The sequence below is a fragment of the Bemisia tabaci genome, chromosome 7, assembly GCF_918797505.1.
Source record: "Bemisia tabaci chromosome 7, PGI_BMITA_v3".
Taxonomy (NCBI): Eukaryota; Metazoa; Arthropoda; class Insecta; order Hemiptera; family Aleyrodidae; genus Bemisia; species Bemisia tabaci.
Window position 1 is genome coordinate 41,979,471 of NC_092799.1, and position 288,358 is coordinate 42,267,828.

The window sequence follows — 288,358 nt, forward strand, 5'->3', positions numbered from 1 at the left end:
TCCGGGGTTTGCCCTATGTCAAAATACGTGTAAATACGGTCTTTTTATAAATTCGCCAAAAATCTTTTTTTTTTTTTTTTTGTCCGGGCTTGATTTCTTTGCGTCGATGAAAATTTCAGGATGCGATTAATAATCTTACAAGTTTGAAAGCTCTCCATCATAATTTCTGAGTGAATAAGGGAGTTAAAATAGAGCTTTCCTCGTATCTCCTACCGCCGTCGGGAGCCGCGCGGTCCATCGGATCCATGAAAATGTGAAGTGTCATTTGAGAGGCAGAAAATATTTTTCATTCGATTTGCGATTGATTCATTTACCGTGCAATTATTTTCAAAATTTGATTTTCTCGCTGATATTAGTGAGAAAAATCCTCAAACACTCGACAACACGGCGACCTTACAGTCGGTGGCACGAGTCAAGGAATGTCCAGCGTGTGATATGAAGCATTAAGTAAGTGTCCCGTCCACGTCGGGGCCGGCATGGTTCAAATGCTGTCACCGGTCACGGCGTCACCCATCGAATCGCCTCGTGTCCTTTTAGCTTCTGGCTTCATGCCGCGGGCGCCGTCAAGTGTGACTGCCTACTGCACTGGATTTGAAGACAGGAGTAAGCGGGCACTCCGGGATAAGGTCGATAGGATGTGCTGATGACCGGGATACGGGTCCCGGAAAGTAGGGTTCGTCTCTCGGTATTCGTCCCGAGCGTTTTGGTTCTGTTCACTCAATCGGATCCAACAGGACACGATATCCAAGAACAGCGTGACCACTGGAATCCTGCTTATATTGTCCTCGCACGTGCACGCTCGAGACGACGTTATTTTATGGGCGATTCCTGCGGGCTGATTGTTGAAATGTATAGACAAAGCTATGGACAAAAAAGGCATAAAAAGTATGAAGCGATCCTACTGGTTAAAATGGGTGGTTCTCATAGACTAGGGGGTAAATGATGGACTAACTATCGGGTCTCTCGTGAGTTGCCGTTAGTTAGTCTATTACCTACGTCCTTTGTCCATTGCAACCACCTGCTTCCACCAATAGGAACTCTCCATATCCTTTTTATCTTCTTTGTCTATTGCTTTGTCTATCAATTTCAATAGTCAGCCCGCTGCGGGCGGTTGTTGAAATTTATAGACAAAGCGATAGACGAAGAAGACATAAAGCTAATTTTATTTAAAGTTCCGAACCTCTTTGGTAAGATCCGTCCCAGTTAGTCTCATCAATCACCAACACCAGTGAACACCGTTGTTACCAGATTCGACCAATCAGATCCGTTGGTTTTCGATAGGTCGAACCTTTTATAGAACCCCCTCACGAGGTGCTACCAAAATCACGCACCACCGTCGCGATTCGTTAGTCACCGAATCGGAAGTTCCGAACTCAAATAGAATGACAGCTCGGAGGCTCAGGCACAAAAGTGGTACCGAACCTCTGATAAAATCTGCTTATAGGGAGTATGGAGCGATCCTATTGGTTGCGATGGGTGGTTCTTGCAGACTAAGAGAGAAAATTTTGGACTAACGATAGGGTCTCTCGTGGGTTGCTGTTAGTTTGTCTACTACATACATTTCCTTCCATTGTAACCACCCGCTTACAGTCATCTTCGTCTACAGCTTTTTCGATCATGTCTATCAATATCAACACTGGAAAAAATAACACATTGGATCTGGAGTCCAGACTCTTGAAAACATTGACAAGAAAAATACTCTTGATTCAATCAAAATTTATTTTGCTTGAATTTTGCTTGAATCAAAACGAAATTCGCTTAAATTTAGAGGCTTGGTTCTTGATTTAAGCTAAATTCTGATTGAATCAAGAGTACTTTTTCTTGTCGATGTTTCTAAGAGTCTGGACTCTAGATCCAATGTGTTTTTTTTCCAGTGAACAATCTTAAGAGGCCAGAAAGGAAAGAGAGAAGTAAGAGAGTATAAGGCCTTGTCTCCACAGGACGTTTCATGGGATTTGCCCCAAGTTCGAATTGCAAGAATGAGACTTTTGGGGATTTTCCCGGTTAAACAGAACAACAAAATTGCTTCTTCCTTTCTCTGAGTAGCTCTTAAGACTTTACAAGGACTCTACATGGTACTGTGATTATAAAGCTCGGACTGGCCATAGGGCCAATCCGCCATTGGCAGATGCGCCCCCTTGGAGCGCCGAAGATGCGCCCCTCTGACAGATAGCAGAATATGAAGAGAGAAAAAATTACGACCAGAAAAATGTGCGCAAAATTTCTTAAATGAACGGAAAAAAGAGAGAGTAAGGAGTAAGAAATGGTGCTCGCACTCATGATAATGGACAACGGAGGTTCGGGGACTACTTTCTGAAGCGGGAACACTTTTCTGTGAAATTTTCACCTTTTTGCTGACATACAGGCACTTTGTCATGCCCCTCCTTCACGCCCCATGTGTAACTCCCTTAGAAGCGATGTTCGGTTCAACTTGTAGGCATGCACCTTTTATAGAGCCCTATAAAGATACCTTCAAACGTATTTTTTCCTTTTCAAAAGGACTATTGATTTGGACATACCATAGTATATTTCGAGCAAACTCAACCTTAATTTATATCAAATTTTAAAGATAGGAGACATCTAAACAGGATACTTCTATTCGCGTAAGATGGATATCCACAATGCATATGAACAATTTAAAGCGCACTGGCGTGAGTTAAGAGGCGTGAACTCGCAATGCTCTGCTCTATGTTGCTGGTGAGATTTGAGAGAGAAGTTATTAAACGAGGCTGGATTACGTCTTCCCCATCTTCGGCTGTGTTGCTCACGTAGCCCTTGAAGCACCATTACAAACGAGACAAACAAAACCAACTTCATATGGATTTAGAGCGTGGGAAAGGGTACACGTTGACGACGGCGCAGAGATACAACTATTCGTACTCGATGGATGTCCATGTTGCGTCTGCAAAATTGAAGGCGCGATGGCGCGAGGCGAGGACTCGTATTATTTACTCGTATTATTATATTTATTCTTCGCTGCGAATGAAAAGTCACTCAGATTTGGACGGAAAGTTAAAGAACGGATCTCGATTTCGTGTTTCCTATCTTCGCCTGAGCTCCTCACGTATCCCTTGAAGCCGTGAAGCGCCACTGCAAAGCAGAACCGACACAATATGTCAATAGAGCAGGGAAACAAAAGCGCGATGCTTACGGCGCAGAGATACAACTATTCGTACTCGATGGATGTCCATGTTGCGTCTGCAAAATTGAAGGCGCGATGGCGCGAGGCGAGGACTCTCAATGCTCCGCTATACGCTGTCAATGAGGTGTCGATCAGATTCGGGAGAAAAGTTATAAAAGAGACCAGAATATGCCTTTCCCGTTTCGGCTGTGTTGATGCTCGATTCTTTATTTTTTTCACGTTCATTTCTAATTTTTTTTAAATGATGGATTTTCAGACCCGCATTTAAAGCTCGTGTAAACAGCAGCTGTGTTTTGGTTCCTTTAGAAATCATGGTGCTTGGATGCATCTAGTAGCTTTGATTCCTTCTTTTTTTTTATTTCAGAAATCTATTGGTTACCTCAATACGTTCAATTTTGCATACAAGTATTTTGTATTGGCTGCAACTGCAAATGCTGGTTTTTTCATTCGCTTTTACAGCGTCCATTCAAATATAATATGATGCTCTATCAGTTTGTCCATATGCACTTGAACCACTAACTCAAATTGTCATTCGCAATTCACTTGTCATTCGGCATGACACGACAACTTAGTTGTGGAAAATGTAAAAAACCGAGGAAACTCACCACCTGAATCTCTGAGGCAGATGGTCGTTTAGCAAAACGAAGAAGCGAAGAATTGAAAGGTGTGGTTGACAAATCTTTTACAAACCGCACTCAATAAGCATTAAGAATAAAGCCAGCAAACCTTCAGCTCCCCCGCCCCCAACAAAACCATATTAAAATTACAACTGCAAAATTCAATGTCGTTCAATGTTGCTCCCTCGTTTTTCCATTTGACTATGTTCTTAGCTTTTCGTGAGATAGAAATCTCACCCGATTACATTGCTTAGATTGTTAGTACGGTGCACTATCTAAGATTATATTGTCTATGTTTACGAGTAGGGTATATGTGAAACTGTTCGCCAAAATAAAGAGGAAAGAACACTCTTTTGAGAAAAAAGGTGGAAACATTCTAGTGAGCATATGATAGGAAAAATCTGAAATTCATTCCTAACTGCAGAATCTGCGCTTCCCGCTTCCAAAAGTAGAGTACATGCAAAGATAATTTTTCTCACAAACGGGCCCTTTGAGTTTTACTCCGGCCAGAGTCAAATCATGTCAGCAGTTGGAACTGGAAAATAGGATTAGAAAAAGAAAATATATTCTCGTTTATTGCCTCAACCCTTAAAGTGGTGGGCGACGTTTTATTATTCTCCGAATGGTTAAGGAGCTATTCAAGCTCAATAATTATTGCGCACCAAAATTCAAACCTTCACGCCTCATTGCAGCATATCCCCTCTCGACCCTTTTCTCAATAGTTTAAGGCGCAGACTTCAATGCCATAAATTTTCGCTTATCGCGTGAGAGGACACATTGTTTTTGCCCCGTCACTATCATCCGAAAATAGGTCACATTCAGCAGAGAAAAAGGGGAGCAAAATAACAATAAATTCACACAAGATTTCCACGCTTTGAAATTTCCATTTTGTAAACAGGATCATTAATATATTCCTCAAACATGGAATCAACAATGTATGAGAATGTTTCGGCGTCAAGATAATTCGAAAGAAAAAGCGATAAATCGGGGTCATTTTTCGTAAGTATAATTTGAATTCTCATTGTCAAGTATTCCTCCAAAAACTTCATCAGGATGTGAAAGTATGAACAATGATGTCTCAACAAATAAGAGAATTTACGGTAAAATTAGTTTTCAAAATTTATAATCTTTTTCATATCCACAAAAATTAGATTCTATTAAGTCCACAATAACTTTCTACCTCTGTAAAAGTAAAAAATATCACTAAAGTCTAAGATCTAATGGGTAATGGAAATTGACTTTGTCAACCAATGAAGAAGTTAATTTTCCTTGATCAAAAAGCAAACTTCATTGAATGATAATAATAAAAATAAATACTTCCAATTGACAAAAAAACTTATTTTTCTCCTTATATTGAATACATAGCCGAGCGAAACTTATTATTTTCACGCTCAATGACGAATTTTTTAATTTTTTTAATAAAGCATGTTTTTTAACCTTTTTTGACAGTATGGAGGCTAAGATCTGTTTCCGAAAAATGGCTTCATAATCACGATAAGCCTGAGTTTCACTTTTAACTTGACAATTTGCGTGAAAAATATTAGCATTTCGTGATTCCTACTCCAAAAAGTATACTACAGCAAGAAGCTAAATTAATAAAAATTAGCCAGCCCCCGGAAATCGCCAGGGAGAGTAGCCACTGATCATTGGCGCTCGCTTCCAATCAGAAAACTGGAAACTCATGACCGCGGTCATTATCAGTTTGCCCTTGACTAGGGTGACTCGTCTCTACTGATTATATCTCTACTGATTATGTCTCTATATACCGTTCGATACTTTCTGAAACAGGAAATGGAAAAACAGAATGCAGAGTTGGAAGTGAATTTTATACTTTTGACATAATGTTCTCATCGTGATTTTTTAGTCTTTTTCTACATGAAAGAACTCCTCTTTACGATGTAGGTAAAGTCTGCAACACGAGGAGGCACGGCGATCATGCGCACTATTATTTCGCCTTCAATTTTCAAGGTAGGCCAGAAGACATCCTCCCTGCTCGATAGGAATCCACTCAAGAGTTTCTACCTTGTGTTGTCTACAATACTTGAAGCTCAGGAAGCTCGCAAACTGCGAAGTTAGGGGATTGAATTTCTAATGATCCCGGTGTGTTCATTTTTTTAAGTCACTTTCGATGAAGGGTAACTTTTCTTATCACTCTAGCTAAAGGAAGTACCTACAGGAAGAGCACGGAGTTTTCGGTAATTTGGAGGTTAGGTCATTGAGCTTTTAGGGCCCAAAAAGGCAGCCAACCTATGAATTAAAATGATCCAGAGTGACTTAATATTACAGTTTTTACGACCCGTCGTTTGTAAAGCAAGTATTTTACATAGCTTTTTCATAAATTTACTAATTGTTGCAGAAGAATGCTCATTTATGAACATTCTTAGCCATTTCAGTATGATATTGGAATCTGAAGATTGGCAGTGACATTTTTTGTGTTAGAGGGTTGGCTGGCTTTTTGGGCCCTGATAGCTCCACATTACGACATGTTTGTATACCGTATCCTCCCCATTGAGGCACTCTAACTAAAGGTTAAGCTCTCAGTTTTGGGTTTATTCAGCTCTTCCAATAAAAAAAAACTGAGGGACTTGGAGGACAAGGCGCTTAAGTGCAGTTTTCGCTATTTCAAGAGATACGTGTTTGAAGTATTGAAATAACATGGATCTCTATGGCGGAAAGAAAGTTTAAACTGACTTTCAGATGCTTAAAAATTGGAATTTGGGAGCGAATTTTTCACAAAATATGCACTAAGACTAGTTTTACTCGAAATTATGAAAATCAGAAATTTTTGAAAACTGCACTCATGCACCTTGTCCTCCAAGCCCATCAACTGAATTAGTGAGTTCAAAAACACACCAACTCTAAAAAAAAAAATTGTTCAGGAAACACCTAAAACTGCGCATGCAGCAGGCGAAGAAGTTAGTTTTAGAAAAACCTTTTTGGTGCCAAAGGACAAGTACTTAGAGACTTTGTAAAGCACCAAGTTGAAATCGTTACACCATGTTTGATGACAGAGAATTAAGCGTTTAAAAATTTCCGAGTTGGTGTGTTTTCGTTCTCGCCGACTTTCATATACTGATTTCTCATAGTCTGCCCGGAAAAATTTATATTTTTCGACCTGAATAACGCTTGAATATTTACATAACTTGTTGGTACAGGGTATACTGGACCGAAAAAAGAAAAACGCAAAATCGGATGGTCACCCGTTTCCCTTGAGATGGCCAAAAATTGGTATTTCCAATGAAATACTTCGATTTTCCCCTTTTCCCGTCGCTGTTTCGAGCACTTCTGATTGCAATTTCGAAATTTCCTTTTGCGTGCGGATGCTTCTATCCATGAGTGTTACGAAACCGTAAAAAAGTGAAAATCGAAAAAAACCCGAGTTGGTGTGTTTTCGAACTCACTGATTCAACTATCCATGCTTAGTGTTTTTAAGTCGAAGTTTCACTCCGACGCCGATCCATTTCTATGCAAGCAATCGAAGTCTCAACCTCCAGCCGGCGACGCAACAATGTAGGGACACATTAAAACGACGCCGGCTCGTCGCTCAACTATCAAACCTATTGTCTCCACTTAAAGCCCGGCGTCCACGGCGTCGCTTCGGGAAAAAGAGTGGACTCAATTAGAATGCCTCGTTACAATTGGAAAAGCCGCGGGGGGACCGAGCACCGCGGCGGCGGCGGCACTAAAAGGCCGGCAAAAGGGAGACCTACTCAGCATTTGGCGCATGTTTTTATTATGCGGTGCCGATTCCCGCTCAAAGGGGAGAGCGACGCAGATTGAAACGGCTCGCGCGAGCCGCCGCGCCGGCCTCCGCAAAGACACAACAAAGAAATACATACATATAAATACCTACACGTATGAGTACGGGGTCTCATACACCGGCTAAGAGAGACTATAACCTACCTGCGGATGGGTTACATCTTAATTCCCAGCTGTCCATTAAGGGAAACACGGGTTTGTGCTTAGGAAGTGGCGCCTTGCATAGTGCCCGCTCCGCGCGTACGAACTGGATACGTGGAGGAGCGGAGTGTCCCCGCTCGCAATATAACCTTAATCAAGGCCTTGTAAACTGGTCAAGTGGTCACCAGAGATATATGGACCGTGTTTAATGTTTATTACCCTCTTCGCTCCGCGCAGCCCCTCGGCCGGGGCATCTCCAACTGAAGCTCTCTCATCGATCGCCTTAATTTGCCATCGAGATCCTCCCCCCCCCCCCCCCCCCTCGGCGGGGTTTATCATGCCCCCAGATTTTATTGACCGGAACTCCTCGATTAGTGCCCGAACGCAGCGGGGACTGGTAACAATTAGGGTTTCGCTCCTCGTCAGTCTATCGGTTTATCTAACTAATGAAATGCGAGATCGCTCGCCTCTGGATCGGATTAGATCCTGTGAATGAATGGGCGATGGGCCCTCGTTACCGTGCGTAAACTATGATACCGATATGACTCACGGTTGACGAGTGAGTGTGGTTGCCTATGTTGCAGGCGGCATCCAGATGCAGAGTGACTTGGAGGGGGATCTCTCTGCATAGGATGCCTGTATGGAGAGAGGGTGTGAACCAGGGTGGCAAAATTTCTTGAAAAATAAAATCCTGAAATGCCACGTGAAATATTTCATGGAATTTCAGGAATTTACGGAAGATATTGAAAAATACCGGTTTCCTTTCATTTTTCGTAAAATGTAAAAAATGTGAGTTTCGTTATTTTTGTATCCTTGAGTGCGGGTTGCATACTCTAGCCCCTGAAAAATATGAAATATTTCACAGGCTCGTGAAATTTCATGAGATATTTTACTGGAATTTCCAATATTTCATTTCTTTCTTGGGATACATGCCACCCGGGTGTGGACACTGGGTCACTGGGGATCTCATTGAGACTTTTGGGATTTAACAAAAAACATTGCGATAGCTCTAGGTGAGAGTGAGTGAGAGAACATTGTTGCCAGCCTATGATGTTTATCGTATTCTCCACCTGGTTTCAAATTTACTATAAAGGGAGTTCAAGTTGAAAAAGTTTTTTAAAGGAATTGAACGAATTGGTCTCAAAACCAAGCGAATAAGCCTAACTGTGATTTAAGTATACTCCACGGAAATAAAAGCGGGTAAAACCTCACCACATGCACTTTTGAATCATCTATATGCAATGTCCGCAATTTTTATTCTTTTTTAATCATAAGATCTTCACGAAACTGTTGGTGGCTGTGTTGAGCAGAAATGGATCATTCAGAGGCCACTCTCTCCGTATGAAGATACTCTGATACTGTGTTTACAATTACCCAACAAAGGAACATTGCCTCAACTTTGCTTCAAAATATACCACAAGTCCTGGCAGTATTGATAGAGGCTGTTGTAATGGCGTCAAGGAACATTTAAGAAATATTATTAACCAAATAACAAAGTTGACGCCTTTTCTTGGCCTGCATTTTCACTGCGTTTAAATCACTTGCATGGATTTTTATTCGGTTAATATTGCTTCCAATGCTGTCAGGCTATATTCTATCAGATCCTTTGAAAATGTAGCCTGGCAATATTGAAAGAAGATATTGTATCACTGTGTGCTATGAATATCCTACCAATCAGTTAACAACATTATTTATTAATTTAATCGTTGCTTATTGAGCGATATATGAGGACTTATATGTAACGATAGCGGATGTGAAAAATGAACTTTTCGAAACACATTTAAGAAACTGATTTGGCATCGAGAAAATTTTGAGAAAATACCTGAGATGTGATCTTCGAGATCTGTACATTATGCCAGAGCCAAACATATTAAATTTTTGTGTGAACAAAACAGTTTTTTAAGCGTATTTCAAAAATGTAATTTTTCACATCCGCCATTGTTACATATAAGGCCTCATATGTGTTGTGTGTTCTTCGAGTGATAACAATTCGCGCTCTCCAGTATGTTTGTTGCCTATGCGGTGAAATTGAAGGCGAGATTTAAGCGGACGATATCTATAATACCCAAAGAATCACACATGGACAATTGATCATGCAAAGCATGCAGAGATATAATGTGACTTTATTTTAGATTTCCTTGCTCCTCAGTAAATTTTATACTTGTCGCTACTCTTCGTGTTTTCTTTTCTGTTTTACCTCTTCTTTTTTCTTTCCTTTCATTTCAGCGCCCTTCTTATAATAGCGCTGGGCACATCCGCTCCTCATACGCCACATTTAGTCCGGCTCTAGTTACATCGTTACGTATTTATGTTGAAAGTATAATTAAGACACTCGGAGAAAATTTTTTAAAAAATTCAATGGACACAGTAAAAATTTTGGAAGTCAGTGGTGAAAATTGAAAAATAGAGTATCAATGAAAGAGATTTTACAGAGTTTTAGTGTATTTAAAAAAAAGGGATTTCATTGGCACATACATCTTGTTTCCAAGCCTTTTTCTCATAATTTTTTTTTCTATAGCTAAGAATTCGACGTTGCGGAAAGTATCCGTAAAATAAAGAAAATTACTGAGCGATAATTTCATTGCGTTAATTGGCATACATTATAGTTAAACTCGGTCCAGACGAGTATTCTCTTTTTGTATTATAGCTATCAATACAAACTGATGACAGGACAGCTGAAAACGGCATCGCCAATATTTCCACTTCCCACTGGTTATTTAGCGTTAATGATGTAGACTAATTGAGAAACGGAGAAAATAAAAAAAAAGAACACATTTATTTACAAAACAGTGACTATCTTTATTTCCTTAGTAGATGCATCCTTGAGAGAAAATAGAAACGAAACCTGAAAAATATCTTATGCTAAAACTTAAGTAAGGACTCTCATCAGTATTCACAAAAGAAAAAAGAATAAATTCTTAAGTACCTAAAGTTAGTTTTCATTCTGACTATGAGACACTCATCATGACTGTTATCAAGTCTTATTGCTATGATAATGCTATCAATATTGATTCTTGGATACTTACAATAATTGAAACAAAAGAAAATAATACGTAAGTACAAAGGCACCAATAAGAGATTTGTACAGTACCACGAGGGCAGTTAAATTAAATTTAAAAAAAGTGTAATACTTCATTTGACTAAAACTCTTGCCTTTTAGTATATCATAAATTACAATCCAATAAAACTTCCTCTTCAGAAAATAAAACAAGCTCATACATAAAATAAAACATCAATCCGATTTAAAAGTATTAAGAACACAAAAAGTGCCAGTCCATATAAATTCAAGTGATTGAGGACGGATATGAAACAAATCGTCTGCTCATTTTAATCCAGGTATATAAACTGAAAGTGTTTTAGTCAGTGATTTTTAAACATTGAAAAATAATTCATGAATGAAATCAATACCATAAAAAAGGAAAAATATTAAGTACACTAGATTACTCGTCAAGAAATCAGGTAACCCTTACCAACCTTACTAGCTAGAAGGTTTTGATGGCTACATACTTCGGACTGAAAGTACGTATACGAGTGACAATTAAAATAATAATTACGGGAAAAAATGAAAAAAAAAAAACCTGTAGAGGCAAAGATAGGTAACAACTAAAACAATGGGTATTACCTAAAAATAGGACGAAATGAAAAGCTCCCTTCGAAAAGAGAAAATTAGAAGAAAGCGTTGGCTGGATATCAGTTGCCCCGATCATGACTTGCCGCGGTGGAGGTGATTACACTGGTCAAGAGATCAGGTCGGGATCCGATTGGCTCAAGAGGAGGAACACTGGAAGGTGAAAAAAGAACATTCTTATAACATTTATAAAATTGTAAGTTACATAGGAGAAAAACAGTTGACATAGTAAAAGTATCTGGAGGTAAAACGGAGTGAAAGGAGGCAGTAGCAAAATCAGAGGCATTGGAGATTGTGCAAAAAATACGTAACGCACAGGAGAGGAAAGTTTGAACTTACATCACAGGAGAGCGTTACATGGAGAGGGGTAAAAAAGCTGCGTTAAGTAACGCCAGACATTTCATTTTTTTTTTTACTTCTTTCTCGGAAGAGATTTTTCCTCTTTAAAGATATTTTTTTAAAATATTTAATATTGATGTTTCTTTAATTTTCAGTTTTGTCTTATTAGGTATGGTTATTTTTTTTTAAATTAAATGATTCAAAAAAATTTTAGACCAGTTATATTGCCTTTATTTTGTTTTTTTCGTAAATAAATTTCGTCATTTTTTTTAAGCATTAAAAAATGAACGAAACACTGAGGTTAGTTACAAGGAAAGCGTTGCGTATTGATTTTTGGGGAGAAGAGGGAGTTCAGACTTACGTTTTTTTAGATTAAGAAAGGGTTTCAAAAAATCAATTGTTTTGCGTCATGTATTTTACGCAAGGCCCCCTTAAAATATGAGGCTGAAAGAGGATTGGTGGGGAGGGGGGCGGGCGAGGGCGGGTGTAATACTTGTACTATATAAAAAGTAGTACTATATATAAAGTACTATAAAAAAAGGCACCGTAAAAAAATAACGGAGATTGAAATTTGAAAAAGAATTATGCGTGAACACGAACAATATAATTTATTTGGATTAGTATTAGGCATTCTCCCCGAAACAACGATTGAGTCGTTATGCGTAGTAACGTTGTATACGCTGTGGAATGCTGCTTAGGTCGAGCAATTTTGTGCTGAATCTCCAACTAAAAGATGTGAAGGTCTACTAGGATTTGTATTCAAAAACCTAACGTATTTGTACTCATTTCCCCATAAAGATCATTTCCATGTGCATTTATTCATCTTGCTTCAAAGTTGCACAATTGTATCAGCGCTACAAATCTAGTATGTCCTTCTTACAAAGAATGTCCAAATTATTTCCGAAACTGCGCGTTGTTACAGAACTAAAACTGTAACAAGTCCAAGGAAACGTAAGTATAATTCACGTGAATGTGTTGAAAACAATTGATGAATCCTTGATGTCGAAGGAAAGAGAGGAAGCGCTTTCCTAGCATTATTGTAGATTGTGTGGTGTAGCGTGCTGTTTGCAGGCGCAGTGAGCGGGGAACAAATGCGTTCTGAGTAGAAAGGCGAAGGAGACACTCTCCAATTCGAAATTCGAAATTTGGACTGCTTTTCTTCCATTTAACTCCATTATATTTATCAAGTGTCAATTAAGTAGCCTGTCTCATCAAGAGTCGATAGATATAGGTTATTTTACATGCTTCGAAAATGGACGAAATCCTAACTTTCAAATATGGCCATTTTGTACCAAAGAGACTCTTTGTGGCGCTCAGGACGGAAAATTTTCCGTTGTATTTACGCCTGAATGCGGAAAATCTCTGCTATTTGACTCCTAAGGCGACTTGCCCTCGTAAAATAGACCTTGAAAATGATTTCAAGTTCTTTTTAATTTTATTGTTTTCAAAACGTTTTGGTTTCCTTCGTGGCCTTGAGTTTGACAGCGATCAAAGATATATTTTTGGAAATTTTCAGCGAATGAATTATTTCTAAACTGAAATATACGTCAATATTTTACTGAATAAAAGTACATCAATGCATTAGCAGGTATTGAAGAAAGATGGAGTCTGTTTTTTTTAAGTAAAAAAAGAATGTGGTGCGACATTTTACACAAAGGCGCTTGCTCTCGAGCTACAGCCCTGTAAAATGTGTAAAAAAGTGTGATCGATTTTTTTTTCTATTTCGTTATCTTTGTGGCAAAACAAGCATAATTTTTTAAAAAAATACATGTTTTATCCGGGGCAATTTGGCAACTCTCGAATGTTCATACGGCGTTTTTCTCAGCATGGCAGTATATTACAGATGCGTTCCTTTTCCGTAAATCTTCATATGATTATCGACTACTATCAACTTACTACAGGGTGACGATACTGTTCACCTCCTCAAACTTAAGTGATTTTGGAAAACACGTTACGCAAAGAAGGATCTTAATTTATTAAGAAAAATTTGACTGTTAAAGTAGGGTTATGCGTTCTGAATCATTCTGTTTGGAAAGAGCTTCATTAAAGAAAATGTCATAACTTACTTGGCTATCTGGCGATTACTTAGCATGTTTGGAGGGAGAAGCAAGGGAGCTTGCGGCAGGTAGTGTTCGTTCCCAGCATCAATGTAATGTTGCTTACAGTCTGGACTGTACATTCCTAGTTTTTCTGCAACACATTCGAAAAAATAGTGTGAGCATCACATGTTCACTGTGGCAGAAACTTCAGTGCATACATAAACCTCCATAGACATAGCATGTCGAGGTAACGACCGATCGAAAAAAAACTGAGCAGAACAAGGTTGCAAACTGCGAGTTACGAGCATTGGCAGATCCAGCAAACTGGCAACATTGTTTTTCCTCTACTTAAACCTATGGAAATGTATCGATTTTTGAAGGGGCCAGGTGCTTTCGTCAAAAATAGATTATTAACATAGTTTTGAATGGCCTGTGTTGCCAAATTGTTGAATCCACCCGTAGTTACGAGCCTGTGGTAAATCAGAAAGTAAATTCGATAAAGTCGAAATAAGAAACTTAAAAGTCACAAACAATTGAATTGAAGATACGAAAGCGTTTTGGCGTGCTCACCCCCTTCCTGAGAGCGATTCCGATCTCGCCCGAGGAGAGGGACAAGCACCCTGAAACGCATCGAGAATTTAATCAGATTTTTGTGATTTTTGATTTTATTATTTCGACGTTACCCAATTTACGTTGTGTTCGACCTCCCTATGACTCAATACGTTGCAAATTCGACCGAATGAGTTCGATATGCGACATGATTTGCAAGAACTGGATATTATAAAGGAGGAAACACCAATCAAACCTCTAGCGCAGAAAAAGTAGCTCATTTAATCGCCGCGGGTGAAGTGGCAAGTGTCTGGTCATTCAAAACGCCTTCACCTCAAAGCATATGCAACACGGACATCCATGGAGCCCGAATAGTTGCATCCGGAGGTTAAACTGAACTTGTATAGGCTCGTCGCATTTGACACTAACCAACAACTGGCATGTTTCTCTTACAACGGAATTTAATTCCAGCACTGCCTATTGTGCCGAAGAGGTAAACTATTACTGTTTTTTTCCTGAAATTGAGGAGGGTTCCGGAAAAAAGGCCCATGGGCGTATGGGCCCTTTTTCCGGAGAACGCGTTAATGGATAGCCCGTACCCTAAACTATATGTGCCTGAAGTTTCGTATCGATTCGCCAATTTTTAAAGCCACACGACCATTTTTCCGGACGCGGGATTTCCACTGAATACCTCTATGAGCGGGGTATCGTCGTGTTTAGAAGATGACGCGAGACCCGAGCGCGCGCGCCGCACACTGTGGTATTTGACCGAAAAACCTGGCCAAAACCTCAATTTTAAATTTTTTTTTTTTTGGAAAACCAATGTGATATTCGAAATCTACACCGTTTTTTACCCCAGTAGCCATGTATGTGCCATTTTTCGAGTGGCTCAATTTCCCGCGAAGAGACCACGAAGTTACCTATTTCTCAGCGATTTTTTTTATATGTTTCGACGCGCTACTCGTCGATCAGTTTACTTCAACTGTGCGACCATGGGAGGGAAGTTCGGCGATATGCAACACATTCTTAAGGGTATATTCTACACAACTAACCACAGTATTTTCGAAATTTCCTTTTTTAGTGATTTTCACAGGAGGTTGAAAAGTGATGTAAAAGTAAACGTTTTTTTCGAATTTCACAGTCCGATTAAAAATTTCTCTCAACTACTCTCAAGCGGTTTCAGGCGGAATGTTATAGTCCGAAGTGGGTATTTTCAGGATTCAGGGTCGACAGACTGAGGAAAACTGAGGAAATTGAAATTTTTGACTTCAAACATGGACTTTTGAGCGATTTTCACAAAAATGAACGGGAAAAATTATGTCGATATGACGACTGAAATTGTATTTTTCCAACAGCTCTGACCCATTTAGTACCAATTGGGTGATATTTGGTCACCCAACCTGTTTTTTTGGCCCCTACGCCCTCGAAAGAGGGATTAAAAAAAATAATTTGAAAGCGGATGGGAGGGTCACTTTAAAGTCTTGCAAATGTGCTTAATCCGTTATCTAACAATATCTTCGTGCATTATCCTTGAGTATAGACATATTTATGCCATGATTTACTTTGACAGACAAATTTGAGTCCATGCGGCCCCGGGGATGGGGCCTTAAAAGTGGCCCTCTGGCACCATAAAATTACGCTGTGAGGCACACTTGAAGCCTCGTAAAAGTGAGATATGTGGTTTTCTTACAAATTTCTTAGTGAAGTGCCTCACTTTGAGATGTGGGACCATGGGTTAGGAAGGAACCCATCAAAATGAATCTTTTTCACAGGTGCTTTCTGTCCTTACAATGGTTCTTATTATGATAAAACTCATTTTCATCTTATAATTTATCCTCAAATCATCATATGGAGGTCCCGGCACTTTCATATTAGGACTAATTTTGATTCAAAACTGTCAAAAATCTAATATCTAGAATGATTCATATTAATTGTTTTGAGAAATGTACAATTACTCCTCAATGTGAGAGATCGGCTGTTTGGTCAAAAATTTTGAAGTGACTTACGCTGTTTTTAAAAAAAACCATTAATGAGGTAATAGAAAGTCCTTATTTCAAAAAGTAGACCATAGGTGAAGGAGAAACTCGTCTAAATGCACCGCTTTAGTTAGATACTTTGCGTCCTTTTAAAGGCTTTTTGGAGGGCTTCTTGCACCCTCTTTAAACTCTCCGCAAATTGTCGTATGATGTCTTAAGTGGTTAAATTGTGCATATTATCACTTAAGAAGAAGTACTGATTGTAAAATATTTTTAAAACTCGGCGATATCTGGTGATAAATAGTTTTGGCCAGCTTTTCAGGTCCAATACCACAGTGTGCGCCGGCCAGCAGATGGCGATCCGACTGATAACAGCCCCTCTTTGTACATCAAATGCACTGATCACTAGCTGCAATCAGTAAATGCAGTCTGCAACTTTCAGCGGCCATTTTGAGAAGTTCCTCTTAGTTTTCAGACCACCAAAGATGTCATTTAGAAGAGATAAAAACTTTTTCTTTTTGTTTCAATTGTTTTTTTGACAATTTCAGTCACAAGAACCGATTACCATCAGTATGGATCTCCGGAAAAAGGGCCCATAAACGAATATTTTTAAAAATTCCTCTCGCAGTCCAATTATGATTAGCAACTTTTGCCAATCTTTTCATTCTGGGATGTATGAATCCTTGTATGAACCATTCATTTTGAATATTGACGTCTCTTCGCGATCAAAACACAGTAATGAAAACTTAAATGACGTTTTTCTCACAACGCGATTTTTCGGTATGGGCCCTTTTTTCGGAACCCTCCTCAATTGTCAATTTTCGGAATAATGCTTTGCTTTTTTAGATATGTAACAAAGTTGCCGTCCTAAAATGTGAGCTGCGAGCTCCTTCCTTCTCTAATCTGAGAATGCTGAATCCGTGGCCATTTTCCGCTGCATTTCATTTTAAGGTGACATACGTACAGTTTGTGTCAAAAAAAAAAAAAAAAAAAAAAAAAAATATAATTTTTCGAATGCGATGAAACAAGAACCGCACTAATGTAGGGCATAAGTCGGAATTTTACGAACTCACCATGGATTCCTAGTTTGTGATCGTGTTTGCCAGGACCTCCTGGAGACATGCTGCCGCCATGATTTTTCGGTTTCCTCTTCCTTGTTTGGATACCGTCCTTTTTCATGGTCAGTGGTCTATTTATCTGCAATTTGGAGAAAAAAAATGAAAATTAAGTAACCCTCAATGACAAGAAAGATTTTTTTGAAAGTGAATATGCAGAAAAATTTCAAAGAAAACAATCAAATAATTTTGAGATGTCCGGAAACATAGCGTCTAAATGTCAAAGGCGTTTGTGATATTCTACCTGATGAGCGAGAGGGAACATAAAAAATTCGGGAAAATTCCTGATAAGTAAGTGCACTGTAAACTCTCTAAAAAAGCAATTGTTAAACATTGAGGCCTCGGTACGCAGGATTGACGACAAAGGGACCTTTGGGTATCAATGGCAGTGGTGACATGAGAGGCCACCTCTTAATGGCACACTCCCTTATTTTCTTGGCTAAAAGAATCGAACCCCCACCCCCCCCCCCGACAAATATTTGAAAAGCTGGGTGCAGAAAGGGAAGTGTCTTGCAGTGTCTCAAAATCTCCGCTAACGTTTCATCCATTTTCATTAAAGTAATTGTAGGTAATTTGCTGTAACTTTTACTGAATATTCTTTAAGATCTTACAGAGCTGAAAACGTAAAATTTCAGAATATTTGCACAATAGTTTCCTTACTAAAATTAGAAATTAGCACTGGAGATTCTGAAACAGCGCAACTAAGAAATGCCCTTTTTGCACCAAACGCTTCATTTGTGTTTCTCTGCCCATTGACGTCACTGTGTGACACATGAAACTCATGTGAATATAGCCTCGGCTTCCAGTTTCGGATCTCATAGGCTTGACGGGGTAGCGGTAGCTATCGCTCCTTGCCCTTATCGTCGCCCTTATGACGTATGAACGGCTCTTGATTTCGCATGAGCCATAGGGAGAAAGGATTCATAAGTGGATCGCATTTAGCAATAAGGAGCCACCGCAATCACAGCGTTTTCAAAATCGTGTAGCTTCTTCATGGGCGTAGCTAGGGGGGTCCTGGGGGGCTGCCCCCCCAGAAATCTCGTGCCCCCCCCCCCCCAGAAAAACGGGATCCTCCATTCCTCACCCTCCCCCCGCTCTCTTCACCACGAGAAGTTGTCCCATGGCCCTCCCAGAAAAATTTCCTAGCTACGCCCCTGAACTTCTTCTTTTCTTTTAGAAATACTCAAAATATGTACAATGTTGAGATTTACGCAATTATTTTCCTTAAAAATTAACAATTTCTTGGTGGGAAGCAAAACTAAAGGCAAGTCTGGGAGAATTTTTAGATAATTACGAAGCAGCAACATTTTTACGACTCTGTAATCACGCTGGTTCCTTTTTACTAAATGCAGTCCAAGTTGAAACAGGGTTCACGTGGAAATCGAGGTACGCTCTCACGTCAGAGGAGTGACGCATTGCGTAACTACGAGTACCTAGAGCACGAACTGTTTTTAATTCAATTAATCGGCCAAATGTCTTGAGACCCAGTGTTGGGTGAAAAACTACCACCAACTGCGTATCCTCACGAGTATGGGTTTTTTTTCTGCCCGTCAACGCAATCACGCACTTATTCATCAACGTCATGAAACGACGGCCGTGTGACATGACATTCTTTGACAGTCATAGAACATCAATTTTTTTAAAATCTGTTAATAAGCTATTTTACCTTAGGACTTGGCGTTGAGTGAAATAACCACCTATGACACAATTTTTAAACCAACAATACTTGTTTAGTGGAAACTGAAATATTTTCCAAAACTGCACGGTGAGTTTAAAAAATATCAATTACATACGAAAACATATTTTCGCAGTTTTTCATCTGTGCGAACTCAGCGACGCATCTAATGATTTATACCTTATGCGATTTTCTCAAGACCGATTTTTCAGCAATGGGTGATTATTCCAGCATTGCCCTGAATGCTGTTCAAGCTCATCTTAACTTTTCGTAGGATATAGTCAGATACCTATGCGCGGACGGTCAAGTTATATTTTTTCCCCTATCTCTAGATCACGGATAAATGTCTACTTCGATTGAAAAATTTAAAATACTACGATAATATCGATATTAAAGTGCAAAATCCCGTATCATTGTTTGCGATATGGCAGACTTCCGATCATTTTTTGCGTTTTCTTTCGAAAACTACAGGGAAGGTAATTTCTTGATAACTCCTTGACTTTCCTACTCGGTTACCAAAATATCCTATATTTTCAAGTTATATTATTGTCTTCACTCTCTTCCAAAAATGAAAAAAGTAGAGGAGATTTTGAAACACCGCGATGGATATACGTGGTTTCGCGCTTTTGCCATCGATTTTTATCGAACTTTAAAAGCTGCTGGGAAGAAATCATTCTGTAATAAATCATGAGTTTCCATACGCGACAAAATTCTCCAGGCTATTTTCTCTAAATTTCAGGTTTGTTAATGTAAAAACTAGGCAAGGATGCAAATTTTTCCTGCGTTTTCGAAATTTATCAAGAATCAGCGACTTCTATAATTGAGTTTGCAGAATTAGGTTGTTGTAAGAAGCTCGAGATAGAGCATATTGCGTACCCTATGAAGACACGTTTCGTGAGCGATGACCTAAAGTTTAAAACAATTTTGAGACACGATCGAAATTAGAGGTTTTTTATTTCTTGTCCTCATAAAATATGCATTTTTCAACACAACTCAATGCATTTTTTCTCCTCTCCCTTTTTTCGGATACAATAAAGAAATGACATCGGATTATTATTGACAGAGGCCACCACGGTTAGCATGATCGCACTTCGTAATATTCCGCTGAAATGGCAACTCGGGAAGAAGAAGATAAAAAAAATAAAAACTAAGTAAAATAAAAACTGAAAAAATTGTAGTACGTTTATGGAAAATTTTGAATTTCTTTTTCAGCACTCTTCAAGTTGAAGCAAGTTCAGTCCGAGGACGAATTGAAATCTTTCGGCACGTGCAGAGATAACGTCATTCTGAATAATTTTTACGCTCCCACGAATGGCTTCTGTTGTAGCGCACGAAAAAACTCAGTATTAGCTGCCTCCAATACCAGGCGTCACTGTAGTCTCAACAAGTGGGCTGTTTTTGCTGTTTCTGTCTAAGTTTTTTTTGCGCCTCCTTTTTTTCTCCTTTTTCTCTGGTGACTGCAACACTGTGACAGCATGCTTGGGAAAAATTTGCTTGTGACTACGGATATTAAAAAAAATCAAAGGGGCAGATAACTCTGAGTCTCTCTCCAAATTTAATTGAACTTCCCTATTTGTGACCAAAATTCATGAAAGATTTCCTCTAAAAACTAAAAAAAAAGAAAGAAAATTAAGAGCGTTTCTCCTAAAAAATTTGACTTTATGCCCGCTTATACACGATTAGCACGCAAATTTAGAAAAAATCCAACAGTCTTCAATATTTTCCCGTTATCATAAATTTTCACCGTTTGGCCAAAATATCACAAGTGCCATGCGACGTTCAACAGTTTCCGCCACCATTTTATTTTTTTACAGAGAAATCGTTCAGCGCAGCTGTCCGAAAATTTCACTGAACTTTCTTACGGCTGCCGATAAAATTCAGCGAAATTTTCAAGCAGATTCAATCAACAATTTCTCTATAAAAAAAATAAATAAAGAGCCGGCGGAACTTTTGAAACGTCGCATGGCGCTTGTGATACTTTATGAAAAGTATGGAGGAGGGGGTAAAAAAGGATGAAATCACCCCAGTGAAGGCAATGAAAAACTTACGTTATGCAGCTTGAAGTAAAGACCGCATGCATTGCAAACAGGTTCTCCATTGTTGTTCCTTCGCCATAGAGTGGTTGTAGTCGTGCTACAGTTAGCGCATGAAACTCCAGACCGTCTGTTACCCGTTTGCTGAAACATAAAATTATGTTTAGTTAAAGTTGTTGATACCGTTTTGAAAAAAGCAGGGGCAAAGGGTGGAAAAGGCAAGCAGGCCCGGGAAAGAAACACTGAAAAAAATTCTCTTGGCTCCAGGGCTCATACTCTTAAAAATTTTAGGAGGCAAAAATTTCTTGATTTAATCGGATTTTTACTTGAATCAAAAGGCTTAAATTAAGAAGCTTGGCTCTCGATTCAGGCAAAAATTCGATTGAATCAAGAATATTTTTTCTTGACAAATTTTTTAAAAACTCTTGATAGATTCAAGAGTTTTTTTCCTCCAGTGAATAGAAGAGAACCAATCGTAATCTTGATAAGAGATATATCTTGATTTCGGTGTCCCTAAGTCCTAAATACATCCTTTTTAACTGAAAAGCTCTGTTTTCGCCTCTACCTTCACATCCCTGCACCCGCTCTGTCTGCACCTCCAAAATGGAGGCTCAAAATGAGTGAGTGGTTTCATAAAATTTTTGCGATGTAAATAGTCAGCAATCGATACATAGCTACATTTTGAGCTTGAAATCATGGAAACAAAGAGAGTTAGTCCAGGTGCCTGGTAGCTAAAAATGAGGCTACCTGGAATTTTGGGTACACAGCGATTTTTTGGCTTACTTTATGTATCACGCCGCATTTGAAGGCGTTTTCAAAACAGCCAAGTTCCGATACCCGGATTATCGTTTTGCATCGTTCATATTCTTTTGTTATATTCCGTAAGACTTGTTTATTTTTAATCCTCTTATAAAAACTACTCATTTGCTGAATACACTTCTGGCTGGAGCGCATTTTAGCTATGCATTCACGACTACTAAAATGTCAAAGGAAATCGACAAGACTAGCGTGTATGAAGGCTATTTCAACTGTAATCTGCCGTCGCATTCCTAAAGCGCAATGATACAACTATTTGAACTCTCCGGAATACGTGAGGTATCACATCGCATTTGAAGGCGTTTTCAAAACTGCCAAGTTCCGATACCCGGATTATCGTTTTGCATAGTTCATATTCTTTTGTTACGTTCCGTACCACTTGTTTATTTTTAATCCTCGTATAAGGCTTTCACGGTAAGGCTGCCGCACGTAACCATGTTGTCGATACAATAACTTTTTGAATCGTTAACCGTGGAATAATTATTATATATATCCAGGCGCCTGGTAGCTAAAAATGAGGCTACCTGGAATTTTGGGTACAAAGCTATTTTTTTGGCTTGCTTTTTGTTTTTTGGGTCGCTGAATCCGAATCTGAAGTTTCCTACCACGTATCTGGTGAGCATTTTCCGCCATATAGAAAAAATGGCCTAAAAAGGCCTTTTTTGCGCTTTTTTTGATATATCGGCTACGCATGAGAAAAGATCCGGATTTAGTTAATGTTTTGAATAGCTGACATAATTTGGAAGAAAATGGTGTGTACACATGCTAGGTTTGCTCAAAAATTAAGGAAGATACAGCATCGTGGAACATCGCGCCCATTCACGTTTTCGCGGCGCACCCGCCAACGCGCGATCCGGTCAGCCAAGTTCCGAAGCGTTCCAAAGTTCCGAGATCCGAGGTTCCTCAATTTTTGAGCAAACCTAGCATATTCATATACCATTTACTTCCAAATTTTGTCAGCTATTCAAAACATTAACTAAATCCGGGACTTTATCTCATGCGTAGCCGCTATATAAAAAAAAGCAGCAAAAAAGCAATTTTTTCAAAATGGCGGAAAATGCTCACCAGATACGCGGTAGGAAACTTCAGATTCGGATTCAGCGACCGAAAAAACAATAAGTGAGCCAAAAAAATCGCTGTGTACCCAAAATTCCAGGTAGACTCTGCAGGCGCCTGGACTAAGTAAGTAAGGGTCAATTTTGATTTCAAAATGCATCTATAGTGCCAGTATTTGCAATTATGGGTAAAACAATGGTAAAAATGCCACGAAACCAACAGAATCTTCCAAATGTAATGGTCCTAAATCTTTTATACGAACTGATCAGGGTCGAATTGATCAGCAATATACCTGTTTGACAAATTCTAATTTAAAACATTTGTCCCGGTTTTAACATCAAAGAAAATTCGCCTAAACAAGAGGAAACAAGTTGATTTATAGCGAGTAGTGTCCATTTCACTGGAGATTAAGTCGCAAGTTGCCTGATATTGAAAAATACGTAAATTGCTTGACTTAAGTTCATTGCAAATATATCGATTTCGCCAGAAAGCCTGGCAATGGTGTAAATCAACTTAACGCAGCTTCAGTTGGCTAGAGTAGCAATGTTGCAGAGTTCCGATAAGCAAGTGATGAATGACTTTCGGTCTGCGACAGGTTAAAAGCACATACTTGCGTTGAATAGTATCTTATTTCAGCGGTTTGGTCTCTTCAAGTCGCATCGTCGTCGTCCTTGGCAAGGCTAAGAATTTGAGTTCATTTCGAGAGGGGATGTAGATTTCGATTACATATGATCACACACAATACTCCTCCAGGCTGAGGAGGAATGCCATGTGAACGTGCAAATTTTATCAGATTTATGCTGAATTTGTATGACAGAGTTCATAAAAAAAAAGAAAAAATGTCTCCGATATGTACTTGAAAATTTATGGAAGACTTTCTCGAAATATTTCGCAGAATTACATTGACACTTTTGTCAAAAAACTGAAAGTATTGTATTTTTAACTTGCCTCAAGAACAAATATTTTATTGGTTGGGACCAATCGGGGAGGTGGGGGAGGGTCACACCTCTCCTCTTCCCTCTCTCCTCCTCACAAATCTTTGAGAAGGGGGCGGGAGGGCAGTAGTAAGGTCGCCCCTAACTTACAGAATATGGGCGCAAAGACCTCACAAGAGGTGAAAAACTATTTCCCTGCCGCTTGGGACTGGGACTTAGGTTTTTTCTACCTCCTTTACCCTTCGAAATGGCTGAATCCACATCTGTCTTGAACTTACCTAAGTACTTTAAGCTGAACTTTTGGTGATCATTCTCCTGTCAGAAAATTGGACTAATACAAACAGCAGCTCAACCTCCTTCGGGAGTCGTTTTCTCTCCCCCCCCCCCCTCCCATTGGAAAAAAGTTCACACCCCACTTTTTTGATCGTAGCTACGGCTTATTTTGGAGCCTAATTTTTCATCAATGTCAAATCTGGACCTGAGTAAAAACTGGTAAAGTAGTTTATACAGCTCTGACCTAACCAAAATATACCGATTTTAACATTTTACACGGGTCCATATGATCTCGTAAAGGTCGATGACTCACAGCTCAGGAAACAATATCCTCGGATAAAGAAGACTCACGATCAACATCGGTTTTATCGAGATTGCCGCGTCGCACAGTGGATCGAGTCAGTAGGAGAGGTCGGACAAAATTTAAACGCTGATAACTCCGTTCATACGAAACTTCGAGGTTCTGAAAGTGGCTCCATTAGTTTCCTCGTAAAAGTTTCTGCCATAAACCCCCCCCTCAAATTTAAAAAGTGACAAAATAAATATCAAAATTTACAGTTGTAGTGAAAAATTTCATGTCCGACGTCTCCTATTGACTCGATCCACTGTGCGCCGCCGGCCGCCGCACGGTTACATGCATTGATAACGAGATAAAACATCATGATCGTGTGCATCAACTGGCTCTCCGAGCTTCAATGCAAAAATAGCAATCCCGAGTGTCGAATTCTTTTATTTTCAGATGCGTAAAACAAATTAAAAAATATTACACGTTTAATAAATAAATTAAAAAAAAAAACTGGTGGTTGGTTTTAAGTGTAAAAATCAAGCATGGACGTGTACTTGTGACGTGGTAATAATACGCGTCTTTTCAACTTGCACTTGTACACATTCAATCGAAATCAGTCTAGGCATATTAGACGTTGCCTCATTTCTTTTCATGCTCTATTTTTTGACTGAAATTTGATCATCAACCTGACTTGAAATTTTATGAGTAAATTGGAGAGGGGAAAAGCGGTTCATTGATTCCAATTAAATCTGTTTTATTACGTTGCGTATTGATAATTGTGAACATTTTTATTAGTTGATATGATTTCTCTGAACCTAGGAGCTCCCTTCCTCCTCTCCTCAAAACTGAAAGTATTACTCCTGTATTGATAGCTGACATCTAATAGTCCTGTTCATCATTCATAAAAAAATCCTAAGATAATTAATAATATTAATGTATAAATTATTAAAAATATATTTATCATGTTAAACAATTTAAAACAAAATAAAAATGGGAGGATGAGTATTACTTCCACATCAAAAATTAGAAAAACAATTGAAACAAAGTAAAAATGCAAAGAAAATGGATGACGTTTCTCATTTTAAAAAAGATCCCAAGTAGCGGTGATCGCGATAAGTTGCGATTTGATCGGAGAATTTATGGCGACTTTATCGATGTCGATTTATCGCAATATTATCGGATAGAAAATTGCGATAAATTGCGATTTCATAGCATAACTTTGCAATAAAATCGCAATTATATCGACAGAGATTTATCGAAATATCGAGGAATCCCTAAGAAAATGTGAACCGAATCGCCATTGATGTTGCAAAATCAAAAAATTCACACACACATAAATTAACTAACAATGAGTTCTCTGAAAATGGAAAAATTTAATTCATAGCAAAGACTTACTGAAGAGGAACTTTTTTTCTTGGATTTTTTGGCGGGCTTGAGGTCAATGACCAGACCCTCTGATGACCCTGCTGAGGATGACGAGGTGCGAGGTTTCTCGTCAGATGCTGTACTGCTCACTTGGGGATTATTCTCGGGGGCCTCAGACTGCCAAGGGGCCGTCGTGGAATGCACCGGTTGCACAGGCGGGAGGTACGAATTCTGCCTCCCTTCGCGAAAGCACATTTGACACGGTGGGTGATTCGGGTAACTATCAACGAACGCCATATCACGCGGAGGAAGCGCGTTGTAACCATACTCATACGACGACGAATAGTACTGATACTGTTGCACCGGCCCGGGAGTCATAGCCTGATTACAGTCGCCCATCTCCTGCGGTTCTGATTTGATCCAGTGCACGTTGAAGTTGTAGGAAGACTCAGGGTCCGACGCGAAGGGAGACGATACCGCCGTCGAGCTATCAAAGTGATACATCGCGGAAACACGCTATCTGACGATACTGGCACTGATTGGGACGATGGCAACCGATAATGACTCTCAACGATTACTGAGTAACTATCACAGATGATTCTCGATTAGATTTATGAGATCAATTATAACGGGATGAATTTCGATTAGATAATTAATCACAAATTAATACAATAGCCGCGAACCGGAAATTAAAATGTTTTTCCGCGTGCAAAGTTAAAGGCCTCCAACGCGATTGGGATGTGCGGGCCGTGCCACCAAGGATTGAGCGGGTCAAGGGGCAACTGATTCGAACACGTGGTGTTTTGAATCTGCCGAGAGGATCGACCCCTCCTTTCCCCTCTCCGCGCGCCGCGGTCAAGGACATGGGTGCACTTGCTACCAGACAGCGCGACGTCAACGCTAGTTCACACACATAGACACATACCCATGCGAGGTTTCGATCTGATAAAGATCGAACTGGATGGCTCATGGTTCATGCTCATGTTCCTGTCCTCCCAGGCTCTCAGCCTTGAATCCTTGATACACTCTCTTCCTTCTCTTATTGGTTTTATCGAAGCACTTCTTAAGGTGCAAGTGCAATTTTCCGGATGCTTAAAACTCATTTCTTGTCACGAGAAATAACTGGTAAAATACCTATAAGTTTGGCGTCAGCAGTAACGTCAAGTCTTCTGCATGTTTTTAAAAACTGCGAATTTCGATGCACTGGAAAAAAATGTGCTTGGCTCAAGCACGATGATTTGGACTGCATTTTGCAATTAGGAACTATAAATTCTGGCCCTGTTTAAAAACAACGTTTGTGCCATTAGTTTCCCTATGCACATAAGTGTTTTTTCAGATGAGCCAGAATTTATAGTTCCAAATTGCAAAATGCAGTCCATTTATGATTCTTATATTTGCCGCTAAGAATTTTTTTTATCATGGTATAAGCTGAATTTTTCTTGATACATGCAAAATAATGCTTGGATTAAGCAAAAAAGCAGTTTATATTAAGCAGAAAAATTCTTGATTTAAGAAAAAATACTTCTTGGCAGCAAATTCAAGATTCTTTTTTTTTTTTTCAGAGTGGGATAAATCGCTGAAGTTGCGGGGGGGGGGGGGGAGCCGCACCACGAGGTTCGTTCCAAAAGAACAAACTCAAGAAGACATTCAACGGAAATGTTCATAAAATTTTCTTTTCCTTACATAGAACTATTCAAGAAAAATTCAATATCTATCCTTTTCCTGTTGATATTTTGCGCATTTTAAGTAAAACTGAGTAGGTAAACTGCATAAGTAGATTTTTATCACGATTAATGATGGAGATTTCGGTATAGAAAAAATAGCAAGAAAAATTGAGAGAGAGCAAAATGTCTAGGAATGTTAAGAAATACGTTTGAAAGTTTACCTGCGCAATTTTTTTCTGACTTGTTCTAATTGGAGGTCGATTCACGCCATTTATTCTATTGTACAGACCGCATGCATTACACAGATGATGCCCCGTGCCGTCTCTCCGCCACAGAGGAGTGGTACTTGCTGCACAGTTTACACATTCCTTGATGTTATCCATTCCAAACATTCCATCTGAAACAAATATTTAGACCATAGAAACGGTAGTCCGGAGATAAGGGAGGGGAAGGGTAGGGCAGCATCAATAAAACGACACATCACCAGTGAATCGCGGAACGCCCTCTTCCCCCAATATCCCTGTTGAAATACTAAAGTCTGCAAATAGGTACCCAAAAATTACCCTGTCAAATTAGCTGCCTCGGAAATTTTATGGATTTTGGGGGTGTTTTTGGAATCCCGATTTTCATAAGTCTTCCCGCTATTAAGTCTCCTGATTTGTCGTTACAAGCTAAAAAATCTTCAATTTTTAGCACAAAGTTTTACCAAAAAATCCCTCCATACGTCATGAATGGGCCTCAATTGTTAGTTGTACCACATCTATGTATTCTATGGAAAGAAGTTGATTTTTGCTCAAAATATTTTGGCATACCTTTTGCATTTGAATTTATTTATTCGTTTTCTAAATTGGCTTCTGCAAATTAAGTCTCAGTTAAGTTTAACTCGCTTACCCAGCACTTTTATTTTTAATTCCACCGAAAGGTCTTACATGTACCTATACAACGAAAAGTTTCAGCACAATGATTTTTAGCTCACTCATTTGATTTTTTCCTTATTGCCCTAAATATTCTAGTATTTTTTTGATAGCAGGATAGGAGATTAAATTTTAGAAATTGGCCACCCATGTCGGGCAGGTATGCTTTGATGGGGCATGGCGGGTTTTAAAAAGTCATAGCTTGGAGAAAAACGAAACGGGCATTCTTAGACATATTTGTAATTTATTCAACGAGCAGAACGCAGTTTTTCTGCAGCTGCTGGCAGTGCTGGCGCCTGCGGTAAGCTTTCGCTGACTGATAAAACCAGACGTATTATAATTATTTTTCAAGTTCTGAGCAATTTCAATTTCGAGTGAGTATCGATATCCGCTTGCCATAATGCTGAGGGTTGCAGACCGGGCTCTGGCGCCAGGAAGTATGCATCGGTTAGCCGACTGTGTTCGGAAAGTAAAAACAACGCATGCATGAATAGGGGGGGGGGGGGGTATTTGGAGGGTCCCTACCGTTTTGCGTTTGCCGAGACGATCTAATTACCGATGTCGTATACTAAATGTGTTGGTCCGGCGATTTCGTGCATTGATCTGACGTGATAGCAAAAATAGTTACCTAAATATGATTTTCTTTTTCTTTTTTTGGTGCAGATTTTCAATTTGCTGCTGTTCGGTGATCTGCTAGGATGTTTGACAGATCCTGTACGCATTAGACTGACATAAAAATGTCTTTGGGCATAAGTTAGTGAACCTCGGTCTGCTCCTGTTCTTTCTAAATTTTGTAGTTTCCGCGAAAAAAGAACGTATCTCTATTCCAAGGATGCAGGATTGACTCAAACTAGCTAATCCTCTATAATAATACGAGCGTGCAATGTCTGTCTTTAATTTTGCTGGATGGTGTGTATAATTAGAAAAAAAAATTAGGAATATTTTTAGTAAGAAACACGCAATAGTATCCTGGGGTAAAAATTCAATTTGCGACTGGAAATTTTGCTACGTTAAAATTTAGTTTCCTTCTCTCGTCTGAGGAAGGGTGATTAATTACTCGTTCTCTAAACGCCGTATAATTTCCGGAGAAATATCTTACTCTAAGCTATCTTCCAGTGTCACTCCTGAGCATGAATTTGTGCACTGCGAAGACCTTTTTTTGAATTACAGCCCTGTGAATTATAACAACTGAAAATTTACCTACAGTGTAATATCAGTTACGCTACAATTCACAGCAAAGGGCTACTATTTCTAGCGAAATAATAAAAGCACCTATCTGCATGGGAAAAATCAAAGTGAAAGAAGGAACGTGAGGAGACGTGGGAGCAGAATAGAAAGAAGCAGACTAGTTGACCGAAGTAGACTTCTTTTTTGAGGAAAACTCTAATTTAACCCGTACCCTGTCGCAAAAGCCGTGGGCAGATCTCAGATTGTGCCTGCGAAATCTAGCGTATGCAACCCGGCTCACCACGGAGTTAAAATAGTTGCATGTTGGGTTCGAACCTAACTTCGAATATTTTTCCATTGTTTTACGCTTCGCTCATTAATTAAATGCCGAGTAAATCTTTCAGAGGGCATCTTGGTTGGTTTATGTCGCGTTATTTTGTTTGTAATGCTTTTTCGAGGAGCTCAGCTTCGTCGCAATATTGCCGCTCTGAACTAGAGGGTTGTAGCAATCCATGCAACGTTTTTATGCCTTGAAAATTAATGATATTTTTGTTTCTTATTTATAACTTTTTTTTTTAGGTAAGACTAGAGGAATAATGTTTTTTTGAATAATGTAATGCCGTTTTTTTTTCAAAATAAATTTCTATCATGAGAAATTATATAAAAATAGATTCAAAAATGAAAAAAACTAACCGCCAAGAGACGTTATCAGGCCCATTTTAAACACATGCATTAAAAAAGATTAGATCATTTTGTCATATTTCCTCCAATAATTGTTCAATTTATGGACCAAGGCTATTCTTGTGTTCAATTTACCCAATTAGTCATTCCACTCAAACACGGAATTCATCAAATTTTAGACATTGCAAATCGGACCGCGTTTAGCAGAAAGGAACCGAGCCACATCAGTTATTTCCTACTTTAACTGGGCAATTTCATTTCTTACAAGAGAACGTTCGTGCGAATTCCTTTAAAAATTTAAAGGAATCTGCCTCGTACTGTACAGAAAACTCACTGAAATTTGCACAAAAATCCGCACAACATGTAAAAAATTAAATTGCCCAGTTAAATATGCCAATAGCTGATGTGGTTTGGTTCATTTCTGCTTAACGCGGTCCAATGGAGATGTTGCGTGTGCATGTGTGAGGGATTTGCGATTTGACTGTTGATTCTCATGTAAAAGTTCGCGAGAAACACGATGGTGCCACTGGTTTTCTCTGAAATCAACTCCCAAGCTCAAAAAAAGCTCTTAAAGTGAGGCCAAAATGGAGGGGATATCCCGCCCTACCCTGAGAGTCCATCTCTACATCAAGACAGACTCTCCATGCAAAGATAGGGAGCAAATACATTGACAGGGCTGCCACTTCATTTGGGGACTCCAAAACTGAAAACACGGCATCACTGCAAATGTATTTGCTCCCTATCTTTGCATGAAGAGTTTGTTTTGATGTAGAGGTGGACTCTCAGGATAGCGTGGGATATCCCCTCCATTTTGGCCTCAAGTTGAGAGCTTTTTTTGAGCTCGGGAGATGATTTCAGAGAAAACCAGTGGCACCATCATGTTTCTCGCGAACTTTTACATAAGAATTAACAGTCAAATCGCAAATTCCTCACACATGCAACATCTCCATTAACTATCCGTTTGACATGGAGTTCTACTCACTCGGGTCATATTCGCCGATCCAGTTGGACGAGGAATTGTGTCCGAAGACGGCGTAGGGGGTCCCGTTGGCGGAGATGTGGATGCTGTTCCCGTTGTTGGGGACCATGGCCTCGATGGACATGACGGGGAGGTTCCCGGCGATGGAGACCGGGAACCCGGAGGAGGACTGCGCCCCTCCCGCGGTGACGTAATCGATGACGCCCGGCGACTCGGCGGATTCGTGTCCATTCACGCTGTTGGCGCCGCTGTTGTTGTGGTGGTTGTTGTTGCTCCCGCTGCTCGTGTTGTTCGAGCTGTTGTTGTTCCAGTACGAGTCATGGTTCATGTTTTCGTTGCTGTTCCCCGAGGATTTCGTGATGAAGTTCGTCCCCGTGGGGCTGTATAAGGTGACCTGCCCGCCAAAAAGAAATTTTCACTGTTAAACGTCATCAAAATTTTCTTGTAGGGGAGTGTCCTACAAGGAGAAAAAAACCTCATGCGTGGGACCCGAAGTTTAGGTCAATGGATCTCTGAAGTTTTCAGATTGAGCATCTGAACACCTTAGGTCTGGCTGTCGAGGTTTGGATCAGATATCTGAAACTTCAGTTCTTACATCTGAAGTAATTCAAATGTGAGAACCGACGTTTTTCGGTTGTGAGAACCGAAGTTACTTAGTTACGAAGTTACGCTACTTTGAACGAGGACCATCTCAACTGCTGAGAGATTGAACTCTCCAGGTTGATAGGTCTTACGCTGCGCTGCGCTGACGCGCGCAAACATCGAATTCATCCGGGTAATATGTGTACGCTAGCTATCTTTCTGCAGGCGCTTTTAAAAGCTGTGTTGTGAGACTAGAGACGCTTCGCCACACTTCTTCATCAGAACCAGTCTGCCTCAGCGCCCGCCATGACTTCTTGGGGGGGGGGGGGGACTAAATATTGAACGCTTTTCTTTACGCTTCGCTAAGTTTGTTAAGAAAAATCATTGATCGTAATATTACTTTCATCCCTTGATTTTAACTCATTTCTTGAAGCAAATGTATTATTTTTTAGGTATGATGTTTAGTTCAGTTTAATACACGTGAATAGTATTTGACTTCAAAACTTACCAAATTTTCAAAAGTTTTAAGAGGCACTGCTGCTGTTTTCATTATTTACTGATCAAATGCAAGAAAACTACTTTAACAGTGATACAAGAGAATATTTTATATTCATCGACACTTGGCTGGTTTGAATCACTCAGACCGACAGTTTCGCAGAAATTTAAAAAAAGGAATAATGCACTTTGCTTTGACGGAGTGATGCATCTCTACAATCTGATTTATTTTCTAACTAAACATTAAAAACACAACCTATTTCGATCGAATCCAAGTTTGTAATACCCCTCAAACCTTTGAGGGTTACCCATAAAACACCAACAAATAACGACACATGTATGAAAACTCAAGGTCTGAAATACGTTTTGGACCTATTTTTGGGAATTTCTCAAAATTCACATTTTATTGCAAACAAAAAAGCAGCCTACTTTTACGAAATAGAACTTAATAAAAAAACGCTTACTACAACTGAAAATAAATCGACACCTTAAACTTAAAACTTTAGTAAGATAGAACGTAACCGTTTTTATTGACCCTGTGCTATACTAACGTTTTATTCCCTCAAAAAGAATTTCACAATACAATTTACAGCAAGCTACATTTTCAAACTGTGTATACTGAACATTTTCCAGCCGACGAAAAACTAACTAAACTTGGGGAAAATAAGCTAGACCGACGCAGAACAGCGTTCTGTTGAACTTGAATTGAGGTTAACGGAACAATCTTATCTATGCAGACAATATGCAGCCTTGAAACACCCGACTCGCCAGTTATTTGAAAGGGTTTATTTCAAAATTTTCCTCTTATCGAAATTTATGCAGAAAATTAATTCACTTAAGCTTTTCTCGGTGCATTGAAGACAGTGGCGTGGCGTGAATGATCGATTATCGATATCTCGCCATTTGAAGCTATGATAAAGAATCGATTACCAAGGTGTTCGCTGCAAACACCTTGATAATCGATCTTTTTTCATAGGTTTGAGTGGCGTATCAATCGATACATCGCAAAGCACGCCATGCCACTGATTGAAGACTAAATGTATGAGTGCGTATATACAAGAAAAACTGAAATGAATTTTTCATACAGGAACTATCCGTGCATTATGATCCCTATTTCTGTAGATGGTCAAGCATAATTCTCCCTTCCTTCCTTCATCCCTTAAATTCTTTATGTTAGAGCCGAAGACGGTCCTCTCAAGTTCGTAGCATTGTTTCTTCCATCTAAATGTACGCAAAACAATCGATTTTCGGTGAGACTCCTACGATCGATATTTATCATGGATTCATACTGAAGAAAACAGAGTTACCAGCTTGGAAGAGTCATCACTATAAGGGTAGAATTTTTAAGTCTCCTAGTCAAGACGTAAACATTTATCATTTATTTTTAATGTATGAGGAATCCTGCAATGCGTCTCTAGTAACTACGTTTAGTGGCAACGTTAAATTAACAATCTGCATCAGTTCAAACATTATAACTTCATCATTAAGGTGCATAATGTATTAAAAGTGGTCCATTTAACAGCTGAACTGCAAGGTATTTTTAAGAGCAAATCTATTTGACGCGCACACGCGTGCTTCCATAAGAATTTTTAATATAAAATTAATTCAAAAGTTATTGATTCTTTATGATGGATCGAAAAAATTGTCATATTTTGGCTGTCCTTTGTCGGTCTCGCTTATTGACACCAACAGTTACACCTGGTAATTAAAAAAGTAGGTATCTAATCCGTTTTTCAATCAATTGAAAATCAACAATACTTAAAATACTACGCTAAAATTATGACGAGAGTGCAATAATTCCTATTCACCTGAGGCAGGTACCATGGCGGAAACAGGGAAAACATCCGGGCAGCAGCATGAAAACATAGACTGAAAACTTTGAGCGATTGAGAAAAACCGAGTTTTCATTATCGAATCCGGCATTGCACTAACTTTCTAAACAACTAAAAATGATATCATCGTCTCGGTTTTTTTTGTGACAAGAAACCGTCTGATGCCTATTTTCAGCAGACACGCGCGCGTTGATACGGACCGGTGCAGTATTTCCGAACAATGAAAAATTTTCCTCTTCGTTGCCACTTTCGAGAGAAATGAAAACATTTACAGAATTCCATTTTCTCGATCTCCTCTTTTACATTGAAGATATACTCACTCTGAGACAACGAGGTTCGAAACTCTCATTTTGTGGCTTGCACACAGAAAAAGAAATTCTCGGCGTTTTTACTAAGGTCCGTAGGTACCTTTACCATCTCACTTTTTTACCAATTATTGGTATTTTTACCAAGACAGACTGGTAAGCTTACCTAAAAACCGGTATTTTTACTGTTTTTTTTCAGGTAAGAATACCACTTTTATCGGCAATCAATTCCCGGTAACTTTGCCATTTTATCTCGGTAATACTACCACAGTCGATAAAAAATATTGACTTTTTACCAAGGTCCAGTAAAATTACCGAGCAAGTTCAGTAATTTTACCAAGATTTCTCGGTAAAATTATCAATTCCATTACTGGTAATTTTACCAAAAAAAAAAACTGGGATCAAATAGGACCCTGAATTCTTGGTAATTTTACCCTTTTCTTAGTAAATAAACCGAGATTTTTCTTTAAGTGCAAATTAAAGAGGAGGTATGAGAGCCTCGTCTTGATCCTCATTTACCAAATATGTTAAGGCCAGGATTAAATTTTAATTATTAATATTCCTCTGGAAAATATTTCAAAAAAGATGCGCAAAACCTGCCTTCAATAATTTATCTATTCAGTTTCTTAAATTTCAACAAACAAAGAAAGCACTTAATAAACTTAACTTTAAAAGCGAGAATCAACAGAGTTATGTTAGATTATTGGTTTTTATTACGTTGTTTGTGCTTTATGTGACATCATGACGAGTTTTGTGTGAGTTTTGGGGCCGAGATGATACGTCTGTTTCAAATTATATCTATGCCATAGTGTAACATTTTGAGAGGGAGGGGAAGCCCAAAAATACTCAAATTTTTTGCGCAAATTGTAAGGTTAGGATTGAATTTCAGACTTTTCTACTGCCTTATAGTGATTTTTAGGTCATTTTCTGGCGAAAACCACTCCTCTTTGTCACGAAAAAAGTAGAGTCTTTAGTCACACAATGCTCATAGTCTCCTTGGTCCCACCATGACCACAGTTACGATGTTGCCTTTTTGGTACCAAGTATATCTGTCCCGGGGAAAATGCTGTATTGTAACCGGGACTGAAATCCTTGTTCCCACAAAAGTAAAATTGTAGTTACGACTAGAAAAGCATCTAGGTGGGACTTGAAATTTGCTATAAATATTGTAAAAACAACGAGTTTGCTCCCTCCATATCGTTCCAGAAAAGTTTGCAACAGACCCGCCGGATGAGTGATCGTCGTTTTCCAGACAAAGGAACGTCACTCCATTTCAAGGTTGAAAAATTGACTTCCTCACGATTCAAGCCTTTACAAACATGTACCGTCACAATTTTCGTCCAAAATGTGTTCAATTTTTGCATGAGATTAGAGGCAAAACCAGTGGATTTTACAGTTAGATTTGCCGAAGATTCTTCAAGAAAAAATGCAATATGCGTGGGGAAATTTGACAACATTAAATTGTAGTGGCATTTTTTCGTGGACGCACGGTGGATCGTGTCAATAGGAGAAGTCGGACATGATTCAGAAACTTTAAAAGCTTATAACTCTGTTTTTACAAAACTTTGAGGTTTTAAAAGTGGCTCTATTGGTTTTTTCGTAAAATTGTCTTCTCGAAGCACCCCTTAAAATTTATAATATGACGAAAAAAACCTCAAAATTTGCAGTTTTAGTCAAAAATTTCATGTCCACCTCTCTAATTGACTCAATCCACCGTGCGACGTAATGAGCCTCGCTATCCCGAAGGATTCCTTACCTGAGAATTGACCTCATCAAAGTTCTGGAGGTACCGCGAGTTATTGACACTGATGATATTGTGCTCCGGATTGCTGATCTTCATCGAGTAGATGGCCGAGGAGTTGTCGTTATGCTCGTTGCCGTGCATGTTGACGTTCTTGCCCTCCCCGGGGTACCCAATATTGTGTATGGAGTGATGATGGTGGTTGTGGTTATGGTGGTGGTAGAAATGGGACGGTGACGACGTGTAAGTAACATTCTGATTCTCGTAGTTCGTGTACTCCATACTGTTGGTCGACTCCAACACGGCGTAATTCGAGTTGTTGTCGCCCAGCTTGACCTGTCGCTCCATGAGGTGTTGCGTCTGTTGCTGCTCGTCCGTTTTCGAGGACGTGGTCGGTGTTGATGCCGCCGTAGTGTGGATGTTGATCCGCTCCGGGTTGGACCTGAGTGAAGAAATAACTTAATCAGCCAAAAATTATAATAAAGTAACAACTTAATTCGGGTGGGAAAAAAGTCGCTTGGATCTAGAGTCCAGACCCTTAGAAACATTGACAAGGAAAAAAACTCTTGATTCAATCGGACTTTTTGCTTGAATCAAAAGGAAATCCGAATAAATCAAGAGGCTCGGCTCTTCGATTCAAGGAAAAATCGGATTGAATTAAGACTTTTTTTTTCTTATCAACGTTACTAAGATTCTGGACTCTAGTTTCAAGCAACTTTTTTTCCCAGTGAAGTCTGCAAATGGGGAACAAATCAAAAGAGAAACCCGGAACGTTTCGAAATAGTTACAATTCCATTACCAACCGGAGATAAAAATCAAATAAAAATGAGTCGTCGATTCGCTGTTCTTGCGAGACCGAGACTGATTACAAGGTAAAAAGACCCGCTCAGTGCAGCAAAATCAAAGCACGTAGAAAAAAAGATCACTAAGGTTGGAAATTTAATCACCAGCTCCCTCTGGACGGAAAAACTGGCGATAAGTGGCATAGGGATCATCAACATCGGTAATTACAAAGTGTGTCTCTGCGCTTCAAAATGTCGACCATTTCAAGGAGAGGACGCGGGAAATAACGTTTTTCGGAGGCTAAAATTTCAGCCCCCTCGAGGTCGAAACGATGCGCATCCTGTGTATATCTGTGCATTCTGGTGGTGCTGTAAGGCAGTTTTCTCCCCTTTCCCGTATCGATGCTGAGAGAACCTCTTTTTAAGTACCTAAAATGTCTGTCTACCTCCGTACCCGATTTCACAGTTCTGACACTGTACATAGTAGACAACGCCAGCCATAGAGTCACTCTTTCTTTTTAAATAAGCTAAAAGTAACAAGATCTGTTCAAACCGCAAATTTTTACTTTCAATATTAACCGAGGTAGTACCCTTTGAAAAGCCGGGTTTTTGACGTTGTCCACCGTGGAAGTGACACCCTTGGTTTCTTCCACCTAGCTTTCATCAGTCGGTGTGACGAACATAAGCACTGGTTATTCAACGTGAAACCCAGTTGAAAGCAAGGTGGAAGAAACCAAGGGTGTCACTACCGCGGTGGATGACGTCAAAACCCCAACTTATCAAAGGGCGATATCTCGGTTAATATTGAACTTAGAAAGCTGCGGTTTGGACTGACCTTAATATTTTTAGCTAATCTACAAGAATCGTGCATCAAAACACGATTCTGTGATCGACGCAACTAACCCATCCCATCCCATCCCACCTATAATAGTTACCCGACCTATGTCGTCAATTCTTTCGTTCACGATAACTATCGTTAGATTTACGTTAGCCTATTCAAATTTTGTAATTTTGTCCATTTTGGTCTTATAAAGAACTGTATAGATTTTTGGTTAAATCGCACTTACCGTTTACTTATGAACGGTAATTAACGTAAGTACCCTACTTACGCTGTTTTCCATTAATCTGTTTTTATGAAAGTTCCATTCCTTGGTTTCTTTGGTAAACTTGCTTTGTTTGCTATCAGCTGATGTTTTTTTTTTTTTTTTTTTTTTTTTTTTTTTTTTTTTTTTTTTAAATAATCATTGCTAGGTTAGTTCTAATTTTTTGCCAGCATTTATTCTACCTCCCCCTCCCAGCTCATTTTACTAGCTCCATCACCCACTCCCTTCAACTCATTTTTCTATCGATTTTATCATTTTTTTTTTTTTTTTTTTATGGCATGCTTTGCTCCCCTACCACCAGTTTTTCGGGGTTATAGATATTTTAGCGGCCTCTAGACCCGTGACTCCAGTCACGGGCATTTCGCTATTTGGACATTAAGAGCTGAGATCATAAGGATCACCTGAGGATGCTGGCCGCAGTCGAGAAGTCCGTCGTCGCGTGTATCTCCTCTCCGTTGAGCGGCGAGTACAGGATCTGGTTTTTGAAGTCCGAGTACTGTTCGTGTTGATGGCTGTGCTGTTGCGATGGTTGGTGACTGTGTTGCTGCTCGTGGAACTCTCCCTGCTCGGTCGGCCTGATTTTCGCCGTGGGGGTGAATTTGATGGGGTAGTTAGTGTACTGCTCCCCCGATTCACCCTCCATTTGGTGACTGGGCTCGCCGATGAACTTCTCTTCTTCCTGCGTCTCTGTCGTGGGTTCTTTATAGTTTTCCACGGTGTCTTCTTTCATCTCGCTGTTTCCCATATTTTCATCGTAGTCGTTGAACTTTGCGTCTCCGTCTGGATCTCCGTTGGGACCTTTGCCAGTTGAGGATGACTCGTCCTTTAGGTAGTAGGTTTGCTCGTCGCTTTTCGTCGTTTCCATCATCTCTCCTTTGCTTTCCTTCCCGTTTTCCACCATGTTTGAATAGACCGAGAGATTTTTCGCGGCTGTCTGATCGCTGTTTATGTCCTTCTCCGGAGGAATACCGAGCGGAGAGTCGCAGCTTTCCTCGTCGTTGTCTGGCTCGCATCTGTAAAATGAATATGGATGTAAAATTTAGATTGCCTCTTAAAGTGAACGCAATCTTGCGTATCATTTTTCTTGAATGGGGAGTACCTACATTCTGTGATTAAATTCGGCGATTTTGTTTAGGTGCACTTTCTGCGAGGGCTGTTTGGAGTTAGGAATAAGGATGCCCTGCACACGACGTCTCGAAGTTCTTCCAATGAGATTTCGTTATTAAGACTTATTTTCCTAATTTGGATGGCTTAAGGTTTGGTTTAAATAACTTTTAACGTTTTTGAGCCTTTTTGTTTCTACCGCAGACCCTGAACGACAACTCAAATTCAAGGAAAATAAAGTTTAAAATGTTCATCACCATTTTTTACCGTCAGAACTCATTAGACCCCATTATTTCCATGATAAATTGAAAGAACATCTCCGTCAAAAGTTGAGTTCCCCATAGATTCACCACTTTTTGTAATGGTCTATGGTAAAGAGAAAATTAATAGTTTCATCATAAATAAACACATTTAAGTTTCAAAATATTGAAACCCAGGAAAGTGATATTAGACTCGGTATACAGATGCTCCTCTCGGGAAGTTATTTTTGTAAAAAAATTGCATTATATCTACTCATTTCCTATCTCACCTTTCAATTAATTCATTTTCATCGCACTGATTGGTTGGAGATCCCTCTGCCGATGCACTGTAGGAGTCAATTTTGGATCCAGCCGTTTTGATCGTGATCAGACCTGACGTTGTGATGGTCCTGATTATTTGAGACGGGCTAGGCCTGATTACGCTTTGATTGCTTGGGCTCATTTTAGGTCTTGTCGGTGATTCCATTTCATGCAAACACCTACGACAAATGAAGTTGTTGATTAACTGTTGGGCTTTGGAAAACGTTCAAAATATATTCAGATGCTCATGCTGAATCATTTCTTAAAAGCAGAGCAGTAAGTTGGGTCCTCAAGTGGATCTCATTTCTCCTCAGCATGATAAATATCGGAAAAACCAATGACCAAAACTTAAAATTTACATTGTTCGATCGGGAAATTTCTCGCCATCTTGGAAATCACTGTTTCGCCCTAACATTCGCCACAACTCTTTACCACTCCAGAATCCTGGTGGTAAGTTGAATGCAAAAGGCAAGTAAGTCAACGCATTGGAGAACCTCAACAAGCACTGGGAAAAAAAAAAAAAAAATGGATCTAGAGTCCAGACTCTTGAAAACATTTACAAAAAAACACTCTTGATTCAATCAGATTTTTGCTTAGATCAAAAGGAAATCTGCTCAAATTAAGAGGCTTGGTTCTTGATTTAAGCAAAAATCCGATTGAATCAAGAGTATTTTTTCTTGTCGATGTTTTTAATAGTCTGGACTCTAGATCCAATGTGTTTTTTTCCCAGTGAGGAGCTACGATGAGACAAAAAGTGAGTTCAGTTCAGGGTGCGGGGGAGGTGGGTAAACTTAAACGCAGGCGTGCGACATGCAACTTTTGCGGAGGGATACTGTAACGGTCCAGTAAAGCTAATAAACTCGAGTCACTTTCACAAACCGGGCCCGGGATGGATGTCAACAGAGAATTAGTAGAGCACGAGAGTAAAAGTGGCAGGAACATACAGTCGCATCGGAAGTGATCTGGAGTGCCCGAAATTGGGGCAAACCGACACAGGAAAGACTCGGTCGAGGCGCACTACAAAGCGCGGGCGGACACGACCGGCTGGGACGCCGGGTCCACGGACCCATAGGTTCGATTGACCGAGTTGACACAGTTGTCACTTTCGGTCCAAAATGCGTTATGATGAACTTCGACCGGTTCCCAAAGACGCTGATAGCAGGCGCCTGCATTGCCTCTTGCCTCTTTGATTCTGGAATACTGCCGTGCTAAGGAAAAACGCCGTATGAACCTTCGTGCGTTGCCAAATATCCTTTGATAAAACACGAATTTCCTGGTAAACATATGAATATTTTCCTTCTAATTTCTCAGATAATTTGGTTCGCAATTTCACCTGAAGTTCCTGAAAATTTCAAGGAAAAATATTCTTAACTTTCCTCAAAAATAAACATATTATCGAAGGAAATTTGGCAACTCTCGAATGTTCATACGGCGTTTTTCCTTAGCAAGGCAGAATAGTAAAGAGTGACAGTCATCGGGGCGAAACAGTCATTTCCAAGATAGCGAGAAATTCCCCGATCGAACAATGACAATTTTAAGTTTTGGTCATAGGGTTTTTTCTGGCGATTTATCATGCCAATTATCATAATTTTTGGCGGATACTAGCGAGTGAGAACCAGGCAGGGTCGCAATTTTTCATGAAAAATAAAATTTTGAAAATTCAGAAAAAAAGGAAGATATTGAGCAATTGTTTTGGAATTAAATGCAAAATTTAATGAGACGCAAATGTGTGTCTTTTAGGGTTTGTTGCATGCCCAGCCCCTGAAAATATTTTTCAAATTCGTCACACTTTTCACAAATTTTTGAAATTTCATGAAATATTTAACGGAAATTTCCAATCTTTCAAATTTTTCATTTCACTTGTGCGACCCTGGACTTCTAGAGATTTGAGCCTGCTCTCTTTAAATTTTTAAACTGACCCTGGAAGAGGCCCTTTGAGGGTGCGGACCATATTCTGAGGGCTGTGTCGCTTAGCGGCCAGGGGGCGTATCCCTTGATACGCACATGTACATTAATGGACGAAATCTAATGCCCGAAACGCGTTGAGCGGCCACCGGTCACGCACGAGAAAAATTCGACCATTTGACAACACCGCGGTCGAGACAGACGAAGATACAATTTGATAAAATCGAAAGGATACTGGTTGAAAGGAAACGCTAAAAAGAAGCGGAACCGATCAGTTGGCTCTTAGATCTTACGCTCTGAGGCGGCGGCGGCGGTGAGCCGTGCGCGTGCGGTGTCCGCGCGAAAAGAACAAACACAACCGCGCACTTCCTGTTAAACACGGAGAAGACGTCACAAAAATTGAGGTCACCTAAATACACTGCTACAACCGCATCGGCATCATCGGCTCAATATTGCCCCGATTTATTGACGAGGAGACTTCAAGACTCCAAGACTCTAGCAGTCCCGGGCATTAGTCATCCGAGTAATCAGCGTTGCCAATTTTGAGGCGAATGGCAACTCTAAATTCTATGTAGCGTCTTCGAGAGCGCTCTGCAGGCTGGTTGTTGAAATTTGTAGACAAAGCGATAGACGAAGAAGACAAACAGGATATATACAAAAAAAAAAAAAAAAAAAAAAAAAACTCCGGCCCTGGAAATCGTATTTACGGGCTATATATGTGAACATACGGTCCGCGTTCCGGGCTCTGAGGCTGAAAGTTCCGGGCGTAGCACCCGGAGCAATCTACGCTACGGCTCCAGCACTCGGAAGTTCCAGCCTCTAAGCCCGGAACGGATGGTAGGTCTATAAAGCCCGTAAATTTTTTTTTAAGTGCGGAGGGATCTTATTGGTGGAAGCGGGTGGTTGCAATAGACAAAAGAGGTAGGCAATAGACTTACTAAGGACAACCCACGAGAGACCCTTTAGTTAGTCCATATCACTCTCTCCCATAGTCCACCCGTTTCAATCAAGTGGATCGCTACACACTATACTTATGTCCTCTTTGTATATCGCTTTGTCTATGGCTTTATCTATGGCTTTGTCTGTCAATATCAGCCCTCCGTCAAAACGTCACTCCTCTAACGTAAGGGTATATTTCAATTTCCTCGTGAGCCCTCTGTTACAGATCGACGGTAAAATTCACAAACCACGTATCTCGTTTGTGGTGTTTAAACATTTCCGCTCCTGTTTTATTTTTTTAAAGGAGCAATAGTCAACATCACGCCTTGAAATTTGTTCAAAATTTGCCTTGCACAGAGGAGAAAAATCACGGAGGTTTTTAAGAGTGTACGTTGGGTAGTTCTCCATTTAAAAAATCGAGTAGGACAAGAAGTCTGCAAAGTCGCAAGCCAAGATACGTGGTTTGGTAGTTTCACCATCGATATGGATCAACGCTTCATGGGGCCCATGCGGAATCGTTTGCGGCTATTTTTTTAAGGTAAAGACGATGAACACTTGTCCAAATCGCAACAAAAGGTTTTAATTTTCGGAGAAAATTTCTAGATTGAGCATTTTAATTTTCGCCTCCTCTGACTTTACCATTATTTCGTCAATTTTACTTCGTAATTTTTCATGAACAGAATATTTGCGCGACGGCTAGTGCATATGTTTGATTCAACACAAAATGAGGTTTTCCCACATTTAGCTCGTCAAAACGGCACGGCTAAATGGATACAAATCAATGTGTTTCTAGGTCAAGAAACTGCCTGCTCATTGAATTTGAAGGCGTTTACTCAAGAGCGGTGACAGTATGCTTTCGTTTTTAAGTGTTGATTTTCGGACAGGATGATTTCATTGAAAGGTCAAATTTCACCACTTTTGATCAGCTCAAGGATTGTCGAAGAGCAGTGAAAGGACAGAAATGGACGTCATTACTGAGGGAAGAGCAGTGAGTCCACTTTGTCTTTGGACACCATCATAAAATGAACTTTGATCTCCAGTCAACTAGTGAAACTCCACGGCAAAAGACTGGAATAGAAAAGAGTATTGTCTTGGGCTAATCTTTTGCATTCTATTTCAATATTATACACGGATTGAAAGCTGATTTTCTTGTTAAATTCCCTAGTTTATATTTTTTATGAGTATATGAATCGAAATATTGCGGACTCTATTGACCCTGATCATGACGGCGCAACTCAACGAAACTGAGATTTGACAGCGGAGAGTAGTAGAGAGCAGCGGAAAAAGTCTGTTAATTTCGTTTCTTAAGTTAATCGATTATCGATATTCTTACATTTTAAGCTATGGTTAAAGATTGACAATAATGGTGCTCGTTGCGATCACCCTGTTAATCTAAACTTTTCCATAGGTTTAAAATGATAGATCAATTGATATATCGCAAAGCCCGCCACGCCACTGGTCGTAACGTTTTCCGTCGGTGTCAAACTCCACGGAATGACGCTCTTAAGGTTCCGTACCTTAAAAAGTTGAAGTTGCTGAATCATACGAGAGGTCGCTATGACGGAAAAATAAAGGAATCACTTCAGAGACTTTAACGCATGGGCAAAAAAGTAGGCGTACCGGCGAATGCGAATTTGCTTGACGCATGGAGACCTTATTATTTAAAAATTTGATAATGCTGAATTACACCAGAGATTTTCAGATCTTCAGTGGCACACATATGTTCTTTAAATGCAACTTCGATAGGCGAAAAACGCGAAGTGTTTATGAGTAAGACTAGTTTGAGCTGCGAATGTGGCAAAGTTGAGGGTGGAGAATGCCAGTGACAAGGGTGTGAATGATCGACTATCATATTTCCCGTTTGAAGCTATGGTGAAGTAATCTTCTATTTTTGAGGAACTCGTTGTAAACATCCTAGTTTTCGATCCTATTCCATAGGTTTAAACGGCAGATCAATCGATATATCGCAAAGCACGCCACGCCACTGGAGTATGATTGATGAAGTTCTAAGACGATCCTGCAACTCTACGCTGGGGGACTTTATTGTTGAAAGAGTACCTTATTCAAAGTTAGTTAAAAAAAAAATAAATAAATAATTAATAAAAAACACACATACGGAAAAAATGTGCATCTCTGTATCATCATACTCAAAGAAAATTTTGATCTCGATCGCAAGGATTGACACGCAATGGCCCTTGCGCAGAAAAGAATACGAGGACAGACTTATACATAATTTTATGTCATTTGTAAAGGTCAAGAATAGTGTAGGAGGGTATGTTGTTAAACGATCCAAAGTAAGTAAAAAGCATTCAGCGTTTTTAGCCTTTTTCAGGCAATCCTAAGAGGTCGAACAGTTGCAATAAGGCACTGATGAGGTCAGTTTCTATCATAGTTTCCCTCGTTTCAGGCGTTGTAAAGCTACGTGTTCAGCAGCAGCGCATTGATGCAACTATTCGACCTCTTAGGATGTGCGTGTTGCATACATTGGATCATTGAAGGCGCTGTGCTCTTGATCGATTTTTCAGCATCTGTGCGTGAGACGTATTAGGCATTACTGTTGGAACTTTTTTAATTCTAGGTTAATGGAAGAGTGAGAGCAGGGAACAAACGCACCACAGCTCACACTAATCTAAAACCATCTTTATCGTCGAAATATCTCGTAATTTTCCTTACTGCGTCGTGCTTCAATCAGTTCTTCCTCAACGTGAGCCAGATCAGGAATCGAGGAATATAAATGCAAAATGAAGGTAAAATTCCGAAAATATGTACTGTAGAGTCAAGTATCCGCGGTTGATCGGAGGTTCTTCTTGACTTGTTTTGAAGATTGAAGTAAGATAAGAAAAAAATGGGAAAAAACTGAGACATCGCACTGAAAAAAATGTTTCTTGTGATATTATTTTGACTTAAGCGTCGTTTTTCGTCAAAAAAATTTGATTATTTTAGTTAACATCTATCAACATATTGACTCGTACTTAAAGCGTAAAATTAAAGACAGTATATAATTTCTATGCGTATCTTGAAACGTTCCGCAGTATAGTAAGTATAGTAGTAGTATAGTTCCAGCGAAGTAAAATTTCCCTCCATACTTGCCGAGCATGGACTTTGTGGACTACGAGAGTTGTGAAAGACGCGACAGGGTTGTGTCAAGGTGCAGAAAGGGAAGGTTGTTGGGATGCGGTCGAAGTTTGCCCTCTCTATTACAGCGAACATAAGCGAAATGATGCGGTGCGGCGGAGGATCAGACGCAGCAACAACCAGTGGACTTTCATTCCATATTTACAATGCACACAGTTATACTGCAGTCATTGTTTTCAAAGGAAAATAACGGGGAGTATGATCAACTAAAAGATGATTTCACCTAACGGCCTAGCGCGGCACCTATTGTTTGAACCTCAGACCTTTCATCCTATCGATTTTGAAACTAGGAAAAACCACGTATTTCTGTTAGCGAAGGTGCAGATTGCTTAAAATCTGATTGTATTGAAGGCTGACTAATCATCGTTTACGAATTTGTGTGTTATTTTTTCCGAAATTTCAAATCTAAATTCGTCAAAATGTTTGCAAAGGGAGAAAAAGACATAAAAGACTTTGAAGAGGATATTTTGAAACAGAATGACCGGAGAACATAAGACATGATGCAAGCAATTTCGAGTTCCGAGTGAAGTTTTTAAACCAAAATGTCCTCTCTGTAGCAAATGGGATCTCAATTAAGTATATAAAATATCGGAGCGGCTTAACATTCTCGAATTAGGAGGTGAGGAAGTGAATTTTAGAAAAACTACGTGTGTGCATTCATTGTGATCCGAACTATTTAATATCCGGTTAAACTCATTCTATTGGATTCATACTGAAATCTAAAATTTGACCCTTTAATCGGTCATTCTATTTATAAAAATCTTAAAATAATTTCAAAATTGTATTTTGATGTCATATTGAAATTATTTTGAAATTACTGACAGTGTCTGGAGCACTGAGTAGCATTTTTAAAGAGTTTAATTGGGAATATTTTTTAGATTCGTCGATAGGCGCAACGGAACGTATTTATGCTAAAAGAAACAATGAGCGGAGGGTAGCGTGCAGCATATATGTAGTTCCTTTTAGCATAAATAAGTTCCTTTTATCCTGAAAAAATTTGAAGTTCTCCAAAAAATATTCGGTACCTCCAATCGTACTTAGGCCTTGTTTTTTTCGTTAAGTTTCAAGAAGAAAGAAAATTCCAACCTGTATTTTCTTCTAAGAAAGTTTGATTCTAAGCGCTATTCAACTGTATTTTTGGCTCCCTCAAAAATTGTGCGAAGACTCTAAAGCAAAAGTACAAACTTTTTGCTTTTCGGTTATGTTTTGGCTGGAAAACAAGCTAAGCTTTGCTGTCTTGATGTATTCACAGAATATTCATTACAGCCAAACGCAGGGTCATGAATTTTTTCGAAGAATGATGCTGAATTGCTTTTGCTAATTTTCTATCCAAGAAATGGAGTTCCATTGGAGATGCCATTTTAATGGCCCAAATTAAAAATTATAAGTAAACGGAATCGAGAAATTAGTGTATTGGCTTTTGTGGCATGCACAGCGTTTTTACATGGTTTGTCATTTGAATTGTGTAAAATCAGCCGTATGTTTTCAAGCAAATTTGGTCCAAGTTTAGCAAGAAAAGAAACCAGCCCATATTTTACCCGCCTAATAAAATTGAGTTTCAAAGAGGTATTTTTTTGGAGGTATCTTAAAACTTTCGTTTGTATTGAAAGAGGCGCCAAATGGACACTCTGTCCACTCCAATAATTGACGTTTGAAAAACTAATTTTCTCTGAGACCGGGAACGAATAAAAGTTCGAACTTTTCTTTCGGAATTCAACCGGTGCGAAAGTTGATCCACTTGATAATCCAACATTTTTTCACTCACACAGGGACCATAAAATGTCTATGAACGACACAGGGCACATTCAAGCAACATTCCAAAATAACACTGAGAGTTAAATAAAGAACTCACAACAGTTTTTGAGGCAATCTAGGACTTGGACATCAATAAATTCTCATTCATTTAACGGACAAAATGCCGGATAGTGCTACTTGGTTTTAAGGGACAAAATGAAAGACATTAGTGAGAAGAAAACTAGTTTGGAAACTGAAATATTATTGTCGGAATATAATATCTTTATCTTCTATAGCAAAAGTTTGCCGCAAAAAATTCTATGCTTTTGTAGTTTTCTGTATGTATTTAAACTTGGCACTTACTGGAAAAAAACTAAATTTCCTCCAGGGAAAGGTCAGAGAAGCTCTGCGATTAATTTCTACGCAAACTTAGCGATGAATAGGATCCCAGTTTTAGCTCACGTCGGGACAAAGTTGCAAGAATGTCATATTATTGTTCAAAATAAAGAAGAGACAAGCCCCAAAGTTGTGTGCGTTTGTGAGATGTTATGAAATACGAAACTCTTAAAAATGAATTTAGTTGCCTTGAACTATATCTGCAAGTGTAAATTTTAATTTTGAATTTCAATCACTATAAATCTTCACAAATTGAAGCAATATGTAATTCAATTTTAAGATTAACCAGTAAAAACTTAGGGTGACTAGAAAAGCGCAATACGACTTTTGATAAAATTTCAAAATTTCAAAAAAATTGATCACACAATGAACAAAGTAGAAAAATCAAGAAACTCAGTTATATTTAAATATTCAAAACCCAAATTTTAACACGCTCACGTTTCACATAATTTTGATTCTTTGATCACGGCAACACAGATATCACAATCGCAACTCCACGGTTTCTATTATTTTATTTTCCAATTATAAATGGGAGGGTTGAACATTTCGTTTGATATCACGAAAATTGCGTTTTTTGGTCGCGGTCAGAATAGTATGACACAATACGTTGTAACACATTGTAAATCGATGATTCGTAATACCATATCCCAGGAAATCATTCGTGAGACATAAATAAGTGCCTAAATTATTATTTTTTAGTTCAACGAGTGGACGCGGGCTCAAGGAACAGTTCAAATTCATAAATAATGTTCATATCTTAGATTCCAAACGTAGATAAGAATATTTTAGGCATCAATAATCACTACTGAGCGGCTGCTCAGATCACTAAATTAATCGTTAAGTCTTAATCATCTGTTTAAATTTAACTACCTAATAAAATCAATCGAATAGGATCAAACCGGCTTAAAGCCAACAGAAAAGCCTTCTTTAAACTTTTGAACTTTTGCATACGAGATGAAATAATTTTTTTCTTTCACGACAAGGCACACTCTTTGTAATACTAAATCGTTGCAACTTGTCTACATGAAGTGGGCACTATAAGTTACGTATAGTTTTCATAACGCCTCAAACATAGCCCATATAATATTTGCGGGCCGAAACTGAGGAAGATCGTTTCGTTTTTAGAGGCAATGTTAAAATGCTTAGCTTATCGACTGCGTTGATGACAAGATAAAGGAACATTATCCTTCCCGCGTCCTTAAGGGTGGAGAAGTAGTAGAATTGAGCAAAATAATAATTAAGGTCAAGAATCTGGAGCCGCGCTATCTGCCTCCGCTTCCCTATCTAACTCAAAAACTTGAATTAAATTCAATTAGTTATGTCGTTAAGTTGTTGCACATTTTATCTGTAAAGATATCACAATGGTACTCACGATTCACATCAGCGAAGCTACTCTCCGATAGCCTCGAAAGTCAATTCCAATGGGACGCGCACGAAATGAATTTAAAGTCACAACACAATTATAAAATCCCAAAATTCACAAAAATGGTCAAACATAAAATTTGTTTTTAATCTTTTCTAAAATCGGACACAACAGGATAAGATACTCCCGTAAAATTATCAGGCATCGAGATAAGTGAGTTACCTCCAACGCTTGACTAACAGGACGGTTATCTCTTAAGAAAACGGAAAGAAGAAGAAAAAATCATCTCGACAAGAAATCCAGCTCATCCAGCCTGGAAACTTACCTGTAAAACCGCTCTCGTCCCTGATTGGTCGCTCGCTGAGTCAACAAGCTCTCATTGGTGGGTTCAAAGTCAATATGCGCTCGTTTCACCGCTTCTGAAGAGAGTCAAGCGTGAGCGCTTGCGACCGACTCCCACTCACAGTGCTCTGGCGTCTAGATTTACTGTTATTTTTGAATGAACATATTGAATCACCTAGCATTCAATGAAAAAAAAAGTGAAGTTGATTTAACATTCTGGATGTAAAAAAAGTGTGCGAGAACTTACAAAATGCTGAATGAACAGCTACCTCAGTTATTTTAGCAATGTCAAGATGAAAAACTAATTACTGTAGTGGGTAATTTAGCATTTTGTGAACTATCGCACACTTTTTTTACTTTCGCACCAGAATGTTAGATTAACTTCACTTAATTTTCGGCGAATTGAATTAAATTAAACGTGCCGTAATTTCATGTGTCATGAAATTATTGTACGATGGAGAAAAAACAACTATAGTTCGTTAGCATCACTGGCGAGAATGTCACAAAGTAAAGATCCACCATGCTTATTTATAACTTTGTCTTTTTTTGTAAAATAAAATGAAGAGTAGTAGACCGATAAATAATAGGAAAAAATTTTAGCGTACCCCAAAATCGTTTGACGTGCATAAGGAGACCATAGAAATGGTTTTCTGTGCCAATTTTGAATGAAATCGAACAGATAGATTCTGAGATATCGCTGTACACAGATTTGGGGGACAGCTGACGGACGGACACACATTTTTTCAAGTATGGTTATTTTGACTCCTGGGACCTTAAAACGTCTAGAAATGATGAAATTTCAACTTTTTTTTCTTTCTTGGAGGATGACAATACTTCCTCTCTACCCTATGGGAGCGAGAAAGTAAAAACATTTATATAGCCTTCAAATTGTGATTAGAAAATGCTGATCATTCACTGACGCAATAGTTGGGTAAATTTTTCACAAAATTTTTAGATTTTAATACACTAAGGACAGAATACTGATCACAGAATTGTTCTGATTCAGCAGGAATGGGAATAACAGTGACATTTTAAGAGAGAATAGATAAACCAACACAACGCAACGAAATGAAATGAAGCGAAAATTTTAAAAAAATCTATTTGCAATATTTTAGGGCAGTTCGTTTTACTGTAAAATCGTTGACTTTGGGAAAGTTTGGCTTACAAGTAGGTTTGTCTAACTACTTTTAAACGTATTTTTCCTCTTCTTCCAATTGACTGTGAGGCTCTTGCATGCGGAAGAAAGATTTGAGGCTGCAACCGAATACAAATTCCATACCAATTTGTTTTCTTGTTTTTCCGGTTTTTCTTGAGTGATAGCTCCTTTGCAAGAAAACACAAAAATTATATAAAGATAAAACAAATACTACATGTATTAACTGTCAAGTACTGTAAGTACTGTCAGTACTTATATTACTGTAAGTAGAACTGTCAGTTAGCGATAGTTAGGAACTAAACTGAGGCTCCTATTTCTGGATGTCTAAAAAATCGGACGACTCTATCAACTCCACGAACGGCATTCAAGAGACCAGGATAATTTTGACCACATTTTGCAATGAGGAACCACTATTTCTGGCTCATTGTAGAAACAACATTTTATGCCATTGGTTTCCTAGGCAGGAAGGTACTTTTAGAGCCAAAGATTGTGGTTCCTTATTGCAAAATGCAATCCATTTGTAAGAGGATTACTTTTTTCATTTTCTGCAGATTGATTGTTGCATAGAGAGCAGGTTTAACTACATAGGTAATTATCTCAATTACCATTAAAATACTTTATAAATTTATACTATTACTAATACTGCCGTGCTAAGGAAGAACGCCGTATGAACATTTGAGAGTTACCAAATTTCCTTCGATAAAATGTTAATTTTTGAGGAAAATTATGGATATTTTTCCTTGAAATTTTCAGAAACTCTAGATGAAATTGCAAACAAAATTGTCTAAAAATTGGACGGAAAATATTTATACGATTACTGGGAAATTCGTGTTTTATGAAAGGAAATTTGGCAACGCCTGAAGGCTCATACGGCGCTTTTCCTTAGCACGGTAGAACAGCAACTATCATCTAATCTTTAAAAATGGTGGTAGCTGAAATTGGATAAATTATGCCTTCAAGATAAAACATTAAGAACTTAAAGGAGAAGAGGTTATGAAAATAAGTTTACTTATTCTTTCTGCTTCTATCTACACCAAGTCCACAGAAGGCAAAGGTAAGAAAAATTAAAAGTATGTATAGAGAGAAAGAAATGAACTATTCTAATGAAGTGCCTATATTTCGAGTACTTTAAAAGCTGTCAATGATAATGCTCATTTCAGAAGAGTCTTTTGCCCGTGTGTGTTGAGTGGGTGTTTACTTTTGAAAAAGTATTCTGCACTCGGTTTTTAGATTCAAAAGAAAAATTTCCACGAGTGAGAGGTGACAGAGAGGAAAGCAGAAAAAATCTGTTCCAATGCCTCTTCACAGGGTAATTAAGTATGACAAAGTGGTTTATCGTTACAAACTGCTCTGTCATTTTTGAAGAAGCTTATGATTATTTTTAGCACAAGCTGCTGTAACCGATTGAACTCTCCTCACCCACAACGATGCATTGTGTCTCATTTGTCAATTTGGTTGCATGAAGCAAATCAGTCATGTCTACATCGGTTGTTAGGAACAACGACTTAAGTGCACTTATGCACTATGCACTATGTGCACTATTATTTATGACTTTAGGACTCTCAACAAATGTCAGGGTAGGAAGTGTAAATTAGAAGGAGGCGGAGAAAAAAAGGAGGAAGATCACAGTGGAAGAGATTGATGTTAAAAAAGAGAAACAAGAGACTGACGTGCAATAAGGACACGAGGAGGAAGAAAGAGAGGAAAAAAAAGAACGAAGAAAAAAGAGAAAAGGAAAAGGAAGGAGAAGCAGAGAGGAGCGATGAGATGATTCTAAAGAAGAATTCGGGAGGAAGCAGAGGAGAAAGAATGAGAGGGAAAGGGAGGGAAGTGTGAAGAAGGAAAGAAGATGGAAGGGACAAAAATAGTAGGATACAAATAAGAAAACAAGGAGAGAGACGAACGGCAGGTCGAGAGGAATACTTTTTGCTCCTTATTTTTCCCTTCGTGTTATTCTTATTATTCTTTATCTTACATTTATTTTCTCTATTTCTTCTTCATACAATCCCCTTCTTCTTCGCGTTTCATTCTCTTTCAAATTCTTCTTATTAACCCCCCTCTCCAACTCTCCTTCTTCCATTCTTATCACATCTCTCCCTTTTCTTTCTATCTCCCCTCCCTCCTTCTTTCTTAATTCTGTCTCTTCCTCTTATTCAGATCCCCTTTTTTATTCTTCTTCGTCTTCGAATTTTCTATCTGAAATGTGTTTGGAGTATGGAGTCATATACATTATTGCACGTAAGTATTTTTCCATGACAGATTCCTGTGGCGGGTAGGGGTAGGTGTCGTATACTGCCGTTCTAAGGAAAAACGCCGTATGAACAATCGAGAGTTGCCAAATTTCCTTTACTAAAATGTTTGTTTTTGAGTATTTATGCATTTTTTTGCCTGAAACTTTCAGGAAATTCGGGTCGAATTGCGAACAAAATTATCTGGAAACTCGGAAGAAAAATATTCATATTTTTACCGAGAAAGTAGTATTTTATCAAAGGAAATTTGGCAACGCCTGAAGGTTCATACACTGAAAAAAAATTCACGGCGTTTTTACCAAGGTCCGTCGGTACCTTTACCATCTCACTTTTTTTACCAATTATTGGTAATTTTACCAAGACAGACTGGTAAGCTTACCTAAAAACCGGTATTTTTACTGTTTTTTCAGGTAAGAATACCACTTTTATTGGTAATCAATTCCCGGTAGCTTTGCTATTTTATCTCGGTAATTCTACCACAGTCGATAAAAAATATTGGCGTTTTTACCAAGGTCCAGTAAAATTACCGAGAAAGTTCAATAATTTTATCGAGATTTGTCGGTAAAATTACCAATTCCATGGATGGTAATTTTACCGAAAAAAAAACTGGGATCAAATAGAACCCTGAATTCTTGGTAATTTTACCCTTTTCTTAGTAAATACACCGAGATTTTTTTCTCAGTGTACGGCGTTTTTCCTTAGCACGGCAGTATAGAGCCCTATAACGCGCCGTAAAATCGACCCATACATACAAGTATTTTTAAATGGTTTGTAAAACTCTCCTCTCAGCGGTGCTACTGACTGCTCACTGTTGAGTTTTCTGGCACCATGCTCCTCTTTTCTTGAAATATTGAAAAGAGAGGAGTTTGTTTCAACGGCTTATGAAAAGAGGAGAAGAGAACCACTCAGCAAAGCAGCGTGACGCGTCTGAATAAAATGTACCAGTACAGTATTTGAATATTCTACAGTCACCTGGGTCTGGTCTAAATCATGAATTAATCGAGTGTTGAATGGGTGGAGTCAGTGAAGTCAAGCACGATAGCCAGACGAGCTCTTCTAACCGTATTCTGAAATGTTTTCTGCGGCCAATTGCTCGCTATCTAATTTAATGGATTATAATCTCCTCATTGAGCGCTTTTCATATTTGGGCGGAGTCAAAAATTTTTTCGTCACTTTTTAATGGAAGACCACATGTCTATTGCCACTTGAGCCCTAGAAAACTAGGAGGTATATGGACAAAAGGACTTATCCCTAAAATAATGTAGTCACACCCTCAAACCAGACTATGTTGACGATTAGGATTGCGTTTGACTATCGTCTGACAAATTTAAATATTTTAGACCCGACTTGAAGAGGTCATTGTCATAGGTCCCGATGAAAGAAGGCCTCTTCACTCAAAGAAAAAAGAGGGTGAAAAGAAGATGAGGAAGAGGAAACAAAGAAAAAGAAGAAGAAGATTGTGGAAGAGAAGAGAAGATAAGATGAGCGGTGAAAAACAACTGGATGAAGGAGATCGAAGTCTTAAGTACATAGGACGTTGTTTTTTAAAAAAGGATATTTAAAATTTTAAATGATCCATTTACAGGGCATGAAATTTCTGACTTATCAGGAAAAATGTACGTCCTATCTTGACACGAACATAAATTCGCTCAAACTCATTCTGCATGTGGAACACTCTATGTAGGAAGAGTTTTCCGTCGAAATGTAGCAATCCATTGTTTTGACTGAACTTAACGAAAATTTATCCTTATACTGAGAATATAGCCTCTGTGATCAAAACCTTTTTTTTTTTTTTGGAGAGAAGGTTGTCGTTTTTTTCTTTTTGTGTTTCTTGGGGGGGGGGGGTATTTTTTGTTTTTATTTTTACGAGTGAAAATACGTTTTATAAAAGGTGTTAATTTTATTAATCTACTTATTTTTTTAACCATCTTATCAATTTTCTTCTCTTTTCATTTTATTTACATTTTTACTTTTCTTACTTATTCCTTGTTTACCTTGTAGAACAAAAATACACCTTGACAGAGGAAGGTGGCAGCAATAATTAATAAACCATGGCTAGGGCAACATTAAATGATAAGATTTTCGGTAGAAGAGGTGGGGCATAGAACGGAGAGCGGTGGCAGTTACCAATCAAAGAATGAATGATTAACGGTTTACTCTCAGAGAGGAGGAGAGGTCATGGTTATCAAAGTAGGAAAACAAACCACCGTTATCGAGATAACTAGTTAGTTCAAAAATAATCTAAATTGTTGTGAACCCACCCGGTGGCCAAAGCGGAAATAACTTCGCTGAGCCGGTAGTGAAAACGAGCAGAAAAATAGGATAAAAAGCTTGAAAGAGAACGCGGTTGAGGTTATGTTATTATCTCGCGAGCGCCGTATATACAATGATAAAACTGCCCTGTATCTCCACACTGTGGTATTTATCATTACAAGGTTTATATAAGATATCGCATATCTGTTACACTATTTTTTGAGATATTGAAATGCCTGTGAGCCTAGTTTTTCTCAAAGTTCCGCTCAGTTCCGACCGTTTTATGCCTCACAGTGTGTCTCAGCTCCCCGGAAAAATCTAGTGTGAAAAGGTGGATTTCGGATTGGAAGTTCGATTAATTCGCGTCAATTATGGAGGCTATCGTGAGTTTGTGAAGTGATTATTGGTGATTTTAACGTCTCAGTAACACCTCGATATTCGGTGTCCAGATTTTTTTCATATCAATCGAGTTAACTATGAGCATTTTTCGAGGGTGAAAATTTTTCATCAAGTTTCCATCGATTTGCGGACGTTTTCAGAAGAGATTGTTTACGCCATTTCATAAAACATCGTTTTCTCTAAAACAATCAGGTATGGAAGTACGAGACTGACCTCTATATTTGGATATGCTGAGAAATAAATATGGAAAAATAAATCATTTAAAAGAAAATTTAACAGACCTTGTGCATTCGTTTTCTCTTTCCCTTTTATTTTTGTGCAGTTACAGTATGCTGATATTAAAAATTAAAAATATTTTAAAAAAAAAAACGCAATACACCAAGAACTCGCGAGGCAAAAGGCAAAAAAAAGGATGAAGTCACTTTAAGGAACAAAACAGGGGCGTAATTTTCTTCAGTTATAGAAGGCAAGGGAGGGAAAGTCTTCAAGGAACCGCGAAAAGGGAAAAAGAGGCTCATGAAATTATGAAGAGTGGTAGAAAACAAGAGCTTGCGTAAAGAAAATTACTCATCCTATGATTGATAGAAACTTTTTGAAATATTAAATTATACAATAAAACAAAGTTGAATGTGCATTCATGTTCTACAGGCAATATATTTTTGCTATAATATGGACATGCCATTACTGATTACTCCTCCTTACTGAACCGTACCGTGATCAAGTTCGATTTTTTTATTTATTTGATTAGGTCCTATTTTCAAAGGCCGTGCTTAAGTTTTGCACCTTGTGATTTTAATTTGCATGCTTTTAAGTTCTGCTTGAAGCTCTATTCATGAAAGTAGGGTTCAAAGTAATTTTGACTGAGCTGGTAATAAAATTGTCCCTGAGTATGGGCGTGGAGTGTTTGCCATGCATTACGTAATGAGACGTCTGTGCTTCGATGGATTTCATTTGACTCGTCTTTTGAGTGTTTTTCTGCCTTGGCACCGGGAATAATTCAGTCAAGTGTTTTTGACGCAGCCATATTGCTCTTGTGCATTCACTTTAGAATGTCCTAACGACCCCAACGTTCTTCGGGACGAAGTGTATAGAAGAAAGAGAGAGAATTAAACAAAGGAAATGAGAAATTTATCAAACAATTCTGCGTCGAATAATTAAACATGACCTCAAAGAAAGGTTTTTTATGGAACTGTTTAAAAATGTCATAAGACGGATAATTCAACAGCATAGCATCATCGAATCATTCATTACATACACTATTAAAACTGATCAATTTGAGTATAAGCTTAGAGTTAGATAGTTTGATAGTTGATAGTTTTAGCCTTACACTAGTTATTAGGCTAGTTTCTGTGTTTTCCCCCTTGTATCCTATTCAGGATGAAATGCAAAGATTTCAAGTGTCACGACTATGGGTCATTATGAGATTTGAAAATGTAGTTTAACATTTTGTCCAAAATTGCTTAAACGCTTGGAGCTCCACTGCTACAGCCTCTCACAGATTGAGTAAGATTCGTTGTATAATATTTTTTTAATTTTTAGAGAAATTGAATCAACTAATTTTTCGATCGAGAATCGAACAAATCATCGACATTAATTTCTGTCAAATAAATACGCCAAACTGCCTTTCCCTCTCTCCCTCCCCCAAAAACATATAATAAATAATTGTTTGGGCTCGATTAGGTAAATAACCAAAAGTTCAAAATACCCCTAAAAATCAGTTATCATGCATGTCAATCCATGAACGTGGCCACAATGTTATTAAAACGATTCATGTCCCTAAAATTTGAAGCTTGCAGCTGCGAGGGTGAGCTTTTTTTTTTTTTTTGAAGAAGAAGATAACTTCATTCTGCACACCTGTCATTCACAAACTCATAGAATTATCCACGAGACCTGCCGCGTTTGATCCTGAATCACTCCAAGGAGCCTCTCTTTGAATTATTAAACAAGAACCTTGAAAAGGAGCCTCAATTTCATGAAGCGCTGCAAAGAGTGAAAGTACTGACGCGTCAGTGACAAATGCGGGTGTAACAGATAGGAAGATCGAGGAAGCTGAGTGCAAACAAAGGAAGGAGCTCGTCTATTTCCTCTCCAATTCTAACAATTACGTCGACAAGCTCCGAGTCCAGTTTCCTTTCGTTATCCAGACACTAACACCACTGTGCCGCACGTAAATGTGTGAGTGTGACTCACATAATGTGACTGCAGTCATGACTCATGTTTATTTTGGTCGTTTGTGCGCCAAAAATGAATCGTTTTAGAATTCGATGAATTGAAGGGATTCCTCGAAATATTCGCAATTATTCGGATGTGGTTCAACAATGGAGAGCATGGCCGGTGGGTTGAATATTAAATCGTTATTTAAAGCGATCTTGCTCGATACATCTTTATCTTAGCAATGCAATTTATCGATAGAGATCATTCAATAATGATTCAAGCATCCAGGTGTCGGAGCCTTTACTTAGATAAAAGATCCTAATTTTGGTAAATCATTTCAGTCGAAATACTGTGACTTATGACGGTGGCCAGAGTCGGACTGGCTCGCATCCGAAGGCGTAGACCCTTGGCTGGTCAAAGGAGCGTAATGTGATATGTCCTGATGGGGCATCCCCTACGTGGAGAGGGGTTCAGAAAATTTTGGCAAAGCAGCACAAGTTTACGCTTTTTTCAGGTTCACAGTTTATAAATCGCACAGAGCAAAAATTGTAAAATTGAATGTATTGAAGTGACCCTTCAGACTTCTGAAATTAAAGAAAACATAAAAAATTAAAGCTGCTAGTCGCATCATAGCACCATTATTTCCATAACAACCGCGCCAGTGCTGCGGTTTACACGAGCTTAAGACGTGGGTCTGCAAATTCATCTTAAAAAAGAATCAGACAAGATCCTGAAAAAAGAAGAAAGAACGAGTATCAACACAGCCGAAGACAAGAAAGACGTATTCGGGCCTCTCTTTTAACTTTTCCCCAAATCTGAGCGGCACCTCGTTGCAGTGAGAGCTCACGCTTCGCGTCATCGCGCCTTCATTTTTACAGATGCAGCACGGACGTCCATCAAGTACGAATAGTTGTATCTCTGCGCCGTCGTAAACGCGCATCCTTTTCCTCCTATTATTTCCATATTGTGTTTGTTTTCGTTTGTCTTATTCGTAATGGTGCTTCAAGCACTACGTGAATAACACAGCTAAAGGTAGGAAAGATGTGTTCGGGCCTCTTTTTTAACTTTTCTCCCGAATCTGAGCGACATCTCATTGGCAGCATACAGCAGAGCATTGAGAACTCACGCTTCGCGTCATCGCGCCTTCAATTTTTCAGATGCAGCACGGACGTCCATCAAGTACGAATAGTTGTATCTCTGCGCCGTCGTTAACGCGCATCCTTTCCCTCCCTCTATTTCCATTTTGTATTTGTTTCCATTTTTCTTATTTGTATCGTTGTTTTTAACTAGAGCAGAGCATTGCGAGTTCACGATTCACTCCATCGCGTCTTAGATTTTTCATATACAATTTGGACATCCATCTTGCGAGAATAGTTGTATCGCGTTTACACTTTAGATGTCTCTCATTTTTAAATTTCGAAATAAATTAAGGTTAAGCTTGCCCGAGGTATACTATGATATGTCCAAATCAATAGTCATTTTGAAAAGGAAGAAATATGTTTAATGGTCTCTCAAGAGATCTATAAAGGGTGCGTATGTCTAAAAATCGAACCGACTATCGCTTCTACGGGAGTTACAGATAGCGAATAAAGGAGGGGGATGATAAAGCGCCTGTATGTGAACAAAAAGGTGTTTAGCTTGGAGACATCGGGGCACGAAGAAAGTGTCCTAACTTATGCACTCTTGTTTTCCACCTAATACTCAAATATTATGATTTGCGACTGGCTACCACATCGGATAACCACCGAAGCTTTCCAGGTTCTATTCTTGTGGCTGCCGCGTAATTTATGAGAAGGTCGCAGATTTTCAACGAAAAGATTTGGTTATTTCAAGATTTGGTCTATTTGACACAGGAAAACTAACAAAAAAAAGTAACCAACAGCTTATGTTACTCCGTGTTTTACTTCCCATACTAACACAACATTTTGGTTCCTTCTTCTAACTGAGTAGAATTGACTCCTTTGTTTACGTTTTGGGAATTTTTGGCTTTGTTTTCCCCGCAAAATTGTGCGGACAGAGCAATATTCAACCTGTTACCTATTTAGCAGATATAGACTAGTACATCGATTATCCACAGACCATGCACAATGATCAGCAAGAAGGGAACGATGTACAGATAGGAGAAGAGGTGGAGGAAGATATGCTGAAAGAGACCAGAGATAGACCCCCCTTCTCCTAATTTTAATGAAAACCCCATGAAAGATTGTACAGCATGGAGAAGTAGAGAGCTTACCCATTGAGGGCCTCCTATGACTGTAAACTTCCAATATTGATTCGCAACGTTGCAAAATTGTGCATGTGACTCCTTGTCTCTAGTCGCTCCGAACATAATTTTACACTCGAAGAACGATTTGGCTCCAGCGCAGTTGTCGCGTCGTTTCATTTCCATCAAAGTGATTTTTAATTGGGCTTGCCTCTGCGATACGCGGCCGTGCTGAGGAAAAACGTCATATGACCATTTCGACGTTGCCAAATGTCTTCTGGTCTAGGGTTGATTTTCTCGAAAAATTCTGTGCATTTTCCTCAGAATTTTTGCAGGATTGCGTTAAGAACTTCGTGGAAAATCCATCGGAAAATTTTTGAGGGCAATATTGGCGCATATTTTTTAGAACCAAAATTTTTTTTAACGGAAACTTTGGCAACGTTTGAATGTTCATATGACGTTCTTCCGGAGCACGGGAGCAGTGGCGTGGCGTGAATGATCGATTATCGATATTTCCCCATTTGAATCCGTGGTAAAGAATCGATTATTAAGGTGTTCGCTGCGAACACCCCGTGTATCGATCCTTTTCCACAGGTTTAAATGGCATAACAATCGATAAATCGCAATTCACGCCACGCCACTGCCCGGGGGTGCGGGACGGAAAACTGCGGCACGGTTCGTCCGCCGTGCGGTGCGCGGTGCGGTGCAGTTTCACAATTTTTATTTGAACCGCGCTAACACCTGTGAAGTGGTTATGTTAACATAGTTATCAAGCGCACCGTATCCTGTCTCCTCTCATCATGACTGATAAGAGCTCCTCTTTATCAGTTTGTTTGACTTCCCTTTCGGATCGAGAGGAGGCAATTTCGAGGCGGGATATTGAGTAAATGACAGAGTGCCCCCTCTTTGCCCCCTCCTCCTCCGCCATGCACAGCTGTGAGTCAACCCCCTCTCTCCTACGAATTTCCTGCGTATACTGTACTCTACATCGGCGCGATGATATACCCGTGTGAATGACAGCACGAGCTTTGATGACGCTTTCGGTTGAAAATCGGATCAAAGCCGCACGATGAATTGGACCGCGTTTAACAGAAAGGAACCAAGCCACATCGAGATCGAACCGAGAAAAAGAGCTTTAAAGTTTGGCTCCTGCATAAGACTCAATGTAGAAACTTCAAGTCATTCTACAAATTGCTCAACAAAACTTGATTTGGCGATGACAGTAGAGCAGGTTGAAGCCCTCTAGTCAGAGCGGCAATGTTGCTGCAGGAGCCCCAAAAAGCTTACAATAGAAACGCGACATAAACCAAATAAGATGCTTGAAGATTTACTTGGCATTTGATAATGAGCGAGTTGCTCAACAAAAATTGATTTTGCGATAGATAGTAGAGCAGGGGTTGAGTTCAAAACCACTCATATTTCAATTTTTTCGAAAATGCGGGTTGGTTCTTTTCTGCTTGACTCAGTCCAATTATGCATTCGATTGTCGGTTCACGAAATATAGAATTTATGTGAAATAAAAAGCAAGGAAAAAATCAAATCAATCGCAGACATGTAGGTTAAATGAATCAGTGAGAACGAAAACCCACCAACTCGGAAAAATGAAAGTAATCAAGACACAAAAAACTGTAGAGTAGATGAAGAAATTAATCTGAGGGAAAGGTTTTTGGTGCCGTAATACAAGCAATTAAGGACATTTCAAAGGTCCAAGTTGGAACAAATGCGCTAACTTCAATGACCTTTATAAAAATTGACCGTCTCCAATGAAAATTGATCATTTTCGAGTTACCGAGTTGATGTCTTTTCGATCTTACTGATTCAAATATAGAGTGTACAGTGCGGATTGATTTTTTGGGCCAAAATGAGAATTTTTCTGTGAGAAACGTTTTCCTCTGAGCCACTATAAACAGAAATAAGGCTCTTAGAGTTTTAGTATGTTACAACGAAAGTTATCAAAACTACAACATTTGCATTGCGGGATTGTTGTATGTGTTTTACCAAGCTCTGATAAAAAAAGGGTTCGTGCATTGGAGGAAATGTGGAGTTTGTTGGGAATCTCAAATTTTGAAAATGCATGTTTTCCAATCCAAACAATTCGATTGTTATTTATTTTATTCATTCTTCTGTTTATGTTACGAAACTTTGAAGTCCATCCTCTTTCAAACAGCTCAAAAGATATCTTATACTTTTTGGCAAGAAAGTCTTATTTCCACGAAAAATTGAAGCCACATATTTCGTTGGCACACCGTGCATGTCAAGCACATTCATTTGTCAAACACTTCATTTTATGTTGAACTTAAAAAAACAAATTCTATCCGATGATGATGCAAACCTCCTGCTTAACTTTATAGTTTAATGAATCATGCAAAATAAATGCTAACGAACGCCGAAAATTTGTAGGTGTTTTTTCTATCCGTGCGTTAAAGTCTCTGAAGATTTTCAATGACATGCAGACAGCTCGACTAAATTTTGCAATGAGGAACTGCTACATCATGCTAATCTATCAAAGCGCGTATCTACGTAGGGAATCCAATGGCAAACACGTTGATTCTAAAATGAGCCATGATAGTTCCTTATTGAAAAATGCAGCCCAGAGTGGTGTTAAAACGGTAATTTTACGAGATGGTTTTCGTGATCAAAGTTAGATCAGTGTTTGCTGAAATTTGACGAATTCATTGTACATGTGGTGAAATTATATGTATGCAAAAAAACATAGGCACTGAATTAATCTCGTAGTGGAGAAGGTGGCAAGTGATGATGCTATGGTAAATAAAGCGAATGGTATTCAGTGTTGGTAATGAGGAAAGGAATCATAGGTACATGAAAAAAAAATTCTATCGTGCGTACGTAATACTTTTTAGATGAAAAATCTTTTAGCTGACACTGTAAAAACTAAATCGTGGTGTTTTGTGAGGAATACTTTTGAGAAAAGCTAGCAAATGTCAGAATAAGAGCTATTTTGACTATCATTAAAAATCAATTGGAAATAAGCGTCCATAAATATGCATCTTTAAAGTTTGCGGACAAAAACTGACTGATGACATTTCGCCAAAGGGACAAAAGAATCAGAAGTTTGTTTTTTCCATTCCCATTTCCCTTACTAAGCTAACTGTTTGACTCTTACATTTCCTGCGACAGGAATATCGCAAACCCTCCAGTCCTATTTGAAAATTTACAATACCAAGCGGTTTTTTTACAAACGATCAAAAAGGCGCCAGAATCCCTCGTGAGTGTCCGTGCCACTTTTGAATGATGCCGCATACTGCCGCACCAAGGAAGCAGACTGTCATAAGAACATTCAAGAGTTGCCAAATTTCCCTTCATAAAATATGTATTTTTCATGACATTCATGCACATTTTTCCTTGAAATTTTCAGATATTTTAGGTTAAATTGCGTACAAAATTGTCTGAAAATTTTGGAAGAGATTATTCACAAATTTCCCAGTAATTCCGGTTTTTATCAAAGGAAATTTGGCAACGTCTGAAGGCTCATACGGTCTTCTTCTTTAGCACGGCAGCATACTGACGTGCTGAGGAAGAACGCCGTATGAGCCTTCAGACATTGCCAAATTTCCTTTGATAGAAAAAGAATTGTCTGGGACAATTGTGGATATTTTCTTCAAAAATTGTCAGACAATTTTGTACGCAATATAATCTAAAATATCTGAGAATTTCAAGAAAAAATATGCACGAATGTCATAAGAAATACATATTTTATCAAGGGAAATTTGACAACTCTCGAATGTTCATACTGCGTTTTTTCCTAGCACGGCAGCATAGCAAGTCTAATTATTTTATCATACGCGCAGATCTCCCAGATATTGTGGAGATAAAAAGCGGTGATCTTGGGTTGTTTGCTTGTTGATTTTCGAGGCCTTTTTTATTTAATCGTTTTATTGCCTCTGACGCCTTTAGCGAGGCCCCACACGTGCGCGGGCGCACGTGTCTGGGGGCAAAGTCTGTTATTCTGGTCATCCTTCGGCGCGGATTAAAGGCCCACGTCTTTTGTCTCGTAATCGAACCGTGCAAAGTGAGTCAACCTTTCTACACGGAAGCAGGCCCGAACAATGAAGAGTACGGATCGATTACTATCGATATTTCCCCATTTAAAGTTGTGTTAAAGAATCGATTATCAAACTATTCGTTGCAAACGCCCTGTTCATCGATACTTTTCCATAAGTTTAAATGGCAAACCAATTGTCGATGTATCACAAAGCAGCCGAGCCGACAATCTTTCTGTCTCATCTCAGTGTGGGTATATCACCAAAAACTTCGGTCCTCCTTTTAATGGAGATGTTGCATGTGTGCGGAATTTGCGATTTGACTGTAGATGCATACGTAAAAGTTCGCGAGAAATACGATGGTGCCACTGGTTTTCTCTGAAATCAACTCCCAAGCTCAAAAAAAGCTCTCAAGTTGAGGCCAAAATGGAGGGGATATCCCACCCTACCCTGAGAGTCCACGTCTACATCAAGACAAACTCTCCATGCAAAGATAAGGAGGAAATACATTGACAGGGCTGCCACTTTATTTGAGGACTCTAAAACTGAAAACGCGGCAACCCTGCTAATTTATTTGCTCCCTATCTTTGCATGGAGAGTTTGTCTTGATGTAAACGTGGACTCTCACGGTAGGGTGGGATATCCCCTCCATTTTGGCCTCAACTTGAGAGCTTTTTTTGAGCTTGGGTTGATTTCAGAAAAAACCAGTGGCACCATCGTGCTTCTCACGAACTTTTACATAAAAATCATCAGTCAAATCGCAAATTCCTCACACATGCAACATCTCCATTCTGTGAATCACATTATACAAAATAACTGATTATATTTAGGAGGAAAAAATCTGCATGTGTCTTCGTTCTTACCGATTTGAGGCGTTGGGCGCAGGAATTGGATGTATTTCTATCAAACGGAACTATGTGCATAATAACTTGAGCCCTGTTATGCATATATTCTTATGGGTCGCAGGGCTCATAACTGGATGTTTATAAATCCGTTTGGCAGAAATACGTCCAATTGAGGGCACCCCTTGCTTGCGGTGGTTCAGAATCTTCACTCCTTCATCCTCTCTTTAGAGAGGAAACTGCCCGGTAAGTTAGTTAAAGTTTTTGATTTCGAGCATTACAAAATCACATAGAATATTGAGTAAAGGTTTAGACAAAGTACATACATTTGCTTTGATTAAATTAGATGAAACGTTAGTGAAGATTCTGAGGCACTGTAACGGAGGAGCGCCCTTTCTATAACCAGCGCTTTAATTTTGTCCGGTGATTATGTATGACTTGGTGACTCGATGCCTTGTAATTCCTTGAGAATATACCTTAAAATGTAAACAATTTCCTCGCGATTCAAATATTTTGAATGCTGTTCCTTTATTGGTGCTTTTTTCCCCCTTCAAGTTTTTCCTTTTTTAAATAAATAAAATAAGAGAGAGGGTTAGGCAACGATGTAGTTCTGATGTAGTTCAACTGGTTCTAGTAAAATCTTTCCAACTCTGTGTCTGTCTAGTTAAACAAATCCAACGTTTCCAGTTTGGTCCATTTAAGTAAACACTTGACATGATCATGGAACCCCTATATAAATTATGGTAAAACCGACTTTTGATGGCACCGATCATATCATTACTTTATTTTAACCAACATCGCCTTCATTTCAACCGGATCGGGTCGCACTAAAACCGGAAATGAATCCATTTTCTGGGCTTTTTTGTGTCAGTAATATTTTTATGGAGTCCATGGAAGTGGGGGAAAGCACAGGTTTAGGATTTTGGTAATCTCAAAACCATTCACCGCAACTCTTTAATGATTACACCTACCTTAGAGAATATTATTGAACCACAACAATTAAAAGCCGGATTAAAGACCTCAGCATTTCAGCACAGACCAAATTATATTGTCATTTTTCATATGCCATTGGATTGATTTAAATCAACCCATTTTTCAGTGCGAGGATGATTTTTAACATCATTGTGTAAGGCTCACAACGATTTAAAAAGAGGAGACAGCAAAAAAAGGAAGTCTGATTAATACTTAACGCAACTACACAAGTTTTATTTCAGATCCATTATAATAAAATAAAATAAAATAAAATGCAACTAAAATTGAAGTGAGAAAAAACGTCCATCACATAATGAGTAAATACTCGAAAAAATTAAAGTAAAATTAACAGATATTAAGTTGCTGCGAATGCAGCTACAATAAATGAAAGTCCTCCTGAAAAATGAAGCCTTGAAAAAGAACTTAATGAGATGTCATACATTGCGAAGTGTTCAAAAGGTTTTTTTAACTTTCGATATTTTAGGAATAGGTAAAAATACCTATTTTATTTACTAGTCAGTTCGATTGAAATCCAATTAAATCACACATAGTGTCAACTTCATGCTGATAGTTTGAGTGAAGGTAAGTATACGAAAATAAGAAAAAAATTGTGATGACGGCATAAAATACAAAAGTAGTGTTAAATTATAAAATGTGAATTTTTTTTCACTTCGAATGACATTAGTTAAAATTTGATTTCACATGAAACCAGTTTTTAGATTATCCTGTGGTAAAAATTTATAGCAAAACGCTTGCTGTGATTTGTACTTCACGCAAACGGTAAGAAGAATATGTAGGTCAATAGAGAGAGAAAATAAAGTTACTTGACAAAAAATAATTGCTGGTTATTTTCTATCTGTTTTTTTTTTTCAGAAATTTAGAAGATGATCGATTATGAACTAACTTAGAGAGCTGACAAAAATAGTAGAAAATGAATGATGAATAATGAAACGTGGAATTCTAAAAAAAAAAAGAAATAATAAAAATAATAATTTTTTATAAAGGGAGTCAAAGATAGACAAATGCAACAAGAGGCTTTATCAACCAAAAACAATAAAAACATAACCAATCCTCTAATTTAACAGTCATATAATTAAAAAGGGGGTGTATTGATTCAAGATAGAAAATCACTTTGTGAGTTTCAATGTTAACTCCAGTTTTCTAATAAGGCACCGAAATTGAGTCAAGGCAGAGGATGTGATGTTGCTCACATTTATGTGATGCTGCTTATATTTGTAACTACTGATTCCATCGGGACGAGAGAAGGCGCCCGCACTCTCAGAAAATAATTGAAATCTCATATCATTTACATGCCAAAAAAAAAAAAAAAAAAAAAAAAAAAAAAAAAAAAAAAACCCGATGATAAATAAATAATATAAATGATAAAAAGAATTACAGTACCGATATTCATATATATGCACTTGTATAGTCTAAGTAAAAAAAATACAGTCAGTGCAGTCAGTACGCAAATATGAACCCCCATTTTTTATGCTTGGCTTTTCAGGACATTGCCTGTTTCTATTGTATTTTATTATTTTAAAAAAATAACTAATCATGGTTACCTGAATTACGAAATTAGAAGCTTTTAATCGGAACATAACATAAGAATAAACTTATTACTTATAATTAAAATAATTGATTCAATGATTTTTGATTCAACTCTTCTGTTTTCTTTTATCACAAAAAAGCTTTCCTACATACAGTTCATAGAGTTCTCTTCTGTGTCTGAATTACTGATTTAATAGTCCAACATTATCATTGCCAACTTGTTCACAGTATTTCATCTTTCTCACGCCTTAAAAAAGAAGATGCATATGAAAGCAGCTGAAATTAGTGAAGGTGACACATTTTGCTGTTTACTTATTAAATAATGAATTGTTTATACAATTGCATCTTTGGTTTATGACTGTATGACTTTTGTTGCTAATATTTAAAATTAATATTGTAGCAACAAAAATAAAATAAAATAAAATAAAATGATAGGCGATGAGCTCATTATCATCTACATCTGAAAAAAATGATATTTACATATATACATATTGCGATACAAACATGAGATGTTTTGAACCTTGCTTAGGGCAAAAGGTGTTTTAAAAAGTGATGTGGAGAAAGCAAATTTCTTGTTTGAATTGCTTGAAAGTTTAAGATTTTTGAAGAACTGTTTACATACATATTTTTGCATTCTAACAGTCCAGGAAGTGAATATACTTACAGTTCTATATTTACATTATGTACAGGGTTTTCAAACTTAAACTGACTTATGAACGTATCAAATGAGAGATAGGTAAAAAAGAAACACTTACACATTAAAATAATAACTGTATAAGTAGATGAGATTCTTTCTTCAGGAAAATGTAATTAGTCATTTATAACTAAAATTTAAAACCTGCAAATAATCACATTTTCATTACTGACGGACTAAGATACATTTAAAATATTAAGGTAAAAAAAAAACCTAAGGCTTCAAGTGAAATGCATCTTTTCTCGAGACAGTTAAATACTGAAAATTCTCAGTACTTTCTTGAAAAAATTTCAATTTGCAGTTTTAGTTGGGAATTTCTGCACGGCGCCATAATAAATAGACGCGATTAGAGAATTACAGCTCTAGACTCTCTTGCTTGCATGATCTCTCGCCTGAATGAACATTGAAAAATGAAATAAATTATTTTCACGCCCATATCCAATGTTTGGAAATAACTTGAAGTAGGTGGTATGCACACGAATAAGTACTACACTTGAGTAATGTAGACATGAAACAAAAGAATGATTGATACTGTTGCAGACTGAATTGAAGACCTCTAAATCATCCCTTGAACTAAAAATTTCAGAGAGACGGGGGAAAGAGGGAGGATCCTTCACCAGAAAAAATATCTAACAATCAGCAGAACAAATGGAATGTTGTTGAAGCGGAGTGTTAACTCGAAGAAAAAATAAATGGGAAAAACCTAAAGGAAAATAATATTACAAATCACTATGAACCTAACTGAGAAAAAGGAGTGAAAAAATTGCATAATCTCTCTCACTCTCACATTGATGTGGTGTTGTCAATATGTAAGGCATAATGCAAAATGATAAGTGCCTGTAGTGAAATATACATAACCCGAAAGATTGAAGGGCAATCAGTTGTTATACATTATTACTTGCCTCATGGTGAAATATTGACCAATACTCAGCATATCACTGATGAGCTTGCAAATCATTTCTGTTCTGTTAGCAATAATGATCACTACTCTGAAGATTTCCTCAACTAAAAAAGGTACGTATAAAAATACAACTATATAAATATATACATCACCAAAAAGTCTAAAATCAACAAAAGTATTGGTTATAAGGATGTTAAATCTTCCCCGAAAACATACTTGGGTTTTTTTGCTTGTTTCAATCTGACATGCAAAGTAAATCAGGTAAAAACAACTATGATGTAAGTAGCTGTATTCAATGCGTTTTTTTACAATCAAGGATAATTTCCCGAGGATTGGTTGGGCCGATCCCTGTCATGATCATAATTTTCGACAATTACACCCTTTCATTTGATATGAAGATACTTGGCTAGGTACTGAGTACCTACAAAATTTTTCATCCATAAGCCAATATGGATAACTTAGAGACTTAAATCCCTGATTGATTAGTAACAAATTAAGAACATGTCCTTCTTAATCAACAAATGCTCTTTTTGCCTTATCATCATTTGAAAAGAGAAACAATACAAACAGAGGGGAATTAATTTCCGTAATGCTACAAGACACGATGCAAATTAATATGCTGAGCAGAGCTACACTTACTACATCTCAAGAAGTATTTAATTTAGAAGTGAAAACATCGAATTATTTACAGGCGAGGCAACAAGGTTAAATCTGACCCTGAACCCGGGTAAACATTATTGTGAGGCGTTCCTTGGTTGAGATTATGAGCCAAAATGTTCGAGGCTCCTCTGTTATCATTGTTATAATCGTCTGTAAAGCAAAAAAATATCGTTATTGGCATATGAGAGAGGACGGAAAAGATAGCTTGATTGAAATGAACGCAGAAATTTTTCTGATTGTCTTCTTGCTTGAGAATAATTTATTAGTCATCAAAATATGGTGACCTCTTGCACTGTCTCGCCATGGGAGAACACAGTGTCGACGAAAAAATGACTTCTAGCGGGCTGATTGTTGAAATTGGTAGACAGAGCTTTAGACAAAGAAGACAAAAGAGATATGGAGGGATCCTATTGGTGGAAGCGAGTGGTTACAATGAACAAAGGAGGTACGCAATAGACTAACGAGACACCCCATAGTTTGTCTTCTTTGTCTATCGGTTTGTCTATCAATTCGACGATTAGCCTGCTGAGCAAAATTGCTGCTGTTTCGATTGCTTTTTTTAACTAAAATGACGTCAAGTTTTGAGCACTTACGCTTTCGAGTAACTCGTTTATTTCGTAAAAACGACGCATTATTCTGTTATGGCTAAAGTAGTTAGATTACCTACGTCGAATTTGGAAGGAAACTCGATTTCGAAAATTTGAGCGATGGTGTCTTTTTAGGGACAGGATAAATCATGATCGGCTTATTCAAAAGAAGTAGAGTAGCAATGAGTGCAAACGCAGTTCAAAATGCAATTAAATATTAACAAACACATCAGATTTCACAAAATACGATCAATTTGACAACTCATAAATTGGTAAACACACGCTGAGCGCATGCAAAGTTCGGAGGTTTTTCCGAGTATTGCACTTTTCTGAAAGTACAATAAAAACTTCATAATGATATTTCTTCACAATTTTCTTCATCGAGCAAAAAGAAACTATTCAAAACTTTGCGTGGACATATTCACTGATTCTCCTTCTTATAAATTAGGAGCGACTGCAAAATCGCAGTATTACAAGCCACAAGCTAATGTTCTTTCCTATTAATTAATACAACGAATCAATACTTACTAAAAATCTCTAGTTTGTAATTTCTGGCGGCTTTGACTACTGCCTCAGTTTTGATACCACCCTTTGGCTTCCGCTTCCGTGTCTGTCAAAAAAAAAAAAAAAAAAAATTAAAATCCTTTCTTAAGAAACAATGTAAAGAAAGTCATACCTCAATATATGTATAAATGAGTAGGGTTGCAAATTTAACCGTGAACCCGTGACAGTTTGTCAAAACTGGTTCGTACCTATGCAATTTTGTCCAATTCCACCTTTATACAGGGTGGCCCAGACCTACCGTACCAGGCCTTTTTTTCGGTTAATTTGGGTCGCACGAAGTCCAGGATCGCGAGGATGAATAGGGAATCGACCCCAAGGAATCCGAATTTCATGGTCCCAGAGCCCCCCTGGCGCCCCTTGGGGAGTAAAAGGGGGGTCCGTACTTCAAAAGTCAGGGTTTATATCAAAACTTTGAAATTATCTCATTGGAATCAGAACGTACGGAAATTTTTAACTTGAATCGACACCAAGAAATCCAAAATCGGCCCACCCGTGTCCAAAATACCGACCCCTAAAGGCGGGGGACAGAGCCCCCTTTCAAAAAAATTCAAATTCCTTAAACTGACGTGGAGACTCGGAAAAATGTGTATTCATGGGTAATCGACCCCAAGGAATCCGAATTTGAGGGTCCCCTTGTCCACAGAGACTTTTCTGATGGGGCACAGGGGTAACCTCCACACCGGTTAAATTTGAAAGTTCAGAGTCCCCTGAATTGTGGTCATAATAATGTGTATCGCATGTGCATGTGTCGCAGGCAAATATCCCAATAATGCGCATCAGCATAATGCAATTTTTATGGGTTATGGTCTTCAAAAGTATGAGTTCGGCTTGTAGCGCCTTCATTTTTCGTGATACTCCACGCTTTGTCACGATGCTTGTTTAGTTGCCTGTCCGATCTCAACCCGACTAATGTCACGGAGTTCACTGCACGCTCTCCTGAGTGTGCATATTTTTGCCATGTTTTTAAGGATGGAAAAGTGTCTATTCACATGCATAATAGGCAACATAATCAGCACCCTAATCTTATTATTTTATTTATGAATAGGTAATATGATTTTCTATATTTATTCACCACTGGCTTGCAAATTGCCGGCGATTGCTAATTGCCTGCAACACATGCATACATCATACCGACGGTGAAACTACCAAACCACGTATCTCGGTTTGCGACGTCGCAGACTTCCTGTCATACTTCATTTTTTAAATGAAAAACTACTTAACATCCAGTCTTGAAAATTTCTGTGATTTTTCCTCTTTGTGCGGAGAAAATTCCGTGAAAATTTCAAGGAATGATATTGATGTAAAAAAAATAAAATGTGAGCGTAGATTTTTAAACACTGCAAACGAGATACGTGGTTTGGTAGTTTCACCGTCGATACGTGCTTTTGGTTGAAAAATCCGCGATTTAGCGTTACGTAATTTTTGAGCGGGCCCTTGTGGCAAAAATTACTCGTCTAATTTTTCTTGCCTTGTGGTTAAGGCTCCAAAGGCGTGCTTACAATTTGTAGCCTTTAAATTCTATTGTGAATCTTATTTCTCGCCCTTAAATCAAAATATCTGAAAGTGATATCATGATACAATATTTCAACCCTTGCGTGGTTCTAACTGTATCACACGAAAAAAAAGTAGTTAGCGTTGAGAACTAATTTGGTAAGTTCTCGCCAAGTAGAATCAAAATTAGGCTTCAGAACTAATTTATTGTACTGAAGCACCAATCAATTCGCTTCATACGCTGACTTCACTTTACTAGAGCGCGAACCAGAATTGGAAAACAGCACTAGCTGTAAAATTAGCGCTGTGGTAAGACAAATTCACCTTCGGGTCAAACTAATTCGCCCTCAACGCTAACTGCCACATTGTCCGTTACATTTATTTAGTTTCAAAAAAGTGGCGTCGGTACAACAGCCTCAATCGCGTCAGCTCGTGAAAATCAATTAAAATGTGAAATTTCGGGCTCGTTTGACAATGTAAATACTCCCGGTATGATTTATAGTGTCCTCTCTTTCTTGAAAACGTTCGAAAGCAACATAAATAAACCTGTTAAGGTTAGAAATCGTCTGTTCGATTCAAAACGTAAACAAGCATGATATTCGTTGGAGTCGTCAATCTTCTGTATTAAATTGCGATTAAAGCGTTCCGCGTTCAGTTTATATTTTACGAAAACCTGTGAACTTACTGCTTACTTCTATAGTTCGTGTTCTCCCGTAATTTCAAAAGGCCAGGTTGGCCTAGTGGTTAGCGCGTCTGACTCTAGGTCAATAGGTCCCGGGTTCGAATCCCGGTGGTGGCGACAAATTTTCATGGAACTGACGAGTGGATCTGTAAGCAGAATTCGCTCGGCCTTAATCCGTGAAAATTTGTAAGCCCGAGCATGGATGTCTACCAAATTCCCTGATGTCTTCGGACAGTAAATAGTGCCTATAGATGGCTGTAGATTCCTAAAGGAATAGAAGCCACTAAACTCTCAATAAAAAAAAAAAAAAAAAAAAAAAAAAAAAAAAAGTTTTGAGGTTAGGTTGACCCAACCCTACCGAATGCGAATTAGAGTAGCGGAATTAGTTTCCAGCACTAATAGTGGTTAGTGTACAGAAACCAAAAATCATGTGTGTCCAAATCACACAACTTGAGTTAGTGTATAGAAACAATTTTTAGTCATCTGACGCTAACTCATTTTTTTCAGTGCACCATCGAAATTTTTGTCTCGCGAAAAGAGAAAGAAAATAAAGGACCCATGTATTTGTTTCTCCTTGTTGACTTGAAATTTTTGGACCCCGATTAGCGTAGGAATTAAGAGCTGTGAAGTTCGAAATGTCCCAGGTGAACTCTCTGCGTTAAGAGAAAAAGAAAAAGAAATCGGCTTTTTTATGCATATTAGTGAGAGTAGCAAGCATGTCCATTAACAAGTAGGTGCGCACTTTTGAAATATAGTGGATTTTAAGGGATTTTCATCTCTTGTTAACGGAATATACGTATTCACCGTAAAAATGTCTTCATTTAGCATGAGTTAACAGAACTTTTTCTTCATTCACCGTAAGTTGACGAGTTTTTTTGGAGCAGCACGGAATATTCGCTCGGTAAATATACGGTACTTTAAGGTAACCATACTGCATATCTGTATATTATATGTATATCTCTGCGCTTTCTCTAAAAATTTTAAGGATGGAAAAAGATGCGATGAAAATACCTGAATGTTATCTTTTTTCATAGTTGGCGGTCTGTTTTGATTGTGCAACTTATAGTATAGTCCACACGCGTTACACACGGGCTCCCCACTTGCATTCCTTCTCCATAATGAAGTATTTGTGGTCCGGCAGTTGGAGCAAATCAGACCGCTACGCTTCGAAACAGCCTGCGAATTGTTTAAAAATTACATGAGCAATCGTGAGAAATAGATGTTATGTTACGCTGATTAAAATTGAAAATCATCACAAAAAAACTCATGTTTTGGCTACTTTTTGGTAGATTTTCGCACTGGGAAAAAAAACACATTGGATCTACAGTCCAGACTCTTAAAAACATCGACCAGAAAAAATACTCTTGATTCAATCAGATTTAAATCAAGAACCAAGCCTCCTAATTTGAGCGGATTTCGTTTGATTTAAGCTTAAATCTGGTTGAATCATGAGTCCTTTTTCTTGTGAATGTTTTCAAGAGTCTGGACTCTAGATTCAATGTGTTTTTTTCCAGTGCGAGCATGACAATTCTTTAGTTTTATGTTTAAGGTCAAACATTTTTAAGTCAAGTGTGTGATGGTCATGTTTAACTGATCGTGCGTTTAAGAATTGGATAGCATTTAGCAAAAAGGAACCAGCGCGATTACAGTATTTTCAAAATCATGCAATTTCTTCTTTCCTCCTAAAATACTTAATATAAGCACAGTATTCAAGTTTAAAAAATTATTTTCCTTTAAAATGAACAATTTTTTGACGGGAAGAAACACCTATTTGGTATTCTAGTTGATTTTTTAGATACTTTTTAAGAATCAACCTTTTTACAACACTGTGTGCACGCTGGTCCCTTTTCACCAATTTTTTGCCTTATATATTGCACTTTATACTATTTGCTATGTGCCTCTAATACGAGTTGAAATTAAGATTATGAAGAACTTGAAGTAAGATTAAAATTTATTAAGACTTCAAACCGGTGCACGTGCCAATTATAATGAAGCAAAAAATAAAACTACTGACAAAAACATTGCAGTCGCAAATGTCACGAATAATTATTCGTGATGAAACATGCAAGGATAATTTTAAAATAGACGACTGTAACAGTTCATGGAAAAATGCACTTTATTTCAATGCACGAGGAAAAATCTCTTGAGAGCACAAGTTTTATCAAGCTGGGTCGAAAGGTCGGAATCTGAGTTTTCAGCGAAAAACAATTTCAGATTCCAAAGAGTAAGCTGCAAGTAGTTTTACATCTTAATCTGAAAAATTGATAGTCCCAAAATGAAAGATTGAAAATTTAAATCTTTTTTCCTCTGATGCATTTGTTTATAAACAATTTTGTCTTAAATCCCGCGACGATGCATGTTATAAACAATTTTGTCTTAAATCCCGCGAACGGCCACAAATCGTCGGTCCCCTCACAAAAGAACGTAACCGCATTTCAATGTTGCCAAATTTCCACTCGCAAACTGCATTTTGACTAGGAAAAGCTTGGAAATGTCACTGATTTTTCTTCTGCTCTTATGTAAAAATCACAGAAATTTTGATTAAAAATTGGTCAGGTACATTCCTGTAAAAATTGAATTGTTTAAGTCAACATTGCAACGTTGGAAAGGAGTTACGTTCCTTCATTCGGGAGACGATGAAATGAACTGCATTTTGCAATATGGAACTATAAATTCTAGCCCGGTTTAAAAACAACGTATGTGCCATTAGTTTCCCTATGCACATAAGTGTTTTTCCAGAAGAGCCAGAATTTATAGTTCCAAATTGCAAAATGCAGTCCAAATGGACCGAGTGTACCAGAGAAGAATCAACCCACATTGAGTTGAAACTGAGAAAAAGAGGTTGGAAGTTGTATTCCTGCATAAAGCTCAATGTAGAAAGTTAACTTTAACCCCTCTTTTCATAAACTAATTTCTTTCTTTCGACTCTCAGATTTTGCCGAGAGAAAATAAACGACAAAAACATTTTTAACTCAATTTTTTTCGAAAATAAGGGTATAGGTTTCTCTCTGATAAACTCGGTCCAAATATGAGTGCACATGCAAGTGATAAACGATACAAGGAAGCAGACGAAAGACAAAAAATGAAAGGATGATGGAAAATAGGGAAATACGTACATTATTGCGGCGCTGGCCCTTCTCTTCAGTACTCGGTATCCTTTGATGGTAAATCGAATGCAAAGGTGCATGAGTCATATACACCGAGCCCTTGTAATAATCCTCACTTCCCGCTAAGTTTGGAGAAGAGGCCACTGCAACATAAAAGGTTACGGCATTCGTCACAAGTCTTTTTCTCCCTCCTTTCGGACATTTTTAGCTACCGTACCACCCGTCAACTTCTTCCTTTCGCGCGACTTTTCCACTCGACGCGGCGACCTTTTTTCACATCATTTTTGCAAACGGCTAGGGATTCGTGGAGGATTTCATACAAAGGCTCTATGTATTTCACTCGGCTCAACAACCCACCCAAGTGTTACCAACTTTCAAAATCATCGGCGGATCCAGCAAATTGGCAACCTTGTTTTTCCTCCATTTAAGCCTATGGAAATGTATCGATTCTTGGAGGGGCCAGGTGCCCCGAAAAGAATCGATTATTTACCATAGGCTTAAATGGAGGAAATCAGGTGTTGGCAAATCGCTGGATCTGCCTCTGTTCAAAATGGACGTTTGGAGACTCACTCTCATTACTCATTTCTCTTCTTTTTTTTTCAATTCCAAAGTTCAGAACACAAACTCACCGCGTTCAATCTATTCTATTTTTCTAAGAATTTATTGTGGAAAATAACGGTTCATCGGTAAAGCAAGCCACAACTAAACGGTCACCTTCCTCGATTTAGGTTTTGATAGGTAACTCGGCTAATTATGTTTTCTTCCACCGATCGAATTTCCACCGCAGGACGAAAGTTTGTCCAGAGGAGAGGGGATGGAAAGATTTTTCACTTTTGAATCAGCATTTGACTGAAATTTTACAGTTGTGATTTTTTTTTTTCATCGCAAAAAGACAACATTTGATCCGTTTTATAGGCAAGAATTTCGTATGAAATGGGAAAAGGAGGGGTCTTAGATCAAATATTTCTCATTGGAGAGGGAATCTCGGAAAATTAAAGAATAAATAATGAAAATCGCATTAATTTTCCTTTTTTTAAGAGAAAATGGAGTTTTTGATGATCAGTATCAGTGTGGGCTTTGTGAGTTTGGACTCGTTTGAAAAGTCGATAAAGCGTAGAACAATTTTTTTTTTTTTTTTTTTTTTTTTTTTTTTTTTTTTTTTTTTTTTTTTGTGCCGCTATTGAAACGTAAAAATACGTACTGAGCCACGTCGCAGGAGAAACGAGCGTTGAGGACATCACTTCTTGGACATGCTTTACCGACAAATTTTCCTTTCGTGCACACACAAAACTTCTCGGAGAGCGGGCATGACGGAATGCAACACGATTGGTAACACTGGGTGAGTCAGGACACAAAAAATACACGGTCACATTCAACACTTTGTTTCGTCTAAGGGAGGGCTTCAGCGTCTTTCGAGATCAGGAAAACAGCTTTTGCGATAAACTCATCGGCTGTGGGTCATTTATCTTTTATAAATACTAGGTACCTTTAAAAAATTTACCGAGATTGGTGGTAAAATTATTGGTTAGGGTATGGGTTAAAAATAATTCCCTGGGTTTTTCTTTTCTCAGTGAGCCTCTCATGTATCTCAGAGTTCTGGACTGACGATGTAACTATGATTAATAAGGTTATTTTTATCAATTGACTAGGTAGAACAAATGCCATTTGTATTCTTCTTAAAGTGGTAAACTTGTTTTCAAAGATTAGCAAAATGTAAATTTTTATTTTAGGATAAGTGCCAAATAAAGCACTTCATTTCCTCAGGATGGGTATATTAAATTCAGGGGAGGAAATAAAAAATCTTAGTACCGAGCTGATTTAAAATTGCGTCGCATGGTTCTGAATAATTTAAAAAACCATTGCTTGCTTTTTTCCCGATCACGAATTAAATGCTGAAGAGGAACCGAACTTGAATCCCAAAAATTCCATGTCAAAATCATGCTGTATGTACAACCACAGGGGACGACACGAGACATAGAATCAGTTTTTGAGCTCTTAGAATTACTCGGGCAAACTTCATAAAATCTCCGCTCAAGTTTTATTGAACACTTTTCTCATATTTCATCTCACTTCCTTGGGTTAAGATATCAAATGTGCCGTTCCTTTTTTGTGGAGATCATTTTTCGTGGACTACAAGGAACTTACCTCACGTACTGTGCCTCCCGCCCCCTATACTTTTAGCCTTTGCAAAATAGAAGTAAAAAGATGTGCGCCACAGGGTTGGAAAAAAGTCAAAACAACAAAAGAGAGATAGTTGACTGGTTCAAAGATGTCCACTTACCTTCTTGCACACATAAATCACTTTACATTGAAATATTTTTTCCCAGCTTGAAATATCCTATTTGTTAGGAAGAACTCTGGTTAAATTATTTTCTTCAAACAGAGCATTTTCTGTGAATGCTCATTTTGTAAGAAAAGAGGAAACGGTTGCGTTATTTTTCTAAATTTTACATGCTATAAAAAGGTTAAGTCTCATGATCAATGTCCGAGACTCATTAGCGGATCCAGCAAATCAGCAACATTGTTTTTCCAGCATTTAAACCTATGGAAATGTATCGATTGTTGTAGGGGCCAGTTGCTCTGACAAGAATCGATTATTTGACATAGGTTTAAATTGAGTAATCCGATGTTGCCAAATTGCTGAATGCGCCGTTGCCGAGACTCTGAGGATAAAATTGGTCATATTTAAGGGTGGAAGTCAAAAGCTTTTACAACTCACAACACTCGCAACTCTCTTCCTCCACCCCTTTCACTGAGGGTATTTTATAAATTGTACCCTAGGTTTTGGATGACATACCCGAGACTTTGAGTTAGACTAAGCATGATATATTGATAAGATTCAATTTTGATGTAGGTATCATTATTGCTGGGAAAAAAATTTCCAAGTGAAGGGATCATTCAACAAACAATTCCATCAGAGAAAACAGTAATCGGCGGGCAAATCAATCAATCGATGAAAAAATGTACTAACCAGCCTTCGTGGCTGTTTCACGAGGGGCCTGTTAATTCCGTTCATTTTGTTGTACAGGCCGCAGGCGTTGCATAGGTAGTGGCCAGTGCCGTCCCTCCGCCATAAAGGGGTTGAGATTGCACCGCAATTCACGCATTCTCTACCCTCGAAGTAATACGAAACTTCATCTACTGAAATTATAACAATTCCGTCACTGATAAGAGAGGAATCAACAAGAAGGAAAATATTGCAAGGTGCTCATAGAGAGGAGAAAAATTGTAAAATTATACTACCCTGAACAACGAATTTGTTGCATACTTTTATAAGACCGAAATGAGGAATAGTTTCCTTAGGAAAATAACTAAAAGATTACAATAGCTGCTTCAAAAAGGTCCATGATTTTTTTTATGTATTAAAAAAGGTTGAAAGTACGAAGCAAATGATTCTTCAAAAAGAAAATATTTGATTGACCAGAAGATGAAATAACTAAGTTTACCCTCGGCGAGGGCAAGGGGTAGCACCGCTACTCCATCAGGAGCAGATATCTGTTGGAAATATTTGGTAACATATTATAGTTTTTCGACTAAATTTTAAGAATGTAGGAGAAAATTACAAATCCAATGATACAGAGGAGCTTATGGGCAGCGCATTTCTCAACTTTAACGTTTCAAAATTTTTACACGCGTGTGCGTTATTCTTAAAAAAAAAAATCGTCAACATTTGCTGCTTGAATTTTGTACAGGATGACCATGGGCCGCAAAAAGAGAAAAGGTAAAAGAAAAAAAAAAACAGAGAAAATTCCAAGCCAAGATTGTGATTAATTTTATTTCCGGAAACACACAAAATGCGCGGAAATGTTGGAACGTTGAAATCGAGTTAGGTGGTTTCGAACTTCAGCTCGTGATACGCAATCATTATTAGCGCTTGCAGTTGGAGTCATACTAAAGTAATAAAGAGGAGTCATAAAATTGAGGAAGCATGAATGTGAACACACATGCATAATAAGATTTTGTGTCATAAATTTGACAGGTTCTCGTTACGGCGGTGATTACGATCGATCGATCAGAAAGTTTATCGCTCCGTTCCAAGCGCTCGACCGATCAACGATAGCTTAAAGTTCCATTTGGCGCGTCGCGGGAAAAAGCATGTCCCCACAACGCGACGTGACGCAGAAAACGCGGCAAGTGTGTCGGGTAGAGACGAAGTGGGGCTCGGGGAGGGGGGGCACCCCAGAGAATAGAGGATACAGGGGGGCAGTGCGAGGGAGAGGGCATACACTAAAAAGTTGGCAGAACCGAGATAAGAAGCCTCAAACTAACGGAAAAGGAAATAGATGGTTGTAGTTGTTATCAGTGGACACGGTATATACGAATTGCGCGCGCTCTCTCTAGACCCGAACAATACTTTTTAATAATAATACCCCCATGGCCGCTGGCCATTGTTGTCGAATCGAACTGGTTTTCGATGTATGTGGGTAAAATTTACAATGTATCGATGGTTTTGAAACGGAATCCGGCATCGTTGTTGGTGACGATGCAACGGAGCGCGACGCTCAGGTATACATAAAATAGGAGACTTAAAATTCTGTTTTGCAATGCATGGATTTCCGGGAAAAATTCAGGTAATTATGCGTCAAGACTACTTTAAATAATTTCTAGGAGCTGTGCCTACGGTACACATGCGTAGTTTCAGCGCGGGCATGATGGGCCGTCAACTTAAACTTGTATCATTTAAACTCGCTAAAATGCACATTGCGCGTTAAAAAGATGAAAAAACACATTTCAGTTTAAATTTCATCTTTTTATACATATATCCAACGAAATCTCCAATTGAAGTGGCGTTCAGTGTGGATAAGCGCTAGAGAAGGGACTTAACAGAGATTTGAAGATCGGCATACGTTCTCTTCATTTTATTTTTGGAAATGCACACTTATCTCGATATGAATAAAAAAAGGCACCGGAGTTGAAAGATAGTTGCTAATTTTTAGGTCGGTAAGAATTAAGAGTGATAAAACTTTGATGCGAGAGAGGGCGCGCTTTTGATTAAGGTATATTTTGATCGGTATCCTTACATTTCAGAGAATGCAACTATTGAAGCTTGCAGGATATTGTCTGGCCTACCTTGCAAAATGAAGGCAAATGCTTTTCTCACAGCTTCTTACGGCATGCCCTTACATTTTTCCCTTTCTGCCAGAGCTTTTATCCGTCTCTGATAATGACTTCTGAAAGAGCTCATTGGTCACATCAGGATAATTTTCTGTTCATACTCTAGTATATACTATTGCTCTAGACCAGAGCAAAGCTATAAGTGTGCATGCGCCTTTCCGAGAGAAAAGAGGAGAAACTGAATAAAAACAAATCATCTTTATTGCTCGTAGTTTCAACGTTCACTTGATTGCTCGCACTAAACGTGGTCTCAATAAAATGATATTATACAATTACGAACGGTCGATGAACAGATGATTGGTCATTATTTAAAATCGATTGAGAAAAAAAGGCAACGAAAAATTTGGGAAGGAAAGTTAATTTCTCATCAATGACACTAAAAAATCAAATCCAGAGGGGCATAAGGCTTACATAAAAACTAAAGAACTGAGAGCAAAAGTACAGGAACGATAATGAGACAAAGATGAAAGGAAGAAATGATATTGACGAATTGAGTGTAAACAGTGAGTTGGGGATTGACTGTTCAAACGGAGGACAGATCATTTTGTGTTGCCAAGTGGAGAGCCTTCCTCGTAACATGTTGAAGTTAGCTACAGGCTTCTCAAACACTATTGAATGATAAAATTAGTTCGGAGTACACACGATAATTAGTTGACTTGGCAAAAAATGTAAGCATGATAAGTATATCAAGTGATCGCTATAATTTCGGAGACTAGATTAAGTTGCTCCTACATTTCGATCGTCATGCAATTTGTGCTAGTAGCGCAAATCGAGCCTCTTTGCTCCACGGTCACACAGCTTCCATATGAGCTATTTGTATTATTTGTAGGAAAACCAAGGACTGAACGAAAACTGAAGGAATATTTAACTAAATGGCGTCTTAGTTTGTTATATTAGAGGCTCACAATTGTCGGATTGAGATGCACTTCTCAGGCTCTTGCTAGCTTTCAAATGAGCTTAAAAACTCAATCTTTGCTCGGGGAGTGTTTTTTGCCTAAATTCGCTTTTTGAACTGACTTGAAAAAATGAAACCACTAGCAATTTGTCCCTCGGCGGTGCGATGTATTTTCCCATGGACGATGACATTTTCTTTGTGGACGAGATTTGAAGGGGAAAAAAAAAAAAAAAAAAAAAACTGACAACGTAGTGTCTGGGATTGGACTTGGGACTTTATCAACTCGATCTGACACAGCTTATCAGACTAATTAGTTGAATAAGTAAATAGTTATGAATCTCGAGGGTTATTTGACCAGGGCTAAGCAGGACGGTGGCGGAAGGATAGTGGGGTGGGGGGGGGGGGGGCGGCAGCGATGAGTGGTGAGGGAGGCAACAGGAGTCGACACAAAACTGGTTCCCGAGACCGCCGCCGCCGTTGAAGATACGAGTGCGAAGTGCAAAGATTATAGGTCACACTTCTTTCACTCCAATTCGATGTGGCTGGATTTAGGTTTAGGTCCCCTCCTTTTCATCTCCTTGCTCGAGGCACCATCAAGAAACGATTTCTGAGTCGAGAGGTCAAATCCAACAGCGGTGATAGTGAAGGTAAAGGAAAATACAAGAAGAGTGGTCTTAAGCAGAGGTGTCGAATTTGAGAGCAATCAGTCAACCAATCTGTGGCGGGAGTAAGAAAACATCAAAATATCGAGCACATTTTGCTACTTGCTGAAATACCTTAAAAACCCTCTTTGTCTATTGCTCTGTCTATCAATTTCAATAATCAGCCCACTGGCAAGGAATTTCGCGGCTACGAAGTGTGATAACCAAGGAGGAACCGGGTGGCGCAGAAAGGTAGAAATCAGTGGCGAGGTGTAAATGATCGATTTTCGATATTTTCCCATTTAAAGCTGAGGTAAAAGATCGTTCGATCGTAAGGATTAAGACGTTCGTTGCGACCACTTTGTTAGTCGATCCTTCTCCATAGGTTTAATAGGCAGATAAATCGATATATCGCAAAGCAGACCACATCACTGGAAGAAATTGACGGTCGGGGGAGGACTTCGACCAGCACACTAACGAACAGCGCATACAGTGAAGAAAGATGGCGCTGATTATGATTCAACAGTGGCAACTCGCGTGTATGGCTGATTATCCATCGTCGATATTTAATGAACCCTTTCTCGCTCCGCAAGAGCTCCATAAAACTGTTCTGCCATAACCTACGGTAAATACGTTTTACGGTCTCCCCGAGCGAGTTCGGACCAATTTTCAGAGTTGCATTTTCATTAATGAACCCCTCGTAATTGCGCGGTCACCCCCCCCCCTTTCTTGGGCACTTACTCCCGAGTTCAGAGGGGTCACTGTCCCCTCTCGATACTGGAGGCCGTTCAACCGCTCTCGGTGGTACCGGTGAAATGGATTGCATTTTGCAATAAGGAACCACCACCTCTGGCTCTTCTGTAAAAGCACCTTTCTGCATAGAGAAACCAATGGTTTATATGTTGTTTCTAAAGTGAGCCACAAATAGTGGTTTCTCATTGCAAAATGTGGTCCAAATAGTAGTGAAGTGCAGTGACGAGTCCGTCGCAAGGTCTGTAGCGATTTTCGCAAGTTGGCAACACTAAGTTACACGTGGCAACACTGTTTAGGGTGAAAAATACCCTGGATATTAAGGGTGGTTTTGCGCTTAACTGGTTCAGCGATTCCCACTAACAGAAAAATTCATACTTTGTAAAACGCTTTTAAATTTTCTGTTCAGATTTTTAATGCCTTCAAGAACTCATCCATTTCAAGAAATCGAAACACAAGTGAACGCATTTCTGCCGAACGGAACTAAGTGCATTATGGCGTGAGCCCTATTGTGCATATATTCTTGTGGGTCTTGGGGCTCATGTCTGAATGTACATAGTTCCGTTTGGCAAAAAATCGTTAAATTTTCAAGTGCCGGCGACCGAACGAACCGAATTCCTTTGATCTTTCGCACTGAGGTCCCGAATGCCCTTGGACCGGACAGCACGATGAGCAATGATGCAGAGGGATGGACTAATGCACATCATCCGAAGACAAATTTACGGGACTGGAGTGTTGCGAGGAGTCGGTGCCACGCAGTCTGACCTGCCCCGTCGAAATTGGAATTCCATCCCGAGAGGTGTCGGAGGATTTCGGAACGTTTTTTCGGGTGTGCTTCTTTTTGACAAATTATCACCACGCCCCCGCGTTGTTTCGACCGAGCACTCAGCCGCCTTTGAGGGTTGTTATAAATGAATATTTAGACCAGACCAGAGCACCTAACCGCCGTGCTAAGGAAGAACACCGCATGAACATTTAAGAGTTTCCAAATTTCCCTTGATTAAAATATGTATTTTGACAACATTCATACATATTTTTTCTTTAAGTTTTCAAATATTTTAGATTGAATTGCGTACACAATTGTATGAAAATTTGTGGGGGAAAATATTCACCATTTTTCTAATAAATATGGTTTTTATCTAAGGAAACTTGGCAACGTCTGAAGGCTCATACGGCGTTCTTCCTTAGCACGCCAGTAAAACCGAACGAATCACGGCCCGCCTTCTCACGCTCCCTTCACTTCTGCGCCTCCTGTTGAAGATTGATGGTTTATTTATTTTTTACACATGTTTTGCGCGTGTCTTTTAAGTGACGTTGGTGACATTTTGCTCATATTTCTGAGGATAGCATCCCTTCTTGTATTTGAGCCAAATACTGAAACTGAAGGTGCAGCAACGGAACAAAACAGCGAATCTATCTTGAGAAAAAACTATTATCAAAATTATCAGATTAGTGATACTTCGTACAGTCTCTTAATTAGTATTAGCCATAAGTCATAACCAATAATGGTGGTATTTCACCGTTGAGTAATAAGTTTACTACTACGTTGGTAATTTCACCACCATACGCTAGAAAAAGTATCACTTAATGGTGGGAAGTACCCATTTTTATTCGTCGTGGCCTCCATTCGTTTTAGGAGTTCATTGGAAGCATTGCTAATTAAGTAATTTTAACAATAGTTTCGTTTCAGTGCATAATCTTTGCTATTGGCGCGTATACGTAGTATACCGCCTTTGCGATCGTTTCGAACCTTGCTCGATACAATAACCGAGTCCCTTAGTTCCTTACCGAAAAGTGACTACCGCGAACTTCTGAGATTTTCCAAAGCGTGTAAAAAGTTTATTTATCCGTCAATAATTATGATTTAAAGTTGTTTCTCATTCTGGGGCTCTCTAGTTTATGTGCAGTGAATACCAAGAGTCTACGTTACTTGGTTTTCTTAAAAAAAGCCTAAGAGTACGACGCGCTGATTTAAAATATGCATATATAAGCAGAATCAAGCGAATTGATTCGAGGATGGCTGAGCAGGTCGGCACTCTCGGAATGAGAATTTAACTCCTCCGCTTTGTTCAGAACGTTGCTTTGACAGATCTCCAAACCTCTGTTATACTTTTCAAAAGTTGGTACCCGTGCTCTGATAGTGCTGTTCATCTGACAACAATGTCAGTGTCAGCTGATAATAATATTTTTATCATATGAGGTTAATAAAAAGTTTTCAGTCAGTCTTTGACATCCTGAATAATTGTCTTGGTATTTATTTACTAATTTTACAGAATTATATTTTATTTCTTATTAAAACTAAGAAATACAGTGCAATCTGTGTAAGTGCAATCTGTGATGAGCCTCGAGACTCATTAGACCATTAGCTAAACGTGGCTCATACAGGAATCCACTTACCCCTCTCTTCCCCACGCTCCTGATCACTGCGTCGGCGTCTCGACGAACAATAGCTAATGACGGTCGCCAAGCTAGGCCGGGATCCTCAGCTCCTCGCCCAATTACTTACGCTTCATTAACCATTTCACCGTCACGCTAGGATTCGCCCAATTTTCGAAAAAATTATTTCGCGAGTTTTTAGCAATTTTTTCCTTACTCTCCGTTGAAACACGAATTAAAAGAGGTCTCATTCATAAAAATCGGCCAAATAGAAGAGAAGTTACAGTATTCGAAATCCGAAGAAATCAACAAAACTTCTCCAAACAAAAAATAAAATGAAGGGGAAAAAAAAGAAATGTATAAATTACAATTTAATATGATTGACCTCAGAATGTGACAAGCAATTCAATTATAAAAAGGAGAAAAAATTGAGTGAAATTACAAAAAATTAGCCTCTTGCAAGGGGCTTCCTTGTATGAGTTTTGACCTGAAGACAAGTAAATCCCGTTACATTATTAAAACGAAATTGACTCCATAGTTTAATGCCTTAGTTTCTTGAATACGATTATTTTAAGCTCTCGAAAATTTATACCAGCAATTTTACCCATGGGGTGATTTCCTGAGAGCTGATAATATCACGAATTTCTCATAGAGCCCTTCAAAAATGGCTTGCTTTTTGGGCAGCCGATTCGGCCATCAAACCGGGGTTTAAATGGAAGCTGATAATAACACAAAGCTCTGAGAAAAATTTTGAGATGAGTATAGGAACGGTTTGTAAATTACGAGGAGAGGCGGGCATTCTGTTCAGCATATCGATACATAAGTATTTTCACACGTAGAATTTAATTTTCACGTCAGGGAGTCGACATATTTTGATTTTTTCGATTTTATACGGAAAATGTATGGTTTTTCGGGATTGAAATTACTTACAATTGTTTCATGAAAAATGAATGCACCCAAAATGACTATAGCATTTTGACTTTCACATACGTGCACTCACTAAATCGATTGGTAAATTCAAAGAGTGGGTACATCGACCTGATATATCAAGTTTCTGCAATTTTTCACGGCAAATCGGTAGATTTTCGGGATGTGGATTGCTTACTTTCAATTCATGAATGAATAAAGCATGGACATGGTTAAGCTTCTTTGCATGAAAAGACGTTTAAAATAAAAAAATCAAGACATATTTAATACAATTGCATTTATATCGAGTATAAATCTCTTTTCAATAATATAACGGGATTTATAATACCGGTGATTTGGGTATTTTAGCCCAAAAATACCTTTAAATCGACTTTATCTTCTAGGAGTTCGACAGAATTTTTCCTTTCTTCGCTTAAATTTTTCCGTAGCACTTTTCTTCAAGAATCTGATAAGATTTTGCTTGAGGCAGATCAAAAAACTTAAATTTGTTCGAATAGCTTTCTAGATTTACAATACACGGTCTCGTCAAGGTGCCTCGTTGACCTTGCACTGTTGGATCGTTAATTCTCTTGTTGTGCTGCTTGCCTTTTTTGAAATCTCTGTAAACGAAAACTAAAGGGGTTGATATGTGCGAGTTAATGACGCGCCTTATCAACACATTGTGTTGGAGTTCACTGCTTGTTATATATCTAATTCCCAAAGTGTTCATTTTTAGTCGTACAGTAGACTCTGGATTATCCGGATTAATTGGTGCCGGGCCCGATCCGGATGAAAAATAAATCTGGATAATAATAGTAAACACAAACACCACCAACCAACACCACAGTATTCTTATTATGTATGCATCATGTACATACCAACACGAATTTAAAAGGTTAACGTCAAACTGAACGACTCAATGGTGATTGTGAATGGTAGCTGACAACGATGAATTACAATACGACGATTAAAGCGCGCAATGCGTGAAGTGAAGTATTCATGCAGTCTTGTAGCCGCTAATGTGCGTTCTAGGCTAACTAACCGACTGCACTGCGTTTGGCGTAATGCGAGAAGTATTTATGCAACGTAGTAGGCGCTAGTGCGTTCCACGCCGACCTCACTGTTTGGTGCAATGCGTGAAGTATTCCTTCAGACTTGCAGGCGCCAATATGCCTTGCGACCGCTTCTCCGCGGATCCGCTCACTTATCGGAATGCGTACGTAGTTACATGGTTGCAAAATCGATCCGGATAATCCAGAGTCCGGATAATACGAAGCCGGATAATCCAGAGTCTACTGTAATTGTATCTAAAGATCCATTCGGCCGCATTTCATGTATTTTCGAAAATCGGTGGATGAAAACTGCTTGAAGAGCTCGCCTTTCATCAAATCCGCATTATGAAATAAATTATTTACTGCCGGGAAATAGTGATGATTCCTTCGTTTAAATCAATTATAAATATCGATTCTACAATCTAAGAACCGATTGTTGCATCTAAATGTGGGAAAAACAGTGCTGCCAGCTTGCAAGATCAGTCGCTATTTCGTGGCTAAAAACTTAGCTAGTAGTTATTTTCTATAGATAGCTCATCTAGAGACTATTACATGCTGATACAGAAAAATGCGCCCGGACCGATTTCTTGACACATCCATTATAAAAAACTAACAATTTGGGAATTTGAAAGCTTAAAACTGGAGCTGTGAATAGCTGCCATAGGGACTTTAGAGCCTCAAGACGTGTAATATACGTCCAAAACCTTTATGAGGTGAGAAGATACAATGTAACTTCTACTTCACAGAGGCGTAAAAAACGAGGGAATTTTAAGCGCGCAAACTGTGCACCGGCGATTATCCACTCTACCAAACGTGCTTCTTACAACTTCTCATTTGGTGTTACGAGTACTACTTCACGCGGGCGTGCCAGATTCACTCTCAGAAAACATAACAAAATTCTGAATCCCTAATGATGATCGCAGATGACTGAAAAGTATAGCGATCGTCTAGAAGTAAATCTCTTTACACTATTCGCTAAATTACACGGATGAATATGGACTAATGGAATAATATTCGAAGTTATTTTCTCGAATATATATCGACGGTGAAAGTCGGCAATCACATAACTCGGTTTGCGACGTCGCAGACTTCCTGTCATACTTTATTTTTTAAATGGAAAACTACTCAACGGCAATTCTTTAAAACTGTCATGATTTTTCTTCTCAATGCGAGGAAAATTCTGCAAAAACTTCAAGAAATAATATCAATTTGTTCTCCTTTGAGAAAATGACGTAGAGGCGGAGATTTTCAGACACCGAAAACGAGTTGTGTGATTGCCGACTTTCACCGTCGATATGTGCTCTGAGTAAAAATTCACTCGATTTGTTTGGTCCATCCGCACACAAAAAGTTCAACAACTCGAGTCGAGAATTTCGGCAGCCGGGACCGCAAATCTTGGCTTCGACTGCCGGACTTTTCGGATTGCGGATATTGCTTCAACATTTTTTACCGCGTAAATTGATATCATCTGAATTTAAAACTAAAACTACACTGATAAGTTTCTACCATTTAAGCCGTGGTGCAGTGTGTCCACAAAAGCCGCACCATTTGTTGATCCATGTACCCGCACTTTTGATTCTGGGAACCGTATACCCTCGGTTCATCCAACAGTTGGATAGTTCGACAGTTTGACGGTTTGATTTGGTTTGAAAGTTTAGTTACATGCACCAAAATTGAGAAGATACGGTCGATATAACACATAGTTTAAGGTTCATACGACAGTACCTTTACTTCAGCGCGCTGAAGTAATAATAATTGCATCTGTTTGTTTTTTTCGATCGGAAGGAGGAAAAAAGTCCTATGGTTCAGGAGTTTTCCACGAGTCATCGAGAACCTCACGTGCGGTGCGGTTACTACAACGATGGCTAATTTACTATGTTTGGTAATTTTGTAGTTCCCACGGTAGAAATCTTACAAAAAACGGTACCTTCTGTCACGAGGGGAAAAAACGGAGACAGAAATGAATGAGATGATGGCACAATGAAGTGTCTGTATTTTCTGCCCCTTTAAATCAGGCAACAGCGCTAACATAGCAAGACTCGGAGCATGTTGACAAAATAACGCTGTACGAGAGGAGAGTTTTTACGCACTTGAGGTCGTTCGGTGTTGGTGTGAGTCGGCCAATCGGCCAATCGACCGCGCGTGATTTCTTCGGTAAACACGGAATCAGTCTCTCTCATTTTCAACGCGGAACCTAGTGAATTTTTCTCAAAATTTCCCGGTATCAAGGCCGCGTGGCGGACTGCCTCACTGACCCAATTAGACGAGGTCACCTCAAGAAAATGTGCCTATCCAGCAATTTCGCAACACCGGATTCCCGCCATTTAAACCTATGGAAATGTATCGATTTTTGGAAGGACCAGGTGCTCCGACAAGAATCGATTATTTAGCATACGTTTAAATGGAGGGAATTCGGTGTTTCCAAATTGCTGGATCCGCCTCTGCTGGCAAAAGCTGTCGTGTTACCGACAGTGGAGACTCTTGAAAGTTGGCAACACTGTTTCCCTCCATTTAAATGCATGTAAAACAATCGATTCTTGGTGTGGCAGCTTGCCTCACCTAAAATCGATATTTTTAACGAATTTAAATGGGGAAAAAACATGGTTGCCTACTTTCAGAATCACCACTTGTTACCGAAGAGATCGGTGACGACAAAATTGTCTTACTTGAGTTTTCTTCAAAATTTTACGACTTCAATTTGAATGAGCTGCCTGATTCAGTTATAAAAATGTATATCTATGAATATCTAGGTGCGTCTGACCTTTTAATATTCATAAACTGAGAGTTAAATGAGACAAACTCCCAAAAAATCACCAAATATGACGAATCAAAAAAATTATCTGCTCGTGACACTGTAGGAGTAGCGATGCTGACCATGAATATATTAAATGATTTAACTTATTTATTCTTTATACTGTTTATAGAACCAGCAAAATCAAAACCTAGCTTTATCAAAGTAAACTTACACCTCTTAATATAGAAACATTTTAAGAGACACAAACAAATGTAATGAAGATAAGTAACTTAAAAAAAAAAAAACAACATTTACACTGAAAACTGAGAAGTACAAATTGAAAAAATACCAACGTTTAACATGAACTTAATTTTGCACACCATGGTTTTTTTCAATGATGACCGCAAGGAACTATTTTTCGCCAACAGCGTTTCAAAAATCAAAAGGCATGATTCTAGAATATAAGAAACCCCAACAAAGAGATACGAATTTTAACAAAAGGAGTGAATGTATATATACATGATAAATCAATCATTTAAAAAAACAACTCAACACTTTCACTCTAGAATTTTTTTACCAAACAAATCTGGAGTGAAAGTGGTGAGTTTTTTAAAATGATTGATTTATCACTCAACGAACCGAAGTCACTGGTAAAAAAAAAAAAACCTCTTTGATCAAGAGTGCAGTTTCCTGTCGCCGGATTTAAGAGTCTGCACTCTTGTTTCAATGCAAAATCCGCTTGAAACAAGAGTTCAAGACTCTTAAATCCGGTGACAAGAAACTGCACTCTTAAGTCAATGCAATGCGGCATTGGTTCAAGAGGTTTTTTTTTTTTTTTTTTACCAGTGATGAATTTTTGAAAAACTTGTATCTCCCACCAATCTCATAAAGCGTTTGGGATTTTTTTGGGACTCAATTTTCAGTGCAAATCAAGAATTGGTATCAAATGGAGGAAAATACTCACTCGCAGATAAAGAGGCAGCTGCACTAGGGTAAGGAACTATTGATTGATGTGATGATCTGCCTCTCGAAGGCCCGGAGGAATTTGGGAGACTACTGATCGTCGAGTATGGCAGTGATTCTGGGTTATGCGATGACCCGTACGTTGCATTGGTTACTACAAAAAGAGAAAAATTAAGGATTAAATACCATCATTGTCAGGTTTTTTAAATTATTGTATCGAAAAATTTATAAAATGGAGATAACCTGAGCAAAACTGAGGGAAATTACGGTTTCCAAAACGTATCTTCCCTTTTAAATATACAGATTTAAGTTTTTTCTCATTGGAAATACGTTTGATCCACATTGGTGGAACTTTCTGATCAGTGGCGAGGCGTAAATGATCTATTATCGATATCTCCCCGAATCTGTAGTAAATAATCGGTTAGTAAGGTGTTCGTTGCGAACACCCTGTTAATCGATCCTTTTTTCATAGGTTTAAATGACAGATTAATCGATTTATCGCAAAGTACGCACCGCCACTGCTTCTGATTTGTAAAGAGGTGACAATCATTAATTTGTTACATGATGCATCAAAAATCGAATGGCAGGTGAAGATTTCATAACAAAATTGATATTTTACACTAAACAATTCTATAAATGGATAGAGATTGAATCTGGGGAAGGGCCGCAAGAAACGTAAGACAAAAATTAACCAAAAAATTGGGACCGACGTTTCATTCTATGTGCAGATAAAATTAAATCGAAATTAAGCTATTATAATGTAAATAGGATTTGCCGGGCTTCTTGGTCCCGATAGCTTCAGTTAATGTTTCCAGAATTGTTAGTTACAACGTTCCTGTGGCTCTTAACTACATAATTGATACTCACATGAGGCTTGCGAAAAAATTTGAGATTGACTAGAGGAGCGACTTCTTTGAGGAGTGGAGGTGATTGAAGAGTAGCCTGAATCGGATGGATTCGAGCTGGACACTCCATAAGAAGAAGGATTAACTAAGTTTGGATTGTTCGTCATAGTCTGAAAAATTGCATTGACGGCTTCATTTGACGTGTTCAAGTATGACAGTGTTGAGGAGTTCGGAGATAGCGAATAACCTGTGAAGAGAGGAACATCATTTAGTTAAAGTTCAAGCATGCCATCGAGACTTCATGGGCTATTCATCGGTCATATTTTGTGCCTTGCAAAATAGCCTACTTACACGTGCTATTTCGATAATAATCATTGATGACAGATAAACAATGCATTTTGCTCGCCTAAAGTTCTCAATTTTTCAATATTTAGGACGTAAAAATGACTAAACCACGATTTTTGGATCAATATTACTAATGAATCTATTTTTTATCCATTTTAGGAGCCCATGCGCTCTTTTAAGCGCTGAAATCATTAAATCACCCTTAAATTGATCCAAAATTCCATGAGAACTGATTGATAAATACTTCATTGGAAGCACCATCTTATAAAAAATTAGAAAAATATTATGAATTCAAGCTCAGAGAAAAAAAAACCAACTAGTGATTGCCCCAAGCACTCGCCAAAATGTCTGATAATTTGACCATTCGTCTTGTTTCAAGAGATCCTCGTGTTTAGCACCTTTGGTAGTTTTTATCTTAGTATTATATGATACCCTAAAATATAAAATCATATCATATCATATCATATCAGAGTAACACGTAACGCGTACCGATTGAGCCGCTAAGCGCCTCAGGGGGTTGAGCTGCGAAGGTGTCAGGGGGCGGACCCCCTTGCAGTATTTCAAATCACAATAGTGACGCGTAATGCACAACGCCTCAGGCGTGAAGCACTCGGAGCACCTGGTTTAATAGAATTCATCAAAATTCAGAAACTTGCAAATCCTCCGTCACGAGGATTCTAATAAGGGAGGGTTTATACTTGTTTCTAGATGGATCGGTTCCAGTCTTAATGGTTTTGAAGCCTGCATAGTAAGGAAACGAGACTCAGGGCGCGTGCTCTACTCGATGTTATGGGGGTGCAAATGTAAGCGTTAAGTGGAGCGTTACCTTGAGTGGGCCACATGTTAACGCCCGGGATGGAGTGGATGTTGGGCGTCTCGCTCGTTCCGGTCGGGCTCGAGGACGAAAAGTACGGCGCCGTAAAAAGCCCCGCTGCCCCCGCTGTCCGATGGTACAACGGGCTGAAACAAATAGAAAAATCAAATTGAAAATTCTGATGTAAGCTTCGAAAAATTTTGAAAGTTTGGAATCCAAGGTGGAGTATTCTTAAGGAAAAAGCACAATTTAGGGGCCTGGAGGACAAGACTCACAAGTGCAGTATTTGAAAAAAGAAAATTATTGATGATTTTGAGTGAAATTAGTCTTAATGCATATTCTGTGAAAAATCCGCTTCCAAATTCCAACTTTTAACCGTTAGCAAGTCAGTTTGAAATTTCTTTCTGCCATAAGGCTCCATTGATTTCGAAACTTCAAACACATATTTCTCGACATAGCAAAAACTGCACCTATTTTCCTTGTCCTCCCAAGTCCCTTAATTTGTGGGGGTAAAAATATTGGTTCCCCCGAGTCAAAAGGTAACTCTAACTATAGTTTAGCCTTCTCGAGATATCAGAGGAAAACCGCGCGTCGGCCCCTTCGATTCCAATGTAAATCGCAATTTTTGAAACCCCGTGCCTCATAGCCGGCGTAGGATAAGGCAACCAAATTTCACACACACGCGGAACCGTTACCGGAGATTTCGAAGACGTCACAGACTCGATTTTTCCAAAAATGTGAGTAAGGTACCTTTTAGCTCTGGGATACCGATATGAATTTGGATTGTTGGCGTCGAATAATCAAACTTCGAAATATTTGGCAGGAAAATCTGCCCAAGGATGAGGCCTTTTAGTTGGTAACTTCATCAAGTACAAAAACACAGGTCTCACGTTGATCATAAGAATAATAAATAGCAATCAAGCACAGATTGAAAAGAATGACGAAACGAGCCAAGATTTGTTTGGCATTTCAGTGTGCTGAGCTTCCCTAAACGTTCAAGTGGACCTCGCCTGATGTTTTCCGAGTCAGCACTTTCCAGTTTCCGCACAGCATGGTCGATTTGCTTCACTAAATTATGACGCGGTGTTGTCTTTCGGAGAGTAAGTTGTCCTGACGAGCTTAGGAGGAGAATAGTCACTGCAAGACGATTCCTATCAAGTTCGTCGATAATGGAAAATAAACCAAACATAATAGAAGCAACTGCTGGAAATGATGAATGCAAGCCAGCGCCACAATCGATTCTCCGAAGATGAATAGCGAAATAAAATCTCTACATGATAATTTTTCACTGAACCCTTAATCACAGCAAAGAGTAAACAATTGAGAAAATTAAAGGGTTATTACTTCTTGAATCCTCAAGTTAATGATTTGTTAATCCTCTTTGCAGGCTATTTTCAAAAACTGATACGTCAAGTGCGTTACCAAAGAACGTGGACACAGCATAATTGGATTTACATCTCCATTTATTGAACGGCGGACGAACGAGTTCCCGCGCAAGAAGTGTAGGTACCGGTGTACCTTCACCTTATGTCTAAAAACATGCACTGCACGTTTGAAATACGCTATGCTGAAGTGTTGCCAAAGAGAGTGAAAAATACTAAATTTTTGGGGTGGAGTCTCTTTTAAAAAATTGCAATCTTTTTTGTCGTAGTCATACAACCGGGAAATGAAATTGAACTCCTTCGTCTTTACAACAGAATGCCAAAATCTGAATGCAACTATTCGAACTTGGATGATGTCCTCATTGCATACCCATAAATCGAAGGCGCATCAGTTCATCACACTCACTCAGCCAGCGATAGTAACCTACGAAATTCTACCAATCTAATTTGAAAAAACTGAATGACTCCAGTTCAACAGCAAAATTCGTTCTTTTTGTGAATTTCGAGAGTTCTTGGAGAACACAAGGAGGTGTGCCAAAATAATTAAAGTCGATATCAACAAAACAGCAGTAAGTCTCCATAGAGAACTGTACTTAGGCTCGTCCCTTGTATATTTCTCCGTGTATTTTTTTTCGATGTCGAATCTCTTTGTTTGCAATTTGTTGGAAAAGTAACGAAGCAAGGATGCAAAATATTGCAGATACGGTTGTATTGCCTGAAATTAAATGTATGAGTCGTTTTTTACAGTCAACACTAGACAAACGTATCTGGGATCCGGAGTCCAGACTCTTAAAGAATTTGATAAGTAAAAATATTCTCGATTTATTCGGATTTTTGTTTAGAGGTCTGATCTCCAAACTTTCCAAAAACAAAATATATAAATTGGGACTTCAACTGTTCCTGCACTCCTAAAAACATTGTACAATGTAGATTTGTTCTCTGAAATCGGTAACTGACTCATGCAGCAAAAAGTTACATCGAAAGGAAATCCGCTTGAATTAGGAGAGGCTTGGCTCTCGATGCAAGCAAAACTCCGACTGAATCAAGAGCATTTTGTCCTTGCCAATTTTCTTAAGAGTCTTGACTCTGGATCCAAGAGACTTATTTTCCAGTGAAGTGTACAATTAATCATCCATTCTTAATTACTAGACGATTGACAATAGTTTTATGGAGGTTAAATGAAAAAATTACAGAAACACACGGTAACACAGAATCATAAGACAGGAAGTGTAAAAAGTCTCACAAATGAAATATATCGACAGCATCGCTCATTGTAGTAGTCGGGGACTCGCTCTGCGTTTTCTTCGACATTTTTGCTTTCCGGCGGAAACGAACTGCGGTGTATCTGCGACCCTGCGAACTGAGAGGAGCTGCGATCTGCAGATCAGCTGGAATCGATAGGGAAATGCGCTCTGATCGGTCGATTTAAAAGCATTGTTAGTGCTCGTTGTGCATTTTTGAGGAAAATTTGAAACTTCTGGAAATGCGCCCCCGGGATCCGTTAAAATTGATTCCGTATAGAAATTGTATAGATCACGACACTTCAATCACGTGCTCTTACTGAGTGTCACCCAAAAATGCAAAGCTGAAATGTGTTTGGGAAATAGGTTAGTTAGTTTATAATTATGGCTGACAAATAATTACGTCCTTTAAAAATGTATGCGACGCGCTCAAATTCTGGCCTATGGAAAACAACATAGCTTTGACAGTTTCTCGGGCACAAATTTAATTAATAGCAATTTGTACAGCGATGAGTTAAAGTGGTGCGGCTGAGGAGAGAAAAATCATATTTTTGAGAATTATTATATTTTTAAAGACCCTGCCCTCCCTGTCCTCTTACAGAGTAAAAGTATTTTTGTAAAATCAGATCGCAAATGTACTCAATGGTTAATAAAAACCAAAATTTAAGAGAATTTGTTCAGCGAAGAACATCATGCTCAACTTTTTATGCAAATGTTTCAATACAATATAATATAATATAATGAGTTAGAAACAGTGTTGATTTCCACGCTTGACTTTTGCCTCACCTAAGTATATTTATCAAATAGGAATTGCTAGGTCTCAAAAATATTTTATCCTTGGACTTGGAGAAAACTTGCTTTTCCTGTCATTCCAAAGACATTTATCAAAGCTTTTAGTTGAAAGGCATTAACTGAGGGATTTCACTCGCGTCAAAAATGGTTCTTTGAGAGAGCTCTTTCAATTTTCTCAGAAACCAACGGATTTCTTTTAAAGGAGAAACGAGCAGTTACATAACAAATTGTTTGATCTTGTAGCATGGATGAATTTTCCCTCCTCGTTGAGGGGGAAGGCAATAACAAAACAACTTGGGGGGAAAAGCTTGAGTAAACGAATGATGGCAAACACTTTCATTTGATAAAGCCTTTCCGTCTAAACGCGGATTTAGTGACAATACATTGATTGATTAAACATTTTATGGAAATTTTTAAACTTTAGCAAAATATTTACTCTCCTCGACCTCCGCGACGCTTTCATATAAAATTGCATGCGAAATATTCTTCATCATTGTTTAATACGACTGATAAGATAATTTGAGATATTCTAAACATAAATGAACTGGAGGAAAATGTAGAAAAATACCATGACAAATTATGAATGTATTGAAATTTTCATTTTCATGCGGGGGGTATTTTTTCCTCTGTTTACCTCTTGCCTGACGCTACAGATAACTTTATCTCTGGGATGAATTGAATGAATTAAGGCTGAAATGCGATTCAGCACTATTTTTTCTCCATTCAAGTCCATTAAAAATATCGATTTTACGTGAGGCAGGGTGCCGAACCAAGAATCGATTCTTCTGCATAAGATTAAGTGGGGGAAAAAACAGAGTTGCCAACTTTCAAAAGTCGCCACTGCACGCATATGGTTCTTCTTAATTTATTTCGCATGTTCATAACTCCTTTCAGCATATGCCCAATTTTTACAGGACCATCCGCCTAAGAGGCAAGGATAAGAAAGAATATGAATCCTCGCATAAAAAATTGCTACAAGTCAAGGGAGAATTGAGACTCTACAAATAATTATTAAATCGCATTTTGCATGTAAGTAAATTGATAAAAATTATCTTCTTGTCTCTTTATAGGAGTTCTCCTGCAATGTATAGTGATAATATTTTAAACTTTGATTTGTATAATTTAAGTAAAATAATGATGAAAAAACCAGAGGGAAATTACACATTCCACTTAGATCGCAAAGATATACCTATCTCCTAGAGTGTTTCAACTGGAAGCTATCCTCAGGCCTGATTAGGTTCTCAACGGACGTAATACTTGATAATCAAAGATTTGACAGCCATAATTATAAACAAACTGCCGGAGCGAATTTCCAGCGTCGGCGAAACCACAACGCAAGCAAGCTTGAAAAGCGAAACTAGAATCAGGATCACACACGCGGTCTGCTTGTTCCTGCTCAAGAGTGGAGAGACACCCCGGGCGACTAAAAAAATGGCAAAAAAGAAGAAAACGGTGAGGAGATACACTTCACTGAGGCAGCGCATTAACACGACGAGGACTGATGGTGGATTGAAAATCAAATCAAAGCGCGATTTGCGAAAACGGAGCGCGATAAGTGAGGATTCGCGAGGAACGTGAGCTATCGGAGTGGATCCGCGGAGCTGATGGCGATTGGAAAATCCGCGGAAAACTGAGGAGCCAGCGGGTTCTGAGCTCGGTCCACGGCTGACGCTGACCTTCCGCAGTCGGCCGAGACCTCAAAACATAGTTATTGGTCTCGAAATGTGGAGTAGTTTGGGCTTTTTTCGGGTAAATATTTTGATTTGAGGCGTGAGTCCGAGGCGTCGCCGCCGGTCGAATTCGATCCCACGACGAGGAAGCGCCGCGACGCGCGTGCGAGCGCCGGTTCCTTCCGCTTTATCGTTTTTGCCGGGAGCGCCGGTTTCCATGTGCGCGAACAGCTGGTTTTCCGGCGCAAGTGGGTCAGTTGGACTGCATTTTGCAATTTGGAACTATAAATTCTGGCTCATCTGAAAAAACACTTATGTGCACTGGGAAACTAATGGCACATACGTTGTTTTTAAACCGGTCTGGACTTTATAGTTTCAAATTGCAAAATGTAGTCCAGTTGGACCGCGCTTAGCAGAAAGGAGCCAAGCCACACTAGCTATCGCCAAATACAGCTGGAAAATTTAATTTTTTACGATGAAATGTTGAAAAAATGAAAGAAAATGAAATGAGGATTCCTCTGAGCATTTTAGGGAATGTGCTTCGTACTATGCAGAAAATCCACTGATATTTGCAAGGAAATCCGCACAACTGGTTTCGTGTAAAACAATTAAATTTCCACATTAAATTGGGATTTAGTTGATGTGGCTTGGTTCCTTTCTGCCTAATGCGGTCCAGTTGTAGTGTCATAGAATCGGCCGGCGACGACTTAATCTTCAAAATGAAGAAAAACCATTGAGGGCTGTATTCGTCGTCATTCCTTAAACAATTGCATTCACTGGTATAAGAGTCTCTTGGATTTAGAGTCCAGGCTTTAAAAAATTTGGCAATACAAATAGGCTGCATTCGACCAGATTCTTGTTTTAATTAAAAGGAAATACACTTAAAGTAAGAGACTTGGCTGTCGATTCAAGCAAAAATCTGATTGAACCAAGGGTACTTTTTCTTGTCAATTTTTTTAGAGCCTGGACTCTGAATCTAAGGGACTTTTCTTCCAGTGTTCCTTTGGAGGCCCTATATGTATGGTTTATTATGTAATTAAGGGAGATTTTTAATATAGCACCATAAAGTAGACAATTTCAAAGAATTTCGATTGAAATTCGACAAAATAACTTCGAACTACATCCTTGTAGGACATAACAAGGCATTTCCACTGCAAAATAAAATAAAATAAGCGAAAAAGAAAATGATTTTGACAAAATTTTAGATACAGCTGAACGTCGCGTCGTTCTACCTTAACATTTTCAAAATTTGCAAAGTTTTTCCTTTTAAACGTTTAACTTATTGTACAGGCAAATAGATGCAATCCGTGTAATGCAGTTCCTTGCAAACCTCTTCAACAAAACAGAACGGAAATACGTTACGAAGCGTTGCGTTACGGAGCGGAACGATATCATGATATTATAGTCCAAGATGTGTACATGCACTAAAACAAGGTGTCTTCACATTGACCATTATTATAAATTTATACATGCCGTCCTTTCTAGTCTAAAAAAATTTAGAGGAACCACGTGGAGAAATGTCATCCACCCACCTTCATACATTTTATTACATACTTTTTTATTAGATTCTTTCAAATCCTATCCCAACCCTCTTATCAAAAGACCGCTCCTAACTCCTGGATTATCCGAAATTCCATGGCCTCTGTTTTTCGGTAATTTTGATGGATAAATATCTCCGCTCCTATTCTTGAAAGAGCCAGCGATTTTTGGCCGGAAAAAACCAATAAGATTCATAACGCTGAGTGGGCAATTCGCCGAACCAGTCGAGCGATCCAAGTATTCGGAAGAGCGCGGGAGTGAAAAATAATAAAAACGAATTTTGTAAACAGAATAGACGTGAGTACGTGAGACAAGTTCAATTCGAGCAGCGGTTCTTCTAAGTGTTTCAAGGTCGTTTCAGCTGGCCTCATTCTGATTCATCTCTTCAGTTTAGCTGCCAAATATTGCGTCAAAAATGACGGACACAGTGATGCACTGATTTAATGACTCGATTAGAGAATTTGAAAATCACCCGGTGCACTCAGTGCAGTTATTTTAGAGGCGGATCCAGCCAATTGGCAACGCCGGATTCCCTCCATTTGAACTTATGTTAAATAATCGATTCTTGTCGGAGCACCTGGCTCCTCCAAGAATCGATACATTTCCATAGGTTTATATGGAGCAAAATAAGGTTGCCAATTTGCTGGATCCGCCGATGATTAATCTAAACCAGAAAGGCTGCAGTTGCTCATTATTTATTTCTCAAAAGTTCGGTATGAAGAGGAGAGAAAGAAAGAAAGAAACTAAGTTCTTGCGATGTAGAGGGTAAAAGTACCATTAGTAATGATAACAGCACCTCCGAAAGAAAAAAAAGACCCAAGATATGCAATTTTTAGGTTCAGAGAGAATTGAAAATAGCTCATTCAATAAAATAGTATAATCAGTTTTCTAAGCTCGAGGTGAACTTTTGTTCTGAAGATTAAATGCAGTGCGGTACAAATTACACTACATGTTTACAAAATTGCGCAATTCAATAGTTCTCCAAAAAGCCAATTATTTCAAGCACCATTCCTACTTTAGGTATACTTAAAAACATTTTCCTGAAAATCAGAAATAATCCTTCAAACGTCTTTTTCATGCAATCGGTGAGATTTTTATGCGGCAAAGGCCAAGGGCACACGTTTTTCCGTATTGCATATACAACATGTACTTAACATTTGAACTACATTAAGCTATAAGAGACGACTGATTTTAGAAACAGCATATAAGCCATGGATTTTCATATACAGTTGGAGTTTTTATGGATCAGCCAGAAATAGTAGCTCCTCCTTGCAAACAGTAAGGTCCACGTGATGAACTTGATCATCTGAATTCACTGAAAATTAGCACCACACGACCAGTTCCCTCAGCTGAGTGTCTCCCTTTAATTGACTGTGACTTTTATTTTACCAGGTTTTGTCATTAGCCATAGCTCTAATTCTCTCCCAGCCCATATAAATGTGGCAGAGTAAATTTTGGCCAGCCGAATGGAAGTGGACTTGTACTTGACCAGCAAGTTGTCGCCAACGAAGAAAATCAGCCAGCATGACGTCGTGTGCCGCTACAGGGACAACGTCTAAGAATGAACTTCCGGGGGTTGAGCCACGCGCTAAGAGGTACAGACGCGTGCTGAGGACAAGACAGCTGCAGACGGGGCGATCATGGGTTACCGACCGGTGACCGGGCCGGTAAAAGGGTTGCCGGGTGACAGGCATTACAGTTGACGGACCGCGAAGTGATGATGTTCATTGGTGAAGCCGGAAAATTCCGCAATGGATTCTTAGCATGAGTTCATTTCATGAAGTAACTACAAAAATTTGATATAATTCAACGTGGAACGAATCACCCTGTATCAAGCGCGATCCCTTTGAAAATTTGGACTGTACTGCCTTACTGCGGAAGAATGCCGTATGAACATTCGAGAGTTGCCTTTGCTTCGATAAAATGTTCATTTTTGCGGAACGTTATGAATATTCTTTCTTTAAATTTTGAGGAACTTCAAGTGAAATTGCGAACAAAATTGTCTGAGAATTTCGAAAGAAAATATTCAAAAGTTTATCAGAAAATTCGCGTAGGAAATTTGACAACGCCTGAAGGTTTATACAGCGTTTTTCCTTAGCACAGCAGTATACTCCTACTACACGCTGGTGACTTGATGTTCTTTTGGCCGACGAGAAGATTTCCTTGTTTTCTTTCTAAAGTAAATCAGAAATCTGCTTAATATGAACAGTTTCATTCATGACTATAGGGGGCCTCCGCCCCTGACCGTTTCACGGTCCAACCCCATGAAGTGCTCCGCGCCTCAGGCGTTAAGCCGTACGTGCTACTCTTATGGTTTTGAGTGGGACAAGCCCATGAGAGATGAGGAAGATAAGATACAAGAGAAAATCTTCTTGACGTCCAATTAAAATCAAAACTTGATGTAAAAAAATTAATGATCGTAAGTCATTTTTTTGAAAGCTTTAACGCATTCTTTGAGCTAACATGACATATGACATACTCAAAGATATGAGAAGAGAGAGGATTACTGCCGTGCTAAGGAAGAGCGCCGTATGAACATTCGAGAGTTGCCACATTTCCTTCAATAAAATGTTTATTTTTTACTAAAGATATGAATATTTTTCATTGAAATTTTCAGGAACTTTGGGTAAAATTGCGAACAAAATTATCCGAGGAGTTGTAAGGAAAATATTCATAAATTTATCGGGAAAATCGTGTTTTGTCAAAGGAAATTTGGCAACGCCTTAAGGTTCATACGGTGTTTTTCCTTAGCACGGCAGATTAAGAGAGGTATAAACGTACGTTTTAAATCTGTTCATGCTGAAAATAGTGCTGCGAGGAGGAGAATCCGCAGGTGATATGATTTTTTTTTTTTTTAAAAAAAAAAAAAAAAAAACTCAGCAACACAACAAACGGTACAATTCACGCACTAATAATAAACATAAAGAATATTCGAAAACTGATAAACAAAACAATGTTTAGTAAAACTTGGCGCACACTATCGCAGGTTCAAATGTATTCGATAAGGTTAACGGTTAGGAATCGAGAAAATATTACGACAGACAAAACCGCTGCGCTCGAAATCAGATGCGATCAGATCAGCGCGACTCAGAAAAAGTGAATGGAGAGAAATGGATCGGAAAAAATTTTCCCCGATCGCTTACGATTAGATGAGAGAGATGGACTTCGTCGAACCAAGGAGAGAGAGAGAGAATGCATATTGGCAGATGGATTTTTTGCTCGGCTATGCGAATATTTTCGCGCTTATCAATCAAAATACTGTGACTTCATTAACCGGTGTGTGGGCGCTATTCGCTACCGTAGACGGTTTCAAGCAGTGTTGCCTAGTAATATTGATTAGACATGTTAACTCCCTGATTGGAGGACCAAAAAATCGAAGATTTTTTGCAAAAAGGCTCCTTAGTGCCGAGGACACTTCCTAAGTTTCCGCAGAGAGACTTGTGAATATTTTTTTCCAATTTTCAGAGAATTTTAGACTTAATTTGATCTGAATATTATTTGATACTTTCGAGGAAAAATATTCATAACTTTCCTTAAAAAAAGAGTTTAACAAGGGTTGTCAGTTTCTAAGGTTTTTTTTCTTAGCTCCGCAGCACCAGCCTCCGACTCCGGCCATATCTGCTGAAGTAGTAACGATAAACGCCGATGGATAAAAACTTTTAGATGTGAAAAAAAAAATAAAAAAAAAAAAATAAATAAATGGTAATTTGGTTTTTATACCATCCCTTTTGTGACCAAATTAACCACCCTGAGTATAACTAGATTGCGTATACATTTGTCATTACGTCATATCCTCAGCTAATCTTAGCGAATCTTAGTGAGAGAGAAACGAACACTGCCCAAATTAAAAGTTCTCTTCTTTCTTATTAGTCGAACAAAAATGGAAAATTGGAGTCGGACCTGTTCTGACAGATATAAATTTTGTGGGTTTTAGGTCTAGAAATGCGCCGTAGGATAGTAAACCAATTCATCAGTGCGTGAGGCTAACAATAAGATACAATAAGTAAATTGATAAGGTTCACAAACCTCAGTGTAAATAGATGCACAATCGGAGTAATTGAGCTGCAACCGGTTATCGCCAATCTGGCTCATAAACACCAGTGGCGTGGCGTGAATAATCGATAATCGATATCTCGCCATTTGAAGCTATGGCAAAGAATCGATTACTAAGGTGTTCGCTGCGAACACCCTGATAATCGATCTTTTTTCATAGGTTTAAATGGCACAACAATCGATATATCGCAATTAACGCCAAGCCACTGATAAACACCCGAGAGGATAACGTATCGCGTTTTACTACACGCTGCGCTGTGCCATTCGTAACGTTGTTTATATCGATGGTGATAGTGAACACTTGCGATTATCGGGATCCCCCGACTTATCAGCAACGCGCTTTCATCCAGGGAACTTAATCTATTTAAGCGCCGTTTAATGGTTTAATTTGACGAGCTTTTTATCTTGTCACTCGAACGCGAACCGACTGACCGTATCCTCTCGCTGTGCGAAATCTGGCGCCCATCCTTTCGATTTCCACGCTTAATTCTTCCTGGACAAGTGGCGCCAGGGGACTTTCCTCTATTCCTATAGCTTCCAATAGCAGTTAACTGAGTTGGCATACATTTTTCTACCAAATTATTCAGAATTATAATAATAGGAGGGCAATTTGAAGCAAATTGCATGAACTGACCAAATAGTTCTTGGAAGGCTAAACAGTTAAATTAACGTTTATAAATACATGGGATTGCGCTGCGCTGCGTTACAAGAGGAAAAGGGAAGTCAGTGCCCGCGTTACGTAACTAAAAATTAGATCTCTATTGATAAAAAAAAAAAACACATAACATTCAGAATGCATCCTCATTCTCCGACGTCATTGTCAAACCAGCAGTAAAAAACTCTAAATTTTACATGATGTATATTCTTCTAGTCTTTGGCTCAGAAACTCAGAGTGAACCCGGTTTATTTTCGCAAAAAAGAGGGGTATTTGTGAGGACCGTTTCGGGCCCACATTCGCTGAATGAAGAATTTACACGCAAATTTTCTCTCGCTTCATCTGAGAGTGCTTAAAGAGCTGATTTTGAAGTATTTTCTATAATTTTTTTCTTATATGCTAGATAGTATAGAAATAGTTTGGAAAGTGAGAGAAAAAAAATAAATTGAATTTAGAGTCCAGACTCTTAAAAACATCGACAAGAAAAAATACTCTTGATTCAATCAGATTTAAGCTTAAATCAAAAGCCAAGCCTCTTAATTTGAGCGGATTTCCTTTTGATTTAAGCTTAAATCTGATTGAATCAAGAGTATTTTTTCTTGTCAATGTTTTCAAGAGTCAGAACTCTAGATCCAATGTGTTTTTTTTTTTTTTTTTTTTTCCAGTGGGTACTGTGGCGGTTAGGCGTCGCAAAGCGCCAGAGAGCGCTGTAAAACGACTCTTATGTATGTATTCGATACTGCGAAAAAAGCCGTCGGCGAAGACTTGCAGCTCGATTGTTGATCGATATCGAATGACCTAGATCGATAAAAAGCATTGCTAAGATAAAGATTTATCGATAAACATCATTCGATAACGATTCAAGAATCGACTCGCTGACATTTGAGGACGATATCTCTGGGTATCCCTACGTTTCGAGCCCTCGACGCGGTCCCAAAGCTCATCTAACAATCGCAGTGGTGTCCGATTCTCTTATTCCCAGTTCTTGATGATAAATAAGACAGTCGACTGGAGAGAATAAGTTGATCCGCATGGAGAAAATAAGTTGATCCACACCGATGCCGGATTGTGACGTTCGTGCCAACATCATACTAATCGAATTTCTTGGGGATCTGACCGACTTGTCAAAGGGGCACTCGCCTCTGGCCGAAAAATGCGCGGCGGGCTGGCGGGAGCGTGCGTGAGTGAGTTTGCAGCGTGGGAAATATGCGAGCAGGATTTTATTCCTATGAATTGCCGGGTCGAGTCGCGTTTATGGTGGTTGAGGCTCCGTCCGTCTCCGCGCTAACCCCTTCACGGTCCACGACAATTGCGGCCGCAGGAAGTCGCAATGGTGTTGATTTATGGTCCTGGAATTTGGATGGTGATCGGAAGGACTGTGACGAGAATTCGAGCTCGTATCGCAGTGCTGCCGTGCTAAGGAAGAACGCCGTATGAACATTCGAGAGTTGCTAAATTTCCCCGAATAAAACATTTATTTTCGAGGAAAGTTATGTATATTATTCCTTGACATTTTCAGACGTTTTAGATAAAACTACGAACAAAATCCTCTTAGAAATTGGAGAAAAAATATTCACAAATTTTTCCGAAAACTCGTGGTTTGTAGCAGGAAATTTGGCAACGTTTGAAGGCTCATACGGCGTTCTTCCTTAGCACGGCAGAGTGGCTATGCCTCGGAGATTTTGGTCTGTGATCATAACACTTGTTCGCTTTATGGTTTCCAGGCTCGGACTTAGCAGATGTGGGAGAGCAGTAGGGATTCTTGAAAGTTGGCAACAATGTTTTCCGCCCATTTAAATGATGTAAAATGATCGATTCTTGATGAACTTGGGAACTCCCAGGAGGTCTGGACCCCCCCATAGCCTCGTTAATTGTGCCTTTTTTTACTTTTGGAGGGCAGACATAAAATATTATCAGGGACGTAAACAAAATAATGTAAATGGACCCCCCTCCCCATTAAAGAATTCCTAGCTACGCCATTGACGACATTGCAAACCTCCGCTCATGTCTTATTTTTTTTGAATAAACCTAACAGGTGCTCTGAAATCGGGTAATTTTCCTGATTCACTCAGAAATTATACTTACAATTAGTGGAGTTTCCTTAAAACCTACACGTTGCAATGGACGTACACATTTTTGGACTTTAGTTATTGATATTGCGGTAGGTCACGTGAGAAGAACGAAAACTCACGTAATATCGCACATTCGTGAGGTCACTGAAAAAAAATTTTCTTGAGGTATCATTTGACTTAAAGCGTTGTTTCTTGTCGACAAAATTTTTTTTAGTTCCAAACGTTGTTTTGCTATCCTTTTTTTAAACTTGAACTTAACGACAGCAAAATGATGATTTTTCAACTCAAAAAAAAAACAAATGATTGGAGTTGAATCGCGCGGATTTAACTTACAGAAAACATTGTCGACAAGAAACGACACTTTAAGTCAAAATAATATCTCAAGAATTTTTTTTTTTTTTCAGTGTGCAAATTCACGATGAGCTTCAAAAGAACGGCCACCCATGAAAAAAGTAAGTAGCTAACGCGCATCCTCCCCTCGTAGTAGCGAAAACGAGAGCTCAGTATTTCTTTCGCCTCCTCATAATTTTTGAGGAAATTAGAACGAATTCCACTGATTGTGAGTTGAGGACAAAAAGGAACCAAATACGCGTTGCATTGCTGCGAAGATGGTGCAAACCCTCTCTCCCTCGACAGAAAGCTGAAAGCTGAGCATTAACGACGTTACAAGTTGGCAACACTGTTTTTCCTCCACTTAAATCAATTGAAAAAAATATCGATTTTAGGTGTGCCTCACCATGAATCGATTTTTTAATATACATTTAAATACGGGAAAAACAGTGTGGTCAACTTTCAAGAATGGCAACTGAATCTGAGCCAATGTCTACTTTTCAGTGGAAAGAAAGGTCTAAAAAAGTTATAGGATATGTTCATTACTTTTCCTTCCGTGTCTTCTCTTTTTTCCTGTTTTAGACTTCCCGGCACAGATATCCTTACTTCTCAGAAACATTGTTCAATGTGATAATACGCCAACACATCCTGTGTCTCAGTTATCACCGCATCCGAGATCATCATTTTGCACGCATAATGGATTTTAAAGTTTAACTTTAGAAGTACAAAAAACTATTCAAATACGTTAATACTTATTGAGCTAAGCCCAAAACGCGTGTCTAAATAGTTGTATACAACATAGTAACCACCCCTGTTATCATTATCTAAACTCGAGCACCTCAACTTTTAGATTCATCGCGCGAAAGGTATCTAAAATGAAAAAAGCAGAAAAAAAGGAAAAGAGGATTATATGGACCGCGATTAGCAGAAGGGAATCAAGCCACATCAGCTATTGCCAACTTTAACCAAAACAAGAGAACATTTGAGCGGATTTTTTTGAAAATTTTAAGGAATTTGCTCCGTGCCGTGCAGAAAATTCACTAACATTTGCACCAAAAAAAAAAAAAAAAAAAAAAAAAACAAAAAAAAATTGGACAACCGTTTTTATGTAAAAAATTAAATTTTCCGATTAAGTTTGGCAATAACTGATGTGGCTTGGTTCCTTTGTGCTTAACGCGGTCCATATCAAGTAACGATAATGATAAAGTACTCACTTGTTGACTGAAGACTCCGAGGAATGGTGGATCACAGGCAGATTAGGAGGTGGGTACATGTTGAGTTGACTATTGAACATCCCTTGCTGGGGCTGATCGCTCTCCTCCTGACTGGACAGGTTGAGCATGTGATTACTATCGCTGATCGGGGAGGGGGTGGAGTGGTGCTGCAGTTGCTGATGACGCAAGTGGTGGACATTGTTCTGATTACTGAAGAGCTCCCGATTATTGCCGTGCAGCTCGTTATCAGGCTCCTGGCCGGAGATGCTGATTATGTTCTCGTTGTTGGGCGAGGGCGTGGACTGGTGCTGCTGATGCTGGTACTGGTGTTGGGGGGGCTCCTCCCCGCCGGCCCCCCCACCTCCACCCCCGAAACTGGGGTGAAGGGTCGCCGCGAGGTGCGAGAACTCCGAGTGCTGATAACCGCTCATGTCGATGTGCGAGGGGGGATTGGAGTGATACTCGTGTTCAGAGCTGTTACTCGAGAGGTTCTGCTCCACGTGCTCCGGCTGGTTGCTCTGGTGGTACTCGGACTCGTAGTTGATGAGGTTGTTCTCCGACCCTGAGGTCTCGTTCATCCCTTCTTCGTTCTCGCGGGACATGATGAGTTCCTCCTTGAGATGGGGGTGGGGTGGGGTGCTCGAAGTTCATCATGATCTTGTCGTCCTGGGGCGCCGGCTCGGAGACATGGTTGCTGCAGATGACCGTGGTGCTTTGGATCCCGCACGTCACGACCGGGACGCGCGTGACGACCGACACGACGCCGCTGCACTCTATGGGCGGCTCCATGTAGTTATCGTAGTAGCACTCCACGCTTTCCTTCTTCACGCTCGGGGCGTCCTGGCCGCTCTTCGGGTCCTGGCTTTCCTCGCCCCTCATTGGCTCGCAGCCGACCCCCACTCCCGGCTCCGGCTCCTGCTGGTGATGGCTGTTCTTCAGCATGATTTCCTTCGTGTACTCGTCGATGGCCTTCGATTCCATGTCCTCCACGTCGGCTTCCTCTCTGCTTTTCCTCGAGTCCTCGGTTTCCACCTCGGCCTCCTCCCCTTCGCCCCGGTCCGGGCTGTCCGCGGAAAGCTTCCGGCGGCCCTTGTCGTGCATGTCCTCGCTTTCCTCATCGTCGTTGTTGTTGTTGTTGGCGATGTTGTTGTTTATTGTCATCAACTTCCTTTTCTTCCCCTTCCGCTTCCATTTGGAGTTGTTGTCCCGCCGGTTCCGTTCCTCCTCGTTCCCGCTTTCGTACTCGGCCGGATCGACTGCTGGAACAGAAAAAAGACCACGGGAAACTTGAGTCGCGAAGTTTAGCCAGTTGTAAAATTGAGGTGATAAAAGTTTTGGATGACAATGACAAAGATTTCGTGAAATTTTACCACTGCGTATTGATGCACCCGATCAAATTTCATGAGCTACAAGAACTTCTAATGAGAACAGTCTTTGCTTCGATAATTTTTTCTCTTTTATTTCTAAGTTAAACACAAACAGGTCACCATCTTAAAAATCAGTAAGATACTTTCAGGTGACTACTTTCTGTGAAAATTCTTCGGAAATATAGTCTCCCCAGAAAAAATGTTGGTTAAAATGTATTGGCTCGAGAGATGTAATTATGTGTGATCAGTGGAAAGAAAGCAAGGCAAAACCAAATCAGTTCAACTTCAATATGCCAAAGTGCCTTGTGCTCGGAATTAATGCATTTAGAAAATAAAAGTAAAATGAAAAAATACAGAAATTCCTCCGATACAATTTTTTGCTTTCACTGCTCTTTTTGCCTCTTTTTCCTTCTATGGACTAGAAAATAGACGTGGGCAGCTAGTAACAGAGACCCGAAAATATTCACAAGCAGTAATAAATATCCGTGATAAGGAGAGGACGAGTATTCTTAATTCGGCCGATAGAAGTTTCAAATATTAGAAAAGTTATAACATTGGAACAACTACCTTCTCTAAAAGAGGTACTTGAGAACACGATTATCACAAGCCTCTAATTCAAGCTTCAAAGATTTGTAGCGGCAAACTACGTTTTTGGTAAAGTAGTCTCTGGTAGTGGATCTTGTTTTACGCAACATAATTTGGCGGGAAAGCCGGAGACTAGAGGAAGTCGATTTTCTGTCTAGCAGGAAAACACTGCGCTTTTAGGTGCAAAAAACGAAAAAAGAAAAAAAATGATATTTTATAAGAATTGGTCATAGCGCGTCACGACGCGGCAAGGAGAGGGGAGAGGGGACATCGCGTCGCGAAGCGGTTGCGGCGCTGCGGAGCGCGGACCGCCGCGAAGGGAAGGGGTGAAGGGGGTCAAAAGAGGAGGGAGAAACCGGGCGCGCGTATCCAGGACGGAGCCGAACGTGATTGGTGCGGGATGGGAGGCACCCTGTTTTACTCCTCCTTCCCATTCTCAGAACCCACCCACTTTTGTTCCCGTTCTGGAATCCAGGCAAGTGGGTACTCAATCAACATTCAAGAGGCTCCCCCGCTAACCAGGCGGCTTCTACCGGCTATTCTCGCCAGTGGCGATTCGTGAAATTTGGCAACATTGTTTTCCTCTGTTCATGTATGTAAAACAATCGATTCTTGGCCAGCTAAAATCAAAATTTTTAACGGGTTTAAAGTGAGAAAAAACCGAGTTGCCAACTTTCAGGGATCACCGTCTCAAGTTTACAACACTTGACATCAGTGGCGTGGCGTGAATTGCGATATATCGATTAATATGCCATTTAAACCTATGGAAAAGGATCGATAAACAGGGTGTTCGCAGCGAACACCTTAGTAATCGATTCTTTACCATAGGTTTAAATGGCATGACAATCGATACATCGCAATTCACGCCACGCCACTGCTGGGCATTGGTAATAGGTGTGAGTAATACGATCGATATCTCTATCAAGGAGGTAGTTTCATAAGTTCGGAATGGGAGGTTCGTTTAATTAAATGTATACATAAAATAATAAATTCTGTAGCCTCACCTAGAATCGATATTTGTGATTAATTCAAAGGAGAACAACTACTATAGTGTTGCTAATTTTCGAAAGTCGCCACTGCAAACTCTACAGACTTGTATCAGACGAGAACGTATGGCCACTTCGCCGTGCTTAGGAATAATATTGCATGAATATTTGGAGATGTCCCCAAATTTCTCCGCAAAAATCATTCACTTTTGTAGAATAGCTTGCCCTGGATTTTTTAGATATCCAAGATTAAACTGTGAATATAAGTATCTGAAAAATTGGTATGAAAATATATTCCGTATTCCAGTATCTCTGAAAAGTAGAAGTATTGCTAGCTTAATTTTCTCTACTATACGAAATTTTTCCATTAAGAGTCTACATTTTACGAGATATGTATACATGGTCATTTTTGGTCTCTCCTCGGGTCTAATGCAGACTTTAACATGGATAACCTACTTGGGTGAAAAATACGGATTTATCGGCATTCGATCTTCAACCCCCAAAATTCGCATTTTTCGCCAAAATTGGCCCGGGCCCATACTTAGGACATTATCAGATCCAAAAGAAGCCGAAAGTGACCAAATCATATTGCACTGAAAAAAAAGTAGCTTGGATCAAGCATGATGATTCTTGAATTTGCCGCCAAGAATTTATTTTATCTTGCTTTAAGCTGACTTTTTCTTGATACAAGAAAAATAATGTCCGGGTTAAGCAAAAAAGTAGCTTATATTAACCAGAAAAATTCTTGATTTAAGAAGAAATACTTCTTGGCGACAAATTTAAGATTTTTTTTTCAGTGTGCATTCCGTAAAAATATAGACTTCCCATGAGCGAAAAATCGTAGAGTGGAGAAAATTCAACGTGGGGTCGAAAACGGCCCTTTATCAATACCCCTCCTTTGTATTTCTCAAGGAAATTTAGCGATGTCTGTAAGCTCACAATGAGATGTTACTAAGCACTCATTCTTTCGATTTCATACGCAAAATCAATGTGGCCAAGGTGGGAAGCCCTCGTCGAAACTCCCAGTCATAACTACTAAAAGGAGGGGGGGAGGAAACCATGTAAATGTAGCTTGAAAAAGAGAAACCGTGGAAATTATCACGAAGCGCATGGAAACGACCGTTGGATGAGGGCCGCAGGAGGAGGGGGGAGGCATTAAGTAGGGACATTCGTCGCCCTCCTGACACAAAGGCGTAACTACACTTTGCTATGAACCCAGTCATCCATAAAGCTCAATGCTTTCCCGGGCTTTTCTCAATGTGCAGTTATGCCTTTTTGTCAGCCAAGCAACGAATTATAGGCAACGAAGCGTTTCGGTTCAAACTTGAAGACGCAGTAATAGAACGTGCATAATATATAGCTGAACTGTTGTCAAACCATGTGTGAAGTTCTGTTCCAAACCAAAATTATTGAGGAAATGTGGGAGAAAATGACGGTATATATTATGAACAGAGACTTTTTTCAAATGATGAATTAAGTGGTAGAAATCAATGGACGTATCAAACGTTTCCAGAACTAAGGAACGTAACTCCATTACAAGGTTGCAAAATTGACTAAAAAAATTCAATTTTTTAAGTATCTTGTAACTGTGCAATTTGTGTCCAACTTTTTGGTGGTTTTTGCATGAGATTTGAAGAAAAATCCGTGAGATTTTCCGGTGGAGATTCCCAAGATTCTTCCGGTAAAAATGCAATTTAAGCAAGAAAACTTGGCAACATTGAAATTTAGTTATTTTCTTTCGTGAGGGAAACAATGACATGATCAAGTAAAACGAAATTAGCTGAATTTGAAAGCTTCAACAATTTCAATCTCGTTTTAATTTTTCACTTTCAAAAGAAAACTTCTCGACATTAGCTCATATTATTTAGGAGGAGGTTTCTTGCATTGAGCTGAGACAGTTGAAAGTACGAAAATTCTAAGCCAATAAGCCATAGAATTGATTAGTCATGATCAGCTGATTAAAAATAATGTATGGGATAGCAATTTTGCAGCGTTTCGTTCTTGTTTTATTATTGAATGCGTTCTAAGCATGGGCGAAGAGTCAAAGTACACCCGGCAGATAAACAGACGTGTACTGTGCATTTTCTGCAAAACAACGCTAACTAACACGCATGCATACAGAATTTTCTTCCTGCACGGCGCCTGTTACCATTGTAAAACAGCTATTTTTAAAACGGGAAAGTATTAGAAACGAGTTCGAGGAGGTGCCTGGACTGATAAAAAGGGTATGCGAGTGCATCGAGTATGTCAGTGTTGATACGAAAATAACTCCATAGATGAAACGAAAGTTAGTAGCAACATACTAGTCCGCACCAGATGTAATTAACGTAGTAAATTCTTCATCAGGATCATTATTTTAATTGCATATCTAGTGTTCAATGAAACAACCCAGTTCTTAGTTATTCAACTTTGAATAAACGGAATTTTTGAGACGACAGAAGAATCATTTTTAACAAGAGAATATTTTCAATAACCCCTACAGCGATAGTCATATGATTTTTTATATGCATAGGAAATTCTCCAAGAAGCTTGAAGTTTGAAGATCAGCTAAGGACCAAGACCTTCAGATGTGTTACAAGTAGAATGGAGGAGGCAAATATACGTGCTTTGCTGTAGGTTTGTAGTATCTTGCTAAAATGAAGGCGATTTTTCACGTATTCGTTCTCGGCCTAATCAACTTCAGAAGTTCATTTAACCGTAAGGCGTGACGTCTCTAGCCGGCCCAAACGTCCAAGTTTCCTTGCTCTCGTCCCTACTAACGCCTTACAGATTTTCTGAAGATCGATTTAATCGATAGATTTCAGATTTGTGATTGAAGGCAAAAGAAATGATTTCCTGAAATCTTGCGAATTTTGATATCAACGTTAATTAGAATAAAATGTGTGTTTCATAGTTAAGTTTTTACTTTGATTTGAGGAACGTTCCAACGCATAGTTCGAAAAACTACCAAATAACACAGATAATTTAAAAAATATTCAGATGCTTAGTTTTTACTTTTTACATAAAAACCGACGTGAATATAAATATAAGCCGTAATTAAATACAAGCCGACGTATAAGACTTTAAACATTGTTTGGTTTCAACTGCCCATTCAAAATCATTGAACGATCGCCCCTTTAAAGCTGCTTGAGGAAGGAAAAATAATAAAGTAATAAGTGAGGAATTGAACGATGAAACGTTCAAACAGAAAGAGCTACTGGCTTCACTTTACACGGAAAGGAAGTACTACCCATGTAACGTCACTCCTTTCACGTATGCTGCGGCACTGCCAAGCTTCTGGGTGTCTGAACCAGCACGAAAAAACGCCTTCATTTTCAAGAGATACCAGCAGCTTACCGCAGAGCACGAATAGTTGCCTATTCGATTATCGTACCAACATATCAATGCTCAATGAATTTAGAGACACGTCGACGGTGTAAGTCGGCGATCACATAACTCGGTTTGCGACGTCGCAGACTTAATGTCATACTTTATTTTTTAAACGGAAAACTTCTCAACGACAATTCTTTAAAACTGCCTTGATTTTTCTTCTCTGTGCGAAGAAACTTCAGCATGAACTTCGAGGAATCATGTGTATTTGTTCTCCTTTAAGAAAATAACATAGAGGCGGAGATTTTCAGACACCTCAAACGAGATATGCGATTGCAAACTTACGTCGTCGATATGAAAAATTTAAGGCGCGATGGCGTGGGTTATGAGGCGTAAGCTCGCAATGCTCTGCTCTATGTTGCTATTGAGATTCGAGAGAAAAGTTATTAAACGAGGCTGGATTGCGTCTTCCCCATCTTCGGCTGTGTTGCTCACGTAGCCTTTGAAGCACCATTCCAAACGAGACAAACAGAACTAACTTCATACTTCATATGGATTTAGAGCGAGGGAAAGGATGCGTGTTGACGACGGCGCAGAGATACAACTATTCGTACTCGATGGATGTCCATGTTGCGTCTGCAAAATTGAAGGCGCGATAGCGCGAGGCGTGGACTCGTAATACTCCGCTCTTCGCTGCGAATGAGATGTCACTCAAATTCGGGCGAGGAATTGAAGAACGGGACTCGATTACGTGTCTCCTATCTTCGCCTGAGTTCCTCACGTATCCCTTGAAGCGCCACTACAAAACAGAACTGACACAATGTGTAAATAGAGCAGGGAAACGGAAGCGCGATTCTTACGGCGCAGAGATACAACTATTCGTACTCGATGGACATCCGTGCTGCATCTGAAAAATTGAAGGCGCGATGACGCTCGGCGTGAATTTTCAATGCTCCGCTATACGCTGTCAATGAGGTGTCGCTCAGATTCGGGAGAGAAGTTAAAAAGAGGCCCAAATACGTCTCTCCTGTCTCGGCTGTGTTGACGTGACAGTCGTAAATATTCATGAAGAAACAACAAAAAATACTAACGGAACTGTTGTCATGACTATAATCAGTCATTCTATGAAAATATGAAATTGTATCATCGGCTTCGAGTATCAGACGGGTTAGAACTATAATTTTTATAATGGAAGATAGTATGTGCTAACTCGTTAGGAACCCCGTTGCGATCCGCAATGTTTGATGTTTTGGATCTCGCATACACTGAGAATGGGTGGTCGGTACTTCACAAAATCTAGTTACGACCTTCTTTAAAAATAAATTTAAAAAGGCAGTTTAAAAGAAGGCCTGAAAAATGTCGATCTGAGTTAATTCAACGTCGCAATGAAAAAAAAACGGACAGTTCGGCAGTATCATTGTTTTAAATGTAAGTTCCAATGATTTAAAGTAAAAAGATGGTTACTTTAATTCGAATTCAGGTTCATTCTGTGTTAACGATGTTGACTTTATCGAACCAAATAACTTACCGACGTCGCATAGATTGTATTCAATAACGATTTTTATACCAGTGCGAGGTACGTGATTTTGCATACTTTCATCATCGATTTCTATGAATGAATGCACTGAATTGCATGTGTGCTATATACTTCAACTTTTCCGCTCGAAATGCTTAAAAATCCCTATCTCCAGCCCTACTCCTATAGTCTCTCTTCTTTTATTTTTCTTCTGAAAAATGCGTTTTCCCTGTAACTAGGTATTGTAGAAATTTCTATGGCGTGTTACATTTCTAACAGAAGAGAAAATAGAATTTTAAATTATGAATCGTGAGCTTAAACTTTTGTTCTGGCAACGTGGAGCAGCGCTTATTATTCGCTGGAGGCTTTGTCCACCTCATTCTCGCCAGTTGAAACTGCGGGCTAATTAATGCTCCGTAACACACACACACCGTCTCATTACCGACTCGAAAATACGCTCCACACACGTGCACACACGTTCATCATCAATGAAATCGAAAATTGTTGAATAACGAGCTCACACGAAAGGGCCAACGTCGAGTCTCACATCTCAAGCTGGCTAATTTTTGGAAACCATCGAAAGTCCATTCACATCTTTGCCTGCGTTTTGCGATAGGAAAAGATAATACCGATTAGAAAATTTTTCTCTGGTTTCGACATCATTATGATTCTATATATGGCGTTTGACCGATACCTAAAAAATGTCAAAATGTTCGAATATTTTCAAGAATATCCCGCTAAAGATGTAAAGTGGCTAATTTGGATGCTTGTATTAATTACCTTGACTGCGATTTTTATTAAATTGGATAGCATAAAAACATTGATTATGCCATTTTCAGCCTTCATTTTCACATCTTTGAATCAGAGGGTTTTTAAACGAACCAACTTTGCAATTTTAAATGATTTATCTCTTTTTTCCCCTTATGAATGCTTTGTTTGAAGCACTCAATCATCACAAATCCATGTATAATTGGATTTCCGTTGAATTCAAACGCTTTTTTCCAGGTTAACATTTAATTTTTCCAGAATCGGGTTGTTTATGCGCTTATTGTACAAATTTTATACCACTCTTATAGCGCTTTTGTACGCTCTGTGACACCCAACCGCCACTGATAGCGATCCTGCCTGAGTTAAAATTTTATACTTAATCATAATATGGTCAAAATTTAGAATCCTTTTCTGTCATTACGCACGGTATTGACTCAGGAAGAGGACAGAAAAAGAAAAAAAAGGAGGAAGGAAGTAAGACTGTTCGATTGCGGATGGACTAAAATGGATTTGTGACACCTGATTTCCTTTTCAAGCACTTGTCTACACCAGGAGCGAGGCGTGAATGATCGATTATCGATACTTCCCCATTTGTAGCTATGGCAAAGAATCGATTATTCAGGAACAACCTGTGCATCGATCCTTCTCCATAGGTTTAAATGGAAGAACAATCGATACATCGCAAAGGACGCCACGCCACCGGTAAAGGCTGCACACGCACGAGCCTAGTGCGCAGATGCGCTCTGAATCTATATTGTGAGTCAATAAAAACGTAAATGACCTGTTAAAAAACTAAATATTGATGAATAACCAAACAGCCTGAAGACAGTGTTTGTTAGACACCCTTAGGACTAATTCGTGATATCTACGTCGCCAGATCGTTATGCAGAGCCCATTATTTTTGGGTCGGAATTGGACGTATTTCTGCCAAACAGAACTATGTCCATTATGGCGTGAGCCCTGGGACCCATGACACTATATGCATAACAGGGCTCACGCCATGATGCATATAGCTCCGTTCGGCAGAAATACATCCAATTTTACAACGTATGATGTTTTAAGACGATCGGCGATGGCTCAGAACTGACAACGGGGGGTATCCGTTAGCGTCCTAACTAAACATTCGCTCGCTTGGCGTTGATTCAGACGTACAAATCCTTTTTCGACGCAACCCTCATCATCTTTGGCGCCTCGTATTTGGATCGCTCCTAGATTTCCTTCCTAACTGACACGCGAGTCGTATCACTGACAGGTTACCGATAACTCGTTCATCATTCTCTTCGAAACAGTTTCAGGGTCTGAAGTTTACAATCGAAAACTGGACGGGTCAAGCAAAAATTGTCAGTCATCCGCTGCAGAGAGTTGAATCTCACGGATTTTCAAAAGGAATACATGGAAACATCAAGTTTTTGCGTTAAGTGACACCAAACCTCATTTCTCTCTGAATCAAAGATGAATGAAAGTTACATTAAATGCTTTACTTTTTTCTTTCAAACGAGGACCATCCAACATTTCACTGATTTTTGCGTGCACTCAAAGAAAAATCAGTACAATTTTCAGTTGGGCATACACGTCCCATAGTTTCCTCTGGAGTCCTCCGTCGTGCTATCTACACTTAAAGCTCCGAGACCTCCTAAAGCACATAACTGGTAACGCTTAGTTCCAGCGTCCTACCGTGATGTTCGTGATTTTTGCGGCTATCGACCGGCAATTGTCTCTAAACAAGCCAGCTCCATTCAAATTTTGAAAATATGACCCAGGTTTTTTCTTTTTTATATTACGTGGTAAAGTTGCGAATTCTCCCATTTAAACAATGTATATTTTTATTTTTTGTCACAGATCGTTTGCTCGTTCTACTGTGCCGAATTCCATGATTTTTGCGGTTATCGACAGGTGATAGTCCATAGTATAGACATACGTCCGCGTTCCGGGCTTAGCAGCCGAAAGTTCCGGGCGAAGCACCCGGAGCAATCGAAGCTTCAGCTCCAGCACCCGGAACTTTCGGCCTCTGAGCTCTGAACGGCCGTTACGTCTGTATAGCCCGTAACTTACAGTGTGCCATTCTAGCCTCTTCGCTCTCATATTGACTTGCTTTTTTATAACAATCCACGTTGACCTACTGATGTCTTCGTCGCTCATTGGGCCGGATCGAAGCTTCAGTTCCAGCACCCGGAACTTTCGGCCTCTGAGCCCGGAACGGAAAGTATGTCTATACGCAGCCCGTAACTTTTTTTCAGTTTGCCATCCTGGCCTCTTCGCTCTCATATTGACTCGCTTTTTTATAACAATCCACGTTGACCTACTGACGTCTTCGTCGCTCATTGGGCCGGATGGTCTCGAGCTGACAGCTCATCAGTCGTGGATTCTGACCTTGGGTGTCGGCTCCTAGCTAATTAGCCGCGCGTGCTCTGTTTCTTCCCTGATGCGTTTTTCACAGCCGCGCGCTCGGTCGCGACTCGGAAATCGTAGACCTCGATTCCAGCTCAGACCCGTTCCCCGTTCCAGACATCAGTCCCAGACCACTTCAGCTCTTCGGCACTTCGGCACTCGAGCTTAAAGTCCATGTCGCCTGTCTCCTCTTTCACTTCAGGCTCGCGCAGTGCTCGTTAGATTCGTCGCAGCCGAGATCCAACGTAGGCGCAAGCAGCGAGCACGAACACCCCTCTTTACAAATGGACGTATCTTCACGTGTGCCACTTACATGTGTATTAAACTATGAGCCCTGAGACCCATAAGAATACATGCATTACCAGGGCTCACGTCATAATGCACATACTTCCGTTATGATAGGAAATTACGTCCGCAAATGGAGCAAATGGGCCGTAAGCTCCGCGTTTGTTGCCAAGGTGTTACACTCTGTGATACAGGAACTATACCCTCCACACCCACTGCGGCCCGCCCCTCTCTGCTGTGGCTGATTGTTGAAATTGGTAACAAGCGATAGACCGAGAGCCAAAGAGACAAAAGGATTCCTCCATGATGAATCCAATGGTGGAAGTGTGTTGTTGTGACAACAGTTTTATCGATACTTTCCTAGTCTAACTGGCAGACCCACGAGAGACCCTATAGTTAGTCCATCATTTTCTCCTTTAGTCTATTGGCACCACCACTTTCAACCATAGGATCGCACCATACCCTATGTCCTTTTGCCTACGAATTTATATTTCAATTTCGACAATCTAGTCCCACTGGATATCGGAAGGACGCTTTGCACCCTCAAAGCGTCATTGAAATCTGTTTCACCTCCCTGTTACTCGAGCCCGTCGCGAGGGCCCAAAAACTACGCACTTGAATGGGGAACTGATCGCAAAATTTTTAAAAAAAGAAAAAGACGAAAATTTAACTCCTTTGCACTATACATTAAACTTGGTACGCGTTTCGACACCTTGGTGTCATCCTCAGCCACGACTCCATATGACTGACTCAGACTATGTCTAGTGCAAACGAGTTAAATTTTTGTCCATTTTTTATTTATTTATTTTTAAAATTTGAACCATGTCTACTTAAGTACCTCTTCAAACATATTATTGGCGCTCACATTTATCAAATTGTAAAATGAGGGGTCCATATTATCCACGTCTGAGATGAGGCCGCAACGCAGCCGTATGACATGTGATGACAAAACTTAACTTATTGGCGACGCGAGAATTGAATGTGATAAACCCTTTAGAAAGAGAGCAGACATCGAGAAAGGGCGGGAAGGCACCCCTAGGAACTCATAAACGTTGAGTTAAAAAACAAGCAAACAAGTTAAAAAATACGCCGATCCACTCGATACACATGCAAGGTGGCGCGCGTGTCGGTGTCTCAGGCCAGATCACAGCATACGCTGTACGCCATACGCTTGCATGCTGAGAAAAGAACATCATAAGGCCATTTGAGTGTTGCAACATTTATAATATTTTAAAATCAATTTTCTGGTAAACTTTAGAATTTTGTTCTTTGAATTCTTTGAGTACTTAAAGCCCCGCTTTACACTCGTTCGGCCGAAAAATGAGTATAATGGGAGGAGGGAGAAAGGAAATTGAGAGGATTCATCAATCTTTTATAAATTCAATATTTTAATTTGCAAAATCTCGGAACTTTAGAATAATCTTCCGTCTCTATCTCCCAGTGCGATAACGAAAGAAGAATGCTGAGCTTTCGAGAAGCTTTCGGGCGTTGCCAAATTTCCTTCGCTATAATAAAAATTTCCTCGGCAACTTGCGAATATTTTCTTCCCAATTTTTCCGGTTCGAAATACAAGCTAAAGAATCCGAGAATTTCGAGAGCTAGCCATCCTGACATCCTTAAAAACTGATTTTAACAGGAAATTTGGCTATTCTCGACTGTTCATACGTCGTTTTTCCTGAACACGGCAGGAGCGCGGGCGATGCAAACGCTCCTTAAATTATTAGCGACAGAGAACCCGGCACGCACTGCAGGAGAGAAAGACGATACTCCTCTGTTCTGTACCCGTCCCTCTGTTCTGGCGGGTCATGTGCCAGCTAATCCGTCCCCAGAGAGCGCGGGGGGGGGGGGGGGGGAGCCCGGAGGCGACCAGACGTTGTCTCCGCTAATGACGAGCTAATGACAGGCCGAGTTATACCTAAACCATGTCACCAGTGTCACTCCTGCAGCGGCGCGGTCGTGGATTTATCACCGATTTCTAGTTCTTCGGGATCGGGGTTCTGCGAGGGGGGGGGGGGGGGGGGGGTTGAGTGCCTTGGCGCACGCTCGATAAATCACACGCCTTTTTTTTTCGGGGTTCCCACTCAGCCGTGGCTAATCGTTGTTTACGGAGCATGTGTGAAAATCCCTGTCGAGCAGGCAGGGATGACGAAGGGGCTCCGCCCTGATTCGGGACCTGCCGTTAGGGGATCGCGTGCGTTTGAAATCGATCCCAGGCATTTCGGGAACGTCAGATGGGACCAACTTCGAGGACGGGAGGGAGACAGTGGCGTGCTTTGCGATATATCGATTGTTGTGCCGTTTAAACCTATGGAAAAGGATCGATAGACAGGGTGTTCGCAGCGGACACCGTAATAATCGATTCTTTACCATAGCTTTAAATGGAATAACAATCTATGCATCGCAATTCACGCCACGCCACTGGGAGAGGATTCTAAATGACAAAACTTTTGCCGAGAAAGTGATCTCGACAAATTTGCACCTGATTAGTGTGCTGGGTTCTTTTCTGTTTTTGAAGAAGAAAAAGAGAAAAAATCAACCTTGTTTATTTATTTTTAATTCCTTCCGATTCATCCCAGTCCATTTCTCGGTGTATACACTGGAAAAAAAACACACTGGATCTCCAGGTCACTGGAGTCCAGACTCTTAAAAACATCGAGAAGAAAACATACTCTTGATTCAATCAGATTTATGCTTAAATCAAGAACCAAGCCTCTTAATTTGAGCGGATTTCCTTTTGATTTAAGCTTAAATCTGATAAAATCAAGAGTCCTTTTTCTTGTCAATGTTTTCAAGATTCTAGACTCTCGATCCAATGTGTTTTTTCCAGTGTGTGGAGAAAACTTAGCCTCAGATCGCAATTTACACTACAACCATGGAAGAAAGTTAGGTCAACCCGGCTGCATCGGACATAGCGATTCAGCCTCAGCACATGGCGCATGGCGCAGTCATAAAAGCTCAAGAGCGCAATTAGCCACAATCACAGCCGTCGATGCAAGCTGGGGTGAGGGGGGGGGGGGGTGAGCAAAGGAAATGGAGATCTAGTATGCAATGATATTTACGATTTTATCATCAGCAAGTGACGATTTGCGAGATACTGACGACTGCCACTCGTTTTGTCCAAAAACAACTCTTCAGCTCAAAAAAGCTTGAATGGGCTACCGGACAGTGCAAGAATTAAAAATGGAAATCCATTGGGCATAAATTCCTACCACAAAAACATTTTCAAAAATTAGAGGAAATTTACTGCTGAATTTCTACGAATCGAAGGAAGTTAAATTCTTCAATAGCGAGAAACTTCATTTCCACACTAGGAAAAGAAAGGTCTCTTGGATCCAGAGTTCAGGCTCTTAAAAAAATTGATAAGAATAAGTAATCTTGATTTAATCGGATTTTTGGTTAGATCGACAGAAATCCGCATAAATAAAGTGGCTTGGCTCTCGATTCAATCAAAAATCCGATTGAATCGAGAGTATTTTCTCTTGTCAAATTTTTTAAGCACCTGGACTCTGGATCCAAGAAACTTTTTTCCAGTACACTCATTTAGTAGAGGATTCCATATTGAAATGATGGAAATGGAACCTCTCCAACTCTTGCTGGAGACTCATTGATCGATTAATCGAAAAATCGACCCAGCTTATAATGAAGGATGATTAATTTTACTGCGTAAAATCATAATCACTGGCAGACAGGAAATGAAGGGATGGCGACTGGCGCCACTCTGGTTCTGGAGATGTCGCTGACCGATGGCACGACTGAGCAACAATAGTCAACCTCGTGACTCATTGATTTCCTTCCGATGCAGGCTCCTAGGGGTGGTGAGTCATCTATGGTCAGTGATAGTGTCTTAAAATAAATTATCATTGCTGCATTTAATCGCAATGTTTTCCATGCGTGCACATCGGATTATCTAATAGAATTTAAAAACTCAAAAACTCGGTCATTCTCATGTAATCATGTGTGAAAGATAGAATCGAATAGAAACCCTCATAGATGGAAACTTTTCTTTCCGGGTCTACGGTCCAACCCTCGAAGTTACCCTCTCATTACTGGCCATTCTGCCGTGCTAAGAAAAAACGCCGTATGAACCTTCAGGCGTTGTCAAATTTCCTTCGATAAAAATTGAATTTACTATTTCTTTTACTATTATATCTAATATTTTTTCCCAAAATTTTCAGACTATTTTGTACGCACTTTCATCTAAAATATCTGAAAATTAAAAAGAAAAATGTGTATAAATATCGTCAAAAATACATATTTTATCGAGGGAATTTCGGCAACCCTCGAATGTTCATACGGCGTTCTTCCTTAGCACGGCAGCATTGGGGAACTTGTTAAGCGCACTGTTCAATATGCACATCAACAGTCAACATAAAGGTTTCAGAGTTGGATCTTGTGCAAAAATATTGAATTCCAAAATCATGAGTTTAGGGGTGCTTGCCGGCACGGTGAATTCAGAAATAGCTTGAGAGGGAGCCTTTTGGGGGTACTGAGTGGGGGCATGAGGGGAAAATTGTTGAGAGGAAAGAGGGGTCCGGGGGCCGCACTTGAAAAATTGTTTAAAAAAAAACCCCTCCTACATCCAATTTCAGACAATTCTACCTTAAAATTTGTGAAGTATCCAAGTGTTCAAAGGTGCCGACTCTAAAGGGGTGAACTCTGAACAGGCATACGCGACCTACGGTGCCACAAGTAGCTGCCCTCGTTAAGAAAATATCCTAATACCTTTATTTTATCTAAGCATGTGTGTGTTAAAACTTGGTAACTCGATTTTGATCGTTGGGGTAAAATCCAGCATGGCATTTCGTGTGCAAATGAGTTCTCGTTGTGGTCGTAACGAACGGTTTTGAGTTCAAAGCGAGTGATAACCTTTCCTCTCGCGGCACAAGAAGAGCCGACGAGGATGAGGAAAATGAACAAGCCGCTACGCTATGCGCTGTCTGGTTCGTTTTTTATACCATTTCAGGCCACTGACGTTGCCGAAGGAGACTCATCCCACTTTTTGAAGAGGCCTTATCTAAGAATTAAGTTTAAAATAAAATTTTGTCATCTCAGTTTAGATAACATTTCCCTCTCGGAAGCTTGGAGCCCACAGAAACGAAACTTGCTGTCAGCAACAAAATCCCTACAGTCATTAACTTTCGGGAGCTCCTACAGCATTGATAAATACACTGAAAAAAAACTCCGGCCGTGGGAGCAGCAAATACGGGCTATATAGACATACCGTCCGTTCCGGGCTCAAAGACCGAAAATTCCGGCTGCTGAAGCCGTAGCTTTGGCCTCTGAACCCGGAGAAATCGAAGCTACACCTCCAGCAGCCGGAATTTTTGGCATTTGAGCCCGGAACGGACGGTATGTCTATATAGCCCGTATTTGCTGCTCCCACGGTCGGCGTTTTTTTTTTTTTTTTTTCAGTGTAACATTAATTTGATTTTTAATTAAATTTCAGGGGCGGAAAGCTTCCTTACGCTTCCTTTTTGTTGAAAGCAATCGAAATTTGTGTGGAAAATATATAATCTAAAAAAGATATCATAAGCATATTATTGCATTCAGTTTTCACAACTAGTCATCGTATAATAAATCCACACACCTTACACACACCTCAGACACACCTTACACACACCTTAGACACACCTTGTATCACAAAGCTATAATCGACGACAGAATTTCAGATTTTTGACGTTTTCTAGGGCGTTCTTCGTAGGCTGCAAAATCTCTCTAAAAGAAGAAGAAGAAGGAGAAGAAGAGAAACGATTATAAATGAAAACGCAATTTCCATAGTGGTGTTGCATTATCTTCTATAAATCATCAGGGAGGAATGAGGATCTTGCGAGATGTAGACAGGACCAAGTCTAGGACCAGTAAGTGACCGCCGTTAAAATGTATACGATCATTCGTTTCCACTAGGAAATGATGATCCATTTCAGATGAAAACAGGAAAACACTAAACATTTTGAAAAATTGTCAAAAATTTCCGGAAATTATGTTGAACTCTGAAAATAGAGGTCTGTAGGGTCCCCTTCCCCTCATTCCTTTCGAAATTATGCGAGATTTTCACCATCAATATACGATTTTGCTATATTTATCATACCAAATTTTCATTTTTCCACCCAAGAAAATGTCAGTTGTGGAAAACAGAGATAAAAAGGATGTAAGTTAAGGACGTAATTAATGAGATTAAATAAGTGCGCTTAAAAGTAATTGCGTGATTATCAATGGTATTTAATTTAATTTAATTTAATTTTTCAACGCGAGGTAAAATGAAAAAAAAAATATTAATTCCTCAGTCCAGAGAAAGCATCAAGGTCAACATTTGACACGAGAGGTCACAGACTGCGCATGATAATTTAACTTCACAATCCACCCTCTCATTAAGTGAAGTTAAAGAGTTCACCAAAATGATGTTGACGGAGTCGTGACTGTTTTATTTTTATCAGTTCCTCCCGCCTTTTCTCGACAAAGATCTGGTGGTTGAGCAACGGTCATGACGAAGTATTTCTTGTGGTTTGGGTAAATTTTACTGTCTTTGTCCTTCTCAGAGTTTAATTGAAAAGTTTCAAGACTGACTTCACTCAGGCAGTAAAGTGCCTACATAGGCAGGAAGAGCACGGCCACGAGAAAATATGGAACCCTTAGGGCCCAAAAAGGCAGCCAACCTAGCACAAAAAAAATGTCACTGCCAATCTTCACATTCGAATGTCAAACCAAACTGGCCAAAAATGTTTAACAATGAGTAAATCAATGCAAAAAATAGGTCAAATACGTTTTACAAACGACACACAAGAGCAAGAGTCGCCAGGTCAGATCGGACATGAAAGTTTTGATTATAACTGCAAATCTTGATGTTGATTTCATTATACATTCTGAATATTAAGGGGTGTTTATCGCAGGATATTATACGAGATAACCAATTAAGGCGATTTTGAACTTCTACGTTTCATAGTAACGAAGATATAAGCTTTCCAAGTTTCCAAAAAATGTCAAATTGTCCCATGGACTCAATCCACTGTGCGACATGTCATAACATTCGTAAGAATAAATCACTCTGGATAATTCAAATTCATAGGTTGGGTGACCTTTTCGGTGCTAAAAGCTCCATGACCTAATCTCAAAAATTGCCGAGAACTCTATCTACATAGGTATCTATCTCAGGCAAATCAAAAATAAAAAAGTCTTTAAGTCTATTAAGTCTTTGCAGACATGAGAGGTATCCATCGAATGCGATCGGCCAATGACACGGAGTGCGGCGCAGTCATTACCTTTCTTGGAGGTTGACTGAACGTTTACAATTAATTAAGTTGAGAGGATGTAAATGAAAAAAAGGAAATAAAGGAGGGTGTGACAGGTGCGCGACGTAATTGTGCTTTTCGCGATCGCGGTTGCCAGATTTGGCGGAAAAAAATCGCGAGACCCGCGAAAATCGGGGGCAGGTCGACAACGGTGCCCCCGGACGTGACCCAACTCCTGCGTCAGTGAAACATTCTGTATTGTTCGGGCAGAAAGCGTAGCTGAGAGTCAAGAATTGACTCTGGGACTGGAGCTGGAGGCTAAGGGGCTCCAGGGGGAGCTAGGGGGCTAAATAGGGGGGGAGGGGGAGGAGGGAAATGCTCGCGAGTGCAATAACTCGTAAGCAATAACACACTCAGGCGACAGGTTTATATTTCCTTATTTTTACGGATGCTCTGGCCATCGGTTTTCCGTTGTTATCGTCAACGGTGACACAGGTTCATGTCTCTGTTGCCAAAGAAACCGAATTTCACTTGCAGCGGGCTGATTGTTGAAATTGGTGGACAAAGCTATAGACAAAGAAGACAAAAAGGATACGGAGGGATCCGATTTGTTGAAGCGGGTGGTTACGATGGACAAATAAAAGAGGTTGGCACTAGACTAACTAACGGCAACCCACGAGAGACCATTTGGTTAGTCCATAATTTTCTTCCGTATTGTTATAAGAAACACCCTTTTCAACCAATAGGATAGCTTCATACTCCCTATGTCTTCTGTGTCTATATCTTTGTCTATCAATTTTCACAATCAACCCGCAGATTGGCTCAGGGTTTTGTCTCTAACTTCCAAAAAAAAACTTTTGCCCCTTTTTCCCAGATCTTCCAAAATATTCTCAGACATTTTTCGGATGGTTTCGGAAATGTCAACAAATAGTTTCGACTGAATGAGAGGGGCGTTTTTCATTAAATGTTACGCAGTGCATGTTAGGGATTCAATCCTCATGGACAATTCTAAGGGAGCAACAGTCATCTTACCTACCATAGGTGGATGACGAGCTTCGATTGACGTCATGAATCAAACAAGTTTCCCAAACTTCGGTTTTTCTGCAAAACGAAACTTCCAACATGTTGTTGACCATCCACCTCGTAGGTGGGTCAACAGTTGAATATTGAAGTCTCGAAAGTAAAAGCTTCCACCATTGCAAGAATACCAGTTGAGGGTCTCTAATCTCTGCTTCCACCATTTCCAAGATAGCAGTGAAGGGTCTCTTCTGATTTTCATTAAGACAACATTTTGTACAGCTATCTTACTTAATAATATGCACTTACTCACGGAAAATAAAAATTGGGTAGCATTTACCATACTCTGGTTAACAAACGGCACAAACCACACGGTATGGTAACTTCCACCAAAATTATTGTCACAATGGGGAAAAATCTTGTTATTTTCACAATAATTTTGATGAAAGTGACCATACTCTTTGATTGTGCCGTTTATCAACCAGAATATGGTAAATGCTACCTACTTTTTTCCGCGCCTCTGCCTTATATCTGGAAGATGCCAATTTTTACGCACCTGTTGCAATTTCATAGATCTCGTGTCTGTAGGAATAAGACAAATTTTGTTGTTTTAGTTAAAACAAACAGTTCGTTAAAACTATATTAATCAATCTTGGAAGGGAACAAGATTTCGAAAATTTGCGCGTGATGCTGCTCTAAGTGGCCGCACAGACCGTTACTGTTATCATCATTGGTGAGATTTGGCAATGGCGCAGCGGGGCGCATACGGATCGGGATCCGTGCACCGAGATGCATTTTGCTTCATTTCAGTGCATTTCAGCACTCCCGCGCCCGCCAGCCCCCACTCTCCCGCCACCATCGCGATCTCGCAAGCTGGTCGTTGAGCGCACTTGCTAACTGCACTGCGCTCCGCCGATCGGCCGACCAATAACCTGTCGCCCTCATACGTGCTCGGATTTCTACTTCCTTGTCCCAGTACCTTCTCGTCGCACAGTACAAAATTGGTCAGGAAGATTCTGATCCAATTTTGACACGACTCAAGGGTTAAGTCTTTCAGAACCGAGGAGAAGGGAAAGAAGAGAAGGAGGAGATATTAAAGGAAACGGGAGGAAAGAAAAGGAAAGAGAAAAAAATATAAGAAAGAAGAAGCATGCGGGAAAGCTCTAATACATGTATTGGACAGGCGCTCAACTTTTCTACGTAGGCGCGTTTCTAAGTTCCCCGAAGAAGATGAGCACCGTTGAGATGAAAGAACTTGCTCACCGAAAATTCAACTATCAATTGAACGTATTTCTATCAAACGGAACTATGTGCATTAAAACATGAGCCCTGAGACCCATAAGAATATGTGCATAACAGGGCTCACGTCATAATGCACATAGTTCCGTTTGATAGAAATACGTTCAATTTTGAGAGAACGCAGATTTTTAACAAAATACTCACAGTGCGTCGCGGTGTGCGAGGTCCTGTGTCACACTAAACTCCTCGAGTTTTCATGACCTCTCCCAGGCTATCCCGGATGAAATGAAGCGTGGATAACTGCCCTCACCCTACCTTCCCTCGTAAAGTTCATATCAATTTATATATTTTAATGTTCAATCGGATTAAAGAAAAAAGTGAGGGACGAAATTTGGAAATGATTGCATGTATTGATAGTTTAATGTCAATGATCTTGCAAATGGAAGGTCGTTATCACTTTTTTTTAAATTGATATGCAACCAAGTATCAGAAAATGCTTAGAAAAGTCACTTTGCATACATATAAGTCGCTTTACAGCGCTCCCTCGCGCTCTACGACTCCTAACCTCCACTGCTCTCTTTCAAACCACAAATCTTGGGGGATTGAGCACCTTAACATTTCCGCTTCAATCCCTTCCCTCCAACCTTTCATTGGGCGCCCTCTGCGTCTTCTCCCAGGAGGAACCCAGTCAAGGACCTTCTTCGGCAACCTGTCTCCTGCCATTCTCTGGACATGACCATACCAGATGAGTTGTTTCGTCATAATGTCATGCACGATGGTCTGCTTGGCATCCATGATTTCCCGTACCGTCTCATTCCTGACGCGATCCTTTCTGGAAATACCAGCGGATCTACGCCAGAAGTCCATCTCCGTTGCCTCTAAAACCTCCCGGGTCCGCTGTTTCATCGGCCATACTTCACACCCGTAGGTTACTATGCTCTTGACAATCGCGTTGTAGATCCTTCTTTTGTTCTCTTTGGAGATCCTTTGATCCCAAAGGACTCCATTTAACATAGCGATTGCCCTCCTACCCTGCATATTCCTCTTCTTGATGGCCTGGTCCAATCTTCCATCCTGGGTTAGAAACACTCCTAGATATTTGTAAATATCGCAGCTTCCAATTTGCCGCCCATCCTCTAATTCTATACTTTGCTGATTCCCGCCAACGGTCAACTTCTCGGTTTTGCTGACATTCACCTCGAGGCCCCATTTCCGATACTCAGCCACCAACTTTCGAGTCATGTACTCAGCATCATCCTGATCTTGGGCGATAAGTACTTGGTCATCAGCAAAGCATAACGTGTAAAGAGTTTCTTCATCATTCAGAGGGACACCCATTCCGGAACATTTCTTCTTCCATTCACGCAGTACATGTTCTAAGTATATTTTAAACAAGGTGGGGGAGAGGCAACACCCTTGCTTTAGCCCCTTTGTTACATAAAAACCCCCCGACAAGCCCCCTTTACATTTAATTCTTGCGAAAGTCCCTTGATAAAAAAGCTTAATTGCATTAATTAGTCCACGAGTAAAATCAGATTTTTCCAAGGCCTCCCACAGTTTCACTAAAGGCACGCTATCATAGGCTTTTTGCAAATCCACGAACACCAAGTGCAATTCTTGACCAACCGCCATCTTCTTCTCAATAACCTGGGTGATGCAAAATAGATGGTCGACGGTTGATCTGCCAGCCCTGAAACCCGCTTGCTCTTCTGCCTCATGACGAATCCATTCTTCTTCGATTTTAGCTTTCAATATCTTACCATAAATTTTACTGATCGTCCCGGTCACCGACAATCCACGATAATTATCGAGATCGTCCTCTATACATACTTACACATACTTATACATACTTATCGTACTTATACATACGTATTTGAAAGTGTGCCCGAATATGTAAAAACTATAGATTGGCCGATTATATGCTCCGACTACGGTGAAATCCTACCTTATCGGGAGCAAAAATTAGGACGGGATAGAAGACAGTATCGGTTTCCATGATCTCTTGTGACTACCCGTCTCAGAACTTTAATCCGATTTTGAATGGATTATTTGAAAAGTCGTGTTCAGATGTACAACTTAGGTATCCTTAAGTTAACTTCCGCTGAGAAAATTCATCGTTAAATTCTATATAGTAAAAACTCTCAGAAGATCCCACATTATTGAAGTTGTGACGAGAGTATACGAATTGAATAGTTTCGCCCTCGCCCGCCTATTAAACGACCGTTCCATGTGAGGTGCGCCTTCTGACAAACAATCATCTACAGTTTTTGTATTATAGCGGAGTGTATCGAGTGTGACGTCAGCGTGTATACTCACATTTATTTCATTCGTATTCTCCAATATTGTAGCATTAAGATTCAACTTTATACTTGCGCTTCTCCCTGGCAGAATATGTCCGAAGCGCATGAAAAACACGCTCGAGAATGCGCGGATATAAGTGCGAGACTGGAGCCCATGACTTGACCAGAGAGAAAATATGAAAGGTCACCACGCGAGGCGGCCATTTTGGATGAGAATTAAATTATCAGGGAGGTCATGCCGTAGATAAAACGATGCGGTCTGAACAACTCGTTTATTTATTCCGTCGTATTTATTCCGACTCAATGAACACTTTTCCTCTGATTCTTATATATGAGGTAGGCGATTTTGCTATCGTCAACGGTTTCGCATTATTCATTTCCATAAATTTTGAAATGATTCCTACACGAGATGTGGCGCCATACCTTGAGTTTAAGAATGCAACTGAGATCTCAATTTAACGGTCATAAAATTCTGAGTAACGGTTCGGGGACCACAATTTCAGTGATTTTTTTAGCTATGCTAAAACCAAAAACAATTGATTTAAATTTGGAATTCATGCACAGTTTGGAAATGCACTACTCCAATATTTGCTGCTCTATATGAACTTGCTCTACAGCAGCTAAGAAGTTTCCAGCGGAAAAAAGTCATCTTTGAAAATATTTTTTTCTTTCTCTTCGATATCCCAAACACCAATGGCAATATTCTTGCAAGTTTACAACTCTCATTTTCCTCAATTGAAAATCCATTACAAACATCGATTCCTGCTTCACCTAAAACTGGTGGATATCCATTACTTTGCACAGTCAAATGGGCGCAGCCCAGAGTAGCCAAATTTAGAAAAAGCGCCTTCGCTCACTTAGAAACCTGCAAGTATCTCAGCGACTATCGAAAGACCCTTGCAGTGGAGACAAGCAAAAATCAATTCAAGAATAACAATTTTGAATGCCTCACATACATTACAGCAAACTGTGATACTCTAAATGATACTAAAAATAACGATTTTATAAGCCGCACACAGATATAGCAAGCTGTGATTCTCTTTGTAGATTAACATCATGATTTTCACTTTATCATTGGACAAATAAAAGTTCCAATCAAATAGAATCCAACTGATAGCTCAAATGCGATAACAGCTTCGTTCAAATAATGTGAGGACGTAGTAAACTGAGCAATCTGTCAAAAATTACGTCAATGGATTCTGAGAGAACAGTGAATGCAAGGTTGTCAGATTTTGTGATAAAATTTGCATGGTATACATTGAGTTATTAGAGTGGGAAGTGGATATTATTAGTACTTTTTGGCAGACATGAGAGGCAGTGACAAGACGTGGCATCAAAGACACGAGTTGAACGCATGTTACTTGAGAATTAGGACTCCAAAGGTCAAACTAGAGCCAAGGAAGCACAAACAGGCAGACTATTTCATTAGAGAGCAGAGGCAAAGGGTCATTATCAGTAATTCCTAACGTAATGAGATCTGATCCGAAGCGAGAAATACCAAAATTAGTATTTGAAGATAATTATACGTTTTGAAAAAAATACGGGAATTTAGTTAAGGTCTAAACTGGAAAAAAAAACACATTGGATCTAGAGTCCAGACTCTTGAAAACATTGACAAGAAAAAATACTCTTGATTCAATCAGATTTAAGCTTAAATCAAAAGGAAATCCGCTCAAATTAAGAGGCTTGGTTCTCTGATTTAAGCAAAAATCCGATTGAATCAAGAGTATTTTTTCTTGTCGACGTTTTTAAGAGTCTGGACTCTTGATCCGATGTGTTTTTTTCAGTGTAAATGAACAAAAAAAACACACTGCTAATATACCGCAATGATGCCTTTTTTGGCTCCTGCTACGGTAGAATTTAAATGTCGGACTTTAATTTTGTTTTTGCGATTGTTTGTGCGTTCAATTTTTTTTTTTTTCTAAATTCATTCAAAACATGCACATGCCATGGGGAAAAACATGTTAAATAAACTGGAATTCAAAAAAGAGAGAGTAATATCAGAAATTTTATACATGCTACGGACGCAGCATATGTATAAATTCTCTGTGTCTTATAGTGTATTTTCCGAAGGTAATACAGTATTTTTAGGTTGATTTATTTTCGGTTTTTACAACGGCGATTTCTTCGTATTTTCAGAATGCTCACACGGCCAGTTTGAAAATCCTGCCCTCCTCTAATATTTCACTTTCATCCCTTCATCATAATCAGTGGAGGAGTCAGAGTTCATCACAATCAGGTGCACGGGAATAGGGTCAAAGTGCACTCCATGGTGCACAGTTAAAAGTCTACACTATGAGACCGAGTTTAACTCTTGCTTGAACACGACATTGCCTCAAACATCTCCAACATCACAAAAAGATCTCCACCTTCTTAGGCATGTTAGAGAACGCTTGACGAGTCTTCAGACGTTGCAAAATTTCCTTTAATAAAACCCAAATTTTCAAGGAAACCTGTGAATATTTTACTCCCAATTTTATAAAGAATTGATCTAATTCCGAGGAAAAATGTTCATAACTTTCCTTGAGAAATACATTTTTCATCAAGAGAAATTTTCCACCGTCTGAGTATGATTCGGCCAGTTTGCGGCTGATTCGGGCTGACAATTCGTAAGGCTCAGTATCGTTAATCCTCATTGAACTGTAATATATTTTGTATATCAGCTGAGTAGAGGAAGATCCCTACACACATTTGTTTTTTCTAAAAAAGGGATGTTAAAATTCCACTATTAATTAGTTAACGAGAATCATCTCAAAATGCACTGCTTCTTGCACACGTAAGTGCAAGGAAACAGCATTTATGCATGATATCCGCTTTTTGATTGGCTTGAAATATTGCTTCAAGTTGCAGTGGTTGTTACATTATTTCTGTTCCTCCCTATAAAGTTACCGGACATTTTTGATGGATACTCTGGCGTTGGTTTAAAAAAAAAGGATCTAAAACAATCAGACACAATCACCTTCGTTTGATTTTAAGATAAGTGTGATGAAAAGAAACCAAAGATGGCGGAGAAACGTCCAGTTACGTAAAAAATCGCAGAGACTTCAACGAACGAATAAGAAAAAAGGATAGCACAGAAATCTTCCACTTTAAGTTCCAGTCACAAACATACTCAATTTCATGCCGATTTCCGATTCGGTCATGCTGAGCGTTCATTCATTACTCAAATATAAGATTATTATTATTTTTTTTTTTTTTAAAAAAAAGAAAGAAAAGAAAACAGGTTGGTAAGTGCCGCTAATTTGATAGACATATTTCATCTCTAACTACGAGCATTTTTGGAAAGTCAACTTCAAACGAATTCCAAAGATCGTGCTGAATGATGTGACTTCATACATTTCAGATTTGCAAAATATGTTCGCATTGGTGTAGCATTTTAATTAAAAATACCTAGAAAAACAAGTGCTCTTGATTCTCTTAGTGTACAAAATTCAAGCTTGTTTGAAATATGTATATGTTGGAAAGTGAAGAAATATATCACTAGCCGGCTTATCTGTAAAACACTGCAATTTTAAATTGATGACATTCCAACGGAGGAAGAAATAAATATAAATTTATCAAATTGGATAAGCTAAGCGCTGCGCCAGTGAGTTATTATCCAAAACAAAAGGCGCGATTTCAGTAACTTTCGGATAAGAGCTTATCGTATCGGAACTAAGGGCTTGAGATTATGGCTTTATTGGCGCTTAAACGCTATCTGAAATGAATGTCAACAACTTTACACATCGTACATACATTATCAATTTTATCTCGTGAAAAAATTCAGGATTAATCTAATCATAGTAATCTGATTCATTCAATGAGTGTAGGTCACGGTTTTTGAGATTACTCCTCTGTTTCTGTAACGGGACAAAATCAGCTGCAGTTTGCATCTGACCGCGCCTTGGGCTTTCAGTGAATAACCGCCACTCTAGGTGACTAATTTAAGAATGTGAAATTTTGTGAAATCGGTTTTTTTAAGTTGCTCTTTCTCTATTAATTATATTCTCTAAAATCTGTTAGATTTAGTATAAAGTACTTTTTCACGCGTTTTTTGTTTTAATTTAAAAGTTATTTTGCTCCCAAAACGAGGGTATACAGTAGTAGTGACGGTCGCGACAACTAAGCACTATCATTAACGTCAAGTTCTCATTGCGTCAGTCCAACTTAACACACTTTTTCAAATTTAAAATTGTGGTAATTTGGCTCTAAGATGTCGTTTTTATGTCCAAATAGGCACCGTGAGCATAACACTTTTTAAAACTTCAGAGTCTCGTTAGTTTTACTTGCGTTGATTTGTTTAGAAATGCAATCTATTTAGAAGACTTTACGAATTTTCTAGGAGATGTATTGAATTATTCGGCTCCAAGTCTCTGTTTAAAGTTGCAAACACATGCGGAAAGTTTTAAAATATTTAAATAAATTAGTTTCCTCGGTACCTAACACATGGACGTAAAAAGTGATTTTAAAGGCTGCATGTCCACTACGTAAGCAACCATGTAATGACTGAAATGTTTTACATTCTTCGAAATTAACGCGTTTAATTCAAAAATAAATGTTGAACGGATTGTATTATGCTTGGAAGTATGCACATGCAGTGAGATGCATTGTTCTCAGACAAAAAGCAATATTGGCAAATTATTTTAAAAAACGACTTCAAAGTTGACAGACGCGTGGGGAAATTGCGGAATTGAAACTTCTTGGAAAGGATTTTGATTTTGATCGTCAAAAAGAAAAATAAAGACAAGGTCGTGTCACTGAAGATAATTTTGCAAAAATTAAAGGAAGAAAAAAAACGGAAATTGAGGGGCTCGAGGAATAAGGTACATAAGTGCAGTTTCTACTATTTCGAGAAATACGTGTTTAAAGTTTTGAAATTACATGGATCCTTATGGCGCAAAGAAAGTTCGAAATGACTTTTTGATGCTTAAAAATTAGAATTAAGGAGCGAATTTTTCACAGAATATGCAATCAGACTACTTTTACTTGAAATCATTAATACCTCAATTTTTCAAAGACTGCACCTATGCGCCTTGTCCTCAAGCCCCTGAATTAATATGTTTATGAGTCCTGCGGTGAATTGTTTTCAGTCTGCATCAAACACTTTCAGCTTTAACCAAAATTCACAATCCAGAACCATTGCTTTGAGTGGACTAGGCAAGAGTGAAAGAGGTTTGTGAATGAGCGGATAGCAAATTTTATCATGTGGACTAACGAAGCTTGTATCAACAATTACATGGTGGGAACGATAACAAATAAAATAATTTCATATCTGCTCAATGCACTGCTGATTATATTTTGTGACCTTTTGATTTGATTCTGTTTGATTGCATATACATTTAAACAGGTGTCATCGTGGGATAAAATATAAAATGAAGCATTTTCACCACCTCTAAACCATGACAGTAAACTAAACGTAGCCTCTGTCGGAGACGCCTCAAGTATTGATTAAGTTACCGTATTTTAAACTTATATTCCGAATTTTGCTATTACATGGTATTTTATATAGAAAGAAAACATAGATGCGTGATCATAATCATGAAATCAAAATGATGTTAAAAAGTAATTAAAAAACAAAGCTGTCTAAGATAATTGATAAAAAATCAATTAAAATAAAATCACGCAAAATTAAATTACCTGACATGATGGAAGTCACACGTAAGACGTCAATTCCCTTAAAAACTTTGCTAATTTTTCTCCTATTTCGCGCCGTTAACACATACTTAGTCCGAAACAAAGAAAACGAAACCTTTCACAAAACTAAAACTAAAATACACATGTACAGCGTTTTACAAGTAAAAAATCTTACTGCCCGCGACTGATGGGTTGACTGTAGCGGGGGGCGGGTAAGGTATGGGCGGCGAAAGAGGCAGGGGCAAACAAGACGCGTTGTTGCCAAATCGTCACGTAATTAAAAATTCAAGACAATTTTAGATTAGCGATAGCGAAATTATCTCAGTAAAAAATGGAATGGGTGGCTGTATTCTCGAAGCTTTCTTCACTTAGAGGATTTTGAATTTAAAGTTGGCGGCATATGCTAGTGTTAGGACCAGCCTCTTTAAAAGCGGTTATGCGACTGTTGTAGTGATGTTGGCAACGAGGCAAGAAGAAAATTATGAGCCGTGCGAGCGTTGGGAAGCCGCGGGGTTGAGGGGACGAAAGCTGAAAGAGACTTTGATCACAAATAAGCTTCTCAAATGCTCGAGCGTTCCCTCGTAACATCTCCTGACCTTTATGAGCATCTTTTTTTTTATCAGATAAATGGAATATTCCTCTCCTTAATGGTTCTAATTCTGTTTCCACTGTTTCTCTCACCCGACTCGAACGAACGCTTCTCCGAAACAGTGATCACACGAACGACACACAGAGAGGAGGGTAATTAAAAGTAACCGCAGACTTGTAGCTGACTTGTGGTTAAAGTTTATCATGACATAAAAAAGTGAAGTAAGTATGGAAAAAAAGGAATACATTTTAAATCATTAACTTTCCCTCGCTAGATTTAATAATTTTCCATTTTTTTTTCAATCGTATTGGAATATTTTGTTGGTAGAAAAAAAATCACTCAAGAAAGTTGAAATATATAGGTTTCAAACCGATATTTTAGGCATAGGTGTAACTTGCGTCCTCTTATCCAAACATTCAAAAAGGTCAGGGCACCCAGAAATATAATTAAAGAGACGCAATAATATTGAAAAACATGAGGATAAGGAAGGCGGCAGTAAACATATAAAAGTTCCTTCAGTTGATGGAAAACTGCACATAGCCAATCATTGTTTTACATGTGGTGGCTACTCGGGTTTTAATAGGATACTTTGCTCCTCATGATTTAATATTACTGCCAATCTAGTTTTCAGACTTTCTTAAAGTAATACGTTACATGGGGCAAATGTGGGGAGTCACGGGAATTACCCGTCATTTTAATCTGAAAATGATAAAGAGGAGGTAAAAAAAGAGGGGCCGAAGGGGAAAATCCAAATTTAATCTTGACAGCAGTTTCTCGATGCAATTAATTAATCCATCATTTTAATCAGATTACTCTATAATTTCCTTCTAAAAATAAACTCGAAAAAAAATATGTAAAAATATTTGCGAAAAGTAATAACCACCTGCGATACTTTTACTAATATTTTAATATTCTGGAGATAGTTTTTCAAGGGAGAAAAAAATGGTTCAAAATGAGATGTTGCTTTTACGGTCACAGCATCTACATGATTAAGATTCAGTGATCAAACTTGCAAACCACGCAACTCAGTTTGTGACGTAGACTTTCTGTCATACTCTTTTTTAGATTGAGAACTACTTAACGTCGATCCCAAAAAACTTTCCGTGATTTTTCTTGTCCGAGCAAAGCAAATTCTGAAAAAACTTAAAGGAATGATGTTGGTTTGTTCTCATTTAAAAAAATAAAATAGGAGCGAATATTTTATAAATACCGGAAACGAGATACGTGGTTTGGGAGTTTCACCGTAGATTTGTTGTGTTGCTTGTTATTATTTGAAACACAGCGACACTTATAACTGCGACCATTTTGTCTTTGCTATAATATACTTTTCAAAGCAGGAAGCTCAAAAATGCGAATATTCCTTACACCCCATAAAAAAGTTACGGGCCTCATAAACATACCTTCCCATCCGGGCTCAAAGGCCGAAAGTTCTGGGACTGTAGCCGCAGCTGCGGCTGCTCCGGGCTCATTGGCTGGGAGCAACGGGTGCTGAATTCAGAACTTTCGACCTCGTAGCCCGGAATGGCCGGTATGTCTTCACCCCGCGTAAATACGGCTTACACAAAAGGAGTTTTTATTTCAAGTGTACAGATTGAGGAATACACGGAAAAAAATGATAAGGGATATTCCTTAAAATTGTGGTACTACCCCAATTTGTTGGATGATGTGTGCATTTCCAATTAGTTAAGGTAGTATCGCAACATTCGGGTTAGATACCCAATTTATTGGGGTACTACCACAATTAATTGGAAATGCCCATACCATCCAACAACCCTTACCTCTTTTCTTCGTGAAAGAGTGAGTTTCAGACATTTGTGATTTTTAAGTCACCTCTCAGTTCCTATGCGAAACGACTCTTCGTTTCGCATAGGAACTGAGAGGAACTTCGTTTCGCATTCGGGCAAAAGTTTGCGACGAACCTAGCGCTTTTTAATGAGGAGGAACTCGTTGTCTCCCACACGAAAAAATGTAACTCCATTCCAAGGTTGCCAAATTGACTCGAACAATTCATTTATTTCACAAGAAAGTACCTGTGCAATTGTTATCAAAAGTTTTTCTGATTTTTGAATGAAATCCGAGGAAAAATCCGCGGAAGTTTCAGTTAGGAATGTCCAAGGTTCTCTAAATTAGTATGCAATTTACGAGGGGAAATTTGACTACATTGCAATGAAGTTACGTTCTTTTGCGAGGAAGCGGCGAACTGGGTTCGGATCATGAGTGAAGTTACGACGTTCTTGCTTTGAACGAAAGAAACTGGAATCCGCGCGAAAGATGACAACTTGGGACGGAGGAGCCATAGGATCCGCGAATTGGATCTTATGAATGGGAGGCCGTCAGTCTCATTCATAAGTCATCGGATCCCGCCATGAGACCAGTGTGGAGGAGGAAGGAGGTGCGCGGTGAGAGGATGGATGACGACAATAGTGTCTCATCTGATCCGACGCACAGTGATCATCTCATCTGGTACAATTTGAACGGGCCCAGACGGCCGGCCACTGCCAAGCCGTTTGGCGGGAATCCATACTCACTTTAGTATCCGTCGTTACGGCCCGATTATTGAATTCATATCGATCAGACAAGACAAGACATAGTCCTATCTAGAGTACCTGTATACGGGAGATTATTGCCATCTCAATCCTTTTACCACAGAAAAAGTGTGCTGCTCTCTGATTGGTCGGCTATCATGGAGTCCCAAAGTTGGACCAGTGTAAACAAACCCCAGCCTCTCCGCTCCTAGTTTGGCCCAATGTAAACAAATAAGATAGTGACAAAGTTCTACAAAGTTCTAGACGTGATTTTGGATGTGATAGAAATTTTTTTATATGCAACTTTTGAATTGAGTTCGGATCGAACTTTGATGGATATTTTTGGCGGAATATAACTTTTGAGTGTGATTATCATTCATTTCTCAGTCGATACCAAATGTTCCTGTGGGTCGGGTTTGTTTACACTGGACCAACTTTGGAGGTCTATGACAGCCTAAAACTGATGAACCAACCGGAGAGCGGCATAGAGATGGTAATACTCTCCCGTAATAGGTAGTCCTATCTTGACCATGCAATGTGTCGCATTTTGATGTCTTATCGTGATGCTTAAAACTTTCAATAATCGGCCCACTGAGGTAAATAAAGTAGAGGTACCTATGAAGAAGAACCTAAGAAGAGTATAGACATGTCGGTATTTTAAGGTTACGTCATGGAGCTTTTTGGGGTTTTAGGGCCCAAGAGGGCAGGAAACCTATGAACTCAAATCATCCGGAGTGATTATTATGACAATTGTTACGGCCCGTCGTTTATGAAGCACAATGGTCTCAAGAATGCTGCTTTCACTTAAAATTGTTCGCAAAAACTGGATCTAGTACGCATAGAAACTCATTTTGCTGTGTTAACTCCCGAAAAATTTCTTGGGTAAAACCTAAATTTAAGCTGGAAATCTAAAAAAGCATCGTTCGATTTGACTACTCGAATGCAATTCTGACCCATTACTGACAATAAAATATCGAACTCTAAAGATTCATCCGCAAATTCAGTTCAGTCCCTGTATGAAATGAAAATTATATTGTCTAATATCTCTTGCTCGAAGCGAATTCAACTTTGAGAAACTGTCCGGCGATGATTCGGCTCCGTAGGTATCGATGAATCGAATACGAACCAAATCGATAGGGAATCAATTTTAATCAATGGGCGCTCTTTACTCATGTTTACGTTGGCGGCGACTCAAATTCAAAGCTCATACTCTCCGATTTGCTCGTAACTCAGCTCGTCTTTTGTTTACTCATTGACACATTCATTGATGGCGCGAATAGTTTGCAAAGCACGCTAAGAATAGTACTCGTTTGTCTGCTGCTTTTGGCGTAAAGAGACAGCTGACGATATGATTTCTTCTGAAAGTATGAAAAATCGAATGCGAAGAAGAAAAATAAACTTCCGCATCATGAGACGCGATTTTCTGGCAATTTCCAAGAAAAAGTTTCATGTAAAGTTCCTTGGAAAAATAATATTTTGAATATTTCTTGGGCCTTGCAGTTGTCATAGAAGTTCGACACTTCCTACTTTTACAACATATTTGTTTTCAACTTTTATCATTTGTTTTTCTCATAAAAAAATGAAAAGTTGGATTCTCTCGAGTGATATTCCATCGAAATTCCTGTCCGCTCGAGTACAAATATTTATTCCCAGTGTAAAGTTTTGTCCGCTGGACGGTTTTTGAAATAGGAGTTATAGAACCGAACCTAAATAATTCCCAGGACCCATCTATGACTGCCTATTTACCCACCAGCGCGACGGTTTATTGCTCCATGACAAGCGATAAGGCCATCGAATTTCCGGAGCAAACCTCGTGACGCTCCTCACTTACAAAAATGACTCGCTGCTCGCCTCATTTTCAAGTAAAATATGTTCAAAAAATTTTCCCCTGTCGTTAAGAAAAAAAGCGAGAGGAAAATTCTGGAACAACTCAATCGTCCCAGAAATTTGTTCATCCTTCGATAAATCCACGCATTTTCCACTTATTCCCGGTGCAGACGCCATTACGTGGACGGAATATTGGATTTTCCTCGCCTCTTGCTCAAGTAAAGAGCCGTGGCGTGTGCTTTGCAATGAATCGATTGCTAACTTGCTGTACTAAACCTACGGAAAAGGATCGATTATCATGGTTTTCATGATCCTGATAATCGATTCTTAACTAGAGTTTCAAGTGACAGTTGGACTGCATTTTGCAATTTGGAGCTATAAATTCTGGCTCATCTGAAAAAACACTTATGTGCGTAAGAAACTAATGGCACATGCGTTGTTTTTAAACCGGGCCGGAATTTATAGTTCCAAATTGCAAAATGTAGTCCAGTTCATCGACAGTTGATGCTTCACATCTCGCCATTGCACTGAAAACAAAAGTTACGAGCTATATAGACATACCGCTCGTTTCGGGTACAGAGACCGAAAGTTGCGGGTGCTAGAGCCATAGCTTCGATTGCTCTAGCTGCTTTGCCCAGAACTTTCGACCTCTACGCCCGGAACGGACAGTATGTCTATATATTCCGTAACTTTTTTTCAGTGCAGATTCAGTGCTAGGTTAGGTGCTGGAGCCATAGCTTCGATTGCTCCGGCTGCTACGCCCGGAACTTTCGGCCTCAGAACCCGGAAAGCGGACGATAGGTATGTCTATGTAGCCCGCAAGTATGGCTTCCACGGCCGGAGTTTTTTTCAGTCGATTTTAGGCTCCTTCGTAGCGGAGCGTGGACGAGGCTGGAGTAGAGACTGTTCGTGGCCGAGCAGCGAGCATTGTTTCAGAAAACAGACGTCCAGATAAAAATGAATGCGTCATCCGTATAATCATGGATTACAAAGATTCCAAAAGCGGCGCAAGAAGAATGGGGGGGGGGGGGGAGGGGCCGGAGGCGGGAAGGGGGGGGGGGGGGCTGACGTTGTTGAAAGCAACACATTTCTGTGACCGTTCGGGAGACAGAAATTGGAGCGAACTTGAGAAATCTCAACCGCGTTGCTTCAAAATCGCCAGCGCCAACGCGGAAGCATCATACAACGGAAGTCCGAGCTTCTGACCGGGCGATCTTCAGCCGAGACCGAGAGCTTACGGAATACAGTGTCTCCGCAGGGGTGAAACCGCCAGAGTCAGACTACAAAAGCGTTTTTGGATATCAAAATAAATTATTTCCTACGTAGTGTTTTTCCAAGAGCACTCCCATTCAGAGCTACGCCCCCGCTCATGTTTTTGGGAAAATCACCGTCTCCTCGTTGGTGGGTAACCATATCGCACAATGGCCACTATAGACAAGCTTTGAAGTAGAAGAAAACGTCACATGTTTTCTCTTCAAAAACATACCTAGAGAACAATTATTCTTACGACGGGAAGTTTTGAAATCAACCTCTGAACGAGATATTAACAAGTCTTTTAAACACAGATCAAATGGAAATTCGACGATACAATAAATAATGACATCATTTGTATTTTTGCCAATGTTAATAGAAAACACTTATAATCTTGTTCAAAAATGGATTTTCAGACTATCCGTTGGGTGATTCGTTTTCCTTGTGGAACTTTGAAGAGAAAACACGATGCGTTGTGATTCAATTCTTACATTGTCCAGTGGCATTGACGGAAGTTTGAATCACTTGAACGAATTTGAAAAATTATGGTAATTTTACTTGTGCATCTTCAGTGTTTCTGAAACAAATTTTGCTTATAACGGCCACCGTTAAAATCTCAATAGGCCTCCTGATAATTGAAAATGGCTGAAACAATCAGTTGTGGATTTAACGCTCCTTACACTTTAGTCAATATTATAGTTTGCTACCAAAAGGCAGTGTTATGCAAGTGAAGCAGCAGAGACGAGTCATGTTGCGTAACAGAAAATGTGATCCACGAACTGATAAAATTTGTTCAGTTCGTTTTTATGTCTGTCAGACCATTTTATGAAAAAATGATCACGGTTGCGACAAGGGGGCGTCTTAGATTTTGAAAACAAATAGACCGATTCGAAAAAAACTGGAATATTTTTCCTACTATTTTAAAAAGTCAGATAACCTCTAAAAGAATGACGGGATTTTGGAGCGTTTTCAAAATTGATTAATACATAGGGGAAAAAACTTGGAAAGTTACTTAAATTCACACACGATGTAATGAAGTAAGTTATCAGGCTTTGATCTCGTGTCAAAATTATTTCCAATTAAAAAAAGAGTAAATGAGAGGTAATATTTGGATTTTCGACGGTAGAAACACGATAACCTCTGTAACATTCCAGATTTCAGGTTGAAAGAAGAGCTGAAAATTGAATCAACGTTTAAACTTCAAATATTTTTAAGACGGTACATACAAAATAAACATAAACTATCTTCAACAATCTGAGACAATAACTAATAACTGCACGTAGTCTAATCGAATCGTCAAACTTTTTAACCATTATGAACGTGTCTTGACACAAATGTTAATTTTAAAAAGCATTTTTTAACCTCGTCACCCCAGAAGGAAATTCGTCTTACAAATCCAAATTTTCGAGTCTTATTTATAACTACACGTTTTAGTCATTATATCCATCTTGAATCATCGGCATAAAATGAACTATTGCGAATAATTCACATTTATAGTTGTTTCTGTTTTACTTACAATTTCAGTGTAGGTGCAGGTGAGAAAGAAGCCTGCAAGTTAAGTCACCTCACGGTGGGAGGGGGAGGCTGCCCTTTATGGTACACGCGATGCTCACGGCGCATCAAGCGCAAAACAATAACACACTGGCGAGCGGGTTGCATCTCGAATTTCTGAAGGCTCCCCGATCGCGAAATTACCTCGCGAAACCTGTTATCCCGCTACAGGGCGCGCGCCAAGCCGAGGAAGGGATGAAACAGGGACAGCGAACCGAAAAGAAACCGTTTGGACGGTGCGCGTTACGGTAAAGTAACACTAACACTGAACAGTTTATAAATTTTCTGAGCACCTATCTTATCTTAAGCGGATAGCGAGGCTCGACTCAGCGCCCTATCACAGTATTATTGCTACTGGTAATACGAGCGCCGAGCCATTTCGAATGATAAGTTTTTATATGTTTCGGTAAAAGAAAAATAATATCATATTTTTATGTAATTTTTGATTAGATATAGCAATCAGTAGATCTGTGATGTTTCAGACAAGAAACACCGCGGCGCGGCGGCCGCTAATTTCGGTTTGACAAACTTCGGGTTAACGCAGGCCGGTGCATTGTCGCCGTAGCTCTTGCGACAGTTATTCTTCTTCGCGTTACTTTTGGTGATAACGCAAGCCCACTTCGATGACCGTCTCCCGAGTCCGACGCGACGGGGAAAATAGGTCGTGACGCCTGGTGAATAATGGTTTCTTATCAAGCCACGAAGGGCGTCCGCGGGCCGGTCTCCTTTCAGCTTTGTAGATAATTTTATTTTTACATTTATTTTTAAGTTGTCTTTGAGTAATTCGCACGTGAATGAGTTGAATTTCTCTTCAAATCCTACTCTATGATGTAAAATCATAGGAGAAACGCGTATCGCGTAACGCCTGAGGCGTTAAGCGTTACGGGGTGTCAAACCGCGAGGCGGTCAGGAGGCATACGCCCTAGGCTACTAAAATATGATCTTTAAAAAATATACATTACTTAGGAGAGACCTCCAAAGAATATTTAAGAACATTTCATGAGTGATCGGATATTAAAATAATTCGCTTTTTTCCATTTTTGGAATAAAGAAATGAGAGGAGATGGTAATATTTTGTAGAATTTCACCTAAATATAATGAAGATCATAGGCAGCTCACAAGAATATTCACCGAATTTAAAAATTATAATAAAAAAAAAAATTCAATTACTAATATTTCCAACAAATTTGATGCGATTTCATGAGATGTTCGTAAATTTTACACGCGAAATTTCGATAAGGTTTTCAAAGAATTTTTCATCCATGAGCATGACGTTTGTATGAGGCATTTTAAGCGAGTCGTGCACAGCTGCACGACACACAGTGGATAGAGTCAATCAGAGAGGTCGGACATGACATTTTTTACTAAATCTGCAAATTTTGATGTTTATCTCGTCACATTCGAAATTTTGAGGGGTAGTTGTAAAAGAAAATTTCCCAAGCAGACCAATGGAACCATCTTTATAACCTCTAAGTTTTGTATAAACGGAGTTTCAAGCTTTTAAAGTCTCCAAAGTTTGTCCGACCTCTTCCGTTGTCTCGATTCATTGTGCGACGATGGCTAACGAACAATACCGCCTATCTGCGAACTGACGATTTTGCAAAACGAAGAGAAAACTTCGCCATTTTTGTAAAATTAAGGTTGAATTTGCAATTTTCTCATTCACTACCTAAAGCGTTTTTGAAGCGCTTCCCTACAGAATTGGAAAAAAACTAAAATCATCAGCTTGCGTATTTATACTGTAGAATGCGGTAAAGTTACTAACTCATTTTTGCCAAAATTGTCAGTTAAGCTGTATTTTTCGTTAGCCCTCGACGAGTTTCCTCGATCGGACAGCAGCGCAGAACGGTGGCGAACATTTGACCACACTATTTTCACTCGACTAATTAAAAATCCATTACTTTTTAACAACTTGTTGGTGGTTCCTCGAGGCTACAACTTCAAAATAAAATCTGAGCTGTAGACACAATATTGACTCACGAGTTTGGAAACAACCTGAGCATCGCCTCCGAGCTTTTAGTCAAATTTTACGTGAACATGAGCGCGTGGAGCTTCACGAACCGACATGAGTGTGCACTAAGAATAAAAGTTCGGTTCCAGATACTGCACTTTGGTTCATGTCGAAAACAGGATTGTTTCGGTTCAGGTAACCGAAATTTTCGATCATTGAAACACATGTTTTACTTATTGAACAAAATTTCGGTTTCTATGACCCACTCCAATTTTTGCCTGCAGTCTGCACTGAAAAAAATCTGAATATCATTTCGCGAGGGTTATAAAATTTCAGTGATAAGACCAAATATTCTTCTCGTCGAAAAAATCCTGATCTTACTGCCGAGAAGTTACAAGAATACTTAAATGACATGAAACGATACCGACACCAAGCACCTTCGCGTATAGTTACGATGCGCCTAATATGCGTGCTTTCAAAATATTTCCCCAGGAAGTTCTCTCAAATTGAAAAGCGGATATCAATCGATTGAAAAGTTGGAACATATTGCAGCTTTCTGTCTGGTCAAGTGTGACGTAATTTCAATATAAGACGGATCAACAATGCCAACAGAATCAGTCTTCCATACAACCACGGCATAACGGAAATCTTATTTTCTTTTTAATTATTAATGGTGTAATAGATTGTTAGGAATGAACGCTCAAATTTTGCGATAATGTAGAAGGAAGTAACACGCTTGAATGTAACATACTTGAAATAATAGGCTCTACAAAACAAGAAACAACTGCACATATAGATTGAAGATAGGGGCCGTAAACAGAATACGTGACGCTATAAGTCGGATTTTTTTACTCTTCCTCCTCATCATAATGCACCCTAACATAAGTTTACAACCCCCGATAGAAAGTATTTAACCGTCTGTTCAACCCTTCCCCTCCTTCTCCCTTCCCGCGACCAAAATTGACCATTTGAGATAAACTTTAATTAAGGCATTCTCACCTCGCGTCAACTTTCCATCTTTAATTTCGAAGTTTGGCGCCCTCAGCGTCACGTATCCTGAACAACATTGAACACACCCGTAACGCTGGCTCAGAAACCCCCCCCCCTCCTTGGGGACGTCACGTATTTTTTGAGCGACACCGTCAATAATGATGTCATGCCGGTCTTCCGATACATGAGAATGTCCGAAGATGCCTATTTAATCTTCCACTCGTTCGAAAGTTTAAAGTAAGTAAAGAGGTAATAGACCCGGGGGTTATCCGAGTAAACAAACTGACGGTGTGATAAGAAACATAAACATCGGATTTACGTTTGACGAATAGGTTTGGTGACAAGTCCCGCCCAAATCCACCTCAATCCACGGACAAATTGAAAAACTAAAAGGAAACGATGACAACCATAATAAGAACATAAAAGGTGCAAAAAAATAAAAAAAATAAACAGAACATACCGTATCCATTGAAGCACTTAGCGTGGATCAAAGCCATTCTCACAAACACTGATAAAACTAAAAAGTACTGATAGCGAACAAATAAAAACCGTAGATCGCGAGACGAAAATCGAACGCGGTGCGTGAGCAGCAAGTTCCGTCACTCCGGAGTAAAATCACGCATTATCACGAGAAAAACCAGGAGATGATCGACCGCGGAGTCCCGACAGATTTCAGATGATACGAAACGCAGCAGTTTGAGCGGTGCACATGCTGAAGTTGGAGGAGGAACAATGCCCGATGGTGAGAGACAAGGATAGCGCTATCCTTGTTCGGTGTGCGAGCCGTGTGCGTGCGAGATTGCAGCGCTACTGTCGGACGTCCCTAGAAGCGACGATCAGCCGCGCACCGCCCACCGCACCGTCCTGATTCCCCGGCCAGCCGGCCGGAATAATTTTTCGTGTCCAAATCTACCAAGACCAATCAGGAGTGGACTGGCTCAAAATTTTTCGGGGGCGGGCCCGGGCCCTGCCGATCAAAATATTGAGGAGCCATTTTTATAAAGGTGGGATAAAAGGCTTCAAAGGAGACGAAATTGCCTGATCAGGCTCCTTAGGTTTGCCAAAAAGGGGGCTTCTGTGGAACACGTTGGACCAAAATTATAGGGGTAATTCTTCAGCCCTTTGGGTCAGTCTATCCCTGAGCCCATTATCTTCCTTTCCGGGAGGGATATTAATAGCGCCAGAATTTTAATTTTCCAGGGACACTGAAAACTGGTCACCAATGGTAGTTAGGAATGGACGTATTTATGCTACTAGTAATTATGTTGCACGAAAAGGCTACCTAGTAAAGAAAGACATTTTTAACCGATATTTAAAAAAAATTGTTTTGACATAAATGTAAATATTGTGTTAATATTGGTTAAATACTGTATGATAATAAAACTGTACTCCTATATTCTCTTTGGCATAAATACTGTGCCAATATTTTGGCTGGAAATACTGTGAAAGCACTTGTTGCTTGTTACGAAAATAAGTGATAAATATTTTTAAAATATGAAATCAATATTGAGTTAACACTCCTACGTCAATGCTGTACCAATATTAAAATTGCACATCCATTTCCTTTCTGCGTTTAGAAATTTGCCTTAAGCACATGGTTCCTTTAAGCATGTAAACGTCCAAACGAGGGGCTTGGAAGACAAGGCGAATAATTGCAGTTTTTGAAAAATTGAGACACTAATGAATTTAAGGAAAACATAGCCTTAATGCATGTTCTGTGAAAAATTCGCTTCCAAATTCCAATTTTTAGGCATTGAAAAGCTACTGTGAACTTTCTTTCCGCCATACATAAGGATCCATGTAATTTCGAAACTTCAAACACGTAATTTTCGAAGTAGCAAAAACTGCACTTATGCGTCTTGTCCTCCTAGCCCCTCAAATGTTGTTTCTGCTTGAATTTTGGCAAGCACATTATGGCAATGGCATTTCCAGGTACTTTCAAATATTTTTATTTCTTTTTTTTTTAACGAAGAAAAAAAAAACTGCTTGCGCGCGCAAGCTTCAAGAGTTGCATAAATAGCACTTAAAATACTTAAATATATTTGAATTTGCTCTTTTGCTTCTTGGGGCTGGACTGGTTGGGGAGGCTAGGAAGCGATCGCCTCCTAAGAATATGCCGCAGGGCCTTGCAGGGTCTCCCACGGCAAATTTTGCCCAGATTATTACTTATTTCCTCGTAATTTTATCAGATTTAAAAATTCTTTGGTCCGTTTAAGGCCTCAAATTTCTTAAAGTGTGTATTCGACGGACATCAAATGCCCCCTAGCCTCAAATTCAGAATATCATAGGGGATATCCATTGAGTTCCTGGGGCCTCAGAAGTGATGAAAGGCGAAGGAAGACTATAAAGTAAAATTTGTAGAAATGTCAGCGGTATCCTTGGAGCCTCAAAAGCGGCAAAGGGGCAGGAATCGAAATTTCACATTTTTTCAACACATTCAGAGATGTGTGTGGCTCCTCTGGTAACAAAACATTCAAAGGTGCCCCTAGAGGGCCTCAAAAGCGACGGCAGTATTCCGCAGGAATCAGGGTCGGACTGGCTCGCATCTGAGGGCGTAGACCCTTGGCTGGTTAAAGGGGTGTAATGTGATATCTCCTGGTAGGGCATTCCTTACGTAAAGAGGGGTTCAGAAAATATTGGCAAATCAGCAAAATTTTACGCTATTTTCAGGTTCAAAGTTTATTGATCGAACGGAGTGAAAATTGCAAAATTGAACGTGAAGCACAGCATTGAGAGCTCACGCTTCGCGTCATCGCGCCTTCAATTTTTCAGATGCAGCACGAACGTCCATCAAGTACGAATAGTTGTATCTCTGCGCCGTCGGAAACACGCATCCTTTCCCTCCCTCTTTTTCCATATTGTTTTTGTTTCCGTTTTTCTTATTCGTAATGTGAGTAATACAGTTTACGTGAGTAATACAGCCGAAGGTAGGAGAGATGTCTTCAGGCCTTTTTTTAACTTTTCTCCCGAATCAGCGCGACGCTTCATTGACAGCATAAAGCAGAGCATTGAGAGCTCACGCTTCGCGTCATCGCGCCTTCAATTTTTCAGATGCAGCACGGACGTCCATCAAGTACGAATAGTTGTATCTCTGCGCCGTCGTTAACGCGCATCCTTTCCCTCGCTTTGTTTCCATATTGTGTTTGTTTGCGTTTGTCTTATTTGAAATGTTGCTTCAAACTAGAGCAGAGCATTGCGAGTTCTCGACTCACGGCAAAAGGATGAAAGCGCAAATGTTTGAATTTTTTTCTGCAGCGAGAAAGCCAAAATTTTGAAAGTATAAAGGTTACGTGGCTCATGAACAAAACTTTCTTTATCTTTTGTCATCTTACTGCATTTACCCCTGTTTGGAACCTCAATACTTTTTTTTTTTCAGAAATAGATTGTCGGAACATTCCTCCTACGGCAATTCACTAGTTTCCTTCCGAATGAGCCGGGAGCTTTCAAATGAGATCTAGTAAGAGATCAAAATCAATTCTAATATTATAATTTTTGGATGAAAAAGACAAAATTTATGTTTCACTTTTAAAATTTATTTTATGTTTATATCCTATACATTTACACCTTTTTTGATACTTTTTTAAAACACTTTTACGATAATTTTTCCAAAATTCTCTCAATTTATTTTTAAAATTTTATTTTATTTCATTGATGTAAATTCAATCAATGTGTTTAAGCTAACAATGACTCAGAAATAAATTTTAATCAAGCAAAAACAAGTAATCTCCAAAAATTACGATCAAGATAGACAATATTTTTTTAAAGAAAAATATTTGAGTGTACTAATTATTTTTTTGCTTCTTGAACTTTAAATACCGATTACTTTCGGTATTTGTAATGTTTTACGCTCCATCAAAAAGAAGAAGGAAATGATCGATAGATACCAAAATGATCGTCTGTGGCGTTTCTCCAAAACTTGAAATGATTCGTTTTGGCTCAATACCCCTCATTTAACGCTCCACACTGGAAAAAAAAAACACATTGGATCTAGAGTCCAGACTCTTAAAAACATCGACAAGAAAAAGTACTCTTGATTCAATCAGAATCTAGCTTAAATCAAGGACCAAGCCTCTTAATTTAAGCGGATTTCGTTTTGATTCAAGTAAAAATCAGATTGAATCAAGAGTACTTTTCCTTGTCAATGTTTTCAAGAGTCTGGACTCTAGATCCGCTGTGTTTTTTTTCCAGTGCACAAGTATTTTGAGTGATGAAAAGAACGCTCCGAAACATAGCTGCTTGAGCGAGGAGTGAGGCTCATTGAAAAGGCCGAAAAGCTGAATCCGAAATAAAAATGTCATCGAAATGGACGGTTGGGTAGGAGGTGTAGCTGAAGATGTCTACCTTTTGATTTAGGTGATGATAACATCGTGTCATCGCAGTGCGCTCCTATTAGAGCATGATTATGTTTTTTTAATAAACTCTCTTGTCCCCATAACTTCATACTCCCCAGGGCTCCTTTGAAAAGAAGGATATGTCCTTTTACGTGTGGAGTTTGAAGTGACGACATGCGACCGCAGCGCACGGTGCGCGGTACGCTTATGTAAGTTCAAAGGCGGCTCTTCTCTAAGTCCCTGTAAAAAAATGCCTTCGTCTATCAGAGTTAAGGGATGAAGACGTAGGAAAAAATCGGGTGTTGTCAAGTTTACTCTAATTTAATTCCAATTAATTTTCTGGAAAACTTTGAACTTGTTCTACTGATAAAAAAAATTCGATGCGGAAAGCATGCTTGTGATGCTTAAACTCCTACGCCGTTAATGTTCTATTGGGCTGTTGGACAATAAAGAGACGAAACATCAGCCTTTTCGACAGCCGCTCAACAGCAACATTGTGAAAGGATCCTCTGGCCAGAATAAACATTGTGACAAGCGGCAGATCACTTTTCTTGGCGTTTCCCCCGAATTCGTGCGTCACGCCTCCAAAAGAGACTTGAAAGAAACTAGAACAACCTACGGTATAATGATGACGTGTCCGAAGACAGGAGACGTCGTGGATTTGGTGTTATATCCATGGCCCGAATTTTTTGCCAGAATATTTCAACGATGAGCGAATTTCTCAGCTTTCATCTGACGACCAGAGGCCGTGATCATATTCGTTTCTTAATAAACAGCTCCTTTTCTTAGGTGGCCTCATGGTTTATACTGTGATTGAGGGTACTTTGAGGGGTCCCTTTACATAACATCATAATGAGAAAAAGTTTAACGAACTCTAAACCATAACAACAAAACGTGAAAAAAAGGTGCAACAGATTGGAATTAATTTAGAATGCAAAAAATAAGAGTACGAAAGGTAAAAAGTCAATGGGCATAACAAACTTAAAGTTAAGGACAAACCATCCTTAAAATTCTCTAAACCAGCAAAAATATTTACTTTTTATTTTTAAACTCAAGGCAGGTCACCGTAAACCTTCGCAAGCGTCTATTCTCAATGTCATACTGTTAACTTTCACTCGAGTATTATGAAAAGTATCCTTTTATGATGTTATGTTAAGAACTTCTTTAATGCTGCCTTGGTTCCCCCTGCAAATCATATGAAATTTTCAAAGAAAAATAGCATTTTAAGGAATGACTATGAATGCGGCCCTTTATCAACTCAAGTTTTGAATTCAAAATCCAAAGCAAATTAAATGTTCTGTTGGCAGATTTTTGTTGCATTGAATAGGATAGATATGTCATGACAAGGCAGTGACTTAAATGTGTATAGACAAAATATAATTATATACTCGTTGAGAAAACATTTTTTGGGCTGGATAGAATCGACTGAGCTCATAATCGGAACCATAAGAAAAGCTAAGTAACTTTCAGTTCTCCTCCACTTATTTCAGCTTTCCTCGTCAAAGCACTCTATTTTTCTGAAAATTGTAGTGAAAAAAATTGTATTCAGAAATCATACGCACATTGCAGCATTGCGCTTGCGTGTCTGTTTACATACTTTGTCAATTGTTACCTGATTATCCTACGTTCAAACTCATGAAATTGTTCTCTGATTTTGTTTTATTTTCGAGCTTCATTCGCAAACCATTTGTCTATTACCACGTGCGTCAAGCAACTATTTTAACTCCCTGGAGATCAAATTGCATACCCAAATAAACGAAGGAAATCTGAACGAGGCCACAGATTCGTGCGACCCAGCGGTTCAACTGAGATATACTCGTAGCTGTCATGCACCGCGTGCAACTATTTTAACTCATCTGGAATCAAATTGCACATCCAACAAAATGAGGGGGCTTATGGTTAATCCGCGATTGACATATCCACAAATCAAATCGGAAAAAACCGTCCTAAGTTCCTTCATTTCATTGAGTGCGCTCTTAGATTCCCAGAGAGTTAAAACAGTTTTTCCTAGTCGAAATGTATCTATTCAATGCCAAATGACTATAATTTCGGCCTTAAAGAGCTTAGAGAAAAGCGTAAGAACTTAAGGAGAATGTAAATAAAACGCAAAAACGTAAGGAAAACTTAACAAAGAAAAAACATTATTTTTATCTCAATAGTTGCCGAGTAGCGATAGAGGCTTGAATTCCGATTTAAATTCATGGACATTTATGCAAGGTTTGATTCTGGATTTTAACTTGTAGCTCTAGTTGTGGTATGATCTTCGATTTCGGGATTTTTTAATTTCACAGGTTGCCCTTTGGAACATGAGGATGCAGGGCAGGATTGAGGCGCAAAGGCTGCTACTGGACCTTTAAACCTACAACCCGTTAATAGAGATGGGGAGTGGGCAACCGGACACTGAATCCAAAGGTTTAATTTGAAAACCCAAACAAGGAAGAGGAATGGGACCATATGAGGCGTCACTCGCCAGAAGCCGCGGCGAGCGCGGCGAGAAGTTTCTAAACAACGTGAATAGAGAGTGACCAAAGGTCAGTTCGTCATTGTTTACTGCCCGTGCGCAAACGCACAGTGTACTCGGCCCGACGCGACGGGGGTCGACATCATGCATTATCGACTTATTGCACGATGATTCGCAAGGTGTATTTTAAAATTGAACTGCATTTTGCAATTTGGAACTATAATTTCTGGCTCTTCTAGAAAAACACTTATGTAGATAGGGACACTAATGGCACATACGTTGTTTTCAAAGCGGGCTAGAACTTATAGTTCAAAATTGCAAAATGTAGTCCAATTAGTGGTCCACCCGTAGAGTAACTTGATAGAGAGAATACCGCCATATTGCTTTAGCTTTTTGATTGGCTCCTCTATCTTGAGCTTTATGGAGCTCTTAGGAAATGGCGGACGATGTGAGGAAATGAAAATAAAAAAGGGCTTAAAATGTAGTTATATAGTTTCAAATAAAACATCAGTAACCTAACTCATAAAAAAGCTGTCCTTTTGCAGTTTTGCATGAGAATACTCAAAACATTTTCTGCTAGTTTCTTGGGCTCAAATCGGAGTGTTGTAAGCATAGCCCAAAACGTGGCCACACAGAAGATAGCACATTCTGCTGTCTTGTCTTATATGAGTCGAATGATTAACATGATATAAGGTAAAACGCGTCGTTTTTTTTTTTTTTATTATTTTTTTATTTTTCTTTTTGTTTTGTGTGTGTCCCACTAGGTGGTTTTACTATCTGAAAAATTTCAAGGCATCTTAAAAATGACCGACAATTTTATTTTAATGGGAGGATTCGCGCGTGAATTAAAATTTTTCGTTCAGCCCCTACCGGGTCCATTTTCTCAAACTCCAGTTCTCTACTTACTGCTCTTTTTGGTAACATGGTAGTATGGTCAATTGCGATTTTGCATGTTGGAAACAGTATTTTTCCTCCATTTAAATCTATCAAAGATATCGATCTTAGGTGAGACAAGCTGCCTTCCCAAGAATTGATTGTTTTACATACATTTAAATTGAGGAAAAACAGTGTTGGCAACTTTCAACAGCCGCCACTGGGTGTGGACCGGTAATATTGCTCTAACTGGTCCCTTACCGCAAAGCATATAGTCTAAGTGAAGAACATATCTTCTGCAATTAAGTATGAGTTAGGTATCAGTTGCGGTTAAAGATATTTTTGGGAACCGATAAGCTTAAACATGTTTCATCATTTGCAAAAGGCATGGTAATTGAAAAAAAAAAATATTAAAACCGAAACCTGTTCAGCAAGATGCAACAGCTTATGTTGTTGTTTTTTTCAGTCTTCAGATTCTTGCCTTCATACGGCAGCTTTGATCAACATAATACTATCACCTGTATTACGGCAAGAGATACAATAATCGCACTAATTTGATTGATGACTCGTACCAAATACAGATAGCATTGTCATTATTTTTCATTACTCTGCTTTTAAATGTGATTAGATTGTTTCACCCCTTCAATTCACGTGATCTCCAGCAAATGAAAGTGTGAGATAATGCATGTTGCAAAATTAACCGACCACTAAGCAAAGGTAAGATATTATGTATTATGCTCAAAGATATTGGAACCTTATCTTCCTTAATAAAAAAAAGGAAAATGGCCAACTGTAAAAGATCTGCGAGGCCCGTTTTCGGAAAACGTAGGACATAGAAATAGAATTAGTTTTACTGACTAAAAATAAAACAGACACGAGTTTTTACGGCAGAACTTTAGAAAAATTTGTATCATCGAGTACTACAATGACATTTTTCTTTCCTATTATCGGCCTTTGTTTTTTCGTCCAACCCTACTATAAATTGACCCCCGATCAAAGAATTTTATAAAAATTATGAAGGGTCTAAAAACGGAACCAATTGGTAACCAGTAATTTTTTGAGCTCCTAAGAAATACATTTATATATTAAGTCGCTTTCACAGCGCAGCCTCGCGCTCTGCGACGCCCGATCGCCATTGCCCCCTATCCTCCCAGCGATCATCAGATATGATCTAAGAAATTATGGACATTAAAAAAAATATCAATCAAGTAATCACCAGATTAATTAGATTTTCAGAACTGCACATAACTGAAGTGGAATCTACACCAGGAGCAGTATGTTGTCATTTTTCAAAGATGCACGTGATCTCCAGGGTCATTAGCGTTTGGATAGAATGGACGTCAGCAAAAAGTTGTCCCTTATCGGCTGGGACAGTGAACCGGACGCTCGTGTTTGAAGACCATTTATCAAATTCGCACCAGTCGTGACAGATTTTACTCGGACCCAAACACAAAGCGATCCGGGTTTTTCAAAATATGACACTTTTTTTCTCAGTGCGGACAGATGGTCCAGGGATCAAGCCCTACCTCGTGAGCCTTAAAAATTGGACCTTTGCTTTGTTCGCTGACTGTTGCGAAGTTGTTCCTCTGACAGGCGTTTAGAGGAATAAGTTTACATGCTAAAAGTATGTGAGTATTGTAATGCACAAAAGTATTTCATAATTGTGTGTTTTTAAAACTTATTGAACTAAATTTGAAAAGCAGGGAAAAATGTCATTTGAATGGCGTTTGTTATGTTGATTTCTTGTAATTGAAAACCGCGAAACATGACGGCGACCATTTTAGTCCCGCGTGAGCTTGTGAAACTGGAGTGACTCATCTGTATCAAACATTTTCTTTCCGTGTTACAAACTTTATAAGTGGTGACGTCATCAAAAGCATTCTCCGTCATCTGTAATTGGATCCAAACAATACTGGAGACAGGCATCGCTTTTATGTGACGTGACACATATAAAGTCCATACGTTTGGGAGTGAAGGGCTCCAAAAGGCACAGTGGCCATGCGCTGAGTGTGAGGTTAGAAATAAATGTCAAACTTTCCTGATATTATTATGTTCCTCGTGATTTTTGAGTCACTTTCCACATGATACTGGACCTCATTTTTTCAATAGGGAACGATTATCTCTGGCTTATCAATAAAAGTACCTACATGCATAGTAAAACATATGAGACCACATATTTTGTTTTTAAAATGAACTAGCAAGTAATTCCATAATATAAAATGACTAATAGTCCTTTATGCTGTAGTAACGTGCAACAGGCCCATAAGCTTTTCCTGATGCACAAGTGAAAAAGAAAGGAAAGGGCAATCAAATTTCAGTAACCTGTAGATATACATTATGTGGAAAGCGGTTTTCGCACCATGTAGCGCTACTGGTCATCCCCACACATGCAAGCAAAGGAAATGGGCTGTCGGGAACATCGTCAACCAAACCACAACGCCACTACATAGTCTTAAAACGTCAGAGATAGTAGTTTGTCTTGCTGAGTGAGTCGAGGAAACGCTGTAGATAAGGGTATTGTCTGTCGGCCCCGAATGGGTAACTGTAAAAAAATAAATATGTATTAAACATACACGAGCAGAAACGAGGCAAATTTACTTGAATAAACTCCACGCTCATAATTTCGTCACCTTCCAGGCAAAGTATCACAAGCGCCATGCGACGTTTAAAAATTTCCGCCGCCATCTTATTTCTTTACTGAGAAATTGTTGGTTGAATCTGTTTGGAAATTTCACTAAATTTTATCGGCAGCACAAAGAAAATTCAGTGAAATTTTCGGACAGCTTCGTTGAACAATTTCTCTGTAAAAAAATAAAATAGCGGCGGAAATTTTTAAACGTCGCATGGCGCTTGTGATAGGTGATAGGCCTGGAAGGTGACGATTTGTCGATCCCCTCACGGAAAAACGTAACTACATACAAATGTTGCCAAATTTTCCCTCACAAATTGTATTTTTACGAGGAGAATATTGAGCTGTTTCTAACTGAAAATTTCACTGATTTTTCCTCTGATCTCATGCAAAAACGAAACCGAAGAGGGGTATCGATAAGGACCGTTTCTGAGCCGACCCTGAATTTCCTCAATTCTACGATTTTTTGCTTATTGAAGGTCTAAAATTTACGGAACGCATTAAATTTAGGTGGTTTTCGGTCTCTTTCTGGCCTAAATATGGATCTGAAGGCCAATTTTAGCGACAGATACGAGTTTTGCAGACTTCCGGTTGACCTAAGAAAGACCGAAAATGACCTAATTATGATGCATTCCGTAAAATATAGACCTCTAATGCTCAAAAAATCGCTGAGAGTTGAGAATACTTAACTGGTGTGGGCCCAAATACGGCCCTCGCGATACTCCTCCTTTTTGACTAAATCTGCGCAGGTGCAGTCTTGTAAAAAATTAAATTTTTGAAGTTAATTTTGCAACCCTGGGATGGAGTTACGTTCTTTTGTCCAGGAAATGACGAATTTCATATGAGCCGGCCATGTTGGGAATGGGCGGGGGCCGGGGGGTTTTATGCTTCTCATTGAATACGTTTGAACCGTTTTTAAAATTTTAACTTTACAACACAAACAGTGCTTATCAGCGGTTTAAAATTCTATTCAAAATGTAAATTAAGGGTTCCGATACGAAAGGAGGAGTCTTGAGGGACATTTTAATAATTTCGAGGAAAACGCGTTTTCGTTCAGTCGTAAATTTCATGAGAACATTAGGGTAAAACAAGCTTTACACCATAATACATATCGACGGTGAAACTACCAAACCGCACGTATCTCGGTTTGCGACGTCGCAGACTTCCTGTCACACTTTATTTTTTAAATGAAAAACTACTTGACGTCTAGTCTTGAAAATTTCTGTGATTTTTCCTCCTCGTGCGGAGAAAATTCTGTGAAAATTTCAAAGAATGATATTGATTTGGTCTACTTCAAAAAAATAAAATGCGAGCGTAGATTTTTAAACACCGCAAACGAGATACGTGGTTTGGTAGTTTCACCGTCGATATATTGAGGGAGATGAGCTGAGGTATTGAACTATTGTTTTTTACGTAGAGTTTGCACATATATATTAAAATGTGTTGAAGAATGTTAATCAACCACTTTATCCGATCGTCGACTCTTTTCACAGTTCATTTAATTCAGTATATCCTATGAGTAAGTGGATAGGATGAATTTTGACAAAAAGGGAAGAAGAATTTAATCTGACGTTGAAAAAAAAACTCGGAATGTTAAAAGTTTAAAAATCAAAAAAGAGAGAGTTGGAGGAAAACCGTCCGATTTGAGGTTTTTCCTTATTTTTTTATTTTTTTATTTTTTTTACTTTTACATCAGAAGAGGTGCGCTCAGTGGACAAAGTTTGACAAATTCGTTATTTTTTTACGCTAAAATTCCAATGCAATTAAGAAACTATGGGTGCAAAAAGTTACTTCTCAGTTGCAGTGTTTCAGAATCTTTACTGCTAATTCATATTTTAAAAAAGAAACCCATTCTCTGAATTTTCTGACATGTCTCGGTTAGAGCATTATATGTAATCACGTCATGAATATTTGATTAAAGTCCCAACGAATTAATCCGGAAAGTGCCCATTCTGCAACCAGCGCTCCGGATTCTATTTCGTCGCTCCTCTGAATTAAGGGAGTTTCTCGATTTCTGCATGGGCTCCAAAAAGCATGGATTTATATGGGAATCAGGGCTCACGAGGAAATTGAAATACGCCCATACGTCAGAGAAGCGACGGTTTAAGGGGATCACACATAAATTTCATCCCATTTGATTGTGTTCAATTCCATGACTTCGTCCTTAATCATTTGTGTGATAATCGATCATTCACGCCTCCCCACGCACCCAGCCAAAAATGTAGAACAGTAAGTTGAAGTGTGTGGATAACGTAGAAGATGAATCCGAATGCCAACAGACACTCATCAGTGCCTTCAATGTGTACCGCATGCCCGGCCGCATGTATGTTAAGTTGCAGGTTTTGAATATGAAGGCGCAACGATCGCTTTGCTCTCAACAGCTGTAAAGCGGCAGCGGTAGATGCTTTAATTCCGGCAATGAAGACGCCTTCATTTTTGAGACTTGCAATACATTATACATATCGCTAGGCGTAAAGTTACGATGAATCTTAGGGGTCATGCATTATCAGCATCTGCTCACCGACAAAATAAATAGTGAACCAGAAAAAAAAATCCATATTAGCGTAAGTTCTAAACTTTGATATTTCTTCTTTAATGTGACCTTAGATATTTAAAACACCGTATTTTCAACAGTTTGCACCTTGAGAGATTAACCGTTTCATAGCTATGTTGTTTATGGTTCTTAGGTATTTATACTACACCGTCTCTTTTTGAATCCTCTTGTCATATAACCAAGTACATGCTTCAACTATGTTTTTTTGATAGGCTTTATTTGTTACAAGCTGTAGATCAAATTAAGTACTAAAAAACATTGATATAGCTCAATATTTTATTTTATTTCACTGCTTGCAATATTCGCTCATCGCATTTTCTCCCTATTTCTTGAATGTATTCTATTGTTACTTACCCGGTGGTTTTCATGATTGTCAAATGACACATGATTGTCATGATGAATCAAAATACCCTCCAAATAATCATTTTTCATTCTGAGTCTTGTTTCCTTGAGCTTTTTTCAATCCGGTTGGCCGTATTTTGCCAGATGAAAGGATTCTGAGAGCTATATTCCGTCCTGATGAAGGAATGTCACTCCATTTCAAGGCTTCAAAATTCACTCAAACAAATCAATTTTTATAGGGAAATGACAGCGATTTTTTATCAAATTTTTGCTGATTTTGCTCGTACTGAGAGAAACATTGGATGCAAATCTAAGCCGTATATGACCATCAGTTTCCTGGTAAAAGTACACCATACGAGTTGAAATTTTGCAACGTAAAAATGTAGAGACGCTCTTCCCTGCATGTGGGGTACGACAATCTATGCTGCCGTGTTAAGGAAGAAAGCCGTGTAAGCATTCGAAAGTTGCAAAATTTCCTTTGATGAAATTTTTATTTTTGACAACATTTATGCAGATATTTCCTCGAAATTTTCAGATATTTTAGATTAAATTGCATACAAAATCGTCTGAAAATTTTGGAAGATAATATACGACATTTTTCCTGTGATTTTTGTTTCTATCGGAGTAAACCTGGCAACGTCTGAAGGCTTATACGGCGTTCTTCCTCAGTAAGGCAGTATGGTCCGTTTGTTCAGCTGCCGTTTTACTTTTCCTTGAAATAAGCTCGCCAAATAAATAGCGAAAAAGTTCATTGAACCTTTTTAAAAAGAAGGTTCATGAGGGTTTTCCCCAAAAATTGTCTTCACCAGTGCTAACAGTCTGGCAGTATTCGCATGTTAACACGGCGCATTTTCCTAGGAAGGAGGAATAAATATCTCACGAGTTCAAACCATAATATAAATTTCTCAAAAGCTAGATGGTACTTGCTCCTGATGAAACGAGACTTTGGCAATTATTATTTCATAATGAATTGGATTTTGCGCGTACTGAGAGGAAAATTTTATGCAAATCTCAGCCATTTATGACCATCAGTTTCCTGGTGTATTTCCAGGTGTATTGCCAGGTGTATTGCCAGGAAGTATCCTGGTGAAGTCATTGAAAATACGTACTCTGCATATTACAGACAATATCAAGCAGCGGATAACATGATTCGCAGCTCAGCCATTGTCAAAACAGAGACTAGGAAGTTATAAGTCCTCCTGATCATTCTGTTGGTGAGAAAAATTGCCTGATTAATTAATCAGTTAAATGGAAAAATTCCCCAAGAATTCGCCTAATTGCACGTGTCTCGTTGCAAACACCTAACCGTAATTTTGGGGAGGGAGAGAATTTGGCCCTTCAACCCCCTTCCCCCTCCTAGTGACGTATTTGTCTTTTTTTATAATTTCCGGTGATAATTACTTTTTCCATAGAAAACTTAAGCAACATATCACCTTGGAACATTCAAACAATTTTCCCGAGAACAGACGCTATTACTGTTGCGTTCTAGAACAGTGATATGCAGTGATGTATCTTCATTGGTGACTTTGTAACAGGTTATGTTATTATTATTATTTGGATCCAATTTGATTGAATGTAGAAAAGTTATGGCAACATGACCACCAATAACGGCGATAAAAAAAATACTCATACAATTTTGAGCTACAATGTTGCTCAGTTTTCCAATACAATAATAAAGCCTGCGAATAAAATACGTAACGTGCAACGCATGTAATGCTCGTAGGGGGCGCCTTTTTTTGTACCACCGTTGATAAACTTCTAAAAGAACTTTTACTACAGGAATTTCTGGATATTGCACTCCAAAAAGAAAGTGGCTGGCATAAAACTCAAAAATAATAAATCACAACAAAAATGTTTATTGATCATAGCAAAAAAAAAATCAACAGAATTTTTTTTATTTTCCATACAAAATTTTTTCCTACACAAAAATCAGTCTCTTAATTTATGAAGTTTTCAAATGAAGAGATTTGTCTTCAAAATTACACAAGTATTATATTAATAATTTTGAGTGAAGGGTGGAGCAGTAGCAAAATGTGTCTCTGCACAAAATGAAAGTTGAGAACTCGGAAGGTTCAACTAGTGGTTTCTACTGTCCGCTTTCTTAAAACACAAAATTGAGATTCACAACACGAAAAGCGAGATAAAGATTGGCCTAAATTTTAGATATCAAAAATACGAGAGTATTGAAACAAATTGATATGTGTGGGTGGACATTCCAAGACAATTACAGTAAACTTAAGTCGGATGTTTCATCCTGGTTGGCTCGTCAGAGTTTTGTGTATATCAAGATAGATACTAGTTCGTGACTAAAGTTCAAAACCTCGTATTTTGACTGCAGGATTTCAATATTTTAATGCATCATGTTTTATCTATTCTTTGGAAAGAAAACAAAAAATATCATGACTTTTTTTCATGAATTTTTCTTTTCAAAAAAAATGTCCAAGTATGATGTTGATTTTTTTCCCTTCAAAAATTTATGATCAGTCGCAAAAATTTGAAATGCTGCAATTAAGAAACGCGGTGTTGGAGTTTGTCGGCTCCCTTCAGTTTTCAATTACGGGATATATTTTAAACTGCCGGACCTCAGCAATAGCGGCAAGTTTTTTGGAGGGAACTTAATAAATCTTACTTAAAGTCGATAATAAAAGACTAGATGTTTTTCTCTCGTACGAATAAAACAATTTATACAAAATTAACTAAAGTCTCTGTAAAATATTGATGAAAATCTCCGGACTGTACGCAATCCTCGAAAAATTGAATACAGATTTCAATGAAAGATAAAAACATCAGTAACGCAGAGCGTAAAATAAGAGAAAATCAAATGAAATTAAACACAAAAATAAAAAATAAAATAAAATGCGAAAGTCTCCCTTTTCAGACTTAATTTTTAACCGATATTAAGTTTTTACAAACATACGAGTAAAATGAGCAATTGATTTGTGTCATTATCTTAAGGATACATTTATAAAAAAAAGAAAGAAAAAAAGTATCCGGGCTTTGACATACAAAACGACGTGGATCATTCATCCTTTTTTAGTAACATAGAGTTAATATGGCTCCATTCACAAAGTTACCTCACAATTGTTATAAAGTACGATTTTTCCTCGTGTTGATTAACGTAGGTACAAAAAATTGCACTGTCCCCGGCGTTTGCGAAAACAGACGGATTAAGCACCAAGTCACAGCCTTCATGACTGCATTATTCAATTTAATAAATTACTAAAAAAAAGTTATTACTAGCGTTAATAGAACTTACATTAAATGTATAAAATAATAGTGAAGAGAGATTTTTTTTTCTTTATATCTAACGTAAGAATAAATTGCTCTAGAGGGGATCAGTGAATTAACAGGGAGGAACCAATTTTCATTCATTAAACTTATGAGAAATTAGCTTTTCGGGGTTTAAAAGGCGAGGGATCTATATGGTACAAGCAAACTTTAAGAGTCTACATAACTTTTCACTAATATCCTTTCAGCTTTATCAAATAGCGGTTGATATTCTCTCAGAAGAAATTGAGCCTATCTATTAGGCATTAATGTATTCATCAATGTTCGTAAAAAGAATGTGAGATCCAATTTTATTAAAAACCGTGTTTATTTTTAGGGATAGCCTTTCTGGTAATTAATGGATCTAAAACCAATATTGAGCAATAAAATCGCATGTAATATTTTTCTCATTAACCAGCCAAAAAAAATGTCCAGAGAAGTACAATTAAGAATTAAATACAGGCATAGATAATTTTTTCAACAGATAAGGTTTATGGATAGATTAGTTATTTGTTGTAAAACACATACATCAAACAACACGTGTTTTTCAAAGTGTTAAAACTGTATAAGCTATAAAATTCTGTTCGTTGTAGTAACTCGCAAAAATCAATTCTGGATTTGTCTTAAAATGTGTTTTGAGTTGATGGCTTCATACTGCATTTTCCGGTGAATGAGGGATACAAACAAGTTTAAAAGTTCAAATTACTCATACAATGAGTTTTATGATCAATAAACTGAAACGAGGCGCTGAAAATTGAATTGATAACAGCAATATTTCGTTTTAGCAAAGTTGAATTCAAAATAATAAAAATCACTAACACATCATTTTTTTATTTTTTTTTTAGAACTGGTTGTATCTCTTCATCCACTGGAGGCCTCAATAATAATTTGCGGATCATAATTCTGTGTCTTTCCATAGAAAATATACTTTTTCAAACATTAGCTCGGCTGCTACTAAAGTTTGTGTTTGCATACAGGTAACTCAATTAAAAAGGATCATTATGAAAGTATACAATACATATAAATACGATTTTTGAAAAATTGAATATAACCTACGTTGGATCGGTGTTTAGAGGGGTAGTATTATCCATCACCTCCCCGGGCAAATGGTGTTTCCAGCTTCTGAATAAGTACCTGGTGAATTTCCTTAATTGTCTAAATTTACAGTAAGTCGCACCCTGGTCAGATTCCAGCTGTTGCGTTTGTATCAAGAAGCCTTTCTCCTTGAACGTCTTCTCCAATTTTTCTCTGGCCAGTGATTTCCTACTCTTCCTCTTGTTTATATTCATAGAAGTATTGTTTACACTGGGTGTCGTAACATTATTTACAAACCTATTCTGATTGCATTTAAACGGCTCACTGTTGCCGAGGCTATATTTCAAGTTCCCCGTGAAATCTACGGAGAGCATTTTTTTCTCCTGTAAAATCGGCACGGGGCCACCGGTGAATTTGAACTTGCACATTGAGACTTCGTTATTACTAGGGCATGGACCGGTGGACTGAGGCTCGGGGATATGAAATCCGGGGAAATTCCTCATTCCGGGTGACAAATTGATACCGTTATAAATATCACAAGGCTTTACGGGGTTCGGTTGAGGATGGACCTTGGACGGAGCCGTGGAGTTTGAGTGGTTCAGGTCCCTGAGACACAAGTTGAGCGGTTCTTCATCCAAAATGGTCGTTCCGTAGTTCTTGTAGATCAAATGGCAGATGTCGGCTTTTTTGGGCTTTCGTCCACGTCTAGGTCTTGCGTTGTCCAGAGTCATTTCGCCCATGTATGGTAGGTCCGTGTAGCGGACTTGACAGGAATCTGGCTTTTTCGTACTCATCATTTTGACACCCCCGACGCCCATGGGCCCGGAGCTGCTCGAGGATGATGATGAATTTGATGCGGATTTGGCCTTCATTGCTGCTGCGTTCGCGAGGGTTTGTTTCGACAGAGACGCCTCGTAGTGGTCCAGGTATTCGGGTGGCAGAGCTTGGTGGTGGAACTTCAACTTCCAGCGGGATTTTCGGCGGCTCCTGGAACAGAATTTGTTCGTCAAATTAAAAACTTGCCATAATAAAATAACAGGAAAACAGTGAAAATGGATTGCATTTTGCAAAAAGGAACCACTAGCATTGCAATGATGCTAAGATTGTGCAACTTCATCCTTTGCAATAAAATTGCGGAAATTGTGAAAAACTATGAAATTTAGATGGTAATTTTTGTCTTAAATTTACATTTTTTAGCGAGTAAAATAGAAACTATTAAGGGATAATCGGGTTTTTCCTCCAAGACAAAAGAAGTTGCACAATCTTAGCAACATTGCAATGCTAGTGGTTCCTTTTTGCAAAATGCAATCCAATTATTAATCAACTTTTCTCACTGAACACGAGGAAAAAAACTTCGTGCACAGGAGCCGAAGTTGAGGTCATATGGATCTCTGGAGTTTTCGGATTACGCACCCGAAAACTTGAAGTCCAGCTGCTGAAGTTTGGGTCAGACACCTGAAGTACTTTTGTATGTTTTGGGTGTGACCCAAACCCTTCGGTATATACCGAAGTACTTCAGATGTCTCACTCAAACTCCGGCAGCTGAACCTCAAGTTCTCGGACGCGTGATCCGAAAGCTTCAGAGATCCATATGACCTCAACTTCGGGTCCCATGCACGAAGTTTTTTCTCCGTGAAGAAAATAGTTCTGTTCACAGAGCTCCTGCACTTTCTTTGTTACAGCTATAGAAGTTTCGTTTATGAGAACAGAGCACTTTGTGCTGTGCTTACGATCGAAGTTCTGTTCTCACAACAGAAAAATTCTGTAAGTATAAGATGCGGAGCTCTGAGAACAAAAGGTTCTGTGATTAGCACTGACTATTTTTCTACGTGCTGGTTGTTATTAGCTATTAAGGACTTTAGATTATAAATGATTTGCAAAACATTGATGAAAACATACGTCTATAATCCAGAGAAAATAATTGATGGCACAAATATGCCCGGAAAATATCGAGGATCTTCTGGAATTCCTCTGACTTCTCGTAATTCGACTGCGTATTTGGTCATTTTTATACCAACGATTTATAACTGGTGATTTTTACTAGAAGGCGGAAAAGATACAAAGAATTTCCGATAATCGATAACTCTCTCGAAAATGTGTAGAGTGAACAACATTTTTTTCGCAGTGACAAAGATCTCGTTTTCTGATCGTTTCACTTCGTAAAAGTTTTGAAAATTATTGATTTTAGTTTCTTTTTGCTTTTATTTTAAATTATATTCTGTAAGGTTATCTGTTAACGCAAATGTTGATAAAAAAAAGTTCGGTCGAATGAACCCTTGACATGTGTAAACTAGAGAACGGAATGAATGCACAACCAAAGTTTAAACATAATCAGAAAAGGGGCCCATCTTAGGTAGATCAGGTTTGTTATACGGCCAATAATATCTACAATCAAATAAATTTGGAATTTTTTCAGAGATCAATATGTAAATCCACTCGTTGTATCAGTTCTGAACAGTGCACATTACCGTATGCAGCTTCATCATGAAACGCCTTCAAATTGTGCCGCAGGCAACACAACGGGCACACTGTGCTTCTAGGTTCTCGAGTAAACATATGCTCGCTGTGTCATAGACGAGCATTCTTTGACCGTTCGAATACAGTCAAATTCATTTCATTTATAGTATTCATCTCCAGAAGATTTTGTGAATAATTTCCGCAGGTTTTTTTAATTTAAAGACACGATGATGGAAGAATTTTTAGACTTATCTTTAACCTCTTAGAGCTATAAAGTCAGTAAAAGAGAAAAAGAGAGTGAAGAGGAAAACATACTAAATTAAACGAAGGACGAATTGTTTTTGAAACTTTGTGGTGATACATTTTTTTGGGAATGCTTGAACGTTGGAAAATTTTTGTCTACATTTGAATCTTTATAAAACCCTTAAAAGGCGAGGAGTGAACTATTTACGCCATACGTCCATTTTAGTTTTCTCAGCTAGTTTATTTCATTCGCAACTAGAGTTAATATTGATAAGTTTCATTGTGGAGTATGCATGAACATTAATCTCTAGTTTTTAAGTTATTTTTTTATAAATTCTGAACGATTCATGGGTAGAGTCCCTTTATACTGAGAGTCAAGACAATTTGAATCCATTTCTGATTGGTTCCCGTATTTTAGGCCTTCGCTGTGTCACAACGGGAATAAAGATTACATTTTCACCGATTGCAAAGATTATAATCTGGAATGGACCAGGGAATTACGGGTTCGGCAACGAACAAACGGAATGAGAGGAGGAACGGAGAAAGGCATTTGAGAATGGGCCGATCAAAGATTACAAAAAAACGTTCAATTTCTGTAATCTTTATTCCCGTTTGTGATATCCACGAGCCGAATTGTCTTGACTCTCAGTATAAAGGGACTCTATTCATGGGTAGAATATCTGATAAGGAAATACGATTAAATGAGGTTTCAACACTGTCTGCTCAGTAATATGTATCCAGACAGACGCAAACAAGATGGTCACCGCCCCTGCAGAATTTTGCCGGTAAAAAGTTGATGCTGTATCTGCAGAGAACGTCTGCCGCATTAGTGTGCTTACTCCCATTTGTAAGGTAAAGGACCTACCACATCAGATATGTCCCGCCACGTCGCATCACGTAATTTTTTTCGTCTGGACGTGACTACGAGTACATGGAGATGCGACGATAAACGACGTGAATCTATTTGACCGAGACTAAATATTTCTGACAGAATATTTGATGCCTCTCCTAATCTAAAAGTCGCTCATCATTGTTAGAGTCCCTTTATACTGAGAGTCACGACAATGTGAATCCATTTCTGATTGGTTCCCGTATTTTAGGCCTTCGCTGTGTCACAAACGGGAATAAAGATTACATTTTCACCGATTGCAAAGATTATAATCTGGAATGGACCAGGGAATTACGGGTTCGGCAAGGAACAAACGGAATGAGAGAAGGAACGGAGAAAGGAATTTGAGAATGGACCGATCAAGGATTACGAAAAACGTTCAATTTCTGTAATCTTTATTCCCGTTTGTGACTCCATGAGGGGAGTTGTCTTGACTCTCAGTATAAAGGGACTCTAATCATTGTCTCCTGCCAAAAATTAAATTCTGAGGCCAATACTACTTTTCGCCTAATGATGATCGATGAGCAATGCGTTGCGCAAATATTCTAATTAAATTCACACAATGATGACTGTTGAGCACTAACTATATGTAATATACTCTATGTAGGCGTAATTCAAGAATAAATTCAAAAAAAAAAAAAAAAATAATGACTGTTGAGCACTTAGCTAGGCGAGTTTTTGCAGATTAGGTTGTGATTGCTGAACCAATTACTCAACGTTTTGATCAGAACTTCATGAGTAATCATTGGGCAAATCTGAGCGTTGACTTCCGGAAATAATTTTTACACCTCAGGGAAGGCAGTACAAGTTGCGGGTCCAGTGGCACATTGGCAACCCCTACATTTCTTAGTCGTCTCTGATTTAAATATTCGCCTGGTGTCCATTTGCTGGACCCCCATGGAAAATAACACGGAGTTCGGGTTCATTTTTCATCGAATATTTCTCGGAAACAATGAAAAGTGTATACGTAGGAAGTTTTAAAAAGCAATGATCCAGATTTTTCTGAGGAAATATTTGAGGCGTTGGTTGCAAAAAGGGTATTTCTTAGTTGAGGTGTTTCAGAATTTCCATTGTTAATTTTTAATTTAGAGAAGAAAGTATGGGGTGAATTTTCTGAAATTTACGTTTTCAGCACTATAAAATCATAATGAATATTTAGTAAAAGTTACAACAAATTACATATTATGTTCTCCAATAATTTTTCGATTTAGAAACCAAAGATATTCTCGTACTCAATTTTCAAGATGAAAATCACAAAATTTAAGACACCTGCATATTCTCTATCGAAGCTTATTGTGTGAGATAAATTTGCTCTCTTAGAATAGACAACTATTCGAGCTTCCCGGTAGGTTTCCATCCTTATGCGGAAAATTGAAGGCGAACTCTCAGGTGGACTAAGAATTGATGCGCAAGTGATTGCATACTTTCCAGGCTGTCTTTAAAAACCACGCATTATGAGTGCTTCCGAGCCACTCTAAAAAAACAGTAATCTCCGGGTTTTACGGACCTGTAGACACCCTGATCTAGGGAGAGCGGGTTCAGCTGGAGAATATCTCTCATCGATAGCCGGAAAAATTAATCGGCAGAAAAAATGTTTGAGGTCGATACTCAAATCCCGACAGACCGAACTCTGTCTTGCGAGAGAACGTCTTATGAGCCCTCGGACGTTGCCAAAATTCGTGTGATAAAACGGAAATTTCATGGGAAATTTGTGATTTTTCCCTAATGGAGAATTTGCACGCAAGTTTTTTATTGCTTCATCTGAAAGTGCCTAAAGAGCTGATTTTGCAGTATTTCTTACAAAAATTTTCTGCGATGGGAAATAGTATAAAAATAAATTTAAAAGTGAGAAAATGCACCACCTAGTGACGTCATCTGGCGGCATTTCCCATTTAAACACATGTATTTTAGCAGATTGGGTTATTTTGTCATATCTTTACCAATATTTGTTCAATTTATGAACCAAGGGCATCCTCGTGTTCAGTTCACTCAGTAGTTTCCACTTAAACACGAAATTCATAAAATATCAGACACCTGCGAATTCTCCATTTGCCTATGAATTTTAATCGCGATTTCATCAAAACTATCTAAATATTTCAAGGAAAAATATTCATACCATACCTTACCAAAAAATAATATTAATATTATCGTGATACGCGCCGCTTTTGTTTGTGGAACTACGCACTACGCAGTTCACTTAGTAGTGGGGCCGATAAGCATAACAATCGTGCACTTCTGGAAGAAAGCATGAAAATTTCAGGGATTCATCTCTACCCTATAGACATTCGATTCAGACATAGACCCCAAAAATCTGAGTCCCCTGGGGGGGCAGGGGGGCCCCCAAATTTTGAATTTTGAATAACTACTGAACGGCTAATGTTAGCGTAATTTTTTTTAAACAGGACGATAGGAAATTTTATCAGGAACAAAAATGATTCCTATGAATTTTTCTGTGGGATCGATATTTAAGGCGTGAAACGGGAAAAACCATCGGGGGACGGGGAGCCGGCCGTTCTGAGGCAGATCCGCGCGCTGCGCTGTTTGCCCGGGACGCGCGCGGCGGCGCAGTACGGTGTTACCGACGAAACAGCCGCTTGTCTTGGTTTAATCTCAACGATGCGCAGTTTTAAAAGTATTGTGAATATATCGTACTACCTATAAAGCCTTAAAATAGGGCTTAACTTATGCAGGTAATATATGTATACAAGCGAGCGCACGGCAACAGAAAGAGAAGGGGTTAAGTGCTGGAGTTCCGAATTGTTTTGTTGTATGGGTTTGTCAAGTTTTATTACAGCATCCGAGATAACTGCATCAGACATCAGTTGAACGGAATAAAATCTGAGGCACAGTTGTCTCGGGAAAGGGGGGGGGGGGGCTAAAAGTCACAAATCTTATTTGTGTACCACGATGACCTGAAAAATGATTTTAAAGTGTTTTTCTTTCTCTTTCTCTCGGTGCTGCGACATCAGGATGGTATCTAAATATGCTTACTTAAGACAGGGAGCCTAATTTTGTAAACAATGAGCATACATAAAAACATGCTTATTCTCCTCTCTTTCAGGAACATTTTGGTACATCATTGCTACGTATAGGCATTTTTTTAAGAGGACCAAAACCACCTTCAAAACTTGCTCCAAAAAAACGGCAAAAGAATCTTGAGAAAGCTTGATAGGGATGAATGACCCCCAAAAAACCTTTGTTGGACTGCTTCTTGTACAGTACAAAGAATATTATTATTAAGTAATAAGTAATAACTAGCCGCCGTATCCGCTAATCTGTCAAAACGGTCCATTTGAGTGATAGGAAGTCGCGCCTAAGTACTGGGAACCTATCCTGCTCTTATGTCAGCGCATCATAGGTACGATATTCCGCAATCTCGGTAATTTTGCAACTGATTACTGATTACTGATTTTGACTGATTTTTTATATTTTGACGATAAATTAACCTTTTGATAATCTCTAAAGCTAATTCGATCAGTGTTATAATGTACGATAAAGTTTAAGGTGTACGTTTTGTGCATTGCATATTTTGCAAGTCCCGTTTCTTGAAAATTGTCTCCGACATACTTACCTAGAACTCTTCCATGAGCTCCATACAAATCAAAAATCGGTACGAGATTTGCGGGTTGAAAAAGAAGATATGCAATGAATTTCTTCCTGAGGCCTGGTCCTTCTCAGAGGTTCTTTAAAGAATCAGAACCTGCATGATAAATAAATTTCCTCCTATATTAATATTTTTTTCAATACAAATTTTACCAACTCCACTCTAAATTCCATACAACAAAATGTAAGATAATATACATGGATTTTTTTTACTGCTCATTCCATTTTCTATGTGTCGTGGTAAGTACCAATAATATCTTCAAGGATGACTCGATAAAAAGAGGCGATAGTATTCAGATAGCTTCTTTTTTATCATTTATTTAATGTATTGTTCTATTTTTTTTGAAATATGCATATTTGTTGAATAACTGAAAAAATGGGGAGTTCATGAAAATGAAAACTTCTATTGACTGGCTGGAGGGAAAAAGAGGAGAAAAGAACATTGTCGGAATGTTCCGTATGAATCAGTACCTATCCAATGGCGAGAAACCAATGAACATGAACGAAAAACGATATTTCCTTCATTTTGAAGGAAATCTGGTAACCTTATAGTGGCGAAGGGACTGTGGAGCCCCCCTCTCCTCCCTTCTCACTCTTCAATTAATGTCTCTACCAAGTTTTGCAAAATTCATGGTTATGTAAGCAGCTCATTGTCTTATTCGCCGAAAGTAACATGAAAAATAAGCTAAAAATAAGTTACGAAGGATCCGCCATTTCCAATAGTCATGAAAAAGTGGGTCAAAATCGTATTAAAACTTGTTATTTCGCTCTAATATCTTAAAAAAAATGTAATCCTGTACAAAACTTACGTGAGGAAAGGGTAATTTACTCTGTAATGAGGTCGGAAAAGCTCTGCATTCAGAGAAAACAAGACGCGTGATGCGCGATGACCGATCCCTCCTATTGACTCGGCGCTCTCACATTGGAGTATTTCGCTTTTGCTTGTTTTTATGTATTACTAATAAAAAGTAGAGCTTATATTACTGAGGAAAAGTATTTAGGCAGTACGGTAAATGCATTATTATTTTTAAAACTGCGCATCGTTGAGATTAAACCAAGACAAGCGGCTGTTTCGTCGGTAACACCGTACTGCGCCGCCGCGCGCGTCCCGGGCAAACAGCGCAGCGCGCGGATCTGCCTCAGAACGGCCGGCTCCCCGTCCCCCGATGGTTTTTCCCGTTTCACGCCTTAAATATCGATCCCACAGAAAAATTCATAGGAACCATTTTTGTTCCTGATAAAATTTCCTATCGTCCTGTTTAAAAAAAATTACGCTAACATTAGCCGTTCAGTAGTTATTCAAAATTCAAAATTTGGGGGCCCCCCTGCCCCCCCAGGGGGCTCAGATTTTTGGGGTCTATGTCTGAATCGAATGTCTATAGGGTAGAGATGAATCCCTGAAATTTTCATGCTTTCTTCCAGAAGTGCACGATTCTTATGATATTTTCCACTTATCGGCCCCACTATAGAGACTTTCTGTTCTTTGCCCCCCCCCCTCTCTTTTTTTGTAGTTCAGTATTTTTTGCTGTTTCACTATAACGGACGTCTCCGAAATAATTTATTTCCGTGTTCTTTTTCCTGTTTACAAAAGTTAACCCTCTTTCATTGTTTCGCAGCCCGGAGGTTCCCTGACCGGACCGCCAAAGAAACAAAACAGGGGATTTCCATGTCCTGATTACAATGACGCACGTGAGGTCCATCATCCACCTCGCAGTGGAACAAAGGACCCCTCCCTACGCACCACCTGACTAATGATGTTTACGATGGGATGCTGCACCCCTTCCTAAAATCCGTAAAGTTCGGGTTTCCCGCCACTGGAAAACAGGAAAAAGTTTCTGGAATACACCCTAATTGCGAGAGGGGTCAGCAAGGGAGGGGGGATGGGATCGTTTGTGGTGGATACAGACAAACAGGATACGAGCTTATAAAAGGGAAACCCCAACCCCTAATTTCAGTCAGTTTGGGTTCAGCAAGTGAAGTAGTTCAATGGGTGAGCAGGCCAGTGGGTCAGTGATGTTGTGTTGTGTTGTAGTGGTGTAGTGGTGTAGTGCAGTCGGATACTGGAATTGCAACACTTATACTGCAGGTTCTAATCCGTGAGTACACCGTATGATATCTTATTCATAACTTCTACTGTCACAAAATTTAATGTTTAAAATTTATATCCTCTACAATTTAAAAACTTATTTTTTAATTTTTTTTTCATTTCAAAATTTTTATCTTTCAAATTTTAGATTTAAATTTTTACTTTATAAATTTTAAGATTTTAACTTTTCAATTTGATTTTTATTTTAATGTTTCACATCATTTTTCCAATCTATTCATACTCAATAGGTCAATAGTACACATATATTACTACTACCACAACTATATACTTACTTACTACTCATACTATACTTATTTACTTACTGTACTTACTATACTTACTATACTGATTTACTTACTATACTACTCACTATATACTCACTACTACTATGTTTATAGTATATATACACTATTGATCTATTGAGTCTGAAAAAATTGTTGAAAATGATGTAAAACATTAACATAAAAATAAAATTGAAAAACAAATTTAAAATTTAAAAGGTAAAAATTTTATTTCTAAAATTTAAAAGATAAAATTTGTGGAATTAAATTTTAAAAATTGAAAATAAAGTTTTTAAACTGTAAAGACTGTTAACTGTTAAACTCTTCTTAAGGTCATTCGATGGACGCCATATTTCGTGTCAGAACGGCATGCGATATATCGCATCAATTGGTTCTATTTTTTCAGCTACTCGTCATTTTTCTCCAAATTTGAGATCGCAATTCTGTTGTCAGGAGAACCCATTCCCTTAACAATTAATTTTGCATGCCCGCGCACAGAGCTACTATTTAATTTTGCTGTAAAAAGCTGTATTTGGTTTCTTCTTAGTTTTCTGCTTTTCCTGATAATTAGGAGCAAGTTTTTGGCCTAATTCTTATTAGTTATAACTAGAAGGATGTTTATATGAATAAATTTGCCTGGATGTTGCACTTTTTCTGCAGTAAGTCAGCTTATGTCAGGGGAATTTCCTGAGAAAAAAAAAAAAAAATGTTAAATTTAGGAGAAAAATCTTATTTATTGCAACCAGGCAAGAAAACATGCAAACCAGCAGCACAAAAACTCTTAAAACATATGCTCAAATAAGATCTAAGCACCAATTAGCACCAAAATAAGAAAAAAGAGCGAAAATAAGCTTACATCTCGTTGTTGTGATTCATTGATAACAAGAAAATAAACAGAGAGCAAGTTTCGAGGTTATTCCAATCTTCCACATTTTCAAACTAACAAAATTCCCTATATTCGGGGAAATTACCGTACAAAACCAATACAGGTTGGTCATACTGCTTCTAGTTACAACATCTGTCGATTTACGTGGCGCTATCTATCGTGAAAACATCAAAACACGGCAATACGCGTAGCCAAGTTGCATGACGAGTGGGACTCGTCATTTCACGTTTGTCCCGGCGCGGCCATGACGAGTCAGGCTCGTCATATTAAGGGAATGGGTTTTAATAAAGCACTCACTTACCAATTTTAACAAAGAAATTCAATATATTAAAGGCGTGGTTTTTTCAGAGAGAAAACATCGCATTCGATACTGATATCGAAACTGCACTCGAATGCGATATTTTCCCTCTAAAAAAACCACACCTTTATTACGTTGAATTTCTTTGTTAAAATTGGTAAGTGAGTGCTTCAGTCCCCTGACAACATAATTGCGATCTCAATTTTTTTAAGTTTTATTCAAGATTTCGCCTACTACAAAAGTATTAAGAAATATGATCTCAATATTGGAGAAAAATGACGAGCTAGTAGCTGAAAAAATGGAACCAATTGATGCGATATATCGCATGCCGTTCTGACACAAAATATGGCGTCCATCGAATCACCTTAAGCCGTATATTTCCCCTATCTTTAAAAGCTTCACAGTTACTTTTCTTTCTCATTTGTGTGAATCTTTTCAGAATTTACGAGAGTTGCGGTTAAATGATTTTCAGCATTTTAATCACAAGGAAAATTGGACTGCATTTTGTAATTTTCAACTTTAATTTCTGGCCCGGTTTAAAAACAACGTATGTGTCATTAGTTTCCCTATGCACGCACGTGTTTTTTCAGAATTTATATCTCCAAATTATTAATCTCTCGAATGACAAACTAGTCTTACTCTGTGTTTTTTTTTTTTTTTTTTTTTTTTTTTTTTCTTCCTTCTTTTCCTTTATTCAAAATATAGAGAACTACAAAGTATCAACTCTAGGCTGTGTGTTTTACTTTCATTTATTTTTTATCAGATTAGTATGAAACAAACACAGTAAAAAGGCCTTGTTTTATTTAGTGTTTTTTCTTGTATACTTTAAACTACTTTTCCTCTTTTTCCATAGCTTCAGACTGAAAGGAAAAACAGTTTTTCAAACTGTTCAGCTTATTTCCATTTTCCGTTTTATATTCCGTAAACCTCAAACTACCTAATTTTCTTTTGTTTATCTTTTTTTTCAGATCGGCAAGAAACGAAGCGCTCGCAGTGAAAGCTGTTTTACTCGCATTTTGATTATTGAATTTCACATTAATTATTTTTAGTGTTGCAAATATAAACATAGATTTTCGCATAATTTAGCACGCTCACAGTGAAAGCAATTTTACACGCATTTTGATCATTGAATTTCACATTCATTATTTTTAGTGTTGCAAATATTAAGGTGATTCGATGGACGCCATATTTTGTGTCAGAACGGCATGCGATATGTCGCATCAATTGGTTCCATTTTTTCAGCTACTCGTCATTTTTCTCCAATTTTGAGATCGCAATTTTGTTGTCAGGAGACTGAAGCACTCACTTGCCAATTTTAACAAAGAAATTCAACGTAATAAAGGCGTGGTTTTTTTAGAGAGAAAATATCGCATTCGAGTGCAGTTTCGATATCAGTATCAAATGCGATGTTTTCTCTCCGAAAAAACCACGCCTTATTTATTACGTTGAATATCTTTGTTAAAATTGGTAAGTGAGTGCTTTAGTCTCCTGACAACAAAATTGCGATCTCAAAATTGGAGAAAAATGACGAGTAGCTGAAAAAATGGAACCAATTGATGCGACATATCGCATGCCGTTCTGACACAAAATATGGCGTCCATCGAATCGCCTTAGCATAGATTTTCGCATAATTTAGCAGGAAATACTAAGACATTTTTAATCACTTATCACTTTTTTATCATTTATAATCACTGTAAAATGACTTTTATTAGTCGCTCACATCATCGCCTACCTGACATAATGGCGTAACAACACTCTGCAGTGAACCCTGACACAATTCAATGCTTTTCCAGGCTCATCTCAATGTGTAGTTACGCCCTTCTGTAAGCCAAGTGACGAATTATCAAATAGCGAAAGAAAAGACAAAAGTAAAAATTAGCTTCAGCTTCATTACATTCCAAATAAATTATTAATATTGCATTAGAATGAGAGATGGGTATCAGCTTTATCAAATTTATTTTATTTATTTATTTATTATATTTACGTACATGAGAACCCCATTATTGGAGCTATGGCACAAGTCAAAAAACACTAGCTGATTTTACATGAACAAAACTAATTCTCTAATAAATTTTTTTTTTTCAAGTTAGGTTAAGCTCCAACTAATCATTCTTTTTTTTTATTCTTGGTTTGTTTCAGGCCTGGAAAAAACGAAGAAAATGCTCCGCATGATGAGCCATTGAAGACGGAAGTAGTGCCCTCCAAAATGTGCACCTATTTGTTCTATCGTATCCTTGACTTGAATGCCCTCAGTTGTTGAAAGAGATGAAAAGTATTTGCAATACCTTTCAGTTCTGCATGGCTCTCTTGTGATACTATCGAACAATACTGCATTCAACTGAAAGTAATTGGACTGAATCATGTAGAAAGGAGTTAGCTTTTTCGGTTTATTGTAGCAAAGACATAAATGCCTTAAATTTTTCTAAGTGAGCCAGAAAAATTAGTTTCTTTTCGCGTGATGCAGTTCAGTTACTCTACAGATGAATGCAAACTTGGTATTATCGAGAAAAATAAAACCGCAAAGAAACGAAGCCCGGACGCATTGTCGCTCCTCTGGCGTAAGGGCGTATCTTCATTTCCGCATGAGCCTCAAAAAACATGGTTTTATATGCGAAATAGAGCTCACGTGGAAATTGAGATATGCCTTTAAGTCAAAAGGGCAACAGTATGCAAGAGGGTGGTACAACAGTAATTAATAGTAAAGTAGGCCAAATGGTACAATAGTGCTGCGTCCACACAATTTTGATGGGAAAACAAGGCCAAAAAGTTCGGGAAAAAAAAGAAATCAAAAAGTTCTCTTTGGTCTCGTTTCCCCCGCAAAATAGTGTTGATCCAGCACTATTTTACCACCTTTCTGCAATTAACGCTGCATGGTGTAGTCAAAAAGCAACACGGAACGGCAATTTTAATTTGAAAAAGTAATACCTAAAATTTGATACATTTTGGCATGCTGCCTTGACCAGAATTTTGACAAGAGATAAATGGACAAATGGATATCGGACCTATGCACGCTAAAAGGAAGTATGTTGCATGCAAATAGTTCTCTTTAGCATCCATAAGTCCAGCTTAATAATCAGTGGCGTGGCATGAATTGCGACATATCGATTGATATGCCATTCAAACCTATGGTAAAGAATCGATTATGAAGGTGTTCGCTACGAACACTCAGTTTATCGATCCTTTTTCATAGGTTTAAGTGGCATAACAATCAATATATCGCAAAGCACGCCAAGCCACTGATGATCATAGAACAGAACTTTTAACAACGTGGATGAGGGATTAAATAGAAACGTAAGCCAGTTTTGTCACCTGTTGCCAATCATGCTAATTAATTCTTGATTTGCCTTGTTTGTTTCAGATGCGGCTGAAGAAACGGGCTTGGGGGGAGGAATCGCTGAGGGGGGAGGTTCCCAGGGAAGGGGGGTTCGTAGGGTTGGGAAGTATCGCGGATTGAGGATTCCCAGGGGGGAGAGTCCCGGGGAAAGGGGGGTACGTGGGGTTGGTGCGGCATCGCGGGCTAGGGTTTCCTAGGGGGGTTCCCGGGGAGAGGGGGGGGATGTTCGTAGGGTTTAAGTAGGATCGCGGAGTAGGGTTTCCCAGGGGGAGGGGCCGCGGTGTAGAATCACGGGGGGAGGCGTAGGATTTTTTTTTTTTTTTTTTTTTTTCCTGCGACTGGCTTGCTGAGATCCTCCGGGGCGTTACGTCCCGGGGTCCGCCGTCGCCGGCAGGGGCGCCCGCCGGGACCCCGTGGGTCCGTTGGGCGTCCCTGCCCCCGACCCCCCGCGAGGGGGGTCTTTGCCCCCCCGTAAGGGGGGGCTTTTTCCCCCCTCGCGGGGGGTTGGGGGTGGGGGCGCCCAGCGGACCCTTATGGGGTCCCGGCGGGCGCCTCTGCCGGCGACGGCGGCTCCGGGGCGTTACGCCCCGGAGGATCTCAGCAAGCCACGAGTGGAAAAAAAAAAAAAAAAAAAAAAGGGAGGAGGTGGGAAAGGAACCTGGGGGCCGGAAGCCGGGGTTGGGGGAGGCCGTCATCGTAACGGGATCGTCGTACCAGGATCGTCGTACCGGGATCGTCGTACCGGGATCGTCGTACCAGGATCGTCGTACCGGGATCGTCGGTTTTTTTTTTTTTTTTTTTTTTTTTTTTTTTCTGTTTCAGGTGCTGCTGCTGCTGCTGTTCCAGCAACCGAAGGTAAGATACCGTTTTATTTTGCCTCATTGCTAGATAAGGGTTATAATCGTTAATCAGTTTTAGCGGGCACTACTTCCGTCTCACGAGCAACGGCATGGAGCAGAGGAAGCTGGAGCTGGTCAGCGTTGGTAAGTGTGCTATTTTGTCCCCCTCCCCCGTGGATTAGGGCTCATGGCGACACCACGTTAAAAAAAGCGCGCCGAAAGCTCTACCTCCAGGAGCAGTACCGTATCATTTTCCTGATCGGACTCTCCTAAGGTGGTGTGGAAATGAGCTTTTCAAAAGTTGTTTCCCCATTCCTTTTCGAGTTGCGCTTTCTAGTTTCTAGCTGTACACATGAAAAACATAAATAAGTAACGTCAAAACCTGAGAATCTTTTTATTGAACCGTGCGAAACTGAAATATTCAAGTGAGAGCAACACGAAGCTGTAGAAATGTGAATTTTTTTTATATTCAGAGCAGAAATTCAAAATCTTGTAAGTGTTATCAGGTGTTGCTATACCTAATGTTCTAATTTTCTAATAGACCAAATTTAGAGAAAATTTCCTCATGAAGACGGGGCATTTAGGATCTTTTACGCTGAGGAGCGACATGCATATTTTAGCAATAACCTGATGACGCTCGCCAGGTTTTGAATTTCTGCTCGTCATGTATCGATGGCTAAATGCGAAAAAGGTGTATCTCAATTTAAGCGTTTTAAAAACCTCCGATTATATGTTTTATTCTCTGCAAGGATTACTAAATGGTTCCTTGAAGTTTTCTATGATTTACTTAGAATACATGATTATAAGTATGTTGGTTGATATTCACTCAAAAAATAAAACATGATCGGAGACTTTTCGTCGCAAACTGAAAAACGCATTTTTCACTTTTCGTCACAAACTTGAAAACGCATTTTTCGAGTTCAGCTATGAAGATGTGACCGTCAAAGGGACCTCAAGTAGCACAGATTGCAATACGTAGTAATTACATAATGTAAATATTGCTATTCAACTGAGTGTTGTGTATGTTGCCTAGCTCCTATTTGAAGGGGCCCCATTTACTGAAACTCATTGCAATATATATTTGCTTTAATTATAATGGCTGGAACGTTAGAGGATATGTTGAGACACTACAACCAAGAAATACCCTTTCTGCTTCCAGCGTTTCAGTTGGGTAACACATGACACTTTTTTCTCAAACACACCGAACAGCTCGACCTAGATTTTTTCCTATCAACTTTTTAAGTTAAATTTAAGGTCGAGCCATTCGGAGCGTTTGAACAAGAAGTGTCTTGTATTAGCCGATTATCTCCTCAGAAAAAATCTAAGGAATTGATTTTTACAATCTTTTACGTATACATTTTCCTTTTTTTTTCAAGATATTTTCGATGAAAAATGAACGCCCTGTTAATTTCCGTAAGAGTCTCAGCTAGTGCGCACTAGGCGAATATCCAAATCAGAGACGACTCGTAAAAGTAGGGGGTGCGGGGGGTACACTGGAAAAAAAAACACATTGAATCTAGAGTCCAGACTCTTGAAAACATTGACAAGAAAAAGGACTCTTGATTCCATCAGATTTAAGCTTAAATCAAAAGGAAATCCGCTCAAATTAAGAGGCTTGGTTCTTGATTTAAGCTTAAATCTGATTGAATCAAGAGTATTTTTTCTTGTCGATGTTTTTAAGAGTCTGGACTCTAAATCCAATGTGTTTTTTTTTTTAGTCCAGACTCTTGAAAACATTGACAAGAAAAAGGACTCTTGATTCCATCGGATTTAAGCTTAAATTAAAAGGAAATCCCCTCAAATTAAGAGGCTTGGCTCTTGATTTAAGCTTAAATCTGGTTGAATCAAGAGTATTTTTTCTTGTCGATGTTTTTGAGAGTCTGGACTCTAGATCCAATGTTTTTTTTTTTTTTTTTTTTTTTTTTTTTCTTCAGTGTACCACCCGGTCCACAATTTGTGTTGCGGCTCTTGTTTTCTCTTTGGTAGCCAGTAGCGTTATTATTGACGCCGGAGCATGAATAGATCAAAACTACTGTGTGACCGTGAAATGGACATACGATTTTCGCCATTTGAAGCTATAAAACTCTGGCTCTTCTGAAAAAACAAGTATGTGCATAGGGAAACTAATGGCACTTACGTTGTTTTTAAACCGGGCTAGAATTTATAGTTCCAAATTGCAAAATGCAGTTCAAATATGCTTGCAACGTATGGAGGAGATGCGAGACTACCTGCTGGTCGTGCTGGGTTGCTTGGGCTCCGCCTTGCAGTTTTCATTCTTGAGGTCGTGCAGAAAGTTGGTCATCCCTTGCATCCTGCAACAAACGGAGGTCGCTTTCATTAATTAAAATGTATTTACTTTATTTCGAGCGTGCGGATAAACAAGAGGTCTGCTCCTTATATAGGGGACGGCCGCATCGCGCCCGCGTCGTCGTCGTCGCTGTCGCCCTGCCCACGCCTTCGACGATGCTTCTCCGGCTATTATTCTCTTTTACGTGGTCGATGGGTCTCCTTCTCAAGGTTGCCACTTCCACGGGTCAAGTTTACACATCCTCCCGTCCTTTTTTGGCCCGCAAAATAACCAAACTTGGCCCTAGAGGTCAAGCTCTTCATTCATTACGTGAACTCGCGCCGCCCCGCCGAAAAACTTATCGATGATTGAATCGTATCAGGGCTTTCCTCCTCCTCCTCTTACCTCCCCCCCCCCCCCCCCTGACGGATCATGCGACTCAATATTTGGACTGCATTTTGCAATAAGGAACTGCTATCTCTAACTCAGCCATTATAGCACCTATCTGCACGTGTAAATTGACAGAATACGTTGTTTCCAAAATGAGTTTGTGAGTCAATGTTCCATAATGAGTCTATGCGAGTCAATATTTGGACCGCATTTTGCAATAAGGTACCACTATCTCTAACCCATCTATTAAAGCACCTATCTGCACGTGGAAATTAACGGAATACGTTGTTTCCAAAATGAGTTAGGAATAGTGGTTCCTTATTGCAAAATGAAGTCGATTTTACGTAGGCCGTGTTACCTGAGAGCAGTAACTCCCAAAAATGAGGTTCTGAGGAAATCCACCAACAAGTGCATCAGCAAAAAATTATATCAGCAAGTTCTCTAGTCCTTGTAAACTTGTCTATGGACTTCCAAAGACTTTCAAAAATGTTTGAGTGATTAAGAATCGGCAGAATTTCCGGCAGAAGCGCTTATTTGTTTTTTTTTTTTTGTTTTTTTTTGTTTTCACTGTGAATGCTCTGCAAAAAATTTACTTTTCTTGACCTATCAAAAAGCTACACACGGATGACTATACCCCTCTTATTCAGACACCCCAACAAAATCAACCTAACTTTTCGCAAGAAACTGACGCAAATATCTGTTGTTATAAGGGATAACGTCGCATGGACATTCGAGCGTTGCCTAATTTCTGTTGAACTAAGATGTATTTTACATAAAATTTATGCATATTTTTTCAGATACTTTAGATTGAATTGAGAATAAAATTCTGTGAGAAAATAAATTAAATACATAAAGTAATTCGAGAAAAAAATCAACTTTGATTCGGAGAGACTCCCAACGTCTCAATGTTCACACGAATTTTTTCCTTGGCACGGGAACTTGACACTCTGCAGCCTCATCAAAGTTTTACATTTGACAACACTGTGAGGAACGAGCCCCAGGTTGTGTCCCCTGACTGGCTGATCCATCGGCACCGGATGTGCTTAAACGCATGACAAAGTGTTAGATATTCTGATGTTTATTTATGCAGTCCATAAAAGTTATGTTCCTCGATGTATGGAAAATCTCTGGTCTCGCGCGTTATTCTCCGCGATTTTTAATGCCCCAACACATTTGGACGTCTTTCTGCCCAACGGAACTATGCTCATTGAGACATGAGACCTGAGACCCATAAGAACATATGCATAGCAGGGCTCACATCATAATGCACATGGTTCCGTTCGGCAGAAATACGTCCATTTCGATTCACAGGTCCGAGACCTTGTTCCGCTTCGCTCACGGTTGAGTATGTTTCAGATCTATTTCTTTTTCGACGCTTGCGGTTAGGATTTCACCCATTTTGTAACGAAATATAATTTATCGCTAAAATTTAAATGTTATGATAGCATTTGATCCCGAACACGGGAACGACGTCGTACACCAAGGCTCAATCTCTAGGTAGTAATTAAACGGGATTTAACTGGACTGTGTGAGCCAGCCCACGCACCACTGGGTATACGCAATCGGTAATTAAATTTTGCCAGTCCCATATGAGGCAATATTGAGAGTTCCCAGAGCTTCAGAAGAATCTTTTCAGAATCATTCGTTCGAAGACCAATTTCGTCTGGTAGTGGACGTTCTCTCCTAAATTAAAAGCTCCCATCAAATTCCGTGTAGGTAGACTTTCGATAAGGAAGGTAGATTTCGACAAATGGACCCAGCAAGGAAGGAGCGGTAGTTCCAGAGTAGCCACTCTGGAGAGATTTTATAGACAAAAATCTTTAAGAAGAACCCTATGATCATGTTACTCACATTGACAGCAAACCAAAAGACAACGTAACGAGATGATTTTTTTTTAAAAAAAAAAAAGATATTCTCTTATTCCAGTGTTTTAGGCAAGTTTTTTAAAGAAATAATTAATACATGTTATGAAGCATTCTTGTGAAACGAATTGGTCATTTTTAGTTTTGGTAAACTTTTTTTAAATGTTGACAAATGTTCCCTATGTTCGGTATGAAAATAAAACGTAAACATATTGAAAGTTTTCTCTTGAAGAAGCCAATTTTAAAACTACCTTTAAAGTGTAAAAAATAGAAGTAATCATTTCCATTTTTTCAAAAAAAAATTTCATATATTTTTAGATATATTTTTGAAATTATTAAAGAATGACCGAAAAATTTCAATTCCTTGAATAGTCTATAACAGTTTTAAGCACAAATGTATTTTTTTCAAAGAAATATCATAAAATGGCTTTTAAACGCACTAAAACTCATAATATGTCTCTGTAACCTTTTTTCGTAAACGTTTAAAAGTAGTTTTTGAAGTATTCCAATTTTATCTACATTTCATCAAAACATTTTATTGTTTTTAGAGATATTTTAAAAATATAATTAAATCGTCATTGTGATACAAGGGCTCGGAGCCTAGGAGGAGAATCCACTTTTTTTGCAGTGTAGAACCCGTGTCTGTTAGACTGGGGTTAAAGCTTATTTCATCACCAAACGTCACGATTGAAAGGCTAAGACGTTACGCAAACAGCCCCACGTCGTTAGGATATTTATGCGCATGCAATCTTGTCCCGAAGCTCCTCCTTCCATTGTGACCATTCGCTCGTGAGCAAGAGCATGGGCAAAAATTCAGTGTAAATTTATTCGTTTACTTATTTATGCATGCTTGACACATCAGGTGAGTCAGTTTCCCGCGCGTTATTTTTTACGAACTTAACGGAATTAGTTCCACAGTCGAGACATGCTCCGCTGGACGACGGCGCGGCGTACCGACCTAAAGAATTAACGCTGTGTAAGCAATTCATTGTTGCTAATCGAACGTGTCTATCACTATAGTATCTGCTGTAAGGGATATTAGCTGGATATTCAGACTTGTTTCTTGGAGGAAAAAATTTAAAATCACGCAAAGCCGAATTGACCGTTGAACGTGAATGGGCCTGTTGCATGCAAGAGATACAGCCGCGCGAATAGACTTTTTAGAGGTTAAATGATACGAAAATTACGATGGTCACATTAAAAAAGTCTGAAATACACTCCTTACTGCGCAATTTGCGTTGTTAGGAACGCGCTTTTTCAAATTTCCCGCGTCTGGGGGCAGTTTTCTAATCACCGGAAACGAGCAAACGGCGGGCTCGGTGATTTCCGGAAGATGCCGAGTCGTTGTTGTTGTTGTTATTTTTTCCTTCAGTTTGTTTACAAACCCAACGTGATCTCTTATAGTGGTCCATATACGCTTTATGCGGTAACCAAATCGATCAACTTTTAAATATCCAACGCAATCCTTCTACATTTCCTTTCACGATATCACGAGCTCCGATTTTTAGGTTATGTTGTCAGTTTTAGTTGACCGGAAATAGCCGCGAGTTGCCGTTAATTGTTTCCGTAAGAAAACTGCCCCCAGACGCGGGAAATTTGAAAAAGCGCGTTCCTAACAACGCAAATTGCGCAGTAAGGAGTGTATTTCAGACTTATTTAATGTGACCATCGTAATTTTCGTGTCATTTAACCTCTAAAAAGTCTATTCGCACGGCTGTATCTCTTGCATGCAACAGGCCCATTCACTTTTTCGAAATAGAATTACATGCGTTACGTAGCACAGATATCCATGCATTTTTTGGCCACCTCTATAAATGAATATTTAAGCATAAGATTACCCCGAAAAATATGTATACCCCATTTCAGGAGAAATATTTAAGATGTATCGCATCATGCGAGTTTTTTTTTTTTTTTTTTAATTTTCCAAGTAAGAACCCCGGACCTCCCTATTGTTAGAGTTCCCTCCATACACCTTCTTTTCAATTTAAATATCCCCACAAGAATCTTTTTCTTGAAACCCTCGGAAATTATTTTCAAAATTTCTTGAATCCTTTCCTCATTGTGCAGAGACAGACTAACTATGAATTTTTCTGCGGACCGTTCCGTCGAAGGAGGATTCGGGCCCCTCTCCAAGAAGCTCTGTATGATATTTTTTTTTTTTTAAAAAAAATAAGAAAACGAAATAGGGGCCCCCAAATGTTGACTAAAGGGTACTCTACAAGGCCAAGGCCAGTTTTTCAAAATTTAGAGTCATTTCTACCCTCCGGCCCCTGCCTTTGAGTGGCTCAGAGTATAATCACTCTGAAGGCTAATTGATGAATTTAATAGACAAAGCGATAGACAGAGAAGACAAAGGCAGTATAAAGCGACCCTGTTGGTTAAAACGGATGGTTCTCATAGACTAAAGGGAAACAAGATGAGCTAACTGCAGGGTTTCTTGTCGGTTTTCTTAAGTTAGTCCATCACTTACTTTTTTTGTCCAATGCAACCACCCACTTCCACCAATAGGATCGCCACATTTTCCCTCGGTCTTTTATGTCTATCGCTTCGTCTATCAATTTAAGTAATTCATCGCTTGGCTGACATAGGGGCGTAACTACACAATGAGATGAGCCCGGAAAAGCATTGAATAGTATGGAGGACAGAGTTCCTTGCAGTGTGTAGTTATGCCCTTATGTCAGGTGGGCGACGAATTAGCCCACTGGGTGCGAAAAATTTGAGGAGTCGATCTCAGATATTCCCACACCCATGATCGGAGGTCATAGATTGGGAGTGTCATTGATAACCTCTAGGTACGCTCGCACTTCGACCGTCCAACACGAACCAAGAGAAATACGACTCCACACACCGGAGAGAAAACTACACACCTCGACTCGCGGCCGGGTAATGTCCCTCCATTACCCGCAGTAAAAGGTGTAAACTGATGCACCGATCGGATCTGCGGCGGAGGGATCGACTCAGAAGTTGTGGGCATTAAGATCACTCCCGGCTCCGGAGTTCGGAGCTCGTCGGAGAAATATAACATTCGTTAACCGAGATGTGGCGGAGGAGGACCGTGGATTCGGCGGACCCCTCAACCGTTTATTGCAAAAACCACGCAACACCAACGGCAACCCCGCGGAGGTGCGCGGTTCTTGCAGCCTTGCGCCTCGCGTGTTGCACACGCTGCAGTCGCCCATTCGCGCCCATTGTTATTGGAGACTGACTCAACTAACTGTTAACTAATCTGGAATGGCCATCGATAAAGCAGACACAATGGCATTGTTACGGCCTCCTCAATGTTTGTCTTGACTCTTCAAGCGCTAAAGACGCTGCGCGGACGTGTTGCGGCCAATTTGAAACCCTCCGCCTGGCTATGAGCCTCGGGAACATGGCAGTTTCGCGTTATTGCTTTCAATATGCATAATTCGAGTACCGGCTACGTCGAGTGCTAGACTGCTCGACGCTTATTTCGAAGCGGCTGTCGGACAAGGATACTAGGCGGTCAAGAAAAGTATCAATGTACCTAAGTGCTACTTTAAAACCAGCCAACAGTACCAGCCGATAGACTTGTAGCAAAGGTTTTCTCGACTGTTTCACGGCCCAACTCCAACGGGATCCCCTGGAAGATCGCCACGCGGCAGGAAAGAACCTGGATCATGGTTTAAAAAATTAAAAGCAGCCAATTTGTCCAGAAATTATTACCTATCAATCAGGGCCGGATTAAGGGGGTGGCCACCTGGGCCGCGGCCCATGGCGGCAAATTTCACCGGTAAAAAAAACCTCTTGGTTCAAGAGTGCAGTTTCTTGTCGCCGGATTTAAGAGTCTGGACTCTTGTTTCGATGAAAAATCCGCTTGAATCAATGCAAAATCCGCTTGAATCAATGCAAAACCCGCTTGAAACAAGAGTTCAAGACTCTTAAATCCGGCGACAAGAAACTGCACTCTTAAGTCAATGCAATGCGGCATTGGTCCAAGAGGTTTTTTTACCAGTGTGGCAATTTTTTTTAAATGTAGCTATAAAGAAAAATCGGATTCAGAGAAAAAATTACAAACGAGAAAAGGTGACAAAATCTCTCATTTCCTGAGAGTATATCTCTAATTTTGTCGTCTTTCTGTGATACAATAGACAGCACCTTTAATTAGTCGAGTTAAGACTGAGAGGGAAACCGAACACGGAATTTGGCCTGGAACGGCGCGGCGCAGAGAGCAATGATGACGAGAACTTGAGATGAAAAGGAGAAACCCTCGGCGCGGCGCGGCGGCAGTCGACATGTAACACATATTAGCGCCTACAAGACTGCCTGAATACTTCACGCATTGCGTCAAAGACAGTGCGGTCGCTGCGGTCAGCAGCGGGCGGCGTGAAACGCATAGCGCCTACAAGACTGCATGAATACTTCGCGCATTGCGTCAAAAGACTGTAGGAATACTTCACGCATTGCGCCAAACACAGTGCGCTCAGCGCGGCGCGGCGCGGCGGCGAAAGTTAAAATTATTAAACCACATTTATGTTTGTTCTCTCATAATATTTTCGTTCCTTTCATATGAATGGAAGACCTTGTCAACACAGTCATAGGTTTACGGAACTTAACTTTTGCGCCAAGTTCCGTGAACTTTTGCTAGCAACGTAGACAGGGCTTTCTCAAAAAAATGTGTCCAACACGAGTAAACGCGTCTTATGCGCCCCTCGCTTTCCGGCACATTTTTGATAGTTTTTATTGATGTTTCAAAACGAATGAGAAGGAGGCGACATAATACAGGCGGCCCATGGGCGGCAAGTAAGTAAATCCGGCCCTGCTATCAATGACCAAGAAATCAGAAGAATAGACTGTGTAAGTCTCTACACATAACTCAATTACAAAGCATCAATTTTGGCATTTTATTGTGTTATTTTGTTTTACAAGAATGACCTCTACATCAGATCAGAGCTCGAGGACCTTGATTCTTCGACCAAAGTATGTACTCAATCAGGATGTGGCTTCATTTTGAGAAGTGATAAAATATAAATATTCCTTCTGGAGGTTACTTTTTTGTGATAAACTTTTCACGGCAACGTCAAGTTTTGGTTGGTATGAACCAGTGGCGTGCGGTCCGGATAAGCAAGGCAAGCACTGCTTGCCCAAAGATTTCAAAAGAAAGAAGAAAATTACACCTGTTACATGCATTTTTTACATTTTAGCAAATATAATTTATAAAAGGTGTTCAGTATGTAAATTGCATTGAAAACAGAAAGAGAGAGAGACAGAAATACGTAGAGAGAGCGGATGGAGGTGGCGCAGCGCGCTGCGCGGCCTGAACACGGGCCGACTCATGCGCTGGAGAATCGCTTGCGATCAGCTGAGCGGAGAGCCACTGCTCGGCGGCGGAATCAAGGCGGGCGGGTAGGGCGGTACGTTCCGAGTCCGAGCCCTTCGCTGCGCGATCGCAGCTCGCTTCTCTTGGCCATGTCTTGGCCCGTCACCGCACCGCAGCGCGCTGCTTCTGCCTCCGATGCGCTATCTTGCTCCCTCTTTCCGTCGCGGTTGTAGCTGCTCCTTCGGAGCAAATGCCCTTAAATTCTATAAAATTTCGCTCACTTGATCTAATTAGTGATGAATTAGAAAATTCTCAAACATGTTTAAAATGCAGAAAATTCTAATTTTCTAACTTATTTTTCTAATTTCTAATTTTAAACTCAAAAAATTCTAAATAATGTAGAATAAAGACTACAATATCTCAAATAAGTGGCAAAATTAGGAGTTAAGAGCATGGAGCCGTCCTCTAATGCTCAATAACATTCGAAACAAGTTGAGTAAACGAAATCATAAGTAAGAGAGAAAGTAATAAAACCACAGTTTTTCAAGACGTTCCATCAGATTTCATCCGAATAATAGAGCAAATACCGTAAAATTTTAACAATTTTCTAGGGAGGCTCCCTGAGGAGGGGAAAGAGACTACGTTGACCCCCCCCCCCCCCCCCCCCCGGATGGCGAACGCTAGAGCTTGCCCTGTCACTAAACCCACCGCACGCCACTGGTATGAACATTTTCGTGTTTTTTGGATTGAGGTTAGCTATTTTGAGGTAAGGAAGAGAATCAATCTAATTCCTATCTCATAATAACACCGAAGTTGAACGGTTTCGTTTAAGATAACAGTTGCGGCTTGATGATTTTACAAAGCTGAAAACGGAAAATATCAGAAAACTCTTCAAATAGTTTCCTCTCTAAGATATACATTAGCAGGGGAGATTCACTGCAACAACACGCCGGAATCAAGAAATGCCCCTTTCTGCAACCTCAATTTTGGGCAATAATAATTGCATGGTTATAATCTTTAAAAGCTGAGCTTTTTTAATAAATTTTGCAATCTTGGGATCGAATTACGCTTCTTCGTCTGAGAAACTTTGAAAAGTACATACGCTAACAGGAACAAATTATTTTTATTCGGTATTTTTTCAATAGGAAAGTATTTTTGAATGTAGGAAAAATAGGCACATGCTCATTCATGGAACCAAAGGGAACCAAAAGCTTGGCTCCCCTCCAAGTTTAATTGTTCAGATCTCGCCTCTGAATTCACAGTTTTCTTATCTGTCAGCTGATCTGACTCCATCGACGACCGAATAAACATGAACAAGCATGCGAGCATGTTCAAGTCTCTTCTCGGCCGCAAGATAGCTCAACACCGGTAGCTTTTCACATTCCTGCTCCAGAGGTGTGGTTTAATGTTGCGTCGCTAACTGCACGTAAAATCTGATGCTTAACCGCATACACCAACTTGTTATTCGCACGAGGATTGCCTTACGCGCGTGTCACTTTTCATCGAGAAGTGTCCCTGTTTACTTAACACCAGGAGAACGTTGGATTTTTTTTTTTTTTTTTTTTCAAGATTTACTAGCAAATATGACAAAAACCACAAATAGGGTATCAATGCATCAAGGTATATATAAAGGGGAAAAAGTAAAAAAGAGAGAAAAAGAGTTGATCATCAGGTGCATCTTGGGCACCCCTTGACCCCATTGGCGGATCTAGAAAATTGGCAACATTGTTTTTTCTCTATTTAAACCTATGGAAATGTATCGATTTCCGGAGAGGCCAGATACCCCTACAAGAATCGATTATCTAACGTAGATTTAAATGGAGGAAATCCGGTGTTGCCAAATTGCTGGATCCGCCTATACTTGAGCCCCTCTCCCTTGGATCCTCATGTCATCCATGTTCGATTCCTTCCACGAACTGTGACTGAAAGCTCCATGACTAAGCACACGTTAAAGATTGACTGAAAACTGATCAAACCCGTTTTTGCGTTTAGATATTGTCCGTTCCAGGTCGAACATGCGGACATTCTCGTCCGGGTACACACCTCGTAACTCGTAGGTGAGGTGCATTGATGGCTTGGGCACTGGCTATTGGGCACTGGGCAGGCGCAGCCCTCGGCAGAAGGGGCCGTGTGTAAATGGGTCAACGCAATTCTATTAGCGGGTCGCGGAGTAAAATGATAATAAGCGAGAACGAGAAAACTCGCGAACAAAATGCAGCAAACAACCGCTAGGCGATGCTTACAAAATTCAATAAATTATAAGCTCAAACGATATCACTGTCATAGGCGTGCATTTATCAACGTATTTAAATTAGCATAATAAATCCTTACGGAGGTACAAATGAAAACCCCCGTGAGGCGTGGTAATAATTTATTCAAAGTTAAGATATTCCTGGCTGGTAGCTTGTTTGCACACTCTCGTAAACAAATTCACTCTTTATACGTTGACGGACAAAGTAAAAAAACGAATGCGCTGACAGGATTTGATGTGGGACAAAGTTTACTTGAAATCGTATTAAAACTTGTATCATGTTCACTTGGTGTCTTATGACAGCATTGTGCGCAAAAACTGCATATTTTTACACAATGTATAAAACAACGACCAACAATCTCCAAGCATAAGTAAAATGAGAAGATTGCACTTCATAATTACAATTCCGAAACACTTTCCGCCGTAGCACCTCTCTTCGTGTGCCGAATTCATTATTTGGAAGTTCGGAAATTGGCAATCCTACAGAGAGCGGCTAAATATGAAAATTTGAGAGAAACCTCACAAAAAACAACATCAAACAAGAGAAACTTGATCTAGAGAGAGTTAGTTAATGTAAGGGAAGATCATTTTTTTGAAAGTATAATGACCCTTTCCCACCCCCACCCAAACAAAACCCAGTTTAGTCACTATTTCAATAACTCTCACTAGATGTATTTTATAGTAAATGTGTCTAGATTCCAATTAGCTAATATACGAAATTTTTAATTATTGAACGAGACTATGTTATAAACTGAGTTTCCGACATTCATAGATACGTTTTACATCTATGACCATAAGTGAAAGTATTGAATTTCATCTAAATATTTGTAGAATAGAAAAAGCGTACCCCCGTCACTTCTCCCACCCTCCTAGGAAAGTATTCCTAGGTATCTTTTAGAAATTATATATAAATTGGTCTAAATTGCATATCTAATGTCATGATGGCACGATACTTGATTTTAAGGAATTTCGTTATTGTTTTTGCATTACTCTACTATTTTATCAGAAGAAAGTTAAGGAATGACTTGACATTAAAAACAAAACCTTGCAAGCATGAATAATTATTTTTTTAGTTATTTTGGCATGTATAAATGAGGAAACTAAAATAATGCAATCTGCTTCTCTGATCGAGATGGTTGAAAAATTGTCATGTGTTTAAAGTTCTGAAGAATGATTATTCGGGAAAAGGGGATGGATTGTTGCAGGTGTTGAACACTCTCAATTGCGATTATTCGCCGTTCAAATTACATCAACCATCCATATTCCATCAAAATCATCTAGTTTTCTTGTGGTTTGTATAGTATGACATTCAAGAATTTTTGGCGTAACAGTTCAAAGCTAACAAATGTACGTTCAAATTGATTCTCTATGTGAAATCTCAGTTTACTTTAAATTTAAATAACTGCCAAAAACTATAGCTTTGAGAAAATGCATAATCTTAAAAGTAAAAGTAAAGAATTAGAGTAAACAAAAATTTCTGAAAGCAACATTTCAGGCGATAACGAGGAGGTAATTCACGAACGAGAGTGAAAAACGTATCGAGTCATCGAAGTCCAAACCTGACACCGACACGAGAGCGCTGCGCATCCATCCAAAAAAGGCAATTGAAAACACGCGAACAGAGATTCGCCATTCGTCAGTATCGAATCAAATTTAGAATCCGCGAATGACAGTTCAATATTTCTGTATGAATTCTTTTGAAAAGCGCCCTCCAAAAACAAAGGAGATTATTGAAATCCACTTTTCATCACAAGTATTATCAAACATGCATGACACCGGAAAAATTCACAACCTCAAATTTCTTTAAAATCTCGGTATCTATTGAATGTCATCATTTCTATGCAAATCTGTTTCAAGAAAACTCGAAAAACAAAAGTGACAAGTGAAATTTACCTTTCCAAAATTTTAGCGAACATGCATGACACCCGGAAAATTCACAACCTCAAATTTCTTTAAAACCTCGGTATATATTGAATGACAAGTCAACATTTCTATGCAAATATGTTTCAAGAACACTCAAAAAACGAAAGCGAGAAGTGAAAAGTACCTTTGATTACTTTCTAAAATTTTATCGAACATGCATGACACCCGGAAAATTCAAGACCTCAAATTTCTTTAAAACCCCGGTATCTATTGAATGACGAGTCAACATTTCTATGCAAATATGTTTCAAGAACACTCAAAAAACGAAAGCGACAAGTGAAATTTACCTTTGATTACTTTCCAAAATGTTATCGAAAATGCATGATACCCGGAAAATTCACAACTTCAAATTTCTTCAAAATCTCGAGATCACTCAATTGATAAGAAGTCAACATTTCTATGCAAACATTTTTCAAGAACACTCAAAAAACGAAAGCGACAAGTGAAATTTACCTTTGATTACTTTCCAAAATTTTATCGAACATGCATGACACCGGAAGAATTCACTGCCTCAAATTTGTAATGAACCTGGGGTCACTCTGTCAACACCACTCAAGGATATCGAGAAAATAAAAACAAAAACGAAATGAAAATCGAGTTTTGATGGCGCGAATTTAAAATTCAATATTGATAAAATTACTCGTGCAATATGAATTACGAGCGAAGAACAAGGACGAACGAGTAAGGATCACCGAAAATCGAAAACAATGGCTGGAAAAGTCGGAACTAGCGCGTGTTACGTGCGTAACGCCGGGAGGAGAGCGAGAATAAACGTCGGGTCTCATGGAAGCCGCGCGCCCCCTTACGAAATTTGATATTTGTCTAAATTTGGATTAAGTTTGGTCCGACGCAGCGCCACTAACAGTCAGTATGGTATTAGATTCAATCTCGGGCTGAAAGATGCGTATGTTTTACAAAATCTATATTTAACCCGCCATTGCTATTCTCATCTGCGGACTATTCTGTTCTCCTATAGAGGCAATAATACACTTGTCTACCGCACTCTCGGCCGCCGCCGTGTAAACGGCACCATAATACTGTATGACCTGCCTTTCCACCTCTATCGCGCTCTGCGCCTCACTCCTCTTCCTCCTCTCCGACTTCTTCTTTACTTTCGGTTTTTATGAGAGGTCTTTTTTTAAGGGACACACTGCGCCGCAGTTTTGACCCCAGCGCTACGTGTCCCCTGCGCCAGCCCTAGCATTGCGACTGCTTCGTCTTTGCTTTCCGTTCGTTGCTCCAGCTAGAAGCCACGACCATCTAGTTGACATCTCTGATTAAACGCTCCTGTTTCCGCATGCTTCTATTTTATTTCTATTCTATCATGTTTAATTATTATTATTATGTCCGTAACGTCCACAGCCCGAGGCCGGCTTTCCCACCTTCTCCCGGCTTTTCAACGCAAAGGAGAGTCAAACTTGAGTCTTCCTACAACCAACTCATTAAAAAAGCTAAACGTTTAAAAAATTCTTTCAAAGCTAAAAATTCATAAATCTCAACAATTCTAAAATGAAAATATTAAAATATAGAAAGTTAAACGTTAAAAAGCCTTTGGTTGTAAATGGTTAAAAGTGGCAATTCTTTAAAAACTCGTTTCAAAGCTATAAATGTACAAATCTCAACGATTCTAAAATGAAAATGTTAAAATGTGAAAAGTTAAACGTTGAAAATCTTTGGTTTAAAATGGCTATAAGATTTAGTCATTTTAGTGGTGGAAGTCATCGCTAATGACTCGGCGGACAATTCTGCAGCTTTCCTAACAATGCTATCTTTTGCAGTTTTTGATAGCTCCCTCGTAAGACTGAGTTTTCGCAGACTTTTCAGATCTCTACTTGACCAATTTCCATAATTTTGTGGCCAGCATCTGATCACTATCCTCTTACCCCAAAGTAGATTTACACAGGTATGGACAAGTTGAAAATTTCCCATGAGCCTCAGTACGTGTCACATGACTACGTGACGTAGGTTAAGGGGCCCGTTTTCTTAATTAAATTACAATCAAATTAACGTTCAAACGTTTGTGCGTTTAAACGTTAAAATTAATATCGCATTATCAAAATTGTGCAAAAAATCCCATTAAATTTTGACAAACAATAAACCGAACATAATAAATCAAAATAATCAAAACATACAAAATGGCGGAAGTTAAGGGGCCTCTGGAGAGCCAATCAGAGGCCAGTTGTTTAGTTCTGTCCATACCTGTGTAAATCTACCTTGCTCTTACCCCCTGTCTCCGGTATGTTTAATCATAACCAACATGTTTTGTTTTTAATTTGCAGAGTAGGCAGCGCTCCTAAGAGATGGGCCACGATGCAGTAAGGGGCGAAGACCGTTTCATTAGCTTTACATATGAAGGTTGATGTCAAATTAAAATTTGTTCGTGTTACTTCAGGAAATGGAATAAGATCAAAGCGAAAACGAACTTGACGAGTCGACAAGCGTCACCGGTGGGATTGATATCGACGCAACGCCTGCATGCAACTATACAAGCTCCTAAGATGCCCGTATTGCATACACATCAAACAGAAGGCGTTTTGGCTTTTCTTGCCCTAGATCTGTATTTTAAGAGTTGCGTGCTACAGGTAAATGAATCAAATTAATCGCGCGTTACTCAGATCGACCGATATCATCTCTTAGTCTTACAATGAGGAAAGAAGAAGAATAAAAATAAGTTGAGAATATCGCGAAGTTCTGATTAACCCGCAGCATAGTGTAATCGCATGACTGCTTAATTTTGAATGTTGCGATTATATGTATAATATTTCACGTGTTGAAAAGAACTACTATGAGAAAGCAAACTGTCTTTGTCGTAGTGGAAACGTGTGATGAAAATATACGCAATTCTATGAAAAACAAACAAAAACAAAATTATTCGCTTTGACGAAAGGATTTTCATTGCAACAACTTATCCTTCACTTGGTGTAATATGTTACTTCCTATTAGACGTAATTTGCACTTTTTCTCAGCACAACGAGTAACTGCCGAGGAAGAAGCTTTCTCGTGTACATGAATTCAAATTTCCGCAATGTCTATGAGAATAAATTTAAGAACTTTTTATCTGCACTGCAGCATCTTTTCTCTTAAACACATTCAGAAGACTGTTCAATTTTGAAATGTTTCTATAAATTCTGCCAATCAGTCTTTTTAATAATAGCAAATCCTGATCCATTTCCGACATCCTGTCATCAAATTGAGGCATCACGAACGTTTCCTCTTTTTGACAGTTTTAATACACAAGTTTTGCCGCAAGAATTTTAGAGCCATAAATCCTCATTTGCCAAATTGTCTGAGTTCCCCCAGCGTTCGTTTTTCCTCGTCTGAATTCGCCGACATTTGGACGTATTTATGCTAAAAGAAACTATGCTACACACGAACCTTATGCACATAGTTTCTTTCAGCATAAATACGTCCATTTACACTATGGTCCTGCGTTTATGGTGGCGATGGACGGATGCGAAACGGCAATAGCGCTCTGAATATATATTTTGCTGCTCGCGTAAAAATCGTGACGGCGCGGCCAAATTAAATCGATAAACATCGAAGGGGCATCGACAAACAACGGAGAACCTCGGGCCTTTTTCAAGCTCTTTATTGTCGTTTTTATACTCTCTAAAATGTAAAATCTTCCGGTATCTGATCAGACGAACATGCTTCTTATCGTATCATCCGCCGTGCTCCCTACCTCCAAAAACCTCGACTAATTTTGGATTTTTACAATGGTGCACGCGTTGCCAAAGTTTCACTTAACGTAGCGTCATACAAGGAACTATTGCAGGAACTTTCTCAAAAGCTCTGTTTTGAAAAATACCTTGTCTCCTGTCCCGCAAGGGCTATTCACGGAATAATTGTCCCTCAGAACCGTCACAAAAACTATTGATGCCCGGAAAATCCAAGTAAACTGTTTGATTCATTATACTGAAAGCTCTAAATTACGTCAATTTATAAAAGTTCTCTTAAAGTAAATGGAACACGTACTCTTGAAAAATTAATTCAAAGTATACTCCTAAAAAATGTGAGCAAAAATTTTACAGGATTTTTATTATTCATGTCGCATTATTTTGGAAAGGATCGAAACTAACTGACTTAAGTAATGAACAACACCATCCACATTTGCACACTTTTCGGATACTCCCGGAGAAACTATGGAAGACGTTCGTCAGAGGTTTGCAAAACCCTTGAAAATGACCCATTATGTATAAATCATTGTAGTTTATATCATCGGTAAGCAAAACAAATAAAAAAGCAAAATTATTGGGCCATTTACGATCATCATCTATATTTTGATTTCCGTTTTTATTTCGTTCTCACAAGCTGCAGCGAAAATTCATTTAACGACGCAGCCGTTTCACTATCATTTTTTTGCAAAATCTTTACCGGGTAATTTGGATAATTATGTTCAAATCTAAATCCGGACCTAGAACTAATTTTTATGAATGATTATTTTGAATCAACGATTGCGAATTCACATCAGAATGATCGAGCAAAAATTAAAACATCGGTCTATCAACAATTCTATGCATCAAAAATCGCGATATTTGCGTTATTTTTCCTGACCCATCTTAGGTCTTATGCGAACGCTATGTTGGAAGAAAACAATTACATTTTCAAGCGCTATTCCAATGAAATTGCCAACTTTGTCAAGGAAGTTCTTGAATGAGCTCTTTGGAATGAAAACCGACCTAAGAAAAACTTGATTCTATGAGGACGGTAAGTAGTGCGTAATGGTTGTAAAGAAGGGCAACTTTATTAAGGCACCGAATCCGTAGATAAGGATGTTCCTCGCGGTAAATTGATGTGTAACAAGATCTGGCCAAGCCTAAAAAATATCTTCAATCATCGTCCAAAATATACCTTTACTTGGTCATATTTCTTTACGAAGGCGAATACTTACTGAAAGACTATTATCTTTCCATCTTATACAGGAAAAATCCTTAAATTTCGTTCCGGGTTAAAGGCGCAACGTTATGTCAGGTTTTCAAAGAGCGCTAGAATGACCAAAGTTTCGAAAATTCTACGAAATGCCATCACTCTAATTTAAATTAAATGAGCGATTCACTAAAGTGGCAATATTTGACCTCTTCTATATTTTTTGGAGAGTAGTAATTTCGCAAGAATTCTCGACTTTTTCGACATAAAAAGCCGTTAATCTGCATTATCCTACGATAGAATTGTGTTCGCTGCTGTTTTTTCTTATAAAATGATACCCTCTTTTGCCGATGTATAACCTCAAAATTAGTTAAATATTTGTTGCAAACATAACGTAGTATGCATGTAGAAAATTTTGCACCACGGCTGTCCTTGCTTAACATGATGTCGTGAATAACTGCCTTATTTTTTACGGTCGAAGGTCAACTTCGTCGATTCTGAACCTGTTGAACAATAAATATTTCTGTTTGGGTTATTACCAAGAATTCACCTCATTTTCTCTAAAATTATCATTTTTGGACTCGCTGCTCTCTTTGATACTACGTCAAAGCTGTAGAACCCATGTCCTTCCATCCGCCAGGAATAAATTGATATGCGTTGAAAAGGTTGACTCTATTATACAAGCTGACGGAGCGAATCAGTTTTCACCTCTGCAGACAATTTGAATCAAATTCAAAGAGGCCCTCCCCCCTCCCGTGAGCAGACTGGACTTGAACCCACCGCACAGTAAAGCAAGTAAACGTAAGGAGTCGGACAAGATGTAGACACTTTAGACGCATGTAACTATTTTCGTGAATACGAAACGCAGAGGTTTGGAAATGGTTTCATAGGAGTTTCTTTCGTATAATTTCTCTTCAGATACAACCCTTCATGACAAAGTGAGCCTGAAATTTTGCTATCTTAGTAAAAGATTTCACGTCCGAACTTTCCAAAATGCTTGTACCACTGTGTGCCTCGCTGGCCGCGGGCACGCCTTCCACTCTCATTACCATATTTAACGGCAATCGAAGCCAGTTTTGGTGTAAACATTGATTGGAATTCCGAATGTTCCCGCCACTGTCATAAATCTAATTCATGTCTCTCAATTCCCCCCCCCCCCTCCCCATCCCTTTCATTCTCGCATGTAACTCTCTTTTGCACTTTCGCATCTAGTTTAACCTGGCTCAAATTTTTCTTCCTCCACCTCTGAGTACGGAGATATACACAGTGGCTCCGGAGTGAATGTCGAAACGAGAGTTAATTTTTGGGTTTTAGTGAACATTTTTTGTTGTATGGCTAATTTTACAAAACCCCTCCGAGGCTACAGCCGCCAAAATTTCGACAGGGCAAATCGTTTTTCCAACCGTCGATGGCGATGCTAGTTTGTCAAATTACGTGTTTTCCGGTATCTGGTATAGTTATGTTAAGCTGTCTTTTTTGTGTTTATCCCGACAAAAAAGTAAAGTCTTTTTTGGGAGGGGAGGCTAGAGGGTTGGGTTTGAAAGGCATTAATTTGATTGAGACTTTTGGCGCGATTTGAGGGCGCAAAGTCCCCCGATCTCCGTCAAAAAATTAGTTCTACCCATAAATGAACATTTTCATTTATCTAAATTTTTTCAGATATGACCTAAACTTTACATCAATTTTTGTCGCAATTTTTTGTTTGTTTACAGTCTTACTGCAAACTTTTAGTCTACAGCTGCAAAAATGTTGCAATATATTCATATTGAGCTGCGATCAAGTTACACACAACTCTTTCTTGTAAAATGCTACCTAGGCCTTGCGCATGGGACAACTGCTGCAAACAACAAGTGCACTATTGATTATAGATTAAGTCCAAGCTAAACAGAGATCTTCATTCAATAGGATCCATGAAACGTTGCTAGAATATTCAAAAATTGAACTGATTTCAAAATCCTGGTCGGCACTTTGAAGCTCCGAGGTGAAGCGGCTTTTAAGAAAATGTTACACCTCAAAAAATACCCAAATACCTCAGAAAATATGCAACGTATAATTCTGAATCACTATGATGTGCAAATACGATGTATTTTAAAGAAAGACCAGTAGCATTATAATATCTGTCTGTGCAGTCCATTTTTCGAGGGAATAGATTAGATTAGTTGAAATTTGGCAGCCACGGAGCCTGGAGTCGTTCCGATGAATGGGACGTGGATTTTGGAATGCGGCGGGTAGTCCTGTCCTAACACCTTGAGTTATTTTAAAAATCTGATAGTATTCCAGACTGAGCAGATTAGGGCTCATTGAGTCATCGCCGATTTATTTGATCAGGTTTAAGGATGGTTGAAAGCCGATGATTTGGATTTACGTCAGCTTAAGAATGTCGAGCTCTTTCATTTAAAATTTATCTCTGAAGAGGCGATGAATAATTTTTCCACCCGTTAGTCTGCAGAGGATTTGAGTAGGGAGCCTGTATATTGCGAAAATCAATTTTAGGCGATGATTTCAGACTACATTGCCCTCAAAATAAACGTAGTTAGGGCGTATTGAGCTTCATTTCTGCATTAAAATGAATAGCAAACAAACAGTGACCTGAATATGAACACCAAAATCTGCTACCACTATCAGCATCCAACATGGAATATTTTTAAGGCGTTTAGCAAACATCTAACGAGCGTTTTCTACAGTTTCTCAACGGATTTCGATACCTGGAAAAATGTTCGAACTCTACGTTTCGTGCATAAGTCAGTGCAATCCAAATTAATCCAAATCTTTTCCAAAGTAATAGGACGCGAATCATAAAATGCTGTAAGATTTTTTTCTTACATTCTTAATGTATTGTTGAGGAATATTTTTACATATACTAGGACTTCTCGGTGAACTACTTTAGCCTTTAAACAAAGCATTTAATTTGCATATTGTATGATGACTGAATTTTATTTATTTCAGTGGAAGTTTGTTTGATGCGCCTGGGCTATCTGGCACGAAAAAAAAAAAAGTGTCAGGGGTTATCCCCTAAAATTGTGGTACAACCCCAATTTGTTGGATAATATGGAAATTTCTAATTAATTGTGGTAGTACCGCAACTCAAGTTAGGGCAGTACCGCAACATGTAGGTTAGTTATCTAATTTATTGGGGTACTGCCATAATTTATTGGGGTGCTACCACAATTAATTGGGGTACTACCACAATTAATTGGAAATGTTCATATCATCCAACAACCTCGTGCTTTTTTCCCGTGGAGTTCCTCTGGGGTAAGGGCGTTTCTCGATGTTTGCATGAGCCCTAGAAAGCATGGATCTATACGTAAAACAAGGCTCACGTGGAAATTGAGGATACCGCACCAAGAAAAGCCTATAGGCGTATAGGTCGTTATTACGCCCATCTGCTTTTCGGATTCTACGTACCCTGGACTATGCTGTGGTAGCGATAGACTATAGAAAGGTAACGGCTCGAGGTCGAAAAACCTTTTTTTTGCCGAGCTAAGTCAGGTCTCTGGATCGATGGGTGCAAGAACGACCTCTAAACGGGCCTATAAACTTAAGGGCTTATAAGGTGCTAGTTACCTCTTCCTTTACTCATTTTGGATTAGTGAGTAAAGGAAGAGGGCACCTTATAGGCCCTTAAGTTTATAGGCCCGTTTAGAGGTCGTTCTTGCACCCATCGATCCAGAGACCTGACTTAGCTCGGTAAAAAAAAAAGGTTTCTTGACCTCGAGCCGTTAACTATCTATATTTTATCGCTACCACAGCATAGTCCAGAATCCGAAAAGCAGATGAGCGTAATAAACAACCTATACGCCTATAAGCTGTTCTTGGTGCGGTGTCCTCACTTGTAATCTTCCGTTACATTCTTACGGCGCAATGATACAAATATTTGAACTCTCCGGAATGCGTGAGGTATCACGCCGCATTTGAAGGCGTTTTTAAATCAGCCAAGTTCCGATACGGATTATCGTTTTGAATAGTTCATATTCTTTTGTTTTGTTCCGTATCACTTGTTTATTTTTAATCCTCGTATAAAAACCACCCATTTGCTAAATACAATTCTAGCTGGAGCGCACTTCACCTATGCATTCACCACTGCAAAAATGTCAAAGGAAATCGACAAGTCCAGCGTGTATGGAGGCTATTTCAATTGTAATCTTCTGTCACATTCTTACGGCGCAATGATACAACTATTTGAACCCTTCGGAATGCGTGAGGTATCACGCCGCATTTGAAGGCGTTTTCAAAACAGCCAAGTTCCGATACCCGGATTATCGTTTTGCAAAGTTCTTATTATTATGTTTTATTTCCTACCATTTTTTTGTTTTCAATCCTCCTATAAAAACTACTCATTTGCTGAATACACTTCTGGCTGGAGCGCATTTAAGCAAGACTACTAAAATGTCAAAGGAAATCGACAAGACTAGCGTTTATGAAGGCTATTTTAATTGTAATCTGCTGTCGCATTTCTAAGGCGCAATGGTACAACTATTTGAACTCTCCGGAATGCGTGAGGTATCACGCCGCATTTGAAGGCGTTTCCAATACAGCCAAGTTCCGATACCCGGATTATCGTTTTGCATAGTTTATATTCTTTTGTTATATTCCGTACCACTTGTGTATTTTTAATCCTTGTATAAAAACCACTCATTTGCTAAATACAATCCTAGCTGGAGCGCACTTCAGCTATGCATTCACCACTGCAAAAATGTCAAAGGAAATCGACAAGCCCAGCGTGTATGGAGGCTATTTCAATTGTAATCTTTTGTCACATTCTTACGGCGCAATGATACAACTATTTGAACTCTCCGGAATGCGTGAGGTATTACGCCGCATTTGAAGGCGTTTTCAAAACAGCCAAGTTCCGATACCCGGATTATCATTTTGCATAGTTCATATTCTTTTGTTATATTCCGTACCACTTGTGTATTTTTAATCCTCGTATAAAAATATCGCATAATCTACCTGGCATCCTTCAATAGAAGGGTTAGGTCACCCAAAAACACCAAAACAGGGTACGTGCATAGAAAAGTCTGCGCAATACATCAAAAACAAAACTTTAAATTCATTTTTCTCAAAACGCGGTTTCCAGTTATAGGCTGTTCTTGGTGCGGTGTCCTCAATTGAGGTACGCCCTTACGTCAGGTGAGCGACGAATACACTGATTCTTTTGATTTTGAAGCTCAGTCTGTAATTATTCTGATCGAAATCCTATCGGTGGGCTATGGTCTATGGGATCATTCCTTTTAATATGCGATTGTACCGCGCAGACGGAACTTGGTTCACAAAAACTCAACACTGAATCATAAAGAACCGGGTCATAAAGAAGCGTTTCGCAATCATTTTGAGACAAAAAACATCCGACAATTTCCAACCAGTTTATCAACTTTCACTGTCGCTTACACACGAAAACATGAAATAAGGCGGAAAATGAACTTTGGCGTTTATTCTGTGCACTTAGTAGAGTTTACACAGTAATGAACGTTATTACTCGTACAAACACGACAGTATAAAAACTTGAAAAATGAGTAAAACAAAGTTAAATTGAAAGACACCGAAAAGGCACGCAGGACTTTCAGAGCTGCCACAGGCAGCTGAAAACTGAGCCTCCAGCTAAAAATAAGCCTGTTACGGCTCGAAACGTCCTATTTTGATAGTGTTTCAATATTTTAGCTTTAATTACCCATTTTTCTAAATTGTTTACTCTGTCGTACTCGTATTCTTGGACCGTGTTATTTGTGCACGATCGTTACCTCCGAATAACCTTTATTATCTACTTGTGATTTTGGAGTTTGGTCATCGCTTTAAGTTTAAGAAGGATTTCCGAGTTGCAAAGTCATTCTGCAAAAGCAACGGGATCCGATTTGACCACTTGTCACTACGGGCGACTGATGACCGCTGGTCGTTGCGCCGTTGCTCTTGCCCTCACCCCCCCCCCCCTTCGGGCAGGCGCGTCTCCTGCGCTGGGGTGTTAATCACGACGTCCCTCCGCGGCTGACGTCCCGCCGGACTTGCGGCTTACGCCCCCGCAACACGGAGACCGGCCCGCCATGTTGTCAAGTTGATACAAATTGATATTAAATCCTGGTTTCACGACTCTCCTAGCGTTTGTCAAATCAGGACCGCATCAGAGAACGGAAGAAAGAAAAACAGAGGAAACGTCTGAGGAAAAAAGAGGAAAAGGGAAAGAAGTGGGAAAACAGAAAAAAAAGACGAATAATAAAGGAAGAGGAGGGAGGAGGGAAATAGGATGGGGAGGAAAAAAAGCGTGGAAGAATCGGAGGAAAAATAAAAACTAGAAATAAAGCAGGAAGAATAGGAAGGGGTTAAATAATGATGAGAATAATTGGCGTACAGAAAAGAGGAGGAAGGAGAGGGAGAAGAGAAGAAATTGTAATAAAAAGCAGGGTGAGAATAAGAAAGAAAAAGGATGAGAAGAAAAAGAAGATGAAGGAGGAAGTGAGGAAGAAGAGGGTCATTAGACGGTAATAAATGAGGCGGACGAACGATGAGAAAGGAGAAGATAAGAAAAGGATGATGTTGAGGACGAGAGAAAGGAATAAAGAGAGGAGGAAATATAGGGGGTGGAGAAGAAGCTAGCGGAAGATGAAGAGGGAGGAGGAGCAGAGGAGAAGGAGGAGAGGTGGAGGAGGAGGAGTGGAGGAGCAGAGGAGGAGAAGCAGAGGAGGAGAAGCAGAGGAGGAGCAGAGGAGGAGGAGAAAAGAAGGAGGAGAAAAGGAGGAGGAGAAAAGGAGGAAGAATGAAAATAGATAGAATAGTTTTTCTTATTTTTGCTCTCCCTCTCCGCTTTTTCTTCTACTTTGTATTACTAATTTCCTCTTCCTATTTTAAATATTCTTTTTCTTCATCTCCATCTTGGTCGTTCGATGCCTGGTGACCAAAGAACTCGAGTCTGTCAAACTAGAGTTAGCCAACCGATTGTGAGAGGCTGAATGGGCCTGTTGCATGCAAGAGATACAGCCGCGCAAATAGACTTTTTAGAGATTAAATGACACGAAAATTACGATGGTCACATTAAAAAAGTCTGAAATACACTCCTTACTGCGCAATTTGCGTTGTTAGGAACGCGCTTTTTCAAATTTCCCGCGTCTGGGGGCAGTTTTCTAATCACCGGAAACGAGCAAACGGCGGGCACGGTGATTTCCGGAAGATGCCGAGTCGTCGTTGTTGTTGTTGTTATTTTTTCCCTCAGTTTGTTTACAAACCCAACTCCATCTCTTATAGTGGTCCATATATGCTTTATGCGGTAACCAAATCGATCAACTTTTAAATATCCAACGCAATCCTTCTACATTTCATTTCACGATATCACGAGCTCCGATTTTTAGGTTATGTTGTCAGTTTTAGTTGACCGGAAATAGCCGCGAGTTGCCGTTAATTGTTTCCGTTAGAAAACTGCCCCCAGACGCGGGAAATTTGAAAAAGCGCGTTCCTGACAAAGTAAATTGCGCAGTAAGGAGTGTATTTCAGACTTTTTTAATGTGACCATCGTAATTTTCGTGTCATTTAACCTCTAATAAGTCTATTCGCGCGGCTGTATCTCGTGCATGCAACAGGCCCATTCCGAGATTTTTTGCGTATCCGACAACGACGCTCGCACCTCTCCGTATTAATGTCTTAAAACATGTTGCTCTTCGCTTCGCCTGACTTAGCTCTGGCGAACGGGGACTTACGTTGACCAGGGCATAACGATTGCACAGACGCGACGAGAAAAAGGTCGCCGATTCTATTTCGACGGTGTGACGCTTTCAACTTGCGTGTTGGGTGGATCCTGGTTTTGATCTGATCGATTCCTAGATTCGAGATCGAAATGATTGTCGAAACGCATCGAAGGCGTAACACAGCTGGACCGCGTTAAGTAGAAAGGAACCAAGCCACATCAGCTTTTGTCTTTAACTGGACGGTTTAATTTTTTACAAAATCAGCTTAAAATGGGACTGAGGCCACAAAAACATATACTAAAAAACTCGGGACGTTTTGCAGTATTACAACGCTTTTTTAACCGCGAAACAAGGAAACTTGAAAAGAAACAAGACAGAGCCTCACCGCTGTTGTTGTGAGACTTTTTTTTACATGAATAGAGTTGTACGGATCTTTGAGCAAAATTCAGTGAATTTTCTGCATGACACAAAGCAGATTCCTTCAAATTTTCAAAGCAATCCGCACAAACATTCTCTATTGAGAAAATAAATTGTCTTAACTAAATTTGGCAATCGTTGATTAGGGCTTGGTACTTTTCTGTTAAGCGCGTTTCAATTAATCGTATTCAGCTACGGACAACTTCGGGAAGGAAAGTGTCCCTGAGGTAAGTGCACCACTTCTTGCTTTCATGGTGAATAATGTGAGGTGGCATGATTAAAAACATTATTACCACTAATTTTGATTGTATTTTGTGAAAAACGAGTTTTAAGGTTTAAAATTAAATCAAGTCTAAAATTGCTCATGAAGAATTCAATTGATTCTGTAGAGCAGAGAAATGGGGTTTTAAAGTCCATTGATGTTCCGTTGATACATCCGATTGATGCCGCACAATGACGATTTTCTGATGAAGTCAAGTTCACGGAAGTTGAATTAAAAATGAATTTTCCTCTTTATTTCAGTGCAAAAGTCACAATTTTTACTTGAAAAGACTTTAATCAGCTAATCGATGTAAAATTAATCACATAAAATTTAAGGTGAGAAAACATATGCCCAGAAATGGCCCTTTTCAACCTTAAGAGTGGTTGAAATTTTATAAAGCACAAAACAAGTTTTCAAGTAGCAAGTTGTAATTTTTAATCACATTAAGACTTTGGCTAAGCATTCAAATTGAATCGCATTTGAATGACAAGGAAAGTATTTCACGGGGAAAAACAGAGGCAGGGGTTGATGGATGATACGGACACTTCCGCTTAATTGTGGTAGAACTCCAATACATTAGGTTACTGACCCAAATATCGTAATACTATCCCAACTTTAGTTGCGGTGCTGCACAATAAATCGGGAATGTCCGTATCATCCATCAATTGAGGTAACATCACTATATTTGAGGATAAACCCCAGCACTTTTTCTTCGCTGATGTTGTCCGAAGTTGTGTTTTTTGTGTTTATCCTCGAAAATAGCTAATTTTTCGATGCATTTGCAGTAGTAGAACAACAAGCGAAATTTTAGATATTTTTCTCTAAAATTGGATCATGAGAAATGACATATCGATGGTGAAATTAACTCCTAAACCACGTATGCTGGTTTGCGACGTTCCAAAACTATACTCAAAGTCAATTCCTAAAATCTCCCGTGATTTTTCTTCTCTGTGCGAGGCAATATTTTTAAGAAATTCAATTAATATTGCTGATTTGTTCTCTTTTAAAAAAATAAAATGGGAGCAGAGATTTTTAAACAACGCAAACGAGATACGAGGTTTGAGAGTTATTCGCAGTGGACATTACAAAGAAGCAATTAACTCCTCGCTCATGATTGAATTACCTACACCAAAATGCACCGAAAATTAATTTTTTAATACTCTCGAAAGAGCAACGCGAGGCGACCCACCTTGAGACAACGCTTCAAATTTTGACATCCTTATCATGCGACAAAAACTTAAAAACTTAGCCAGCCTTGAAAACTAAAATTTACCACGTGCAAACTGGTTTTAAACACTTTAAAGTTGAGGAGAAGAGAGTTTTTTAGAAAAGCTGCGAATTTTAAAAATCCCACCAGTAAAATTGATTGCTACATAAATAGAACTGGCTGGAAGAAATGTATGGCTTTTTGACAGGTTGAGTTTGGATGAGGAGGATATCCACTATAAAATAGTAAATGTGTTAATCATCGGATAGATCAATTCATTAGATTGATGGGATAATAGTCTGTTGTTATCTGAATGTCGAACAAAGGAGCTTTTTCTCAAAGTTGAGCGTGATTGACCTAAATTAATGAGCAATACTTCCTCATACAAATAAAACATTTAGCGTAATGTATACATATTTTTTCGACGTCCCCGAGCTTTAATTTGACCCCTCACCGTTTTTACCATAACACGAAAGAATACCGCTTGGGCATTGAAATATTGTCAAATCTTCTTTACTTTAATAAAGATTTTTGGGAAAAGTTATGAATATTTTATCTTGAAATTTTCAGACCCTCGACTAAATTGTGAATATTTTTTGTTGAACCATAAAAACATACGACTGTTAATAGGCAATGGTAGTTTACAGTGAAATAAATTCGACAACGTCTGGACGCTCATACGCCTTTTTCACTCGAGAGGGCAGCACTTGTCTTAATTACTTCCAACATGATTGCTGCCGATCAGTCAATCTTAGACTGCAGGGGGCTCAGCCAAGTTAAACTCTGAGAAAATGACTCAATGGATCCTAAAGTTTTAGAACTAGAGAACGTGAAATCGCCTGAACAACAAGAAGAATGAAGTCTGAATTTCAATGCAACAAACTAATTCAGTCCTTGTGAGAAAATAATCATGGTAAAGTTACCTAAAAACCTAGAGTTAGGTTTATGAAAAGTACCTTTAAATATATTTCCAATCTTTGAAAAAATGTCAGATTTTGATGCCAGTAGTTTTTCCTCACACTGATTCATTTTTCCCCGTCATTTTTTCCGTGGTATTATTATATTAACGATACTCTTATTATGAGGTGAAGAATAATTAGGTGCTCAATTGTATATTAGACAGAAACCGTCATATGAATTTGGAATATAATGTTAAACTGAAATTTTGACGTATACTTTCTTTGGAATTATAAACATCAAACGATCAATTTATTTTCAGCACGATGAAGAAATTAAAAAGTTTAATAAAGAGCTCATAAAACTACTTGGTTTCTCTAATTAGTATTACATTCGTTTAGTTCGAGGTCCTTTAAGTCCGTTTTCTTCTTAGGCCAAGGGTATTTGTTTCAAACTATCTTTATAATAAACTGGCACCTTTTTAGAAAAAAATTACTTCCTTATTTGTTTATTGCCATAAGTTTTAAATGAAAATTAGAAAATTTAACACTCCAAGTGCACAAATATGCACCCTCCCCCTTCCTCTCTAAAGACCAATTTAAGAAGGGAAGTACAGCCAAGCTTGGCGAAAACGTGGGTCAAGCATTGAAACTCAATATAATTCCATTAACTCTACGAGTATTATCACCATTCTTGCAATTTTCGATTTTGTCATCGTTGACCCAAGGAACTATTCTCATGTTTTCAGCTTCTGGAAGATGATTATCTCTAGGTAACCCGCTTACACATTATGTTCACATTATGTCTTCACATTTTCACATTATGTTCCAGGGTGCTACAGCCACGAAGCGGCTCATGAAGGGTCGGGCTGCGTAGCGACCAGGAAAGAAGGACCCCCTGGTACTTGAAGGTTCCGCGAAGACCATGCTGAGAACCATTGATTCGCGGTGCGTATGCGTGCAAAGAGCACCGTGATCAATGTCTACCGGTTCTGGTATCGCGTGTGCGATATTGAATTTATCTTTATAATATACAGATTGTAAACATAGACATTATTGCCTCTGGATAGGGAACAGAGTATGTACCACACCAACGCATATTCCAGACGGTAGCCGCTGGGAGTGGCTCAGTAATAAGACATGCAAGATTCGAGCAAATCGAGCTGATCGTGTATCTATGGCCTACACGTCAAATATTTTAATGGATACTTTTAGGGCCTTCGCTGAGTCGGTCTCTCAAGTATTTCTCTCTTCTCAAGAATGTAATTCCGGCATGGAGAAAGTAAAAATACTGAGGTTCGTATTTTTTTATTATTTTGACGATTTTAAGGTTGATGCGCTTTTCAAAAAATGGGCCCATGGGCCTTTGCGCTAGGAGGCATTTTTCCGCAAATTACGGAAATGGATTCTTTGAATTTTTTATTCTAATTTATATTTTCTCCGAGTTTCAGCTAAAGGCATCAACTTTTGGAGCCAAGAGACCGAGTTTTGTGTGACTAGCTCATAGCCTTAACGTAGCCAAGATAAGTCAAGGGTCATAAGCTATTTCCAGAAAAACAATCGACAAGCGTTAGTGGAAAACTTTTCCTGGGAAACTGCAGTCAAACGAAAGCTGAATATGTGTTGCGCGCCTTCATGTGTCTGATGACATGCATTGATACGTTAGAAATACTCAAGCGATGAGTAACGCTGCCGTCTTCCTAGAGAGAGGCAACATCAACTTCTTTAAAATCGCGTTCCCTTCAAAATTAGACTAATGTAATTAATATGATCTGACGTATTCAGCCAAAACAGGGAATATTGTCTTACTTGTAAAAGATGCGCGGCCCATGGCGGCAAATCTAGGAGGCGGCAAATTTTGCAATTTTTTTAAATGTAGGTATAGAAAAAATCGGATTTAAAAAAAAATACAAAAAATATTTCTCATTTCCTAAGGGTATAGTAATTTCGAATTTTGTCGTCTAACGGCGATACAAAAGACAGAACCTTTAATTAATCGAGTTAAGAGAGAGACCAAACACGCATTTTGGCCAGGAACGGCGCGACTGAGAGAGAAATGATGACGAGGACTTGCGATAAAAAGAAGAAGCCCTCGGCGCGGCGGTCGGCATGTAACACATATTAGCGCCTACATTCCTACAAGACTGCACGAATTCTTCATGCATTGCATCAAACACAGTGAGGTCACTGCGGTCAGCGTGAAACGGATAGCGCCTACAAGACTGCATGAATACTTCACGCATTGCGCCAAACACAGTACGGGCAGCGTGGCGCGGCGGCGGAAGTAAAAATTATTAAACCACATTTATGTTTGTTCTTTCATAATTTTTTCGTTCATTTCTTATGAATGGAAGGCCTTGTCCGCGCAGAGATAAGTTTACGAAACTTAACGTTCGCGCAAAGTTCAGTGAATTTTTGCTAGTAGTGTTGACAGGGCTTTCCCAAAAAATGTTTCCAACACGAGTAAACGCGTCTTATGCACCCTACCCCTGCTGGCACGTTCACTTGATGGTTTTTATTGATGTTTCAAAACGAATAAGAAGGGGGTGGCCAAATACAGGCGGCCCATGGGCGGCAAGTAGGTTAATCCGGCCCTGTGTCGAAGGACTTAAAATTTTAATATTGACACCAGCTCATAGATGGTTATTCCAGAAAATTTTAGAGCAAAAAATCGGCAACAAATAGGGAACAAAAATTTGTTTATGATGGATGAAAGTTTTCATTTAAAAACAAGTCTCAAAGGCATTTCAATTGAAAATTTTTTAAGCCTTGCTTCTCAATCTATGTTTCGAAATTTTTGCGCGTTATTTATTCTTCAGAATTGGAAAAAAGCAAAGCTGTGATTCGATCTCTGATTTTTATTCACCATTCCATCCTCTATGATTATCATGTGGAATTTGAATCCACATTGCCTTTTTTCCTCCCAAAAATTGAAGTTTCCCGCAGAAATTTGGAGGTATTATATTTGCAGGTGCGCCCCTCGGTGGCGACTCGTGTAAACGTGACGCTTGCGTTGCCGCTTGGAAGAGTTATCCGTAGCGCCTACTTTTTTGTGTGTATGCAACACGGACATCTCTTGAACACATATAGTTGTATCAAGGCGTTTCCCTCTATTTTAGCTGTATTGCAACTGTCTCCAAGCTGGTAGCTTGGGTGCTTTACTTCTATCTATTTCTGTATAAGGTGGGATGATTTCTTGTTTTCTTAGTTATGCTTTATTACCATTTTATACTATGGGGAATTTTTATTGACAACGTCAATTCATCATTTTATCAAGAGAAGAAGAAATCTCAATAAACTATAGGAATTTAGTTTGTCAATGATGAAGAAAACAACATTGGTTCACATACAAAAATGCCACATGATTGGAAAATTATCGGTGTTTGTTGCCCTACACAAGGAAATGGGTCTTAATTTGAAGAACATAAACTTCGGATAACATTTATACAATAAATGTTTATACTGGGGCAAATGTTTACTTGCATTAAAAAGTAAATGTAGAGACTCAAACTTACCTCTAGCACTATGTAATCTTCGTAATTGCCGAATTTTCAAAAGTCCATCGTCCATCCATTGTTGAATTGCAAGATGATTTTATTATGTTGAATAACAATTTGTGATCTTAGCGGCGCGTTTGTTGTATATTATGGAATTTCAATCGACTTCTCAAAAAATTGTTTGAACACTCATCAAATTAAAATCTGTGACGAAAAGTATTTTAATCCTTCACTATCATGCACCTCTTTTTCAAGTACGAGCCTCTACATTGTTTCAAATTTGACACTGGATAGTCGATGCACAGTCAGAAATGATAGGGTATTCAGCTTGAAAACGCGAAGTTTCAGAAAAGCACATAACTATTGTTTATTTTATTTGTTCTTTCTAAAAGTATCATTATGTAGAAAGTTGGTCCTTTTAAGCCGTTTGCGCTTATAGAGAAAATTGCGTGTGCAGTAATTTGGGAAATGTATATTTATCAGAAGAGTGAGACTTTTCTAGGAGAAAAATTAACTCCACATGACTTTCAAAAACACCCTTCGTCGTTAATTGTATGGATGAATTTTTCCCCTAACTTTCACAAAGCACTAGTACCCGGAAACACTCGTAAAAGCACACAAGGGTGTGCAATTTTGGCACCAGATTATTTCCTTGCAGTCCTTGAAGGCCCAAGGTAACGCCCACGAAATTGAACACTTGCGCAGCTTCTTGATTTATCACTTATTTCAATTATTTAAAGTTATCCTCCGACGAATGCCAGTGGAAAATACCGAGGTAGCTAAGTATACCTTCCTTAACGTTCAGATAACACTAACTTCAGGCAACACAATAAGCGCTGTGGTGGCACCAGTTTTCCACAATAATTGATGGCAAAATTCCTCGGAAATTTGAACACACGCGGATTTGTAATTTTGTTTATTTTTCAGTTATTACCTCATATTCGGGTCATACTTCGATGAACGGACATAATCATTCAGGAAAGTCTGTTTTCCTTCATGAACACTAACACTGACGTACACAAAGCAGCACACGCAAGGGTATGCACTGTGCAAATGTGTACTTTCCAGTCGGCGATAGAAAAGCTTCACAGCATTGAGACACACACGGATATTTATCTTCGTTTATTTTGTAGGTATCTTCTGGATTCCGAACGAAAGGATCCTAATCTATAGGAAACAACTTGTTTTTCCGGACAACTGCGATGGACAAATCCCACAGTATTGGATATTATTCGTTAATTTTCCAGCTATCTTCTAGGTTATCCTTGAACGAAAGATCTATATCAGGAAGGAACCAATCTTTTTCCCGAATGGCCGCTGTAGAAAAGCCCAACAGTATCGACACACGTGGAGTTATTATCTCCGTTTTATTTTCCAAGTATCCTCTCGATTACGACCGAACGGGCTCCGATCGGGAAGAGACAATTCCCGAGGGATTTTTTCAGGAGACAATCGATGATCGCTGGAGACCGGGAAAGCGGAAGCACCGAAGAGCCGCGAAGGACGTCGAGAGGCAGAGCGGACCGCGGCGGGGAATTTCAATCTGGAGACTGAAACATCGGTGAATGATGCAAGTTAAGCTGGAGGAGCACGTGGGTAGTTTTAAGGTGTGGGACCGCGAGCCCCGGGCCGAGGCTCCGATAGGTCGACCTATCTCAACTCTCAAGGCGCGGTTCCTCGTTCGAGAGCCGGTCGCCAGGCTGCTCCGTCGTCCGACAACAGCTCCGGGCTCCTTTTTCCCTGTCTTGTCCGGTCCCCCCCCCCCCCTTCACCACCCCTCTCCAAGACCAACCTTCGATCCGTATGAAATATACATTTTTATCCTCAAACCTGCACTGGAAAAAAAAAACACATTGGATCTAGAGTCCAGACTCTTAAAAATATAGACAAGAAAAAATACTCTTGATTCAATCGGATTTTTGCTTAAATCAAGAACCAAGCCTCTTAATTTGAGCGGATTTTCTTTTGATTTAAGCATAAATACGTCCAGTTTTGAGGATAAAAATGTACACTGGAAAAAAAAACACATTGGATCTAGAGTCCAGACTCTTAAAAACATCGACAAGAAAAAATACTCTTGATTCAATCGGATTTTTGCTTAAATCAAGAACCAAGCCTCTTAATTTGAGCGGATTTTCTTTTGATTTAAGCAAAAATATGATTGAATCAATAGTATTTTTTCTTGTCGATGTTTTCAAGAGTCTGGACTCTAGATCCAATGTGTTTTTTTTTCTTCAGTGTACATTTTTATCCTCAAAACTCGACGTATTTCTGCTATACGGAACTATAGATGAGTGGGAATAGTGTGCTCTAGAAGCTGCCTTTAGGAAAAGTGGAAAGCGAGATTTTACCTCTATATCAAACGGAACCAAGCGCCAACTGTATATGGCACTCATGAGCCGTGTGTATGGGAAAAGAGCTTTGTGCACGGGGCTCATGAGCTAATGCGGACCACGAGCGACCACGGCGCCGGCTTCTTCGCCGCTGTCGTCACAAGCGCTGTATAGTTCCTATTCATTCTTACGGCCCTCGACCAACGAGCAAACCTCTTCTTTTCCATCTGTCTCTGGTTCCGTTTTGCAGAAATACGTCCAACTATGGCGACCACTTACTTTAGCTTTAAGTGGTCACCTTCGGTGTTCTGGCAAGCGAGGAACTATTGAACTGATGAATGCAGAAAACAGCAATTTCCCACTTGTGTATCACGTCATACCTGCCTTGTTTTAAGTAAAACTGTTTGACGAGGCAATATATACTATGATACCTTTTTAACCCCATCGCACGGTCCATTATTAGTATTTGAAACATCCTAGATGTCAAAGGCGCGAAGGACCTTTTTCTCCCACTTCCCTCTCCTCGTTTATCTTCTTTCCCTCCTCCCTTATCCTCATATCCTCCTCATCTTCTTTCCCCCTAGCTTCTCCTCCTCATCTCATTCTCCCGCCAATCCCTTCTTCCTCCTCCTCCTCCTCCTCCTCCCCCACCTCCTCCTCCTCCTCTTACTCCTCCTCCTCCCCCTTCTCCTATCATCCTCCCCTCTCCTCCTCCTTCCCTGATTTCATCCTCTCTCAAAGAAGAGTGGAAACATCTAGCACGTAGCAAAAATCTCTTGAATAGTAGCTAACAACTTCTGTGCGAGACATGGAAGACGGGACTTTCAAAAAAAGGCTCATAAATTGGGATCGCACCTTTGCGTGGGAAGGGAAACGGAAGACGCAAGAGCGGCGATAGAGCGTATTTCTGCGCAGTTGCGAGATGCCGTGCGCCGTGCAGTAGGCCTGAAAAAGTGTTGAAAAGGCGTCGTGACAGCTAATTGAGGTAATATCTTGATAACAGTAGCGAGGAAGGAGTCCGGTTTGCAGACGCAACTTTTCACACTTTTTATAGGTGAGACGAGATGCGGGTAAAAGAAGAAGAAGGAGCAAGAGCTATTGGGTGCCCTCCCGGCAGATCTCGCGAAGAACCGACTGAACCCACGGCGATATCCCGATATTCCTCGAGTATTTGGCGACCGTGTCGAGGTGCCGGAGTCGCGTAATGAGAAGTGCCGTCTTAGATCAACAGATAGCGTCGCGGTAGGAGTGCCACTGCACCACTCAACTTCAATATTACCAGATCGAATGGTAACGTATACAAGTATACAGAAGCCGCTGCTAATAACCGAGTAGTGTACTTGACTGGTGTACTCACTGAGTTATTAACCGTTCCTTCCTCTCGGTATCCCCGCCTTCTCTCCGCCCTGCCCTGGCCTTTTGCTGTTCCGTTATACGAGGTGTTCATCGAACTGTAGAACTTGGGGAAGGGAAAGGGTCCCGTAAGCGAGTAGGTGGAAAAGTGAGTGGTCTTTTGCCCAAATTTGTGAAATACTTGCGGAATTGAAATGTCAGCGTCTACGGTGTGAATAGGACTTAAAGGCTAAGCGAAGCAAATTAAGATTGTTACTAGTGCTACCAAAGTGTGTTTAAAAAATTTTGCGTGAAAAACGCCCTAAAATGTGACTATACCGCAGTTCTGATTTTTTGAAGTTTGCTCATTAAAAACCATTATCCGTCGTTCACCCGACGAAAAAACGTACTTAAATTCCAAAACTACAAAATTAACGTAAACCGCTCAATTTCTGTCCAAAATGTTGCTGATACCTGAAGTGATCCTAAGAAAACCCAGTCAAATTTTCAGTCCAAAACGTCCTAACAAAGCTACCTTCAAAACTTCAATTTACGATCGGAAATATTCCAACATTGAAATATAGTTACGTTCTTTCGTCTAAGAAACGACAAATTCAAACACCTTTTATTTATTTATTTTTTCAAACTATAATCGCGGCCACGCTGTAGTTTCAAAGATGCCGCAACATTCTGTCACATGCAATGAATGAAAAAATGATGAATGGCTCTTGATTCAACTATATTATTTGGTAAAATGAACTAATATTGCACTCGTTCACATATCGGAATAAGAAAACTGAAATACGTTTTGCCATGCACGGTCGACAATATAATTTTCTGCACCATCTCTAAAATAAAAAAAAAATCAATAAAAATTTCTTAAACTTCGCCTCATTTTTGCCCGAGAGGAGGACCCAACTCACAATAGCCCGTCGTTAATGGGGAAGTGTCATTCTCATCATGAAGCTGAAGACGCGAATCGAGCAAATAATTTTGCAAATAATCGTTGAAGTCAATTTTATTTTCAACTGAAATTAAAGTGCGATAAAATCACACTATTTCAATTCAGGTTCCATCATTCATGAGGTAGGCAACTTTTTCAACGTTTTCAGATTTCTCTCATTTTGCACTCTTCTCCACATGGGTACTCTTCAGCGGATTGAGCGCTTCATTTTTAAAGGGTCCTATATAACTGCAGAAAAATCATGAACTCTGAATGATGTTTATAACATAGAGAAACAAGACTCAAGAATTTTTACTAATAATTACCATATTGTTAACAGCCCGTTTATACACACACGAGTTGATTTTATATCGACCATTATTAGCTGTAGGTCGAAGGGACGTACCAGATCAAGACAGTAGATTGAGAGCTGTAAATAAAGTTATCAAATTAGATTAAGTTATCAATCTAAGAAATTTGTCGATAAGTACTAGTTTAGAGCAGCGACTGTATGGCGTACTGCGTACTTGTCGAAAGAGTCCTGTATTTTATTTGTATTTTGATACGAATAATTTAATTTAAAACGAAAATAAATTATCGACCATCGAGAAGAACACCCTCATATGCAGGGCCGGATTTACCTGCATGCCGCCCATGGGCCGCCTGTATTTTGCCGCCCCCTTCTCATTCGTTTTGAAATATCAATAAAAACCATCAAGTGAATGTGCCGGAGGAGGAGGGGTGCATAAGACGCGTTTACCTACTCGTGTTGGATACATTTTTTGCGAAGGCCCTGTCAACACTACTAGCAAAATTTCACGCAACTTGACGCGAAAGTTAAGTTCCATAAACCTATCTCTGTGTGGACAAGGTCCTCTATTTATAAGAAATGAACCAAAATATTATGAAAGAACAAACATAAATGTGGTTTAATAATTTTAACTTCCGCCGCTGCTCCGCGCTGATCGCGCTGTGTTTGGCGCAATGCGTGAAGTATTCCTGGAGTCTTGTAGGCGCTATGCGTTTCACGCCGACCGCTACTGACCACACTGTGTCTGACGCAGTGCGTGAAGTATTCATGCAATCTTGTAGGCGCTAATATGTGTTACATGCCGACCGCTGGCTGCACCGAGGGCTTGTCCCTTTCATCTCAAGTCCTCGTCATCATTCCTCTCTGTGCTGAGCTCCAGGCCAAATTGCGAGTTTAGTTCCTCTCTTAACTCGACGAATTAAAGATGATGTCTCTTGTATCACCGAAAAACGACAAAATTAGAAATTGAAATACTCTCAGGAAAGAGAGATTTTATTCCCTTTTCTCATTGATAATTTTTTTTTCTGAATCCGATTTTTCTTATACCCACATTTTAAAAAAATGCAAAATTTGCCGCCCCCTAACTTTAGGAAAACTTTAACATAGGAAACAATTCACCTTTTTCAGGAACAATTCAACCCCTAACTTTAACACAGGAAACAATTCACACAATGGAAAGTTTCGAAATCAACTCCCGAACGAGACATCAACGATTCTTATAAACACAGATTAAATGGAAGTTCGATTATACAAATGACGTCATTTTGGTTTTTGCCATTTAACCAACGTTAATCTTGTTTTAGGAGTTGACTTTCAGAATTCATCTTCCTTGTGGAATTTTGAGGAGAAAATAAGTAGCGTTATGATTTAATTCATACTTTGTCTCGAGGCCCATTACATGTGTTCCATACCACATGTCGAGTTATTGATTGCTTCGTAAAAGTTACGAAAAACACGGAAAAAATGAAATTGCTGATTCATCAATTTTGTAGTAAAAAAAGGGCCCGAAATGTTTTGATGTAGATTTTAAGATAGAAAAAATGCTACTATAACCACCCCCGTGGTTAAATTAGCTTTCCAGTATATTGTAAAATGTACATTTGAAACATGTCGGACACTTTTTTTAACTGTACAAAATGATTAAATCAGCAATCCATTTATTCCCGTGGCATTTCTCTCCGTCCAGAAATTACTGTTGTGCAGACGACGAAGCATTCGTCTCAGCGACCAGCAAATCTTTTAATCAGTTCCTCCCATGCTTTTTTCTTCGGATTTTTTCGCAGAGGAAATGCCGTGAGTGGCCGTGAAATACCGGTGATTAGTGTCAGAGCTGATCCGAGTTACGAAACTCAAACTGGAGCTGATCCTCTCAGCTTTCAATCTCGGAGCCCAAATGTTGAAACACGAAGGCGATCTTAAACAGACGTTAAAAGTCCATTTGGTGATCCGACACGGACACAACAGGCCTGAGACTGGCGAGAGGCGACCCAAACGCCGGCTGAGAATAATCGTCACGTATGTGGTTCCTCCTACTCAGAAATTTTTGAATCATTCGAGACCCGATTTACCAACATGTTAAGTAGCAGTCTTCGAGCCTCTTCGCTAATAACGCCTTATATGGCAAGTGAACCTACGGTTTCGTTCCAATGAATCCGTAATGGCTGATCTTCGAGTCGGAAAGAGTCTCAGTGCCCAAATGTACTTGAAAAGCACTCCGAAAAGAACATCGCTCCTCTGCCCACGCCGCGAGCTCAGAGGCGCGGGAATAAGAAAGAGGAAGGATTAAAACTGATAAGTTTTTGGCACATTTGAGTTGGCACTCGTTTTATTTCATCGTCTTTCAGCACGCTTGGCAAGAACTCAGATCTCATTTACCAAGAAAGGAGTCAAAATTATCTAACCCAGTATAAAATGTCTTTGAAGGTTCCATTTTTATCAAATCTTCTTACAATTTTAGCGGTTGGATTTCAATGATCATGATTGTTGCATTTTTTTTCCTGTTCATCTTTTGCATGGAAATGTACATTCATACAAATACATATGGGATCCTTCAAGTTAAGCAAGGACGAATCTGTTTATTTTCTTAACTTTTTTTTGTTCAGTCGCTGCGTGCTTTGCTAGAGCGACCTTCCCTCAGGAAATGTTGGCTAGCTTCACCTGTGCCAGAGAAATGTTTCATATGTGTATCGTATTCTAGTGATACTAAGTCAATTTTACGACTAAATAGGAATTAATGTATTCCTTTTAACTTCATTAAGGGTACACCTTGGACAAAGAAAGTTAAGAGACTTCCTAAATAATGGGAAATAAGCTTTTAAAAATGAAAAATTACATTGATATTCATGATTTGCATATAATGGAATTTGTAACTCGATTATTGCTGGGATAAAATGAGCTATAGCATTAATTTTTATTTCTTTTTTTTTACTTGAAAATCCTTATATAATAATAACCACGAAAGTTAGATTAAACAAAAAATAAAGAAATTTGGTCGTATGTAACGGAAGTTCGGCTCATGTAACCGAACTTCGTTCATCAGTTCACTTTATCACTAAAGTTCAGTTTCACGAACTGGAAGTTCGTTTTGACAAACCAAATAGTCGGAATTATATTGTACACAGAACATCCGGTTCATATACCTAAATTATTCTTCTCAGTGTTGGATTGACCACAGTAAAAATCAAAATTTGCGGGGTCAAGAAACTTACAGACGATGAGCATTAAATTTCGGGCCAACCCCAAAAAACAGCAAGTGTCTAAATAGAAATTGCAGTTTCGCTTGAGCAGATACATGGTATCCCATCCAATGGACGCTAAAAGTCTTTACGTCATCATAGGGATTCTCCATCAAATCGAACTGAATTCAAACAACACCAACAACAATAATGACATAACCTCTTTCAATTCAACCAATGAGAATAAATCGATATATATCGCTTTTCTGTGAGGTGGCACCAATAGCGTCTGCAGTCGGTGTCGCGATCGAGTTTCGCAACTCGGCTCAAAATCGGCGCAATAAATCTGGGCGTATTATCGACATTAGACTGAATTTACAAATTCGCTCACACGTTTTCGTGATCATTTGTAGTTGATATCGGGATCGATATCGGGTTATCGGGGAGCGTGGACGGACCGGGATTGAGAGCGTGCCATTGGTCGCCCGTCTTTGATTACCTCCTCGCTAACACATAAACGAGGCATTTCCAAAAGGGAACGCGTCCATTTTTACCTGAGCCTTGGTCTGAACAAGGATACTAGCGTTCTGGGGCTCATCTGAATAATGGAGTTGATCCATTTCAGAAACGGCTCGTTCACATTTCGTATGTTCGGCTCGGGCTGGGACCAGCTCTCCGACCGGGGAGAGATACATCGAATGCCAACAGTATGTCTTTGATAGAGAGGAAGCGTGCTTGGAAATCACCGATTCATCGAAGTATCGGACATTCCTGGTCGGGGCGATGGATGTGGACGGGGACAATCCAATGCTAATTCGACCACTCCTTCATTCTCGCCGCACGGTGGGCAAAGTGCGATGCACGATGGTCAAACCACGATGCCGCACTGAAAAAAAAGTCTCGGCGTTTTTACCAAGGTCCGTTAGTACTTTTACCATCTCACTTTTTTTACCAATTATTGGTAATTTTACTAAGACAGACTGGTGAGCTTACCTAAAAACCGGTATTTTTACTGTTTTTTTTTCAGGTAAGAATACCACTTTTATTGGTAATCAATTCCCGGTAACTTTGCTATTTTATCTCGGTAATTCTATCACAGTCGATAAAAAATATTGGCGTTTTTACCGGGGTCCAGTAAAATTACCGAGAAAGTCCATAATTTTACCGAGATTTCTCGGTAAAATTACAAATTTCATAAATAGTAATTTTACCAAGAAAAACTGGGATCAAATATAGAACCCTGAATTCTTGGTAATTTTACCCTTTTCTTGGTAAATACACCGATTTTTTTTTTCAGTGCGTGTACCCCCATTTGTGAAGTTTCGTTTGGAGGTCAATTGCTCACGTAATCCTTTAAGCACCACTTCAAATAAAACACGTGGAAAAAAACACAAAATGAAAATAATAGATCAAGGGTAAGGAAGCGCTTGGATGATCTAACTCCGATGAGATCTTATTTATTTTTCTCTATTACAATATTTTCCTTCTTCTTTTTTTCTCCCTCTTCCTTTCCTCTTTTTCGTCATTTTTTCTTATACTTCCTCTCCTTCTTTGTTTTCTCTGCTTCACTTTCTTCCTTTTTTCCTTCTTTTTCTCTTTCTCCTTTGTCTTTTGTCTTCCAATTTAGAAACCAATGACTCGAGCTCACGAGGCTCGAGTCAACCATACTACGATGAAATCAACCGCGTTCGGTAGAAGTGAACCAAGCCACATCAGCTATTGCCAAATTTTACTGATGGGCAATTCAACTTTTTACATGAAAATGGTTGAGCGGATTTCTGTGTCAATTTCAGTGAATTTTCTGTATAGCACAAAGCTAATGCTTTAAAATTTTTGAAGGAATCCGAATGCACAAACTTTTTCCTGTAAAAAATTGAACTGTCCGTTTATATTTGGCAATAGCTAATGTGGCTTGGTTCCTTTTTGCTGATCGCGGTCCATTTGATCGTAGTCTGGTAGACGCGGGCTTCGTAGACTCGAGACTTGACTTCTGAATTGGAAGACAAAAGACGAGGAAGAAAGAGAAAAATAAAGAAGGAAGAAAGAGATACAGTGAAGAAAAAAGAAGCAGAGGACGTAAAGAAAACATGGAGAAAAAGAGGGAGAGGGAAAAAAGAAGAAGAGGGAAAAACGTTGTAATAGGGGTAAATTTATAAGATCTCAACGGAAGTAGATCATCAAAGAACTTCCTTTTCCTTGCTTTAAGTATTATTTCCATAATGTGTTTGTTTTCATTTATTTTATTTGAAGATAACAAGATAACGTAGTCCCGTCCTTTTCTAATTTCCTCCCGAAGGGACGACACTTCACTGGCAACATAGACTGGAGCATTTCGAGTTCACGTATCGCGCCATCGCGCCTTCAATTATTTTGCATATGCAACACGGACATCCATCAAGTACGAATAGTTGTATCTCTGCGCCGTCATGTGAACGCTTCCTTCCCCTTGCTCTACTTCCATAATGTGTTTGTTTCTATTTGTTGTATGAATAGGTCGTTGGCGTTCATCAAACGAAAGAACGTAAATCCATTTCAAGATTGCAAAACCTACTCAAACAATAAATTTATTTCCGAGAGTTAACTGCAATATTCGTTCGAATGTTTTCGAATTTTTGATTGTGCTTGAAAGTTTTTACGGATTTAATCCCATCCATCCTAACTTTATTTCCTCTTCCTAATTTGCTATTGTGTTTCATTTTTTCTACTAGAAAAATCCAGCCCCGACACTTTCTGACACTTTTCCCTAGACTAAAAAGATATCACACACAAAATTGTAAGCTAGGATTTTGCTTCATTTGCTCCCGAAAAAATAAATCAAGATACGAAATTTGGCATTGTCAGGTGCATGGTCATTTGAATTTCTTGGTCTCAGTCATACAGACTTTTTTTCAGGAAAAATTTGATAAATCAAGACATTATTGTGGTAGAAGTTATTTTGTAAACTTCCTTTCGTAGTAGCTAAAAATGTATGGACTTTCTTGTTGTAGACATCTTTGCTTGACGTAGACCTTCTGTCCCGGAAGAAGATGCAGTTAGGTTGATTTTGATTAAATTTGTCCAAATATGAATGAAATTTTCAGTTAGAAATGCTTAGTCGTTACCTCGCGTATATATACACTTTCTGTAAAGCAATTTCGCATCGTTGAAAGATGGTAACATTATTTGGATTGCATTTTGCAAAAAGGAACCACCAGCATTGCAATGTTGCTAAGATTGTGCAACTTCTTTTGTTTTGGAGGAAAAACCCGATTATCCATTGATAGTCTCTATTTTACTCGCTAAAAACTGTGAATTTAAGATAAAAATTACCATCTAAATTTCATAGTTTTTCACGATTTCCGCAATTTTATTGCAAAGGATGAAGTTGCACAATCTTAGCATCATTGCAATGCTAGTGGTTCCTTTTTGCAAAATGCAATCCATTTTATCTTAGAAAGGACGAAATGAACGCACAAGACGTCTTCTCCAGAAAATTAACATTGACGGATCCTGTTTGAATCGTGTCGTCCAATTTCAAACCACACATTTCCTCTCGTGCGACGCTGTTGGACACGGGCTCAACCTCGGTACACAGATCAGTCAATGAAAGCTCCTGCCTCCGTAAGATATTACCTTGCACCTCAAGTCCAGCCCGGTTGATTTTTTTCAGCATCGACTTCAGAGCACTATACACTTGGATATTGCACTTCATCAATTAATTGAACGTATTTTTACCAAAAGGAACTATTTCTCACGCAAACCCTATGCACATAGTTCCTATTAGCATCAGTACGTCCAATTAGACTACATTTTGCAATGAGAGACCGCTAGTTCTGGCCTAATTTTAAGGGGAACATGTAAATTTTGTGCCATTTAGTCTATCTCACAGATAATTGCTTTAATAGATGAGGTAGGAATAGTGGTTTCTCATTGAAAAATGTAAAAATACCAGTGTCCTCTGATCAATAATGCTGTGTGCGCTTTACTGTATCACCTGAGCAACGAATACTACTGGTAAACTTATGAAATTGGTCTAAGTTTCTCTTCAGTGTAAAGTCCTTATCGATGATCGTGATGTGTCCATGACACACAGGTAATATGGACGTATTTATGCTAAAAGGAATGATGTGCTTAAACTTTACGTGCAATATAGTTCCTTGTAGCCCAACTGATTATAATTTCATCTTATATAAGTAAATTATACGGAAATGCTAAACGCAGACCAAATCGCCCTTTTTTAAAAAATACCGCGTCCTTGGGAATTTTGACCTAGTCTCCAGTAATCAGGTTCACCCAGAGAGAGGCGTAAGAAAACCTCTCCAGCGGGGCGATTATTGAAATGATATCGACTGTATGTCAGCGCTTTGTCGTGTCGCGCCATCGACTAAGCCATTGCTTAGTCGATGGCGCGACACGACAAAGCGCTGACATACAGTCGATATCATTTCAATAATCGCCCCGCAGAGTGAATAATCTTAACAATTGTTAAACATCATTCTTATGTATGATTTCAATTGACTTAAAGGAGTATTTTCTTCTTCTTTTTTTCTTTTTTTTTAGAAGGAAATGAGGAGAGAAAACAAGCTCAAGAACGATTGAAATTATAGTGTGGAAAATCTTGGGGATTGATCGTTCACGTGCGGGTATATGGTTTTTTTTTCCATCTCCTCTTCGGCAAACCTGTTTGCTGGCGGCTAAGAAAAACTGCCCGCGGACGTGGTCAGCAGGCCGATTATTGAAAGTTTAAAACAGCCCGATAAGACATCGAATTGCGATATATTGCATGGTTAAGAGAGGGCTATGTCTTATCGTGTCGGGCCAACATAGTTTCAATAGTCGGGCCGCAGTTTGGTCAAGCTTGATACGCATTACATGCCTACAATGAAAATTGAATTCGCACCTTTGAAAAGTACAATCAGTTGGTTGTATCTCTTGTGCGCAAGTGGAGCCATGGCTACATTGGAAAATGATTTTAATATCTCAAAAAACAGTATGAGTACGGTGCATTTCAGTCTTAAAAGTTTGAAAAGCTTTTAGTAAGAACATTATTTTGATTGCCATATTTTAGCGTCTCTGTCCCTGCCTTAATTTTTTACGATAATATTACTCAGTGTTTCCGCATTAAGTTTTCATGGATATTTGTAAACGGACCAAGCGACATTGTAAACCCCGGTACGTGGTTTTAACTATCGACACTGAGAGGGATTTCCCCTCGGACCAGCAGAAATTCTTATTAATTCTGCAACGACAGGGTTTCTCGTTGAAAAAAACAGGAAATCTCCTAGTTTAAATAGTATTTTCATTATTTCAGTGAGACGTCCGATTGCTGGAAAGAGGCATCTAGTCGATTCGACGAGAATTCCTGTCACGGCATATTTAACGGAAACTTTTCCCTCGTTTTACTTGTTTTAGCCATCCTTCTTCAGCAGATTTTAATGAGTGAGGACTCATGAGCGTTGTATTTTATAAGTCGCGGTGTGGGTAGCCGCTGAAGAATTTGCAACCTGCTTTTAATCACTTTCAAATATCTTGTCATTGCATCAAATTAAATCTTGCATCGAAGCGACCACTACCCTAGTTTTAAATAGGAATATTTGATTCGCTATCTGTGCCCTAATTATCCGATCATTAAATGGTAGTCCTTTATCGGGCCTCCCACATCTCAGCAGTTCCGATTCAAACACGTTGCTGCCAAACACGGCAGAGTATGCTTCTATAATGTTAGTAATCCATCATAGTCTTCGGTCACTTTATTTACATTTATTATTCGTTGCTACTTAGCAGCTGCGCTAGGTTCCGACCTTAACAGTTATGCTGTGGGTGGCACCTGGCGCGGTAGTGCGACTTGTTGCGCTCCTGTACTTGTGTTTTGCCCCGGTACGGTTTTTAAAATCTTTTTTAGCGGTGACAGACACAGATTAAATTGATTGATCGCCAAAGCTGAAATAAAATACTAGCACTACCTAGAATTGATGACTGTGTGGTGAGAATCATTCTTCAAAATTCTGATCACAGCCCCAATAAAAAACTCAATACTTACGCTGTTTGGCACTACCGCCATTTTAAACATTACACTTACCAGAGTTCAATGCGGGGGTTTCAGCACAGAGGGAGTAGGGACCAAAGACTTTCAAGGTAGAAGTATACTTTTGCGGGATTTTTAGCTCCTGGAAACAATTATGATGTAATAATAGTTCATCATAAAATTTAACAACATCGAAATTAGAATGCTCGGTAATCTGGTCTGAAACAAAGGTGAAAACTATGTTTCTTTTTAAATAATTCCTTGCCTTGAGAATAGTTTGCCAAGAAGCTTTTAACTCTCATCAGTAGAATGTGAATGAGTGGAAACTGATCCAATGTTATCCGCAACGCTATAATATTATTTCAAATGTTTACCTGCACGATGCTTAAAAAGGTTGATTCCAAAACCTTTTGTTATGTTGTGCATTTTTTTCGCGTTTAAAATTTTTTGAAGATGTGTAAAATGTATTGGTGTTCATTAGACCGCAAATTCCAGTGCGTTACAGTGTAAACGTTAACATAGCGATTAAGATTCTAAAATTATAGCTACCTCGTATTCTAACGCCTCAGAACCGGTTGAATGCCTGAAGCTTCAGCGGGGTTTTGATCGTGCAAGGAACATGACACGCGTTGGGTGCAGTTTTCCCGTCTACGTCAAAAAGAGAAATTTGCCTCATCAATCATGGAATAAGCTTCAAGCCACCTGACTCTTTGATTCCCACGAGATATTTATTTCTGATTGTGCTTGCAACAGTCTCATTTTTTAGGAAAAAAAACATGTGTTTTTACCTATTTATGAACTCATTCAAACGCCTGATGATATCATTTCACCTCCGCGACCATCATTTAAATATTATTGGAGTTAAAACCTCGTATATGAACCGTCCGAAGTTGACAAATTTCTCTGGTAAAATTTATTTTGAAGGAGAGTTACGAATATTGAAATATTCAAGTGCCTTTCATGTAGGACTCTTTGGAAAATTTGAAAAAAAAACATTCACAAAATTTATCCTAAAAATCCTCCCTTAAATTTTTGAAAGGAGAGTCAAAGTTTGGGGACTCATATCACGATTTTCTTTAGCACGCACGGCAGTAATGTCGTGCAGAAATGTCTTTGTACACCCTGCACTTTCTGCAGCCTCTGACTTCGAGGTGACGTCTGACGCACATGCATGTCTCATGCATGTTTTCAGCGGCCCGGTGTCTAACGTGTCAGACAGTCTACAAGCTGTCGATCATGGGTACTTGAATAGATTAACCTACAATCCCACGTAATTCGCAGTAACGCCTTTAAGTGGCATTTCCCCAAATTGATTGAAATGCAGACCTCGCAGATAAAACGGTTTATGCAATAATTTTATTTCATGCTACCGACAGTGTTGCTAATTTTAACTGACAATGTGCCTCCTCCTGGCTGGCACACCTGGTAAACTGGCTTTGTCCAACAAATATGGATTTAAAGCAAAATGAGGCACGTATGATCATCAAAACCTCTGAGGATTCAGTTCGGAAAGAAACAAGGTGTATCAAACCTGTCAAAAGTGATTATTTCACTAATCTCCGATGACACGGAGATATTTGCTTTTATTGATCTAAACAAATTGCAGCACAGGAGTTTCAATAAAATTCTTTGGAACCTCCCCTCATCACGCTCCTCGTCAGTGAACAAGCTATGGTAGAAGGTAACAAAGTTTATGAGAACAATTGGACCACTAGACAGGATTTGAATGAGAAGTAACCGTCACTTGTTTCCTCTTTAAAATCTCAATGGAAATCGATTTTCACAACGGGAAGTTCGGAAATCGACCCCTGAACGAGATATTAAAAGTTGTTTTAACGCAGATCAAATGAAAACTGCGGATTATACAAATGGCGGTATTTTGTATTTTTGCCATTAAACCAATATTAATTGAAAACCTTTATATCTAGTTCAGGAGTTGATTTTCAGACTTCCCGTTGAGTGATTCATTTTTCTCGTGAAATTTCGAAGAGAAAACATGTATCGTTGTGCTTTAATTCATACCGTGTCTAAAGGTTCATCATAAAAACCACCTGAGCACAAATGAAAATTGAGAGCCGTTTCATCGCCTGCTTATCAAACAAACTTATAAAAGGACTAAATATTTACTTAGGACTTATAAAACAACTAAATATTTTTTACCCCTGTCTGGAACACTAGTTTTATTTCTTCTCCTCATTCACAAAAATTAAGCAAATTAGGACTTAAAAGAGCAGTTGACGCCAAACCGGTCTTGCCAGTGACGGAAACTTTTTATTCTTTTTCTCGTTCCTTGCCGTTTATACCACCCACGCTATGCGTCTGCTGGTATCAAAATGCGCAGATCAATCTTGTCTCCGTCCCAAGGTGATTGTACTCTCATGGGCTACGTAAAAAAGGAAGGGAATTCAAATTTTAAAGGAGTGGTGAATTTGCTTAAGAGGAAAATAAAATTTTTCCCATAAATGAAGATCTGATACATACATTGATAGTTCAAAATACAAATCTGAACTAAAAATAACGCTTGCTCTCGTAATCGTTAATATTTTGTATCACTAGTCTGTAATGACGGCTTACTATCAGCTCTTTCAAAGCCCATTCAGAAAAAACATTGTTCCATGTTAGAAAAAATTTGAGAATTCTCAGTTCTGAAAATCGGTCTTTAAATGTTAAAAAATGTCTTTTATTTTTGGTTTAAGAAATAAAAAATGACGATATTCAAGAAATATTTTAACAAAGCTATTTTAACAATATTTGACAAATATGTATAAAAATATTAACGGTTAAATTTGTATAAGAGGCAGGCAATTACGATTGCCAGAAAATTACAATCAATTTGTGTTGAATGAAAAAATTTAAAAATGTAAAAGTACAGAAACAAAATAGAAAGAATTGATTATCATGCTAGAATTGAAAAAAAAACGTTTTGTTTTTTTTTCTTGAATGCATGGTAACAGTTTGCACACTCGCGAGTGTGTAAAGTGTAATTATTGACCTCAGTTGGGATTGAATCTGATAGGCAACTAAACTAACTTCAAGACAAAGCGGAGAGTATCGCCGGATTTGAAGGCACTCTAAGCCGTGATCGCACTTCGAAAGTTCTTTGCGAATCTTTGCGAATCATTGCAATTTCATGCAAGAGTTTTATCAGAGCTTATAAAGCTCCCAATAACCTCGAGTGATATAAATGTGGAGCAGAATCTATTCTTCTCATGGAGTGACTTTAACATTCACGGAGCGGAATTCACTCTTTTCGCGGAGTGTCATACGCTCATCTGGTGCTAGTTTCACTTCGCATCTATATCTTTTGGGGTTTTTGGGCACATTAAAAAAAAATTCGGCTGTGGAAGCCGTACTTTCGGGCTATATAGATATCCGGCCGTGTTCCGGCCTCAGAGGTTGAAAGTTCCGGGCGTAGCCTCCATATCAATCGAAGCTACGGCTCTAGCACCCGGAATTATCGGCCTCTAAGCCCGGAACGGACGGTATGTCTACATAGTCCGTAACTTTTATTCAGTGCACCATATAAACTCAGGCACCGAATTCTACCTCTGAAAGAACAGCGCGCTGACTTGTCTATCGATTTCAAGAATCAACCCGCAAGTCAGTTTTCTCAAACCTTCATTCCTGAGGTTATCGCTCTCTTAAGTAACGCGGCAAACGTGGCAACTGGCGGGATTTCAATGAGTTATAGGACAAAATTTGACAACGGAGACTTGGTGCTGCGTGCATGTAAACGGTACGAAAGATGCAGAGTGGTATCGCCCACACACGCGCCGCGCCGCCGAGCCGGCCACGCTACACGCCACACAACCGGTGCCGAGCACTGCGCCCGGTCGAGTGCCCCGGTCCTCCCGGTCTCGGTCCTGATCCGAGTGCCAAGCCTCTTGCTTTTGCGCCCCGATGACATTCCTGCTCCCATCTGCGCGCCCGCGCCCGGAGTGGAAGTGGAGAGCTCCCAGGACGCACTTCCTTACATCCTATTCCCTCTCCAACGTTGCCGAAAAAGATCCGACCAATGACGGAGCCAGCAAATTGGCAACATTGCTTTTCTGCAGTTAAACCTATGGAAATGTATCGATCCTTGGAGGAGCCAAGTGCTCTGACAAGAATCGACCATTTAACTTAAGTTACATCCTATTCCCTCTCCGACGTTGCCGAAAATGATCCTACCATTGGCGGATCCAGCAAATTGGTAACATTGTTTTTCTCCAGTTAAACCTATGGAAATGTATCGATACTTGGAGGGGCCAGGTACTCTGACAAGAATCGATCATTTAACATAGGTTACATCCTATTCCCTCTCCGACGTTGCCGAAAACGATCCGACCATTGGCGGATCCAGCAAATTGGCAACATTGTTTTTCTCTATTTAAACCTATGGGAATGTATCGATATTTGGAGGGGCCAGGTGCTCTGACGAGAGTCGATTATTTAATTTATAATTAGGTTTAAACGGAGGAAATACGGTTTTGCGAAATTGCTGGATCCGCCTCTGGATCCGATAGGAAACGAATCTTCGCAAAAATTCCCTCTCGACTTGGATACCCAAGTAAGAGTGAAAGCACAAACCAGCGGGCTGATTATTGAAATTGATAGACAAAGCGATAGACAAAGAAGACATAGGAAGTATGGAGCGAACTTATTGGTTGAAACGGGTGGTTGTTTTAGACTTAAAGAGGAAATCATGGACTAAATGTGGGGTCTCTTGTCGATTGCAGTTAGTTAGTCTATTTCATATCTCCTTAGCCCATTGCAACCACCCGCATCCACCAATAAGATAGCTTTATTTTCAGGGTGTCTTTTTTGCGTATCGCTTTGTCTATCACTTTCAATAATCAGCCCGCAGAGACGAGTAGATGCCCTTCCGGCAATAGTGGAGGCTTTTACTTTCGGGATTTAGCATTCCAGAGCCGAATTAGCGGGGATGCTGGGGTGCTGTAGCATCCCGAGTTCCTTGCCCCCTAGGCAATAGTTACTTATTTTTCTTTCTATTTGTAAAATTCAACAGAGGCAGTGAAGAGGTGACTCAAGGTAAAGGACCCGATGAGTTTCCACCTTTTCTGTATTTTTATGCAGCTTTGCATACCGTCCTCCACATCATGTACAAGCTTCCAAAAATTACCTCAAAACAACCAAAAACCACGAATTATGGCTTAACAAAACCTTGACCATGGCAATGGTGGAAATCCCAACATCATACACATTGGCAGTGAGCAGTGGTCAGCCTGCACGTCGCACGTCGCACGTCTTCAGAAACGAACACCGAAGTTGACTTATGACGCCATATTCGTCGAGGTTGTAACTTCCTTATTCTTAGACCGGAGAAATATAAAGGTCTATTTTTATTCCGCTCCTTGCGCCTCCTTCGTTGCTATCCTACCACCCCCCCCCCCTACTTTGTAATGAATGGACGAATGAATGGAGCCTGGAAACTTGGCTCGGATCGTGCCTCACCTCGCTTCGAGCCCGGCTAATAACTTTATTCACCTTCCATGTATGGCGTTAAAAAAATAACAATTTACCCACGTGCAAAAATTATTTATTAGCACGTGGGATTCGGAGCTCTTTTCGCGGCGAGCATAATTACTGCGTGTTCGCCGAGGCACCGAGGCGCTCTCCTGGATGTCGCGTTTAATTTAAATGATAGATTGGCCTCGTCTATTGTCTTCTGCGCCCGGCCCGACCTACCTTTTTTCGACCGTTATTGAGTGTAAATTACCTTATAAGAAGCCGAGACAAAGGCACCTCTATCTGTCTCTGCGTGATTGCCGCTGACTTATGGGTGTTCCGAGTGACACTTTCTTTCGTGATTGATACTGCGCTTGGCCGAGCGAGCTTCCGCTTCGACTGTGATGCAGTTTGCACTGTTAGCAACGCGTAGATGTTGAGGCAGTAAGCTGAGGGGATGCTAGATGTTACATTTACATTCGGTTATTAATTTAACCCCAATCTGGTCGACTCGTATTTTTCAACCTTAAGGCTTGGGATTTTTGCATGAAATTAAGTAACAGAGGTATACCTATACATGAGGGGTTTTGAAAAGACCCCATGTAAAATGTGATAGTTCAGGACTTCTGACTTACGTTAGATGAAGACGTATTAGAAAATTGATTGAGGAAAGGAGAAGAGAAGGAGAAAGATTGGGAAGAGATTGAGAGGACGAAAGAAAAGAAGAGGAAAAAAGAGGATGACAGTGAAGGAGAAGAAGAATATAAAAATATTGCGGGAAAAATTATTTGGGAACATAAGAGAGGAAGTAAGGAAAATATAGAGAAATGACAGAAGGAAGAAATAAACAAAGGGTAAAGAGCAGAAGTGGAAGGGGATGAAGAGATAGAAGAAGAGGAGGTGGAAGAGAAAAAGTGATGAAGAATATGAAAGAGAAGTAAATAGGCATGAGAAGAAAAGTAAAAATAATGACAAGTACAGTGCATAATACAAGAAAAATAAAAAGAATAAGAAGAAAAGAAGGAGGTGTGGGAGAAAAAAGAGCAAAAGAAGAAATGAATGAAAACGAGGAAAGAGAAAGAAAAAGAAAAATAGAAGAAAGGATAGAGGAAAAGGAGAAGACAAAAGAAGAAAAAGAAAAGAAAAAAAGAGAGGGAGGAGGGAGAGAAATAAAATATATGTAAAGAAAAGGGAATTTGTCTATAATTTCGCCTCTCCTAAACTTTTTTCATGTCTTTTAATTTTCTTGTTCTTCTTCCGATTCCTGACATTTTTCTCCTCTCCTCCTTCCCTTCCTCTCTCTTATTCCTTTTCATCCTTTTCTTATTCCTATTCTCCCAATTTTTTCCTTTTTCTCCTACTTCCAACGTCTAATGCGCCCGCACCCGCATCCAACATATATTCAAAGTCCTACTATACGAGTCCGTCAGATAAGGGTTAACAGTTTGCACATTATTTTTAGATACCTCTGCTTCAACAATGTAAGCACATGCACACTTTGCCATCGCGAGCAATATGTCTGCGACGATAAAACTTCCTGCCTGCAAGACTCCTAGAAGTTTGGTTGGATTTACACCGAATTGGCACACAACTTGGTCTTAAGTCAGAGCGGGCCAAGTAAGTTAGTTATTGTCTTATTTTTAAAACGTTTGAAAAATATGTCGTCGCCCGAAAACTTGACCACAAAGTCTGAGATATTATGATTCGACTCTGAGACTTTAAGAAAAAGGTATAGACGAAATGGCAAATAGTTTGACTGAATGTAGTTCCGTATGAATAAGTATATGTCGTCGGTGGAGAAAAATTCAGTGGCGTAGCGTGCTTTGTGATATATAGGTTGATCTGCCGTTTAAACCTATGAAAAGGGATCAATGAACAGGATGTTCGCAACGAACACCTTAATGATCGATTCTTTACCATAGTTTTAAATGGGAAAATATCGATAGTTGACCATTCACGCCTCGCCACTGGAAACATTACTCGGTTTGAAGTTATATCTAGTCTTTAGAAATGCATGTTAAGATGAATAACGGCTTAGAGAGGATTAGTGTCTTCCAAGTTTTTTTTTTTTTTTTTGAAAACGGCATCTTATACTTTTACCATTTAAACAGTTAACAAATAATTGCAAAGTATTTTTCATTTTCAATTTCATTTTTATCAAATTTTAGTATAATCAAATCCATTTGTTCCCAAAATGTTTGATATTGTTTAGCGCTTAGAAGTAAGAAAAGTACATAATAACAGAGCAAGTAAATATCATCAGTTCATAACGGTTAACTAGATGCTTTTGAGAAAACCAGTCACTTTACTTCGAGAGTTTTGAAAAAAGACTTATGCGCAATAGTGTAGGATTGGTAACACATGTTAAGTAGGGACACTTACGGATTTACAATTCCTTCGGGCAGTTCAAATTCCTCGTACCCAATGTGAAATAAAAACGTTGATATCTTCGTTGGGAGTTAGTTTCAGTAATATCCATTGCGCTAATCGTATTCTACGTGAAATTCTAATTAAGAAACATGTATCAGATTGCTTAAATTCGTACCTTGTCTAGTGGTCCATTATTAAAATAGCCTCCATACACGATGGGCTTTTCAATTTCCGTCGACATTTTTGCAGTGGTGAATGCAAAGCTGAAGTGCGCTCCAGCTATAGAATTGTATATAGCAAATGGGTGGTTTTTATACGAGGATTAAAAATAAACAAGTGGTACGGAGTATAACAAAAGAATATGAACTATGCAAAACGATAATCCGGGTATCGGAACTTGGCTGTTTTGAAAACGCCTTCAAATGCGGCGTGATACCTCACGCATGCCGGAGAGTTCAAATAGTTGTATCATTGCGCCTTAAGAATGTGACGGAAGATTACAATTGAGGACACCGCACCAAGAACAGCCTATAGGCGTATAGGTCGTTATTACGCCCATCTGCTTTTCGGATTCTACGTACCCTGGACTATGCTGAGGTAGCGATAGAATACAGATAGGTAACGGCTCGTGGTCGAAAAACCTTTTTTTTTTCGAGTTAAGTCAGGCCTCTGGATCGATGGGTGCAAAAACGGCCTCTAAACGGGCCTATAAACTTAAGAGCCTATAAGGTGCTACTCGTAGTTACCCCATCCTTTACTCACAATCGATATTCTTTCATTTTGCGTTAATCATGCGTGATTAAAATGATTTATACTTCATATTGCCACCAAAAAGACTGTTGGGCGTAATAATGGCCTATAAACCGCGTTTTTAAATTAAATATATGAGAGTATAAACCCAAAATGTATCGCAAAATCTACCCGGCATCCTTCAATAGAAGAGTAAGGTCACCCAAAAACACCAAAACAGGGTACCTGCATAGAAAAGTCTGCGCAGTACATCAAAAACAAAACTTAAAATGCGTTTTTCTCAAAACGCGGTTTCCAGTTATAGGCTGTTCTTGGTGCGGTGTCCTCAATTGTTTTCTTGCCGTAATGAACAATCTTATATCGAGTTGTAACATTCACGGCCTTACATACATCACAATAATCAATCCGTCACTTTCAGGCAAGGTACACATAAAAAAGAACTTTTTCAGTCCCGGAAACGAAAATTTTCAGTCTAAGTAACTGAAAATTTCAGTCATGGAAATCGAACTTCAGTTCGAGTAACCGAAGTCTTCGTTGGCTTTATCGAGACTCGCATCCTTTGTGAAATTGAAATTCGTTTCTTAGGACTGAAAACTTCCCCAGATAAGACAGAAATATTTAGCCAATATTTAAACAATACTGTTTTCATATTTATGCAAACATTGGGCCAATATTGGCTAAAAATTGAGCCAATGTTAAAAGTGTACACCATATTTCCTTTTGGCATAAATACTGTGCCAATACTTTAAAATACCGTGAAATACTGTGTCAATACTATGAAAATATTTTTATAATATTTTGGGTTAACATATTATTTTTAAAAATACTAAATAAAGATTCTTTAAATATTTTTGAAAAAATAATTTTGATTAAAATATTATCAAAATATTGTCAGTATTGTGTAAATATTCCGACAATACTGACAATATTTGCCCAATATTGTAAAAATATTATGTCTTATCTGGGTCGATTACTTGCACTGAAAAAAGTGTTCCACGTGGACTCAAGTTTAATCTCCGTGACATAACCGAATTTTCCTCTTCGTGTAGAGTCAAACACGACGCTCGCTCATTGGCGGATGTACGGGTGGGGCGTGGGGGGCATGCGCCCCCCCCCCCCCAAATAGTGCGTGAATAAGAAGGAGGAAAAGAGGAATTTAGGGAGAGGTTGGGTGGAAAGAAATAGGAGACACGCTTTTATTTAGTATTTATTCAGAACGAAATTGACTGAAAGTGCGTATTTAGGAGGCTTCAAAAATTCAAAAATTTCCCTGGAGAGGCCCCTCAACCCCCCTGTTGTCGTTGTCTCCTGTCTGAGGCGTCAGGATCCGCCCACGCGCACTGAAAAAAAAATGTCGGTGTATTTACTAAGAAAAGGGTAAAATTACCAAGAATTCAGGGTTCTATTTGATCCCAGTATTTTCTTGGTAAAATTACCATTTATGGAATTGGTGATTTTACCGAGAAATCTCGCTAAAATTATTGAACTTTCTCGATAATTTAACTGGATTTGGTAAAAACGCCAATATTTTTTATTGACTGTGGTAGAATTACCGAGATAAAATGGCAAAGTTACCGGGAATTGATTACCAATAAAAGTGGTATTCTTACGTGAGAAAAGTCGTAAAAATACCGGTTTTTAGGCATGCTTACTAGTCTGTCTTGGTAAAATTACCAATAATTGGTAAAAAAAAGTGAGATGGTAAAGGTACCAACGGACCTTGGTAAAAACGCCGAGAATTTTTTTTCAGTGCGCTCGCAAACTGAATCTGGCGGCTTCAATTCGAACGGTCGCGGCACAGAAGTGATATCGGCGGCATCTATCGGCCAACCACAACACTAGAGGCGGACTGAAAGTTCAGCGCTTTGCCGCTGGAGACCCTCGGCATCATTCCTCCTTAACAGAAGGCGAGGGGAAGGGGGCAACGTCTGATATCACCATGCGGCGCTTCTTCATCGGCAAGTGGAGCTGTTCCGCCGATTCTTCCGCGCGAGTGCCGGGACTTCCGACTCCGTCTTCAAATTTTCGCGCTAAAAATTTAAACGCGGATCTGCTGTAATTCCGGGCGCACTGAATTTATCTGCGAGACACTCGATACCAAAACAGAATTGTGATCCGTACATTGGCCAGTTCTTTTAAATCAAGAAGAGGTGTTAGTATTCCGGTAACCTGTCACTTCGGCCCTTCGGCGAAATTCGATAAGTTTTTGGCGGCAAAACCGATAAAAAATCGTGGATTACCCCGTGTAATACACCGCTTCTCATTAGCGTTTCGAGTTGAGAAGCACTAAAAATTTGAAAGTGGGGTCGCCTCGCGTCGCGTGATAATTTTTACATTCCGTCTGGCACAAATGTTTTTTTCTCTTTTTTAGTGACTTAATTGATGTAAGTGGAGCACTGGCAAAATTGCTGTCACAATTGTTTAAAGTGAAAGTGCGCTTTTTAGTTAATACTACCAATTTTATTTAAAATTTGCGCGTGTAGCAATTATCCCTTGGGCACGAGCTTTAAAAATTAGAAAATTTTCCCCAACATCTAAAAAAATTCCAATTTCGTGGGCTGTTACGCTTAAAGTGCGGTGATTTGTAGACACTGTGTTGTTGCTTTGATAAATGTGTTAAGACATGGACACAGCGTTGTTTGGTTAATTTTTTAGCTCAAGCGGGCGTTGAAAATTAAGAAACCATGTGTGTTCCGAATTTATTTGAAGTGTGTGTTTCAAAAGTAAACTGTGATATGGAACATTAGTTTTCGATGATTTTGAGTGACGTACCTCAAACACCTAACTGCGTCTTCAGCCCTAATTATCCTTTACAATTGAACTGTACGGATTTCTTTGGAGGTAATTACAAGTTTTTATTGTTATAAGCATAGAGATTTGCTGGTAGAGATCGTTCCTCTTACTTACAACTAAAAGGAATTATTGGAGGTGTAATTTATCACATTTTGCAATAAGGAAGCACTATTTCTAGCGCATTTTACGAGCCATTGGTTTCCTTGGGCAGAAAGGTGCTTTTATGGAGGAGCTAGAGACAGTGGTTCATTATTGAAAAATGTAATCCTGTTGTGAGACGTATCGTCGTTTCCCACTAAAGTTGCGAACTTAACTCAAACAATTCAATTTCTTACAAGAAGAGTAATTTTTGTCCAACTTTTATCTGGGGAAAATGAAAGACATTTTCAGTTAAATAGTTTCAAAATTCTCCTCGCAAAAATGCGATTTGTGCGGGGAAAATCTGGCAACATTGAAATGTAGTTAAGTTTTTATTGAAAGAAACGACGATTTGTCACCGGTCAAATCACTCGTGTGGATTTCTTTTACTATTCACAAAGACCTTTCAACAGTCCTTGAGGCATTTTTGGAAAGAGGGTGACTGATGAATGTTCACTTCGATTGCAATGGAGACTTTGCATGCAAATTTGTCCATGCTTCATATGAAAGTGCTTGAAGAGCTGATTTCACAGTATTTTTTATAATTTTTTTCTGATATGGGAAATAGTATAAAAATAGATTTAAAGTGAGAAAATGCACCGCCTAGTGACGTCATCTGGCGGCATTTCCCATTTAAACACACGTATTTTAGCAGATCAGATCATTTTGTCATATCCTCTCCAATAATTGTTCAGTACATGAACTAAGGTATCCTCATGTTCAGTTCACTTAGTTTCCACTTAAACACGTAATTCATCAAATTTTAGACTCCTGCAAGTTCTCTACTGTTGATATGAAATGAAACATACATTTACAACAGGTAGACACTGGAGCTTGTTTGATTAACATGATCAATAACTCCTCGAAAAGAGGAGAAGGTTTCCACAAAACTCTAGGGAAAATACTTACGATTTACGGCGATTTCTAATTTCGCGGTTAACTGTCTACTAGTGAGGTAAATTTGACCAAATTTTAGACATAAATAATCCCATTACATTACTTATAAAAGTTTAAGATAGACGGTTTGTGCCAAAATCTATATAGGCCTGTCACGTTACCTGATGCACCCTTTAACGTAATATTTCTTCCACTGAAACTGAAATCATTAAATCATAAAATTTGTTATAAAGATTTATATTTGCCTCATCGCATGAGAAGCCGATCCAATTCCTAAAAGTCAATGATCAAATGTGATGAATAATGTAGAAAATACATATTCATGACATTCGACCGTCAAATTACTGTAAAATTGCTGATCATATACCTCCACTCATTAAGATTGATGGGACAGGTCAAAGTGCTTAGTTTCTCTTGCTATATGGCAACACTCCACGCCATAGTTGATATATTTTTGGAGGATCAAGATAAGGGATTATGTCGGCCGCTTTAAAAAGCATTCGTCACTATTTGTTTTTATTTTTGGACTTTCCATGGGCCTACGAATAAAAGGAACAACGAAAATCTATTGTTGACAACAAATAGTTGGTATCCTCAGCTATTTCACAATTTAAGAACTCGGAACAGCATTAACTCATGGTGTAGGGTCATCGTACGTGGGTATACCTCTGAAGAAAATCTTAATACGAATCAAATTGACCAATAGGAGTACCAAAAAATGACGACAAAGGTATTCTGAAACTGTATGGTCCTGAATATTGCTTCCGAAAAAATCCTATTATTTTGTGATTTTTTGCAAAATCCCACTCGTTCTTACTATAAGAACTGTCCTAAATCATGGGAATTCCGATGGATGATTTTAGCTTTGCTACACTGTTAGGCTGAGCCCTGAGTTTGCCGTTATCTAAACTTATTTCCTAAATTACCTGTATAAATTCAGTGAACTTACAAAAAATACAAAGTTCAATATTGCAATAGTTCAACATGTCGCTCCCACTTTAGGAAAATATCACCAAAAATCCCCCTACGAAATCAATTTTTTAGAGCGCAAGAAGCATTAATATAGTTTAAAAAAGTTTACAGCCGGCTCATTACGATGGTGCAACAGCAAAAGCGCGTATCTCAACGGCAGTGTTTTAAAATCTCCGCTCCCTTTTAGACCTATAAAGAGAACCTTACCAACATCATCGTCCGAAATTTTCCCAGAATATTCTGCCAGCGGAGCGGAAAAATAATCAAAGTTTTCGAGAGATGAAGTTAAATAATTTTCCATCCAGAAAATAAAATATGCCAGGAAGTTTGCAACGTCGTAAATCGTGATATTCATTTCTGAAGATTTGCACCGTCGATTAGTTCTTGTGGACCGTATCAAGCAGAGAGTAACCAAGTTACATCAGTCATTGCCAAATGTAATCGGATGATTTATTTTTTTACAGGAGAGTGGTATTGTAGATTTTTTTGAAAAGTTCAAATGAAATTTTGAAAAGAGCAAATTACCTAAAAGTTTCAAAAAGAATCCGTAAAATCGTTCTCCTTTGAATAAATACATTTTTAGTAGAAATTTTGCATTGGCAAATGTAACTTTGGTTCCTCTCTGCATCACGCGGTCCATTTCACTCTCACGAAATAAGAAAGAGGAGAATGAGAAGTGGAAAAACAGGATGTTCTCATTTCACAACCTCGAATTCCGAAAAATCCTTCACGCTGTAAGACAAGTTGACAAAAGGAAATGGAAACCGTGGAGGTACAAGGGAGCATGTAATTCAGTCTAATCTAATTGTAAGTACGGTAAGCCTTGTGAAGAGCGTCCCGCGTGCTTCACAGAAACTTTCGTGCCGAAAGCTCGTAATATAACCTGCAATAATTTATTGCCGAAAGCTCGGATCATTTGCACGAGATTCTCTCTAACAAGTGTTATGAAACACCGCTCCTTAAACTCAACGAAAATTACAGCGTTGGTGAAAAGAAACAGACCTACTGTTGGTGAAAAATGCCCTATTTCTTTTTCTCCAGAGCCTCTACCCCAGGACATTAACCTCTCATTTCTGACCTCTCCTAAGACCTCCTCGCGTTCTGAGGCGGAGGAGGAGAGGTATTTACAAAAATTTCATAATCGTAGCAAAAATCTCATGACTAGAAAAGTTTGTTCAGAAATTTTTGGCTGCGCCTCGTTCCTTGTGTCATGTAGGTGGTCTGCGTTCATATCGACGGTGAAACTTGAAAACCGCGGATCTTGGTTGCAGTGTTTCAAAATTTCCGCTTCTATTTTATTTGTTAAAAGAGGACCAAGGCAACATCATGGCTTAAAGCTTTGACGGAATATTTTTCATTGAAAGAAGAATAATCACTGAAGTTTTAAATTAAATGGCTTTCGGTAATTGTCCATGTAGAAAATAAAGTATAAAAGGAAATCTGCAAAGCCGCAAACCAAGACACGTATTTCTACCGGTTCACCATTGATGTAAACGGAGAAAACAGCATCGTTGCTTTTGCAGTGCTCAAGATGATCACAGGTTCCATCCACTTTTCTAGTCTTACTTACAATATTTCTTTGGTCGTATAACAAATAGTTCGGCCCCGATAGCAATGCTGCATTGTTACTACAAAGGTAACGTTGTAACTACTGATAAAAGAACTACGTAAAAAATCAGTTGAAGATTAACCCGAATGGGTCTGTGGCGAAATGGATGCATTACGTAGCCAACTTAGCAGATTTGTTAGGTGATAAATCGCACAATAATTAAAACGAGGGCATGGGAAATATCTACAACCTAATTTACAATTTGCGTAGTTTTTGTCTCGTTTAATACGACAAACCTAGAGATTAAAGTGCGTATTAGCTCTCGTGTAATTCTCGTTGTGAAGTCAAACGAAGTCGAGCTTACGTCTCTTTTATTCTTGTGCGCCTTCAAATTTGCGATACCACCATTACGACTCTTAAGAAAGCGCATTGCATATCCGCCCAGTTGAAGGCGAACCCGAATGGGTCTTTCCCGCATGAACAGCCACCTGACGAAACTGTAAGGGGTAAAATCCAATATACATTATGTTGGACGAATCAGCAGGCTGATTATTGATATTGATAGACAAAAGTATAGACAAAAACTACAAAGGAAAAGTGGAATAACAATCCTATTGGTTGAAACTGATTAATTTCATAGACCAAGGGGTAAATGATGGACTAACTTCAGGGTCTCCAGTAGGTTACCGTTATCAGTCCTCCATTACAAACAACCGCTTCCACCAACAGGGTCGCTCCATTTTTGTCTTCTTTGTCTATATCAATTTCAATTATCAGCCCGCAGTCGAGCGAACTGACCGCTCAGTGAACAGAAGTTTAGGTTCAGTGAACCGAGAGTTTCCTTCGAAGTGCCGGAAGTCTTAGGTCATCAAACTGGAAAGCTGCGGTTGATATAGACCATGCTTCATGTGGACCGAAGTTTTCCAGTTCGTAGAAGTGACCTTCGGTTCACCAAAAAGTTCAATTCTTCAACCGAAGCGATCGGTTCGCTGTACTGATCGTGAGCCCTCTGAGCTAAAACTCGCCTATTGAACTGTTCGGTTTGTACAACCGATGCTTTTTTCTCCGTGTGAGTACCACACAGTTAATAATCCAAATTACGACTCTTGTGTCCTCTCCGCCGGGAAGGAGAGAATTTATCGACTTCTCCTCTCGATGTCGGATCTCCAGGTATGCAACCCGCGAGACCGGGTTGTGAGACGTGTGGCGTGTGTTGAATCAAAAATGCATGTGCTCACGGTGGAGCTCGGGCGGGAACCTGCTCGGTGCGGCGCACAGTGGAACCAACGATCGAATTAGTGGCCAACCATAGTATTATCGACTAAAATTGTAGATTCTGTTGTTTATCATCATAATTTTGATTATCTGGGGTATTTCTTGGAGGAAATTCCACTAGGAATTCAATAGTATCATTCATTTGCCCATACTGATGAGAAAATAGGCTTTTAAAAGTTTGATATATCATGTTCGAGCTGTCCATTCGTGTTGTTCCTTTGTGCGGCCCAGTAGCGGCGATTTAAGATCGGAAATGAGCGCGCACTACTCAGGCTTCCCCGTGTCGCGGCGTGACGCGCACCTACGAAGAGGGGGAGGGGGAGGGGGTTGGTCGCGGTCGCAGGGGCACCCGAGCCAAAGGAAATCATATCTAATTATTTGAGAGACCGCGCCGTGATTACTGATTAGTGCCCTAGTCCTTTATTCTAAAAACCGCCTAAGGCCCGGGGAAGCCTTACGCAGATCCTCGGTTTTTCGTCATGGGCTGGGCTCGTCGATCCGACGCGATTATCACCGTCGGACTTCCATATTTCGACCCCGCCACCCTAAATTCCCGCGCAGGTGATTTTCCGCCGTGACGCGAGGCGGTTTTATTAGCATAAATCAATGGAGGTGATACTAGGCCGCCGGCTCGCCTATTAGTCCTCCGCAAAGAAGTGCTCAACTCAGGTTTTACAAAATTATATTTTTAGTTATGTGAATTATTATTCGTAAAATACGTGATACAGATGATATATAGAATGTTTATATATTCTATGGGTTGATAAAACAATTATATAGATTATAGTATCATCACATCTGTCGTGATAGCGAGGAGAGCAGTAAGTGCAAAAATGAAATTTTAAGAAAACGCGCTAAAAGGCGTCTGATCGGATAATGGAGATGTTGCATGTGTGAGGAATTTGCGATTTGACTGATGATTTTTGTGTAAAAATTCGCGAGAAACACGATGGGGACACTGGTTTTCTCTGAAATCAACTCCCAAGCTCAAAAAAAGCTCTCAAGTTGAGGCCAAAATGGAGGATATATCCCACGCTATCCTGAGAGTCCACCACTACATCAAGACAAACTCTCCATGCAAAGATAGGGAGCAAATACATTACCAGGGTTGCCGTGTTTTCAGTTTTGGAGTCCCCCAAATTAAGTGGCAGCCCTGTCAATGTATTTGCTCCCCATCTTTGCATGGAGAGTTTGTCTTGATGTAGACGTGGACTCTCAGGGTAGAATGGGATATCCCCTCCATTTTGGCCTCAACTTGAGAGCTTCTTTTGAGCTTGGGAGTTGATTTCAGAGAAAACCATTGGCACCATCGTGTTTCTCGCGAACTTTTACGTAAGGATCAATAGTCAAATCGCAAATTCCTCACACATACAACATCTCCATTATATAGATTATAGTATCATCACATCTGTCGTGATAGCGAGGAGAGCAGTAAGAGCAAAAATGAAATTTTGAGAAAACGGGCTCAGAAGCGTCCGACCGGATAATTGTACGAGTATTAAAAGAAGCCTCCGCTCTTTGTCATATTGTCATTAATCACCCGAAAGACTCTTAGAAATTGGTCGGATGATAAAACTTGACCAGTTTTATTTCGGGGGCGTAAGAACGGTATTATTCATTTTCATGTTAGGCAAGACAGCCGTAAGTGCTGTTTACTGCATGCTTTCGTGGTTGCGTTTTGGACACACAAAAAACACATTTTCAAGTATGGACCACTAGACAAGATACGAATTTCAGCATTCTAATACATGTTTCCCAACTAAAATTTCACTTAGAATACGACGCACACAACAAAAATTGCCGCAATTAATTCCTTACGAAGATATTCAATGATTCTTGATGCATGAATTCAAACCATCCACTCATGAAAACTGAATGCTCTACGTGATTCACATCGCGCCAAACGTTATCATGACAGTCTTTGCGATATAAAAATCTGGCAACGTCGATCTTGACGCTTTGGCTCAGTTATAGCAAATTGCTTATTGTTTGAACAAACCATGGTGGGAAATGAACAATACTCGATTGAGAAGCTTGTTTAAACCGTTGTAGTGCGCGATTTGACTCACGTAGAGCTTTGAGTTTCTTGTTTCTAAATTACGTAACGCTTCAGGAGGACGGAAGGGTAGAATAGTACGTTACGCCTTTTTGTTTTCACGTGATATTATATAGGGATTTACGTCACAAACACACAAACAAATCAAATTGTCCGATTAAATTTGGCAACAACTGATGTGGCTTGGTTCCTTTCTTCTAAACGCGATCCGAATAATTGCAAGGTATTGCGATTATTATTTTATTTAACATTTCAGAGGCGTGATTTACGGGTCATCATGTATGACTATAAAATTTTCTCAGCCAAATCGGACACTCTAAAGGTTAACATTGCGTATGATTAAATGGAGAGCAGTTACTTATCCAGAGACGAGCCCTAGAAACTATCGCAGATGTTCGTTTTTACGATCGCTTCCGCGGTTTCCCGGAGAATGCGCAGTGTTTAAACGACTCCAAATTTTCCGCAGATTACGGGCGGATTTTATGAGCTCGGATTCAAGCTTTTTATTTTCAATAGAGCACTGACTCTCTACTTTTTGTCTTTTACGATTAAACCGAAGTGTTATAAAAGAGACACGAGATGCTGGTCTTGTTACCGACGCTCCTGAAGGAGGATGCTCTGCTCTTTTGCCCTTTGACAAGCTTTCCATTCCAAAGACGCATAAGATGCTCGTGATAGCCACACATTTAAACATGATCATGCTGAAAGGAACAAAATGCATAGGGTTTACGCGGAACATACTTCCTTTGAGCATAAAATATAATTGGACAGGAAAAGGCGGAAACGAGGCCGTGTTTTGTAAAAATTATTGTGTTTTTTCAGCCTCGTCTTGTCGCATAAGATGCACGTGTCAACCTTACATTTGAACGTGTTGTTCATGCTAAAAGGAACGCTATGCATAGGGCTCACGTAAAATATACTTCGTTTAAGCATAAAATAAAATTGGACAAGAAAAGGCGGGCAGGAAGGCGTGTTTTGTAAAAATTATTGTGTTTTTTCTACCTCGTCCCCATCTTTTCTTGTCCAATTTTATTTTAAGCATAAATGCGTCCCCCTTTTTTAATAATTCCTCTTTTGGTATTGATATTACACAAAGAAGAAGGAAAAGAAGAAGAAACTGACGCCTTGGTACGGTTTTTGCGCGACGCTCAGTGCTTCAGTTCGAATCAAAATCACCGTAACGATTACCTTAATAATAAATAGAGAGATATCGGCTGATCGCAAAGCAAGCCACTCCACCGCCCGTCATTACTTTTACTCTGGTAATTGTACACATCACCGTGTGAGTGGTGACCCCGTGAACATATTCCTCCTGTAAAGCTAGTATGAAAGTGATCAGGTGCGAGAATTTTGTGCAGGAGAGAAATACACAATATTCAATGGATTTACGTTGACGTTGGTGTGAACGATACAGAGTTGTGAACATCCTTTAATACTTATTTTTTTTTCATCAATTTAAATGAGAATCATCCGTGCAGAGCGTGCAAACATTTCAAAATCATGAGTTGAAAAACGCTGACTCCGCGAGCTAACACAGAGCGAAATGCGCACTGGCGCCTACAAACCTAACGGGATACTTCACGCGTTGCGCAGTGCGTGAAGTATCCTGTTAGGTTTGTAGGCGCCTGGTCGCCCGCCGCGCCGCGAGGTGTTACGGCGTTTCAAGCAACTATTTCGCAACGTAGGTGTTGCACACTATCATACGAGATTGAACGCGCTCCATTGTATCAAGAATGACAAGCTTCCTTCAAGGGTACAGAGCTTTCCTTGCAAAATAAATCAAGATACTACGTTACAAGGAGAGAGCGGTAATCTAGAAAACTCACTTAGCCCTAGCATCCGTATTGAATAACGTTAAGCATATTTTTTGAATTTCATTAGAGAAAAATGGGACTCGATTTAGGCAAAAACATTCTTGAGTATGCCTTCAAGAAGATTTTATTTTGAATAAAGAATAAAGTAGCTGAATGAAAGCGGGTTTCTGCTTGATCTAAGTGACTTTTCTTTTTATTTAAGCATCCTTTTTTCTCTAAACAGGCATTATTTTCTTTTTTGATTCATAAGGAAATCTTCTTGGCGGTAAATTTGAGCATATTTCTGCTTGAATCAAGTCACTTTTTCCTTAAATTAAGTTCAAAAATCATGCTAAACGTTACTGGATCCAGATACTACGATTTAGCAAGTTTTTCGACTACAGCTCTCTTTTTTTCTTCGTCACTCGATTTAACTTGCGAGGGAACTTCGTGCTTTTGAAAGATGCCCTCAATCATGATACGTTGGGGTGCCTTCAATCTTGTATGATACTGTGCAACACTTTCATGGCGAAAGAGCAGTTTAAAGCGCCGCGGCACGCCGGCGCTCTCGGGAAGTTATCGTACACAGGAAAAATTTAAGAGCCTTCAGCTGAGGAAAGTCAAGAGGTTCATCCGGTTCAGGTATAAGAAGGTGGGATTTTCTTGAAAGATAATTAAGCTCTGTTGCACCAAAAAGGTGTAGAGAGTTTTAGTGAATTTTCCCATTTGGAATTGACGCCAAAATTCTCAGTTATATATTTGTTTCCGTTTGGCCAAAAAAACAAACAAGAAACGAGCAAACCCTCATTCTTTCAAGACATTATACATTTCATCCAAAAACGTCGTGAGCAAATGTTGTTTGTATTTACATGTTGACCAATTAACTTTGGATCTCAAGAATCGGCAAAAGGACCAAAACTTCTCCGCCGAAAAAACGCGTGGACTTAAACAACTGGAAAAAACAATTGCTCGGACAAAAAATCGTTGACGAAATGTCCTATAACCTTTTTCAGGCTCGAGGGTTGGCTGCCTTTTGGGCCATAAGAGCTCCCTGTTTCGAGATATGCCTATTCTCCCCCATGGGTACTTTCGTTGTGAGCCCTTCGTCACGCACCTGTCACCCGTGATCTTACGTGACGTAATTTTTTAACGGCTCTCCATTGCGTAAAATTATACTTGAAGAAGTATAAGTAGAACTAAAAGAAGATAATATTTGAGAATTTTTGACCTTGGAGGGAGGGGATCGAAGCAGAAAGGTTACGGTGCTCAATGCCCTAAGGGTTGTGGTTTGACAGACAGCAATGGAGGTTAGGTGTCGTAGAGCGCGAGGGAGTGCTATAAAACGACCAATATGTGTGTATGTTTGTTTGATTCCTCGTATATAACAAAGCTGTCGGCATGGCTAGCAAGATCAAAAACACTCGGGATGTGAGTAACTTTGGTCAAGAAAACAGGGGGAATACGCCGCCGCACCAAGACGTGATTGACGGTGTGCTTAGCGCTTTGCCAATGCTTAATGGCACCCCCTCCCTCCCCCCTTGACCCTTCCATTCTCCATCACCCCCCTCCCACTCCCCCACCCCCCGATCAGTGATCGCCGACCCCACAGCGCATACGCTCAAAGTGCGTGGTCTGTTTTCATTCAAGCCCAAAAGAGGCTCCAGCCTTCCTGAACGAAAACCGCGCAACTCGTCGTCTTCCGTGCGAACGAAGGAACGTAACTCCATTTCAAGGTTGCCAAATTGGGTCACACAATTAAATTTGTTTTACAAAAATGTACCGGTGCAATTTTATCCAAAATTTCCCTGATTTTTGCATGAAATGTGAGGAAAAATCAGCGCAATTTTCAGTTAGAAATGCTCAAGATTCTCTTGGTTAATGTGCAATTTGCGAGGGGAAATTTGGCAGCAATGAAATGGAGTTACGTTCTTTCGTGGAGGAAACGACGAACTGTGACGAAACCTCCTCTTAAGATACGCGTTTTTTCTCTCTGGGAGATATAGCATACTGCCGTGCTAAGAAAGAACGTCGTGTGAGCCTTCAGACGTTGCCAAGTTTCCTTCGATAAAAACCTGATTCACTATGAAAATTATGAATATTTTTCTCCAAAATTTTCAGACAATTTTATGTGCAATGTAATCTAAAATATCTGAAAATTTCAAAGGAAAATGTGCATGAATGGCATAAAAAATACATGTTATATCGAGGGAAATTTGGCAACTTTCGAATGTTTATACGGCGTTCTTCCTTAGCGCGGCAGCGTAGTGGAGTGCATCGCCTGGAAACAAAGACACGAGTAGAGGAGGAGAGAGCTATCGACATGAGATGCTGCTGTGATTGAAGGGGCAGAGGGCACTCGCTGGCCCCTGTCCAAAAATGAGCACGCGAGAATAATTTTTATGAACCACCGGAGTTTCGTATCCTGCTCGTCTTTCCTGGTCGTAAAACCCCCGTCGCACCCCCGCCTCCGCTGCCCTCTCCGCGTTACTTTTTGCAACGCGCGTAAAGCAACTACACTCCATAGAAAAAGAAAGTGCGTCAGGGTGGCTAAAATTAGAACCAAACACGAGAAAATATAAGAACTCCCGCAGTTTTACGCTTCCCAACTTTTTCATTGCGGTGAATTTATCGATTCGGTGAATCCAACTTTGGGATATTTTCTCAGCGAGTCCACGCTCGAGATTCATTCCTTGAACCAGTGGATTTGTTTTTTGTGATTTTTCTTCTTTTTCTTCCTCTCCTACCTTTTTTATTTTTGGTCAAGTCTCGAGCCACAATTTGGAGACGGTTCATGAAACATTGTTGACTGCAAAACTTTTTGTGCATCCATAGCACGGTATACAATGATGAAAATAAAATATACTGCAATAATGATGGGCAGACGGCTGTGGAGTTGCATCATAAAACAAATTAGTGATGCGAGTCTGAGCGTTGTCTAATTTCATTTTGAAACTAGATTAATGCTAGTCTCATGGATTTAATCTCAAAGTTGTAGGTGGAGACTTTCGAGTAGAAGTTAGATCTCTTTTTTGATAAGCTCAACCTAGTTATTGCTGGTAACATGACTTCGTTCCATCTGGAAATCCTTTACATTTCAGGCGTTTTTAACAATTTTCAAAATGAACTATGGAGGTTTCGATGGGCAACGTAAAACTTTAAACTTTGAGTAACAAACATTTTTTTTTTTGGGTGGAAATTTTTCTCGTGCTCTAAGATTCACAAAAAACAAAATTGTGTCACCAAGAAAATGAACGACGCACCTCGATGAACGCAGAATGCGAGCACAGAGCACAGATTGGTGCACCATAAACTAGACGGTATTTCTCATACAACTGGGTCTTGCTATAAAATTCACAACTACGATGATCGCTGTTTCAATTTTTGTCACCGAATGTTTTTATGCACGTCGGCATGATTACTATAAACTTTCTAACCCTCCAAGTTTTTATTTTTTATTCTTGTTATCATAAAGTTGTCACCTCCTAGACGGAAAGAATTTAACTACATTTCAACGTTGTAAAATTTCCACTCACTATCTATATTTCCACCAGAAAACTGTCGAAAATTTATGACTGAAAATTTAACTTAATTTCGCTAATCATTACATGCAAACATCGGCGAAATATCGACGGACGTCTGAGATAAATTTTGCAACTTTAAAATGATGATATGTCACCTTTTTGTCAGAAAACCGAAGAATTATATCTGAAAAAATACTACACTGATTACTATCGTTTGCCGGACATCGAAAGGTCTCAAAATACGACGGCTCTCCTCATATTTCTAAGGATTGCCTATTTTTATTTTTTAATGAAAATTGGATACCAAGAGCTCGTTACGAGTTGAGCCACGTAAGTCTGGATGAAGTACCTTTTAGTGCTTGAGCTTGATATCAAGCAGCGATGAGTTTGGGTCTACTAGGGGAAGGCTCTTGGATCATAGTACAGACTCTTCGAAAGTTTGACGAGAAAAACTACTCTTGACGCAATCGAATTTTCGCTTAAATCGAGAACCAGCCCTATTAATTTAACCTGATTTCCTTTTAATTCAAGCAAAACTTCGATTGAATCAAGAATACTTCTTCTTGTCGATTTTTTCAAAAGTCTGGACTCTAAACCCACACTGGAAAAAAACACATTGGATCTAGAGTGCAGACTCATGAAAACATTGACAAGAAAAAATACTCTCGTTTCAATCAGATTTAAGCTTAAATCAAAAAGAAATCCGCTCAAATTAAGAGGCTTGGTTCTTGATTTAAGCAAAAATCCGATTGAATCAAGAGTACTTTTTCTTGTCGATGTTTTTAAGAGTCTGGACTTTAGATACAACGTGTTTTTTTCCAGTGTCGAATTTTATAATAAATGCCGACTTGCCTTTCAAAGAGAACTTCTTCCCTTCTTTCCGTCTGGAAAACGTGAGAAGGCTCGATTCACATCCGCCGTCCTTCTGTAATTGACCGTAGACTACTCATGCCGGAAGTAGCTGTTCGGTGCATCTTCAGGTTAGGATTTTGATGGATGGCGCTTAATATTAACCTGGAAATGCTATTTTAAGCCGAGGAATCCTCGCGTGTTATTGAACCAATTTCTATGATTGTTTCATACAAGAATATAGGGCCAACATTCCACCAGGGGATATTACGCCCGCCCACGCGAATCATGAGCAGAGCTGATCCGAGCGAAATTCCCTCGAATAATTTCTAAATCAATTTTTTGATCCCACCATCCTCTCCTCATAATCAATTCAACTGAAAGTAAATCGTGGCCAGTGGCTTGGCGTGAATTGCGATATATCGATTTTTATGTCATTTAAACCTGTGGAAAAGGATCGATAAACAGAGTGTTCGCAGCGAACGCCTTGATAATCGATTCTTTATCGTAGGTTTAAATGGCATAGCAATCGATACATCGCAATTCACGCCACGGCACTGATCGTGGCTATCCTATTCTTCCTGAACATGACGAGGGATGAGGTCAAAAATTCCGCTGATATCAGTTTCATCCACTAGAAAAAAAACACATTGGATCTTGAGTCCAGACTCTTAAAAACATCGACAAGAAAAAACAAGCAGTGAACTCCAACACAATGTGTTGATAAGGCGCGTCATGAACTCGCACATATCAACCCCTTTAGTTTTCATTTACAGAGATTTCAAAAAAGGCAAGCAGCACAACAAGAGAATTCACGATCCAACGCTGCGAGGTCAACGACGCACCTTGACGAGATATCGTGTATTGTGAATCTAGAAAGCTATTCGAACAAATTTAAGTTTTTTGATCTGCCTCAAGCAAAATCTTATCAGATTCTTGAAGAAAAGTGCTACGGAAAAATTCTGTCGAACTCCTAGAAGATAAAGTCGATTTAAAGGTATTTTGGGGCTAAAATACCCAAATCACCGGTATTATAAATCCCGTTATATTATTGAAAAGAAATTGACTTGATATAAATGCAATTGTATTGAATATGTCTTGATTTTGTTATTTTAAACGTCTTTTCATGCAAAGAAGCTCAACCATGTCCATGCTTTATTCATTCATGAATTGAAAGTAAGCAATCCACATCCCGAAAATCTACCGATTTGCCGTAAAGAATCGCAGAAACTTGATATACCAGGTCGATGTACCCACTCTTTGAATTTACCAATCAATTTAGTGAGTGCACGTATGTGAAAGTCAAAATGCTATAGTCATTTTGGGTGCATTCATTTTTCATGAAACAATTGTAAGTAATTTCAATCCCGAAAAACCATAAATTTTCCGTATAAAATCGAAAAAATCAAAATATATCGACTCCCTGGCGTGAAAATTAAATTCTACGTGTGAAAATACTTATGTATCGATATGCTGAACAGAATGCCCGCCTCTCCTCGTAATTTACAAACCGTTCCTATACTCATCTCAAATTTTTTCTCAGAGCTTTGTGTTATTATCAGCTTCCATTTAAACCCCGGTTTGATGGCCGAATCGGCTGCCCAAAAAGCAAGCCATTTTTGAAGGGCTCTATGAGAAATTCGTGATATTATCAGCTCTCAGGAAATCACCCCATGGGTAAAATTGCTGGTATAAATTTTCGAGTGCTTAAAATAATCGTATTCAAGAAACTAAGGCATTAAACTATGGAGTCAATTTCGTTTTAATAATATAACGGGATTTACTTGTCTTCAGGTCAAAACTCATATACGGAAGCCCCTTGCAAGAGGCTAATTTTTTGTAATTTCACTCAATTTTTTCTCCTTTTTATAATTGAATTGCTTGTCACATTCTGAGGTCAATCATATTAAATTGTAATTTATACATTTATTTTTTTCCCCCTTCATTTTATTTTTTGTTTGGAGAAGTTTTGTTGATTTCTTCGGATTTCGAATACTGCTGTAACTTCTCTCCTATTTGGCCGATTTTTATGAATGAGACCTCTTTTAATTCGTGTTTCAACGGAGAGTAAGGAAAAAATTGCTAAAAACTCGCGAAACAAATTTTTTTTGAAAATTGGGCGAATCCTAGCGTGACGATGAAATGGTTAATGAAGCGTAAGTAATTGGGCGAGGGGCTGAGGATCCCGGCCTCGCTTGGCGACCGTCATTAGCTATTGTTCGTCGAGACGCCGCGCCGACGCAGTGATCAGGAGCGTGGGGAAGAGAGGGGTAAGTGGATTCCTGTATGAGCCACGTTTAGCTAATGGTCTAATGAGTCTCGAGGCTCATCACAGATTGCACTTACACAGATTGCACTATCAGAGCACGGGTACCAACTTTTGAAAAGTATAACAGAGGTGTGGAGATCTGTCAAAGCAACGTTTTGAACAAAACGGAGGAGTTAAATTCTCATTCCGAGAGTGCCGACCTGCTCAGCCATCCTCGAATCAGTTCGCTTGATTCTGCTTATATATGCATATTTTAAATCAGCGCGTCGTACTCTTAGGCTTTTTTTAAGAAAACCAAGTAACGTAGATTCTTGGTATTCACTGCACATAAACTAGAGAGCCCCAGAATGAGAAACAACTTTAAATCATAATTATTGACGGATAAATAAACTTTTTACACGCTTTGGAAAATCTCAGAAGTTCGCGGTAGTCACTTTTCGGTAAGGAACTAAGGGACTCGGTTATTGTATCGAGCAGGGTTCGAAACGATCGCAAAGGCGGTATACTACGTATACGCGCCAATACTCTCGATTCAATCAGAATCTAGCTTAAATCAAGAACCAAGCCTCTTGATTTGAGCGGATTTCCTTTTGATTTAAGCTTAAATCTGATTGAATCAAGAGTATTTTTTCTTGTCAATGTTTTCAAGAGTCTGAACTCTAGATTCAATGTGTTTTTTTTTCCCAGTGTACACTGAGAAAAAAAGTTCAGTCATGTGAGCCGAACGTACTGTGTTCAATATCGGCCGATTTTCTCGGTTCATGCAACCGCTCTCTCCGTTCTGGAAACCGTATCTTCGGGTCATGCAACTGAGCTTTTTCGTTGGTTCTGTTCGGGTTGAACGCTCGGTTGCATGAACCGAGGATACGGCTCCTGGAACCGAGAGAATGGTTACATGAACCCAACAACACGGCCGATATTGAACACGGTGCATTCGGCTCATATGATCGAAGTTTTTTTCTCAGTGTACTGGTATCAGTTAGATCCGCCAAACAAAAGTCTAGTGATATCAGTATAGAATCTCTCCACTCGTTTTTAGCCAATTCATATGAGAGATTATGTAGCTGGTGTCAGGGCATATGTTGAATTGGCAATGTCTGATATCCCAGAAACTAAAAATAGCATCATCCAAACATGAGATGCAAATCTTGATTATTTTTATATTTTCAAAAAAAACTTGAATAAACTGATCTAAAAAAAAAAAAACTTGGTACGAAAATGTGGAAAAATGTATTCATATAAATGGTATTAAATTACTGATATCAAAGAAATGTCTGCTGCTGTAATTTGGCCCAAAAAGAATAAGCCAACCCACTATTTTTTGTTCAGAGCAGGACCATATTGAGGGTGGCACGTGAGAAGCGGCTGCATCAGTTGTCATCACAACTAGGGGACTAAAATGAGAGAATAGAGAAACGAAAGGGAGAGGAAGCAGAATGAAAAGTAACGATGAGTACCGCTAAAAATTCCTTTATAGACGGGAACTGTATTTGACATGAGTGGAGAGGATAGTTTTTTTTTTTTTTTTTTTTTTTTTTTTTTTTTTTTGCAACCTTGAATATGAGCATCGGGTTAGAGTTAGTACACATCCATGCTCCATGCTTTTGAATATTTAGGAATAAAAGCTGTGTGAAGTATTTTTCTGCAGATCCACTCGTCAGTTCCTTGAAAATTTGTCGCCACCGCCGGGATTCGAACCCAGGACCCGGGACCTATTCTTCTAGAGTCAGATGCGCTGACTTCTATACAGGCCAACCCGGGCGGCTTAGAGGATAGTTGCTTGAGAGAATTTAGAGACTTGAGGTTGTGTCTTAGGGTCTACGTTCGACTCATCGAAAATCGCAAGAGTAACGTGGCCCTCTGAATCGAAGGGAACCGCGGGGAAGGTGTCCCTCCGCCCCGCTTTAATTTTCGCCGTTAATAGAGTCTGGTTTTTACGATGACCGGAAAGATCGGAGGGTTCGTCGGTGAACGTGAGAGAATGGCATGGAAATAAAAAGCGGCGGGATTTAGTGTTCCCCGAAGCTGGTTCGGATGAGCCTCGATGAGCTTGCAAACGCCACTCGCAGCGAGCAGATCTGCGTGAAAAAGCGACTATATCCCGCGACGCGCCTGGAAGGAAATCCGGGCATTCGTCACTGCTTGGCAATGGGAGAACCCCCTCGAAATAAAAAAGCGAAGACCCGCGCCGCGAACATAAAATCAAAAAGAAGGCGAAAGGTCACCGTACGACGACGGCGACGCGACGATCAAGCAACTTGCGGCGGCGCCGCACACTGGATCGAATCGATCAGAGAGGCTGGACAAAATTTGGAAACTTTAAGCTTATAACTCCGTTTATACAAGGCTTTAAGGTTCTAAAAGTGGTTTTATTGGTTCCCTCGTGACATTTTCTACTATAGGAACACCCCTCGAAATTCAAAATGTGACGAAATAAACATCAAAATTCGCAATTTTTGTTAAATATTTGGACGTATTTCTATCAAACGGACCTAAGCGCCATAGGGTGAGGAGGGTAGAGGGGGGCTTGGATTGGCGGCGGAATCGGGCGTCCGGCATATTCCATCCTATACTCGCAATGCTTTTCCATGACGCTTAGGTCCGTTTGACAGAACGCGCTATCCGGGATTCTAGATTCCTCAAAAGGAACTTAAATTGACGCTTAGTTCCGTTTGATAGAAATACTTTCATTTCATTTCCGACCTCACTAAAGACTCGATCCACCGTGCGCCGCCGCGCCACCGAAGGATTACCCCTCGCCGCTGAAACTGACATAAAAAATATTTCTTTTTGATAAAGCATTGAACACGTGAAATTCAATTTCTCATTCCGAACACCGCCCGGTCGATATTCTGATAAACGCATCCAGAGGGATACTCGCTCATCCCCGTCCCATTTCACGCTCAAATACTCGGGTTAATTAGTTTTTTTGACCGGCGGCATTTTCGAGTGCCCCCCTGTCGCCCCGTTGACGCGAGTTGATCATCATAAATTTAGTGGTCATCCCCAGGGCTCCGACGCGTCAAATTCCGTGCATGTCTTTGACTTTGAATTTTTGCCACAGGAATTGGGGCTGTTCATAAATTACGTAACGTCATTTTTCCCGTGTTTTGACAAGCACCCACCCCTTGTAACGCAATCGTAACCCTGGTCCAGACAATCCCAAAATAATTACGTAACATTAACTTCGACACCAACCCCCCTTTTTACAGAAATAACTCGAGAGAATCCGGACTGAAACCTGGAGGAGGGCATAGCTTTCAAAGTTCCAAAAAGGGCAAGTTTTAAAAAAACGCACGAAGTTGCAATATTGAATGATTGAAGAGAAAAGTAAAGAGTCAGGAGTAATCTGACTGCAAATTGGATCATACTTAGCAAACAGGTAGCAGCGCGATTAAAGTAATGTAAAAATATTGCTTCTTCATATTTACCAGAAAAATCTCCCAGAATAGGAAACAGTTTTGACTTTCCAAGAAAAAATTGTTGATTTTGAAGGAAAATAATTATGAAAATTTCAACACTGTGCGTGTATGAAGTATTTTTAAAAGAAACAAAGAAGTTGCACGATTTTGGAAACACTGTAATCGCGCTTGTTGCTTGCTGAATTCATGCAAGCCAATTGTCTCCCGTCAAATATTTAAAGTCGAAAAAAAAAATTTAAAAAAAAAAAAAAGTTTAACGTGGGAACAGTCGTTAAACTTTGCCCTGAATATGGATTCTTAGGGGAGGGGAATCAATTTTAGACCTTTTTCTCAATGCAGACTTGATGCGATTTTTTGGGTTTCTGTTAAGCGTGGTCCATTGATTTCCATCTTCTTTTCCTTAAATGAATGTAAAAAAACCCACTCGTTTTTTAAAAATACTATCTCCCGGGTGTGTTCAAGAGTTTAGCGACTCGAAAAGACCATCTTCAGGGTGTAAATTCTTATCAGTGGAGAGGCGTGAATGATTGACTATCAAGGAAAAAAAGCACGAGGTTGTTGGATGACATGGACATTTCAAATTAATTGTGGTACTACCTCAACTAATTATGGTAGCACCCCAATTAATTATGATAGTACCCCAATAAATTAGGTAACTAACCCAAATGTTGTGGTACTACCCTAACTTGAGTTGCGATACTAATACAATTAATTAGAAATGTCCATATCATCCAACAAATTGGGGTAGTATCCCAATTTTAGGGGATAACCCCTTGACACTTTTTTTTCCGTGATCGATATATTTCCCCATTTTGAGTCCGCGGTAAAGAATCGATTATTTAGGTGTTCGTTGCAAACACCCTGTTTATACAGGGTGAGCGAAAAGTCCCCGACCCCCCTCTAACTTTTGAAAGAATTGAGCTAAGGAAATGAAACTTTAAGAATGTTCCTATCTCAAAGGGGACCATCTTATGAGGGGGTCAAAATTTTGGTCCCCCCCTCAGAGGGAGACAGGGGCCCCCCAACTTTTTTTTTTCAAATAGCAACCCCTATTTTGTGATACCTCATTCGAAAGAGCATAAAAAACTAAGAATTTTGGCGCAAACCGCAGATCAATATCTCAATTTTTGACCGAGTTATGAAAGGTCAAAGGTCAAATTCGACCTATTTTCAAAAAATCATAACTCCGGTTCAAATTATCGTAAAGAAAAAAATAAAACGGGAAAATTTACCAAATTGTGTTCGCTTTTACGTAAAAATTGCAGAAATCACTTCGATTTAATTTTAAGGGGGGGCTCGGACCCCTAAATACGTCAATTCAAAGGTCATTCAATTTTCCTGCGAAATAAGCCAATTTCCTCTGGATTTGCCTCCACATTATCTCAGTAAGGTCAAAATCAGTTCAACATTACGTTGGCAAGTCCCCAAATTTCGGGAAAAGTTAAAAAAACGAAATTTAAGGTGATTAAATTTGACCGTTTAAATTTCGTTTTTTTAACTTTTCCCGAAATTTGGGGACTTGCCAACGTAATGTTGAACTGATTTTGACCTTACTGAGATAATGTGGAGGCAAATCCAGAGGAAATTGGCTTATTTCGCAGGAAAATTGAATGACCTTTGAATTGACGTATTTGGGGGTCCGAGCCCCCCCTTAAAATTGAATCGAAGTGATTTCTGCAATTTTTACGTAAAAGCGAACACAATTTGGTAAATTTTCCCGTTTTATTTTTTTCTTTACGATAATTTGAACCGGGGTTATGATTTTTTGAAAAAAGGTCGAATTTGACCTTTGACCTATCATAACTCGGTCAAAAATTGAGATATTGATCTGCGGTTTGCGCCAAAATTCTTAGTTTTTTATGCTCTTTCAAATGAGGTATCACAAAATAGGGGTTGCTATTTGAAAAAAAAAGTTGGGGGGCCCCTGTCCCCCCCTGAGGGGGGGACCAAAATTTTGACCCCCTCAAAATATGGTCCTCTTTGAGATAGGAACATTCCCAAAGTTTCATTTCCTTAGCTCAATTCGTTCAAAAGTTAGAGGGGGGGTCGGGGACTTTTCGCTCACCCTGTAGATCCTATTCCAACGTTTAAATTACAGATCAATCGATATATCGCAAGCACGCCACGCCATTGATTCTTATCTGAAGCAGATTTGAGACTGAGTGAACGCAAGGCAACGTAAGAGAGGGCACGGAAATCGCAACCCTTCTGCTCAGGAGTAGATTTATATTCGGACTCGCGCACCGTGTAACCTTGCGGGGTGCAATTGCATTCTCGATGCTGACCTTAGAAATCTGATAGCAATCTTCAATCGCAAAAGGTGAGGCGGGAAGCGGTCCGACTTTAAATCAATTCGGCTCGACTTAGCGCTAATGATAAGGTACTACCATGCAAGGTCCATTTAGGTTCCGCTTCGTCCGTTCGTCACACCACATCGGCGGATCCAGCGAATTGGCAACATTCCTTTTTCTGTACTTGAACCCATTGAAATGTATCGATTCTCGGAGGGGCTAGACGCCCCGGCAAGAATCGATTATTCAACACAGGTTTAAATAGAGAAAACGTAGTGTTGCCAAATGGGAATATTGCATGTGTGAGGAATTTGCGATTTGACTGTTGATTCTTATGTAAAAGTTCGCGAGAAACACGATGGTGCCACTGGTTTTCTCTGATATCATCTTCCAAGCTCAAAAAAAACTCTCGAGTTTAGGCCAAAATAGAGGGGATATCCCACGCTATCCTGAGAGTCTATACCTCTACATCAAAACAAACCTCTATGCAAGGATAGGGAGCAAGTACATTAGCAGGGTTGCCGTGTTTTCAGCTTTAGAGTCCCCGAATAAAGTGGCAGCCCTGTCAATGTGGTTGCTCCCTATCTTTGCATGGAGAGTTTGTCTTGATGTAGTGGTGGACTCTCAGGATAGCGTGAGATATCCCCTCCATTTTGGCTGCAACTTGAGAGCTTTTTTTGAGCTTGGGAGTTGATTTCAGAGAAAACCAGTGGCACCATTGTGTTTCTCTCGAACTTTTACATTAGAAACTTTTACATTAGAAACAAACACTTTACATTAGAAACAACTGTTACATCAATGGTCAAATCGTAAATCCCTCACACTTGCAACATCTCCATTCCCGGATCCGCCTCTGTCACACTATCAACAGCGCATGGCGCCTACAAACCTAAGTGGATACTTCACGCATTGCACAATGCTTGAAGTATCCACTTAGGTTTGTAGGAGCCAATGCGCGTTTCACGCTGGCCGCTCGCCCGCCGCAGCACTGCTTTCACAGCATAGTGAGCGTTCTAAATCATTATGAAATTTGAATTGTGAATAAGCAGATCGGTGGATGAAATCAACAAATACGTACATCAAAGTGCTACGTTGAGGGTGTTTTTTTTTCTATAAGAGCAAAACTATCCGGCAGGTCCTCATTAAAAAGTTCTGTGAATTTTCATCAATTCTAAGAAAATTTCACAGAACTGCAAGGAAACATTTTGATCGGTCTCCTCGAAAAGTACAAAATATAATCGAATGTTTCCAAACGTTGCAATTTAGATTCGCATTTATCGCTTTCAGCCACAAACTTCAGAGGATTTCCTTTTTGAAGTTAAGCTAATGGAGCATTTTCACGTGTCCGAAGTTTGATGAACTTCGTTTTCAAGTGACAGGCAGACTAACGGGTAAATGAACACGAGATCCCCTCGCTTCATAAATGGAACAATTATTGAGGGCGATATGATTAAATGATCTAATCTGATATAGCGCATAAGTTTAAACGGTAAAAGCCACCAGATGGAATCACTAAGCGATGCATTTTCTCACTTTCAAATCCATTTTTATACTATTTCCTAAATCAGAACAAAAGCTCAGAAAACACTGCGAAATCAGATCTTCAAGCACTCACAGATGAAGCAGGAACAATTGCGCTTGCAAATTGACCATTCCTCGGAAATTTTCAAAAGGTTCCGTTTACAAATATTCTCCTGTATAAATTAAATTGCTTGATAAAATTTTGGCAATGGCATGTCCTTTCTGCTTAGCGTGTCACATTTTTCAGTAAGGAACCGCTATTTCTGGCTCGAGTTTTAGAGATACCATGTATATGCAATGACTTTCTCTATACGCGTAATTTCGTATACATCCAGACTAAAAATATTAGTTCTTTGTTGCAAAATGAAACCCAATCCGGATGACCCCAAGCAAGGCAACGTCGTGAGTTTGGCGTGGGTATACGGAGAGACCGCAAGAAAATTTCAATTATTGACAAAATAGCGATAAGTCTATTTTCGAGCGGACATAAAATGAGTCGGTCACGTGGTAACGCCATATCTTCCGCCGTGTCTGTCTTAATGTCACCAGTCGGAACTAACTCGGACCCGAAATATCCGTTTGTATTATATCGCCGAGCCGTGTCACTCAGCCAAAACCCCCGCCACCCACCCTTCCGATAGACGAGCATCTTTACTTATTCAGAGCCTATCTTTTGTGCAGATTTGTCGATTACAGAAAGTGGGTCTATTGTGTCCATGACAAATTCATGGCTCCCTTGATTTGGGCCAAGTGCGCGCACGTGGTGCAGCAAAATTGCAACGTTGCAGATACTGCGCAACACTTCCTTTTTTCGGAAAGCCCTTCCTTTTTTTTTTTTTGGTGCGCTTTCAAAAGCTTCAGAAAAACTTTTTGAAAACTGCACGATCATTAATCTGAGATACATATCGGGGGCCAACGAACAATACCACCTAACTATCAATGGAGATGTTGCACGTGTGAGGAATTTGCGATTTGACTACTGATTCTTATATAAAAGTTCGCGAGAAACACGATGGTGGCACTGGTTTGCTCTGAAATCAACTCCCAAGCTCAAAAAAGCTCTCCAGTTGAGGCCAAAATGGAGGGGATATCCCACGCTATCCTGAGAGTCCACCTCTAACATCAAAACAAACTCTCCATGCAAAGATAGGGAGCAAACACATTAGCAGTGATGCCGTGTTCTCAGTTTTAGAGTTTCCAAATAAAGTGGCAGCCCTGTCAATAAATTTGATCCCTATCTTTGCATGGAAAGTTTGTCTTGATGTGGAGGTGGACTCACAGGATAGCGTGGGATATATCCTCCATTTTGGCCTCATCTTGAGAGCTTTTTTTGAGCTTGGGAGTTGATTTCAGAGAAAACCAGTGGCACCATTGTGTTTCTCGCGAACTTTGACATAAAATCGATGGTCAAATCGCAAATTCCTCACACATGCAACATCTCCATTTAGGCAAAAAAGAGTTAGCGACTTTACCGCACTTCACAGTATAAAATACGCTGGAGTGCCTTTATAGGGAGTGTATGGACAACTCGAAAACTTGGAGGTTAGGTTTGATCGGGTCATGGAGCTCTTGGGGCCCAACATATTAGCCATCCTATGAACTCGAATTATCCAGTGATACTAATTTTGACGATTCAACTCCTCAGTATGATCAATTATTATACAGGCACGTATAAAACTTTTGATATCGCATACATTTACTCAATTTCAAAGTTTTAATCCTTAAAGGCGCTTGCTTGCAATATGTTGTCGGTCATATTGAGGAAGCTTCCAAATACATAAGTTGGCAGCGGCATTTTTCTTTTTCGTTTTTCACGTTGTCGCCTTTTTGGGCCCTATGCGACCAAACTTAGTTCATTAGTTCACTTTACCGCACAAGTTCGGTTCGACAAACCGAAAATTGAGTTTGACGAACCGAATTAGTTGGGATGATATGGAACACCGAACGTTGGTACATACGGTCGAACTTTTTTTTCCATTGGCATAGCTAAAATCTCAAAATTCATTCTCGCTGAGGGACATTTTAGTTTTTTACCGCACCCGCACCCGTTTTTAGTTTTAGTTAGTCAGCGCAGCAGTGGTCAATCGAGATAGCGAGTGCTGCTGGTATCAGGTGATTGAAGTTGGACACCCAGCTAAAATTCAGTATATAATCTCGGAGGTGTGATTCTGACACGTTATATAAACTCCTTCAAGACATCAAATATGCAACCCCTCTACAGATGTGTCTAAATAGTTATCGCCCGGTGTTTAAGGGCGTACTTGAAGGCACATTTTACAACCTGGCAGCTCAGTGAGTTCTCCCATCGGACTTCAAACTGCCGTGGTGTTGTTTCTTCAGTTTTTCCTTCGTAATTTCCGCAGCGCTCCAAGCACGTTTATTGCCTAGAAACTTGCTGTAAAATCAAGTTAAGGGACTTGTGTAGCTTGCAGCCTGCATGGACAAATTGGATGCCAGTCCTAAGATCGCCACTTGCCGTCCAATGAGAATCACACGATGTTTTAAATATTTAGAGCTGCTGCTGGATGGTCAGTGATGCCACGATAAGGTCCGAGGCCTCTTTTAGTTCCTACATCACGAGTATTTGTGTGATGCAATGGCTAAATAGCTGTATAGAATATATGATTAAACAACTCTAAATCAGGAAAAATTATTATAATAAAGTCATCATATCGAAAGCACTCTTAGCTTAAATGAATTTATTTATTTTATGTCTGGGAAACTCATGTGCAACTTCATCAAATTTTGATAGATGTGCTTAGTTTTACATGATTATTATACAGTCTTTTTATGTTTTATATGCATTTACCGCGATACATATTAAAATTAAAACAAATCCATTGAATAATTAAGTACAATGATAACTTTGATAAATAAAGATGGAGTGGGTTCAAAAGTTGGAAAAGCTAAATGTGGTAATCACTTAATTGACAAAGCTACCTTTAATTTAGTATTATGTGTGTTATAAACCGGCGAAAATCAGTTGGACTTTTAGGCCGTAATTTAACCTAAAGATTTTCAAGACAAATTTCATTTGAGAATGTCTAAAGATTCAAATACATTATCCGTCCACACCTTGATGTTTTTCAAACAACCAATCAGCTTTGGTACAAAATTAATAAGAAAATATCATCTCCACCTCCTGTTATTGAATACAATTAAGGTGGTATTTTATTAATGAAGAATACCTGTCACTTCAAAATCATACACTGTCCTTAGTACGTACTTTCTTCATTACACACAAATTACAGTTGAGCGGTAGACAGAATGAGGGTCAAACATAGGAGCGGAATATGTGATAAAAAGTGATAACACGCCCAAGTGATATAAGTAAAATAAATATAACAAAATGAGCGTTTCAACAAGAATCACACAGCAGCAATTGCAAATTTCACCACGAACCGCACAGTTCTAATCGCACAATTTCTGTCCAGGATTTGTTAATTCATTTACGTACACGTTACCTATTTTAACATTATAAATATTTAAATCATTTTGTATTGAAGATGAAAATAAATCCATCGTGTGCTTTTTTTTTTAATTCGTTTTCTACAGTGGTACATGCGGTTCTTCCAGCGTACATTTGCGTAGAAAATAATCTTGTACAGAGGTGGGAAGTGCCCATCCCACTGTTGAAGCTCCTGGATTCACACCCCACCTTGAGAGCGCTACAAGTTCCTTGACGGTGGAATGATTTTTACCTAATTAATTAACACGTTTCGTCACTCAAATACGAGTTTGCTTTTAAAGGCCGGGCTCTGCGGTTGTGCAGGGGAGTGCAAAAGTGGGATGGTGAGTTGGGGGGTGGAAAATGGCGGGAAAAGGGGGCACGGAGTATACGCGAGGGGAGCTCCTGTGATTAATTGCATTTTGTCTATTGTTCTCTTAATCCGCTGTGATATGTTCTTAGTTTGGAAAGTAAGCCTTTGCAGTTAATCCGGCTCTAAGTTTACGAAAGAATGAGAGAGATTAGGGAATCCACAAGTTACAGATTATCGTTTCTCTTCGAGTCTTGTGAACATAACATAATGTCGTAAGGCTATAATCAATGGCTTCGAGCCACATGCCCACTTCACACGTTGAAAATGACAGCAGGAAGTGAGCCTATGTAGTCGTTGCTCGACGATCGTAATTTTGTACCGGAAGTTGTGTTTTTTATTTGGTTTGGACGGATTTTATTAAAACTGTTCAAAGACAAGCTTATTTAACCTCATTGAATGCTGAATTTCTCTCGCTGCCCCGCAAATTTCTAGGTTGCATTCAACAGACGCAACAAATACTCCCATTTTCATCTCTCCTTTCCAACGCAACAGCCGTTGCACATATGATTTTTCAAAAATCTCGCTGTGAATAACGTCGTTTTAATAGGCGAAAGAATATATGAACATTGTAATGCTGCAAAATGTTGCAAAGAAGCTGTTGGAGGTTTTGAACTGAAAAATCTGTCGATTTTCCCCTCTGGCTGTACGTAAAACTGAGCAGCACGTTTTACACAAATTGCGCTGTCATATATATTTTTTGGCAAAATTGAATTGTTTGAGCCAATTCAACAGTTTTGAATTAGAGTTGCGTTCCTTCGTCAGGGATCCGACGAATGGAGATATTGCATGTATGAGGGATTTGCGATTTGACCATTGATTCTTATGTAAAAGTTTGCGAGAAACATGACGGTGCCACTAGTGTTCTCTGAAATCATCTCCCAAGCTCAAAAACAGCTCTCAACTCGAGGCCAAAATGGAGGGGATATCCCACGCTATCCTGAAATAATTCCGGAAGATTTCCTTCCGGAGATCTCACCTCCGTTCGTCTATTTTCATGATGTACAGGGTGTCTCACGAAAAACAAGCCACCTTGAATATCTGCCGAACGCGTCGGAATTTCGAAAAAACGGTAAAAGACGTGTTCGTTTATATCGAGGGGGACACCTTTTGGCGTATTCGACATTTTCCCAAACCGCGGGAGGGGCGCGGGGCGGGGGGTGCCCCACCCGTAAGTCGAACTTTTCAAATGGCACCCTTACTTTTTTATTCCAGAAATCAATTCTACGCAAAAAAACAAGCCACCCTGTCCAAACCGAATGTAAATCGGACAATTCTTCAGTGATTGACAGAGTTTGAAACATTTTTTTCATGCTCTTTTCAAAAATTTCCCACGCCCAATGGAATTGCTGTATCAAACCAAACTCTCCGCCAAAAAAAATTCTTAAACATGGCACTTTTGATAAAAAAATAAAAAAAAATCTGCTGCACTCGAAATCTGGAGCACGCGGAGCCCTTCTTTGCGACACTAAAATTCGTTATACCGAACATTTCCGAGGGGCGCTCATCGGGAGGGAGTAGTAAGTTTTAGACAAGAATTATTAATCTTTTTCCTGAAGCATAAGAAACCGTGTCCATGAAGAAGCAGTTAAGTAGAAAAACAAATGGATTAGCTTTTTTTTTGGGGGGGGGGGGGGTGTCAATGACTTGAGCCGGACCTTGATACTTCTGAGGACGCTATTTTACCACGATGCGTTGTTTTTCTACTTAACTGCTTCTTCATGGACACGGTTTCTTATGCTTCAGAAAAAAGATTAATAATTCTTGTCTAAAACTTACTACTCCCTCCCGATGAGCGCCCCTCGGAAATGTTCGGTATACCGAATTTTAATGTCGCAAAGAAGGGCTCCGCGTGCTCCAGATTTCGAGTGCAGCAGATTTTTTTTATTTTTTTATCGAAAGTGCCATGTTTAAGAATTTTTTTTGGCGGAGAGTTTGGTTTGATACAGCAATTCCATTGGGCGTGGGAAATTTTTGAAAAGAGCATGAAAAAAATGTTTCAAACTCTGTCAATCACTGAAGAATTGTCCGATTTACATTCGGTTTGGACAGGGTGGCTTGTTTTTTTGCGTAGAATTGATTTCTGGAATAAAAAAGTAAGGGTGCCATTTGAAAAGTTCGACTTACGGGTGGGGCACCCCCCGCCCCGCGCCCCTCCCGCGGTTTGGGAAAATGTCGAATACGCCAAAAGGTGTCCCCCTCGATATAAACGAACACGTCTTTTACCGTTTTTTCGAAATTCCGACGCGTTCGGCAGATATTCAAGGTGGCTCGTTATTCGTGAGACACCCTGTATATTTTAATGGATATGTTGCATGTGTGAGGAATTTGCGATTTGACTGTTGGTTCCTATGTAAAAGTTCGCGAGAAACACGACGGTGCCACTGGTTTTCTCTGAAATCAACTCCCAAGCTCAAAAAAAGCTCTCAAGTTGAGGCCAAAATAGAGGGGATATCCCACGCTATCCTTAGAGTCCACGTCTACATGAAGACAAACTCTCCATGCAAAGATAGGGAGCAAATACCTTGACAGGGCTAGCCACCTTATTTGGGGACTCTAAAACTGAAATCACGGCAACCCTGTCAATGTGTTTATTCCCTATCTTTGCATGGATATTTCGTTTTGATGTAGAGGTGAACTCTCAGGATAGGGTGGGATATCCCCTCCATGTTGGCCTCACCTTGAGAGCTTTTTTGAGCTTGGAAGATGATTACAAAGAAAACCAGTGGGACCATCGTGTTTCTTGCGAACTTTTACATAAGAATCAATGGTCAAATCGCAAATCCCTCACACATGCAACATCTCCATTATCGAAGGCGAAACTTTTGGATTTCAAATTGTTTCGGGTTTTGATTGTTTTGATTTGTTTTCAATGATCAGAGACGGACTCCCTTAGATTTCCGATTAATCGATCGATGAAATGATTGTCCGTCCCTAAATCAGTTTCCATTTGATTCCAGCTCTTATTTGAATCTAAAATCTATGTTTGTGTGTTTCAGACGCTGGAGGAGGGATGTAGGGGGTGCGAGGGCGACATCGTGTCGGAGGCGACGGGCGAGTTGCGGAGGGCGCAAGTGGCCGGCGCGGCGCCCACAGCTCAGCGCCGCGGCCATAATGTCAACGCGCCCATTTTCAATCGCTGAGGCCAACTCGAGTTTCGGATAGCGAACACATCGTAGAACCGCCGTCTGGATGGTTTCATGATGAGAAATGGAATCACCAATAACAGCAACATTGTCAGTGGTGCCGCCAAGCATCTTGTCGCCGACGACGCCCAGCAGCTCCTCACCGCGCCCAAGTTCTGGCTCCGACCAAGTAAGCTCGCAATCCGCTTTTTTCTTCCTTTTCTTGGACTTGCGCATGCGCTAAGTAGATTAACAGTACGCCTGATGTGTTATTAACACTATAGCCAGGAACACTAAAGATGAAATTTTTAGGAAATCCATGTTGTGACCAGTGGCGGAGCATACGAATGATCGATTTTCGATATTTTATCTTTTAAAGCTACTTTAAAGAATCCATTATTAAGGTGATTCGATGGACGCCATATTTTGTGTCAAACCGACATAAGATGTATCGCATCGATTGGTTCCATTTTCTCAGCCATTCTTCATATTTCTCGAATTTTGAGATCGCAATTCTGTTGCCAGGATGCTAAAGAGTTCACTTACTGATATTGACCAACAAATTCAACCTAATGAAGTCGTAGTTTTTCAACGGGAAAAATATCGCATTTGAGTGCAGTTTTGATAGCATTATCGAATGCGATATTTTTCCTGTAAAAAAACCACGCCTTTATTATGTTGAATTTGTTTGTCAAAATTGGCATGTGAATTCTTTAGTCTCCTGACAACAGAATTGCGATCTCAAAATTCGAGAAAAATTAAGAGTGGCTGAAAAAATGGAACCAATTGATGCGATATATCGCATATCATTTTGACATTAAATATGGCGTCCATCGAATCACCCTAAGGTTTTAGTTGCCAACACCTTGTTTGTCGCTTCTTTTCCATAGGTTTAAATGGCAGATCAATCCATATATCGCAAAGCACGCCACACCACTAAGGCGCATCATCTATTTTTATGCTTTTGTTTGTCTCAAGCATGAGGGGAAGGTTGATGCAATATCTGGCTGTTTTTTTTTTTTAAAAAAAATCGATTGCCGATATGCATCGAGACTTTTTGTAAATCGACCCAGATTCACTTTGGGATCTTATCTCCAAACTCGCGTTTCTCTTCTTTTTAGCACCCCGCAAATCGGTCTCTCGGAAGACGAGAACAAACCGGCGCTATTGCTTAAACATTTTACAGAATGGCTTTTAAACAGAAGAGAAAGTCAAGAATCGAATGTTTCCAAAAAAACAGCGTTGAGTATTTGTCCATTTAAAAAATGAGGTAAGACAGTACTGTCGTGCTAAGGAAAAACGCCGTATAAAAATTCGAGAGTTGCCAAATTTCCTCCCAGAAAACAGCCATTTTTGAAGAAAGTTATGTATATTTTTCCTTGAAATTTTCAGGAAATCTAGGTGAAATTGAGAACAAAATTATCGGAAAAATTGGAGGAAAAATCTTTAAAAGTTTTCCCCGAAAATTGGTGATTTACGGAAGGAAATTTGGCAACGTCGGAAGGCTCATACATCGTTTTTCCTTAGCACGGCAGAGTAGGTCTGCAACGTCGCAAATCGAGATATACGTTCCCGCAAACCGTCGATATTACCCTTATTTATCTTTATCTTCCTTCTATCCTTCTTCCTCGTCATCATCTTCTTCTCCTCTTTCTTCGTCATGTTATCGTCCCATCTGTTCTTTTCCTCCCTGTCTCTCACGTTTCTCTTCTTTTTCATAGAATACTTTTTTCGATTTCTAATTTTTCACTGCGTGGCATATTAAAGTAGCGCAATAATCTCGGCTATCCGCGCTTCAGTTACCCGCGATTTGGATTATTTGCCGTCTTTCCTTTCGCGGTTTTTTTCTAGGAGTAATAGAATAGGGAAAGGGCCCAATCTCTTCAGATCTGGAAAAAACTCTCTTTAAATGCATTGATAAGATCGCAGTCCAGAAGAGTTCGAAAAATCGCGGCAAACACAGTGCGGCCGGCATTAAACGTATGTTGGCGCCTGCAAGAGTTTTGGAATACTTCATGCATTGCGCCAAGGAGCGCGGTCGGCGCGACGCCCATATCAGCGCCTACAAGACTGCATGAATACTTCTCGCACTGCGTCAAACGCAATGCAGTCGGCCAGTTGGCGTGAAATGCTTATTAGCGCCAACAAGACTGTAGAAATGATGTAGGACTGCGTCTTATCATTCTTGACTTTCCACTTCAGTTTTCACCAAAATGAAAGGGAAAATATGTACCCTCATTGTAACGATTCAGAAATTCGGATGATATTTAATTCTTTGTTGGTTACATCAAAAGAAAATAGAACAAACAAAAATATCGCGTCAAAATTTTCGATACTTTTATTTGAAATCATTTAGGTAAATTCGCGGAAACATTTCAGAAAAACTGTGTGTCGCATTTTGAAAACATTTATTAACAATAAATTGTAAAGTAAATATGTTGCATATTGTTGCAATCAGAGATAAATATACGCTTTCTCACGGGTGCATCCGTTGGGTTTTGAATCAATGCATCTCTTAAAAATCTCGAACATGATTATTCTACGATTTTTTACGTGTAGAATTTTTCAGTAGTTGGAGGCCGCGTAATAACGGTAACAGGCTCTTATTTCACTTTTCAAAGGTTTAGGAAAGCTCCCTGGGCCATTCGTGTTGCGAGGGCTATCCATCGAGAGGAAACATGCCCGTAATTAAGTAAGGGGGGAACGAACAGTCCCCCGCGATGTAGTTATCTACCACAAACTACCAAGGTTGCCAAATTAACGCTTCTTCGTTGAATATTGAATATTCGCGCAGACATGTGATTTTCAGGACTAATAAAATTTGCGCCATCCTATACATCTCCAAAATGTTAAAGAAGGGGGCATTTGCGCAATCCTATCGCAGCCACTTGCAACGGACACCTTATTGCGATATATATTAATCGATTGCTTTACCATTCCCTCATATGGAGAAATACAGTAGCGTGGCGTGCTTTGCGATGTATCGATCGTTATGCCCTTTAAACCTATGGAAAAGAATCGATAGACAGGGTGTTCACAGCGAACACCTTAATAATCGATTCTTTACCATCGGTTTAAATGACATAAAAATCGATACATCGCAATTCACGCCACGCCACTGAAGAAATATCGATAATCGATCACTTACGCCTCTTCACTGGTTTTGTAGATCCTTCGGGAAATCCAAGGGCGTGTGGGGGGGGGGGGGGAGAAAGAGAGATAGAGGAGGGAAGGGATTTGCGGTAGATTGAAATGACGGGGACGAGGAAAATGGAACACGTAAGAGTGATTTGCGGAATGGAAGGCAATGGACTGAGCGACGGGACGGCGCGGTGGACGATCGACAGGGATAGGGACAGGGGACAGGTCGTCTGCAATCGAAAAGTGAAGCCCTCCTAAAACAGAGAACATTAACATCGATGTGGAGCACACTGGGCCACGGTCAACTCCGAGAGAGTTGTGTCCAGTCCCGCTCCTGGTAATCGATGCACCGCACTTCTGCCGCGCCGAGGAAAAACGCCGTATGAACCTCCAGGCGTTGCCAAATATCCTTTGATAAAACACAAATATCTTGGTAAATATGCGAATGTTTTTCTTCCAATTTTTCATGTAATTTTGTTCACAATTTCACGTAAAGTTCCTGAAAATTTCATGGAAAAATATTCGTAACTTTCCTCAAAAATAAGAAGTCTATCGAAGGAAATTTGGCAACTCTGGAATGTTCATACGGCGTTCTTCCTTAGCACGGCGGACTTGGCTCCTCTATTCTTTTAGAGAATGCAATCAACGATGAAACTTCGGAAACACCAATTTCTATCGGCGCACAGTGGAGCGAGCTAATAGAATAGGTCGGGGATGAAATTATTGGTTAAAATTTCAAATTTTAATGTTTATTTTGTCACAAATTCAATTTCAATGGGTGTTTCGGAAAGAAAAATTTACGAAAAAACAATAGAGTCATTCTTGAACTGTTTTATTTCATATTTTCAAAAATATAAGTTTTCAAAATATGCAGATTTTGTCCGATTTCTTCTTTTGATTCGGTCCAGGGTACGACGCCGTCTGATTTCCATTCTATTTAAAACTACTAATTCATTTAAAAAAAAAAAAAAAAAAAAAAAAAAAAAAAAAATAAAAATATAGGAATATTGCTCCCGATTGCAAAAATTTCTTTTGAAAATCGCACTGGAAAAAAAAAAAACAAACACATTGGATCTAGAGTCCAGACTCTTAAAAACATCGACAAGAAAAAATACTCTTGATTCAATCGGATTTTTGCTTAAATCAAGAACCAAGGCTCTTAATTTGAGCGGATTTCCTTTTGATCTAAGCAGAAATCTGATTGAATCAAGAATCCTTTTTCTTGTGAATGTTTTCAAGAGTCTGGACTCTAGATCCAATGGCTTTTCTATTCCAGAGCGCGTACTTCTACTTCCCCTTAATGATAGAAGAGTCTAAAGATAAGAAGAGTGTCCTCGAAATAGCCTCAGTTGTTTTTAACGGAACGAAAACAAACAAATTGGTAAAATGCATTGCAGATTTTTTGCGATAGCATGCCTTCAAAATTGAGGAGTAGAAAACGCATGTTGATGACGGTGAGAGTGTAGCGAATTGTCCGCCCAAGTCCCCAGGGTAAGACGTCTTTCCATTTATTTTAGTGGTGCTAGAGACCCTGTGGAAAATCGACTCTTCTTTTCAAGTTCTAATTTGAGTCGCCAGAGCCCTACCGACATTGAATGACTTATAGGGGAGCTCTCATGTTCTATTTTCTGCTGCAGACGGAAGATTAACTTTTTTGCGATTTTTGACAGTGTGGCAAGTAAAAAAGCGAAAGGTTAAAGTGGACTCAGGACAGAAGTATAAAAATTGGCAAAACTACGGGTCTTGGGAGGTTATAATATGAATATCAATTAATTTTTTTTCACTAGCCTACTTATCATATTGTTTTAATCCTGAAATATTCAGCAAATGTGGTTAAATTAAATATAGATGTCATTTCAAAAAAATGTTGTGGGAAGAAGGTTTCAGAAAACTCCGAAACAGAAGATGTGCCAATTCTTCTCTTAATACTAAATTTATACAAGGTTGCATCACTCTTGTGTGAATGATATTTGACCACTTAATCTCCTTTTATTATTCGACCAAATATAGGATTGGATCAAAAATATTTAATCGTTATTTTAAAAAGTTGATTGTTCTACCCTTTCAAACAGTGACTGGTTCTAGCATTATTATTAGTCCAATAATTCGAGAAAAGCATACATACATAAAGTCGCGATTATAGCGCCGCCTCGCGCTCTGCGACGCCCAATCGCCATTGCCCCCTATCCTCCCAGAGATCATCAGGCAATTGGCACCTTCTGATCTCCTCCTCCACCCCTTGTCGCCAACCTTTCACAGGACGTCCACGCCGTCGCCTTCCGGGAGGAACCCAATCGAAGACCTGCTTGGGCAACCGATCATCTGCCATCCTTCGCACATGTCCATACCAGACCAACTGCTTGGACCTGATATCGTGCACGATGTCCTTTTCCACACCCATTATCTCGCGTACCCTTTCATTGCGGATACGCTCTCTTCTCGATATCCCAGCAGACCTTCGCCAAAAGTCCATCTCGGTTGCCCTAAGCATGTCTTCAGTTCTTTTCTTAAGTTGCCAGACCTCACTCCCGTAAGTTACGATACTCTTCACGATGACGTTGTAAATTTTCCTTTTGGTCTCCTTGGAGATACTCTGGTCCCAGAGAACCCCATTTAGCATCGCGATAGCTTTCCTGCCTTGCACATTCCGATCTTTAATGGCCCGATCCAAATTTCCGTCCTTAGTTAACCAAACTCCGAGATATTTATACTCTTCACAGTCCAGGATCTTCCGGCCATCCTCCAGTTCAATGCTTTGCTGATCACCACCGATAACCAACTTCTCCGTCTTAACCACATTTACTTCCATTCCCCACTTTCGGTATACTTCCACTAGCTTCCGCGTCATGTAATTCGCATCTTCTTCGTCCTGAGCTATTACCACCTGATCATCAGCAAAGCACAGAGTATAAAGGGTGCCATCTTCACGTAGCGGGACGCCCATTCCCGAACAGCATCTTTTCCATTCCTTTAAAACTTCTTCCAGGTACACTTTAAATAAGGTTGGCGACAAACAACACCCTTGTTTCAGTCCTTTAGTAATTAAAAACCCCACCGATAACTCCCCATGCGATTTAACCCTAGAGAAAGCCCCACCATAAAATTCCTTAATAGCACTAATTAGTCCCCCACTAAAACCCCTTTTGTTCAAGGCTTCCCAAAGTTTCATCAATGGCACACTATCGTAAGCTTTCTGGAGATCCACAAACACTAGATGTAATTCCTGGCCAACTCCCTTCTTTTTCTCTATGACGTGGATGATGGTAAATAAGTGATCAATCGTTGACCGACCGGCTCTGAAACCTGCTTGCTCTTCCGCTTCATGTTCTTTCCACTCCTCTTCAATTTTTGCTTTCAAGATTTTTCCATACACTTTGCTCAGGGTACCTGCAACCGACAGTCCTCTATAGTTATCACACTCATCTTTTCTACCCTTCTTCTTGTATATAGGTGACACCCAAGACTCTTTCCATTCTGTCGGTACCTTTCCACCGTCCAAGCAATCTTGCATCAGGTATCTCAACCGTTGAAACAGCTTCGAGAAAAGCATGCCTTCGAAAAGAAGGGGCCGAAAACTCTTGTTGATGTCGGTGAGAGGGTGACGAATAGTAATATTATATTGATTAATATTGGTTCAATTGTTTTTGTAAATGGGTTTCAAAAAAATTTTCGAGCAACCCTCTTTTTCTAAACCTTTATTCCTAGTTATTCTATGGGTGGAAATTATATTTTAAAACCGTGACGTTATTTTGTTGGAGACGACAATATTTTCATAACTTTACAAATATATGAAAAAAAGTAAAACATTTTTAAAATGTAACCTGAAAGGTTAGATACAATTTACACAAAGTCGATACAATCATGATCATCAGTTATCCCTTTAAAATAAGCGGTGAAAAACACCGATCGTGGCAAATTGAGGAATGCATGTTTTTTTATTGTCCGTCGGTGATGAGGAAATGTGTCACTGCGCATACACTACAGTGTAATTTCTGCGGTGATCGTGATCTTCTGCCATCAAGTCGAGGCGACACTGTTGAAGGCGCCCTAAGCAACTATTTCACCACAGAAGTATTGCACAGTATCAGACGGAAATGAAGGCGCACTATCGAGTGCAAATTGACTGGTATCGTTTACAACTGTGTAGAGTCCTACTGATCATACTATATACGGCTCTTGCGCGATCGATTTTTGTAAAACTTGGTGCCAGAAAGTGTTTTATGACGTTAAAGTCGAATTTACAGTCAAATATTCAAAATTCAAAAATCCAATATGGAGAAAGTGACCTAAAATGCTATCTTTGCGACTTCAAAATTTTACAACTTTGCAATCGAAATTATATCTATTCTTTTTCTGTTCAGTTTCAAAATCTATGTACTCTCGGCTAATTTAGGTTATAATGTCGGCGCTCTCTTTAACCTTATTGTGTGAAGACTGCTTGTCTATTTATTCATTTTATTATTTTATTCCTTTGACTTTTTTAATTCCTTATTTGATCATTCAGAGAAATATAATGAATTATCCTCATCATTACATCATTGACGCAAAAGCAAAAAAGCGAGATAATAATAACACTAATTGACACTTACTTTTCTTTTTCGCCCGATGAATTTTTCCTCGGTTGTCACTCTTACACAATGGCCATTTCGACTTCTGTAGAAGTCATCATCAGGTGCTTAAAACTAAGAACGAAAATAAAAATAAAAACCGAAGCTAAAAAATTGTCGTTAGATTCACGTATTATCGCCGGCGACGCGTCGCGATACTAGTCAGTGGGATATCTCGCGATATATTAGTAGTAATAACACTAATCATCAGTCAGTTTGTTTTGACACTTTTTCAACTCTTCGGGCCCGTTTACCTAAAGAGCTATAAATTTCGGATCTGCTTTTGTTAGTTCAAAGATTCTTACTCATACTTATTTTTCCCTTTCGTAACAAAAATATCATATAAATCATACTTGAAGGAAGCATTAAAATAATATTTTCAGTAGCGAGGAGAGGATTATCGATATATCCCCATTTGAGCTACGATGGTAAAAGATCAATTATTAAGGTGTTCGATGCGAACATCCCGTCTATCAATACTTTTCCATAGGTTTAAATGGCGTATCAATCGATTTATCGCAAAGCACACCACGCCACTTAATATTTCGCAACGTGTCTCGGAAAAATATCGGCAGATATCAGGGCAGAGTGTTCACATCGGATCATCCACCTCAAAACATAGAATGTGGCAAGAAATCTTGAAAAATACGAACGGAGATACATGGCTAGGTGGTTTTACCATAAATTTACCAACGCCATTGAACTTTTTAGTGGCATAAAGTGTATTTTATGTAGCAGAGAAAATAGTCCCCACCCTCGCCCCTACCCTTAAAAGCGGTTTCGCGTGGAGATGAATGATTTTTTTCTTTAATTTTGGTTATTGTTTTTGAAAAAAACTGATGTAATCGTTCGAGCTCATCGCATCAAAGCTTGTTAATTTCAGCTTCTAGTGTGAAATCATCCTTTTAAACTGTCTTTCCTTTTTTCACCAACGACAAAGAAAGAAACATTATGTCATTCTAAGGTCTCAATGCGACCATGAATTGGTTCTAACCACAAACTCATCCTCGTTTCGATTTACAGAACGAGGTATCCGTGGTCACTTCTGAGGTAGTTATACACTACATCTTGTGGCTTTAATGTGTGACTGCGAAACCCAAGAATGAATCCTTGAAATGGCTGGTGAATAATGTGAAACCATTAAATAATTTCTACAATTTTCCTTGGTTGAGACATTTCCGCGTCCCTTTTCTAACGCATGCCATAGTATAACATGCATAGCGCATGCCGTAGTATAATACGCATGACGCAATTTTGGGCCATATTATGTAAAAGAAACTTAGTTAGTGTTATTAGTAGAGTATCCCCTCAAATAGTAGTGCAAAACGTGTCTCATACCGCATTTGAAGGGTTAAGATTGCAAACCTAAACATATCTAAAATTTTAGTTCTCTACGATAAAGAGTGATTTTCTTATCCACCGTACAGGTTGTAGATAGCTCATCTCATCTCAGATAGGGATTGGCTTCGGCGCACTGATTCTGGATGTTTTATCCGTTCTTTCTCTTTTTCAGAGCGGTATTTTTCATTATTTTGAGGAGGTAGCGAGTTGATAAAGTCTCATGCGGTTGGGAGGCTTGTTCGGCGGGAAGCACTTTGGAAAAAAATACATGAAGAGCAGGAGGTACAAAAAGTAAAACGAACAAACTCTTTATGAAATTAAGAGGAAATTTTCAGGAAAGTCATATCATAGTCCGGAACTTTCTCCTCTGAGATATGTACAAGAAGGAAAAAAACGTCAGCTTAAACTGCTGTAGGAAATTATGTAGCCCTAAAATCCCTATGGGTATACCCGCGCCGCTTAGTGACTTTATATGTCTTAGGGTAAAGATGGTTAAAATTGGCCCAACAGTTGCGGAACGAAGAAGGGATTTGAGTAATCTTTGGATTTCCAATGGGTGGTTGGTCTAATAGTAATATTTTTTGTGATTTCAGGTGAAAACACTCTAAGTCCTCATTCATGCCAGTCGGTAGTTGAGTTGAGTCCGATTGCTGTAAGCGAAAATGAAGGAGACAATTCTAGAAAAAACAGCTGTCAAAGTGGCACCGAACCAAATCAGCCTCTCAGTAAGTAATGTTTTGAATTAATTTTTAAACTGTTGGTTTGTACATATTTATACCATTACTTGCTATGTGTAGATAAATGCTATTAAATATAAATGTGCCAGAAATAGTGACCCCTCATTGCGGAATGTAATCCATCTATAATGTGCCGCTGAAACCGAAGGAAATGATTACAACTTGGATACTTTAAAATTCAGCGATGCAAGGCATAAATTGAAATTTACCCATATAATTCAAGGCTGTTCCGGCTAGAGCCTCTCCCCTGCATAAATATCATCGTTGCAAACGTCATGCATTCATATCCTTACTATCCCTAGCCCATAAATCCAAACCCGGCCTAAGCAATCTTGTGCCAGGAATAAGTGATAAGGCTTTCCAACCTTAATATTTGAAATTCGAACAGTGAGTCAAATAACAAATGGATTACATTTTGCAATAAGGAACCACTATCTCTAGCTCTTCCATAAAAGCACGTATCTGCATAGGAATTCAATGGCATATATGTTGTTTCTAAAATGAGCCAGAAATAGTGGTTCCTTATTGCAAAATGTAATCCAAATGATCCTTAAAGAATTGAATATACATTTCATGAATGGCTGGAATCAAGGTGAGAAGGAGATTCTGAGAAAAAATGAATGGGGCTCAGCGAAGAAGTGACAAGCAAATGTATATTTTTTTCATTTTTTTAAATTACTTGACTGTATAGGAAGACCAATGGATCTGTTGCAAACTCGTTTTGAAGCTTTAGCTCAAAAACCACAAATATACGCACCAAAAATATCTGAAATTCCTTCCTTTCATTATTATTAGTGTAAAAAATGTGCGGATTTTTTAACTTTTCGCTCTAAAATTTATACCAAGGTAAATACATAATTTGAAACAGAGGAGGTACGTGAATTTCACGATTCCACGCGAAGCTAAAAAATCCCCCGTCATGTGATGCAGTTTTTCAAGAAATAAAAACAAATAAAAATATTTTTTTTTTTAAACTTAAGTTGAAAAGTATGAAAGCTATTGCTATGTTAAATAGGATTCTTTGGGATCAAAGTATCTCTAAAGAAAAAAGAGAATGATTTATAACACCACAATCAAAAGCATTCTGACCTACGGCAGTGAAGTGTGGCCCATGAAAGAGCGTACCAAAAAGATTCTTAAGGCAACTGAGATGGATTTCTGGCGAAGATCAGCCGGAATCTCGAGGAGAGATCACGTAAGGAACGAAAGAGTCCGTGAGATCATGAACGCCGAGCAGAACATCGTGCATGAAATTATGACCAAACAGCTTGTCTGGTATGGTCATGTTCAACGAATGGCGGATGATAGGTTGCCTAAGAAGGTGCTAGATTGGGTTCCTCCTGGGAGAAGACGTATGGGACGCCCAGCAAAATCGTGGATTGGTGGCATTCAAGATGAAATCACAAGATGCCATCTACCAGATGACCTCTGGATCGATAGGCAAGGATGGCGATTAGGTGTCGCAGAGCGCCCGAGCGCGCTGTAAAGCGACTGGAATGTATGTATGTATGAAAAGTATGAAAATGAAGATGTAAGAGAAACGGCGTTTGTTTTGTTGTCTGTTCTAAAAAAACCTGCAACACACGATGGTGGCCATTTTGAGTTTCACGTGGAGTTTTTAAAAGCGGAGTAACGCATTTGTGTCAAATTACGTTTTTGCTGAACACACGCTCAAAAAACGCAGATCTCATAAAAAGTCCCAAGAGTGAATACCAGACTTTTTTGTTGTGTTCATTATGATCTATAAGCAACTATCAATAAGTTTTCTTCTTTTTTATTTCACTTCTCTCGATAAAAGTTTAGAATAAACTCACTACAGATATTTACCTCCTGACATTCGCCAAAAAAAACTGGCTCATCTCTGATGAAGTTTGTTTAAATTATTTTACAATGCCACTTGGCAACGCAGTCCTGGACGGGAAACCTACTCGTTTCCTTCATCGAGACTGGAGGCATGGAAATTTGCGTATTAGAGCTAGGAACGACGGGTGAGGCGTCCGCCAGCTGCTCCAGGAGGAAAGAATTGCAATGGGGTTGCCTAGACTGTGAAGCACAGGAACTAACATTACAAATTCATAAGACATGTTCCACGGCCATACCCAGCGGAATGATACAAGGCTTGCGGTGTTCTCACCTCCGACGAAGATTTACAACAGAAAGTAGTACTGCCGTACTAAGTAAAAACGCCGTATGAACATTCGAGAGTTGCCAAATTCCCTTCGGTAAAATGTTTATTTTTAAAAAAATTTGTGAATATTTGTCCTTGAAATTTTCAAGAACTTTATGTTAAATTGCGAAGAAAATTATCTGAAAAACTTGAAGGACAATATTAATAAGTTTACCAGGGAATTCGTGTTTTATCAAAGGAAATTTGGCAACGCCTGAAGGTTCATACGGTGTTTTTCCTTAGAACGGAAGAGTAAGAGACGAGCTGTTGTCCATCTTCACTTTTACAATACGCTCGGGGGAAAAGGGTTTTTTTTTATTCGTTACGCTTGTAGTAATAATTTACGATGCGAAATGATTCGTGCAAACATCAGAATTAAGAGCCTTCGAGTTAAAATATTCTTGTTGCCAAAAACTTTTGCGTGCACAGTTTTGTATGTGACTTGGCAGCGTCGCAAAGGAAGCGCATGGAACTACCACGGCAGAACTCAATTTAATGCCGTCATTTATTCAAAAGCTCATTAAATTGAATTGAATCAAGCCTCTATAAGGCTAGTTTCCACACATATATGCTTCGCCAGTGTTACAGTCATTTCCATGCTTTTGCATCGCTACAAGAGGAGTAAGACAGTGAGAACAGCAATAACAAGTAACCTCTGCACTGTGAGAAACGGATTAAAATTGTAGTTTTATTAGTCAAAATCCAGTGAATCAGTACAAGTAATATTCGGAGGTTGGTTCGTCAACACAATTTTTTCGGAAAAGAGAAGATTTATTTTAACATTTTTATATGCTCGGTGTATTTTTTATATATATATATATATATATATATATATATATATATAATATATATTATATATATATATATATATATATATATATATAGTCGCTTTACAACGCACTTTGGCGTTCTACGACACCCAAACGCCACATATGCCTGTCTTCCCAGAGGTTCTCGGGCAACTGACACCGCAACATCTCTTCGTCAACGCTTTCGTCGGTGTATTCTTTTAAATTTTAATTCTTAGAAAAAAAGTAAATTCTTCTTTTTGCACCCTGTATTCTTCTGTCTACTCCCCGAGTTACCACTCGTTTGCGGTTTGCCCATTTCACGATTCTGAGCGGCAAAATGCATATATTTGAGAAAGTTAGGTACAGATTTGGCAACTGGAGGATTTTATGCTTGGAATAAGTATAAAAATCGTGAGGAAACATGGAACTTAAAATTCTAAGAGCTCTTTTTGGTTTATTCTGGTGTAAAATAAGTTTATGTGGCGGTAAACTGGCATAGGCACCATCTCTAACAAACTAATTACAACTCGCTTAGATAAGTGCTGGGATTGAAAGAGGTTCGGGACATTCGAAAAAACCATAATATTTCAGAATTCAAAAAAAAGGAGGAAAAAAATAGGAAGAAAAAGAGGAGGGAAAAGATAAGGAAGAAAAAGGGAAGGAAAAAGAGAAGGAAGAAAAAGGGAAGGAAAAAAGATAAGAAAAAAGAAAGAGAGAAGGAAGGAAGGATAAGAAGGAACGGAGGGCAGCTTTAATTATTCATGATAAAATTTACTCAAACTGTAATTTGGACGCTTCAAATTTTCGAAAATTTTCTGGACTTCCCCTATTTCGCCCCCCCCCCCATTCTCATTCTTGTATCTGGATCCGCCCATGTGCCTTTCCCCATTGCATACCATTTTGATCCTTAGTATACGGAGTTCTAAATATAATTTTTAAAATATGGAGTTAAAATATATTGTATCTGTATCCATTAGACCAAATTTTTCACAATTTCTATTATTAATCCACGCCTTCTTCTTCTTCTTCGTCTTCCTCTCCTTCTTCTTTGAGTAATATTATTAATTTCCACCTTCCTCTCTTCCTCCTCCTTCCTCTTCCTCTTTGTCTATTTCTTCCACTGCTTCCCCTTTTTCCTCCTCTTCTTTCTCCCCGGGCAGCCTTAAAATGTACAAAAACACGGTTGATTGCAGGACAGTAAGCCGCTTCACGCGCAAGACTGTTTGTAAATTGGCGCTTTTCGTATCCAATAAAGCTGCCAGAATATACAACCGGGAGAAACTCTTACCCTCGACCCCCATGTCCCTTGTTCCCGTTCACCTGGCTCGTGCTGCTACCCTGTTACCCTGCTACCCTGCGGAATGATGGATAGGGCCGCCGCAGTTGCCGCCGCGCCGCAGCCGCGAGACCCCTGGCTGTCCCTTCCTGAACCCTGTTCAAACAACATCCCTTGTCTCCAGACTTGTATGCACAGTCCAACCGTGCCGCCGCCGTGACCATCGCACGGACCAGCACCCCCCCCCCCTCCCCCGTCGCTTTTATTTATTCATTTTCGGGCGGGGAATGTCCGCTTTAAGACGAATCCACCGATGCCGATTCATGGAAGTTATTCTAGGTGGCGGTAGCCACTCCGGCCCAATCCCAAAAAACTCCCCCTAAAAAGTTGACGACCTAAAAAGAAAAAAAGTTAAAGACGGTGGCTGTTGCCTGTAGTCTTAACTGTAGGGATATACTGAAAAAATACCATTTTCATGGAATGTAATAATGGTAATCAACGACGGGCTCAGTGGTAGCATATCGATGGTAAAGTGCAAAACCACGTATATCCATTTTGGCGTTTCAAAATTTCCGCTCCTATTTCAATTTTTTCGAAGAGAAACGAGGCGAAGAGAGAAATATAGTGATGCAGCCTGGAATTTTGTACAGAATATTCTGCTGACAGAGAGGAAAACTCAAAGAAATTTCCAAATAATTAGGTAGACTAGAAATCAGCAACGTACTCAATGCTAGCATATTGAAAATCGATGGCAAAGTGCAAAACTTGTATCTCTATTGCGGTGTTTCAACTTTCCGCTCCACTTTAATTTTTTCGAAGAGAAACGTGGCCAATATATAGCCTGAAATTTTCGCAGAATATTCTGCTAAGAGAGAGGGAAACTTAAAGAAATTTCCGACGAATTACGGCGACTGTTTTTTTCTAAAGAAACAGCAAAGTATAACAGGAAATTGCCACCCAGTACACTCTTAAGGTCATAGGTGGATCCGAGGGGGCACGCCCCCCCCCCCCGTTGGCCTGTAAAAAGGAGGAGGAAAAGGAAAGAAGGAAAGGACAGATGAAAGAATGTGTGCTCATTCTCACTACAGATTCACCTTATAAAATTTGGTGATTCTTCCGTGAAGAACGTCCATACGTTTGACTGCCTTCATTTCTACATACTTTTCCATCTCTCTCGTATACCTTTTGTAATCCCTCAGCTGAATCAATGGCAGATTCATCTTCCTTAATTTTCAAAGAATCCAATGAAGTGAAGTGGCAACTTTGGAATAAGTTTACGTGAAGCCCGCGAGTCGGTCCTGCTGAGGAGTGGACGTAAGCAGCAGTTGTGCAAATTTAAATGCCATCGACATTTTGCTCGTAATTTTCCCAGCTTGATGCGGTTTCTCGGGAGCAGTGACGCTCGACTCTGACTTGACACTGTTGCCACTTTATTTAGTAAAACTTCGATTCCGACATGTATGCTAATTTAATAAGAAAGCTAATCGAAAATATTAATGAGAGCAAAAAATTAATGTCTCTCAAATGAAAAAGAATTATAGCCCACTTGTCTAGCACCTATGACATTTTCTATGATATATGTAGTTTATTTTGCTTTATTTTCCGCCCTAAGAGCGCCAAAATTAATCATTTCACCTCCTGTTCTCTCTACAGAGGGGTACTAATTGAATACAAATGTAAATCATATCAAATCTGCGTTCCTCCGCAAATATAGTGGTACCACGCGTTCATAAATTTCTCCAATGTTTCATTGGAGTCCTATGGAAAGGAGAGGAAAGGGCTCTCGCAGATACTGCGTGGCATGAGAGAAATTCTTCTCGGACAAAAGAACATAACTACATTTCAACGTTGAAAAATTTCCAATCCAAGTTCGTAATTTTATGAAACAACTATTGAGTCTTTCTAACTGAAAATTTCCCCGAATTTTCTCCACACTCGCCAAAATCACCAACAATGAAGTGAAATTGTGCATGGCGTCATTTTCTTGTAATAATTTATTTGTATGAGTCAATTTCGCAACCTTGGAACGGAATCATGTTCCTAGCCCCTTCCGAGTTCTTATCAAAATAGTTAACCTTAAAAAACCGGCGAATGGACAGAAGGTGTCAACGCTTATGCATTGCCAAGATCTTAATTATGATTATGGACGGTAAGTCATGAACGTTCGGGGCCTGTTGAGGAGGACAAGACAGTAACATTTCGCTCTCTTCGAACTGTGAGCAGGAAGGAAGCGTCAAATTTTTTGTCGGTGTGAATCGCACTTCGTATTTTCTTAGACGAAAGAATGTAGCCACACTCCAACGTGGTACTCCTATTTCCACTTGCAAATTTGTTCCTATATCAGGAGACAGTTGAGCGTTTTCATCGGAAAATTTCACTGAATTATCTACTGATTTCATCAAAATATCCATTGAATTTCGGTCATAAATTGCACAGGTATACTTTTGCAAAATATCAACTTGTTTGAGTCAATAAATTTTGCAACCTCGTATTGGAGATATTTTCCTCTGTCTGGGGAATAACAAATTCACCCCTGCGACGGTCCTGATAATCAAGACACTATTGTAACTTCAATAATTGATGATGTTGAAAGGAATCAATGCAAAGGTTACATCCATTACATACATAAAAATGTGAAAATATAAGTAACGATAGCTGTTTCAGATACTGATTATACGTAGTCTGCCCAGAAAAATTTATATTTTTCGACATGAATAACGCTTGAATATTTATATAACTTGTTGGCACAAGGTATACTGAACCGAAAAAAGAAAACCGCAAGATCGAATGGTCACCCGTTTCCCTCGAAATTGCCAAAAATTGGTATTTCCAATGAAATACTTCGATCTTTCCCTTTTCCCGCCGCTGTTTCGAGCACTTCCGATTGCAATTTTGAAATTTCCTTTTGCGTGCTGATACTTCTATCCATAATTGTTACTAAACCGTAAAAAAGTGAAGATCGAAAAAAACCCGAGTCGCGGTGTGTTTTCGATCTCACTGATTCAATTGTATCTTATTTGTACATTGTACAAGCACACAGATATAAATGTTAGGTATATCCGCTGCGCTACTTTGCGGCACAAAATCGGGGGAAAAGGGAAAGGATAGCTTCTTCGAGTCTCTTTTGCTTCATATATTTCCTGACAGTGTACCGATTCTTCATTATTTTTCGGTAAAAATACAAATCAGTCGTAAAGAGGGCCTGCAAAAGCCCATAAATGCATAAAAAAGGGCAGAAGGTGATACCGCACCGGCTACCTCGGAAGCCGTACACGCGCATCGCAGTCGCTCTCTCGATGAGCTTTCGAACACACGCCTCAATACCGGAATCGTGACTCACACAACGACTCCCCCGAGTTTACTCACATCCGCCCGTTGCCAAATCCCCGGGAAAATCGATCATTTTCCCACCTCGAGATCCCGCGAACCCGTCCGACGGAGCAACGCCGCGGCGTCATTATATGTGCAACCGGCAAGGTTTTACATCGCGCTATAATATGATCGATAGTTAAACCTCATGTTAACGTGTGCTCTGATCAGATGAGAGTCAAGAATCCAACGGCGGGGCGGCTCGCAAATTGACGGAAATTAGGAGCCCTCGCGCTTCCAACACGGGGACAAAGTGTGACTGCGGTTTAGCGTTGCTCTCCACTCCGGCGAGGATTAGCCTTTAGCGGGCTTGATTTTAAAAACGATAAACCATCTGTTGATTTTCAGCCGGATCGGGTGTCGCTGTCACCCTGACAAGATTTCCGACACCCGGAAGAGGAAGGTGACTGTCACACGATCCGCCCGCTTCTAGCCAGAACTCGAGTGCAGTAAACACCAGATTATCCGGACTAATGTGGCGGGCGGGTAGTTTAGATACTCAAAAGTTCGGATAATCCGAGGGTTACTTGAAACATCGTCGATGATTGTAATGTCGATGTAAGTGAATGTTAAGTCCGGAGCAATTCAGCGACGTACCATTTATCGTACGGTGTTTCGTTTCACCTCAGCACCATAGTATTATTCACTTACAGTATAATGGAGATGTTGTATGTGTGAGGAATTTGCGATTTGACTTTTGACTCTTACGTAAAAGTTCGCGAGAAACACGGTGGTCCCACTGGTTTTCTCTGAAATCAACTCTCAAGCTCAAAAAAAGCTCTCAAGTTGAGGCCAAAATTGAGGGGGTATCACACGTTATCCTGCAGAGAGTCCACGTCTACGTCAAGACAATCTCTCCATGGAAAGATAGGGAACAAATACATTGACAAAGCTACCACTTTATTTGGGGACTCTAAAACTGAAAACACGGCAATCCTGCTAATGTATATGGTCGTATCTTTGCATGGAGAGTTTGTCTTGATGGAGAGGTGAACTCTCAGGATAGCGTAGGATATCCCCTCCATTTTGGTCTCAACTTCAGAGATTTTCTTGAGCTTGGAATTTAATTTGAGAGGAAACCAGTGGCATCATCGTGTTTCTCGCGAACTTTTACATAAGAATCAATAGTCAAATCGCAAATTCCTCACACATGCATCATCTCCATTCTACATGACAATTGTCTAAAATGGGTTAAGAAAGGGTCACAAAATCGAAAAAAAGATCATTGATGTCCGGCTCTGTTTCGAGACGAACTTCCTAACGTTGTACTTTTGAAAAAGTGCAATGGTGGGTGGACTAGGTCTAAAAAAAAAGCGAATCGACATTGGATGGAATGTGCACTATCCCGCGGCGCGAACTATGTCAAATTCAATGAGCTTGACCTTGATTCGCGGCATAATCCCATGGGTGGTGTAGGTGTTCGGTTCGGGACGGGAGTCAGAGGGAACCAACGAAGGTTTACATTACACGGTGCAAGGGCTCAAGTTGACTTATACTTGAGGCAGGAAGGAGGCGGGTCTCTCGCTCTGTGGTCAGTTACACGCAATCACATTACCCTATGAAATTACTTTCCAGCTGATACTCAGGCAACTGTCCGTTCCGGGTGCTCTCCGGCTTGGCGAAATTATTTTTTGCCCAAAGCGTGGGAGGGTCTTTATTCATCGCTTGTTTTAAGGTAGACGGAAGTAAACATCAAAAGGATCGCATTTAGTAAAAAGGAACCAACGCGATTGCAGTGTTTTCAAGATCGTGCAACTTCTTCTTTTCTTTTAAAAATACTTAATATATGGACTGAGTTAAGCAGAAAGAAACCAACCTACATTTCGGAAAAAATTAAGTTATGAGTGGTTTTGAACTCAACCACTGCTCTACTCTCTATCGCCAAAAATTCAAAGCTGGAGCAAATTTTGCAGAAATTGACTTGAAGTTTATCTTTTGCATTGAGTCTTATGCAGGAGCTAAACTTTCAAAGTCTTTTCCTCGGTTCGATCCCGATGTGGCTTGGTTCCTTTCTGTTTAACTCCGTCCATATGTACAGTACTAAATTTACACAATTAACTTTCTTTAAAATTAACCATTTTTGGTGGGGAAAAAACACTTTTTGCCATTCCGGGAGATTTTTTGGAAAATTATAAAGAGCAACTTTTTTACAACACTGGCGATCGCGCTGGTTTCTTTTTGCTGAATGCGATCCAAGTCATCGAATCAATTTTGGTAAAATTCGTCGTTCCCCAATGAAGGAACGTAACTCCATTCCAAAGTTGCAAAATTGACTAAAACTATTTATTTTTTTACAAGAATATACCTGTGTAATCTTTGTCCGAATTTTTTTTTATTTTTGCTTGAGATCCGAAGTAAAATCAGTGAAATTTTCAGCTACAAATGCCTACAAATGCCCACGATTCTGTTAGTAAAAATGCAATTTACAATGAGAAATTTGGGGACATTTAAATGTAATTACGTTCTTTCGTAAGAGGGGGGGACGAATACATTTCGCCTATTACATTTTTATAGCAACAAATGGATCCATTAAGCTGCGAGACACGTTAATATTTTAATTTCTTTGGAGGAGCATTGACCAAAATGTTTCTTTGAAATTTTGTGATTTTTTTTTTAGCAATCCTCAAAAAATTTCGATTAAATTTATTGGACAGTTTTCCTGTTAAAAAAAAAATATTACATGAGCAAAAACTTACAACAACTACGCACTTTTCTTCTTTAGCGATCGATATACTGCATATTATAGTCTCAGTGCGTTGTTTTTCCCCAGATTCAAAAGGTTTCTAGTAAAGCACTATATTCGTACATATTGTGAGTTAGAAATCTTACCCGAACATCTTGCCAAAATCTAAAGCATCTCCTAATCCGAAAAATAATCCTAAAGTATCTATAGGTGTCCATGTTCGTGAATGGTGCATAATTACTGATTCTACATGTCACTGAGAAAAGACTTGTAAACACCTATTACCTTATCATGATATACGATGTATCTAGTTCCGGCTAACACTAAGCTCTCTCTTAGTTCATCATTTACTAGAAACGTCACTAACATCAAAATTGTTGGATGAAGGAAATGAAATTAAAGGCCCTCAAATACAAGCATATTCAGCTTAAGTTCGACTTTGCGATTATATTTCCAGCGGCGGTAAGCGGTTACTTAAAAAGG

At 39.3% G+C, this 288,358-nt stretch overlaps 4 protein-coding genes across 9 annotated transcripts in view; 1 reads left to right on the forward strand and 3 right to left on the reverse strand.

Moving 5' to 3' along the window:
• Nucleotides 1–10,433: 10,433 nt before the first annotated feature.
• Nucleotides 10,434–49,366, reverse strand: LOC109032979 (uncharacterized). The gene is made up of 10 exons (XM_019045343.2): nt 49,135–49,366; nt 39,623–39,832; nt 38,391–39,002; nt 36,120–36,546; nt 31,153–31,543; nt 27,630–27,805; nt 21,029–21,157; nt 17,264–17,387; nt 13,693–13,816; nt 10,434–11,440 (listed from the first exon to the last, which is right to left on the reverse strand). Exons 2-10 carry the CDS (start codon nt 39,817–39,819, stop codon nt 11,350–11,352), a joined length of 2,271 nt encoding a protein of 756 aa, XP_018900888.2. The 5' UTR covers nt 39,820–39,832; nt 49,135–49,366; the 3' UTR covers nt 10,434–11,349.
• Nucleotides 49,367–65,902: 16,536 nt separating this feature from the next.
• Nucleotides 65,903–109,052, reverse strand: LOC109032980 (uncharacterized). 4 transcript variants are annotated; one of them, XM_019045349.2, is made up of 8 exons: nt 108,315–109,052; nt 93,379–93,512; nt 92,230–92,454; nt 91,364–91,516; nt 75,940–76,073; nt 73,835–73,999; nt 70,615–70,696; nt 65,903–69,649 (listed from the first exon to the last, which is right to left on the reverse strand). In XM_019045349.2, the coding sequence occupies exons 1-8, from the start codon at nt 108,914–108,916 to the stop codon at nt 69,525–69,527; spliced, it is 1,620 nt and encodes a 539-aa protein (XP_018900894.2). In that variant the 5' UTR covers nt 108,917–109,052; the 3' UTR covers nt 65,903–69,524. The 4 variants fall into 4 exon arrangements, 3 of the variants coding, with proteins under 3 accessions (XP_018900894.2, XP_018900890.2, XP_072158685.1); XM_019045345.2 differs by lacking the exon at nt 75,940–76,073 and adding an exon at nt 78,902–79,068; XM_072302584.1 differs by lacking the exon at nt 75,940–76,073 and adding an exon at nt 78,902–79,071.
• Nucleotides 109,053–162,565: 53,513 nt separating this feature from the next.
• Nucleotides 162,566–214,529, reverse strand: LOC109032959 (uncharacterized). Of its 3 annotated transcripts, none has more exons than XM_072302331.1 (3): nt 194,284–194,429; nt 182,234–182,317; nt 162,566–166,076 (listed from the first exon to the last, which is right to left on the reverse strand). In XM_072302331.1, the coding sequence occupies exons 2-3, from the start codon at nt 182,314–182,316 to the stop codon at nt 165,107–165,109; spliced, it is 1,053 nt and encodes a 350-aa protein (XP_072158432.1). In that variant the 5' UTR covers nt 182,317; nt 194,284–194,429; the 3' UTR covers nt 162,566–165,106. The 3 variants fall into 3 exon arrangements, with proteins under 3 accessions (XP_072158432.1, XP_072158430.1, XP_072158429.1); XM_072302329.1 differs by lacking the exon at nt 194,284–194,429 and adding an exon at nt 212,827–214,529 and having other exon boundaries at nt 162,567–166,076; XM_072302328.1 differs by lacking the exon at nt 194,284–194,429 and adding an exon at nt 194,450–194,986 and having other exon boundaries at nt 162,567–166,076.
• A 22,902-nt stretch (nt 214,530–237,431) lies between these two features.
• KCNQ (KCNQ potassium channel) overlaps nt 237,432–288,358 on the forward strand; it is a 232,919-nt gene continuing 181,992 nt past the window's right edge. The window contains exons 1-3 of the mRNA XM_072302603.1: nt 237,432–238,315; nt 267,638–267,953; nt 277,446–277,577. Coding sequence (XP_072158704.1) covers nt 267,839–267,953; nt 277,446–277,577 — 247 coding nt within the window. The 5' untranslated portion in view covers nt 237,432–238,315; nt 267,638–267,838. The remainder of the gene's footprint in view (nt 238,316–267,637; nt 267,954–277,445; nt 277,578–288,358) is intronic.

What these genes read in the sequence shown, in the direction of transcription:
- LOC109032979 (XM_019045343.2), bottom strand. Translation starts at nt 39,819, where the DNA reads ATGGAATCACCGACAAGACCTAAAATGAGCCCAAGCAATCAAAGCGTA. An exon ending in ACTGCGGCCAGCATCCTCAG is followed by an intron (nt 36,547 to 38,390) that starts GTGATCCTTATG and finishes TTCTTCACTCAG; the next exon opens with GTCCAACCCGGAGCGGATCA. An exon ending in GATCGGCGAATATGACCCGA is followed by an intron (nt 27,806 to 31,152) that starts GTGAGTAGAACT and finishes TATTTGTTTCAG; the next exon opens with ATGGAATGTTTGGAATGGAT.
- LOC109032980 (XM_072302584.1), bottom strand. Translation starts at nt 108,916, where the DNA reads ATGTCCCGCGAGAACGAAGAAGGGATGAACGAGACCTCAGGGTCGGAG. An exon ending in TAACATGTGGCCCACTCAAG is followed by an intron (nt 92,455 to 93,378) that starts GTAACGCTCCAC and finishes CTCTCTTCACAG; the next exon opens with GTTATTCGCTATCTCCGAAC. An exon ending in TGAAAAAAGATAACATTCAG is followed by an intron (nt 70,697 to 73,834) that starts GTATTTTCATCG and finishes TTTTTTTGACAG; the next exon opens with ACACGGAAGCGGAAGCCAAA.
- LOC109032959 (XM_072302328.1), bottom strand. Translation starts at nt 194,481, where the DNA reads ATGTTCGATAAAATTTTGGAAAGTAATCAAAG. An exon ending in ATTTTGGAAAGTAATCAAAG is followed by an intron (nt 182,318 to 194,449) that starts GTAAATTTCACT and finishes CGTTTGTTGCAG; the next exon opens with GATGCAAGGGATGACCAACT. An exon ending in CAACCCAGCACGACCAGCAG is followed by an intron (nt 166,077 to 182,233) that starts GTAGTCTCGCAT and finishes ATTCTGTTCCAG; the next exon opens with GAGCCGCCGAAAATCCCGCT.